Here is a 288,358-nt window from a genome sequence, read left to right on the forward strand (position 1 = left end):
ACAAAATGCAAGAGAATCTGCAAACCTGCCACAAATACACTATGTTGAACCATATTATATTGCTAATATTCAACTACTTTTTACCTATAAATATGGTAGTGCCATATGGTTCTAATAGATACAAATTATGGATCAGATTTCTCTAATTCTTGCATAATAAATTACTAGTTATATCCTCCATGAACATTGCTCAGGAGAGCCCTTCCTGGCTGAAGAAACTCGGTGGCATTTATCTTTGGCTATTAAAGATGAATATCATAAAGCTGTGTTAATTCAGCTGACTATTCCCATCTATGAAAGTAATTTCAACCCAAAAAGCATTGATGCTAAAATTTAAAAAAGGTTAAAGTAGTAGATAGATATTATTTTTTCTTTTTTACACTTTGCCATATTTTCCAAACTTCTACAATGAACAACTATTTTAAAATCAGAAACATGTTGTTTTAAAAATTAAAGAGAGTTGAATTTTAAATATCACATTAAAATCTAAAGAGAGCAGGCTGTATAATAAATAGGCCTATTCCTTCAGACAAAATACCTATGAATAATTCTGAAAAATGACTTGTTTATTACCACTACCACCCCAATTTCTCCTCCTGTTGACAAGTAGTCAAGGTAGTTGACACTTCCAGTTTCACTTGAGCTGATTTGTGACACTTATTAGTCAACCAATTTAGGAGCACAACGTGCTTTGGTGGTCTAATGCCACCTCTGGTCACATATTAACCTCATTTTGGTTTAAATGCTCCATTAAAATGGGAAACCCTATCCAGCTGGCAGGGGAATAGCACTTGCTTTAAATTGGATATTATTCTGAATTACAGTCAACTCTGTAATTCAGTGTGATGTGGCTGCTAAAAAGCCAAGGATCTTAGACTGCATTAATAAAAGTGTAATTTCTGGTTTATGGGAAGTAATCGTCTTTCTATATTCTGATCAAGCCACATCTGGAGTATTATGTTCAATTACAGGTCAACATTTTAAGGACCATGGCAAATTAGAATATGACCAAAGAGGAAATCAGGATGGGAAAAAGTCTCAAGGCCACTGTCATTTTGAAGAAGAGGCAATGGAAAGCAGGCTAGGTGGTATAGATGACATAATACCTGCCTTCAGATATTTGAAATGGTTGGATGTAAATGAGATAATTCTGCATTGTTCAGAAATACCATGAATATGGGGTTTTTATGAACATGAGAGGATATTAAAATGGAACTTCTTAAAAATCTCCTCTTTGACTGAGGTCACAAAAAGCTACAACAAACGACTAAATGAAAACTACACATTCCAAAGCAAGGTGCCTGATCATCTGAACTGGACTTGTAAAGGAGGTGGCCCAAAATGGTTTGGTTTAACGAGCATAACACTACTTCAAAGATATAAAAGGGTTAATGTTGTAGGAGTTAAGAGTGGCTTTTTTTTTTCTTTTATTTGACAAAGAGTTGTTGGAGGACAGTGGTCTTTGCTCTCCCTGCAAGAAGGAAAAGGAGTGCCAGCCTTTTGGAGAAAACAGGGTATGACAGGTGGAAGCACTCAGAGAATGTGATTTTTGTGTCTAGGATATGATGAGCACAGAGACTGGAGCCAGACCCACACCAGCAAAAGCCCAAACATGGATGGCTATGGCTAGCCAGCCTCTCTGACTCAGACAGCAAAACCAGGAGACAGCTGTACTGGTCTACACCTGGCTTTACATGTGAAAAGCTGAACCATGTGTGTGCTGCATAAAGATGCTTGACAGAGGTGGCCAATGGAGGCTTAAACATACCCTCTCTCTCATCCAAAAGAGCAAGGTCTCATATGCCCACTCCAAGGGGTGCACTTTTCTTTGCACAAAGGAACTAGTGACTAGGGATGCTCTACAAGGATGCATCTTCCCAAAGGGTCACCTTTTTCTTATTCGCAGGAAGGTACCACAGAAGCTAGAGACAGCCCCAGTAATAAGGCAAGTTTTTTTGCATGGACTAGATGTGGGCCTTGTAGAAGAGAAAGTCAGCTTGAAATCATCTTAAAGGAATTTGTCTAAGAGAGCCATCTAGTGAGGAGGTGAGACTTCAAGAGAGGACCTGAGTTGTTGAATGATGAGATATCTGGAGAGTTGTGAATGGACAAGGAGAAAATAATCTCCCTTCTCTACAAGATTTCAGAGCCTGGGACAGCAAAGAAGTTGGAGGACTAGAGACCCTATAATTTCAGAATTTTGACTATTGCTTCAGAATAGACATTTAAACTGAAATGAGACTTCCAGTGACTAATAATAACCAGGGAATGTTTTCATTCAAGTTAACAAAAAAAGTATAGGAGCCGGGCAGCCCCGGTGGCTCAATGGTTTAGCGCCATCTTCAGCCCAGGGCGTGATCCTGGAGACCTGGGATCGAGTCCCAGGTCGGGCTTCCTACATGGAGCCTGCTTCTCCCTCTGCCTGTGTCTCTGACTCTCTCTGTGTGTCTCTCATAAATAAATAAATAAAATCTTAAAAAAAAAAGTATAGGATCCACCTGAATGTCATCCAAGCAGCAAGAGAATGGGATCCAAAGTACAGGTTGAAAGGCCAGAGGCAGAAGGGAGAATAAAACTGTGTCACTTGCATCTGTGAAATTTCACACAGCAGATTTTCTTTCTCTGTCTCCCTCTCTCTCTCTCTCTCACACACACACTCACCATTTCACCATTAGACTGTTTACCAATAAAATGAGATAATGCACTGGGAGTCCCTGCACATGAAAGGAGATAGGAAAGAGAAAAATCTAGAAAAACTGAATCCCCAGATTGACAGTAGTGCTCTTTATTTCTGAAAGCCGGAAGATTCTCAAGGTGCTTGAGTGTTCAGCTTTCTCCGCCTATCCTGGGTACCCGCTAAGCACAGATCTATTCTCCTTACATCAGGGTATGACGTTCATTCAGTACAGAATACCAGACTCCAACCACAAGGCATAATCAAACTTGTGGATAATGAAGATGTGATGATTTAATGAGTTCAATTACATGTATGTTTTAAAATAATCTTACTAAATGCCATGCTGGACAAAATAATTTCAGAATTTGGTTGAATCCACATGGTATAGATTCCTAAGAATGTAGAATAAGACTGAGCCATGCAGAAATTGGACCCATTTACTGCTAACTGCTTTGTTCAGCCTTTAGATATGCTTGATCAGACTCATTTTCTAGGACTGAACTGTGGTAGACAGTAGTCAGCTAACTCAGAGTCCCTAAATTGGAAGGAAGGGGAAAAGGATATTAAATACTTTTTATGTGGGTTGCATGAGGGGTAAAAAAGCAGAGAAATAGAGATGTGGATGATTAGATTCTGATAAATGTCCCTCCTCCCTAAACTGAGCACATGCACCCAAACATCCTTATTTCTGATCTCTGGTAATCTTGCCAAGAGATATAGAGCTGTCAGTATAATTAAGGTGTGAAAGATTTTGGCCTCAGCCCCAAAATAAATTAGACCACGATGAAACAGGAATTCATTTATTCAATTTCATTCATTCAATAAATATCCATTGGGCACTTATTCTTTGCCAAGTATTGTGGTAGTTACTGGGGATAAATTCTTGAGCTAAACAGATACAAGCCCTGATATCACAGAGTTTACAGTACAACTGGGAAAATAGATATCAAACAAGGAATCACAAATGTGATAAGGGTTAACAAGGGATTTTAATAAAGTTAGACATCATGGAAAAACTGATATGTTTTAAACCTATAACCATATTGGATGCAGATATGATAGGCAAAGTGAAAGAGACACTAATTAGCTATTCTATGTAATAGCTTGTTTGAACCTGTTTGGCAAACCTATGAAGAAGCAATATAAGATCAGTGTTGAAATTTATAAAGTGAGGTTCACTCCTTTACCACACATCTGTAGTTCACCAGGGCAAGTTAAGGGAAGCATTACAACTTGTAATAAGGTACCTGATATGTATTCTGTTCTTCCCCCCAGAAACCTTTCCTACTGCAAATGGCCAACCATTCCCACAGGGCATGGCGTGAGGACAGAGGACAAGGACATTTGCCCACCCCATATTCCACTGTGTCAGTTGGTTCCGGCTGCCTGCACAAAATACCATAGACTAGGTGGCTGCAACAGACATTTATATTCTCATGGTTATGGAGACTGGAAGTCTGGGATCAGGGTACCAGCCCAGTGAGTCCCTGGAGGGGACTGCAGATATGTCCTCCAACTGACAGCTAGAGTTGTGGGGGCTCTTCCTCTTTCCATAAGGGACCAGTCCTATCAGATTACAGCCCCCCCCCCCATGACCTCCTAGGTTCTTTATCACCTCTTCCCAAGCCCTGTTTCCAAATATGATCGCATTAGGGATTAGGGCTCAACAAATGAATTTTGGGGAAGAAGAGACAATTCATGAATTAAAAGAACAATTCTGGCTTAGAATTTTCTGAAAATGAACCCACATAAGCAAACCTAATCAAAACCAAAAAAACCAAGGATCGTTGTCTTGCTCTTAGATATAGGATGGGGCTGAGAAGCTGCTCTGGTAATCCGTTTGTGGCAACAAAACCAGAAGTCTTGAAGACCAAATTTAAAGTTTATTCAAATGCTTCCTCTCTTATGAATCATGTTTTTTTGATGGGAGCATAAGATGGAGGGGAAGGTGGTCATAGCATGTCCATGGAAATTCTCTTGCAGTATTCATGAGGAAACCTACCAGATTTCATTGCAAAGACCTGGTGTGCATGATCCAATCCACCTCCTGCATTATTACTAATAAGCTGTGAATGACAATAGACTTTCTGTTTGATAATAAAAGAAGAGGATGAAGAGATCTCCTTGTAATCATGATCAGTGCACGACAGAGCACTTCATTTCCCCAGGAGGCTGGACTCATTATGAGAGTAATGAACTGGGCAGCTGGCACAATTTAGAAGAGGATGGCCGTCCATCTCTCCATAGTGCTGTAAAACCTCTCTGACTGTTTCTGTGACTGGCTGAAGCTGGCATGAACTAGATTGGCAATTTGCAAAGCAATGGGAAGACTAAGAAATGTTTCAGGAGTATGATAATGATTAATCTGCATGGAGACAATGCAGCATTTGGAGATCAAATCAAGAATTTGTCAAGCATGCTTTTGAAAAGATTTCTTTTAAAAAATGAATGATGTAAACAATACTACTATAACAATCAAAGGCAAAAAAGAAATAAATTACTTCTAATCTCACAACTGTAACAAATCATGCCAATATCTTATTCTCTCGTCCATTTGAACAAGAAAATGTCATATGTCTTGGAGCAGGAGATGGAATAAGTTTTGGAGCTGGCAAAGGATTTCTTTGCACTGGGAAATGATGTACTAAAGAGCTATGACACTGCATGTGCACAGCTAAAGGGACAGTGGAGCTGTACTGCAGCTCAATGGAACCACATGGAAGGCTGACTTCAACTTCTAAGTCTTGAGAAATCACTGTCAGGCAAGTAATTCTGACCTCAGTTACTACTGTGCTTGTGACAGTGTATAAGTACCTACTGGAGTGCCAGCTGTTTAGCCATATGTCCCTGGGTCACCATCATGTGTCTGCAATTCTAAAGGACTTCACCATGCTTCAATGAATCCATGTTCCGCAGCGACACCCAATGGTGAAAGGAGAAACAACCGTGGCATAAAATGTGATCCTCTGGATAATTAGATTTACTGGCTTGATTTCTTAAGGTCAACCCCCCTGCAGCTTCATTGCGATATAACTGACACATCCCATTGTATAGGTACAAGGCATACAATTGATGATTTGATACACTTATATATTGCAAAATGATGACCACAGTCGGGTTAGTTAACACCTCAATCACCCCATTTTTTTTTTTTTTACGGTGAGAACATTTAGAATTTATTCTCTTAGCAACTTTATAGTATATAAATACAGTATTGTTAACTCATCATGCTGTACATTAAATCTCCAGAGCTTATTTTTTTTTGAGCTTATTGATCTTACAATAATAACCTTTGAACAACATCTGCCCATCTCCCCTATCTCAACAACCCTTGCCCCTTGCAACCACCATCTACTCTCTGCTCCTGAGTTTGGCCTTTTTAGTTTACACATATAAACAGATATCCAGTATTTGTCTTTCTCTCTTACTTAGAAAAATGTCTTCAAGGTCCATCCATGTTGTTACATATGATGGCAAGATTTCATTCTTTATCATGGCTAAATATTATCTCAGTGTGTGTGTGTGTGTGTGTGCGTGTGTGTGTGTGTACATACATATACATACCACATCTTCTTTAGCCATTCATCCGCAGACAGACTCTTAAGTTGTTTCCATATCTTTGCTGCTCTGAATAATGATGCAATGAACATGAGAGTACAGATGTCTCTTCAAGTTCATGGTGTCATTTCCTTTGGATGTATACCTACGAATGAAATTGCTGGTAGCTTCATTTTTAATTTTTTGAGGAACCTCCATATTTTTTTCCATAGTGACCAATTTACAACCATATCAACCATGCATAAGTGTTCTCTTTTCTCCATATCGTCACCAATACTTGTTATCTCTTGTCTTTTTGATAATAGCCATTCTAACAGGTGTGAGGTGATATTTCATTGGTTTGGATTTGCATTTCTGTGATTATTAGTGATATTGAGCACATATTCATGAACCTGCAGGCCATTTATATGTCTTCTTTGGAAAAATGTCTATTCAGGTCCTCTGGCTATTTTTTTAATGGGACTGCTAGGTTTTTTTTGCTATTGAGTTGCAGGAGTTCCTTATATAGTTGGACATTAACCCCTTATCAGATATGGTTTGCAAATATTTTCTCCATTTGGTAGGTTGCTTTTTCATTTTGTTATTTATTTTCCTGTGCAGAAGCCTTTAGTTGGATGTAGTATCACATATTTATTTTTGCTTTTATTGCTTGCACTTTTGGTGTCACATCTATAAAAACAACTGTTGCCAAGATCAATGTCAAGAAAATTTCTCCCTATGTTTCAGGTCTTATGTTTAAATCTTTAATCCATTTTAGTTATTTTTTTTTTGCGTGGTGTAAGATAGGTGTTCAATTTCATTCTTCTGCATGTGATTATCTAGTTTTTCAAGCACGATTTATGGAAGGGTTGCTTATCCTTTCCTATTGAGTATTTTTGGCTCTCTTGTCAAATATTAATTGACAGTATATGTCAGAGTTTCTTTCTGGGCTCTTATGTATGCTCCATTGGTCTATGTGTCTGTTTCCAAGCCAGAATCATACTGAATTAACAAATAATTAACAAGCTTTGCAATATCATTTTAAATTAGGAAGTGTGATGCCCCCAATTTTATTATTCTCTTTCAAGATTGCTTTAGTTATTCAGGGTCTTTTGTAGTTCCATACACATTTTAGGATTTTTTTTTTTTTTAATTTCTGTGAAAAATGCCACTGGAATTTTGATAGGGACTTCACTAAATCTAAAACTAGCTTAGGGTATTATGGCCATCTTTACAATAGTAATTTTTTGAATCCATGAATATGGAACATCTTTCCTGACTGGTTTCCCAGGTTTTTTGCATGCCTATTATCTGTTTTCAGTAGTGTGCTGGTAAATGTTTAACAGGGAGGGGAAAACCTTGCTTGTAGCATTTGCCAATTTCCATGGTATAAATCCTTCTGCCATGGCCAATTTCAAGAATGACTGTGTTAAACAAAGGGATTGCAAAATTTCTGGAAATTCAGCAATAGACTCTTGAAGCCATGAAGCCAGCTCTAGCATCCCACTGTTCATTTTCCCTAGAGCACCCAGGGAGATCTTTGCAAAATGTAAACCAGATACATCATTTCCTGTTCCTAACCCTATGTTGTTTTCTATCACTTAAGATAAAATTAAGTCCATATCTCTACCTTACAGAGGTCTCTGGTTCTTTGCCCCTCCCACTATCTCCAGTCTTGTCCCAGCTTATTATGTCCCTTGTCCATGGTGTTCAAACCCACCCTGCCCTTTGTATTTCTAGCTTGCACCTAGCTTATGTCCATCTCATGTCTTTTCATAGGTGATTCCTCTGCTTGTGATGCATTTTTCCCATAGCTTGCATGCTGGATTCCTGTGGTCATTCTGACCTCAGCTTAAATTGCTCCTCAGAGGAGTCACTACTGACCACCCTATCTTAAGTATTCCCCTAATAAATTTGGTATCACATCACTGAAACTTTATTCTATACATAAAATTCATGCTGATATCTAATTGTTTATTTATCTACCAGCTAAGTGTCTTACCACAATATAATTGAAATGAGTGCAGTGATCTTGTCTGTTTTGTTCATCTCTGAAACCCCAGTGCCTGGTATACGATAGGTATTTAGTGAATATTTGCAAAAAATTTTTTAATGAGTTGGATTTGATAGCATGAAAGTCAAAGCCAACTTTATTACTTCTTTTTGAGGTATAAATGACATACTATGTTAGTTTTAAGAGTACTACATAATGATTCGGTATTTGTATATATTACAAAATGCTCACCACAATAAGTCTAGCTGACATCCATCACTATACATAGTTACAAATGTGTTTTTTCTTATTATGAGGATTTTTAAGTCTCTAGCAGCTTTCAAATATGCACTACAGTATCAATAACTATATTCCCCATGTTGTGCATGACACACACATCACTTATTTATTTTATAACTGGAAATTTGTACTCTTTCTTTTCTTTCTCTCTTTTCTTTTCTTTTCTTTTCTTTCTTTTCTTTTCTTTCTTTTCTTTTCTTCTTTTCTTTCTCCCTTTCAATCCAATTCTAGGAGTTCATTCTTTGCCATCTCTTGGATAAATGTCAGGCCAGAAGCAACTTCTTAAAAGTCTTTTTTAGTCATAAGATTTATTTTGTTTCAATAATTAGCAGATTGCATCCATATAATATCAGAACACTAGACTCTTGTCCTACTTAAAGCTTCTTCCTTTTTCTAGGTCTCAACTACCCTAAACGGAAACCCATGGAAAATGTAGGTGTGGTCAACCTCTTCCTTCTTCCTCTCTCTACCTTCTCTTCCATTCCCCAGCTTCTGCTTGGCTCCTTTATGGCTGTGGTGGAAAAAGAAAGAGAGAAAACAGTAGACAAGATATACTTGATCAAAGCAATATTGATCTGGAATTAGTGTCATCTGTTGGTACACCATCTGTCAGGATGTTTAGAAAGCTGATTTCTTTTCTCCTGGAGCACTGTAGGTGTGGGTTCCTTAGGAATTCTTTGCTCGGATTTGGCTGAACCTATTTGGCAAGGACAAGGGGGGGTCTACTGGGGGTCCTACTGGGTCCTACTGGGGTTTTCCAACTAACCTCCCTCATTGGGGTCTTATCTTTGCCTCAAGGAGCCCTTCTTGAGTGGAATTCCTTTTACCATGAGCTCAGATCTGCTTGCTTCTTCAGCACCCATATTTAGACCTTGGGAAATATGCAAATTTGCCCTCCATTTAGTCAATGAAGTTTAGTGGAAGGGGAACTTGCCCTCACACATTCCTTTTTTCACTGTTATTATTGTTGCAACTTCCAACTAAATTCTCCTTTTTAGATTTCTCCTTAGAACAAGATTTCTCTTGTACCTTGTGATCTAGTCCCTGTGATCATTTGCAGAAGACTGCCAGAGAAAGTCACCTGTAACTGTCCAAGCTGACACTCCAAGAGATGCCTTCATGTTAACTAAATTGGAAACCTGGAATTATATGAAAAGTGTTCTGTGCAAGTTTACAGGACATTGAAGTGTTAGGATCAAGCAAATCCTAAATCTGAATCCTGTCTCTATTATTTCCTAACCAGCATCTTAGGAAACAGAAGACTAAGCTTTAGTTTTCTTTAGAAACTGGTTTGAAAATTTGAAATAATTTAATTATGTTTTCTTTCCTTTTTTTTTGAGATCAGGCAACAATATTTAAGACTGTGTCTCTGACAGTTTGTCAGCTGAAATACTAACCAGATGTGTTTTAGGGATGTGAATGATAAAAAGACTATATTATTAGATTTTTTTTTCATTTCTCTTTATGTGTCATAATCCACTTAATCAGATTTTTTAGGAGCTTCTCATTTTAACATTTTTTCAACAAAATATGGATGTATCAAATCAACTCTTTATTTTAATTCAATGATTTCTACTTTTATCAGATTCTCTTTTCTTTAGGTAAGTTTATTATTTGTTTTATAACTTCGTAAACTGTTTTAATCACTTCTATCATGCTTATTTTCAAATAAAGTAAACACTTAAAGCTCTGCATTGGTCTCTCTTTATCATTTTGGTCACATCTCATAATTTTTGATGTGTAGAATTTAAATTTGATTTTTTTAAAATCTGTATTGCAAAATTTGATTTCTTTTCCCACAATAGTTATTTAATATTATGTTTATTTTACCTTAAAAGATTCACTCTTGGTGTTTTATTATTTTAAATTTTTTTGCTAATTTAAAAATTTTTTAAAAATCTGTACATGTCTTGGTGGCTAGTATATGATTACTTTTGAAATGTTTATAGAATCTTGAAAAGAATATGTAGTCTTGCTAGTCTTGTGTCTGTGTATGTATGTATGAGTTGTATGAGTGTGTAGATATAAAAACATTAAATTTTTTAATTCCAATAAAATCTCCTGCACCATTATACTAGAATCAATTACTCTTTGTATTTCTATTTTTGCTTTTGAATTATTGATACTATTTTCATGACTAGCTTGTATTTCATATCCACTGTAAAATGTATATTTTATTTTAAAATTTATTCTTTAATGCACTACACCCAGGCTAATTATGTTTTACATTAAGAATATGCCAATTTGGGGCACCTGGGTGGCTCAGTTGGTTAAGCATCTGCCTTCGGCTCAGGTCATGGTCCCAAGGTCCTGGGAACAAGCTCCCTGATCAGCAAGGAGCTTGCTTCTCCCTCTCCCTCTGCCTGCAGCTCCTCCTGCTTGTGCTCTCTCTCTCTCTCCCTGTCAAATGAATAAATAAAATCTTAAAAAATTAAAAAAATAAAAAAGGAATATGATAATGTAACATCACAAAAAATTTTGCTTTTAGCCATGTCTAGATTGTTTTCATCAGGTTAACTTAAACTATTTATAATTATTTTTGTACATCTCAAAAAACCTTTCTTTAAAATATATTTTCACTTTTTTCTTCCTTTTTATTTCTAAGTAATCTCTACACCCAATGTGGGGCTTGAATTATGATCCCAAAATTGACCCACATGCTCTACTGACCAATCCAGCAAGTACCCCTCTCCTCACTTTTACTATATTCCTGCCTCCACTGGTCTATAGTGATTTCAAAGCTATAAATTCTATTTTGTGGTTACTTTTAAGGTTTTCAAAATATAATCTTATCCTATATAAAACTAATCAACAATATACAAAATTATTGTTCCTTACATAAAAGGATGTTCCAATTTTTATTTGTCTCTAAACCTTTTAATTTCCTGATCTGTATCAAAATAAAATCTGGAGTTAGAATCAATTTGTAGTTTCAAATTATTTTTCCATACATTGTGTGTATTCTTCAGACAAATTTTAAAATTGAAACCAAATTTACAAGGTGTAGGCTTTTTATTTTTTTTATAATGTTTAGTTTTAACACTTCTTTAGTTAGTTTTACTCATTACCAGACAAATTTTTATTTCAACTTTTTTCTTCCTAAATTCTCAATGTTGACTTTTAGTCAGTTGTCCTTCATCTGCCTATTATTATTTCACTAATAATCATGGGTGGAATAGAATATGCCCACCTCCCTCTGTCCCCATCTATTTCTAAGAATCTTTCTTTCTCCTTTCCACACAAACAACTACTTGGTTTGCTACAAAATGTTGGCATTGGTATGGATACTAGAGAAAAGAGAGCATTTTGGTGGCCCTGTTGAGAGTATTTTCTTTGCATTAGAAAGTTACCCACCCATTTCTTGAGATAGTATGAATGAGGTCTTGCCTATTCAATTCTAGGAATAGGTAGTATATAATTGAAAGATATCCTTGTTGTCTTTCAAGATAACAATGATACAGCAGGAGCCAATGCTGGTGTTGGTTCCATTCAACAGACCTAGTTACAAGTAAGACATCTGTACCACAGTAAGTTGACTTATTCTTAGCTGAAAGAGTGTGGCAAATTTCCTTCTTTTTTCTTTTTTTAAAGGTGTTTCATTTAGAATTTTGGAGACATAGAACCAATAACTGCTAACCTGGTGCTATTTTCCAAGACATAGTTTCAGCTATCTTTGAATCTGGTCTAGCAGAGTACCTGAAGCTTCACTTCCCCTGCCGTCATTCCAAGCTTGTAGAGGGATAAGAAAGAACATAAAATCCTAGGCCTGAACCAGCTGAGAAATGTGTCCAACTACTAGATGAAGACTAAAATTAGAAATGTTTATTTGTCAACTCAAGCCAGCTTCTTTGATTTGAAGTCAAAGTTAGAGGAGTTTGGGAGAAAAGAATTTTTAAGACCACAGAGGTGGTTAAATAATCACAGAAAATTGGACTGAAAACTGAGTAGGAAACTATATTTATTTAAGAGCAGGTTAGAAACAAATAACTTCTGGATAATCCGGAATTATTACCACAAAAGTAATTGGAGCACCCCCCATCTTAACTTCAGTGGTCAGTGGATATCTGGTGAAGAGTATTTCGAACAGAATTACAGAGAAACCTGGCCTGTGGTAGTGTTTCAATATCTTTACTCAAGTTTTCAAAAAGCAGACCCTGAGATGAGGGTACCTGTGTAGGTGATTTATTAAGAAAATTATCCCAAGAGATAATATTAGTGAGGAAGTAGTACAGTAGGACAGAGAGAGAAACCAAGAAATGATACAATTTCAGGTAATTTCCAGACCCAGTCCTATTTCACAGGAAGATCTGAACATAACTGATATCACAGAGTTATCTTGCTGCTAGGGTAGATCAACTGGCCATCAGTCCACCCTTTGCTACAGGCTACCTGTAAAATGTTGTAAACTCCCAGATACTTCCAGCTATATCTGGGTGATGCTGTTTCAGTGACCCAAGGATAACTTTTGGAAAAGGGCTGCAGGTACAGGTAGCTATAAGTAAAGCAGGCAAAAGTCAGAGGATGGGTATAGGGAGTAAGTAAAAGGAATCTATCAGTATTTGGATAGTAAACCACCAGTGTCCAACTATGCTTCATAAATGTTTGTAATTGTTGAATGACCAGTGAGAAAAACTTCAGGATACCAGACAGCATACAGTGTAGTTAAAAGTGAGTGGTCAACGCTTGGAAGATTGAAGAAAAAAAAAAAAAAACGTAAAGAAACAAAAAGGATATGAATAATAGAGATAAACCTTATCTCCCTCCAAATTATGTCACATTATAAGTTGGTTTATATTTTCAATAAAAACACCCCATCTCCTGGTTTCTGCCATAACTCAAAAACCTGTCCTTGAGTCCTAGAATTTACTTAAAATAATATTAGTATCCTCATAAGGAGTTTTCTCAAACCAAATCCATTTTCTCTGCAATTTTTCTCTTCCTTTTTGAGGTCTTTTCTTACAGGCTACCCAAGGTATATCCTACTTTGCATAATGATAGATTTTCTCTCTACTCAGGGTCTTGCATCACAAAATCATCGTAGGTTGGAATAGGTCATTATTTTCATCCATTCACTTATTTATTCATTCAATGACAAATATCTATTAAGTCTCTACTGTGAGACAGGAACCAGGAATATAACAGTGAATGAGGCCTTCTCCTCTCAAAATGTTTACAGGGACACACTTGTTTGTCATAACATTCTCTGTGACAGAGAAAATTTCACAACCTCTTCAATAAGTTTATTTCATGAATTTATTCAAAAAACTTTACTGAGTATATACTAGGTGAAGACTGCGATAAGTGGTATGGGAAATACAAAATCAATTCATCATGGATATGGCTCTTTAGATGGTCATAGTTTATTTGGAAGTCAGAGAGTGGTAGCTAAGAATCATTAGATAATCCCAGCTCAATCTCTAATTAGAGAAGTTGATAATAAAAAAGATCATGATGGTGTACTTAGCTTTTTTTTTTTTTTTAACCATCTACTATATGCCAGGCTATGTAAAACAAAACAAAACAAAACAAACCACCTCTTTGTGTTTTGTATTTAATATTAATATCCTGTGAATTACATTATGTTGACTCCTATTCAATAAATAAAGGAACAAGAGCCAAAAAGGTAAGTTATGTGTTCTACTTCATACTGTAAGTGGTTAAAATTGTCTTCAATTTAGCGTATTTGGCCACTAAGTCATTTCTAATGTACCATGCTGTACAAAGACTATTTGAAATAATATATTCTTGCACCCTCCCATGGTAAGAAAAAGATAAATCTTTATGTTTAAGAGGTCCCTAGAACTAACAGGACTGAAATTTAACAATGTAACCCAAAAATACAGAGAATGCAATTTATATAGTTCAGGAACAAGAAAGAGATCTTTAAGGATTTCTCTAGTTCATGTACACTCTGATGAGCATCCAGACTTGAGTACTTGAAATTCAACCAAAGTCCTGAACTCTCTGAAGTTCAACAACTACTAATGATTAGTCGGGCTAATAAATATAAGGTCTGGGTTATCACACCCCCACTATGTATGAAAGAAAAAAATCAATAATACAGCTTCACATTAAATGAAAGCCCTCTGTCTCTCAAACAACCTCAGGGCAAATGTGTTTATGAACTGGAAGTATGATGAACTCAGTGTTGGCCACGGGGTCATGAGACTCCAGATATTCCAGAAATACCACATTGTTTATCACTACCTACTAAATACATTCTATCTAACATATCAGAAACGAACAATCCAGCAACCCTTCATGTAGGAATAGTTCAGAATTTGTGTTGACATTGGTTAGATTGCTTAGTTGTTGAATTTCACACAGGCACATTTGAGCTCATCAAACATTACTGAGCACCTAATATGTGCTCAACTCTGGCTAGGTGCTGTGAGAGACATCATTATATACCCCTTTAGGGGTTTATAAGACAATTGGGAAGATCAGTGTAAACATCAAAATCCCAGATTTTTCCAAGATAGGTATAACTCCAAGCATTTTGCTTCATCGATAACCAATGGGTCCTCATTTTTGAAATAGAAGATATAGGTAGTATAGAAATTATAACTTTATATATAATGCAATATTATATACACAAATATATGTATGTAAATATATGTGTATATACATTTGAAACAAACTATTAGAGCTGCACTACGTATGATAAATCACAAATAGCCCTAGCTCTTAAATGCCTTTTGAATCTATCCATTTCTTCCATCTCCAATCCCGCTAATTAGAATTCAGCCCTGACCATTGCCAATTGTCTTACTTGAGTTACAGTAATAGGCATCTTTCTTATCTCGTACTCTTAACACACCTCAAAACACTGTTTTTTCACTCTGAAGAAAGGTCTTCTAGGAATGACCACCTTTGCTGAAAAGCTGTCCCTTTGCCTTTAGGATAAAGTTTGAACTGTACAACATATTTTACAAACCTATCCAAGAGTCCCGCCACTGCTCCGTCTTCATTTACCTGGCCAGGATCCACCTTTCCTAGACTAGACTAGACATTCTAGTCTTTGATTCCTTCAGCTTTCATCACTGTTCTTTCTGTCACATCTTAGTACATGCTGCTCCCTCTTACTGGAACTGCCACCCTTCCTTCCCCTAGACCCAACATATATTTTTTAGATAACAGAAACATTTTTTAGATAACTTCCACTCATCCTTCAGATCTCATCACAAATGTCACTTAGTCAAGGATGCCTTCTCTGTCTTCTATGTTACTTAAACCACCTGAAGTGCACTTCCATAATACCCCTCCCCCCACCAAAACAATCATCGTCTTTTTTTCTTAGGTAGGTCCCGTGTCTAATGTAAGGTTTGAACTCATGACCCAACTGAGCCACCCAGGCGCTCTCCGGCACCACATCCTTGATGCATGGCATGGCTGCAATACAGTTGAAAACCAGCCCTAAACACAAGCCATAAAGAGTTATGACTACACCATTGCAGTTTTGGGTGGTCAGGCAAGATTTTACAAAATATAATAAAGTACATAAGGAAGTCTATTTCTGTTATAAAAGAACTGCATGTGAACATAAAGAGCCTGAGCCCTTCTTTCCAGGTCATTAGCAGGAAGGTGTGGAGCAAGGAACCAGGAGGGGAGCATTTGAATGAATAAATGATTAAATGCACGATGCTCTGGTTACAAAAGTATGACTTGAAAAATGGCAGGGAGTCCCTGGCCATGATGAAATATTCTGAAGAGTAACAGCCCAAGAATCTTTTCCCTCTGCCTTCTTGGTCAGCACCAAGTGGAACATGCCTGTATCCCCCATCCAGTCATTTTCTCAGTACTCATCAATATACACAGGAAAGGGGATGCCTGGGTGGCTCAGCAGTTTAGCACTTGCCTTCAGCCCAGGGCATGATCCTGGAATTCTGGGACCGAATCCCACATCAGGCTCCCTGCATGGAGCCTGCTTCTCCCTCTGCCTATGTCTCTGCCTCTCTTTCTCTCTCTGTCTCTCATGAATAAATAAACAAAATCTTTAAAAAAATATACACAGGAAATCTAGCCAAACCCTTGACTAGTCACCTGAAGGGGTTTGTACCTAATTTGTCCTGGGATTGAAGCAGCTGGTACACTTTGCTGAAGTCTCATGGAAAAATGTTTTACTCAGTTTCATTGACTGAACCAGCTGCAATATCACCATTGCTCAAAGTGGAAAATAAATGGAATGACTCTTCAGGGAACTGAGAATGGGTAGACATAAACATTCAAAATGAAAGTTTCCTTCTAAATAGTTATGTCTTGAAGGAATTATTATTATTTTTTTATGAGAGAGAAATCTACTCAAGACATTAAGTATTTAAGGGTTAAATACAGGACTTGTTATTGAATTAAGCTTTCTTGATTATGAATATTATGTAACTTTAGGCCTTTAAGTGCAAACAGAGAAAACACTGCTTCTAGAGTATTCATATAGTATGTCTGTTTGCAGATGCTAAAGTGAATTTGACATAATGGTAAGTAGTTCAAACAATCTATATTGCTAGGAGCTGTTTCTCACAGGAGATTGATTTTCCAGCACCATCAGCAACAAGCCCAGAAACACCTTCCTCTTTTGTTTATCATCCTGTGGGCCTAGGATGCATTTCACACTGTCTGATGACATTAAGTAAACTTCTAGACATTTAACTGGAAAAGTTAATGAATTATTTTGCTCTTCATTATAATGTAAGAGTCATCTTGCTAAATAACTAGTTATGGAGAAAAGCTTGGTTTGGGTAACCAGGAGAAGGAAAATAATGAAGAATATCACATCAATAAAAGTTCACTCAGGAAAACAGCACCTCAAAGAAGAATTTGAGTAGAGAGACTGTAATAACTGAGGATCTGTTCCCAAAAAGCTGGAAGGCCTGGAAAGCCTTATGGTAACCAAGTAACAAAAGAGCAACAGCAGCAACCCCTTATCACCTCTAGGGCTGGAGAGACAAAAGAAGATGTGGTGACCAGAGATGATGAGTTTAGGCTACCTGGCAAGTCCTGAAACCATAACAAGAGCTACCCACTGGGAGCTGTGATCACAGAGGTGTCACAAGGTGACAGCCACCTTGAGCAGAGTGAGAGAGGCATAATACCCTAGCTCCTCCTTTCCTCTTACATCCCAACTCTGTCTCACATTAGCTTATCTCAGATGGAAGCCAGTGGACCAAAGAGCCTGGGAAATCTAGCCCACATAATATACAGAGTAGAGTGGAGAAATGGTGAGAAAAGGATCTGAGAGCATATAAGCAGAGCTGTACACCATAGAGGAAGGTTACATGAGAAGAGAACATCATGCTAGGAATTCAAAGGCAATCCCCAAATAGACTATGGCTAATGGGGGCTGGCCAGAACACCAAATGAATGCTTGAAGTCAGGCCACTGATAGTACTGTCATTTTGGATGGTTCACTGAGACTGCAGTAGGATCCTGGTAATGGCTGAGGATAAAGTTCTTATTGAGAAAGAGAGAGAAAGACAAACTGAGGGTAGGAGGAAAGACCCCTACCAAATGGGCCATGGGGTCCAAAAGTAATTGGATTATACATATAAAACCTGGTATACTAAGAGGAAGAACCTTATCCATTAAGGTCTTGCAAGTAGAGAAGTGACATGAACAGAGATGTCTGGATTGATCTGATGGCACTGTATCTCTAGGAATAGAGGGGCCAGGAATTGTTCCAGTGATAAATGCTCTAGTATGTGTTCTTTTAAGGGCATATTCCATTTCACCTACTTAAGGAAGAAACTCAGATCTCTTGACAGTGGTGGTGGGAAGTCTCAGCTTTAGTGTAATTCTTCTTCCCAGATACTTGGCCTCAACTGAAGTTCAATTGTAAAACTATCAGACTGAGTCTAATGGGTTCTTTTCAGTCAATCTCAGAATGATCATATATTGTAAGGGTGGTTCCATGTAGCAGGATCCATATAGCAGATCATCCATTCTAAATTTTTTTTTTTAATTTATGATAGTCACAGAGAGAGAGAGAGAGAGAGGCAGAGACACAGGCAGAGGGAGAAGCAGGCTCCATGCACCGGGAGCCCGACGTGGGATTCGATCCAGGGTCTCCAGGATCGCGCCCTGGGCCAAAGGCAGGCGCTAAACCGCTGCGCCACCCAGGGATCCCAGATCATCCATTCTAAGGGCGGTTCTCTACATGCTAGGCTCTGTTCTCTCTGTCCCATTAGAGCACCTGCAGACTTAGGCTTTACTCTCCATGATATCTTAGCAAAAGTAGGAGGGGAGAAAGCACCACAAGTTTCCACCATTAGATATTGGAATATAAATCAGATTTACACCTGGAGCTCTGTCTCTCTCTCTCTCTCTCTCTCTCTGTGTGTGTGTGTGTGTCATAAATAAATAGAATCTTAAAAAAAAAAAAAGACAGTCTGAGAGGCTCAGTGGTTTAGCACTGCCTTCAGCCCAGGACCTGATCCTGGAGACCCGGGATTGAGTCCCACATTGGGCTCCCTACATGGGGCCTGCTTCTCCCTCTGCCTGTGTCTCTGCCTCTCTCTCTATATCACTCTCTCTCTCTCTCTGTGTCTCTCATGAATAAATAAATAAAATATTTTAAAAAAAAGATTTACACCTGGAGATCATACTGTCTCAGACTTCAAGCCCTAACTGTGATCCTGAAGCTGGGAGATACTTAGCTTGTTCATATTAGTATGAATTTAAGAAAACCATATTTTCCCCCTGAGAGGTTTATATAGTAAACTTTCTGTCCAATTATGGCATTATGAGTTTTAGCCTCTGAGTAATTTTGGGGGAAGAAAGGAAAGATATTGTTGAAGGCAAGGGCTATTTTTTTTTCTTCCTTTTTGAGAGAGAGAGAAAGGGAGCAAGCAGGGGGAGGGGCAGAGGGAGAAAGAGAGGAAGAATCTTAAGCAGGCTCCATGCTCAGTGCAGAGCCCAGGTTGGGGTTTGATCCCAAAATCCTGAGATCATGACCTAAACTGAAATCAAGAGCCAGATGCTTAACCTACTGAGTCACCCAGATACTCCTAGAGGCAAGAGCTATAATGTGTAAGACTACCTCCTTCCCTAGTTTCTAAGATGAAACTGCAGACCACTTACTGGCTTGAATTTTGTACTCTCAATTCACATTATAACAATATCATATTCATCTCCTAAATTTTCATTCTTTACTTTAAATGTACAGTATAAGAAAAATGCAAAAGAATATTCAAAGAAAAAAATTTTCTTGAAGATCAACTTTTTTTATAACCTTGAAAACTTCAATTTGCTGTCAGGGTGTGAAGAACTTTGGTGGAAGCAATCAATTTGTTGAAAGCTGCTACAAGCTCTCCTAATGAATTCTGAATTCATTTCAAATAAAATAAAAGGAAGGGAAAACCAAAAAGGAGGAGGAATTTAAATAATTTCAACGATTTTGCATGGTAACCCCATGTTTTGGGCAACTGTATTATAAGTCAGGAGAGATTTTGCTTTTTAATGAACACCATCTTGTGCAAAGAATAGCACACATCAGATAGCTTTATTTTCATGATAAAAGTGTTATTCTGAGTTATTGGCATCTACACAGCTTTGGGATTCTCAACATGTTTCGTATATATGTCTTATCACCCAAGTAAATGACTCCTTGTGATAATACAGAATGTTCTGCAAACATTTCTGAAAGTGAGAATTGGGTGAAGGAGCTCACACATGTGCAGATATAGATATTAGTCATTGTTAATAGTGTCCCACTCTACAAGGAATATAATGTATTTGCTTTGCCATATAAGAGACATAAATATAACACCATATAAGAAATCTCACCATATGTTACTCTACATTTGGACTAACTTAAAGGAGTTGCAAAACTTTTCCTCTTCCATCTTTCTTTTCCTTTCCTTTCCTTCCCTTTCCTTTCCTTTCCTTTCCTTTCCTTTCCTTTCCTTTCCTTTCCTTTCCTTTCCTTTCCTTTCCTTTCCCTTTATTTTTTCTTTCTTTCCTTCTGTTTTTCCTTTTCTTTTCTCTCACTTTCCTTACTCCATTTTTTCATTTATTCTTGTCCTTATTCTAAAACATATAAAGGTGTATTTATAAGTACATAATGTCATATCCAATAATATGTATTTTCAATTATAATATATTGAAATAGCTGAACAAAGCATTAAAAGGGAAATTGAGAGTAACAGAGAAGAAATAAATACACAAACTATGTGTTGCAAAATGTCATTTGTTTGCCAGGAGATGATCATGAATTTGACTCTAGATTTTCTAGATAACTATACAAAAAAGGAGTCAAAATAAGTTCTGAACAAACAAAAAAACACAAAAAGAAATTTCTTTCATTGATTCTTATAAGAAGGATCTTGAGTTGTGTCATGAACGGAGATCACTCTTAGACCAAATAGTGACAAGTCTCACTGAATTGTTTGTGATGACATTCCTCAATCTAAACCAGTGGCATAATACCAAACAAAGACTTATTCTGAAAAGAGCAATTCTATAGGGTTATTTAGATTCATTGGGAGTATCAGCTTTAACTTAAGTAGAAAAAATTCTTTCCCAGAACTAGATCAGTACATGGTACTAAAGTTGTTCTATATATGGATATTCAGTGGTAACAAAGGAAAACATCAATGACTGGAGACAAATGCCAGTTCTTTCTTTTCTTGTCAAATATATTCAAGTAAGTCCTCAAAATCTGACTGTCTCATAACTGCACACCAAAGATTTCAATGCTTTTGTAGACTGTTTATTTTCAAAGAGACATAACCTGACAATTTGCAACTCAAATCTAGATCCTTTCATTGGTCTTAAATGGTTTTAATTTACATTTACTCTCCCCATTCATTCTTAAATTTTGAAGATAAAGTGTATATATTCCAATAGGAACTATCAGGTATACTCTGGATATATCATCTGATTCTCATCTAAAAAATCAATACCATCAACACAAATGGTAATCAAAATAACTAGATAAATATCAACAAGTTAAGATCCACTATTTTAACTTGGTTGGAATGAAATTGCCCCAAGTACCAATGACTTATTTAAGCAGTGCCAAGCTTCTACATAAAACGTGACATCTCAGGAAAGCAAATAATACTAGTAATATAAAAGTAAAACTTGCAAACTATAATGTAGCACCACTATATGCTAGGCATTATCCTAAAAGATTTATATGCATTAACTACTTTAATTCTTACCACAGCCTATGAAACAGATATTAGTATAATGCCCACTTTACAACTGAGGAAACTGAATCACACAGTGGTTATGTATATTGCCGAATGTCACAAAGGCAGTAAGGGCAAAACTGGTACTCACCGAAGAATATGTGATTCTAGAATGTGTTCACGACCATCGTCATACTTATAAAGCAAAATTTGCCAAAATATTTCTATCCAGCAACAATACTAATATTTAGCAATACAAACATGCTATAAGATAATCATAACAATCATTTTGTAGATATTTTTAAAACAGCCAAATTAGCATTATCCTTATTCTAATAATGTTATTATATTTGAGAAATTTAACAAAATCGCTCAGAAATAATTAATCCACATCTACTTTACAAAATGTAGTTACTTTTAGTCATATATGATTTTTTTGTTTTACCAAAAAATCATTTGACACAATTACTACTATTGTCACTTATTATTTTCTTCAAATAACTTATGACTATTTCTAAACTATAATTCATCTCAAAAAAAGGAAAGGTCAGTAATCATCAATAACACCCAAAATAATAGTGCCATGTTTCATGCATCATATATTTCACATGGCATCTCGGGTGTGAAAAGCACCATGGATGATGTTGGGGATACTGAAATGAAGAATGAATAATGACTTCCTAAAGTCATTATGTATTGTCACTTCCTTTAATTCAAAGAGGTCATATTTTTTATTGGTCTCAGCAGGCCTAGATGATTACTATATATGATGTTTGTGACATAAAAGCGATAACCACATGGAAATATTGTGTATGTTGGGGGTGGGTACTCACTTGCAAGGAAGAATTGAACAAGAATATCAGAAAGCATTTCTGAACAAGATATTCCCAGAGCTGAATTTTGAATGATGCACTGGATTTGGCCAAGCCAAGCCAAGCAAGGCAGGTAGGTAAAAGATGGCCTGATGATTTTAGAGAACCCTAAAGAATTAGGGCATAGGGCAGAGTACTGAGATAATGACAGAGAAGCAAAGACTGGTCAGTTTGCAGAGGGTCTTGTGGGAGAAGTTGCAGCTGGTGAACACTGGCAGGAAATGAGGTGCTACCCTAAAGTTGTAGGGAGAGGATTATCATAAAGGGGCTTCCATTCTAGAGAAATAGTTCTGGCAGTAGGATGAAAAAAGAAAAAAAAAAAGATGGTAGGAGAACAAGACTGGAAAATGGATTGTGTCTGGAGGCTATGGAGATAAATTCAGGCAAAAATGATGAGGGTGATTATGAAGGCATTCAAGACACTACAAGAATAAGTTGAGAAACAGCAGTCCTATTGACCAATGTGGAGAGCTGCCCTGAAGAATACTTTCAAGAATCTAGAACTCATTCAGAAGTGTGTGTAGGTATTTTTGTGTGGGTGGTAAAGGGTGGTTTTCTGAACAATAGTCCTTGAATAGAAAATTTACTCCTTGGAATGTGCATGATACTTATTATCACAGAGACCACTTTCTCTAAACTCTTCAAGAAAGAAGCTACTTCATCCTGAAAATCCCTTTATAAGCTCTTCTGTTTCTTAAGAAGATACATAGAGCCCCAGAGGTTGGCAGAATGTGATGTTCCTTTTTATCTCCATCCGGAACTCTGTGAAGGTCACCTGGGATCTAGCCTAGAGCAATGGTAAGAATCGAATTAAATTGACTTCTGCCCCACCCCACAACACCATTCCAGTTAACCCGCAGCCCAAACCTACTCTGCAGATTTGCTCAGTACTGAGATCCCATGCTTCCCAGAGCCAATGCTCCTCCAGCAGCTTGGGAGACTGATTAACATTCACGTCTTTCCCAGCCTCATTATCTCTCCCAGATGTTTCGTGACTGCCCCTTTAAAGCATCTCTGTCTATATTTTATTTACATTTGTTCGGCAATATTGATGCTTAATGAATAAACGCACTAAACTGTCAGTACTGGAGACTAATTAAATCCATGTATGAGCCTGAGAAGCTGATTGAAAAATTTGCAGTAACTAAACTGGGTTTAAATAAACACTTTAGTGTAGTGCTTTAATTACACTTTAGTTTGTAATGTAATTTTTGGCTGTTTAAACTATGATTTAGGCTGAGCTAATTACAAATGATTTTCTACTCTGTAATTAATAATAACAAAATTGTAATTAGACAGCTGCTCTGGATCAGGGCGACAGTCTGCATGTGCTGGCTCATGATGTTCGGTCTGGCAGAGACACAAGAAGAGCACTTGGCGACTAAAGCAGCCTGCACGTACCCAAGGTTCATTGTTAAAGGCCAAGGCCAGAATGTCTTGATGAGTTTCACAATCCCAACTGATGCCAGGGAAAGGGGTCTCTAATTTGTCATAGACTAAGGGTCCACATATATTCCATGTCCTGAGACATCACTTTTGAAAAATGCACTGATGTCAAATCTCTGTGACTTCCTACTGTAGCCTCAAACTCATTCACCTTTGCTTTTTGTCAAAGATTAAGCCAGATGATACTAGTATATTTTCCTAAGCCAACTGATCATGATAGTAATGACTGTCCTCTCTTAGGTTTGGTTCTGGTTTTAATTTCTGTATAACAAACCATCCCAAACTTTGGATCACAAACAAGCATTTCATCATGGTCAAAGAGTCTATGGGTCAAGAATTGGTACACAGTACAGTAAACATGCTTGTCTCTGCTTCATGATGTCTGGGGCCTCAGCTGAGAAGACTAGAATGTCTGATGGGGGTAGGGGGTTGTAGTCATTTGGAGGCATCTTCACTCAGCACCTACACCTGGCCTGTTGATGTGATCAATGCATCACCAAAACATAATAATAGCCTCAGGGTAGTTGGACTTCTTACATGGTAGCACAAGGCTCTCATGAGTGTGTTGCAGAAAACAACGCAGAATCTTCATTGTCTCTCATGGCCTAGCCTTGGAAGTCTCATAGGCATCATATCTGCCATACCGTATCGGTTGAAAGAGTCACAAGCCTATCTAAATTCAAGGGCAAGGGGACCTTGAAGGGAGAGTAGCAAAATCACATGGGATAGGAAATGCTACACAGCCATCTTTAGAAAATGCAATCTGTCACAGATTTGCAGAGTATAGTTTTCTGAAGCACATGTGTTACATAATTGGATATTGAAGCTACACTGATATAGTCAGGATAGTAAGTACTGCCTCCACTTCACAAACTGAAAGAAAGAATTAGTATGTGGCCTTTTAGTATGTGGCTTAGATGAACTAGGTAGGACAAGAGCCAAAATCCAGACCCTCTATACCTCTGACTGCTAACCAGAGCTATGTGAAAAGAAAGCTCTGGTTCTTAGTCTCTAAATGTAGACTTAATTCTGAGTAACTTCACTCCACCCATTTATCTCTTCTGGTGCATTTCTGCTTCCACACCTCCAGTTCTTTTCTTTGCTGCTCCCTGCTCCATTTTTATCCTCGTGTCACCCTTCTCACATTTGGCACCCCATGACTCCATTAGAGTCATAAACATTATGTTCTTGTTCAAATGTCAATTGAGCTGATAATAAAACTTAATCTGACAAGTTATCCTTGGAAAATTTATTCTGGGACTTGGGTGCAGTGATCATCTTATATACTAAGTAAAGTAGAACAAAACTTCTAACCTCTCTGCCTAGCCCCTCACACTCCCATTTCTCTTTCTCTCCATCTCTCTCTCTCTCTCTCTCTCTCTCTCTCTCTCACACACACACACACACACACACACACACACACACACACACACACACCATGTAAGTGAGACATGAAGTTTCTCAAACAGGAGATGCAGCTTTTCAGGAAGTAATGGTGCTGAGTCAATCAGAGGTTATAGAAGCCTATCCCTTGCCTTTATAGATCTCACTATCAACATGCATACAATCATAACTGAAGACCATATAATAACTACCAAAATGCATGGGGAAATAGCTACATAAATTGTGATAGAGAGATGAGCAGATTTGATGGAGAAGTGAGATCTGATCTGCACTTATGGGATGCCTGGTTGGCTCAGCGGTTGGGTGGCTGCCTTCAGCTTAGCTTAGGTCGTGATCCCGGGATCTGGGATTGAGTCCTGCATCGGGCTCCTGCGAACAGCCTGCTTCTCCCTCTGCCTATATCTCTGCCTCTCTCTCTGTGCCTCTCATGAATAAATAAATCTTTTTTAAAAATCTTAAAAATTAAAAAAAAAGATTTGCATCATATTCTGCTTGTATTGGATATGGGAGACTGTAGAGAAAATACTTTTCATGGGGAAAAAACCAACATCAATGAAAACAAAAAGGAGAAAGCAAGCATGGCACATAGAAATAGTTTAACAATATTTATAATGGCAAAAACTGAAAACAGTCCAAATGTTCTACCATAAGGATATAAATGTTTAAAGGAGTAATTCTGAAAATAAACTTTAATACAATATTCTCTAAGTATTAACATGATCCATTTGTTGGTGAGGAAAGATATTCAAATTATAGTATTAATTTAAAAATCAGAACAAAAAAATCAGAACACACACAAAAAAATAATTTTAAAAAATTAAAAAAATAAAAATCAGAACACAAAGCACCTCAGTGGCTCAACCCGTTGGGCATCTGACTCCTGGTTTCACCTCAGGTCATGATCTCAGGGTCCTGGGATAGAGCCCTGAGTTGGCCTCCACATACATTGGGGAGTCTGCTTCTCCCTCTTTCCCTGCTCCTCCCCCCACTGCTTCTGTTCTCTGTCTCTGAATTAAATAAACAAATCTCTTAAAAAATTATAAATAAGTACATAGAATATAAGGTGCATATAGCATGATTATGTAAAAGAAATATAAAAACAGACATAACTGTAAATACTAGTATGAACACTCAATATTATTTTAATGCATAATATGAAATTTTATTATATATAACATTTAGCATACATCTTAATATTTATACCAAATATCATATATAGTCATATATACCAAATATTATAAACACTAGGATATATAGCAAGAATCATATAACTAATATAAATATTATATAACGTTTGGCATATGTCCTAGTATTATGATAAAATAAATATTCTATAATCATGTTTGTTATATGTTCATGTACTCTAGATGGTAGATTATGGATTAGGTCTCTGTCCTTCATACTTTCTGATTATTTTTAATTAGAGTTTATTACTTTCATAATCAGGGGCAAAAAAAACAAAGGATGACCTTTTAAAAAGGCAGTTTCAATAACCATAATTAGAATGGAAGTGCTTTTGTAGGGCACTATATGAAGACAATGTACATGGCCCCATCATTTAAGTAGTCTGACATAAAAGGAAATTAAGATATGGAACCACAGTACCCTCAACTGAATATTTCATTTCTGGTTTTTAAGAAGTACTATACATCTTTGGAAAAATGAAACTAGTTGAAAGCAGGAATGAAGGTCACTGTACAACAAGGAGATAATGGCTAGGTTATGCCATTTAATGAATCAAGAATTAAGGGATAGGATTGAGGGTATTTGTGGAAGAGTGAGCTTTGGGGAGAAAACAATATTCAGTTTTCCAGAACTGAGAGGAACGGATGAAAAAGTAAAGGTTAGGACACAGGTCAATGTGGAAGGATACTCTAATACATAATACCCCACTGATACATGAGAAGGTGCCTGCTAGCAAGGAAGGTCTAGAGCTACAGTAGTAGCTTTTGACCTTTCTCAAAGTTCCTTGTATTCATTAGAATGCAGGCTTGGGTGCTGCTGTCCCAAAGTCCCAAATACAAGAGATTGAGATGTATATCTTTTTCTAAAGAGTCTGAGTGTGTGGGTGATTGGCAACTCATGTATATAAGAAACCAGGCTCACATCATCTCATCGCTCTGCTCTCCCACTGTATCACGCTCTTGTTCTTCATAGTCCAAGCTGTTTTACCACCATGTCAATGTTCCAATAAGTAGATACAGAAGGAAACTGCAGGAGGAGAGTACAGCCTTCTCCCTCTTTAAAAATGTTTCATAAATCACTTCTACTCATATCACATTGGCTAAAATGATGATATCTAGTCATGAGAGAAGCTGGGGAAATTAGTCTGTAACTGGGCATTTATGTAAATAAAAGTACAGTGTTACAGAAAAAAGAGACAGATATTGGCAAATAACAATAAGTTCCTACCACAGCACTACTACCAGATGATTTGATACAAGAACAAAAAATATATTCTAGGAGCTCAAGCCTTTCTCCATCATCATAACCCTCATTAGAGCCACTTCATAATCAAAATCTTCTTAGAGTTAAACGTGGGGTAGGCATCTTTAATTTAAAAAGAATACACACATGCATACACACACACAAAATTAATGAATCACCTCAAGTGCTAGTCCTTAAGTAATAAACTGAGCCCCATAAATAGCAAAAGCAGCAAAAGTGTTGGGCTATAATTATGTAAGTAGCTTGAATGACACATTCCAGCTGATGTTTTATGAATAAGACCTCAATAGAAGCTTGTTTGCTCTCTACTCTGCAATGTTTATATGTTGCTCCAGAAGTTTCATATCTATTTCTTCTATTCATTTCCTTTATTCCTTCACTCTGCAGCTCATCATACTATCCTTTCAAAAATTTAACATTTAATTTTTCACCAAAACTTTTCACCTTCTTTTGGTATGCACATATTTATTAGCTCTCAGCTAACAGCTGGATTTTCTTTTATTTTCTGCCAATATTATTAATGATAGTAGCATATCTCTAGATATAATGGGGCAGTGTTCATTTCTCACCATCCACCAACATTCTTCGCTTAACAATTTTTGTAATGGAAATATTTTTCTCTTCATCTTGTCTCACAATTTTGGGATTTTTACTGTCTTCTTTTCTCAAACACATTTTAAATCTCTCCAAATCCCATCAAGTCTTTTCAAGTTCTCATCCTGTTTGATCTCTTTGTTGTCTATCTATGACTAGTCCTAAAATCATGATTTATTTCATAGCAGTTCATCTAAATCCATCAATAGGTGCCCTACCGTCTACATTTAAAACTCTAACTCTTCAATCTGATCTTCAGAAGCCTCCACAATTTGTCCAAAACCTGTCTTTCCCATCTTACTATAATTCACCATGGTAAGCATTGAGCTCCTCACTCCTGAAAGTCTGTGGCATGACCAGCAGCACCCATCTCCTCTTGGAGACCTACTGAATCAGAATTTGCATCTGAACAAGAAACCCTCTCCATAGGTAATTGGTGTTTACCTGTTTTAGCACATCAATTCTTGACACAAAATAAGACCTAGTAGATTGCCATCCACCTCTGTCTAATCCCCAAACCTGTTTTTTCCTACAGGCTAATTGAAGTTTTACCTCTAAGAATGATTCTTGCCCAGTATAATATTAGAAAAAGTAGCAAGCCTGGACCTCTGGGTTCTTATGATTTAACATGCCTCACGCCATGGTGGTACTGAGGCCACAGAAATTGGGCTTGCTTCTATGAAGAACAAGGAAGGCATTCTGGAAGAGCTAGCCTTGCCCTCTTGTCTGTCATTTGCTTTGCTTATTTGCAGATTTTGTTGTAATCCAAAGCAAAATTTAACTTTGTCCAATTTTTTATTCTGGCCCATATTTGAATCTGAATCAGTCTATAGTCAGAGCCAGCTCAGGATCGATCTTAATTCTTTTTTTTTCTTTTTTTTCTCAACACCTAAACCTTAGCACTATGCAATGTGCATGCTCAGTGCTTGATACTGAAATTGTTCACACTGAAATCCTGTGCTAAAAAAGAAAGAAAAATAGCATATTCACTTGTGATCTTGTATTAAGCAACTTCAATACAGTAAAATGTTAGGTACTAACATAATTATCGTTGTTATCCCTATTATGACTATAATTTAAGACCAAGATGTCATTATATTTAAAAAAAAAAGGTGAAAGTTGACTTTCAATTCCATATTGATATATCAGGGCCAGGACTAATGATCTGTTAACAATAATGATCTGGATCTCATAGTGTTTAAGCTTATGATTCATTTTACCTAGATTATCTTGGCAAGAAGTATGGGTGTGTCATCTTATTATAGCTATATAATGGTAGCCATAGCCTGCTTGTAAGGGCAATATAGCCACAGAAGAGATGCCCTACCTTTTCAGAAAAAGCACAAATTAGAATTAGGCATGATTTTATGAAAAATGACAAGTGAGCAATATACTTAAATATAACCCAGCTGTTAAAAACATTAATGCTACTACATTTAATGAAATTTACATGGTGGTAACTTCAGTCATCAGACCACACTGTCTGGGTCCATTTATCCTCCTCCCATGCTCCCTCAAACCCACTGCAGTCATGCTTTTATCTACATACTACCAAATCCAATTAAAATCATTAATCCTTCAGCTTATTTGAAATTCTAACAGCATTTATCATCCTTAATTGTTCCTTCCTTCTTGAGACTCTTTCTTCTCTTGATGTTATAAATTATCCTGGTTTTACTTCTGCCTTACTGGCTTCTCCTTTATAGGCTCCTGTGTCAACTCTTTCTCCTCTTTCTAACCTCTAAATATTGAAGTTCCTTGGATTTAGTCTCTAACTTTTTCCTTCACTCTTCAGATGCAGCCAGCCAGTCCTATGATCCTAAGTGCCACCAATACAAATATCAATGACCATTAGATTTGTATCTCTAAATTCTAGCCAAGTATTGTCCCTAAACTCCAGACTTCTGTAGCCAATAGCCTATCCTACACCTGCAGCCTATTCAATCATAAGTCAGATCATGCTACACACAACTTAATACTTTCCAATTGCTTCCCTTCACACTTACAATACAACCTAACATCCTTTCCTTCCTACTCTGATACTTTTTCCCAAGATATTTGCATGCCTTGTTCCTTCATTTCCATTGCAATAAAGCCCTTAGATAAGATGGTAGAAATTGCCCAGTGTTGTCCTTAGTTGGAATTCAGGGTAGAGTTGCTCTTTCCAGTACAGCCCACAGAAGACATATTTAGGGTAATCAGCTCCTCCCAGTTTGCCCTGGGGTGATCCAGGTTTTAGCCCTGAAAAACTGGTGTTCTTGGAAATCTCCCAGTTCTGGACAAATTGGGACAGTTAACCATCTTACAATGTATTTATAAGTTGTAACTAAGCCCACTTTTCTCACAATGACTCAACTGAATCACTTTCTCATTTAAATCATAGATTTAAATAGGCTTTTATGAGCTTTAACCACAATGTTGCTATAGATCGCAAATAATCAACTACTCTAGATTGCAAACAACAAATTTTCAAACTAAATGAAAGACCACAATTATATTGCCTGAATGTGAATGCACAAAATCTAAAGGCATATTTTCATCATATATTTAGGAGTACACCCACTAGAACTCATGAATAAACGTGTGCTTTGCAAGCATACCTTTGAATACTGAGCTGAGAAAATACTATTCACGTTACTGCTGTATATAATATAGGTTTGTTAATAGAAAGCTAGATACATACCATGTATGACAATATACTTTTAATAAAACTCTCCAAATAAAAATAAAATAAATATGAAAATATGTAGGTATAGAGCTATTATTTTCATTGTTTTCTATTCATAAGAAGTACTTTCTACATTCAAGGAAACCAAGAAAGGAAAGCAACTAATCCCTTAGAGGGTTGCAATTAAAGATGAAGTTTTATTATTTTATTTTTGGCAGTTTAACAATTTAGCTGCAAAACACATTGATCCTCTATTTCCAGATTTATAACAAAAAATAAAAACAATGCAAGTGAAAGCATAGGTATTTGTTCCCAGGTAATGAAAATATTTCTGTATCATTTATATAAAATGCCTGTTTACAAAGCATTCATTTTACTACAATTACAGATGTAAAAATCATTGTTCATAATAATGTTTTATATGTGAAATCAAATTATTAATCTTAAAAATATGAAATGCTTTTTAAAAATTTATTGAAAGTAGCCCAATTCCTTCATAGCCATGTTTAGATAGTATTTTCATAAATTATATTGTTTTATCTCTAAATACACATAATATTTTCTCCCCAACTATTGGTTGGCTTACAATAATGGAAATTTTCTTATTTCGTCTCTTTTAGGAGGAGGGGATAGCAATAATAAATTCTGGCTAAAACTGCCACCTTAAAATGTTTATTAAACAAGCCTTATTTGGTCAGTTCCTCCTTCCATGTAAATAAGCAAGAGAAAGGCCTAATCCTGATGACATAATCTGCAGTCTTTGCTGATTTTGCCTTAGTGGCTTATCATCTTTAGCCAGTGAATAATTCTTTCATTTTGAGCTCATCTTGTCCCTGATGGCCCAATTATTGCTTCTGGGTAATGACCCAGTCAGATCTTATTTAGAAAGAAACGTACTCCTAAACAGCACACAGTGATGCCTTTTTGACCTCAGAGAAGCCACAAAGGACGGCTGCATTATCATACAGAGTAAAATGGCTCCAGTAAAATTAGGTTCCAGCTGAGAAGAAAGCTTCCTGAAGGCATTTGGTACCTCAGAATCATTGACTAGATCAAATGTTCCATTAGAAATTGTAATTGGTTTCATTCTTCATTCTCCAAGATGTCATTCATAAAAAATTATTAGGTGGTAATGACTGACCACAGGTAGACCCTTTTATGCAACCTTGAATCTGCTCTGTTACTTAGCTAATAAACAATCCAGTTCTCTAAATAGTCCCCTTCAGATCTGTTTTCACCCCTTAATCACTACTGTGTTTTTTTATTCAGTTCTGTTTTTTCAAATTTTCAAAAGCAAAGACCAACACTGGCTATCATAAAAACTGTTTTCTCACTGGCGATAAATGCTCTCTAGTGTAGAATGCACAAAGTACTTGACTGTTCTTTTTATCATGAGGGAATGCTAACTGAGAAACGTAGATTACACAGGAACCTGTCCAATTTATGTTGAGATTTATCATGGGTTTTTTCTTTAATTCAGATAATTCAAGTAAAAATGCAAAATAAAGTTGAAAATGAAGACCATCATTTGGTTATTAGGATGGCTGATGTATTTAATAGGTTGTGAGGAACAAAATCGGGGAGGAAAACTAATGCTAGTAGGAGAGAATGAGAAATACTTTTGGAGTAGGGGGAGGGTAATAGTCATAGGCCAGCCAAGATCTACGTGCAGCAATAAGACCATGGGCTTCCAAAAGGGGACTCACTTGCCAATCTCTCGATTCTTAATGTTACCTGGAGCTGTTCTGTGTCTTCCTTGCTATTTTGGCAAGAACTGCATCTGTACCCTTTCCCCACTCTCGGCTTTCTGCATTACTATTTCTACTCAAATGACAGTGAAATCTGCTAAGGGAATGATCAATTAATGGCCAGATACCATTGTTAACCTATTAATCTTTCTCTGGTAAAGGGCAATCATAACTACTTTAACCCCAATAATTTTCTTTTCACCTTTTTTATTTGGTAAGAGCTTGTCTTTTCATCCCTAGATCATGAATGAGTAAGTACCAAGCCTCCTAGTTCTCATTGCTGAAGTATGGCTAATTAGCCTGGAAGGACAAAACAAATCATAATTATGGACAAGGTGAAGACATTTCCCTCCAACTCTGATCAAATTCATTTCTCTCCCTCTTATAACCATAACTCCAGCTCAAGGTGTATATTTCCAAAGAAGGTCATGTCTTAAAATATGACTTTGAGCCCATAGATTTTACACAATTGTCTCATAGTGAGCAAGAACACCACATAAATTCAGGTATTATTGCTGTTGTTACTAAATCATATTGGCAGTTTAAGGCAACATTTCTCAAAATTGTTGTCAGCTGACCAGTAACATTAGCATCATCTGAAAACTAGAGTGCATATCCTCGTCCCCACCCAAGACTTATGAATTAAAAACTCTAGGGGGAAGGCCCAGCCATCTGTAGCTTAACAACTCTTCCAGGTGATTTTTATGTACACTAACATTTTAATAATCATTGTCTTAAGTAACACTTAATGTATCTGATTCCAGCTAATAGAGATAATGGCTAAGAGCTCTAGAATCAACAACCATTTAAAGGAGAACAAACAGACGGCATTTATTCAGAGCTTTCTATGGGAATCAGCTACTATCAACTTCATTTCCCAGACTCAAGGCAGGCAAGGGAGTGGAAAATCCTGATAGTTTAAAAAAAATGTGTGTGTGTGGGAGGCTTTTGATATATTCTGACTGGAAGTTGTTGGCATAGGGAAGCTGGAGGACTCACCAGAAATGGTACTGGTTTCAGGAATGTATCTGGCTTGATTCTGAGAGGAAGCAGCATTTAAAAAGAGGGAAGCTGGCAATTATTGACCATTCTGGGCCAATTGTTACAGAGGTGTTATTTGGCTTACTGAAATGGATGCCACCATGGCTGGTGGGTCAGCATCCTATAATCATGTTTGTTGGCCCATCCCCAACCCCCATCCTCCACCTCTTTGGTTTTCACACTTGAGATGGATTGCACAATTCAGGGAAGGGGAAAGATCCCAGTCTTCACTACTAAGGCATTGTACAGTTCTCTTCACAGTCCACTGCATTATGAAATCTTCTTGACCTTTTTGTTGCTATATCTTCATAGTGAACATCTGACAAGAAAATGACTGCACAGGATCATTTAAGACTCAAGAAACAATGCAATGAACCAACATCATGAACACTCTAAAATAAGAACAATTAATATTCTTTATTAAATCTTTGGAATAGGGAATCCCAATTACTCAACTTGGGCCAAGAGAACTAAACCGTAGGCCATAAGAATTAACCTGAGAGCCAAGTAGTTTTATGCTAAAGCCAATACATGCAGCCTGTTCTATCTTGCCTATGTTACTGATCCAGCTATAGAGAGAAATACTGCCAATGGTCTAGACACCAAAATGACTAGCCAACAATAAACCTAGAGCAATACAATTGTCCATCTCTACTCATGCCCCTGAGTTAAGATTGATCTGTATTCCATGTAGGTCATTGATGGTATCATTAATAACTTCTGTCAGAGATAAGTTTTTACTGTCTTTTCTGTTTGTATGATTGCCACCAATGGGAATATTGCTCTGATAGTTTATATAAATAATGAGTCAGTAGTCCTCCCACAAGGATGCACCAGTAATCAAAGGTGATCTCCTTTTGGAGCTCATACATGAATAAGAACCCCCAGCCTTTATAGAATTATAAAGTCTTGGCATTCCAAAGGGGCATGAGGTATTACTATGAAGCAACAAGGACCAGGCATATCCAACCCACAAAGGAAGTAGGAGTACGTGGAGATACAGGATTAAAAAGATAAATTGTTTGTGACAAAAGGTCAGAGCCAAAGCCTCACATTAACCGGATTACATATTTGGGTCTCTACTATTTTTTTCATTTGGCAAGCTCACTGCCTTACAAAGATTGTTAACTAAATTTAGATTTACCTAGGGTCTGACCAATAGATTATAATAAGTTGTTCTTTTTCTGAGAAAGGAATACTAGCAAAGTTATGGATTGAGTTGCTGAAAGTCATTTCCATCTGGATTCAAGTGGAAGTGCTGTCAGCTGTAATTCCCTCTTATGATGAGACCAGAATTGCCAAAAGGTTTTTATCATAAGAACCAGTGATGGTTGGCATATGCAATGGTAGGATTGATGGCAGTGGCTACTATTTGGTCTATCAAAGAATTAGTATGGCACTAGTAAGGCATTAGTATATTCTGACCTAAAAATTAAAATAAAAAAGAAAGAAAAGAGAAAAAGGCCATTAGTCTATAATAAAGGAAAATTGAAAAGAAATGCTTATAAGAAAACAGAAAAACAAGACACATTATACAAGGATCTTGGTCTGATATCTTGAGCAGAAGTATCTGCATTCCAAGGTCATCAGCTTCTTCCAAAGGTCTTGAGTTAGCTGTCTGTTTCTGAAGATAAGCAGCTTCTAAATTTCTGAGACTCTTCAGTTTGAGTTCCCCTACTGGTAGCCCTCAAATTGTGTGAATTCCCAATGGCTTCTTTAGCTGTGAAACATGAACCCAAGAACTGACCTTCTGGAGTTTCGCTGCTGCATTTGTTATAAATGGTTACCTCGTAAGATTACTTCCTAGGAGTTTCAAGAAAAGTTTTTCTCTAATGTTCCCTCCAGTAGACAAATCTCCTGATTGAAGGTCACGAAGAGAATAAAGATCATATTGACGTTGTAGAAAGGCAGTCTTAATCTGTTAATAAAAAGACTGAGCATAGTACCTGGGTCCCTTGAAATATTTTGCCATGCCTGTGCAGCAGAGTCTAGTATCAGAAATGAAATCCATAAATGTATGGGCCTACCTGTTCTTAGTTCATACAAGGATAACGGGTGTGTCCCCAAGGGAGTGAACTGTATATCATAAGGAGTAGTGGGAATAACTTTGCCCCAGAGAACACACAAGTTTATGAAAATTTTGTGAGGTATATACAGATGTCATTGTTTTTTTCAACCTTTTCCAGAAGGTTGTGGACAGTAAGGGCAGTATAGCTTTTGAGTAAGAGGTAACACCTTATAGAGTTCTGTTTTCCATAAATTTGTGCTGCAGTTACCTGATACAAAATTTGGTGAACCTAGGTTGAAAACATCAAAATCAAACAGCATTTTAGAGACTGAATCTTTTGAGCAAATGAAAGTTTTAACCCATTCTGAAAATAGATATACAATAATGTAAATATATTCAGATCCCATGGAGGATGGGAGCTAGATAAAATTCATCTAAGGTGGTCAAATGGCTCTTTTTCTTAAAATTTATTTTTTATTGGTGTTCAATTTGCCAACATATAGAATAACACTTATTAGTAGCAACAAACTTTTTAAAAAAGATTATTTATTTATTTATTTGAAAGAGGGAGAATACGAGTAGAGGGAGAGGGGCGAGCAAACTCCTCGCTGAGTGGGGAGCCTGATGGAGAGCTTGATCCCAGGATCCTGAGATCATGATCTGAGCCAAAGTCAGACACTTAACTGACTGAGCCACCTAGGTGCCTCAACAAAGATACTAGTGGCTACAAACTATTAATAGATGTTCCAATAATATGCCTTTTTCCCACTGGAATGGCAAGCCACTGACTAAAGTGAAAAAAAAAAAAAAAAGATGAGATTGATAATTCTAAAGTTAAGTCCCAGGAACTCCAGGTTGACTGATATTTTATCTCTTACTCTGTGCTATGGACCCTCATTCTGTCATATACCAGAGAATCCTTGGAACATACACATAGTACAGAATTGAGAATATGTAGCAAAGAGCTTTACTCTCTGCTCTTTGCCCTCTATCTTTGTTCAGGGGACCTTAGCCCTCAACTCCTACTTTCCACTCAAGTATATGACTTGAGGATTTAAGTCCATTCAGATTCTGAACTCAGCTCCATGTCTGTAGATTCTATTCTATCTGGATCTATGATCTCATGCTCCCACCTACTAGAGTCAATTTATATTCTGAAGCATCTAGAAATCTTTTCCCATATAGCCTCAAGGAGGTCTCTGGGGCCTAGGAGGACATTGTTGCCAGGCTAAATCCTCTCAAGAGGGGGCAGGGTTCTAAAATGTGAAGAATTCCCAAAGAACTATTTGCCTATGATAGTAAACAGGACTTGGAGGTGCAGGTTAGGATATTCTCACAAGAGCAAACATGGCTCTTTAGCATTTTAGTGTAAACATGTTTTCACCCCTAATATACACTTAATCACTGAGAATTTCAGAAAATCAAAGGTCTCTCTTTTTTGTTTTATATTTTGTCATTATTTATCGTGTGGTCCAAGGATCAGAAACAGCACCTGGGAGCTTGTTTAGAAATGCAGAACCTTAGTTTCCACCACAGATCTATTTCACCAATAATCATTTTAATAAGACTCCACCTAGGTGATTCATATGCTTATTAAATTAATTTCACCTTCTCTTTTCTTCACTTGAGATTGCTGGCCTATTATATGCTCCAGAGGGCAGTTTCTATGACTGCTTATTCACTTATCTTCAATGCTTAGGACTGTCTTATAGAACACATTCTACATTGTTAATTGAATTAATTAACAAATTAATGGAAGACCTAGACGGTGAGTTAATTCCAGGTTTATACAATGTCAATGCACTTACACTGACCCTCAACATTGGTCTGTTTGGGAAATTAAATTCACCCATCTGAATGCTACAGTGCCAACCCCAGCATTATAAATAGGCCAAGAAGCTGACTTTGACTATGCCAAAGCCCTCTGAATAGTTTTCTGCTCAGGATTTGTTGAGAAGACACAATCTTTCGTTTATCCCCCCATACTACTACTAATAAAATATGTCTGTGAACACCTGCCAGTAATCCTAACTGCTTTCTACCCTAAGAACTTCAGTAGGAGACTAATATATAATAGAAAAATTAAGCTGGAAATGGAAGTTGTGTCTAAGCATTTTTCCCTGTAACACTGCCAGTTTTATGTAGCTCTCTTGTACTAAATGGGCAATGTAACTTCTCTTTCTCTCTCTTTTAATATAATAGTGCTTCTCTCCCTGAGTCTCAAATAGTACTCTAGATGATAAGATGATTTGTTGCTCCACACTGGTGATACTCTATAATCAGCTTATTATAAAGCTAATTATATGTTCCTTAACTCTCTAAGTTAGAACCTAGAAGGAGATGCTAATGTCTTTAAGACCCAAAGTTGCTTTAAAAATCAGGCATATTCAATCACATGTTATGAATCCTTGTTTTTTAAAGTAGTAGCACAGTAAAATTCTGGTTTTGGAAAAATAAAGTAACAAACCTAAAGTATATCTCAGTTTCAGCATGATTCATTAATTCACCAATTAATGTATGAATTCATTCAATGAGTGTTAACCAAAATGCTTTTATTTATAAAACATTGTACTAGTTAATGTGAAAGATACAAGGTAAAATAAAATGATCCCTTCTCTCAATGAGTCCTCAATGTGTTTATCTATACAATTCTTCTAGGATGATTATATTTCATTATTTCTTTAAAAATAATTAAATATATGACATGGGTTACCACTTCAGTGTCTTCACTCCATCATTTCCTGATCATTCATGCATTAATTAATTCATTCAACAAATAATAATTGCTAGAGACACAGGAATGCAAAGATCCTGGGTCTTTGTACAGTGGTAGAAGAGACCAGCAGTATTGCCAACCTCATGGAACTTATAGTGTAGTGGAAAGAAACAGAAATGAAGCTAACAAGACTGTACATAAAATAATTGCAGGGAGTGATAAATTCTATGAAGAAAATATCAAGATAATAGGAATGATAATGATCGAAAGATAGAGGTTCTTTTGGGCAGGGCAGTCAAACTTTATCAGATGAAGTGAAATTTAAGCAGAGGTATAAATAATAACAGGAAGCCAGCCAGCCTTGTATAAATCTGGAAGAAAGATGAGCCACACAGGGGAAGCAGCAAGCATAAATACATAAAACTGAAAACAAGCTTAATACAAAAATGTTCAAAACTGCATACGCAGGTAAACCAGTTTCACAATGAAATATCCTATGGTGTTTAACTAAGATTGTTAAAAATTCATCTTAAAAATGTTAAAACATAAACAGTTGCTCAATTAGGTTACAAAGCTCTTAACAATTTTTATTACCAAACTAGATAAATGGAATACAAAAAAGGCAAAATTATAATCAGTGGGAGATGAAGATGTCTACACATTCTAATTATCACAATTACCAACGTACTTGAATCTGTATCTATACACATCACATCACTTTCTCTACTGTAATCATAAATGAACTGTCTCTACTTCCAATACTATCTGCTCTGCTTATATGCCAAATAGATCTATAATCTTTTACTTATTCAAGGATTTAGTTTTATTAACTCTACCCTCCTCTCATGTACCATCAATTTTGTACTCTGTCCTGGATTATTCCCACGTGTTAATAAAAGTGCCATTATACCTTCTATCTTTCAAAAACATAAAAAGCTCTTGACAGTAGTCTTCTTTAGCTAGTGTTCTAACATTTTTGTTAGAACATTTTGTTTCTCTTTATGGAAAAACTCCTTAGGAGATTTTGCTGTTGTTCTTACCACGTCTAATTCCTCTCCTATTCTTTCCTGAACTAACTCTTCCTCTTTTCTTTTCTTTCTTTTCTCTTTTCTTTTCTTTTCTTTTTTTCTTTTCTTTTCTTTTCTTTTCTTTTCTTTTCTTTTCTTTTCTTTTCTTTTCTTTCTTTTTTCTTTTCTTTCTTTTTTCTTTTCTTTTCTTTCTTTCTTTTTCTTTTCTTTTCTTTTTTTTTCCTGAACTCACTTTAATCATAATTTACATCCATACCACTTCACCAAAATGCCTCTTGTCCAGATTATGAATAGTCCCCACATTGCCAAATCCAATAGCCAATTCCCTATTTGACTAGAGGAGCATTTGAAAAGAAGATCACCTCCTTGTTCTTAAAACACAAATTTAATTGGCCTTCAGAAAAGCACAAACTCCTGGATAACCTTCTTAATTTATCAGCCTCCCAGCCTCCTTTGCTAGTTCATATATATATTTAGCCAAACTTTGAATTTTGGAGCATTCCAAGGCTCAATGCTTGCAACAGTTTTTTTCTGGCTACACTTACTCTGAAGTAAATTCATAATGTATTATAAAGTATTACCACTTTAAATATTGTACATATCCCAACAACTCCCAACTTGTATCTCCAGCCCACTAAATTATGGCATTCCAATCTCATAGGTTTCTCTAACTTGACATACTCAAATCGCATCTTGCTTTTTCCCCTGTTCAATTCCTCTAAAGTCCTTCTCATCCCAATATAAATGGGACCTTCATCCTTGTAACTAAAAATGAGACTCTCAAATGATGTTTACTAACTGATCAGTGATAATATTTAGACTGAGAACATCATGGAGTTTTGCTTGTTTTGTTTTGATTTTTTGTAACTTAACTGACTTATATTATTCTTATAATTTTTCATTTGGTTTTCTTGAGCTTTTCAGGTTGATAACCATTGTTTGTCTTCATACTCAGATGCTAATTTTTACTTCCTCTTTTCCACTATCTGTGCTCACTTATTTTGCTTTCCAAGTTATTACAATGGAACTTCCAGAACAATGTCAAATAACATCCTTGCCAACTTTCTAGCTTTAAAGGGAATGCCTCTAATGTAACATAACATTTATTATTAAATATAATGTTGACTGTTATTTTAAGATAAACAATTTTTAGTTTTATTTTTTCAATAAACAATTTTTATAATATTGAGGAATAGTATAATTAATATGATATTCTTAGTTTTCAAAGAATCTTATTAGGAACAGATGCTGAATTTTATTCAAAGGCATTGTTTTGATAATGATCATATAATCTTTTTATTTTGTATGAACGGTGTAAACTTTAATAATTGGTCTAAGTCCTTCTTGGTCATTGTATATTTTTCTTGGTACTAAAGCCCTAAATAGATCTCATTTAGGAGTTTTTCATGCACATGATTTGATTGCTCTATGGGCCTTTTGATAATGTTAGCTTTAAAGATTGAATACAGGATCATGCCATTTTCTACATAGGAGAATTAAGCCTTTTCTAAACACTTTCATGATTATTAATCTGTTCCCCTTATTTACTTGTTGTTGAAGCAGTTTGATTCACTTTGTATTTTCCTTAAAATTTTCCATTTTACCAAGACTTACTAATACAAGCTTTAAAAGATATCTTCTCATAAACATTTCTATATCTTTCCTACATGTGGCTCTGTCTTCTCTCCACTTCATTATAGTTTTGTTTCCTCACTTTTTCCCTTCAGTAAACCTTTCATTAAATTGACTATTTTATTAACTTTTCAATTATTTATCAATCTCTTGTTTTTTGTTTCCTAAATCATTAACTTCTGTTTTCTGTTTTATTAATCCATTCTTTACGCTTTACAGTGTTTTAATTTTGCAGCTTCTTGCATTTGAATGTTTTGTTTCATTTTTTTGTTTTATTTTTTAAAAGATTTTATTTATTTATTCATGAGAGAGAGAGAGAGAGAGAGAGAGGCAGATACACAGGCGGAGGGAGAAGTAGGCTCCATGCAGGAAGCCCAACGTGGGACTGGATCCCGAGTCTCCAGGATCCCACCCTGGGCTGAAGGCGGGGCTAAACCTCTAAGCCACCCAGCTGCCCTGTTTTGTTTTATTTTCTTTTGTTTTATAATAAAAAGGATTCCAGACTATTCCCTCTGAGTGCAGCTTAGGTTGAAGTGTTGTTATTATTATTTTTTTATTGTATGCAATTACAGCTTTGATGTCATTTTGTTACAAGAATTATTCCGGAGAGTAATTTTTTTATTTCTAAATGATTGATTTTTGTTGTTGTGTTTGTTTTTTTCATTTGTGATTTTCCAGAGTAGATCATACAATTACATGCTATTAAAGTTATGAATCCATACAAATAGGCTTGATTACTAACCTAGGAGTAATTGAGAAAACCACTGAAGGGTTTAAACTGTGGACAGAACCAATCACACCATAGAAAAATATTTCCTATTTCCATGTGAAAAAGGCAGTGCAGAGGAACAGGAGTCAATATAAAAAAAAAAGATTTGTTAAAGATATATGGAATAATCCAGGCAAGAGGTGATGGTACCCTGAAATAAAGGAGCATGGAATGGAAAAACATGGATATATTTATGAGATAGTTTAGAAATAGGGTCAGCCTATGGTGGTTGACTGAATGTGGGTATTGAAGGAGAGGGAAAAATAACAGATGGCACTGGGGATTTGGTTTGAGCAAGAGGGTTATTGATGCCATTCACTGAGATCTGGGGGAAAAGAGGAGGAGTAGAGTGAAGGATAGTAGTAGTCTGGATAAGTAGAGTCTCCAGTACCCGTAAGTCTTTAAGTTGAGATGATGAGCAGGCAGTAGAAAATGTAAGTTTGAATGAGGAGAGAGAGGAAAGATCTAGGCCAGAGATGGAAATCTGGGGGAGTCCTCATTATCTACCTGATAGTAGAAGTCAATAAAAGAGTGAGATTAGAATAGCCTATGAAAGAATCTTGATTTCTGGGAAAGTAACTTTTCTTCTTTCTAAAAATATAATCATTTAAAAACATTTAATATCATCTGCAATTTTGTTCACTGTATTCTTAAATGGGAGTCATTTTATACACACCTCTTTTCATCTTAAGTTGTTTTCCTAATAAATATCTGGTAAAAATATTAATCCTTCAAAATCAACTGGCTCTAGTTCATTCTTTTTAATTCCTGAATTGCATTCCATAGGGCAGAGAATAATAAATTATGGAATCACGTTTTTTTAGGTGAGCATTTCCTTTGTGTTCTACTGCATGCCAAGATTAATGATACTATAATAAACTCTGTGAAAATAAGTCCTTACATGTTAACAGTTGAGTTTGGTACACTAGCAATATGACATAGTGGAAACATAACCCCAGCCTTTTTCTGTCAGCTTTACATCATACTTAAGAAGTCTCAATGCCTTTCTTGGTATGAGCAGAGTACTATGAGTCAGGCTTTGTAACTGTGCCTCTAGGAAGTGACTGACATGACATTTCATTCTTCACTCACAGTGGGAAAGAGGGCAATGGATTCACCCATCCTCTGGTTTGATTGAGAGGCATTTCAAGCTGCCATAACAAAATACCATAACCTGCATGGCATGAACAACAGAAATTTATGTTCTCACAGTTCTAGATGCTGGAATGTCCAAGATCAAGGGTTTTCTGGTGAGAGCTCCCTTCCTGGCTTACAGATAGCTACCTTCTCACAGTGTGCTCATATGACCTTTTCTCAGTGTGTGTGCCTGGGGAGAAAAAGAAAAACTCTCAGGTCTCTCCTTATAAGGGTATTAATCCCATTATGACCTCATCTAACCCTAATTACCTCCTAAAGGCCCCCATAGACCATCACAATGGAGGTTAGGACTTCAACATAAGAATTTGGTGGAAAGAAAAAAAAAGAATTTGGAGGAAACACAAACATTCAGTCCATAACAGAGGCTGAGTTCTGACCTTCAGGTTGACCAGCACTGGTTGTCTTACACACATAGCTATGGATAATGTCCTCAGCATTTTTTAAGAAACCATCTCCTTTTCTGGGAGGCCAGACTATAGAGGATCAGTATACTCCTTAACCCTTAATATCTTCTGATAGTTTTCTTATAATTTCTATTTCTTCCCCCCTTCTCCTCCCTCTCTCTCTCCCAACTTCCTCCCCCCTTCTCTTTTTCTCCTCTTTTCTCCCTCTCCCTCTTCCCCTCTCTTTCCTCCCATCCCTCCTCTCTCCTTCTCTCACTTTGAAAACTCATATATTGTTGGTAGTTAAAATATTACAACTGCTTTGGGTAAAGGACTAGCAGTTTCCTAAAAACTTAAACATGAAGCACACAACCTAGTACTTACATATGAAAAGTGAAAACATACATGTTTACAGGGATGTTAATAGCTGCATTATTCATGATGAAGCAAAACTGGAAATAATCCAAATGACCACCAGATAGAGAATGGCTTAAAAAATGTAGTATTGCATATGATAAAAAAAAACTACCTGGCAATAAAAAAATTAAAATGAACTACTGACACACACAACAACACAGATAAGCCTCAAAAACATTATGTTCCAATAAAAACATAAATTGCTATATGCTGTATGATTTTATTACATGAAACTATTTTTAAAAAGCAAAATCATAAAGACTGAATGCAGATCAGTGGTGGTCTGACACCCAGAATATCACTCAGTCACCCACCGGCTGACTGCAAATACAAAAGTACCTACTATTTCTTGGGGACAGTATTAGTTGCCCATGGCTGCTATAACAAATTACCACAAATTCAGTGGCTTAAAAAAAATAGGCAGAAATGTATTCTGAGTTCTAAGGGGCTACAAGTCTAAAATGTGACTTACAGGACTAACATCAAACAGGGCCACCCTCCTTCAGAGGCTCTACGGAAAATGTTTTCTTGCCTTTTCCAGTGTCAGAACATTCCTTGGGCTCATGACCCTTCTCCCATTTTCAAAGCCAGTGGCATAGAATTCCTCTGATTCTGCTTCTCTCTCTTGTCACATGGGTCTGTCTATTGAATCTATCCCTCCCTCTTAAGATATATGTGATTGCATTTAGGGTCCATCCTGAAAATCTAAAATAATCTGCCCACTTTAAGACCCTTAATTCAATCATATCTGCAAATTCTTTTTTAATTTTTGCCATATAAGGTTACTGTCAATGTTCGAAGGATTAGAACATGGAATTTTTTTTTTTCCTGCAGGGTAGGGGTGTGGCTTTAAATTTTTTTTTTTTTATCCTACCACAGGGATGATGAAAATTTCCATGTCTCAATTATGGAATAATACCAAAAGTGCACATAATTATTTAATGCGACACTTAAAACAAATGCACTTTTTAAAAAAAATGAGAAAAAACAGGAAGAAAAAAAGGAAGGAAAGAGGAAGGAAGGAAGGAAGGAAGGAAGGAAGGGAGTTATCTTAAAAATGGCAAAGGCAAAAAAAAAAAAAAAGAAATGGCAAAGGCATGAGCAATTTGTAAAAAAAGGAATAACCAGAAACCACCACCATAGTGAGCAAAGGAATGTAAATTAAAACAAAAGACATATTTTATTTGGAGTGTTTTACAAAGATACATTTGGAAACAAACTCTGTCATAGATGGAAGAATAATTTAGTATGTTATCTTTAGAAGACATTTGGTCAGAATATAAAAAGGAAATAAAATCAGCATCATTTTAAAGCACTAAGTCACTTAAAGGAATTTATTTTTTAAAAAAGATATATGTGGGATGCCTAGGTGGCTTCTGGCAGTCAATTAAGCGTCAGATTTATGATTTTAGCTCAGGTCATGATCTCATGTGTAGTGGGACTGAGCCCCCAGTTGGGCTCTATGCTCAGTGCTCAGTGTGGAGTCTGCTATAGAGTCTCTCCCTCTGCTCCTCCCCCACCTCCACTCCTACACTCTCTCAAATAAGCAAGCAAGCAAGTAAATAAATAAATAAATAAATAAATAAATCTTTTTTTTAAATCTCTATATCTAGAAAGTTTTAGTAATGTGAAGGTTCATAGAAATTTTATATTAGAAAATTCTAATCAACCTAATTGTTGAACACAGCTCAATTGAGGAATATTCAAAAACAAGTAAAACTACATCTAACATGTATTTGAGAGAAATTTATAACCATATATCACAGCAGAACCTTTTTTTTTCAAAAGAAAACCATATTTGTACATGGAAAAATATTACTCATATGCTATTTCCTCTTTTGCTTATCTTCACTTTCCAAATTTTCACTATGAAATGTACATATTTTTATAGTAAGAAAAAAACACTTAAAACATTTTTCCCTCCCCAATAAATACTGCTTTAATTTTTCTGCCATTCGCTTTGCTAGTGGGCAAATAAATAAACAGCTAAGTCTAAAATGTATTAGATTCTGTTTTAGAAATCCAAAATCAGGGAGAGCCTTGGGGGATCTATATAATTTTTACAGCAACAGATCCACCCACTAATTCTTTAGTCTCTGCTCAGAAAACAAGACTGGGCACTTGAACCAAACTAAATAAAGCCTTCCATACAAAGTTGTTTTCTTTAGAGACCAGACATGTGTTGTAATTATCATTGTTGACTTGCTTTTTTCCACTGACTCTCTGTAGAGTGTTGTCACTTTGTAGATATTTTATCTCTTGGGGAAAAAAATCCTTGCATTTCTTTGGCCCCAGCAATTGCTATAGACATTCCATCATTACATTTAAGTTTGGTGGTAGGAAAAAAAAAGTACATTTAAATAAAGCATTATTTTTTTTGTATATTTTTTTATTGGAGTTCGATTTGCCAACATATAGCATAACACCCAGTGCTCATCCCATCAAGTGCCCCCTCCGTGCCCGTCACCCAGTCTCCCCCACCCCCTGCCCACCTCTCTTTCTACCACCCCTAGTTCGTTTCCCAGAGTTAGGGGTCTCTCATATTCTGTCTCCCTTCTAATATTTCCACTCATTTTTTCTCCTTTCCCCTTTATTCCCTTTCACTATTTTTTATATTCCCCAAATGAATGAGAACATACAATGTTTGTCCTTTTCCAATTGACTTACTTCACTTAGCATAATACCCTCCAGGTCCATCCGCATCTAAGCAAATGGTGGGTATTTGTCGTTTCTAATGGCTGAGTAATATTCCATTGTATACATAGACCACAGCTTCTTTATCCATTCATCTTTTGATGGACACCGAGGCTCCTTCCACAGTTTGGCTATTGTGGACATTGCTGCTATAAACATCAGGGTGCAGGTGTCCCAGCGTTTCACTGCATCTGTACGTTTGGGGTAAATCCCCAACAGTGCAATTGCTGGATCGTAGGGCAGATCTATTTTTAACTCTTTGAGGCACCTCCACACAGTTTTCCAGAGTGGCTACACCAGTCCACATTCCCACCAACAGTGCATGAGGGTTCCCCTTTCTACATCCTCTCCAACATTTGTGGTTTCCTGCTTTGTTAATTTTCTCCATTCTCACTGGTGTGAGGTGGTATCTCATTGTGGTTTTGATTTGTATTTCCCTGATGGCAAGTGATGTGGAGCATTTTCTCATGTGCTTGTTGGCCATGTCTATGTCTTCCTCTGTGAGATTTCTCTTCATGTCTTTTGCCCATTTCATGATTGGATTGTTTGTTTCTTTGCTGTTGCATTTAATAAGTTCTTTATAGGTCTTGGATACTAGCCCTTTATCTGATAGGTCATTTGCAAATATCTTCTCCCATTCTGTAGGTTGTCTTTTAGTTTTGTTGACTGTATCCTTTGCTGTGCAAAAGCTTCTTATCTTGATGAAGTCCCAATAGTTCATTTTTGCTTTTGTTTCTTTTGCCTTCATGGATGTATCTTGCAAAAAGTTACTGTGGCCAAGTTCAAAAAGGGTGTTGCCTGTGTTCTCCTCTAGGATTTTGATGGAATCTTGTCTCACATTTAGATCTTTCATCCATTTTGAGTTTATCTTTGTGTATGGTGAAAGAGAGTGGTCTAGTTTCATTCTTCTGCATGTGGATGTCCAATTTTCCCAGAACCATTTATTAAAGAGACTGTTTTTTTTTTTCCAATGGATAGTCTTTCCTCCTTTGTCGAATATTAGTTGACCATAAAGTTGAGGGTCCACTTCTGGGTTCTCTATTCTGTTCCATTGATCTATGTGTCTTTTTTTTTTAAATAAATTAATTTTTTATTGGTGTTCAATTTACCAACATACAGAATAACACCCAGTGCTCATCCAGTCAAGTGTCCCCCTCAGTGCCCGTCACCCATTCACCCCCACCTCCCGCCCTCCTCCCCTTCCACCACCCCTAGTTCCTTTCCCAGAGTTAGCAGTCTTTACGTTCTGTCTCCCTTTCTGATATTTCCCACACATTTCTTCACCCTTCCCTTATATTCCCTTTCACTATTATTTATATTCCCCAAATGAATGAAAACATACACTGTTTGTCCATCTCCGATTGACTTACTTCACTCAGCATAATACCCTCCAGTTCCATCCACGTTGAAGCAAATGGTGGGTATTTGTCATTTCTAATGGCTGAGTAAAATTCCATTGTATACATAAACCACATCTTCTTTATCCATTCATCTTTCGATGGACACCGAGGCTCCTTCCACAGTTTGGCTATTGTGGACATTGCTGCTAGAAACATCGGGGTGCAAGTGTCCTGGCGTTTCATTGGATCTGTATCTTTGGGGTAAATTCCCAACAGTGCAATTGCTGGGTCGTAGGGCAGGTCTATTTTTAACTCTTTGAGGAACCTCCACACAGTTTTCCAGGGTGGCTGCACCAGACTGTTTTTTCCAATGGATAGTCTTTCCTCCTTTATCGAATATTAGTTGACCATAAAGTTGAGGGTCCACTTCTGGGTTCTCTATTCTGTTCCATTGATCTATGTGTCTGTTTTTGTGTCATTACCACACTGTCTTGATGACCTCAGCTTTGTAGTACAACCTGAAATCTGGCATTGTGATGCCCCCAGATATGGTTTTCTTTTTTAAAATTCCCCTGGCTATTCGGGGTCTTTTCTGATTCCACACAAATCCTAAAATAATTTGTTCCAACTCTCTGAAGAAAGTCCATGGTATTTTTTTTTTTTTTAGTCTTTTTTTTCAATTTTCACTTATTTATGATAGAGAGAGAGAGAGAGGCAGAGACACAGGCAGAGGGATAAGCAGGCTCCATGCACCGGGATGCCCGATGTGGGATTCGATCCCGGGTCTCCAGGATCGCGCCCTGGGCCAAAGGCAGGTGCCAAACCGCTGCGCCACCCAGGGATCCCAGTCCATGGTATTTTGATAGGGATTGCATTAAACATGTAAATTTCCCGGGGTAACATTGACATTTTCACAATATTAATTCTTCCAATCCATGAGCATGGAATATTTTTCCATCTCTTTGTGTCTTCCTCAATTTCTTTCAGAAGTGTTCTGTAGTTTTTAGGGTATAGATCCTTTACCTCTTTGGTTAGGTTTATTCCTAGGTATCTTATGCTTTTGGGTGCAATTGTAAATGGGATGGACTCCTTAATTTCTCTTTCTTCAGTGTCATTGTTAGTGTATAGAAATGCCACTGACTTCTGGGCATTGATTTTGTATCTTGCCACACTGCCAAATTGCTGTATGAGTTCTAGCAATCTTGGAGTCTTTTGAGTTTTCTACATACAGTATCATGTCATCTGTGAAGAGGGAGAGTTTGACTTCTTCTTTGCCAATTTGAATGCCTTTTATTTCTTTTTGTTGTCTGATTGCTGAGGCTAGGACTTCTAGTACTATGTTGAAAAGCAGTGGTGAGAGTGGATATCCCTGTCTTGTTCCTGATCTTAGGAGAAAGGCTCCCAGTGTTTCCCCATTGAGAATGATATTTGCTATGGGCTTTTTGGTCAAATGGCTCTTAACGCTCTTTCATGTTCATGCTATATCTTAAAAGTTTTTCAGATATTACATTGTTCATGTGTGGCACATGACCTGAATATAAGCTCTCTTAGTTATTTTTAGTTTCCTAGACAATGTTGATTTAAGATAATAAGCAATTTGTCTATAACATGATGAGTGGCCTCATGGAGAAATTTAGTTAATATCTCTTTGAAATCATTTGGTGCCACCAACCAGCCATCCTGTGATCACAAACACTACCTGAGTAAAGGGTACAACCAGATTTTTTCCATTCTTCTTTTCTAAAAGAAGCAGCTATACATTGATATTGCCTAATAGCTTTTTCAGCCCTTCCAGAGGAATATCCCTTAGGGGTTTAGATGGGATCACATCTTTAGATAAAACTGCTTGTTTTGTATAATCATCTGACAGAGATTTTCCTTTAGTTTCCATATTTTCTCCTTTTATAGGAGTCTCAAACTTTATAACAGCCAGCTTTTTAGGAAGTAACAGTGCATTTAAAAGTTTCTCAGCTTTTTGTGCATTTTTGTGGATGCTGAAACAGAGGTAAGAAGCTTCTTTTTTTTCTAAAACACCCCAAAGTCACATACTACTCCAAAAACATACTTATCTATATAAATGGTTACTCTCTGTTCTTTGTGTAGTTTACACATTCTGATAAGTGCCAAAAATTATGCCTCTGCATTGAATTTTATCTCAGATAGAAAACTATATTTTAAATGAGGGCTTAATTTAGTGAGAACATATCCTGCTTTCGTAGCCTCCAGTTCCACCCTTGAGGTATGATACATTAAGAAACAATAATAGGTCACAGTTCTCAATGAGTCTCCATAAATCAGAAAAAGGTATAGAAAGTTCCCTAACTGAAGTAAGACAACTGTGAGTTTCCCTTTTTCTGGCAGGGGGAGAAGAGTGGAGAGTGATAGGTTTCAGGATGAGGGAACACGGAACAGTATTTAATTTTTTTTTTTTTTTTATGATAGTCACACAGAGAGAGAGAGAGAGAGGCAGAGACACAGGCAGAGGGAGAAGCAGGCTCCATGCACCGGGAGCCCGACATGGGATTCGATCCCGGGTCTTCAGGATCGGGCCCTGGGCCAAAGGCAGGCGCCAAACCGCTGCGCCACCCAGGGATCCCCGGAACAGTATTTAATAAGGAAAGAATAACAGCATCTCAAGAGGTTAGCTGGATTGCTGGCAAACATTTTGTGTTCTCAATCAATAGTAAGCTTGTATGGTGTGAGAAATCATAAAGTTAAATTGGTTGTTTAGAATGAGTTCCACAAAAGTATCAAGTTTTGAAGTGGCAGCAATTGCTGTGCAACAAGGAAGGTAAGTCTTACATCCAGGTCAAGGGTGAAGTTACTATATATGATGTTTTGTTGTTTTTTTTAAAGATTGTATTTATTTATTTATTTGAGAGAGAGAGAGGGTGGGTACATAGGGAGCACAGGGGGAGAGAGAGGGACAGAGAATCTCAAGCAGACTCCATGCTGAGCGCAGAAACTGATGAGAGGCTTGATCCCATGACTCCCAAATCACAACTCAAGCTGAAGCCAAGATTTGTACACCCAACTGACTGAGCCACCCAAGAACCTCTCTACACAATGGGATTTTGATGGTTCCCATGATGTTGAGTTAAGATCATGAGGACTTGATCAAAATGCACATGTATAAGTAGGCAAAAGGGTCTTTCATAGGTAGGAAGACCTGTTCATGCTTGGCTCCCTGAGCAGAGGATCTCTTACTGATCACTTGGTCAGCTTAAAAAAGAGGTGTTGCAATCTCAGAAAAACATGACATCCATTTCTTTCAATATCCAGATGAGCCTAGAAATTCTCTTAGTTATCATTTGATGAGGAGTATACATTATGTTTGAATAATCTTTAGTCTATTTGGATAGTGTTTTTCCCCCTTGTATAGGTCATACTGTAAATAATGGACTGACTTTGGAAAATTTGTAATTTATCTTTTTAAACGTTTGGTCCTTTTTGTGCTAAGGCTGAAAGCAAAGAAATGGAATCTTTTTTATAGGTTTCCTTGTTCTCTGGACAAAGTATCTGTTCTTTGAATAAGTCATCCACCTATTGTATCAAAACTGAGTCACACAGGAAATTTAGATCTAATTTTTGAATGAAGATCTGGGAAAAATAGGAGTGGGCTTCAGTAAACCCTGGAGCATAACTTACCATTGTATCATTGTCCTCCTGGGGTAGGGGCACACTGAAAAGAACAGAAAAGTTTCACTGTATTTAAACAGATCACTTTGGACAGATTTGAGGCCAAGTTGGTATTTGGACTAAGTACTCTTGAGGAGAGAGACATAATTTTTTTTTTTTTAATATTCTAAGATCTTGAACAAATAAGTATCTTCATCCATTTAATATTTTTCCTGGCAAGACATAAGTGTTATAGGGCCAGTACAGAGTATGAGAAGGCCTTTAGACATAAGGTATTCAACCATAGGTCTGATTCTTTTCTTTGCCTCCGGCTCTAAGAGATATTGCGGAAGTTTGTGTCTGAACTTTAATAGGCTCTGCTCCAATTGTTTTCACTATGTCAGTAGAATTTTTAGTTCATAGAGTGTCTGGTATGGTGTTAAGATCTTCAACTGGGGTGTACATCCAATACAATGGAGAAGACAGAGCTATATTCAAAGCAGACATAACTTGATCTGAATACTGGAGTTCTCTGAAGTCTCAAGAAATAATCCCTCTGGCATGCATTTGATATTACAATTCCACTTTCTTTCTTTTTTAAAGATTTATTTATTTATTTGAGAGACAAGGAGCTCACACTGGAGTGGAAGGGGTGGAGGGAGAGGGAGAAAGAATTCCAAGCCGACTCCACACTGAGCCCAAAGCCCCATGCAGGGTTCCATCTCAGAACGTAGAACATCATGATCTGAGCTGAAACCAAGAGTCTGGGAGCTTAACTGAATGCCACCCAGGTGCCCTGCAATTCCACTTTCAAAGTAAATCTTTCCTTATTAAATTCTCAAGAGTGGTATCAAGGAGCAGGAATTAATGCCATTTAGTCAAAGGTTTAAGGGGTATATTTAAGGTCAAAAAGACAGGAAAAACCTGTGAGCTATTGTAAATACCTAACACCTGTGCTGTATTTATGCCAAGGAAGAAGTTGAGCAAAAGTCACAGGATTTAATGTAGGAAGTGGTGCCCATTATGTGTCAGAAATTGATGAGGTTGACCATATATATTTATAGTTAGTTCACCTTGAGTGTTTAGGGCAAAACAGGATAATGGATGCTTTTTTCTTTCCTTGGTGTGTCTTCTTTGATCTGAATTGAGATATTTTTAATCTTGCCTTATTTTTTGTTCAAAATATCCCTTCCGGGACTCCTGGGTGGCTCAGTGGTTAAGTGTCTGCCTTTGGCCCAGGGCGTGATCCTGGAGTCCCGGATCGAGTCCCACATAGGGCTCCCTGCATGGAGCCTGCTTCTCCCTCTGCCTCTGTCTCTGCCTCTCTCTGTGTGTGTCTCTCATGACTAAATAAATATAATCTTTAAAAAAACACAAAAATCAAAATATCCCTTCTTTAAAATACCTACAAGTGTCCTAGTCAATATATAATCTATTGGGAAATGCTCCCCAGGCTGATTGGCAGGACCATAGTTTGAATCTTGCCTTGTTATTCTTCATAAATGATCTCAAAATGTTCTGCCAGATGGTACAACACCTGTAGTTGAGAGAGGGGGATGGTTCCCACTCTAATATCATCTTTTCTCTATTTGCATTATTGGATTATGGCCCAACTGATTACTATTGGAAATATTTCAATATGACTTTTATTTCCTACTTTCAGGGTCTCTTTTAACCCCTGGGTTTATAGTAGAAAGAATCAACTTTATTTTGCAGAAAGAAGGTCCCTTGGGGTCAGTTCCATCATCTCTTGCCATTCAAAATTTAGCATCTGAGGATATATATATGTATATATATATATACATCCAAAAGAATTCTAATGCTCCTATAAATAGTTGCTGGCCTTCTCCGTGTTTAGGAAAGTCTCAAATTATAGCCTGAAATTTAACATGGATTTGAGGTTTGAATTCTACAGTAGCCTGCAGGCTCAGCTCATGGGATGGATGTATCTTTAGAGGCAAATGGTATTCTGGGGTCTTAGACTGTCACTGGGAAAAAGACAAGGGTATGAACAAGAAGAAGAGGAGGAGCCTGAGATCTAGCCCCACATCAAGCCCCATGCTTAGTGTGGAGTCTGCTTGTCTCTGTCTCCTTCTGCTCCCCACCCCTCACTCTCTCTCTAATTAATAAATAAAATCTTTTTTTAAATTGTTTTTAAATTAAAGAAAAAAAGAAGAGAAGGAAGCAGTCAATGGGAGATGTGGAAGGCGAGCAAACACAGTAGTAGTTAAGGAGAAAAGGGGAACCTGATATTAGGGAGTCAAATGGAGAATAAGGAGAGTGAAGATTTATGAAGGCAATGAACCTACTTTCTTACTGCATAAGTTTGTCAGATTTATCATTAGATTTGGCCAAAGAACCTTTTAGTGAAGCAATTTTTGAGTGAGAATTTTGTTTGCTAGTCTCTGTATACCAATAAAAAACAGTGCCATGTTCTCTCTCTCTTTTTTTTTTTCCTAAGATGATTCTCCAATGAACATTTCTGTTCCAGTCAACTACTCCTTAGAGTGGATCCTGAAGATCCAAAGAATTCTCGGTGAAGTTATACTGTTTAGAGAGATAGACACAAGAATTAAAATTATAATGAAAATATATGTAAGAAGAAGAAAGTTTTCATACATTAGGAGAGGATTTAGACTTCGATGATCCCATGAGAGCTAGCAATAGCTGGTCATAAGTAATGCTTGTGTACTTTGTGCTAGATATAGAAGCTATAGGTAAGCTAAGTAGACATAAGACATTTTATATGACTACTTTCAGAGGCCTTTCTTTCTCTGATTGGTTCTGATTTGGAAGTGAAGGCAAAAAATATAGAAGTTGGTCGTCATTGATTATGTCCCAACTATTCTGCGCTGACTACCATAGGTGTGGTTTGGCTTCTCAGGCTGGCTGCCATCAAGGCTGTGGATCAGAAATTGTCATAAATGATCTGGCTTATAATCTAATTTGTATCTTTGTTTTACATATATTTTCTTGAGGATAATGGGAAATGAGAGCAGAAAACAGGGATAATGAAAGTACTTATGAAAAGTACTTATTAGAGGCACCTGGGTGGCTCAGTGGTTGAGCATCTACCTTCGGTTGAGGTTGTGATCCAGGGGTGTTCTGTCACTCTCTCTGATATTTCCCATTCATTTGGGGAATATAAAAAATAGTGAAAGGGAATAAAGAGGAAAGGAGAGAAAAAGAGAAAGTAAATAAAGCTTTAAAAACAATGTCACCATACTAAAACTGTTAGAGAGTGCTTTTTCTGAGGATCAGTATAAATATGTATTTTCTTTCAAGGGAAATTAGTTTTAAGACTATGACTTTACTGGTACCTTTAAATGCATTTAAAAATTTATCATTGTTGTAGAAGCCACTTTTAGATACACCCTTGAGCAATGGAAACTTGAACAAGGCAAAAGGGCCCACAGACACTACCAAACTGACACAAAGAGGCTCATAAGTGACCCATATTGAAATAGCCAGCCATAGGCCCTAATTGATCAATGGATTACTTATAACCAGGCACAGTTCCTAAGATTACAAAAAAGGAGAAAATTCCATATTTTCCCATACTTCCTCACTCTAATCTGTAACTATAGTCCCTCCCCACCACCTTGTGGCAGAGAGTCTCTCCTCTTGTCCTGCCTGGGGCTCCCTCGCAGTGCATTCACTAAACTTCTATCTCTTTGTTCTGCCTTGGGTGAATTCTTTTACTGCCCACACCACCAGCCCCCATCCAATTAGAATGTGACAATTGTATTATTTGTCTAAAAATCAGGGGCACCTGGTTGGCTCAATTGGTTAAGCATTTGCCTTTGACTCAGGTCATGATCCTGAGGTCCTGGTATTGAGCCCCATGTAAGGCTCCCTGCTCAGTTGGAAACCTTCTCCCTCTCTCTCTGCTATTACCCCTGCTTGTGCTCTCTGGAGCTCTCTTTCTCTCTTTCTCTTTCTCTGTTAAATAAATAAATAAATACAATCTTTTAAAAAAAATAAAATAAAATTCAAACAAGGACAGTTTTCTAATATAATGGAGATTGATGTTTGAATTTTATTTCCAAACAACTCATGCAATAGATGTCTGAATCAAAATCAATTAGAAGATTTTCACTAAAGTAAATAAAAACACTATGAAGGAATTAGTTTTCAAATTTCATTGAGAGTGGGGCACCAGGGTGGCTCAGTCAGAGAAGCAAGGGACCGAGGTCATGAGTTCAAGTCCCACATTGGGCATAGAGATTAATTGAAAAAATTTTTTATTGACACTGGATTGTGAGGTCAATTCTGTACACATCTCTAGCTATTCACGATCCTAACACTTCCCTGCTTTCACTGCTAACCACTTCCAAACTTAGTGCTCTCACATTTCCTACTCTGACTCACCATACCTTGGTATTCTAGCTCTTAACTCCACCACTCAGAATATTAACTCAAAACTGTCTTACATATTTCGTTACGGTAACACCAGCTGCAGTAACAAATAAAGCCACAAACTGTGGTTAACACAATAAAAATTTTGAGGGTCTTTTCACTCCTCTAGCAGACCACATGTTTCTACTTGATGGTTCTTGGTCAAATTCAGGATTGCAGTTTCCTACTATCTTGAAAAAAAAAAAAAAAAGAAAGAAAGAAAGCCCTCATGATTGTCAGCATCTAATCAGCAGAAAGAAAACAAAGAAATATGGAAGAGAACAAAGAAATATGGCAATGATACACTTGGCCCCCCAATAATAGAACCCACTTTTATTCTCACAGCATTGATAAGAACTACTCATATGTCCACACCTAAGTGCAGGGGGTATTTGGAATTGTAATCCTTGCATAGAAAGCTGCTCCCCAAGAAATTTCCACATTGTAGGGTAGAATAGTGCCAGGGCCAAATTTAAAACAAATGAGAACAATAAGGAAGAACCCAAGTCAGGGAGATCCTTAAGGGAAAGTACATAATTTTTGCAATAACACATCAGTTAGTCCATTAAAGCTCTCAGATCTATAGTCACATTCCACATGACCCCTTGGCATTCACTCTCCATTGCACTCTATAAACATACTAGCCCAAGACAGACATCGAAGGATTTTACAAACCTGACATTCTAACATCTTAATCTCCCCCAGTTCTCAATGGCCCACAGTCCATTAACGAGATCAGTTTTCCCCAATCTATGATAAGGGGAGATCAGAAAATGCACTCTTAGTCTATCTTTTACTTAATTTCTCCTTCAAATGCTGAGATTCTTTGCACCATTCATGATATTCTGATGCCCAGTTAGTCATGAAGCCATAACAGTACTTTAGTTATCTAAATTTTACTACCAGGAGTCTGATTTACTCATTCGAATGAGATGTCAAAGTCTAGCCATCTGACCTATAGAAAAAAACAAGATTTATAACCTACAGTAAAAGGGACTCAAAGCCTTTGCCCATCTGACTTTATGGTAATTGCAGGAGAAACATCAGCCTTCTAGAAAGTGAACGTGTTAGTACAAAAGACAGCAGCCAAACAAAAATTAAAGGCTTCTGTAATTATTGTTCCACATTTAACTGCAAGTTACAAAAACAGAATCTCAAAAAAAAAACAAAACCTCTATGCATATAATTACTTTGGCTTAGATATGGTAGGTTCTCCTAAACTGAGAGCACAGCTTTAACCTCTAATGTGCTTGTACTTTTTCAAGAATGCAGCCATTATATACAGAATATCAGAGTAGAAAATTAATTGAGCACCTCTGAAAGACCACACAAATTTCCTCAATCTGAAAGGAAGTCAAATTTCTAGAAAACACACAGGAAGGATTAATCATCTTTCACTTCCATTCTAGGTACCACAGGCAGCCTTAGAATCTATACAAACATGTAGTAGGGGAATTTTGATTAAATACACTGTCAGATAAAATGAGTTAAATATACTCTTTCCCTTTGAATACATAGCTCAGTTTTAAGAGGCAGATCCTCCAAATATACATATATATATGTGTACACATACACACAAACTATAAATGCACACATATCCATTCATAACACATCTTTATGAATATTGTAGATGGGTATTTTAAATATTTATGATTTGAAAGTTACCAAAAAGACATCTTAATTTACATAAACATACTCTGTAGAGTTAAAATATATACCAAAAACTAGTCTAGAGTTTCTTAGATCATCTTCCTTTCTTCTGTAGTAAGGACAGGTCAGGGTGCACCTTGGCATAGAAGCATCATATTTTGGGTTCCATGCCCCCCAGAACTGTGTAACAGATCAGAGGTGAGCACTGATCACAATGCTGAGAAGGACCAAAAAAGGAAAACTTCCAGCCCTTGTCTCTCTCATGAGAATTAATTTATTCATGTGGAACCTGTGATGTGGCCATTGGACATTTAGTCAAGATATTAGTGTTCAAAACATGACTCGGCCCTATATTAGCTATTATGAAATTCATTCAAACCTTCTGATATCTTTACTCAGTTTTTTTTTTTTTTAAAGATTTATCTATTTATTTGAAAGAGAGAGAGAGAGCATAAGCAGAAGGGTCAGAGGGAGAGGGAGAGAGAAACTTAAGCACATTCTGCACTAAGCACAGAGCCCCAAGCAGGGTTCAATCTCACAACCACGAGATCACAACCTGAGCCAAAGCCAAGAGTCAGATGCTTAATCGACTGCACCACCCATGTGCCCCTCTTTTTACCATTTTTAACCAAGAATAATAATAATGCCTTCCATACACACTGCTGTAAGGTATGGATTGGATTAAATAACAGTGTTCAAATGCTCAGTACCTATAAAATTCACTATGGAATTGAGGGCATATACCCATTAGAAGGAAAGGAACCTAGGCCAAGCAAAAAAGGGATGCCTCAGGGTCATTTTCCTTTACAGACTTGCCTGAGGAAATACAATCCTTCTTGAATATATGAAGTACGTAGATAGATAAGTGAAATGGAAAACTATCACTTCTGATTAGCGTTGCTACCTCACAACTGGAGATTTAGAATATGTCAAACATCAGTATGCCAGTACTCAACTAGCTACTTGCAATTTTTTTGCATTCTGTCCACATTACTATCAAAGCATATAACAAAAATCTGTCTCATGTTAAACACACACATGCCTTTCGCTGTCTCAGGCTGAAAGATGCTTTCAATTCTGGATCACAATTTTCTCAACTTTGCATGCCTCCGATACCCAGCACACATCCCTTGTGTACAGTAAGTGCTCAATAAATGTTGGTTGAATCGAGGAATGACCAAAAAGCAAAGTAAATTAAATACTGGTAATGAAATATAGATGTAGTATGAGACATTCTACCTTTTGAAACTTGGAAGGAAAATAAAGAATCTAGGAATTTTTATTTTAGTAATACAATTGGGGCTGTAGCTATGAGAGGGCTGTATACACAGAATCAAATCACATAGGCAAGTGACAGCAGCAGCCTAGCGGGAAAGAGCAGGCCATACTCTCCAGATGCAGAACAAATAAGCTTGGAGAAATATGGTAATTGTTAATAATATGAAATTGACAAGAGAATGGGGAACCACCTTGACATCTAATTACTATTTAGTCAATATTCAAGCTCATAAGAACATGAGCAGATGTTACCCAAAGCAGGTGTGAAAGCACATATAATAGAATAAGGACTAAAGGGATTTGGCTGGTTGCTTGGACTGTACATTTGTTGGATGAAAACAAAAAAACCCTTCAAACTTAATCCAACAAAAATGAGGCACATTTGGTCCATTTCCTTCAGTTTTTCTCTATTTTCCTCCAACAGAATTTATCAAAAGTTTGAGACAACACAGTTTGGCAAAACCTTTCACCATTTTGTGCAGCTCAGCTATCCAAAGTCACCCCTTTTTGCTCCTTGTCAGGGTCCAAGAGCAGACCTAAGTGGGAACTGCTCATTTGCAGCAAGGAGGAACATTAAAACAAGTAGAATCAGAGAGCTAAAAATATCCAGAACTTGAAGTCCAGAAGTCAGCAGGTCACATAAACATATGAGACTTGAGCTAATATTTTAGAAATACTGGGTTAGAGACAAAACATATCTTCCCATAAGCTGACAATGGCCAGATGAGACCTAAATTCTCAACCACTCTCTGGAATCTATCTTGAGGGAAGAAAGAGGCAGCAAAAACTTCAAGACATCAGCTCCAGTCAAGCACATTTGATTTCACAAGGTTCTGGTCCTATTTAGGGAAAAGAAAAAAAAAAGAGAGAGAGAGAGAAAAGAAAAGAAAAAGAAGAAAAAGAAGGGGGGAGGATGAGGAGGAGAACTAGGAAGAGGAGGAAGATAAGGAGATAAGGAAAAGAAAGAAGAAGAAGAAGGGAGGGAGAAAGGAGGAAATGTATCAACAATAGCAACACTTATGTCCCGTTTGCTCCGTACCAGGCACTGCTCTAAGTGTTGAACTGAAACTTCAAACCCTGTGAGGTTCATGGCTCCATTCTGTGGCAGGAGTTACATTTTGCAGTTTTCTACTTGACCACATATGCAATAGACACTGGTATTCCTTGGGCAAAGCAGATTTTATACTCTATTTCCTGCTTGTAGGGTGTTGGGAGCTCATGGGTCATGGTCTCTAATAGGGAGAGACACTATAGCCTAGCTCTTGGTTTCTTCCATGGTACAACAATCTTAAAAGCTTAGTAAACTTCTTACTCATTAAATGGTAGGTAGTCAGCTCATGAACCCAAAGCCACACATACAGTTTTGTTTTGTTTTGTTTTGTTTTGTTTCCCAACAGACTTCTTAATTTGCTATATTTCTTTGTGTTTTCAACCCCTTACTTTCCAGACTGAGTGGTGAACACTTTGGACTTGTTCACTTCTGTGAGAAGTCTTTCCTTGGGCTACTTGATCTGCCTTTCGAATATCAAAGATTTTACCAAATAACTTGCCATTGCAAAACATGGAATACCATCCTTCCAGATTCTGATAATAATCTTGCTGTCTACATCTAGTCTCTAAGATAATGCATATATTTTGTGTTTTTTATTATGGCAGCATTCTACTTTGAATTACCAAACTGAGATCAATATTTAACAGGATATAATATACCAAGGAAATAAAGAAGCCTATATTTCTTCTTTTCTCTCTTCATTTTCTTGCTATGACTCTATAACTTCCATTGATTTTAAAGAATATCACACATTATTAGCACTAAAAAGTGTGCTTGAGGAAAATAGAAAATGCCCCTAACACACATAGAAAAGAAAGTAAAATATTTAATCAGAAATAATTTTGCCCTGAAGATACATGATGATAGTTCCAAAACATAATATAAAAAGGTCTAGATCAAAAAGTCATCAATATCCATGACATTTCAGGTGATATTTTCCCAATTAAACAAAATAGGAAACTAAGGAACAGAGCAGTGTAATCTATTGTCTACAGTCCAAGAAATTATGAGAAGTAAGTCTAGTTTCTGACCCCTGGTTTATCTGTTCCACATTTGTACATTTTGGTCTCATTATACATGCAGTTGGAGGCAGGATTAGAATATTTGTCCTTGATAGCAAAACTTGTATTTGAGAAACCAACATTAATTACACTCTAAAATAATAGATTAAAATAGATTAAAACATCTAACATAACCATGAATGTCAAATATAAAAATCGATATAAAATAGGAATTGGAAGAATGTTTATAAATAAATGGTTTTACAACCTGTTTTTCCTAAGAGAGTAAAAATGATCACAATTTTGTTTATTGCTCATCTTCCTTTCTCTTCCTTGATAACAGGCTGAGTTTCTGCTAGACCAAAAACTAGCCCTAAGCATATACTCATGTGAAGACTCAGAGACTATCTGGTCCAGTGTTTTCTGAGAAGTTTCCTTCATATACTCCATTCACATCTTACAAAAACCCACAAATTTTCAAAGTCATCTCTTATGTAAACTTAGATTAAAAAATTTGATTTGTATACCATGTCCAAGTGGAATTGATCCCAAGTATGCATGGCTGGTTCAACATTCAAAAATAAATGTAACCCATTATGTAAACAAACTAAAAAGGAAAAAATCCCATGATCATATCAATAGATGCAGAAAAAGTATCTGACAAAACATAATACCCATTCATAGTAAGAGCTCTCAGTAAATTAGGAATGGAGGGAAATTTTTCAACTTGGTTAAGAATATCTACAAAAAACCTATAGCCAACAGCATACTTAATGATGAGAAACTCAAAGCATTCTCACTAACATAAGATACAAGGCAAGGAAATCCCTTCATAACTCCCTAACATCATATGGGAAGTTCTTGCTAATGCAATAAGGCAAGAAAAGAAAGAAGAAAAGGAAAGGAAAGAAAAGAGGAAAGAAAAGAGGAAAGGAAAGGAAAGGAAAGGAAAGGAAAGGAAAGGAAAGGAAAGGAAAGGAAAGGAAAGGAAAGGAAAGGAGAAAGGAAAGGTATACAGATGGGGAAGGAAGATATAAAACAGTCTTTGTTCACATGTAGAATGATCATCGGCATGGAAAATCTGAAAGAATCACAAAAATAACAACAAAAATTCTTAAAACTAACAAATGATTATAACAAGGTTACAAGACATATGCTTACTATACAAAAGTCAATTGTCTTCTTACATACAATAAACAAGGAGAACTTAAAATAAAAAAAATACTATTTACACTGTCACAGAAAAAGAGAAATATTTAGGTATAAATCTAACAAAACATGTAAATGATCTTAAATGAGGAAACTACAAAACTCAATGAATTAAATCAAAGAAATAAGTAAATGGGGATATATTCTACGTTTATGAATAAGAAGACTCAATATTATTAGTTCTTCCCAATTTGATCTATAGATTCAATGCAATCCCAGTCAAAATCCCAGAGAGTTATTTTGTGGGTATCAAAAACTAATCATAAAATTTACATGAAGGGCATAAGACCTAGAATAGCCAACACAACATTGAAGAAGGACAAAGTTGGAGGACTGATGCCAACCAACTTCAAGTCTCCACATAAAGTTATAGTAACCAAGACAGTGTACTATTGGCAACAAAATAGTAAAATAGATCAGTGGAAAAGTGAGCACAGAAATAGAACCCCCCATAAATCTATTCAATTGATCTTTGATGAAGATGTAAGGCAATGCAATGAAGCAAAGATAGTCTCCAACAAATGGTGCTGTAACAACTGGATGTCCACATGCAAAATAAATAAATAAACAAACAAACAAATAAATGAATAAATAAATCTAGACACAGACCTTATACCTTTCACAGAAATTAACCCAAAATAGATCAGAGACCTAAATGTGAAATGTAAATGATAAATTTTTAGAATATTACACAGGAGAAAACCTAGAAGGTATGGTGATGCTGTCTTAGACCAAAGGCAGGATCCACAAAGGAAATAATTGATAAGGTAGACTTCAATAAAATGTCTGCTCTGTGAAAGACAGTATCAAGAGAATGAAAAGATAGCCACAACTGGGAAAAATATTTGCAAAAGACACATCTCATAAAGGACTATTATCCAAAGTATACAAAGAACACTTAAATCTCAACAATAAGAAAAGAACCTAGTTTTTAAAACATACAAAAAGACCTTACCAGACACCTCACCAAAGAAGATATGCAGATGGCAACTAAACACATGAAAAGATGCTCCACATTGTATGTCAACAGGCAAATGCACCTTAAAACAATGAGATAATACTCTGCACCTGAACACTGACAACACCAAATGCTAGCAAGGGTACGGAGCAACAGCAACTCTTACACATTGCTAATGGGAATGCAAGACGGTACAGCCACTTTGGACGACGGTTTGGCAGTTTCTTATAAAACTAAATATGCTCTTACCATAGGATCCAGAAATAACATTCCTTGGCATTTACCCAAAGGAGTGAAAACTCATGTCCACATAAAAAACTTCACATAGATGTTTATGGCAACTTTATTCATAATTGCTCAAACTTGGAAGCAACTAAGATATCCTTCAGTTGGGGAATGACTAAATTAACTGTGATACATCCTGACAATGGAATATTGCTCAGCAATAAAAAGGAATGAAAGCTATTAAACCATGAAAAAACATGAAGGAAACTTAAATTCATATTACTAAGTGAAAGAAACCAATCTGAAAAGGCAACATATTATATTATTCTAACCACATAATATTCTGAAAAAGGCAAAACTATGAAAGTAGTAAAAAGATTGGTAGCTATCAGTTTGGGGATAGGGGACAGATAGGCAGAGTAGAGAATTTTTAAGGCAGAAGAAGTCCTCAGTAGGATACCATAATGATGGATATATGTCATTATACATTGTTACAACCCAACAGAATGAACAACACCAAGAGTGGGGCACCTGGGTGGCTCAGTCAGTTAAGATTCTGCCTTTGGCTCAAGTCATGATCCCAGAGTCCTGGGATCGAGTCCCACATCCCCTCTGCTAAGCAGGGAGCCTACTTTTCCCTCTTCTCCCTGCTTATGCTTTCTCTTGCTATCGTCTCTCTCTCTTAAATAAATAAAATCTTAAAAAAAAACAAAACACCAAGAGTGAATCGTAAGGTAAACTATGGACTTCAAGTGGTTATGATATGTCATATTGCATATCCCTAGTAAAAACAAAACAAAACAAAACAAAAAACATATCATTCTGGTAATTGATGTGGATAATGGGGGCAGCTATGCACATGTACGTGCAGGGGTATATGGGGAATCTCTGTACCTATGTCTTTGTAAACCCCAAACTGCTCTAAAAAATTAGCATCTTTAAAGAAAGAGATTCTTTCAAAAATTTCAATGTGTATATTAGTAAAAATTTTATTGCATAATATATTATTTAATAATATAAATAACAGGTAATAGAGGCCTGGCAATAGTAGGATACACACTTTCTCAAGTGAACATAGAACATTTTTAAAGATTGGCCATATGTTAGGTTGTAAGACAAGCTTTAATATATGTAAGAGAATTGAAATTATACACAGTATGACCACAATGAAATGAAGTAAATCAATAACAGAAGGATTTCAGCAATTCACAAATATATGGAAATTAAGTAGTGTATACCAGAAAATATTCTGAGATGAAGGAAAATAAAGGCATACCATACCAAAACTTTAGGGATATAGATAAGGCAGTACTGAGACGTTTATATGGATAGTGACCATAGGCTTTAAGCTAACGATGAGTTAAGTCATGAGAACACCTCATTGCAACTAACTGTTCCTTAACCATGGGCAATTTCCTGCTGCCCTATTTGAAGGAACCCATTACCAACTTTAATGACTTAAACCACTTCCCACTACCATCCCCTGTGCATTTGCAAACTGTTGATCTAGACCAACCAAGACATGTTGCAGAAAAAGAACCTGAGGGATAGAGAGAGTGACAGTTGTCCACTGTCATATAAATGAGTAACGACAGAACCAGTGTTCAAAGCCAGGATCCACATGCATTTTATGTCAAACCATGCTTAAACCGGTCACATTTCACACATACACTGCTGCTATCACATGATTTTGATGGTGTTGTTAATAAAGTACAAATGCATTTATTAAATATGCTTATTTCCACATCATGTTCCTAGACAAGATTAGGAAGGAACTCAAACATAAATAATCTTCAGCTTTGTGAGGTTAATAAATCCGTTAAGTTTTCTTCTTGTGGATGTCATCATTTTCTTGATTTCAGAAACTTCTTTCCATCAGGTGGGGTGGATACTTGCTAAATTCATGATTGTAGGTAGAGATACAATGTGTCCTGAAATTTGTGCAACTGCTCTTTTGTGAAATTATCTCTAGAACTGATTGTGCAGTATCATGCCTGCATAGGGATTACAGGATAAAAATATGTGTCTCCTTTTATTAGCAACCAGGACAATTGTATCTTGAGCAGGCACATAGAATGCAATCTTAAAATCCATCTAGCTCCTTGCTCTCCTCTATTGAGCACAGATGCCGATTTTTGTCATTCTGAGATTTATCCCTCTTCTTTAAGGAAGGCTCAAAGGACTTGTAATAAGTTTGGACCTATTCAAATCAAGACAAAGTTATTTTGTCCCATACCAAGAGGAAAGAGAGTAGACTGGGAACTTTGTGGAAAGTGGCATCAGTCCTTTCAGAATAAGCCACCATGAGGTTCCTACTGCAGCTTTCTGCACAAAAGTCATGGACATCTTTTCTCTAGGATATTTAAAGGGTCAAAAAAGTATTGGTTTCTGCTTCTTCCCATGAAAGACAAACAGATGCAGCAATTTCCCTGCCACAGCAAACAGCTACAAAACTGAACAAAATACAGTGCGTTAAATAACTGTTTTCAGACATTAGACACAGGCAGTTTGGGATGATGAACCCTTAGAAAAGAGGACAAATAGGCTGAGCCCATAGACTGCATCACCCTACAGCCTGAAAAATGTTCCTGTCCTTAGCACAAAGAGGAACAATCCAAAGGAGCACACTGGACTCACTGAATTGAGGAAACAGAAGTGGCTAGAATTTGTGAGGCACTATCTGGGGAAGGAGAAAGCTGCACAGAAAGAGAGCAAGCTTCCCTACAGATGGAATGAACTACTCATCCGTGAATGAGGGAAAGAGAACTACTTGATGCCAGGGTAAGAACAATGAGAAAGCAGTAGGAAGAACAATTTCCAGAGTTCATATGGGGCTCTAGGAATAGCTAACCTTTGAACCAGATAGCACTGAAAGACCTTCTGATACTTGAAGTGTTGACAGAATCCTCAGAAGAGGGCCATGGGTGGCTTAGTTGGTTAAACATCTGCCTTCTGCTCAGATCATGATCTCAGGGTCCTGGGATTGAAACTTGAGTCAGGGAGCCTGCTTCTCCCTTTCCATCTGCCCTTCCCCCCTGCTTGTGCGCTCTCTCTCTCTCTCTCTCTCGCTTACTCTCTTTCATGCTTTCTCTCTCTAATAAATAAATAAAATCTGAAAAAAAAAAGAATCCTCAGAAGAGCATCATTCTTAGTAGTGGGAATGAAAGCCCTAGGTTACAGATCACTTGGGGAATATCATAACAAAGCTTAAAAATAATTTTCAAAAAGATCTAATAGGTTCAAATTAATTTAGCTTTGTACTATAACAAAACCCAACACTCTTTGAAGGAATATAACAAAATCCTTCAAACAATGATATAAAATTCACAATACACAAATCAATTGTATTTCTCCTACTAGAAACACATAATTAGAAATTGAAATTGACACTTTCATAACATCAACATTTAAAATGTTTTTAGATTCAGTTAGAAAAATACATGCAGATCTATCCACTAAACAGTATAAAACATTACTGAAAGAAATTACAGAAAAATAAATGGAGAACCATATATGTTCCTGAATCAGTCTTAATATTGTAAAAATGTTTGTTCTTTCCAGATTGATATATAGAGTCAAGACAATCCCAAAGCCTCACTTGGTTTTATCATAGAAATAGGCACTTCTAAAATTTAGGTAGAAATGCAAAGAATGTAGAAACACAGAATAATTTTTAAATGAAGACTAAAATTGGATCACTCACATTATCTGATTTTAAGACTTACTATAAAATCATAGTAGTCAAGAGAGTATGCTTTGGGTACAAAGAAAACATAAATACATAGCACCAGAACAAAACAGAGTCCAGGAATAGATCCAACACACATAGTCAATTACTAGTCAACAAAACTGCCAAAGTAATCCAACGGTAAAAGGACACTTTTTCCAATAAAGGATGCTAGAACATTTAGTCACCCATGTGAAAACACAGACACATATCTTACACAGCATACAAAAATAATAAAATACATAACACACCTAAATATTAAAGCCACAGTTATAAAATCTTTAGAAGATAGGCAAATACATTTCAAGGTCTGGGTATCACAACAATTTCTCAGTTCAGATATAAAAAGCACAAACCATGAAAAAAAAAACTGACAAGTTGGCCTTCATCAATTCTTCATCAAAACTATAACTTTATTTTCTTTGAATGATTCAGTTAGGAAACAAAAGTCAGTCACTGACTGAGAGTTAATACTTACAAAATAAATGTATTACAAAGGACTTATATCCAGAAAATATACTATTAAAACCTCAAAATTAATAATCAGATAAGCTATGTAAATTTTTTAAAGATTTTATTTATTTATTCATGAGAGACACACAGAGAGAGAGAGAAGCAGAGACACAGAGGAGAAGCAGGCTCCTTGTAGGAAGCCTGATGTGGAACTCGATCACGGGACTCTAGGATCACACCCTGGGCTGAAGGCAGGCGCCAAACCGCTGAGCCACCCAGGGATCCCCGCTATGTAATTTTTTAAAGAACAGGAAAAAAATAAAATTTTTAAAAGCAGAGGTTTGAGCTTACTTCATGAAGGAAGATCAATGCACATATACAAAAAGCTATGAAAGTTCTTTCAGCACTAGGTAAACTCAAAACCACCACAAGGTAACGCTGTACAACTACTACACTAAAATCACCATAGCAACATAGAACTACGAGAACAGCTAAAATTTTAAGGACTGCTTGTAAACATGTAAAACTGGAAATCTTGTGCATGGTTGGTTGAAAACTGATTACGGTACATCTATTATAAAAATTAGTTTGAAAACATAATAAAGTTAATATGAAACTATCATGTGAGGTACATCTGTGCCCTAATTGAGGTCAGGAGTCTGCCCCCTGTCCCTCTCCCTTCTTATAAGACAAGCACAAGAATACACACAGATCGGTGGGAAGGGAGCAGAGTATTTAGTAGTTAGGTGTGAGATAGTCTTGGTTTATGTGTTAACTCTTCAGAGGATTTTCTGGTAAACCCAGGACACAGAGAACTTAGGGTCCAAAGAGAGTTGCAGCCATCTTGCTTGGAATAAAAAGCTTTCTGTCCTATGAGTCACTGAACTCAGAGGCTAGCTCCTCTTCTTGAGAAAAGGAGGAGCAGCTATTTCTAATATGCAACCTAGCATGAGCTCTCAGAGTCACTATAATCTTGCATGTTGAAACATGAGGCCTTTTAACCTCTCAGTGATGTTAAGCCTCTCATCCTCATGCTAGGTTCTGAATAAACTGAGAAGACAAACTGTTAAGGCTAATGGAAGGTCAAATTATGACTATCATTTCTGCTAACAGTTTGGGAAGCTACAGCTTAGGATGAGGCTATATGGGTTTCCAAATATTGAACTTCAGAATTAAATAGCAATTTTGGACCTAGGGAGACCATCAATGAGAGGAGATGGGAAGGATTTATGACCCTTATGGCCATACAGGATCATAAGAGGAAAAAAAGGGGAACCAGAGCCGGTATGTTTGGTTTTTTCTCCTCAATTTTGCCAGTTGGGAAATTATTATATCTCCTCTAGGGCACAGTGAGTAAAAGGAAGGGGAAAGGCAAGAGTGTTAACACACTTCCAATGGAATGCAGCAACAGGAATGGGAAATGAGCATCTCACACCAAGAGAATTTACCTCATTGTTAATATTTATTAAATTATCCTATACCACAGGGGCTCACTTGCTAGACCAATTTCATAAATATAAATCATATATAGTTGCAAATATATTGATAAATTTCCTATGTATAAATCATATGTGTTTAATGTTTACATCCAGCCAGCTTTGTGTTTGGCACAGATAACACATTTCTTGATAAGCAGTTCACTCAGATCCATGGCATACTTACGTGCAGGCTCTGATCATCCTTCCAAAGGAAGTCACACTCAGGAACTTGTGTCTCTAATGATAGCATCTTGGCTCCTGACCACCATGATCTTGGTGTCTGAGGCCACTTCCTTTTAAAGATCCGATCAAAACAGGAAGTAGTTACATTGTGTCATCTTCAGGGTGCCAGAACAAGGACATAGGTTCATGGCAGAGCTAGAGCTAAAGCAATTAAGAAATGTCTAGATAATGCTATTATCTTTGTCCCAGCTAAAAGAGGAGGAATGCCATAAAGCAAGGATGTGCACTTTTTAAAGATATGTATATTTAAAGATATATAATGTACAGGCATTTAGAAACAGTGACTCACATTTGAGTTAGCAATTATAATGCCAGATTTTTCATCCCACAGTTCTTTCAGAACTATCATTCCTCTAAAATTAATACTCTCAAATCTGTTCTCTCTCTTATAACTTCAAATCCTGTTCCCTCGTCACTTGGGAATTGTCTCTCAGAATACCTACAAGCTTTTAGGTGCTTCCCCAGGATGTCAGATCATATGTCTCATTTTCCTGAAACACAAAGGGTTCTTTCTTTCCCACATCCATATCCCTTGGAGAGCAGTAAAATAGCTCTACAACTCCTTTTAAAAATGATACTTACATTATAGTTATGGTATTTTCCTGAAGCAGTTAGCAAAATCTCAACTCTGAATTGGTAATAGAAAAATATTTTTTAAATTAAATATTCAAGATTAGAAGAGGCTGTCATCTGTATTTCTAGTGTGGGTGATCAAAGGGGACAGGTTTTCTATTCATATAGCTTTTCTCTGAGTTCTTTGGATAGCTACTGTAAAGACGATGCACCAAGAATCATAGGGTGAGGGAGTGGGAAACATATACTAAGGTCTCTCAATGAGTAAAATTTTATCCTACTGTTATTTAATCTCTTCTATTATCTATTAATTGTACTAATTGTGTCTTCCAAGCAACAAAAAGTAACTCAATTCTTTCATTCACATAACTGGCATCCTGTTTTTGGCCAACCAAATACTGTTTCCTTAAATGCTCTGGAGACTCAAATGATAGGGCCATCATCAGGGCAGTTGCTTTTTAAAAAAATCAATAATTTTTTTCAGTTTTTATGAATTCCTTAGGAAAAAATTTGTTTCTAAAAGTTTAGTTTCCCCCAAATCACTCCACTGTATTTCATCACTTTATTTCTTCAAGGTTCCAGGGTTTGAGAAACAGACATGTTGTTCTGGCATTCCTTGCAACATTTTCCCTTCATCTGGGGAATAACCATCCCATTTTTTCTGATTTTCCCTTGGGGATTCAACACTATGACACTATGACTCAATGCCATTCAGATTTTATAGAGAGAGACATACTTATATATATAAAGACAGAAGATATTTTATACACTGTATGTAGATATCCTTTTATGTGTCTATACATATATAAATAGATAACCTTTATATGTAGATACAGGTACAACTTGACTTCTGACATTCTAACTAGATTTATCTTACCTCTCCATTTGGTTCAAGTTTGTCTTTTCCATTTTATTTTATTTCATATTTCCCTCCCTCAAAGTTAGCCTTTTTGCATGTTTGTGCTTTGGATCCACCTCCTACAAATTTTATTTATGTATATGCATTATGTATGGACATGTTTTATTTATTTGCATAAACAGCAATGAGCTACACAGTCATTCAGTTTGTTGTTAATATTTTGATCTCTTCACATTAATATACATACAACTAGTTTATTTTGGGGGGATTCTGTGTAGTAGGCCCTCATAAGAATATTTTATGCTCCATTTGTTTTTCTATTTGTTTATTTCCAGTTTGTTTTTATCTCTTTGCTACTACAAATATCATTAACATTCTCATACATGTTACTTTGTGTGCCTGAGCAAGACATTTTCTAAGTATACACCTGACTGTGCCATACTGGGCCTTTCAATACACACATATTCAAATTTGCCTGCCAAATTCTTCTTCAAAATAGCTGTACGATTTTCTTTTCCATGAAAGTTCCCATTCTCTACATCCTCCCTACACTTTGGTTTAGCTTGCATAACTGTTCTTTATTCCTCACTGGTCACATATATCTTTGTCAGTGAGATCACTCTCATAACTTGAGTTTTGTTTTTTAATTTGTTGGTCATGACCGTGATGATGCTTTGTCTCCTCATGAAGCAATTTTCCCCAACCAATCTCAGGCTGTGACTGACAGCCTGCATTATTTCTCATTTAATTCCATTCAACATTTATCATTCTCTTTCCAAGGAAGAAAAGAACAACTGTATAAATGTCACAATTACCTAGGATAGCATTTCCTAAAAACCTATGAAAAAGGATCTTCATACTTCTCAAACATTTGCTAACAGCATTTTTCTCCAAATGATCTTTTAGGATTTATCACTTTTTTGAATGAACCCCTCACACCTCATTTTCCTCATTGTACATAATGCTACCTGACCATGTGTAACATAAATTCCCTTAGCAAACGAAAAATAAAAGCAGCAGGAAGAATTAATTTCATTTTTCCAGCAATTGCTTTGCCACATCTTACGTAGCAGACATGTATAAGATGCCCAATATTCCTAGCTGTCTGAGAGTCTGGGGCATATTCCCCTTTTATCTTGGGAGTGAAACAAAGGAAATAGCCCATCTCGTTAAACACTCATTCAGATCCCACTCTGGATGTGATGAGCTTCCTACAACTGCTACATAAAGTGCCAGTTGAAACTAGCCCTGTCATAGAGACTTTTACAAAATATGAACAGTGCTAAAGACCTTAAAGTGAATCGATTTCCACTGAAAGTGTTTTAACCTCCTTTTAGGTCAAGAAATAGCAATTTTCCAAGCTTCACTGTAACCCGAGAATTAATCCTAAGAGGCAGGTGTGCACTGCATACCTCATTTGTTCCATGAAATTTACTGAAAATGCCTTTGTATGCGACTGTCCTTCCAACCCCTTTCCCTCCTTCAGGCTGAGGTGTGATTCTTGAGCAACAGAGTAATAACTCTCTGAGGGTAGTATTTCGCATTATGGATTGTTAACCTATTCCTTTCTTTAAAAACAAAGTTAGGTTAGAGTGGAGGGCAACATAAGATGTGAGCCTGTTTTAAATTTGTTAAGATGGAAAGGGCACTTGGGTAGGTTTTACAGATGAGCCAACTGAGGCTCTAAGAAGTTTAAGACTTTGGCAAAGACTCACAGCTGGGGTTACAATGGTGCTAGACTTGGGCATGTGGAAAAGAAGAAAGTGACCCAAAACCATGACAGGCAATGGTAGTTGCTTCTAAACCACCTCTGTTCTGTATGAATGACATCTCTGAGTGGGGAGTTCCCAAATATGGGATTGTCATAAGATGATGATGATAATTATTTTCACTAACAATACTTGAGTGCTGGTTACATGCCATTATTGGTCAAGACACTCTATTAGTTTATTTAATCCTTCTAATGACTCACTTTTAATTTATCCACTTTTTAATATATCCACTTTTAATACAAAGAAACGCAGAGAAATTGGGTAATCCAGGATTCCAAAGTAGCAGAGTTCAGGAGTAATCACAGCTGAGCACCAGTCCCTATAGGTTTAAACTACACTCTCTTATCTCCAGAACCTAAAAAAAAATCACATATAAATCCCTCTATGCATTTCCTCGGAGCAAGAGGTGCCTATCCAAATATAGGCAGTATAAATCATTGTTCCTTACAAACTAACCATCTGGAAGTTTCACCTTTATTCAGAATCAACAATCTTCCTAGGTCTATAGCTACTGAAGATGGATGGTTTAACTTTCCTTTCTTTGCCTGTGCTTAAAATGGAAGAGCAAGCCAAATTCTTCTCTAATTTCATTTTTTTAAATACTTTATTTATTTATTCATGAGATACAAAGAGAGAGAGAGAGAAAGAGAGAGAGAGAGAGGCAGAGAGAGGCAGAGACACAGGCAGAGGGGCCCGATGTGGGACTCGATCCCGGGGCCTCCAGGACCACGCCCCAGGCCAAAGGCAGGTGCTAAACCACTGAGCCACCCAGGGATCCCTAATTTCATTTTTCAACTGAATAATAATAACCATTCCAGAATCTACACAAAGCTCATGCTATAGAACAATATCTTGGCTTCTCTCTATATTGTACTCTGAAATACTTCTACTCAAAAGCCTATTTTTCTAGCACTGACACCAGGAGAGAATGTGAATCAGTCCATGGAATGAGATGTTGGACATAGGAAATCAGTCCCTTGACCACCCTCCCCATATTCTCACATGACTTTTGTTTTCCGCAGCACATTATGTCATTTTTTTTTTCTTCTGAATGTGATGCATTTACTGATCACTAATATAATTCTTGGTTCCTGGGTTAAGGGAGACTTTATGCTGACATACTGGCTGGGAGAAGAATGGGAACAATTATTTATTTAGAAAGATGACTCAAAACCTCACTCGTGTTTTCATTTATTTTTTCCACTTCCTTAGTGAAAGTTCTGAAATGATATCCTAAGAAGGCTATCAGGGCAAACAGACACAAGTTAATCTCTGCTCTTTGCTGTCAGTTATATCTTTCTCCTTTCATTTACTCATTGAAGAATAACTCATCCTTGGTCCATATGAAGGAATGCAGCAGAATGAGGAATATGTGTTGCATCTGGGAAAATAGAATGTGAAAAGCAATGAACTAAGGACAATGAGATGCTTATTCTCCAAAGCAACAAGAGAGAGAAAGCATTCCAAGACCAAATAAATAACAACTACTTTAATACAGTAGGTGACAGTAGTGTATTACAATTTTTAAAGAACAAAGGACACAGCCTTGGAAGACCCAGGAGCATGGCTCACTCTACCATGACACAAGATATTGAAAATCTCTGGAATGATGCTTCCATCACATGTGTAAATCTAGTCCTAATGCAACTTCTAAGCACTTAAAGTGAATAATAGGTACCATATGGGCCAAATTTGGATAAAGCCAAGAACTGACACAAAGACATGTGCCTGGTGATGGCACTATTTGATGGAACACGGCTCATTCCTCCCTCTGAGCTCTTGAAGGAAAACAACACAGTGCCTCAGGGTGCATGCAGTTTCCAGAACACCTAGGATAAAATCTTAGTCCTACCTTTCGCTAGTTGTCTGATATTAGGCAAGTTATTTAGCCATACTGTTCCTCACTGTCTTATATGAAAAATGGTATGATGATACAGTAAACTGTATTGCATGGCTACCATGAAGACTAAAGTTACCAATACATGTGAAGCTCACAGAAGAGCTAGCATTTATTAAATGAACACTTAACAAATGGTAGTAATTCATATGATTATTAGATAAGATTGGAGATTGGTTATTTATAGAGGAATTTATAAAATTATATGGACTAGATGTTTTTGTATAAGGATAACAAAGTAAATACAGATCACAGATTCTTTCTACGGATAACAAGGTAAATACAGATCACAGATTCTTTTTACGGATAACAAGGTAAATACAGATCACAGATTCTTTCTACCCCAACACCTAATTATGATAACCATGACCACAACAAAACCTCTTTAGCAGCAACTACAAAGTGAGGCACATTCATTCCATAAATGTTAAGAAAGATACATGAGGTTCTAGAATATCATGGCATGTCTCCTTTCTACTACCAAGAAGCTATTCTGGCAGAAAAGAAAAAAGTATGACCCGACAAGTCTCACTAATACACCCAAATTGGGTAAGAAGTGAATGTACTGATACCTGTATCTTTTTCATCATCTAACTCTGAAGACAGTGAAATGATTTACTAAGGGGAAAAAAAAACCCCACAAAAATGGAAGAATTGAACAAACAGGCTGACTTTTGCTGTTGGGAATGAAAACTCTAGGTCATCTCACGAAATCAGTAAAAGGATCTTAAATATAAGTGGTAACACTTCCCCTCTACATGGAAATAGACCCTTGACTAGATATTGTAAAACCCAGAATGAAAATGTCAGTAAAATTTCAGAAGAGAAAGCAGAGCCTAGATATTCCACCAAAATCCTCTTTCCCTTGAAATGAGCCCTTCCACTATGCTACAAATAAAATAACTAGTTACTTGGTTTCAAGAGCTATGGAATGATCATCCTTGTAAATAGCCTTTATGCCCAAATCTAATTTCTATTTTTTAATACCTATTATATTTAATTAAAAACAATGTTTTGGGGATCCCTGGGTGGCGCAGCAGTTTGGCGCCTGCCTTTGGCCCAGGGCGCGATCCTGGAGACCCGGGATCGAATCCCATGTCGGGCTCCCGGTGCATGGAGCCTGCTTCTCCCTCTGCCTGTGTCTCTGCACCTCTCTCTCTCTCTCTGTGACTATCATAAATAAATAAAAATTTAAAAAAAAAATTAAAAAAAAAAAAAAACAATGTTTTGTTGCTGTGGACATACTTCCCCAGCCAATATAAGATGAACAGCACTGCAGAGACCATCATGTTCAGAATCATCCTTATGATATTTTAGATGGAGAGCTTCCAGAGAAAAGAAAGGTAGGAATGTTGCCTTAACTCTAATAGTACCTATTTAATCCAGCTGGACTGTTTTTTCTTTTCTTTTTTTTTTTTTACTTTATTTTGCTACCACGATTGCTCCAGATGGTTTGTACTTTCATTTTAGTTGCTGTACCCAGTTACCGCTCCAAAGCCAGAGAATAGGGAGGAGCTAAAATCAGTACTTTCTAATTTTGCACACTTGTAACATCGAGGTAGAGAAGAAATTGCAAGGAGATGAATGAGGGACTATCTGTAAGGTCAAGGTCGTTGGGGAAGATAGGAGGTCAGAGTACCATAGATGAGGTGCTGTGAGGAGTCAAGTGCAGCATGGGGCTCTGTGCCCCAGGAGGTAAGCAGGGGCATACTACTAAGCCTGGAATTCTGCTCTTGTCAGCTATGAACCTCTCACTCCATCTGCCCAATTCAGAGCTATAAGAGGCTACAGAGAGTCTTGCCGTTCACAGAGGACTAGAGGCAAGCATGAGCCAGAAGTTTCATTGTGGGAGTTATTTTAGGTCACAGGCTACAATGATTTAGCAAGGAGTTCAGAAGATATCCTGACAAGTCCAATCTGTTTCTTCATCAACTTTGATATTGGCTGTGTCCCTCCAGCACTAAAGGAAGCGGACTGTTCTCTGCCAGCACTTGCTTTTCCGAAAGCCAAGAGAGGAGATGAAAGTCAGACTCAGCAGAAACCGTGAGTCGAAGCAACATTTGAGTTTTCGATCATTCACACCCTGACTTCTAGCACCCAGCCTGTCTCTCCAGGCCCATTACCACACCTTTCTTCACTAGGGCCAAATTTTTGGTGAGAAGGAGGGACTTGGACATCTCGATCAGCCCTGAGAATAAGATTCTGCTGATTGAAGCTCATTTCCCTCTGCTCTTCAGAAAAGATGATGGCTCATCTCCTCACCATTCCCAGTGCAGATGTCCCTACAAAGCCTCCAGGTCTCCTATCTGCTGTCATTCTACTTACATTTCCTTCAAGAACCAATTCAATTCAGGCATCTTCTCTACCATGGAGGCAGGCAGCCACACATTCAGATTTTGGCTCCCTCCGCTTCTTCACTGTGAAACTTTGTACAAGTTACTCAATCTTTCTAAGCCCGCCATAAGACATGAACCCACAGTGTCACCTCATAAGTTTCCTATGAAAATTAAGTATGAGAATGTGTGTATGGTGCCTGGCATGTCAGAGGTATCCACTAAATGCTTGCTTCATCTTGATGTGTGTGACTCTTCAATTATTCCCAGCAAGTGCTCATACCATCTGTTGTTAAAGATGAAACCTGCAGGTCAGGAAGGATTTTAGTTCTTTATATTATTTAAAAGAGGTCAGTTTTTTTTATATCAGGCAAGGCTAGAGTTATGCCCCTTTTTATTAGTATTATCATAATTATTAAAATAGCATTAGAAACTACTATTTAATAAATGTTTTTATCATTACACTTAATCTTTTCAACAGCTTCTAGTAGGTGTTTTGGTTATCTGTTGAAATTATCCCCAAACTTAGAAGCTTAACACAGCAACTAATTTCATATACCTTATGAATGTGTGGCCAAGGAATTTAGAGAGATCAGCAGGGCAATTCTCCTGCTCCATGTTGTACCAACTGAGGTCACTTGGGGTGGTGCCAGGCTAATTTGGAGAATCCAAGATGGCTTCATTCACATGTCTGGTATGTTGGGATGGCTGGAAAAATGAGCTCTGCTGGGATAGTTGAATGAAACACCAACAGATGGCCTCTCTAGCTTGGTAGTTCCAGCACAGTCAGACTTCATAAATGGCAGCTCAGGACTCCCCGCAAGCCAGGAGGTAGAAGCTGCCAGTCCTCGAAGGCCTGTGCCCAGAAATTGGCAGAGTGTCACTTCTACCATATATTATCAGTCAAAGCAGTCACAGAGCTTACTTATATTCAAAGGAAGGGGACAGAGACTTCATCTCTTAATGGGAAGCATGTTAAAGAACTGTGATCCTCTTGAATCAACTAGTAGGTGGTATTTATTATTATTATTATTATCATTATTATTATTTTGTAAATACAGCCCAAGTATCATAGTAGCTGACTGATTTGCCCAAGACCACAGAACTGGAGGTGAAAGAATGATTCAGGATATCTCGCCCTCATGCCTACTCTCAAGTCTTAACCAGTCATTTGCTTGCTCTCTTTCACGCTCCCTCTTATATACACACACATACACACATACACACAGCATATGTGTGTGCATACACACACACACACGCACGCACACACACACACACACACACACACTCCAGCAGAGTTGGAAATGAATGCTCATTCAAGCAATTCTGTTACCTTCATGGAGGAGCACTGTGGGAATTGTAATGGCAATCAGTTTCCCCGCTGCAATTGAAAAGTTGGTTAATGTATTGGCACTAATACAGCACCTCTTCCCATCACAGCAGAATTGGCTGTTACTGTTATAGTTGGATTATGGCCACTTCTCCCTCCTTTGCAAAATTTAAGTCTGTGATGTTCTCGTCAAGGGAAATGATGATGGAGTTACAGCAGGCCCATGATTAAATTTGCTCGGCAACAATCCGTAAATAACCTACACATTCCATTTGCCGGCTTTCATTTGGTCCCTAACTTGTACAAAGGGCTGACTTCCAGGTACTGCAATGGAAAACGAGCCGGGTGTGGGCAGGGAGCCACAGTGGCAGGGGGAGGAGAGGGAAAGTCTATGTGGGAGCCAAACTGGTCTGGAAACTTCAATGTGAATAGATAAGCAGACAGCCATCTTAAGAAACTTAAAGAAAAAAATTTAAAGCATTGGTCTCTCTCTTGCCCTCTTCAACTGTCTACTGCAAATCTCTTCCCTCCTCTCCCCATGCTCTGCCTGTGGCAGGTGGGTTGGGACAGCTCACTTTGATTCTGCTGGAGTCTGATCCTGGTTGTGGAATGGTGTCTCTGCTCTCCCTCATTGCAGGTGATTTTAGTGGAGGGAAGAAAGGATGGAGGATGTCATTTTTCCTGGATAATAAGACTCCGTGATTGTATGACAAGGAGTCTCCTCAATTTTGGTCGTCTTGTTGTACAGAGGCCCCAAACTCTGTTCAAACCTATATAAAGAAAATGCATCATGCCCTTGCTCTAAAATGCCACCAAATGGATACTGGTGATGAGATGGAGGGAAAGAGAACAAAAGAGCTAGACTGGAAAAAGCAAGGTAGGCTCTCCAAAATGCATTGATAGGGAAGGTCTGGCGGGCAGCACAGGTTCAATTCTTTCCATAAAATAACCGTGTAAAAAGAAACAAGGGACTTCATGAAATCCCTCCATGCACAATCTCAAATTATCTTGGTCTTTTAAGCTTTTTGTCCTTTTCTGGCCCTCTGTCATTTCAAGGAAAGTAAATTGAGATGAGCATGCTTTCTTTTTTCTTTTAATAGCTCTATTGAGATATACTGTTCTGTTCCATACCATAAAATTCACCTGTTCAGGTAGACAATTTAACAATCTTTAGTAAACTCACAGATTTGTGCAACCATCTGATTTTAGAACACTGCTATCACCCCAGAAAAAGCCCTTGTGTCTACTTGCAGTTACTCCCTATTTACACCTCTAGCTTCAGGCAGTAACTGATGTACATTTTGTCTCTCTGTATTTGTTTTTTTTTTTTTTTCTGGACATTTCATACAAATGACATCATACACTGTGTGATGTCTTGCATCTGACTTCTCTCACTTAGCATGTTTTCCAGGCTCAACAATATTATAGCATGTATTTAGTATTTTATTCTTTTTTATTGCAGACAGTATTTCATTGTATGGATAGATCACATTTTGTTTACCCAATCACCAGCCGATGGACTTCTGGGTTTTTTCCACTTTTGAGCTATTCTGAACAATGCTGCTATGAACATTCATGTGCAAGTCTTTGTGTAGACATGAGTTTTTATTTCTCTTGAGTAGATGCCCAAGAGTGGATATACTCTTATATCTGGGTCGTATAAAATAGCTATGTTTAACATTTTAAGAAACTGCCAAACTATTTTCCAAAATGGCTGTGCCATTTCAAATTCCTAGCAGCAATATATGAGGGTTCAAATTCCTCTACAACCCCACCAACAACTATTATTGTCTGACTTTTCTATTATGGTCACTTTCTTAAATGTGAAATAGTATCTCATTGTGACATAAAGATTAAGATTTTCAAGCAAATACTTTTAATAGTACTTCCATAAATGAAGAAAATGGAAGTTTTTTTATATTTCAATGAAAACATCTGTCTCCAGATTGCCTAATTTGTTGGCATATAATTGCTCATAATAGTCTCTTAAAATTGTTTGTATTTCTTCAGCGTTGGTTGTGATCTCTCCTCTTTCATTCATGTTTTTATTCATTTGGGCCCTTTCTCTTTTATTTTTGATAATTCTGGCTAGGGGTTTATCAATCTTATTAATTCAAAGAACCAGATCCTAGTTTCATTGATCTATTCTACTGGTTTTTTTTTATTTCTATATCATTGATTTCTGCTCTAATCTTTATTAGTTCTGTTCTCCTGCTGGATTTAGGCTTTATTTGCTATTCTTTTTCTAACTCCTTTAGGTGTAAGGTTAGGTTATGTATTTGAAACTTTTATTATTTCTTGAGAAAGACCTGTATTGCTGTATACTTTCTTCTCAGGACCACCTTTGCTGCATCCCAAAGGTTTTTATGGGATAACTAGGTGATGGACATTAAGGAGGGTACTCATGGAATGACACGGGGCGTTATATGCAGCTGATGAATCACTAAATTCTACCTCTGAAATGGATAATACACTATATGTTAATTAAATTGAACTTATATAAAAAAATTTTAGAAGAAAACATTTGTCCCTTCTCTGGACATTTAGAGACTCAAAGTAAAATTTCACTAACTTTATCTGGGGGTTAATTCCAGTTTTATTCACAAATAGGTCCAATCATCAAAAAGACTTATGCTTATGAGAAGACTGGGATTTTATTTCTGGTGTTAATAGAACATGTTAAACAAATAACCTTGTCTATTGTTGAAAAGATAACTCATGTGTATGGGAGACATTGCAATGTCTCCTACTATTTCTTACTCAACATGCCCATGACCCCTTGATCTTATTTTCTCACATCTTATACAATTCTGACAGCAGGCAGATTTCCATGCTCAGTAACCAATGTTCATTCAGAAAATATTTCAGCAGGCTGTACAAATGCTATAAGTTGATACCCAAAGATAGGATCCTAATGAATAAAGACAGCATTCTCATAATAGGAAATAATTAATTAGGAAATTGACTGGGAAAGACAGATAAAGCTGGCCAGCAATAATGGAGATAGGAAGGATTGATTTTGAGCAGACCTCTGGACAGGGACACAAATTTAATCAGCTGACCTCACACTGGTAGGATGGAAACAAAAGCTCATTTTTTGGTGAACATGATCAGCAATACTCATCCACATAACAAATACTTCTATGCATCTTGTCAATTTATGGTGACTGTCCCAGTTTGCCCCAGGCTATGGGGTTTCCCACAATGTAAGACATACAGCACTAAACCAGAGTTCCAGACAAGCTAGGGCAGCTGGTCACCCTACTTGCCATCAAACATGGTGTCCTGTGAGGAAGGCAGATAAGGGATTTGGTAGAAAAGTCACCTAACTGGGAGTCAGGATGTCTGAAGTTTAGTTTTTGTTTTTATTGTTCTCTCCTAGTAATTGTCTCTAACTTAAGGAGGAGCATGGCCCCTCTGACCCTATAGGGTATGAAATGGGAGGTCTCAAAGATCTTTTCTAGTTCTGATACTTTAAAATTCTTCAGATGTGTATGATTATAAATATAGCTGTTTTCAGATATGCTGATCTGTAATCCATAGCCAGCAGAGTCAGGAAAAAAGATAATTAGGTATAGAAATAGAACATTCAAAACCAGAATTTTGCCACTACTAGTACTTTAAGGATACTAATTAATACATTGTCTGTGGTGTCCCATGGTTAATTCCATCTCTTATTTATTCTGTAAGACTGAATAACATTATGCTACTTAGATATCAAATACGAACCTTTTTCTGGTACTGGAACTTCTCAAAGAACTCAAGTTTTAATCCTAAGAGACTAAAGCTTTCATCATAGGATTCAAAACAAACTCTGGCTTTAATTCTGGAACTTAGCACAGTACTTATCACAGTACCTAGACTGGTGTAAGAGTCTAAAAAGTATTTGTTGAATTCAAATTAACAGACAAATCTTATATTTTATTTTAAAGTTACTATGCCCTGAATAGCTGAAAAAGCTTTTCTTGTTTGTTTTCTCATCTTTTCATTTTTACAAAGGTTATGATAATAGTAACTGACACTGGATTTATAAGCATTAAATTGGAAATATATATAAAAATATTCTGTAAATAATAATGAAATATACAGATGTACCTCCATTAATATATCCTACCAAAAAAAGAGAAAGACACTGAGGGAGTGGACACTGGACTATGCATTAAGACTGAATGATCTATATGAACGTTCAGTAGAGCTCCAAACTTCCATAGTAATTTTTAGTTAAAAAAATCTGATTATTTGAATATATATGTGAGCAAAAATAAGATTAAAGAAATAAAATGCTGGGTGCCTGCATGGCTCAGTGGTTGAGTGTTTGCCTTTGGCTCAGGTTGTGATCTCAGGATCCTGGGATCCGGTCCCACGTCAGGCTCCCTGCAGGGAACCTGCTTCTCCCTCTGCCTGTATCTCTGCCTCTCTGTGTCACTCATAAATGAATAAATAAAATCCTTATAAAAGAAAAGAAATAAAATGCTAATATAGCTTAATTCCATCTAAAACCACAAGTTTAAGGCATAGAATTCAATTATTTCAAAACAGTAATAACTCCAGGTAAAAAAAAGAAACAAAATATAGGGATATGCACCACCACCACCCACTACCCACCAAGTAATTGCTCAGGAAGGAATTGGACCTAAACTTGAAAACAATTCAGAAGATTAGTTCTCTACTTTTTAAGGCAAATGTCACTTATTTTGTTATGAACCTAGGGTTTCTCAACCTCTGCGCTACTGATATTTCAGCTGGGTAATTCTTTGTTGTGGGAGGCTGGCTGTGCATTGTAAGATATTTAGCAGCATCCATGATCTCTACCCACTAAACGCCAGTAACAACCACTCCCAAAACTCCTACCATGTTGTGATGAACATAAAACACCTCCAGCCATTGCCAAATACCTCCTGTTGGGAGGGGAAGGTGGCAAAATCACCTCATGTGAGAACCACTGATCTAACCCAAGGGTCTATGAACCAGCTTGGAGAAATATAACAAGTAGGACATTGAGATACTTATCTAAGAATTATGTTGTGACCATTCTGTAACAGTTTACCCACTTACTTACAATTATTACCCTACATAAAATAATGTCATTTTTGTCCTTAAATAAAATTGAGACTTTCTGCCTACCTACTCACATCCCTTGGAAATAATGTTCTTCCTTTGACCTTTGGTGTCTCTTGTAGCTCAAATGCAGCTTTGTTTACCAAAGTCACATTTGAAAAGGCATCCATCTGTAACAAGCAGTCAGGCCTTTTGGTAATGTTTGCTATTTCAAAAGGTTTAACTTGTCAAATCTTAAAAACTCTCTGATATGGAAACTCCCCATCATTGCATGTTGGTTCATTCATTCCAATGAAGCTTCTACAAATAAAGTAACACACATTCCTTGAAATAAATGAAAAGCACATGTATTTATTTGCAGTGTATTTGATAAAATATATCATGAGAAACTGAGGCAAGCTTGTTTCAAGAGCTTTTCCAAAGCAATGAGAATTAGTAGAAGCAAACATTTCCTGAAATATCATGGTATGTGGCTTCTCCTCCAATTCACTCTCTCCTTTTGATGCATAATTGGTTGATGGCCATTTACCAAAAGGAGTACAATTGAGCTTATTAAAGATAAGTGACCTCTAAAGTATCACACAACTTCATCTTCACCTAGCCAACTATATACTAGCCAACTCCTCCTAAACATCTTGTGTCTAAAAACTCAACCTAAAATTAAAAAATAAAAATAAAAACTCAACCTAGCCAAAATGAAGTGATCATTTGCTGCCTCCCTGCTGGCCAAAACAAAACAAAACAAAACAAAACAAAAAACCCTTGCTTCTTTTCTGAATTATTTATTTCACTGATTGTGCCCCTTATTTCTTCCCACCTAAGATAGAAATCTTAGAATTTTACAGACCCAATGTATTTCTTAAATGCATCTTTGTCTTTCCATTTTACTGTCATAAACTTATTTCAGGCCTCATATTTAGTTTCTATAATGTTGCAAAAAAATTAATAGTGTCTTGCTATAAGCTGAGTTGTCTCCCTGACAAATTTATATGTGGAAGGCACTGAATACCATGTGCCTCAGAATGTGACTTTATTTGGAGACAGGGGCTTGAAAGAGGTAATTAAGTTAAAATAAGGCTGTTAGTAGTGGCTCTAATTCATTGTGACTGGTGTCCTCATAAAAAGGGGAGAGGACACACTGAGGATAGGCCATGAAAGGACACAGAGAGAAGGCAGACTTCTACAAGCCAAGGAGAGGGGTCTCAGAAGAAATAAAACTTGCCAACACCTTGGACTTGGACAACTAGTCTCTAAAATGGTGAAAAACAAATTTTTGTGGTTTAAGCCATGTTTGGAGATTATAACTGAGACACATATGCAATCACATCCTCCATCCACATCCATGGACAACTTAGAGGCACACCAACAACTCCACCATCTGGACGTGTGAACCTCTGCCTCTCTTCTCAAGATGTCACCTCTTGTACAGCACATTCCAACCATGCTCATGGATCTCTGGAGATGTCATGTGGTTCTATGACTCCAGAGCTTGGGTTCTATTTCACTTCCTGATAGGAATGTTCTCTCCACACTGTTTACCTTTTGAACTTTAACTTCTAAGTCCAACCCTTGCCATTTTTTTGATGAAAAGTTTTGAACCTTACCCAATACAGAAAACCACTCTCACACTTTTGCCTCATTGTATGTATGTCATTTATCTCAGCACCAATGAAACTACACTGTACTTTGTTTTTATGTGGCAGTCTACCACTGGATAGTGAGCTCCTTAACATCAGGGGTCATGTTTTATTCATCTCTACATTCTCTTGTGCTCACTTAATCTGTTCAAAGCACATAGAATGAATGAAAGAATGCATGAGTAAATGAACACATAGCCTTGGGCTAAGTGAAGGATAAAAGTATTTCTGGTAAATATCTACAAAAAATTATTGTGACACTGAATCAGAAGGATCTTCACACTTGTAAAGAACAAGGGGAGACAAGAAAAGCTATGTTAATAAGTGAGTTTAATCCATCACTAGGATAAAGGAAATACCAAAATTAGGAATGTCATCCCTGGGGCCCAATACATTCAGACATACTTTCATTCTTTGATCATTAGTAAAATGGAAATTTCAGGACAACCAGAAAAAGTGACCAACTGAAGCGGTTTTTATTAGTCCTTCATTACAGCTCTCTGTCAAAGGAGAATTTCTTCTAACATCCAAGCAAATTTGCAAATCCTGGCTGATTTAACTTACTTGACCCTGGGTGTGAACAGAGAAGGGGCTATTTTTAAGATGAGCTTGCTGGGCATAACAGAGATTCTGCTTCAAAGTGGAGAGGGTATTCTCAACCTTTTTATTACCCTCCTTCGGGCATGAACTGTAACATCCTGCCATAACACATAACATTATTACCTCATTTGGAACTCTGACAAAAAAAAAAAAAACTTTGTAAAATGGGAATTTTTATAAACATGGCATGTTCCTTTCTCCTTTCATTACTTATAATTTACCTTCTTGGAAGCAGGCCCACACGACTTAGTGAACTTAATACTCAGCTTATTATTTTCATATTCTTAAGAAAAATGAAAAGTGATATTGTTGCATGGTGAAGTTAAAAGGCCTCCTGGGCAAACATATCCCCTAGTTTCATTGTCTCACCTCCTGCGTACACACTGAAGGGGCTCCACCTGGTGGTGAGGTAATGACTTGACATAAAACTATGTGCTAGCATTGCCCTCACCTCATCTTTCTCTCCACCATTTTTTTTAAGTTTTTAAATTTATTTATTCATGAGACACACACACACAGAGGCAGAGACATAGGCAGAGGGAGACGCAGGCTCCATGCAGGGAGCCTGATGTGGGACTCGATTCCAGGACTCCAGGATCACACTCTGGGCTGAAGCAGAAGCTCAACCGCTGAGCCACCAGGTGTCCCTCTCTCCACCATTTTAGCTGCAATAGTAACTTTATCGAGGGACTGCACTCTGAGAGAGAACATATACCACCCAAGACCAAGAGTCAGTTAAATGACTGAATGGAGTTCTCAAAACCATAGCAGATAAAGTGTGAAGGGTTCATGCTTTAGATGGCCAAGAACTGGCTTTATTAAGAGAAAAAGGGAGTCATGGCTTCTCACAATTTCCAAGGGTCCTTTTTCTAAGAGGGGAAGAGGCAGAGGAGGAGAGAGAGTATTCTAAATAGGCTCCATGCCCAGCTCAGAGACCAACATCAGGCTCAATCTCAGGACCCTGAGAGCATGACCTGAGCTGAAATCAAGAGTGGGACGCTTAACCCACTGAGCCACCCAGGTGCCTCTAAAGGGTTTAAATATCAATAACCAAGTTTAGAAGACTGAAAAGGGTCACATTAAAAACTAGAGCGCCAAGAAGAATGAACCATGAATGAAGCAATTTGCTTTCCCCTGCTTCAAAGGAAATAATGTGTAACCAGCAGGCAAGGAAAACCAAAAGACTCAGATGGAGAGACTGGAACAAAGAAGCTGGTGCTTAAGAGATTCCTACAAACTCTACCCCAACTCTTCTTAGACACATAAACAAAGTATGGCAGAATGGGAGAGATATCCAGTGTGAGGTTGGGGGATCTCAAAGCAATAGAGTTACTGCTGTGCCTCTGAGAAAATCCCTGAGTTATACATGGCACTGGGGGAAACCTAGAGCACAGGGAATCATATGGTCACGACTGAGGGAAATGTTCCTACAGATTAGCTTGAAGAGAAGCTCCACACAGTCCCTTACACATCCAGAGAGGTGCAGAATAGCAGCTGAGTATCCCTCAGACCTCCAAATGACTCATAAGGGGACTCTGAGGATCATAAATAGAAACATCCTAGGTAGGATGCCTGGAAGACTCAGTGGTCAAGCATCTGCCTTTGGCCCAGGGCATGATCCTGGGGTCCTGGGATTGAGTCCCACATTAGGCTCCCTGCAGGGAGTCTGCTTCTCCCTCTGCCTATGTCTCTGCCTCTTTCTGTGTGTCTCTCATGAATAAATAAATAAAATCTTTAAAAAAAATAAGAAACATCCTAGGTTTGATATAGAACCTGTGGGCCTCATGATCAGAGATTATGGCAGGAGCCTCAGTCAGAGTCCAGGCAGATGAGGCCACCTATTCTGGAAGCTAACGGACTCAGGGCAGACTGAGAAGCAATCAGACACTAGTTCTTCACTGTTCCTGAGAGAATTTATCATGTCTTGAGAGACAGGAAACTGAGCAGAAGGGCAAATTTTCCATTTAAATATTTGCATAAAAGATACAGAATTTTAAACAAAACTGAGTTTCCTTGAAAAGAATAGATGGTTATCTATATAAGTATACATGTTAACACTTGAAAGCAAACATAAACTAGTAAAGAAAATTGCCTGTTTGCACATATGGGTTGGTACTGTAAAAAAAAAAAAAAAAAAAAAAAAAAAAAGGGATCCTTGGATGGCGCAGTGGTTTGGCGCCTGCCTTTGGTCCAGGGCGCGATCCTGGAGACCCGGGATCGAATCCCAAGTCGGGCTCCCGGTGCATGGAGCCTGCTTCTCCCTCTGCCTGTGTCTCTGCCTCTCCCTCTGTGTGTGACTATCATAAATAAATAAAAAAAATTTAAAAAAAGCCTGTATACATATGGGCAGTGAGAGGAAGCCATCATGATCTGAATAATTTTCACCAGAAATGACCTAATGGATGATCCCCTAGTATTAATGTATCCTCAACAAAAGCCACTGCAAGGAAGCCTATCAGATAGCTATCATGTTCCTTTGGGATCCGACTTCTTGACTCAATGTGGACTCTAGTGTTGCTTCTATTACCGCTCTGTTCATAAATCCATCTATTATTAGGGCTTAAAGTAATCTGGGAACCTAACCAAGTGCCATCATCAGGGCCAGTGTTCTGAACCCTGAGATGAACAAGAAAACAACAATGTCCTGAGGCACCTCAACAATCCCTAGCAGCCATACACTCATACCAACTGTTGAGGATGTGGTGCAACTGGAACCCTCATTCACCACTGGCAGGAGAATAAATAGTAAGCACTCTGGATATCTGTTTGGCAATATTTACACGAGATAAACTTATCCAAACCCTATGACCCAGCAAGTCCACTCCCAATTATATACCCAACAGAAAGATATATATATGTTTCTTCAAAAGATTTCTACAAGAATGTTCAAAGTAGTCCTGCTTGTAGGAGCCAAAACAACCTAACAATCCATGGAGAATAGATAAACTGTATAATGACATAATGGAAAAATATACAACAATGAGGATGAATAAAATGAAATATGGTAATTATGCATAGGTCTTACAATCTTGAGAGTAAGAGGCCAGACTCAAAAATGGGCATATAGTATGAGATCATTCTTAGAAAGTATACAAGAGGCAAAATGAATCTAGAAGACAGAAGGATGATTACCCTTGGTGGGGGGTAGAAATGGGAAGAAGTCATGAGAGAGGCTTCTGGGCAGTTATTTCTTGACCTTATAGCTTTACATAGGTGTGTGTTCAGTCTGTGAAAAATCCATGGGTTGTATGTTTATGATACACATACTTTTCTGTTTGTATGAGATTATATAATACTTGACATTGTATTGTACATTTCATTATGCTGTATGTTACATTAATACTTACATTCCAGCAAAGTTTATAAAAATTAAAATTCTCAAATCCAATTATAAATTAGTGGAGGATCCCCATCTATTCCCATCATTTATTAATGTAGAAACCAAGTTTGCTTTTCCCTGAGATTTCCACAACTTTCCAATAAAACTGTCAAAGTTCTCTACAGTCAGTTGCATGAATATACAAAGGTTCTCTGAAGGAAAAATAGGTAGGTGTTGTCAGAATACTCATAGTACGCTTCCTACCATCCCTTTTACTGACTAAAAAAAAAATTTGAAAACCCCAAACGGAAATGTCCCCCTTTCCATCTTAAATGCTCTAAAATCACAATCTTAAAAAGCATCATTTCAAAGAGACAGGCATACAAGCAGGTGCCATTTCTAATTCCTCATGGCTACCATCAGCACAGAGTGCTGAGAGATAAAAGCAGTGATGAGAGCATTCTTTCCACAATTTCATATTCATGGAATTTGTTGTTACTTAACTTTTCACAAATCATTAGGCTGAAGTACCTCTCCATTTTTCCCCCAAATAGTGTCATTTGACCTGGTATCCAGCTTAATACAGCCTCTGCTTTTGAACTGATTTCCTTACAAGTGGCAATCTTTAATAGGGTCATGTCGAGAGGCAACCCTACTGCATGCTACGTATTGCACGTTAACATGATGAGGGTAATTTCAAATGGCATTCAATCAAAAAATCTGAAAGTTTTATTAGTGAGGTTGGGGGCTTTCTCTCGTTCAGATGAGGCGCATTGCAGTTTGACTTCGACATTTTCAACTAAGATTTCAAAGGATGGAATTTTTTAAACTGTGCACGTACTCAATGGTCTACATTGCCTTACAGATCAAATAATTGCCTGTATTTTTAGAATATTGAATGCAAATTCCTTGTCTTCATCCAAATAAGTACAATAGCTCACTTGGCATTTAATCATCAATATGGAGGATCTCTAAATGTGTGAGATAAATTATGTATTAAACCATGAAGATGAAAACGTGTGTCTTGGTGGAAAACAAAACTACCTCTGGAACAGTTAAAAATATGCACCCATATTTAGTTACCATATATCCCCCTTTTCCAGGAGAGAATGGCTTGTGTGAGAAATAAGTCCCAGAAAAGAATGTGAGGGGCTGGGATAGAATTGCCTGCCTTTTCTAACCTTTTGGCAGTTAAAAGGATGATGGGTAGACTCCTGACTTAACAGGAAAACATGCTGAAATAGATAAGCCACAATTCCTTCGTTGAGGTAGTGGGGGGATGATGGTACATATCAACTTCCTCTGAGTGCAAAAAAAAGCTCAACCAAGAACCAGTTGTCACTTTTCAAAAAATTCATGGCCCTGAATATTCTAGACAAAAACAAAACTGATATAAAACTGGAATTAAGTCATTTTTCTGGAATTAGATTTTAAAGGACACACTGAGAATTGGGAGTAATTTGTGCTTTACCACCAAGTGATCCAACACTGAGCCAGGCTGAGAATTCCTACTAAAATTAGGACAGTAATCCAGATTTCTAACGGTCTTGCTTCTACTTCCAATTTCTTTAGAGAAAGGGACAAGAAAGGATGAGGGTACCATACAATCCCACTGTAATCTCTACTGGATTCCTACTACATACAGTTTTTATGTTCCCTGGATAGTCTGCCAATGTTCCACTCACCCTTCCTGTGAGCTAATCCATGTACAGCTAGGTTGTGGCTCATCTCAACTATGGACTTTATTCTTCAGACATCCATACTTAATTTGTTGTTCTAGTTCTTTTTGTTATAAAAGGTACCAAACAGAACTCTTACAAGTTGAATAACTGGTGGAAGAAGAGAGATTTTTCACTATTTTCAACAAACAAAACACTGATTATTATTTTGGTACCTTCCTTTCTATTCTTCTTTTGCAGGCATATATAATCTCATAATAATTGAATAAATTATATAAAAATTGACCCAATAATCAAATACATTTGAGAACATTTCTAAACTATGCAATAATCTGGAAGCTCAACACTGAAATCTCAACAAGAATCTCTATTTTTTCGGTTTGATGTTATAATGCACCTGAAGCCCTTATTCTTTAAAAAGCCTAGAGTCATTGGCTAGCAAGTCTTGGTATAAATCATCTCCACAGATTTTTCTATCATCTGAAATTCAGAAAACAGGCATTAGAACAGAAGAGCACTAAAAGGCAAGGTCAAGTGATAGGAGACAGCCTCTCCCTCTGTCCCTGTCACCTTCCTCCCTTCCACACAGAATAATATGGAACCATGAATATTCAATTTTCCATTCTAGGAAATTTATTCATTCCTGAATTTTGAGCGCATACTGTTCTGATCCTGATTTCCTTGATCTTCCTAACCTACCTTGCTTTTCCCACAAAGTCCCAAATCTCATAAAAATAAAAGATAGTGAGGGCACAAAAGGAAAGGGATAAAGAATAAGACAATAAGGGGAAATGATCGATATTGACAGATTCCAGCCTAGAATCTTCTGAGTCTTGGGGAAACCTTTCTGTATGTTGAAGAATAAAATTACACTCATTTATCTAACTAGGTCTTGTATTAATGAAAAGGGAGTATATATCCTCAAACAACTGGACTGAGCCAGCAGCTCATTTTCTAGCTTGTGTTTTTTAATTGAAAATTATTATTAGTATCACTTGATTTATTTTTACTGTTCAGAGACAACATCATGGAAAAGCTCAGATTTGAACAGTTAATGGAAATAATTAAAGAATGACTGCAGATTTTTTAATTGCTTGCACCCTATTAAGCAAGCAATGATATTATGAAATATTAGAGTCTATCATTGCTGTTTGTTTAATAGACCATGCCTCCATTTTGTTTTATTGTTTATGCAGAACATTTTGACTTTCAGAGAGAAGAGATTTTCACAAATGCTATTAAAAATGCTTTGTGAAGAGAGGTTATTTGCAGCTGCCAAGCCAAAAGTTTGGCTCAGAAACTCAGTTAAACATTCCTTAAAGAAGTTAAAATAAGTACTGCCATCACACAAACATGGCAAGAGTCTCTGGATGGAAATCCATTAAAAAGATGAATTTTAAAATCAGTAAGTTTAGTTGTGTAGTGGAAATGAAGGAAATTTGTTCAGGGTCAAATATGAGTTTTTTAAAATGCTATGTCATGAGTTAAATAACTCTAAGCCCAAACCTTAAGTTTAATAAGAATATTCCTTATTCTCAGGGTGCTTCAATACAAAGATTCCAAGTACTGAGACATGGGGGATCCAGTGCTCTGTTAAAACGGTGGCCTTGTCATGAACAGATGTCATGTGATTTTCACAGAATTATGTACAAGGAAAGATCATGATGCCCCTTGTAGGGAGTCCATCAGCCATTAATCACTAGTGTAAGTGTCTCCCTCCCTTCTAAGTGCCCACTGTAATATTCAAACATACTGCATAACAAATTTCACAATACAGTGTTAATCAGATTACTTCTTTTCAAAGCACAAATACATGCTTACAAATACCTAGTCATTATTTACATATATTTTTTATATAATGCCTTCTTCAATGTACAGACTTTGTGAAAGCTCAAAATATCTAGATATTTCTTTACTCATTCTTTTATAAAGCCAGTAAATAAACATCATGACCAACAAGATGAAATCTTGAGGTCATTTGATAGTTTCCAGATTTCATAGCAAAACCATGACAGAACTGAGTTTGCCTTAAACCTCAGTTTTCTTCTGCCAATCCTTATGCCACCAGAGGGAGCCTACCATAAAAGCTTAGGTTAAGTGATAGGTTGCATTTCTCCTTACATACTGGTCAATGACTCCTCACTCTCCATAGCCAATTATCATGCCTACAATAAAAAGGAATGGACAAAATTATCTGCTCATTGTGCACCAAAGTATTTTTCCACATTTTATCCCACTGTATCTTCAGAATGACTCCATGAGGGAGAAATATGATCCTCAACTTTAGGGAAATAACTGAGGCTAAAGTGTAATATGATTTAATGTGATAAAAACTACTGGGAAGAACTCAAATATTTATTTGCCTAAATTCAAAACTTCACCCCTTCATCAGGCTACAGAAAGAGATTTAATATCTTCCCTTTTCCAAAGAAGTGTTTATAACACTTTCAGAATTACTCATGACAGATATCATGCCATCAAGAAACTTCTTGTCATGGTGTCTTCACATTTGCTTTCATGGCCTCAAGCTTCAGGATACATTTGTTTCCATTAGGAAGAAAAGGTCTCTGTAGGTTGGTGTTAGGGATTGGATATGTTAATTACAGAACTCGTATACTTCCTCTTCTAAATGTTCTAACCAATTAATAAGATGACCAAAATATAGTATATATTTTATATATAGTACCATCTTGTTACTCTGTTGTATTCTTTATGGCTATCTATCCATCCTCTATTCTCCTCTCCCTTCTGCCTAAAAGGATCCCCCAGTTTTGTTTGTGTCTCCTTTGCACTGCCTCAGAAGGAAAGGCAGATTCACTCCACTCAAGGACTGTTTGTAAATAGAGTTATGTTACCCTTTGCTAAATATTGGTTAAGGAACGTTCATGAAACAAAATTATGGTCACTGAGACCTCTCTTTTAAGAGAAATATTTTCCACTGTAGGAGCAAAGGCAGGAAAATAGGGAAAACACAAATGGTTCCCCTGCTCATACTTCACCGGGACAATGAGAGAAAGAATTAGATGTACTCAATATTTTTATTTAACTAGAATTATACGAGGAGAGAGAATGAGAGCGAGCACAGATGCACACATGCTTAGATTATTTATCAGTTAGAATCAATCATTCTTTTTAAGTGCTTTTTTCCCAAAGGTATTTCCTTTAAACTAATCGCTATTTGGGCATTGCTTGCATAAAGTCCTCTAGAGGAAAATTAGACTTCCCTGAAAAACTAAATCTCTTTCCTTCCACACATGACGGGCCTTCTATTGAAATCCTCAGTCTTCACACCACCTGGCTTTATGGTCCAGTACTTCATTGAGGCCTCAGTACTTTGCAGAAGTCAATTTTCCAAACTGACCTCCACTGAATGTGGTATTAAGGTGAACAAAGGCCCTTTAAGCTTCAGATAAGGCTCCAAATACCTCCTAGGAATAAGCGTTGGTTGTGAGCCATAGGAAATCAGAGACTGTTTCTCCCCATTCCATTTGGAATGTGTGATTGCCACATTAAATAGAGGTCAAGAATTCAGGATATAGAGCTAAGGTACAAGAATGAGAACTTCCTGAGATAGGAAAGGAAACACTTCATGGAGTCAAGAGAACAAGGGATTCCTTTGGAAAAATCACTTGGGTTCGCCAATATTGAAGGCAGAAAAGGAACATGCAAAATTAGGCTTCAAATTACCTCAATTAGAGTCCCAGGACAGCCACATACTGGCTATAGAACTTGGGTACATTAATTTTTCTGACCCTCAGTTCTGCTCATGTTAATTAGGTTTATTGATACTCAGCAGAATTCTTGAAAGAGTCTCCTTTAAGTTCAGTTTCATCTTATCCTTTTCTTTCTCTATCTCTATATCATTGGCCTTGTGCTTACGGTCTCTTAAATCAAATTTGTCATCTAGACCAGGACTTCCCTATCTTTAAGAGCCACTACTACTGGCTGCCCTTAAGCCTTGGGAACAAGGCAGATATGGTAACAACAGTGCCACAAACAACATTTATGTTCTGCTCTAGCATACAAAATGTATTCATATACATTCTCATTTGGTCATCATAATAATCCCTTGAGACTAATAGTGTTAATACTTCCACTTAGCAGATGATGAAAATGAGACTCAGAATGTTTAAGCAATTTTCCTAAAGCCACTAAGCTAGGAAAAGGCAGATATGATAAAAACATAGTCTGCTTGACAAAACTCCTGTATGCTTCACAGGAGCCTCGAAGTTAAAATAACCATTATTGGAGAAAGGTTCTGCAGTATATGCTACTGGTGCCCTGCCCAGATTTGCTGTATGTAGCTGGCTGCTCTTGTGAGAGCTGGTTGCAACAGCTCATAAACAAACTTGTCCTGGGAACTGACCTCTGCCTCAGTGAGGTACCTCCGACCACAACATGTCTGTGAAGTTACATCTTCTTCCCTAGAGCTAGCCAATAGCTCACAAGAGTCAGAGTCTGGGGTCAAATTCTTGTCCCTATGCCTGAAGATGGGACTATTCTGTGTTGTTACTTATACTCCAAAGCTCTCTATGCAATTAGACTGAGGCTAGCCTTCAAGAGAACTCACATCTTTGTCTAGCTTCTTCCCCTACCTACCCTGCTTGGTTCACTTCCTTATAGGCTTCCTCTGAGAGCACACCTTCATAAAACAAACTGCACAATTGGGATCCCTGGGTGGCGCAGCGGTTTGGCGCCTGCCTTTGGCCCAGGGCGCGATCCTGGAGACCCGGGATCGAATCCCACGTCAGGCTCCCTGTGCATGGAGCCTGCTTCTCCCTCTGCCTGTGTCTTTGCCTCTCTCTCTCTCTCTCTGTATGACTATCATAAGTAAATAAAAAAAAAAAATTAAAAAAAAAATAAATAAACTGCACAATTCCATCTCAGGATCTGCTTCAAGGGAACCCAATCTCAGGCAAGAATGGTCCCTGCCTTGGAGGGCCTGGTTGGGTCAGTCCGTTGAGCCTCCAACTCTTGATTTCAGCTCAGGTCATGATCTCAGAGTTGTGGGATGGAGCCTGCTTAGGATTCTCTCTTCTTCTTTCTCTGCCCCTCCCTCTCCACTCCTTTTCTCTCTCTTAAACAAACAAACAAACAAACAAAAAGTCTCCATCTTTACAACACCTGGTATTATATTTTGGCTCCACTACTTATTAACTGTGTGATTTTGGAAAAATTATGTAACTACTCTAAACCTCACTTTCCCATTTGAAATATAAAGATAATAGTAGGATCTACCAATCTACCTTGTAAGATTATTGACAGTCTACACTGTAGAAAACCAATGAAAAGAGCATCTCTCCATGCCTGATAGGTAATAAGCACCTAACAAGTGTTTGCTGCTATTTATTGTTTATCATCACTATTGTCATTTCCACAGAATCCCCAATCCATGCTAGCCCTTCTGAAATAAGAGCTCCCTGGCCCCACTCAACTAGACTGCTGACTGGAGAAGAAACATACACAGAAGAGCAGTATAGAAAATGATGGCAGCCAGTGGATTACAATAAAATGGGGATAAAAAGAATTACACACTTTTAAGAAACATCTAGACTTCCTACTTCTGCTCATTCAAATCCATTTAACAGACATCTATGGAGTAAGATGTGCCAGAAACTGTGGTAGATTCCAGACATCCAAGAAGGGAATCTATTTCTCTCTTGACAAGCTGACACTAAAAAAAAGGTGTCAACTGAAAGAAAGCCAACCTCAAAGTAGGTTAGTAAATGCTGTATTTGTTGTCTTACTGAGGACTACAACCCAGGAGACAGTATTTCAGATTGCTCTGAAAGAACTGCTCTAAAGCTTTTTAGCTATAGGAGATTACCCATATAAAAATGGGGAAAGAGGGTTTTTGTGTTTGCAAGCAGTTCTCCAAATACTTGCAATCACAAGGTGTAATTTGTTACAGTTATAAAAATTAAGGTTTACTGATTTCCACATAGACATGAGAAAGGTCATTTTAATACATGATGTTTCTATCACATCTGATCAAAAACATCACCTGCATGCTTCTGCTTAACTGGTTTTCTGTTTTTTTCTGTTTTGGTATGTCCTTGAGGTCACTTGAGATGATCACAGAAGGCTAACATCCGTCACTTACTGCAGTTTTAGTACAAAGGGGAGAAAGGTTTTCATTTTGTGATGTAATCATAATCCCCTCAAGTGTTGGATACATGAATGTATAAATGTTGGCTATTAAGTCATAATACATTTGAAAGTCTCAGATAATTGTCTAAGAAGTGAAATAAACAGGCATGGGGATAAATCTAGCTGTAATGTAATTACATTAGTTACATAAGCTTTTAATGGATTATATTTTTAAGTACTAATACTTACAAAATTTTTGCTTTTAGCAAATTAGGTATCATTTGAACACAATGGCTGGGCCTAATAAGAATTAGAACTATATTTGGCTTGGTATATAAGTAAATATCTTGTTACATGCCCGTTTAATGCTTGTGAAAACCATTCCAAACAATCTCTTTAGAGTAAGAGTCTAATTACACATTTATCATTAAAATTACAATGAGCTAATTGCCTTAGAGATATCTTTATCTCTCTTGCAGCTTGCTTAATCCTAATGCATGTTTTCAATAATCATCTGTTACTTAATTAACTAATTAACAAACAATACCTGTTGTATGGAAAATCCTAAATTAAACACTGGAGGCTCTTTAATTGAATGCTCAATAACCCAATATAGTCCTTAATATTAGAACCTTTAAATATTGCAAAGATTCTATTGAATCACATATTAGTTTGCTCCTGTTATCTTCGGGGCTTAATTAGTAGAAAAAGGGCAGTTGATAATACACAAGGGGTAGCCAGCACAGCAAGGCTCTGATGAAACAGAAAATAGCCATTAATAGCTGCTGAGCAGCCGCCAGCATTGGCCAGCCACACCAACCAGCACAAAGGCAGGCCATGCATTCACATTACAAATGCTCTTGCCCATGAAATCAAGCATCACAGTTTGGAAGATAAGTACCTACAGGCCCAAATGTTAACAATCCCTAATGCAAAGCAGATACTCCTGTATTCTGTGCCCCTCTATTCCACTCTGCTGCTTTGAACTCACCTAGAGGGCAGTGTTCTCTTCTCTAGATGCGGTTATTTGTGGACACACTCACCAGTATTCTTTTGTGTCATACCTCCTCACACTCTTTTCCAAGTCTCCAGTCTAGCCCTCTCTGATTTAACTTTGAAAATGCTGCTGGTGGGGCAACTGGGTGGTTCAGTTAAGAGTCCAATTTGGGTTTGGAGAGGGTATGATCTAGGGTCGTGAGATTGAGCCCCACATCTTCAGGGCGTGCTTAAGATTCTCTCTTCCTCTTTCTATGCCCCTCCCCCTTGAAAGAAAGAAGAAACAAAGAAACAAAGAAAGAAAAGAAAAGAAAAGAAAGAAAAGAAAAAAAAAGAAAAGAAAAGAAAGAGAGAGAGAGAGAAAGAAAGGTAAAGAAGAAAGAAAGAAAGAAAAAGAAAGAAAGAAAGAAAGAAAGAAAGAAAGAAAGAAAGAAAGAAAAAAAGAGAGAGAGAAAGAAAGAAAGAAAGAAAGAAAGAAAGAAAGAAAGAAAGAAAGAAAGAAAGAAAAGGAAAGGAAAGGAAAGGAAAGGAAAGGAAAGGAAAGGAAAGGAAAGGAAAGGAAAGGAAAGGAAAGGAAAGGAAAGGAAAGGAAAGGAAAGGAAAAAGAAAATGCTGCTGGAGAGAACTTTCTAAAATGCAAATCTAATTATTGACTTACCATTAATTATTTCTCACATTTCCCACATTTTCTAAGGATCACTTTCAAGCCTCCTTGGTGTTTCTAGCTCTCTAAATTCTAATCCCTGGTTTCTTATTGATTTCTTGATATCTCCAGCTACCTCTCCCTGTACCTATGTTCCATTAATATTTACTATGCGTCATTACCTTAAGTTTTCATGCTCATCTACTCTGTACATTCTCTACTCATCTCCCTGGCTGCCCTGGTTATCATTCAAGGGTACATCTTTCAAATAATTACCTGCTCTTGAAAACTGCAGTCAGAATTAAAACTCTTTCTTTGTACATTTCCTGTATTAGTTCCATTATATAGTACATATTAAGTAATACCATAATTGTTTGCATGTGTATCTCCCAACTTAGGCTATGGAGTAAGAAATAAATAATTAAAAGCACAGAATACAGGGTCTAGGAAATATGGGTTCAAATTTCTGTCTCATTATTGTGTAAATTTAGAGGCAATATTTAATGCCTCCTATCCTCAGTTTTCATGTCTGTAATACAGAGAGAAACTGTTCTCTTATAAGGTTATTGTGAGAATTATATGATATAATATATACAAAGTGTCAATAGCAATGATAAAACACTATAAGTCCATTTTAATGTTATTATATATATTTAATATTGTATTTCTTGTGCTTAATACAGCTTATGGCACATTCTATGTATGTGCACTAGTATTCATTGTATGTGTTGTTGAAGGACTAGATGCACAAGTGATTGCATTAATAAATAACTATATGGATGATTAAAAGAGAGAAACACTTTGGGGTAGTTAAGAAGTTTATCATTTTTTTTGTTTTTTGTTTTTTGTTTTATGTGATGATCTAGAGCCCTCTTTCTTATTCCTTCTTCATGGCCTTTTTTTTTTAATAATAAATTTATTTTTTATTGGTGTTCAATTTGCCAACATACAGAATAACACCCAGTGCTCATCCCGTCAAGTGCCCCCCTCAGTGCCCGCCACTCAGTCACCCCCACCCCCTGCCCTCCTCCCCTTCCACCACCCCTAGTTCGTTTCCCAGAGTTAGGAGTCTTCCATGTTCTGTCTCCCTTTCTGATTCCTACCCATTTCTTCTCCCTTCCCCTCTCTTTATGGCCTTTAATTGATTATGCAACCTATAGTTTTTACCATTACTGTGAATGAGATATTTTCCCCATATCAAAGTGAATAAATTATAAAACATTATTGGTCTGGCATAAATTTATTTCTATTACATTTTCAAACCAATTACCAGACAAACTGGTAATAACATGTTATCATTGATGCTAATTTTTCTCAAATGTATCTATAAGTTCAAGGCTCTTCCTATCAAAATCTCAACAGAGATTGACAAATTGATTTTATTTTTTCTATTGAGGTATAACTGATATTCAACATTATATTAGTTTCGAGTGTACAACATAATGATTTGCTATTTTATATATTGCAAAATCATCACCACAATAAGTCTACGGATCCTCCTCAACTTACACGGGGTTACATCCTCATAAACCCATTGTAAATTGAAAATATCATTAGGTTGAAAACGCATTTAATACACCTAGCCTACCAAATATCAGAGCTAAGCCTATCCTACTTTAGGCATGCTCAGACTGCTTATATTAGCTAGTTGAATAAATCATCTGGCACAAAGCTTATTATTCCATCATAATAAAATGTGGACTATCTCATATAATTTACTGAATCCTACAGAAAGTGAAAAACAGAATGGCTGTATGGGTACAGAATGGCTGTCAGTGTATCAGTTGCTTACCCTCATGATCACCTGGTTGATAGGGAGCTACAGCTGTCCCTGCCTAGGGTCAAGACAGAGGATCAGAGGAAGACTTCTGGATAAGATGGAAGAGTAGGAGGACCCTAAACTCCTCCTAGGGATACAACTAGATAACACTCACATCACAGCAAACAACTTAGAAAAGGACCCAAAAACTGGCTGAACAAACTCCACAACTAAATGCAGAGAAGGGTGAGGATTAGATGGGAACCTAAATCCCCGGGGTCTGACCACTGGAGGGAGGGAGCCACAGGTAAGGAGAGGGGTGAGAGAGTAACAAACCAGCACACCAAGGAGTTTATAATGTGAAAAGAAATCTCCATAGCATTTTTTTCTTTGAAAATCAGAAGGGCTGAATTTTGCGAGTATGGGAATTAAAGCCTGGAATATTAAAAATCAGCTGGCTAGGCTCTGAGTGAGCCTGTAGGGTGATAGGAAGCTGAGCTCCTGCCCTTAAAGAGACAGCACCACAACCACACTATAGGGATATAGCCTGGAAGCAGCAGTTTGAAAGGAACCTGGGCTTACAGGGAGGTGAGTTAGTTACTAATCTCAGAGTTCCCTGATGGACACCTCCAGGAACAAAAAAGCTAACAGGCACCACTTCCCTCCTCTACCCCACATCATAAACACACAGCTACCCGCTGGAACCAGTGCAGTGCTGGCACTCACCCAGCCAAGTGTTCCTCAGTATTCTCAGTGCCATGCTGTGGAACCCTTCCCCCAAAAGACCCACTCAAGCCTTCTCAACACAGTGTCTCCCGACCTCCTGCAGAAGATGTGGGACTTGCCTGTACATGCTTTGCGGAGCAGTCTCTGCCAGCTCTGATCTCCATAATGTCTGCATTTCCCCTGTGGAGGAGGACCAGCACCACATAGTTAAAAGTGCATGGCCTCCCATTAATTTCAAGAGCAAGAGTTATAGCTGACTTCCTTAACACAGAGAAACAGATACAGAGAGTTAGGCAAAACCAGAGGAGTTTGTCACAAATGAAAGAACAGGGAAAAGCATGGCAAGCGATCTAAAGGAAACAGATACAAGTAACATACCTGATAGAGAATTTAAAGTAATGGTCATAAAGATATTTACTGAACTTGAGAAAAGAGTAAAGGACATTAGTGAGACCTTTAACACAGAGATAAAAAACAATCCATTGGAGATGAAAAACATAATAAATGAAATTAAAAATACATTTGATGGAATAAGTAGCAGAATGGAAGAAGCAGAGGAACTAGAAGATGGACTAATGGAAAGTAATCAGACTGAGCAAGTTAGAGAAAAAAGAATTATGCATAAAGTGTAGAGAGGGATCTTGGAGACTCCATTAAGCACAATAACAGTTGCATTATAGAGATCCCAGAAGAAGATAGAGAAAAGGGTGCAGAAAATTTATTCAAAAAAATAATAACAGCTGAAAACTTCCCTAATCTAGGGAAAGAAGCAGAAATCCAGATTCAGGAGGCACAGAAATCCCCCAACAAAATCAACCAAAGGAGATCACACCAAGACACACAGTAATTAAAATGGGAAAAAGTAGTACTCTTAAAGAACAAACTTTAAGAGCAACAAGAAAAAAGAAGACAGTTACATATAAAGGAAACTCCACAGGGCTATCAGTGGATTTTTGAGTGGAAACTTTGCAAGCCAGGAGCAAGTGGCTCAAAGTGTTGGATGGGAAAAATCTCCAGCCAAGAATGTTCTATCCAGTAAGGCTATCATTCAGAATAGAAGGAGAGATAGAATTTCTCAAACAAATGAAAACTAAGGGATTTCATGATTACTAATCTAGAAATATTAAAGGGAGCTCTTTGAGTGGAAAGGAAAGACCATATGTGAAAATATAGATAGCAAAAAGCACACAACGTGATAAGCTGGGTGTTATACTATATGTTTGCAAATTGAATTTAAAATAAATAAATAGATAGTAGTAAAAACCACAAAAGCAGTAAAAATAAGTATTAAAATAGTGAAAGAGATTAAAGGAGAAATGAGAAAATGAGTGGGAAAAATCAGAGAGGGTGACAGAACATAAGAGACACCTAACTCTGGGAAATGAACAAGGGGTAGTGGAAGGGGAGGTGGGCAGGGGGATGGGGTGACTTGGTGACGAGCACTGAGGGGGGCACTTGACGGGATGAGCACTGAGTGTTATTCTATATGTTGGTAAATTGAACTCCAATAAAAAATATACAAAAAAAAGTAAGTTTAGAGGGAACATACCTCAACATAATAAAGGCCTTATATGAAAAACCCACAGCAAGCATCTCACTCAATGGAGAAAAACTGAATACTTTCCCTCTAACGTCAGGAACAGGACAGGGATGTCCACTCTCACCTCTTTTATTCAACATAGTAGTGGATGTCCTAATCACAGTAATCAGACAACAAAAAGAAATAAAAGACATCCAAATTGGAAAAAAGAAGTAAAACTTTCACGATTTGCAGATGACATGATACTATATATAAAAAACCTGAAAGATTCCACAAAAAAACTATTAGAACTGATAATGAATTCAATAAAGTCACAAGATACAAAGTCAGTGTACAGAAATCTGCATTTCTATATACTAATAATGAAGCAGCAGAAAGAGAAATTAAGGAAACAATTCCAATTATAACTACACCAAAAAGAATAAGACATCTAGGAATAAACCTAACCAAAGAGATGAAAGACCTATACTCTGAAAACCGTAAAACTGATGAAAGAATAAAGATAGTTAAGATTTCTATACTCCTCAGACCAATCTACAGATAAAATATAATCCCTCTCAAAATACCAACAGCATTTTTCACAGAACTAGAACAAAAAAATATCTCAAAGCTAAATGGAACTACAGAAGACACTGAATAGCCAAAGAAATTTTGAAAAAAGAAAATAAAGCTGGATGTATCACATTTCCAGACTTCAAGTTATAGTACAGAGCTGTAGAAATCAAAACAGTATGGTGCTGGCACAAAAACAGATACATAAACCCATAAATTATATGGTCAACTAATCTTCAACAAGGCAGGAAAGAATATCCAATGGGAAAGACAGTCTCTTCAACAAGTGATGTTGGAAAAACTGGACAGCAACATGCAAGAGAAAGAAATTAGATCACCTTCTTACACCATACACAAAAATAAAATCAAAATGGATTAAAACCTTAAATATAAGACCTGAAACCATAAAAATCCTAGAAGAAAGCATAGACAGTAATTTTTCTGACACCAGCCATAGCGACATTTTTCAAAATTTGTCTCCTGAGGCAAGGGAAATAAAAACAGAAATAAACTATTGAGACCACATCAAAATAAAAAGCTCCTGCACAATGAAGGAAACCATCAACAAAATTAAAAGGCAGCCTACTAAATGGGAGAAGATATTTGCAAATGACATATCTGATAAAGGGTTAGCATCCAAAATATACACTTCTCAAGTCAGTTGGGGAAGGACAATCGTTATTTGGTTTCACTCATATGGGGAATATAAAAAATAGTGAAAGGGATTATAGGGGAAACAAGAGAAAATGAGTGGAAAATATCAGAGAGGGTGACAAAACATGGGAGACTCCTAACTCTAGGAAACGAACAAGGGGTAGTGGAAGGGGAGGTGGGCGGGGAATGGGGTGACTGGGTGACGAGCACTGAGGGGGGCACTTGATGGGATGAACACTGGGTATTATACTATATGTTGGCAAATCGAACTCCAATAAAAAAAAATACAAAAAAAAAAGAAAAACAAAACAAAAACCAAAATATATACTTCTCCTACTCAACACCCAAAAAACCTCCAAAATATATACTCCAAATATATACACCTCCAAAATATATACTTCTCCAACTCAACACTCAAAAAACAAGTAATCCAATTTAAAAATGGGCAGAAGACATGAAGACATTTCTCCAAAGAAGACACCCAGATGGCCAACAGATGCATGAAAAGATGGTCAATATTGCTCATCATCAGAGAAATGCAAATCAAAACTATAATGAGATATCACCTCACACGGTCAGAATGGCTAAAATCAACAACACAAGAAACAAGCACTGGCGAGGATGTGGAGAGAAAGGAACACTTACGCACTGTTGGTGGGAATGCAAAGTGGTGCAGCCACTCTGGAAAACAGTATGGAAGTTCTTCAAAATAACAAAAATAGAACTACCCTGTGACCCAGTAATTGCACTACTGGGTACTTACCCAAAAAATACAAACACACTAATTCAAAGGGACACATGCACCACTATGTTCATAGCAGCACTGTTTAAATATCAAATTATGGAAGTAGCCCAGTGTCCATCAATAGATGAATGGCTAAAGTAGTAGTATAGAAAATTATTAAAACCCATTAAAAAAAGAATGAAATCTTGCCATTTGCATCAACATGAATGGAGCTAGAGAGTATTATGCTATGCAAAATAGGTTAGTCAGAGAAAGGCCAATCCATATGATATCACTTATATGTGGAATTTAAGAAACAAAACAAATGAGCAAAGGGGAAAAAAAGGCAGAGAGACAAATCAAGAAACACACTCTTAAATCTAGGAAACAAACTTAGGTTACCAGAGGGGAGGAGGGGGTTAGAGGGTGCGAGAAATAGGTAATGGGGATTAAGGAGAACATTTGTGATGAGTGCAAGATGACATATGAAATTGTTGAATTACAACATTGTACACCTGAAACTAATAAACACAAACAAAAGTCTCAGTCATATCAATAATATGTGCATACAGGTACCTGTTACAGTGCTTATGTCAGCAGATAAAAATGGAAATGACCTTGACTGGCAAAAATTAATCATGACAAATAATAGAAAATGGGATATTATGTAGTCATTAAAATACTGTAAACAGATATTTGTTCAAGTTATGTTAACTAGAAAATCGGGTTGAAAAACTGTATTTATTAAAGATATATATAATATGTACATAGGAAAGGTGTCTAGAAAGCTATACCCCAAAATAGTAACAGTGAATATATCTGGGTGATCTGGGTACTGAGATTGACTATTTCCTTTCAACCTTTCGGTTATTTATAGTTTCTATAGTAAACTATGCAACTATGTTACAAAATATTTTGCTTTGTTTTAATAAATTGTAAAAGCTATTATGTTAGCAACTTTCGCATGCACAACACTGTATTAGTAACTGTCCTCACCATGTTGTATACTGCATTGCTAATACTCACTTATGCATTTTTTTCAGATTCTATTTATTTGAGAGAGAAAGAGAGCAAGTGAGTGAGCATGAGCAGGGTGAGCATGAGCAGGGTGGCGGGGAGGGGCAGAGGGAAAGAACGAGGGAGCAGCAGACTCCCCTCTGACTAGGGAGCCTGACTGGAGCTCAATTCCAGGACCCCAGATCATAACCTGAGCTGAGTTGTCTCACGAATACTCATTTATAACTAGAAGTTTGTACCTTTTGACCCTCTTCACCCATTCACCTCCAAGGGAGATCCATAGCCATAAATAAAATCAATAAAGAGGAAGAGGTGAGTTCAATGTTAAGTTTTTCTAAAAAATAGAATGTATTTAAAATCAAATGGATTTCCTAATCTTCCATTTATTTCATACATTTAAGCAGGACTGAACAATACAATTGTTGAAGTAGTATAAAGTTTTAGGACTGGATTATGTGAAACCAAATGCCCCTAGGTCTTTATGATTCTGTGACTCTGTTTAAAATCCTAGGTGCCCCACGTTTTACAGTAGCACCTGTGTTCACGTTCTATAGGAGGTAGCATTCATTCATCCCCTGTACTTTTCAATGTTCAAATTTATTAAAACACTGCAAAGGTTCCAATGAACCTCTTTTTTAAGTGCTCTCAGTGACTCATTTCAGTGAGCAGTAGCTACAGTGATAGTAAAGTGACACTACCCTTGCAGTGTTGGTAAATAAGAAACCCTTGGGAAGAGTCTGAATTTCCTGACTTTGTAAAGCAAGCACAAGACATAGTATATATTAAGATAATTATATAAGTCTATCTCTTTCCTTGCAAAATATTTTCAACGTCTGTTTTCAAGTTTTGATTTTTTGTTCACATTTCGGGTTTTGTGTTTTGTTTTTTTGGTTTTCTTTTTTTTCCCCTTTCTCCAAAAAATGAAACTCAAGTCGCCCAAGTTTGGGACAGGAACAATTTGATATAATTTCTATATGGTTATGTTGAAGCATTAGAGAATTAGTGACTTAGAAAATATTATCAGTTGGAAACATCATATTTGGAAAGTGATATGCACAGTAAGTGAAAACCATCTACTCCACTTTGAAAGCTTTCGGGGAGACAGAGTTCTGAGAAGTGGCTGTCCATAGGGGCTCCCCCCAGGAAGCTCCACATCTTAATCTGACACTCACTACATTATATTTATTCTCACTATCTACAAGATAAATGCTACAGTCATCACCTTTCGAAGGAAAGAAGCACCAGCTTTCCTCCCTCCCGATAGCTCAACACTCATTTAGAAAAATAAAAGCTCCACAGATACTCTGAACTTATTTCAAATTAACGTTGTGCTCCAAAGTTTTGCTGAAAATGTTCATAATTTATCTGTCAGAAATTGTGAAAGACATCATAATTCCAATCAAAGAATTTTCTTTTGCTTGTGTTTAGAATGATTTCCTCTAGTGCAGTAATGTTTTTGTTAAATCACATAGGGTGAGAAATAATAATAGGATATCGCTTAATTGAATATGTCATTGTGACAGGAGGTACAATACTCCATTTAAAACACAATGGTGCTTGCTGGCTACCACATTGGATTGATGTCCTCATTATGTACGTACATAGTCTGCACTTCCCTTTGCCTGCTCCACCCTCGCCAGCACCCCAGCTCCACGGAGCTGCTGAAATCCTATATTTCAAATTAGCCATGAACTTTCCATTCTTCAGCCTTTCTGCACTCAAACTGTTGGTACCATTTCAAATGCCAAGAGACTGGACAGTTTCTGAAAACTTACATTGAAAGCTATTTTTTAAATAATTTAGCATAAGGATCACAGCCTTTTCACCAAAGTAGCAATTAAGTCATCATGGTTGCTGGCCCTACAAAAATTGATTGGGCTGGTTTTTATCACCCAAACCTTCTAAGCTGCTTTCCTGTACAATCTGACACCAAAGTCAGAAATCACGCAGTGAAAACTAGTACCAAGAAAAGAGAAAAATGTCATTAAATAAAAGTCGGGTTTTTAAAAAATATGTTCCACTGATATTAACCCTGCAGAAAATGACCAGGCAAGAAATGTTTCGGGTACCTGTGTAATTATCATTGCTAAAGATATTTGTCCAATCAAATATATTTTTCTATTCAACCAGGGAAGATATACTAACTAATACCTCAGGGATTTCTCACTTTTCAGGACAGCTCAGCTAGAAAGACCTTTCCGTGCCTATTTTTAAAAATCCTTAATTTGCTTCTGAGCAATATTTATACACACCAGCCTTTCTGACCATGTCATATCTCCCATCGCCCAACCCTTCCCTCTCCTCCCCTCCCACGAATGTCTCTGTCCTATTGTATAAGAAACTTCCTCTGGAAAACCTGCTTATTATCCTGGCAGGTGTTTTGCTCTCTTTATTCCATGGCTGCAGCTCTGGTGTTTTAAGTTCTAGGGTTTTCAGAGAGCAGTCAGCAAGGAACATCAGCTGAGCCAGGTCTCAGCTGGCCCTCATGCTTGGGTGACTTCCACGGATAGCTCCAAGTCTGGTCTGACATTTACAGACACTTAATTCTCATGCAGTGCTAATGCAGGGAGGGGGAAGACCAGGCGCTGGGTACAAGAGTGTTTACGATAGCTAAAGGCTTGCATTGAGATAGCCAGACAGGCCCACCCTGCTTGAGGATACCTCCCAGAAGGGCAGCTATCACTTGGTTGAGCACCAACATTTGTTGGGAATTGTTGTTGCTTTTCTATCTCTATTTTATCTTTCAGCCCTTATTACAAGCCTGCAAAGTACCAATCTTTCGCCCCATATTTCAGATTGGGACACTGAGATTCACGTTCCCAAGATCCCAAAACAGGAGGAAGGGATTCTCATCTACCTCTATAAACATTAGGGCTTCTCAAAGTTTGATGGCCACAGGAACACCTGGGGAATCTTGTTGCCCTGCAGCATTTGAAGGACTGATGTGAATCCTGAGATTCTGCATCTCTGACAAGCTGCCCGATGCCTTGCTGCTGGACCCTGGGCCACACTGTACTTAGCAAGTGTAGGTTTTATTTAATTTTTTTTCATACTGAAGGAAAGCCTTCAGAGATTAATACAAGAAGACCCATACAAGGATGCCATGCACTGACTCGGTGGGCACATAAAATCTCGAATCTATGATGCCAAACAAGGTATGGGCAGGTTGTGCCGGGAATCATGCCAGTATCCATGTCCGACAGGCAATTTGCTCTCTGCCAGCAAGTTCTTTGGCAGAAGTGTGAAATGCACTTTTTTTTTTCCTGGCCAGAATTTGAGATTTTTTTTTTCCTCCCTATTTTGTCCTAGTGAATGACTTACAAGTGCCTTTTCTGCTTCCAGATAACTCAATGTCTTTAAAGGAGTTGTTATAAAAAAGATGTGAGAACAGAGAGAGAGCTGTCCTTGAATTCAAAAGACCTGGATGTCACTCCCATTTATGGCATTTTCTAGCTAGTGATAACGTACTAGCACTAAACCCCTCTTGAATCAGTTTCTTCATTTATAAAGTAGGGAACATGACTCTTATTTCACTCAGTGGTAGGTCTGAGGACACTTTTGTAATTGTTAAAAAATAATTAATAACTAGTAGTGGACAGTGCCAGCACAATCACTTTGGAAATGAATAGTTTGGCAAACCTACTAAAGCTAAACCTATGCCCTGTGCCTGAGGGATGCCCCCAAGAACCTCACCCCTATGTATATTCTCAAAAAAAATGAGAACATACCACTTACAAGAACCTGCACAGATGCTTCGCTTGCAGCAGCCAAAACAACAGAAACAACCCAAAGTCCACCAGTATCTGAATGTGTAGCTAAATCGCTGCAGTCACATAACTGCTCCACAGCAGTACAACAGAGCACACTACCACTCCAGCAACAGGAACGAATTTCATGCATAACATTAGGCAAAAGAAGCCTTGCTCAGAGGAGGACACACTCCTTGACTCTGTTTATACGAAGTTCAACAACACACGAGGCTAATCTATGTTGCCAGAGTCATCTAAATTGGAAATGGGGGTGAGACGGAGAAGGACATGGAAAAACCTCTACGGTGTTACAAACATTTCCCATCCTGATTTGCATGATGTTTAGGTGCCCACCTGTGTCAAGTTAAGTGGATGTTTATGATCTGTGCATGCCAGTGTCTACAGAGAATTTCCAACAATAGTAACACTGACAGGTCAGGTCTTCTTTTTATTAATCACCATGTCCTTGAAATTCTGAACATTTCCAGGGTTAAAATACTTCTTCCTATGAGGGTCAGACAGCTCCCACTGCCCTGTTTCAACACATCACTGGGCTCTTTCCCATAGGCAGGCAACTTAAACAATGAGTGTGGTGGGTGGAAATTGTGTATGGACTAACGTTGTGCATGTGAAGTGCAGTGAGAAAAAGAATAAGTAACACTGACAATTATCAGTGGAAGAAATTAGATGTGCTTTTAAACAATGAAATGTTTAGGGGTGCCTGGGTGACTCAGTTGGTAAAGTGTCTGCCTTAGGCTCAGGTCAGGATCTCAGCATCCTGGGATTAAGCCCCACATCAGGCTCCACGCTCAGTGGGGAGTCTGCTTCTCTCTCTCCCTCTGCTGCTCCCCCTGCTTGTGTTCTCTCTCTCTCAAGTAAATAAAATCTTAAAAAAAACCAAAAAAAACAAAAAAACAATGAAATGTTTACAGGTGTTCCCAAAACTAAGGAAATAAAGTTTCACTGGCATTTTATAAATGCCTCATAAACAGTTGTTAACTGCTGTTTTTTTTTTTTTTTTTTTAACTGCTGTTTTTTAAAATTCTGGACACAATGAGCATAGTTGGGGAGGACTGTGTCCAGTGAAAGTCTCCACCCAAATGCCCTGCTTCATCTACCTGTGCAGTCTCATGTGAGGAACAAGCCCCTAGAGCCCCAATCCCTAAATACTTCATCTCCACTGTATAAACAACTCAGATACTATGGGGGCACAAAAGAGAGTTTTGGGAAAGGGAGGTCGGTGATTTGGTTTCTGGGGTGCTACTGGCAGATTAACAAAAGCAGACACATACTGAGGGCTAATTATGAACATGTGCCAACTGACACCTTGAAATAACCCTCTACTGCAGGGACCATTCTCAGCCCCATTAACAACTGAGGAAATCGCAATAGGTAAAGAAATGAGCACCTTTCCCCAAAGTCTCATGACTGGTGAGTGGTGAAGGCAGGGTTTGCCCACAGACTGTCTGACTCCAGAAGCTCTTCTGCTTCGCTCCTAGGTAGCTCCCAAGTCTTCAGGCCGATGCAACACATACTTGCACAAACCTGAAGAGTTCATGAACTCCTTCTGGAGTTGTACCTAATTTCACAGATCCACTCCAGTCAGACTCCATGCCCTTGCATCGAACTCCTGTATCCCCAGGGGACTGAGAAGGGGTTCAGGTCTGGACAAAATCAATGAAAAGTCCTGACGAAGAGACCTCAACATTTAGCATTTGCAAAACACTATTTTGTCAGAAGTGAATGAACTGGAAGACTGGAAAGCACTAAACACAGCCTCAATAGTTATAACAAATGAATTGCTTAACACTGTCTCCACGTATTTAAAACTATTTACAATTGCAACATCATTTGGATGTGGTTGTGGTTACTCTACAGGCCTGGCCACTCACTACTCCCTAAATTAGTCATCATCCACACTGGGCACAGTTTAACAAGAGAAGCTGGCTCACTGGAGCAAGCAGGTATAGTGACCTTGGAGAGGATGTGGGGCTCAAATCTGGCCTCTTCTAGTTACTAACTCTATGACTTCACAGAAACTTAACTTTTCTGTTCCTCAATTGCCATATCTGCACAACACATGTAATTTTGACAATGTCTCCATGAGGATATTAGAATTAAGTAACTGATCTATTTTTTCAGTAGTTGATATTTTTAAAACATTTCCAAATGCCTGGCACCTGCTAAGCAATAGCTTTTATAAAAATAAATGCTATAATATATGTACCATTTTCATCGGTATCAGCTCTGATATGATGCTATTCATCTTCCTACTACTTTCAATAAATGATATCCCATTCCACATAATCTACATAATCCAGTGACAATCTACTCAACATTTTCACATGATGGAATAGATATCATAGTGATAGTATTAAAACTCAGGAAAAAATAAATTTATATAGTTATCAAAATTTCATAGCATACCAGTGAAGGTTGTGGTACCCAGCTGAGATGATGATTCACAGACCCACAGGCCCACACTGGAGCATGAAGGGGAGATGCCAGTGATAAGCCAAACTGGAACTCTCCACCTCCCTTCCCAAAGCCTGGTAGCCTGGCTGCACTGTACAACTGCTCCCTCCTATTGAAGTTTAGCTCTTTCTTACAATGGTCATATAGTTGTGCTGTACTATTTCTATTTTACCCAAGCCCCACACCTAGAGGTTTCTCAGTCCTTCTCAACACATCCCCCACCTCCGATTGAGCACCATGGGTTCAGGCCAGAAACGTCTCCCGAATCTGAGCCCTCCCCTGCATTCCTGAAGGTATGTTTCTGCTTCAGTCCTCCCTACCTCTCTTTTTCTTGTCTATTTTGCCTCATTTCCTCACCATTAGCACCTCTCCGATGTGAATCATCCCCTACATTATCTGCCAGTTAATTCCTTATCTCAAAAAATCTTATCATAAGATTCCCTACTAATGTCCAGGTTCCTCATTTGTTTGTTCTTCCATTCATTAAGCAAACATTTATGGAGTACCTGCTGTGTGCCTTGGTGGTAAAGTGGATGCAGACATGGCCTCGAGTTCACCCAAGGTCTCTCATAATCTGGCTGCTGTGTGCTTCACTGGTGATGTTCCTGACGATGCCCAGGCCACAGCCAAGTGCTCACTGGATACTCTGTGAATCCTCTTTCCACTGCTGAGAATTCACTTCCTTTCATCTTTACCCGGTAAACTCCTATTTATCCTTTGGGGACATCATTTCTGTGAAGCATTCCTCAGCTATGAGGCAGAATTCAGACCCTCATCTTCTTTTCCCGTACAGGCTCCATGGGTGTCCTTAATACTTATTTTGCATGAAGCACTGTAATTATCTGTCTGGGAGTTGGGAGAGCCTATAGTCCAGATACTGTCAACTTTCATTTTTCCCCTGTCATTCTGCATGGCACTTCCCAACTAACATATGGAAAAGAGAAAGCAAACAACCACATTGTTACTGTAAGCAACAGGAGTGCTATGTTGAAAATGGTGGATACCCGTCTCCTAGAGACTGGGACTCCTGAAGCCAGATGTCATTTTGGATATGGGAACATGTCACCCCTCACCTTCCAGCTTCCTGAGGAATCCATAGGCTGGTAACTGGAGAATATTCCCCAGTCTTCACTCAAAGCAGCCAACCTCTAGGGAGAATGGGAGAGAAGAGCATCCAGGAAGTCAGAATGGGATAGCTGCTCCACCTAATATTCTGTGGTATAAAGAGGTGTACCCAGGGAAATGAGCAACAATTTGAAGCCATGTCCATTTTCATCAATCAGGCAGCCACATGTGGTACAAGCCATGGAGACTCCCACTGGCCAAGCCACACAGCAAATATACAAGGATCACTACATTCAAAGAATGTAATTAGGCCCTCTGAAAAACCAGGCCTCATTTTTATGTGAGGGGGAAAAATGCTACAGAAAGAAAGCAAAGCAAAGCAAAAAACAACTCTGACCAAAGGCTTCTCTGAAACCACAAGCTGTCACTACAAACATCAACCATCTTGGTTTGGGACATCTTTCCAGGTCCATGTGACTAACATATTTAAAAAAGAGAGACTAGTAAGCTCTAAGCTAAGAAGGAGGAGGACAGAAATGGGAGGAGGGGGAATAAACACTAATTCATCAACTCGAAAAGCATAGAGCCTGTACACCAGTCCGATGGATGCTCTTCGCCCATCTCTCTGCAATCTTGGTTCTTCCCATCTGGAAGGGAGTCCCCCCACCCCGAAAAAAGAACAACATAATAAGGTGAAAAAGGCAATCTCTTGGTGCCTAATGCAGCCTTGAGGGGGGAAGAAGTTACCCTATAAATGCAGTTTAAGGGGCACCTGAGTGGCTCAGAGGTTTAGTCTGCCTTCGGCTCAGGGCGTGATCCCTCTGCCTATGTCTCTGCCTCTCTGTCTCTCATGAATAAACAAAATCTTTTTAAAAAAGTAATAAATGCAGTTTAAGTCCTTGCAGAGCAAAAAACAAAAACAAAAAAAACCAAAAAAACAAAAAAACCCTACACTGACAAAACGCAATGCAGGCATGTGTGCTCTGGTGGCTATCCCAGCCAGTAGTGAAAGGCTGGTGGAGAGGCGCCCCCGGGCTGCCCTGAGTTCCCCCTCGGGCTACCAGGGAGTTAGCTGGAGACCCTGGAACCCCAGCCCAGCTTGGCCTAGCGGGCCTTGTGGGATCTGCAAGCTGGCAGCTAGAGAAAGCCACTCCTCGGTAGCAGATCCTCTTCTGGGTCTGCCTCTGCCCCCTCCGTCACTCCCTTTCCCCCAATTCCCAAACGCGGCCTCGCGCCCCTGAGCCGCCGCCCCCCTGCCCCGCAAAGGAACAGCCAAATTGCCCTGACACGGGATCTTTGCAGAAGCGGTCCGGGGAGCACGCCTCCGTCTGAGCTGCCAGCGGAGGTTTGGAAGCCAGAAAGGGCGACCGGGTTCAAAAGTAAAGTCGTGGGAAATAATGAGCCTGTTCCGCCCAGCTCCCAGCCAGCCAGGGGAGCAGGCTGCCCTTTCAAATTGGGTGTCCCAGCTCAGGCAGCTGAAATAACTGGTCACGGAGAGCTGCGAGCAAATTGCTTTGACAAGGCTGTTACTGTTGTAAGGGTTCAAGGGTGCCGGCCACTAGGTCAGCGGCTGTCAATCAAGCGGACTGAAAAAGCTGCTCATTGAGCCTGTGATTTCCACCTAGGCCGCAATTATCCTTGACTATTCCTGTAACTCGGCAGCGCCTCTGATTAAACCTGCCTCCTTTTACATCTCTTTCAGAGTGCGCTTCACACACTAATTAGTTGCCGGCTCTCCACTGAGATGTCAGACCCTCCGTCAATTTATCTCTATTTCAGCCTGCTCAGAGTGACTTCCCCAGTTATCAAAATTTAATCATGCCTTCAAAAATGTTGAAAAGTGGTCATTAGAGGCAAAAGGCCACAGGATACAATATTCATTTTTCTCTATCTTCCAGCCATCCAGCTGGCATCTATAATGGATATCCTGGGGGCTGTGAGAACACGTTGATTTATGCAACCCTGGCCTTGCTCTCAGTGTGCTCCACCAGGCTGCTTGAGAGAACAGGTTTTAACAAGGTCTGAGGTGGGAGGACATTAATCACGGCGGCATTGTATGTGGAAAAGGGTGCTGTGTAGTCAAAGAACCCCCTACAGTAGGGCAGTTAGATTTTTTTTTCTTACCACCTTCTCAGTGATAAAAGAGAGTTTGACAATTGATTAGACCTTTCTGTAACCTTGCAGCCCTGGGAAATGATGAGAGAGAGGAAAGAGAAAGGGAATGATTCTCATACCGACGGTTTTAAATGTGCAATAACTTTATGATTCTTGACTGAAACTGGCTCTCAAAATCAGTCCCGACTCAATGCCATCTAAGAAAGAAGATCATTCTCGGAGTGAGAGCCCTTTTGGCTGGATGTGTCAGAGCCAATCACAGGCACTGGGGTCCCGCGGTGACTGCTGGCCGCCTCATACGGTGGGTTCTGATAAAAATCACATCTGATAAATTCACCTCTGCCTGCCTGCTTGGCTGGAAAGAAGGTTTTAGTCCAAAATCAACAATGATGAACTGAAATCTATCAGCAACTGGGAAGTGCTTTTCACGCTCTTTCCATTTTGTTTCGGAGCTACCCACTTTACTCTGTGGCCTCTCCTTTCTCCTTCCCCTGTTGTTCCCAAGCCCTAAGGAAGGGAAAGGTGGACACTGGGCCTCATCCCTCTAGCTGTGGCAGCAGCAGAACACGTCTTTGCCCCGTGTCCCCACTCCCCTGATACATCCTGATTTTTACTACCGCAGCCCCTCTCAGGCTCATCCTGGCCCCTGCTGCTGAAACTAATGTCCCCTCTCACACAGAACACACAAGGTGATTTTTGTGTCCTTTTATTAATGGCAGAAATGTCTTACATTAACATTCCTTTTGATCCTCGTTCCAGTCATTCTTTGATGCATGTGGCAGAGGAAAAAAATGGTCAAGTAAAAGCCTTTAGATTAGAAATTTACAAAGACCGTGCATAGCATAAGAGAAAGGGGCCAGAGGAGTTGACTGCAAGACTTTCATACCCACCTTCATGGTCTTACCCCCTCTCATATGCTCATCTTTCCACATTCTGAAGCCCAAAATGACCTCCTTTCTGCCTTCTCTGGGAATTCAGACTAGGTCTAGAACCAGAAAGAGGGCAGCCATGTAGAGAATATTCAGAGGTATATCCTGACCTCAGCCTAAAGCCCAGAGAAGTAAGGGAATTTCTTCTGTTTATGTTGGAGTCTTAGGGAAGGTGATTCATCTGAAATTATACATTAATTGCAGAGCTCACCCGCCCCAGCCTGATTTCTCCCACTGCCATTCTCCTCTAGAGGAGGATCAGGCTTATGGTCAAATCCAGAAGCAGGCCAGGCTAGGAAAGAGGGAGGCGAATGGGAAGGAAGCCAGGTGTTGTTTCACTTGAAACAGCACTTTTATCAACAGTGGGTCCTCGCACATTGTTTACTGAACCCAATCACAATGAGCCCTCTGCATCGCCAGCCAGATTTGTTATCAAGCTTGGAGCCTGTCCTACATTAAACTTCACTTTCCAAACTACAACCGCATCCCTCCAGACACTCTCCCTTACATCTTTCATCCTGCATCAAAATGGCTATCTTTAGTAACACAAGGTATCCATCCCTGATACTTGTGTTTCTCCCAAACCTTGAGAACATACCCCAGTGCTGGGTAGTGTGGCAAGCATTGGCCGTGGACACAACACTAACACTGAAAAAAGGAAAAATACAAATAAAGTTATAAACACCTATGCCCCAACCCATCAATAAATAACTGCAATGATTGGCTGAACGATCTGTTACTATGTGAAAGTACAGAGTCTCTCAAGCTTGTGAATATGTCGCGATCTGAATGGAGAGAATGGCATCATAGGGTAAAATGGAAAGATGTTGCCATCCTAGTCCTGTATAAACATGAATAACATTTTATATTATCTGCAGTGTTTGTGACAGGAAACCACAAATTTGTACATCTGAATGCACATAAAAGGAAGTTTTTTTGATAACAGTGTTGGATTCTAGTTACCTTACTCTACCAAGAAGCAGGGTTCTACATTTTTTGGACTCTTTTACTTCCTCAGCACTTTAAAGATATGAATAATAATCTACCTTACCCAAATTTCTTTAATATTATTTACAGCAGGAACAGTTAACCTAAGGTCCATAGATGCCCTCTCCCCAGCCAAAAGGTCCTTTCATATAATTTGAAGGGTCTGAGAATTTGGGTGAAAAAGCATTACTTCATTTTCAGTACCTCCAGCTGTAAGTGAGCATTTCGTTCAATTATGAACACAGACCACAGAGCACACTAGTACTGGCAGAATGTGAGTGTATGTTTATTTTTTTGCATCTCATGGTGCACATCAGTGTGAGAATGATCAGAAGCTCATTATAAGTCTCATTATCCAAATATTGAATGTTTTTCATGAAATCTACAGTATGGCTGGCAAAAACGAAAGCAAAAAACAAACACACACACAAAGCATAATAACTAGTGGCCACATAATTTATTGTCTAAGCCAGGACACTTTGAGAGTGACAGAGACACTATTAATAACTATGACAGGACAATAGTTGTAAACTGTAACTGTCCCCCAATGAGCCATGCTATATGGCCACATTAACATTAATTTAATTTCATGTAATATTAATAACATTTTGCCTATTTCCATCTTTAAGCCATTCAGACAAGTCTAGTCATCCTAAAAGATATTATGAGAGGAAATGAAAAAAGTCTACTGATCACCCCTTGCAGAGCTCGCATGTGAGTAAGTCTTGTTGCAGAATTCCAGAGACCAGAGCAGCTGCGGTGGCCTAGCAGTTTAGCACCGCCTTCAGCCTGGGGTGTGATCCTGGAGACCTGGGATTGAGTCCCACATTAGGCTCCCTGCATGGAGCCTGCTTCACCCTCTGCCTGTGTCTCTGCCTCTCTCTCTCTCTCTCTCTCACTTTCTCTCTCTCTCTCTCTCTCTCAGGAATAAATAAATAAAATCTTAAAAAAAAAAAAAAAGAATCCCAGAGCTCAGTTATGTGGAGTTGAGAAGACAGAGTGCAATATCTATGTCTTGGGCTTCAGTAACTAAATTTTAATATAGATCAGCTGAACAAATCCAATCCCTCAATTCAGAGGAAGATACAGAGGACATTTTTTAATACCTGGCAACGATGATTCTTTAATAGTGGCCTACAGAAAATAATTCTGGTATGCCAATTTTTGATCACCATAATGCATATAAACAAGTAAGACTCTTAAATATTGCACTGCTATTACATTAAAATCCTTCTTCTATCAGATCACTATTGGCAAGAATTATCCCCCAATACTTTAATTAATCATATAGGATGAAGCTATTTTTATTTAATAAATTTAATGTTCCATTACTCTCAACTCTGGGTATTAAAAATGTGAAGAAGTACACAACATTGGGGAATAGAATTACAATATACTCAGCCCACGAGCCAACAAATCATTTTATAACCACAAATAATTTAATAGTAAAATAGTAAAGAGATTTTCACTGAATATTCTTTATTCCTTCCCAGTTTGCATCCATTCCCAGGTCACCACTTCTGTCCTACATGCATCCCTATATACCTTTGGCTACTCCATATCAGTGTCTAAGTCACTAGACATGCTATGTAACACATGAATCATCACCTGCCAAGGATGTAAAATAAATGGAAATCCAGCTAGATGACTGCTTAGGTTCCTTGAAATTTAAATATTCCATAATTTTGAATCTAATACAACTAATTTGGCTATAAAAATATCTTAGAATACATTTCCATATCTAATTCCAGACTGTTAGATTAGCCATGACATTAGGTTAGTTATGTCAATGCTTCCATCCAGCTGTGGTTTTTATTTAGAGGTATCTCTCTTATGGAATCTATAAATTGAAAGGGATACATCCAAAGACTACTGAAACCATCTGAAGTAGTCCTTATACTACAATCTGAAAACACTGAGCTTTCAAAATAGAAGAGGAAAGCCACAGAAAAAAATCTAAAATTAAAGCCAGGATTAAATATTAATTACAGGAAGGTAAAAAGAAAATGTTTTCTAGAATTTTAGGAATGTCCACATCCAGAAAGATGCAAAATGTATACTTTTTCCTGTGCTCCCAACTAAGTACAACTAAAAACACTGCATAGTCTATATAAAACAAATATAAGACTCTGAAAATTAGGGAAAAGAAAGCAATCTGGCCAGGAAACTCAGTGTCCAAGTAACAACATGATGGTGAGTTCCCTGGATTTTCTTTTGCCTCAAAGATCTCAGACTTGGAGCAGAAGCCAGCAACCGAGAAATGCCAAAGAGATCAGACAAAAAAGTCCTAATGAGAATCAGCTGTCTCTATCCAGAAGACCAGAAAAGGGGCATCCTGGCAAGACAGACATATTTTTGGACAAAAATCATTCTACATCAGACAAACACCAAAGAAAAAACTGTAGTGCCATCCTCACCCACCTCCAAATGAGAAGCTAGATTTCTACCATCAGAAGGCTGTAACAAGGCGTCCCAACATCCCCACCAAGATAGTTTCAGAGAAGATAAATAGGGAGCTGGGACTTTCATCCCTGGCAGCTGGTAACAAGTTCCTCCCTCGTCACCATAGTGTCAGTGCAGACCACATGAAGACCTTGGACTTCCACCTCCATCTTCCAGTAATAAAACTCCTGCCCACCTCCCCACTGGGGTGGTATCAGAAGAGATCTATCTCTACTAGAGAGCTAGAACTTTCCCCATCTCAAGACAGTAATGAGGCCAGCTCCCATCACAATATCACTAGAGACCACATGGGAGACTGAATCCCATTCCTGCCTAGCAGAAACAAGGACATCTCTCTTCTGATTTAAGGGACAATGAGTGGGGAATTTAGATTTCTATCTTCATCTAGAAGTAACAAAGTGGTGCTTCTGTTTCCCCTGCCAAAGCAGTATGAGAAAAAACTAATGAAAACAAAAGGCTTAAAATAAGATACCAAGTTTCACAACATAATATGAAACTGTCTAGATTTTATTCAAAAGTTACTGGTCATATCAAGAAGATCTAAAACTGATTGAAAAAACAATCAATGGATCCCAACACTGAGAAGAGATGGTGTAATTATTGAACAAAAATTCTGTAGCAGTCATGATAAAATGATTTAACAAGCAATTACAAAGAATAAAATAGAAAGCCTCAACAAAGAAATAGAAAGCATCAGCAGTAAAAGATATAAAGAACCAAATGGAAATTTTATTTTCATATTTAATTTAATTTTTTTCCAAATGGATATTTTAGAACTAAAAAACACAATAACCAAAATAAAAATCACAGTGGATGGTCTGAAGGACAGAATCGAGGGCAACAAGAAGAATTATTAAACTGGAAGATAGAAATAGAAAAATTGCCCAATCTGAACAACAGACAATATACTGAAAAGAAGTGAAGGGCTCAGGTACCTGTGGGACTTTAGCAAAAGATCTAATATTCATGTCACCAAGTCTCAGGAGAGGAAAAAGGCAGAAGGACTGGAAAAGTACTCAAATAAATAATAGCTAAAAGCTTCCCAAATTTGACAAGAGACATGTATCTGTAGATTCAAGAAGGTAACTGAAACTATATGGGGTAAATCCAAAGAAATCTATGCCAAGACATCATAATTAAACTTCTGAAAACTAAAGACAATGAAAAAAGTCTTGAAAGTAGCAAGAGAAAACTGACACTGTACATACAGAGGAAATATATATATTTTTTAAGATTTATTTTAAAGAGAGAGAGAGCATGTGAGTAGGGGGAGGGGCAGAAGGAGAGGGAGAGAATATTAAGCACACTTCCCATGAGCATGGAGCCTGATGCTGGGCTCAATTTCACAACCCCAAGATCACGACCTGAGCCAAAATCAAGAGTCAGACACTCGCTCAACCAACTGAGTTACTCAGGCACCCAGGGGAAACAATTTTTGAATAATATCTGATCACAGAGACCAGAAGGAAGTAGCATGATATCTTCCAAGTACAAAAAGAATAAAAACTGTCAACCCAGAACCTCATACCTAGCAAAAATATCGATAAAATTGACCAACCTCTAGCAAAACTGACAATAAAAGAGAAGACACAAATTAACAGTATCATGAATGAAGCAGGCACAGCAGTACAGACACTGCAGGCATCAAAAAGATAAGAGAACACTATGAACAACTCTACATATATAAACTTGATAGTTGAGATGAAATGGAAAAAAATAAAATAAAATGCAATCTATTACAACTCACCCAAAATAAAATGAATAACTTGAGTAGTACTATAGCTATTAAAATCTAATAATTCAGAATTTTAGGATCCCCAAAATGGAAATCTCCAAGCCCAGATGGTTTCACTAGAGATTTCTAACAAACATTTAAAGAAAGCTTTCTGAAACTAGGAGAGGAAGGAACACATTCCAATTAATTTTATGAGGGTAAAAATACCCTGATATCAAAACCATACAGAGAAAGTACAAAAAAGAAAACTGAAGGCTGATAACCCTCATTAATATGGACACAAGACTTGGTAATAAAGTATAGCAAATAGAATTCTACAACACATAAAATTAATTCTATACCATGACCAAGTCACATTCATTCCAGGAATGTGAAGTTGACTCAATATTCAAAAATAAATCATTGTAATCCATCAAATTAACAGGTTGAAGAAAAAATAATCACATGATCATAATCATTAATGCAGAAAAAGCACTTGACAAAAATTCAATCATGATAAAAACTCTCAGAAAAATAGGTATTGAAGAGGATCTCCTCAATTTGATAAAAGAGCATCTACAAAAACCTACAAATGACATTTTATTTCATGTAAAATGATTTCTCCCTCAGGCCAAGAACAAGGCATATTTAACATATGCTGGAAGTTTCAGCCAGTGAAATAAGGCAAGAAAGGAAATACATGACATAGAAATGGTAAAGCAAAAAGTAAAACTGTCCTAATTTGCAGGTGACATGATTGTCTAGATAGAAAATCTCAAGGAATACAATAAACAATACAAATAAAACACCAAATAGTAAAACTCTTAAAACTAGTGAGTTCACCAAAGTCATAGAATACAAGATAAACAAACAAAAATCAATTGAATTTCTATATATTAAAAAAGAGCAGGTAGACAGGGAAATTAAAAAATTGTCAGAAACTATGATTGGCAAAAATATTCTCTCCATTTTGTAATTTGCCTTTTCATTCTCTTACCCCAGAATCTTTTAGAAAGCAAAAGGTTTTAATTTTGATGAAGTCTATTTATCAAATTTTCCTTTTATGCTTTTAGTATGAAGATCTAGAATAAATATTCTCAAAACTCAAGAATGAAAAAAAAATTTATAGTTACAAAATGGGAAAAAGACATGAGCAAAGATTATATACAAGATGGAAAATAAGCATATGAGAAGATGTTCAACATGATTAGCATTAGAAAAGTGCAAATTAAAACTACAATGAGATAATATTACACATCTATCAGAGTGGCTAACCTAAAAAATTGTGACACCACTAAATGCTGGTAATGGAACAGGACAGAGTGGATCACTAAAGTCTCTTATAGAACCCTGCAGCTACCATATAAACCACCAATGCTCTCTTGAGCATTTATCCCAGAGAAATGAGACTAGGCTTGACACAGAAATTTTTACAAATGTGACCATTAGCAACTTTATTTAAAATAGCTAAAGAGTATTTTATCTTTCAATTCACTTTCAATTTCAACTTATCTTTCAATTTCAACTATTCAATGAGTGAATAGTTGGTAGAACAAAAGGTGGTATAGACATATCATGTAATCCTACTCAGCAACCAAAAGGAAGAGACTATTGATATTAGCAACACCCTTAAGTAATCTCTAGAGAATTATGCTAAGGGAAAGAAAATTCCCAAATGGCTACATGTTTTCTTGAAATGACAAAATAGTAGAAATAGAGAACAGATTAGTAGTTGCCAGAGTTTAAGGAGAGTGTGTGGCAGGAGGGAAATTGGTATGAATATAAAGTAGCAACACAAGAGATCCTTGTGATATTGGAAATGTTCTGTATCTCGACCATATCAATATCAATATTTCTGTTGTGATATTGTACTCTAATTTTGTGAAATGTTACCATTGGTGCAAACTGGCAAAGCATACACGGGATTACTCTGTAGTCTTTCTTTCAACTGCATGTGAATCTACAATGATCTCAATATAAAAAATAAATTTTAAAACTGTCAACCAGAAAAAGAAACAGAAAGAGAATCATTTAAGCTATAATTAGATTTTTTAATAGTTTCATACCAATTAGAAGAAATGGTTACAACATTAAATTTACTTTAAATTTTGTTTCTATGTAATTTCTGTGAAATTGAATGAGCTAGACCTCTAACCATAGCTACCATAGAATAGTTTGTAGCAGACCAACAATCCTGCTGAAATATGGACAATTTCGATTTTTTTAAAACATTGATTTGAAGCCATTATAGAGCTGATGAAAAGTCAGAATTTATGGAATCAGATCCTAGGGAAAGAGAAAACTAATAGAGAAATGTCAAAATTTCTGCATGCCTCTTTTCTTTTTGAAGCATCTGTTCATTCTTAGGGTCATTAAGGTGTTGAGAAGCCAAGTGAGCCTTATGCCATCTCATTCATCAAAGAGGCAAAAAAAAAAAAAAATGGAGTTCAGAAGTACCAAGGTAGAAAGGACTTGAGCAGCCAAGATGCAGAAATGAGTGCTGGACACTGAGACATATGCCTAAATAAGCTGCACAAGGCAAGGCTAAGAACCCAAATAGAAATTAGCTTATAAATGCTGCAGTATTTAGGATAGTCTTATAGTATTCAGGATACAAAGACAGAAGACTAAGTTCTATTAAAGAGACAAAGATGTCATCCCAGTTGGGGATGCAATAAAATAAACCACAGAAGTGATTTCAAAATCGAAATACATTGAGTCTTATAAAGACTGAAAATCACCCTTAAGTCAGCTCAGTCTCTACTTGGACAGAGATGATCTGCCCTTCTACTGCCTATAAGAAGACTAAATAAACCTACTCAAAGGAAAGAACATTACACAGACCTTTCATGTTTTTCATAAGTGATGCCACATATTCAATTAAAAACATTCCCATAGCAAGAAAGAGAATAAACAAGGGGAAAAACAGAAATGGGCTTACAAATAACCCATATATTAGAGTTATCAGATAAAGATGTTAAAGTAATCATTGTCAAAGAAAAAATATGGCAAAATGGAAAATCAGAAAACCAGAATTCATAAGAAAAAGTTAAATGGAATTCCCCAATTTAAAAATACAATAACTGAAATTATGGAGATCACAAAAGATAACTTGAAAAGCAGGACTGGACAGAGCAGAAGAGAAAATAGTTAACTGGAAAGTTTGAGTTAAAAATTTCCAGACTGAAGCATTAAGAGTCACAAGAATGGAAAGTACAGAAAAAGTACATGTGTGACACTGTGTTAAAAATCTCAATATGTATAATTAGAGTCACAAAAGCAGAGGAAAGAAAGACTAAGAAAGAATAAACTTTAAAGAGATTAAAAATTGAGTAATTTCCCAAACTGATGAAAGACATCAAGCCATATGTTTAAGAAATGCTGGCAGGATAAATACAGAAAACACCATATCTAGGTTCCTCATAATCAAAGAGCTGAAAACTAAAGACAAAAACAAAAGCAAGTAGAAAAAAAGACATTATCACTAAAAAAAAAAAAAAAGTCTGAGAGTTTAATTTTTTAAATAAAAATAATAGAATATCTTTAGAATTCTAAAGTCAGAAAAAAAGAGTCTTCAAAGGTAAAAGACAAAGACATTTCCAGATCAACAGAAACCAGGAGATGCAATAGGAAATAAGGTACAGCAGAGTATATTATGTGGATGAATCTAAATATTTTTTTAAATCAATAATCTCTTGAAGGATTTAAAATGGAAGTAAAACATAAATGAATGACAAAACCAATAGTCGGGAAGTGGATTAACTGGGGCATATTGTTTTTAAAACATGATCACAAATATTTTGATGATCTTCCATCAAGAGCTATTGACTATCCCTTTCTCTGGAGTCTATATGAACTTGATATTTCTTAAACCACTACAGTGTGGTGAAGTGACAATATATGACTTTCAAGGCTAGGTCATAAAAGGCCATGCAACTTCCACCTTGCCCTCCTGTTCTTTGAGCCCTGAGTCACCATATAAAACATTAACTCTTTGGCCACCATGCTGAAGAAACCACATAGATGGCCTCTGGCCAATAATTACAGAGTCCATCCTTCAGCCATCTCAGCCCATAAACCAAACATGTGAGTGAGGAAGTCATGTGTTCAAGTCATCCCAGTCATTCAAGTCATCCCCGGTGAGGATCCAGACATCATGGAGCAGATACAAGTCATCCCTACTGTACCTTTTCAAAATTCCTAATTCAGAGAATCCAGGAACTTAATCAACTGGTTATTGTTTAATGCTACTAAATTTTAGGGTAGTTTGTTACACTGCAAAGATAACAAGAACAGAGAGATCAAGTTACCTAATGCCCTAAAACTGCCTAATAGTAAGAAAACTAACTTACATTGAGTCTGATAAATTAAGGATGCATCTTGCAGTCTAGGTAATTTTTAAAAATATGGGGAAAGTGTGTAAAATGAAGTTGCCTATACAAATTTACTTATTCATTCTTCATAAGTTGCATTTGCTTCTTAAGTTTTTGTTTTTGAAACTTCTTGGGAAAAATCAGTGCAATATTTTAGAAAAACTGTATCTTTACCTGTACTACCTTCATATCTGTCACCATCACTCACCACACACACACTTTCACCCTGAAAACTATAATAAGCATGGGTGACAGAAGTGAGGTGGAAATCTCCAATGGTCAATGCATTTTTGTTTATATTCTATGGAAACAGAAGATCCTGAAATAAATAATTTTCTAGTTTTAGCTCCAACAAAGGAGAAAGCTTCACATATTGAAGCTGAGTTCTAGTGTCATCTCTGCCACTATTCAGCTATGTGACCCATGGAAAACAAATCACTTAAAATATAAGATTCAGTTTTAGAGAATGGAGAATTTTAAAACTAAAAGAGATGAACTTTTTTCCAACCCATTATACAATGTAAACCATAAAATAAAAGGGTTGCACAAGATCATCTCTAAACCTCTCCAGATTTTAAAATCCAATAGGAAAACATTTGCCTTTGCAACAAATATAGGTTCTAGTCCATTGACATAGAGCCCTGAGAATAGTTAAGTACTTAAACAAAAAGAGCTTTTTTCCTCCCCTTCTACCAATTACTCTCTTACTTCTCTACATTCCTCTCCTCTTTGCCACAACTACAGATATTTATGAAAGCTATAATTTTCATTAAAAGACTCATGCAGATTCATAGTTGAAGTTCTACAGATTCCAAAATTAAACTACAAACAGACAATTAACCCACAAAACAGAGCTCATGCAGTATTTGCTTCTAGTTTCCAGTTCTATGACAGCAAAATGAAAATGTGGCAATGCTGGGTAGTATTTGCTTGGAAGAAATTTGGTGCAAGCAAGAAAGAGCACCCCTATAGCTCATTCATTTCACCCAAAGCACAGAAGATGTGCAGATTCAAGATTATAAAATATCCAGTGTAGACTAAGGTCAGGTGGGGACTATGAATACAGAAGGAGTACAACCATTTGCATAAATTACATTCTTTAAAAATGTGCAACTCAGCATAACAAAACACTGAAGGGTCTTCCAGTCTCTATTTCATCCGTCATGTGAAAATAATAGCAGATAGCAACAGGAGTTGTGAGGCTACAAACAGGAGAAGCTTGCATGGAAGACAGACTGAGGACCTACTAGATGATTCTTAAACCTCTCACCCATACTGAGAATATAAAAATTGTCAGGATATGGAGAGAGTTTGAGTGGTTCTGTGACAAGTGAACTCAATGAGCAAATACTGAAATTAGGGAACAGCCTGATTTTCATAGGTTATTGGGGATGGGGAGAAAAACAAACAAACAAAAAAAAAAACGAAATATGAGGCTTTCTTATGGATCAAATGTGGGTCCATGCATGGAATAAAGTTGGGTTAGGCTGTTTTAGAGTCAGTACAAAGAAGGCTGCTTAAGTGGAATCTCAAAAGATGGAAGCCAAAAAATTTCTAAGGGCTATGGAAGGAGCAAGCAGCCAGAGAGAACAGAGATAGAGCAATAAAATAGTGATAATATACCTCAGCAACTAGGAGTAGGATGTTCCCCACTGTACTCAGGAAAGCAAAGATTTTGCTTTTTTTGATTTTTGATATCAAATATTTCATTTTTTAGTTCTAGGGAATTTTTAGATCATAATTATTATAAATAAGTTGACGTATAAGAATAGTATAAAAAAGTGGAAGAGGGGATCCCTGTGTGGCTCAGTGGTTGGGCGTCTGCTTTCAGCCCAGGGTGTGATCCTGGAGTCCCAGGATCAAGTCCCGCATCGGGCTCCCTGCATGAAGCCTGCGTCTCCCTCTGCCTGTGCCTCTGCCTCTCTGTGTGTGTCTCATGAATAAAAAAAATAAAATCTTAAAAAAGAAAAAGTGGAAGAAGCTAGTTTTAGACATGTTTTATCTTTAAGGATTGGTGACTTCTTAATGATTTTCATCAACCTATGTCAGTAAATCAATTGGCAGTACAATGTACACCTGGTACATTGTTATGTAGTTATATAGGCTTTTTATCACATTCTTTAGGCTTCGAAGATGCTATAAGAGAAGTATAGGGTATTTGTTGTGCTCACAGATCTATTCATCTATTTCTGAAATCATTGCCTAATAATAGGCTGGTCTTGCCATATGAGGACAGGACACTGACCACTTGATGTCCTTCCTCCAGCTACTACAATGGCTTTGTCTTTAGATGTCCTCTGTGGATCATCTGATCTACCCTAGGAAACAGCAGGATGCACTGTACAAAGATGAGCTGGAATTAGCTAAACCCTGTGGCCACACTTTAACAGGACAGGAATCCTTCACTCACACAGAGGTAATATGCTCAGAAAAATCAGGATCCATGAAAGTCTGCCCTCAAACTCATGTAATCCCAAGAGGAAGGATCATGTGCATTGATATATTCTTGTGGGAAAACACAATCTGTTCTGACTATACACATATTGTATTGAAAGACTATTTTATCTATAGGGTATAGATTTTAGCTATAGAAAAATAAATCCATTTGAGCACTGTCTACCTACAACTCCTTAGTACTAGCATGTAGTGTTTCCCAGTTTGTGGCTTCTGTCTTTATTGTCTCCAAATAATGGAATTGTGTCAGAATACTTTCATTAAGTGAATGGGCTAGAATTCACTGGTCAAACACAGTGACACCTGGTGATGATCACTGTGTTTTCTATGTATATAAGGGAAAATGTGTCTCGATTTTATATTAGTTCCACTGCTTATGTTCCTGAGATCCAATGATCTGGACTAGACTTCCTCTTCTCTCCACTATAAGAAATAGATTTCAAAAAAGCAGGTGTACACAGAATTCCACAGTGGAGCACACATAGTGGGTGTTCAGTTAATGCTTGCTGAACTGTGAAAAGCCCTATGTTAGCATACAAACTCAATCTGTATAGGAAATGTGATTTACACTCTACACATAGGAGTGAAGAAATTCATTTTTGATTTTCCATTTGCTTGTGATTGAGCAAGTGATTCCACATGTATTTTTTTTAAGATTTTTGTTTATTTATTCATGAGGGCACACAGAGAGAGGCAGAGACATAGGCAGAGGGAGAAGCAGGCTCCACGCAGGGAGCCCAATGTGGGACTCAATCCCAGGAGTCCAAGCTCAACCACTGAGCCACCCAGGTGCCTTTCCCACATGTATTTTTAACAAGCTGATGGCTTCCTGATTGGACGTCTGAAAGAATATCCTCCATGGAAGTAGCCCACAGTTTTTTTTTTTTTTTTTTTTAGCCCACAGTTTACTGAGGTCACATATATACTGTGGATGACCAAAAACAAAGTAGTCTCCCCTATTCAGAAACCATGTGCACCCATGAAATATGTCAATTTGTATAAAGAAGCTCTTTAGAAAGCACCTCAGTAAGCCACATCAGTTACAATATGAGTCAAATTGTGTTCTTCACGTACATGCATGGTGATGTTATAATAGGAAATTTCCAGCTTGAACTTACCTAGAATAAAAGTTTTATTTGGGGGATCCCTGGGTGGCTCAGCGGTTTAGCACCTGCCTTCAGCCCAGGGTGTGATCCTGGAGTCTCGAGATGGAGTCCCACATCAGGCTCCCTGCATGGAGTCTGCTTCTCCCTCTGCCTGTGTCTCTGCCTCTCTCTCTCTGTGTGTGTCTCTTATGAATAAATAAAATATTTTTTTTAATTTTTTTTGGGCTTGGGTTATAATTTTGACTTGAGTTACAATCCAGCAGACAGAAACAGCCAGGCACACAGTCCAGACTCATGGCACTTGTGTCCTCCTCTACCAGGTTGGAAACTGGTAGACTTTCTTCTGGGTAAGTAGAAAGAGAAGGAGGCTGTTTCAACACCTGATTCCCAAGAGACATCAAAGGACACTCAAGTCACATCCAGAGAGACAGGTTAATAGCATCACCTGCTACAAAGAATACTCAAGAGAGAGAAAGAGAGAGAGAGAAAATAAGCCACATGCTCAAAAGTAATCCACGTACAGCAGAATTATGGCCCTGCTATATTTATACACATGGGTACAGTTTTTATACACTATTATGGTCTCATATTATATATCTTTAAATCATCCCGCAAAAGTTTCTGCCTCGGCCTAATGCTGGCTCTAATTTAGGATGAACAACTACTCTCATAAAGAAAAACTGCAGCCGCTACTGTTTATTAGGCTGCAGAAAGGTCTCGCTGACTAATGTCCCAGGATTAAATGAATGTGGAATAATAAGAGCTGATTTATTTGTGCTCTGCTAGGATAAAGCTGCCACTGATTTTACAAGAAACTATTCATCTGAGGCCCACTATAGCTAGTAAATTGTGCCTGTTGCTGAAATTAGTCTCCAGGCCTTCGTGTAATCTACAGTGTGAAGTAGCAGTGTGGTAATAAAGCCATTGTGGGCACTTGGTTTATTTAAAAGGTCCCCCTTTTATCCCCTTCTTTGGGGATTCTAAAAGTCAACCTTCTGAGATCACTTTTGGAAATTCACCTGTCTCTTACCCACAAACCACACTTCTAGCTACGGAATTTAGAGCCAGAATTAAAACTATATAGCCCCCAATAAATAAACACCAGAGCAGTCCTATCTCTCACTGCAGATTTTTCTTTCTGGCCCAACATACAAGGACAGCATTTCTCAGGCTCTGGGCATGTACATGGTGGCAATCAGAATGCAGCAGGCCCAGGACAGAAAGGGTCTATTTTATTGTTCCCTCTCCAAAACGTGTTTGGATCTTCTGCAGTTTGAGGCCAACCACCCCGCCAAATCTACTGATGGCAGTTTTATGCAGGGCCTTGGTGTAGGCACCTCTGTCAAATGAAGCGTTAAAACAAACCAATGGAAACGTTTAGCTAGCAGAAATCAGCAAAACGAGGTGCAACTATTTTTTTTAAGATTTTTTAATGTATTCGTTCACAAGCACAGAGAGAGGGGCAGAGACATAGGCAAAGGGAGAAGCGGGCTCCCTGCAGAGAGCCTGATGTGGGACTCATTCCCAGGACCCTGGAATTATGACCTGAGCCAAAGGCAGATTGTCAACCGCCGAGCCACCCAGGTGCCCCACAAGGTGTAACTATTGAAGCCACGGCACTAATAATGCTACAGAGATCTTTGGAGAGAATAGTGACAACCCTAGGTCCCCTTCTAGCATAAAAGCTTTACATATTTTATATTAAATAAATAAAAAATCATATTTTAGACACTGCTGTATAACTTATTCTGGCTCACTATAGTTATTGAATTGTTGAACTGAAAAAAAATCAAGTGGTATATTAACTTAAGAACCCATCAAAATAGCAATTGTTTCTCTGGAGAACAGTTTGCTCTGTGTTATAATTAACAGTACTATCAGAAATCATCTTCAACTTGCTCTTAATTTTATCTGGCTTTAGGGGATCCCTGGGTGGCGCAGCAGTTTAGCGCCTGCCTTTGGCCCAGGGCGCGATCCTGGAGACCCGGGATCGAATCCCACTTCAGGCTCCCGGTGCATGGAGCCTGCTTCTCCCTCTGCCTATGTCTCTGCCTCTCTGTGTGTGTGTGTGTGTGTGTGTGTGTGTGTGTGTGTGTGACTATCATAAATAAATAAAAATTAAAAAAAAATTTATCTGGCTTTATTTGTCAGATTGTTTCCGACAGCATGCTACTCTGCTTGCTTTATCCTCAAGATGATGAAAACAATAATAACAACAACAATAATAATAGTGACCTGAACAGTGCCTACTCAGTTCCTGGCATCTGTGTAATCCTACCTCATTGGACCTTCATAAAATTCTTACTGAAGAGGCATTATTCCCATTTACATTGAGAAAAATGAAGCAAAAGAAGTTAAAAAATGTGTCCAGGGTTTCCCAAATGGTAAGAGGCGGTATAACAGGATTTGTACCTGGAAAGCTTGGATCTCAAATCAGTGCTTCTAACCACGAGGCTACAAAAACCCCCAAAGTATGGAAAACATAAGCATATGTGGCTTATAGGATTTCTGAGGACTTATTTATTTATTCTGGCAAGGGCCAGGAAATCTGCTTGTTTTTATTAAATGTCAATAGAATATGAAACAGAGTGTATTTTAATACTTGTCCTACCAAAGAGAGTGCCACTCTACCTAATTCTGATTCTCCTAATTTCACTTCCTCTGGTTGCAAAATTATCCTCTGTCTTTCCCTCTATACTTCCTTTCTCCAAAATATTCTTGGATGAGAAAGAGGATTCTTGCCCACCTTAGTTTCTCCATCATCACTTTTTCCTCTCACTTGATACCATGATCCAGAACCCAGTCATGTGAGGTTTTCATAATTTACTGAACAGATGCTGGCCCAGTAAGGCACCAAACAACTTGCCTGAGGAGAAGAAGGAGATTGGGAAACTCTGCATGCCAATCCCGGTTTGTGGCTACACCCTCTTACCGATTCTAACACCTTGACTCAAGTCGCCCTGTTCTAGCAAAGAAAGATCAGCCAATATTTCCTCTGGCTACAGAGATTTCCCTTCTTGGATTAGCATGCACATAGGCCTCAAAGTACTTTCCTCCAAGGCACAGAATAAATTTATCCTTATCCTTCATGGGTGAGATAGTCTATTAATTTTATGGTGCTTCATTCTGGTTTGTGTTAAATGCTGTAATTTCATTATCAGCTTTGGAAGGATGGGATAAGAGGAACAAGCGGAATCCACTTAGCAGTTGCTAGAAAGTTTGGCCTGGGATTTACTTGTGACTAGTATGGGTGCAAAATGTTTGCTGTGCTTCATGACATCTTCCCTCTCTAACAGCAGTTCAGATTTCCATGGATAACACTTCCCACCCACTGTGGAACTGGTCTCCTGACTTTGGTTACTGTAACCAAGCTAGAAATTAGTAGGACTTTTGTATTCATTGTTGTCCTTTTTTTTGGTCACCGATTCTTTTTACTTATTCATAAACAAGGGCTATGTTTCCAAGACCCAGGTTCCCTACCCCTTCTTCTGAATTTCACAATCTCAATATAAACATTTCATTCTTAAGTGAGAGCTATTGCTTAAGTTCTTGCTACTTAAAACATGTCCTTCCAATTTGCAGCACTGGCGTGGACTGGCAGTTTGTTAGAAATGCCTAACCTCAGGCCCCATCTTACCTCTATTAACTCAGAATATGCATTTTAACTAGATCGCAAGGTGATGCATAGGCACACTGACTTTGAGAAGCACAGGTGGAGGTAATAGGGAGTTTTAGGTCCCTAATAAGAGATGGAGCAAGCCAGAGCTTTTGATAAGCAACAATGGTCCTGCCATAAGGCTGCCTCCGACTTGGAAATATTCAGGTTTTCCAAATGTTGTGGGCAGCCCAGAAAGAGCAAACTGCTTTCAGAAGCCTTATCACCAAAATTTTAGGAAGTCTGCCACAGAAGTAAAAGGAAAGAAAGGGAGTATTATATTCTTTATAATCTCTTCTAAGGATACCAACTTCTACTTCACAAAGTTATTTTTTTTAAATCAGTGGTGACAATAATTTAAAAGAGTAAGACAACTCCTCAATTTTCTCCCTTGCATCACTGCAAGTATGAAATACATGAGTTCTCTCTCTGAAGCCCACCTCCATCCTAGTGAGGAGAGGAGGGGCCATGCACTCCAACTGCACAACCAACTACTCTTGAAATTGTGGAGAGTTTCTGAGATTCTTGCCACTTCACCAAAAGAAAAATCTATGAACATACTCCTCTCCCTCTCCATCTCTCTCTCTCTCTCTCAAAAGGGCCATAGGCACGATTGCTTAAATTTCTCTTAATTTTATATTTCTTCTGGATCTTTCATTCTGCTATAATTTGACTTTCTTAAACTCACTTGGAGTTAGTACACTTCTCCTAGGTTTCTCAGTTAGCAATTCCAGTCTTTGAAGTAAAACCTCCTAAAGATATTATGCAGGGATGCCTGGGTGGCTCAGTGGTTGAGCCTTTGCCTTTGGCTTAGGGTGTGATCCAGGATCAAGTTCCACATCAGGTTCCCTGTAGGGAGACTGCTTCTCCTTCTGCCTGTGTCTCTGCCTCTCTTTCTGTGCCTCGCATGAATAAATAAATAAAATCTTTTAAAACAAGATATTATGCAAAAAATGATGCTATTTAAGTCACAAGGCTTTCATATAGTCAAAACCAAGGAAAAGATGAGGAGTACTTTCTTTAAGGTTGGCATTAGGGTCAGTCTATTGAGTCACAGAATGCTACAGTATAAAAGTTTGTCTTGAAGTCTACAGAAAATATATTAGATAACCATACTTATTCAGGATTTCCATAGCCCCTCTCAAAAACTAATCCAGAGTTAAGACATAATCCTAATATAGTCAATGTTCAATTTACTTTACAAGTTTTACTGAGTGTTACACACATGGTTGGGTTTATACTTATTTTGTTCTTAATAGAGTATGGCTGTTACAATATCTGCAACAAGACAGACCTGCTCTCTCACCCCTACCCTTTCAACCTATCACCTCCCTAACTCAGAACCAGTTATATGAGAAGCTTGTTTGCCAACAAGATTAGGGCTGAGCGTTGATCAGTTATATAAAAGAAAACTTGGATTCAAGCAGGAAATATATTTTGAAATGATATCTTAAGTGTTTTCTTCCATTTTATCTGAAAGAAATAAGTGAAAATTCAGTTTGTCTTTATTGTAGAACATAGCCATTTCTTGGAAATAGAAGCCACAGATTGGAACTACTTGCTGATTTTCTTGCATAAATCCTATTTATAGTGTGTAATCTATCATTTTCAATTCCTGAATTTGGTAAAGAACTTAACATTTGGTAATCGAGCTGAATGCAGGAAACTTCTATATTTTAACATATTTTTTATAATTCGATACATTTTTAATATATTTTCCCCACATCTAATATAATAATGATGTTTCAGCTGCTCATATATAGGCTCTCCAAAGTTTCCAACAGAGTTTTCATAGAAATAATAACCATATTTTTGCATGCTAACAGTTCATCCTTCTGAATATTATTTAATTGAATGATAATCACTATCAATACCTCCTCTAGGCACATGAACAGGGAACCCTGTTATGAGCCTATGCTTTAGAAGTCTACACTTTGGTCCTATTGCCATGTTTTCCTCAATGGAGTCAGTGTGATATGCTCATTCAGAGATGACTTTCCCCTTTCAAAACTATGTTCTGGGGTACCTGGGTGGCTCAGGTAAGTGTCCGACTCTTGATCTCAGCTCAGGTCTTGATCTCAGGGTCATGAGTTCAAGCCCTGCATGTGGGTCCATGCTGGGCATGAAGCCTACATAAAATAACAAAAACAAAAACAAAAACAAAACCATGTTCCAGGTACAAGGTCCCTGAAATTCCCTGGCCAAATAGCATGAACAAAGTTTGTGTGTAAAGGAAGTGTGGAAACATTGGTTAAGGTCTCATATACATGAGACCCCTGTGGCATGAGACAAATTTGAGGTTAGAAGAGACAGTGGAAGACTTCAGGGCAAGCTGGCAAAGATGGGATCCCCTTTGCACTCCCATGTTTCACATGGAACACCGGAGATTTTGAGAACCAGAAATTTAAACTCGGTCTTCCAAATCATTATGAAGATTTATTTATCAGGGAAGGAGGACAGAACATACTTAAAGAGTCCGTTAGCTTAAATTATCTTTAAATATTCAGACCCAAGAGATATGGGCCTCCATTGGTACTCTTGTTCATTATCCCATCAATGTAAGGGTCAGGCTTAATTTTATGAAGCTATATAAATAATTTAGAAAGTACACACGGCTGACACTTGGCAGGCCCATAACTCAGCTGGTGGGAGCATGGTGACCATGTATTAGAGCATCCTTCTTGCTACAGACATTTGGAAGCATTTGGCACCCCTGTATGCTCTACAGACAGAATGGACGTACAGGTGAATCCAGAAAGGCTGTTAGTGGGAGTTGTCTAAAATAGTTTCTACCATACTAAACTTCACAAAGCCTCAGTCTTGGATCTATAAAATAAGAATAGTTATGACTAACACAGGCTTACTCAGAGGAATAAGTAGGTCAATCTGTAGAGTACTTAAAATGAAGGCCACACACTAATACCTAGCAATAAGCACACTTTTCCTAGTTATAATATTAATAGTAATATCAAATAATTATACAACATTTAGTATATGCCCTTGAGATTCCCCTATCATCCCAATTTAAGCACACAGAAGAATAAATTATTTGTCCTAAGTACACAGAACAGGTGAATGGTGGAGCCAGAATCCAAGCCCAGGTATTCTGGCTGCAGAATCTGTGTTATTTGGTGAATTTCAATCTTACTTGGAAAGGGCCATCTTTTCTATTTTTTATATTTCCTTAAATTGGTATTGTACCTTAGTGGAGTCTATTAGAAAAACATGCTGACTACATGAAATGGATCAGTTATATGGAGTATGTGCTTCATAAACTTTCAAGTGTTACAGCATACATGGTAAAGATAGTCATTTCCCAACATCTTCCTATATCCCAACCTTCTGTGGGTCATACAATTTATAAACGATGACATTTAACTTCTAAGTCATTATGCAATCAAGGATATTTCTGGCCATTGTTTTTACATACATCAGTTATTTCATGTTTACATTATGGGTGTGTATTCCTTTTTTCATTCCTAAGTGCATAATTCGACTTCTAACGCTGGAATTTTAACTTGTTCATTTCAGCCATCTTTCACACTTATTATGGCAAATTTTGAGTTGCTTACTACCCCCACCTAAGTCAAAGTTATCAAAGAATTTACATGGCATCCTGATACTACCAAATATGAGACCTATGAGAACTACAAATAACTAGAAAAAATTCACAGATGCCAAGACACTATAATCTCAACTAGGCATGCACTGAAACAATCATGAAGAAATCATCACCCCACTGAAAGATAAGTGAAAAGAAAACAATAGTATCATTAAATCAACTTTCACTATAACTATCTAACTCAGAGATTTCAAATTTATGGCCCCCAAGTTGAAATCAGTAGAGGCTAGCTAGGCCACAGTATTTCGAACTCTTGCCATCATTTAAAAATCAGCACATTTTACATAAAAACCCAGATTTCCAATTTCTCTTGAAAACAGGCAAATTTGCTCACCCAACCCAGATTCCCACGTGGCAGCCAAGGCTAGAGTGGAATGATCACATGAATCCTCTTGTTCCCCACAGTCACCACCATTCCCTGTAGAGAGTCTTTGCTTTGTGGTCCATTATTTAATGATCCACCTGGACCCAGCAGGGATTTGAGCATAAAATTCCTAATCCTGATCATTTGGTGTAGTACAGATAAAGTTTGATGTTTCAAGAAACTCTTCATCATCTATTAATGTTGAGGCTAGCCAAGATTTACCAATGATCAAATTATAGGAGTTAAAATCAGATGAAATTATATCAACCTCACTCCTTTTTTCCTTCTTAAGTCACAGGGTTTTTCTACTAGATCATGGTAAGAAGTTATATGAATCTGGCAAGATTTATTCTTAGCATTGATTGTTTCAATACAACTCATTCTTGTGGAGCTCCCAGGCCATTACTCTATTTTTCCAATTCAGTAAGTTAAGGTGATGTGTGATGATTTTAAGAGTTGCCCAGAGCCACTAGGGGTAGTGGAAGGGGAGGAGGGCGGGGGGTGGGGGTGAATGGGTGACGGGCACTGAGGGGGGCACTTGACGGGATGAACACTGGGTGTTATTCTGTATGCTGGCAAATTGAACACCAATAAAAAATAAATTTATTATTAAAAAAAAAAAGAGTTGCCCAGAGCCACCAGAATGAACCCATTCTTCCTTTGCATGATCCTAGTAATTCAAGTGAATTACTTCCATCATTATTCTAGTGTTTGAAACAGATTTTACACAAGTGAACAAAACTCAAACAAGTTTGTCATGAAGGTAACATGTCTTGACTGGGGTTTATTTGCATTATAAATTATTTAAGCGACTACAAAATCTGAACAAATGGGAGTTGTGTCTTCATAATGGCAATATAGAGCTAAAGTAAAACATGGTATTTTATTCTATGATCATTAGTCAGATTCATAAATCAATTAATAATGTATATTCTTAGAATCACTAGGTTCTAGCTCCAGCTCTAAAATTGTGTTTAAGTCACTTAACAGAACAATGTCTTGAATGAGAATTCTCTGATAGAAATTTTAGCCTGTGGAATGGACTCCTTTTATAACTCCATGATATAATACCTGGTACTATATATTGAGATATAACATACTATAATTTCTTTGGTATAAAAATAAAGAGAATATAAAAGAGTGAGACAGAATTTTACAAGAAAGCATTTTAAGATTTTTATCCCCTGAACAGCCTTCTTTTTGGTCAAGAGGCAATTAAAAACCCATCTTTCAGGTTTTCACTAAATCATTTAAATGGATTACTCATTAGTATCACTAATTTTGCTCAAAGCCTGCCAAAATGCTGAACAAAATGTGCTGTTGGTAATATGCTTTTAGTCTTGAAGATGCCAAAACAACTAATGCATTCAGTTCTCGGATTCAGTTGGTTCCATCTAAAGGGCTGTCAACAGAGCCCAGCCTGACCTTCTGTGGAAAGAGCAAGGTGACTAGCTGCATTTCCCATCATTTTATCAAGGAAATGGATGCTAGTGGGGGGGAGGGGATGGTGGCTGGGGAAGTGAGGGATGGATTATGTCTGTTTTATTAAGAAGTGAGTTTGGCAAGGAAAGGTAGAAAAACAAAAACAACCCACTATCTTTTTTCTCCATTTCAAGACACTAAATAAACCATCAAATGACCAAGTAGAAAGGTAAAAGCCCCGTCACACCCAGAGAATACCTGCTGTTTATCCACCTTGTCCTAGCTACAGTTGATTTTTATCTCTTTATTGTGCACACCTACCCACCCTGCAAGGCATCAGCTCCTTAGAAAAGGTCCATCTGCCTTGAGAATATGGCAGAGTCACAATTTCTAAAAATGCAGACCTTAACTCCAGGCTTATATTCAACTATGAAGTGGAACCAAATGAAGAAGATAGGGCTATGCCAAGGACAATTGGGCTTATTTTCATACCTAAATATGCCTCCAGAATTCTTCTCATAACACACATGGCCGTTAAGCCCTGGGAGTCTTTTACTGCACTTTAGAATGTTGATTGCATAGAGTTTGGTTTTGGGTAAGGTAAAATAACTTGCCTGGATTGATAAAATAGACCTGATGATCTAAGGTAGAATATTCATTTGGAGGAAGGTACAGCCTGAAATTCAAGGACCCTTTTGTTCACTGTTGCCTAAGGAACTTGAGAGTAAAAGTGCAAAAAGGTATAAATAAGTACAAATTTACACCTCACACTCAGCAAAGGATCAGCCTCCCTCATGCCTTCCAATATAAGAGATGAAATAGTACTTAAGAGATGAAATCAATTAAAACACAAGGCTGGAAATAAAATTAGGTCTAGAAAGAGGAAAGTTGCTATGTACAGTGCAGGCTACACTACTGTAGTAAAAAGACCCCAAGGATGCCTGGGTGGCTCAGTAGTTGAGCATCTGCCTTCGGCCCAGGTTGTGATCCCAGGATCCTGGGATTGAGTCCCACATCAAGCTGCCAGCAAGCAGCCTGCTTCTCCCTCTGGCTATGTCTCTGCCTCTCTCTGTCTCTCATGAATAAATAAATAAAAATCTTTAAAAAATACCCCCCAAATACAATGGCTTAACCAATATAGAAGGCTTCTTTCTTTCTCAGATTATAGTTCAGAGGTGGGCAGTCAGCCTAAGGTAGTGAGAATCATGCTCAATTCATGGCCTCTATCCCTGGGTCCAAAGGAACACTTCTAGAAAGTTGTCATTTTTTTTAATTTGCATGATACTGACAGGGAAGCAGACATTAGAGAGCTTCCTTAGTAACATGGCTAGAAGTTGCACCCGTCACTTCTGCTCACATCCCATCTGCTCACTTCTGCTAGAGCTTACTACATGGCATCACACCTACCTGCAAGAGAGACATGCAATAACTGGTAGTCATTAACTGCTAATCACATCCAAAAAAGTAACTTTGTGAGGGAGGATCTGCATCCATCAGGCTAGGCAGGGCTTCAGTCTCTGGCTAAGCCAAGATAGGATGGTGGGAATTCTACTATCAAAAGTTCAAAGGGAATATGGATCTTGGGAGATAATTATCAGTGCCTGTCATACCAATAAAGACTCAGATTTCTACAGCCCTTTCTCCAATTTCCTAAAGGCATACGGATATGTTAGCATACAGTCAATAGTCAAGGGAAATAAAGATTCCCAAGAAGGAGGAAAAAAATCAAGACAACAATTCATAAACTTGCTGTTTTTTATTTTCTCAAGTGTGCAATAGGTAAAGCTAGCTCTTCTCTCTCTCTCAGCATAGCTTTAGAACCAGCCTAAGTTCTACAGAATAGTTACATCCAACTGGATCTTACCTAGCCAGAAAAAATATTCTCCCATGAAACTCTCAGATAGCTATTCCCCCCATCTTCTCAGGCCCCATCCCCCTACAACCTCCTAAGACCAGAAAGAATGGTGAATCTAGGCACACTGCCATATCAAGTAAAATAAAGCCCTATTTCCATTCCATGAAAATAGAAAGTTTTGTTGTGTTCCATCTGAAAAAAAATAAACGGCAATACTAAAATTCTAACAAAAGACAGATAGTGATTATACATATTTATATATAAATGAAGAGGCAAGAAAATTTACAGCAGCACTTTGACATGCCGAAGAGACATACACTAAGAGAGCCTGCTCAGTGGATACGGCAGAAGTCATCAGCATTACTTGCCAGTTATTCTGGATTGGGAGGAATCGCATGACTAGTTTGGCCAGGGTGTTCAAACAGAAAGGATGGGCATCATTTCCAGGCTACATCCCTTAATTGCAGCAACAAATCCTTCTACAGCTTTTCTTTCTACTGTTAAGATTATGACATAGTGGTTCTTCAGTGGGACGCAGACTAAGGACCATGCCGAGCATGCCCATGCAGAACAGTTGACCTCAGTGAACAAAGTATGACAGCCAGAAACAGACACTTGTGCCATTTGAGACACTAAGATTTGGCGCTTGTATGCTACCTCTGAGAAACCTCACCTATCTTGAGTGGGGCATGCCCTCCCTGACACAGACACTTTTTGTATTTAATGCATATTTAAGGACTGCCTATTATATGTCAGTGCATCACTCACTTCTTCACACTAATCATCTCCCTCGCTGATGAGGAACCTGAGGCAGATTACACAGCAAGCCAATGGTGAATCTGAGATCTGTACTCTGACTCTGTGCCTAGCTCTCATTCACTGTACCCACAACTCCATTTATTCAACCACCAAATCCTTTTTAATCAATCTCAGACTATCACATTTAGGCTCCAGGAAAAAAAAAAAAAATCTCTTGCTTCCCAGTATTCCTGTGCATTAGAGACATTTCCTTCTCCAAATTGGCACATACTAGCAAAATCTAACCTTTTAAAATCATTCTCCTCAGAGAGCACAGAAAGAGTTCAAAAGTAGGAGTTAAAAGAACAATTTTCCTTTTAGCAATGTCTTCCCTCCCAGACAAGAACAACAAAGGCAGCAAGCTGAATGATCGGCTCTCTTGGACTCCTTATTAGCTGTCCATGGTGATCCCTGGCACAGGCTTGTCGCACGTTGCCACTGTCACTATAGAAGCACTCATTTCCCCATTATGTGGCTGAGCAGGTGCCGGATGCAAAGCTGGACGGTGACCCAATTTACTGTGCTGCAACAACAGAACAGCACCCCAGCTGGAGAGAAGATATTTCAGCCTTGCTCTTTTCAAAGATATTTGTATAGATAAATGGAAGTTTATGTGGGCACAAAGAGAATATATTGTCCTCCCGACACACGTGTGTAACTTCCATTCTGCCAGCAGTCATCATCATAATAAGTGAGGTTTATAGAAGGTTCTTTATCCAGAAGGATCCCAAAGAGCTTCACAAAAACTTCACAAATTATAGGCAAAAAGCCTTCTTTCAGATCTTTATGGAGAATCTCATCACTAATATTCTGCTTTTCCAGCACAACGGCTCCAGATGTCAATGAGAGATTACCCACGTCAGGAGAATGGAATAATGGAGCCAAAACCTGCCATGGTGCCAAGAAGAGGGGGAATTTTCCCCAAATACATAAAATAACAATGTCCCTGCCCACCTTAGGGGCTGGAAATGACAGCTGCTGAATATCCACCCACAAGCATGGCACACATGGCTCAACATTTAAGAGTCAAAAACAACATTGCTGTACCCACCGGAAAACTTCATTGGGAGGTTAGGCATAAAGAATTGGAATTTGGCCTCTTTTCTCTTGCCAGATGTGCCACAAACTCACTCATTCCAGATTTAATAACGTGTACAGACTGAGTTGGGATAAAAACCAACAACTCAACTGTGAAGCAATTTCTAAAACAAAACAGCTTCAGTAATGACTGAATTGGGGGCTTCTTGTTGTATGGTTATGATCTGGATTTTGCTTCCCTGCAACCCCAACAACTCTGGCTTAACTTGGAGGGAATTAGAATTAAATCTTGAGTTTCCATCTAAAGGACTGTCACTTTCTTCCAATGCGCTTTGAGGAAACTCAGATTGAATTGGATCATGCCTTCATTCAACTTCATATTATCCTCATTTTCTTGATGTAGAAACTGAGGCTCATGCTCACATGGCTGGTAAGTGGCAGATTCAAGATTTAAATGGAGTTCCTCTGACACAAGCCCAGAATCTTATTGACTTCAAGTATCATGGCAAAAAGTCATATATCAAGATACATACTATATACATAGTATATACATACTATGCATCTAAATGCCATGTATACATAGTATATACATACTATGTATATAGTATGTATCTTGATATATACTTTTGCCATATATATATACATATATATTAAAAGAGATATGAAGGATTTGATATGTATTTTTTAAACCAAGCAGTCCCTTGAGGTACAACTATATTTCATTAGGTGGATGTTAGTAGTCATTATACGTTTTATTTCATACCATGGTGAGTCTCCACATTCAACCACAAATTAGTTAGTATTTCTAAAAACTTATATGGTCTGGGTTATGACAAACAAAATTACATCAGGAAACTTAAAACCTTATAAGGAAATCTAAGTACCTATTTAAGTTCTATATTAAATAGTACAAAAACTAGAGAGTAACAACTGTATATCAGAGCCTATATGAAAAGAAATAAATTAGACTGAAATGAAAACACTAACATCCTTAGCCACTTAGAGCATCAAGCAATCAGCCTAGACTGGAAATTTTAGGATATAAAACTTAGGCTGGACCTTGAAAAATGAATGAAAGAGGTAGATCTATTGTTGCCTAGGATGTGCTGGCTCCCTGGCCAGTGTACCTGTGTATTCATCTGGCTGTCACCCATCTCCCTCCTACTTTCTCACCAAGCCCTGCTCCTGCCTGCAAAGACCAACAAACACTGATGTGAGCAGGGGACAATCCAGAGCGGCATGAAGGTAATCTAAATGCCATTTCCTAATCATATCTAATTAAATGTAATTAAACCGTTTTATCTCAGAGAGAGAGAGATCCAAACATTTCAAATGCTCTGTGAAAACCCTACACTGACTTCCATTTCAAGATGGCCGCCTGAAAATCCTTGGCTGATATGCTTGCCTACCCCCTTATAAATTATCAATGAGACAATCAAAGAGATACAAGTATAATAGAAGATAACCTGCTTCTGTTTTGAAACCCATAAGTCAGATATTCAAACTAAAGGAAGGCTTAAATTTTCATTTAGGATATCCGAAAGCAGAGTTTTCAAAATTCTTTCCTCTTTTGTGCAATAGTTCATTGATCAAGAATCCCAATTCATGCCTTTCTTTACATCAATCTCTAGAGAGTGCTAGATCTGCAGAGTTCAGAATTAAACTCTTGCTTCTTCCACAATCAGCTGAGGTCAACTAAACTTATGGGTGGCCCTTAAGTAAGTCTATTATGAAATGCAATGCCTTGTTTTTAGAAGGCACTCAATAAATATTCTCTTCTCTCTCTTTCTCTCTCTCTCTCTCTCTCTCTCACACACACACACAAACACACACACACACACACAATTAGAATATGTGTTTCTATCTATCTATCTATCTACCATCTTTCTATCTAGTAATCTCTACACCCAACATGGGGCTAGAACTTATAACCCTGAGATCAAGAGTCACATGCTCTATCAAATAAACCATCCAGGTGCCCCCAAGGATATGTATTTCTTGTTCCATCTGACTTCTGCTTCATTTATTCATTCAATGATAATACAACACGTACTATGTGCAAGGAATTACGCTTGTCAGAAACTACGGAAGTATCAGAAATCTGTCACCAGCTAGAGCACTATCTCCAGAAGACTCAATGCCATACTGAACCAATGTAGAAACATTCTGTGTCAATTTAGGATGAGACTGGTTCCGGGTTGGATACGGTGTGAGAGGCATGAGAGGTGAGGGAGTGTAAGACATAATATGCCCTCAGAGTATCAGTTCACTGGGAAGAGAAGGTATTCAGAAGGTGATGTATGCCCAGCCCAGATGAATGTTTGGTCAATAAGTGTGACTGCATTAAAAGGGTGGTTGGAATAAGAAGATGACAGTCCTGGAAAGTCTGCAGTGATAAAATGTCACCTCTCAGAAGTGGCCTGGGCACAAACTGAACATTTCAGGGCTAACTTTTCACTCAGCATCTCTTTTATTTTCTGAAAGGAAATCTCTTTTTAAAAATCTTCCATGCAGAAGTTACTTTTGTATTTTTCCCATTAAGAAGACCCTGCAGACTTCAGATATTAAACATTAGTGTCGTGCATAATAAAACCTCAAGATTGGATCTCTAGGAAATTTCTCACATTTGCCAATCTTGTGAAGGAAATGTTCATTTGCATGGCTAGATTTTCAACATATGCTTTAAGAAATTTTTGTTTTTAATAATTTTGTTACATTTCAAAAGAAATCAGCTCAACTGTTGAAGTAATATTCTGATAATTTATTATACACACGCACAGAGCCATCACTATTAGGAGCTCCTTACCTGAAAAGTTGGGGTTCAAATTAAAATAATTTGATCCACTTTAGAAATATATTAATGGCCTTTGATTGTCTGCATTATACAATGGGCAAATTTCTTAAGATGCCCTTTACTAAATAAATGACTACAGCCCCTTCCATGGCCAAAAATACTGATAGGAGACACTTACTGGTGATTTCTAGAAATTACAACTGCTGGATTACAAAAGAAATCTCTGGATGACTGGCTTGCTCTAGGTCAACGGTGAGTTTTTTGTGGAGGCAGAGTTTGAATGGATTCCTAGGTTAAGGAAGTTAAGGTGAGGGACACCTGGGTGGCTCAGTGGTTGACCAGCTACTTTTGGCTCAAGCCGTGATCCCGGGGTCCGGGATCGAGTCCCATATCAAGCTCCTTGTGGGAAGCCTGCTTCTGCCTCTTCCTGTATCTCTGCCTTTCTCGGTGTGTCTCTCATGAATAAATAAACAAAAATCTTGCTCAGGTCAGGACTTAACAAAAAAATTGTTCAACAATGATGTCACTCTTTCTGAAGATCAGCATTTGGATTATGTTCACTATAAATATGTAAATTCAAGACTTGAAACTGGCTCTAAGAAAATCCTCACTAGAACTGTTATAAACTTTCATTTTCCACCTGTGACTCATGAAATATATCCATTCTCTTTGCACTTGATTTTCAAATTGGGTTGCAACTCTGCAGCTTTTACGTCATATATGGCAGTGGTTGGTGATTGGTCATATGTGGTGCTCTTCTTCAATGATAATCTCATTTTTCCCCATTGCTGAGCATTTTCCATTTCATCATATTAAAATTCTTGCTTTATTGAGCTTATTGGAATATCTGAAACAACACCAAAGATATTCATTGGAATATTTAAATCCCATATCCTATGCATAGCTCCTCTAAAGAAAAGGTAGTATATCAAGTGAAACATGTGGGACATCCAGGCAGGAATGTTCTAGACCAGAATCTTGACTTTCAATTTCAAGTGAGATGATCTTAACTAAGATCATGCTAGAGGATACATAATATGCAGCTGGCTAAAATAGTTAGCTTAAGCTCAGATACTTACTGAAGTTTGTGCTTGTCTGTGCATGTACCATATAAATAAGTAAACATGGGTCTCTCTGCCTTCTCACCAAGAAATTAGAAAACCTCCTTATGTGGTCTTAATGAGGTCTAGGTCATCTTCTGGAAACATCTTCCAGGTTCAAAGTCATCCAGTGCTTCCCTTCAGTGCCCAGTACTGTACAGTGGAATAACGGCTTCCTCATATCAGGGATTATGTTCATGCCAAAGTAATTACCAGGGAAATTACCAGTATTTGTTTTCAGCTGTCAAAATTCAGGATTTAAGTGTAGACTCTACCTGCTTTGGTATTATGGTTAAGTCATTAATATTTCTAATTTACTAACACAGAGTTTTATATAATATATAAATTGACTGTCCTTTCTTCAGTACGTACTCCACAAAAACACTTGCAATATTTGTCTCATTATCCTCGGCAGCTTTTCCCACCACTGGGCATACATATGTACTGCAGTCAGAAAGGAGGTACCTTCTAAATGGCCTCCATCAGCACCTGTCAAAGTCTCCCTCATTGTGCAGATAGGTTTTTGTTCTATCTTCTCTTGTCACATGAGATGGGCATTCCCCTGGCATATGAAAGTGTGCAGAAGCATGGCAGCCACTTTAAGCCTAATTACAACTATGCATGTGTCACAGAATCATAGAAGGACTTCCAGCTAATGGATTCCAATCCCCTGATTTTAGAGAGCACAAGGACCCAGAGAAGATAGGTTACTCTCCTAACCAGATGTTTCTTTAAGCAACTATCCTGTGCAGGGGAATAGAAAGGTCATAAGACAAAATCTGTCTCTTTGAGAAAATCATATTCTACAGAAAGAAATAGTAAGTAATGTGGTAATTGTGATGTGACTCAGGAACATTTCCTGGAGACAGGATATTTGCGAAAGTGAGATCACTATATAAAAGATACAAATCCAGTTAATGACAAAGTGAGTCTTTACATTTGCATTCCTCTGTGCTTCCCACAACACCACAAAGACAACCCCAAAAGAAGCTTCATGTTTTGTGATAGACAAGCATGCACAGCGCTCAGGGCCCTGAGGCATCCATAAATGCTGAAAAGCACTGACAGGAGAACAGCTTGCCAGCCATCAATTGCAACAGACTCTCCTAAGACAAGATGAAGCCACAGCCTGAAGACATTATCTCCTTCTCACCCAGCCTGCCCCAAGGTTATCAGAGCCGTGGCCTTAAGCAATGTGTTCTGACATAAGGCATGGCAACAACAGCAGATGAAAAGAAAAAAAGTGGGGCAATAACATGTTTTGCTATCATTCCTTTCCCTGGCTATGAGGAACTCATTTATTAGTTTCTACTACACTGCAGGAAGAGACAGGTAATGCAAATGTGTGACCAAATTACATAAGGACAGTCTGTGCACGTGCTTTCCACAGCACACATATTTGCATTAACTAAGATCACACCTTGTAGGCAACATATATACCACCAAATTGTTAGATGAAAGGTGAATAAATAAACCCCCTGGGCCAAGATACAGGGATATTTCATGTTCTCTCTTTACAAGGTTCCCATCCTTTCCTCTCATCCCCATAAAAAAATCTTATTTTCTCTTAAAATTTTCACACACTACTTTCAAGTTTCTTGCATTACCAACTAATAAACTGTATAATCAGTAAGGGTGGTAAAATTAATACCAATAGTCTGATAAATCCTACATAACACACAGACCCAAAGGCCATTTCAGAACAAGACAACTTTTAACATCAGTCCACCTCAAGGATCACCATTAAAGGAAAACACTGTCAGACTGGTTGAACCAGTCTGCCCAAGTGACACTATTCCCTGGAAATACAGTTGAGAGTTTTTAAAGTTTCAATTCCTTTTTCCAGTTATTTGTCCAGCATTTCACACATCTTTATGCTGCCCCATCAGTCTCAAGAAAATATAAGAAACTAACAATCTGATCTGTTTTAATAAGTGGATTCAGAATATTATATTAGAGAAGTATTTCTTAAAGAGGACACAAAATCTGCAATTTGCTAAAGAAAAATTACATGTTTTTTTATATGTGCATGCATGTCTGACATATGCATAAATGATTAAATACACTATAAAGACTCTTCTATTGACATCCAAGCCAAGAAAAAAGAGGAGGCAAATATCAAGACATGATCTCACAACCTATAATAGGAAAATATTAAAGCTCATATTATGCTAATATTAATACATAAAGAGCTCCTAAAAAGAAGACTAAACATAACAGAATAATAGACAAAACAATCAAAATAGAAAAAAGAATGCCAAAGTAGCCAAGAAAATGTTTGCAAAAGACACTCAACCTCATAACTATAAAAAATGTAGAAATGAAAGTAACCTATATTAATGATATCATTTTGGCAACAATTAAAATATCTACAACCATTAGGCTGTCAGCGAGAATGAAGAGATACAAGAGTCTTTCTTTGCACTACCATTGTGGGATTAGTAAAAAGAGGACAAAGAGGACTTGACAAACAACTTGGCCACATCAGTAAAATCAAAAGTATACATATTATTAAAAAAGGAGTATGCATATCCTATGACCCAATGAATACAGTTTAGAAAAAGTCTGAGCTTGCCCATGAGAAAAATATAAAAACACATTTATTATGGCATGATTTATAATTGCAACAAAACTATAAACAACCCCAAAGTTGATGCTTAAGGGAACATAAAATATAGTAGTTATATGTTCAACTAATATGCACCAATCAAAGTGAATAATTTATCTACATATAGAAACATGGATATATCTCAAAAGTATGTTGAGTCAAAAAAGAAATTACAGAACATTAAGTACAATAGCATTTATGTAAATATTTTAAAACACAAAAAGAATACATTATCTTTATCATATAGCTGTTTCCATTAAATAAATAATTGCTGTAGAATCTACCCCAAAGTTTAGATGGCTTAAAACAGTACCATTTATTTTTTTCATGCTGTGGACTAAAATGTGCTCTTCTAAAAATCCTTATGTTGAAGCCCTAATCCTCAGTAAGGAAGTAATTATGGTTAAACAAGACCATAAGGGTAGCAGCTTCAACTGAGCTCCTGCCATGTGAGCAAGGAGGCAGCTGTCTGTAAGCCTGAGATAGAGCTCTCACCAGAATTCAGCCATGCTAGTACCCTGATCTTGGACTTCCAGCCTCCGAAACTATGAGAAAGAAATTTCGGTTGTTTAAGCCATGCAGACTATGGCATTTTGTCATGGTACCCCGAACTGTATCAGTCAGTTGTCACAAAATAACAGTTGGACACAGGTTGGTGGAGACATCTCATTTTTGCTCCACTCAGCACCAACTGGGGTGACTCAAAGGCTGGGGGGGTCAGTCATCTCAAACCTCAATCAGTTATCTGTCTGCCGTCTGGGGGCTTGAAAAGCTGGAGCTCCTAGGATATCTTTCTGTCCCTCTGTGGTCTCTCCATGTGGGTTTCCAGCTCAGCCTGGTGGCTTAAACTAAACTACTTTTTCTTTTTTTATCTTAAACAACACAAATTCATTCTTGAATAGTTCTGTAGTTCAGGAGTCTGACAGAGGGCACACTGGGATTAGTTTAGGATAAAGGCGGGGCTGATTCCTTCTAAAGGCTCCGTGGGACAATCCATTTCCTTGTCTTTCTAGCTTCTTCTCCTTGGCTCATGACCTCTTCCTCATATCATTCCAACCTCAGGTTTTCATCATTACATCTCTTCTTTTCAGCTTTGACTCCCCCTGGGAAGGGTCACTGAGATTGCACTGAGTGCACCCAGATTATCCAGGATAATCTCTCCTAATATCATGATCCTTAACTTAATTGCATCTGCAAAAATCTCCTTTGTCGTGGATAGAAACATTCTCAGGTTCTACGGATTAGGACATGGACATATTTGGGAAGCCATTATTCTGCAAGTGAACTTCTTACCCATCAGCCCAGAGCTCCCAAGGTGTACGTCCCAGGATGGAGAAGGCCAGGTAGATATGGCATCCTTTTTGATGATTTCAGCTTGCAAATCATGCAGTGTCCATTCTACTGCATTCCAATTGTTAGCAGTGAGTTACCAAAGTCAGCCTAAGGGCTATTTAAACACTACATCTTTATGGGATGAACGTCAAAAAATTCACATAACTTTTAGAACACAACATAGTATGGGCTTCATGTGCATGTACATGCATACATACACAAAAGTATTTTTAAAAACAGACTTTACACATACCAAATTCATGATAATGATTGCCCCAGTTGGGAGATAAATGGGACCTACAAAAATGGCCCTAATTTTTTTCAAAATTACCTTTAATATTATATTAACATATTAATAGAGAATTTTAATATGACAAAACATTAACAAGTATCAAACTCAGTAGGTCTGAATTAACACATATGGTAGTTTCATTGCACTGATAGCCCCAACTTAGGTCTCCTATATCCACACCTTTTAAAACATCACATCATATCTCCCTCCATCAAGAGGAAGAATCGGTTTCTCCACTCCTTGAAATGAATGGCCTTGTGACTTGCTTGGTCAATAGAGAGCAGTGGGTCTAACAGTGTGCCAGTTCTGACACAGGTTTCACAAGATCTTGCACATTTCTCCCTTCTCTCTTTCAGATCCCTGCCTTCACTATGTAATAGGCCCTAAACTAGCATATCGGAGAGCAAGAGACCATGCAGATCACAGATAAGTCAGCCTAGCTTTAGTCTTCATAGACCAGCAGCCCTTACCCTCTACCAAGCTGATCTATTAGCTGGCCACTGTTAATAGCAAGACAACAGGCCCCAAATGGAGTTGCTTATGCTAAGCCCTGCATTACCAAATTTAATTACAGTTTCCATTCCCCCAGAAATGGAATCCTTGGAGGGTGGGGACAGAATTTGGTAATGGATTCTATTTTCTTTTTATTGAAGTATAATTAACATACAGTGTTATACTAGTTTCAGGTGTACAATATAATGCTTCAATAATTCTATGCATTACTTAGCTCATCAAGATAAGGGGACTCTTAATCCCCTTTATCTATTTCACCCATCCCTCCAACCACCTCCCCCTGGCAACCACCAGTTTGTTCTCTATAATAAGAGTCTGGTTTTTCGGTTTGTCTCTTAACATCTAGAAATGGAAATCTAGAAATCACCTGATCAGGACTAGTTAGGTCATCTGCCTGATAGACCCATGCCATCTCCTAAAGGAAAGGAAAGTGACCTTGCAATAACGAACCAGCTATTTTTTTTGGTCTATTATAATTTCCTTATTCCTGCTCTCTCCTGCCTATAAAAGTCTGTCATTTTGTACAGCTCTTCAGAGCTCCTTTCTATCTGCTAGACTGGATATTGCCTGATCTGAATTGATTTTTGTTCAAATCAACCATCACATTTTTTAATATGCCTCAGTTTATCTTTTAATAGTTCTGGGATCAGAAAAGGAAACAGAAGGAACCACACAGAACTTCTGAGAGAGATAACTTAAGATGGTTGGTTGTTTAATGTCTCATGAAATTTATATAAGTAATTAAATATAATTAAGAATAAGTTAAACAGATATAAGACAAGTTTATAAATAAACTTTTCAACAATAATTATGTTTTATAGTATGCCTACTAAAGAACAGTTTCAAAAATCTTTTTGGTAACTTGAAACCTTAAAGTTATACTGAGATAAGTTAAATAATGAATACTCAGTGAATGTCTGGATCATTTCCAAATAAGATAAAATACTGAAATATTACTTACTAAACATAGGTTTATCTACTTTGGGGTTCCCTATAAAGAGGAATGAGGGATCCCTGGGTGGCGCAGCCGTTTAGCGCCTGCCTTTGGCCCAGGGCGTGATCCTGGAGACCCGGGATCAAATCCCACGTCGGGCTCCCAGTGCATGGAGCCTGCTTCTCCCTCTGCCTCTCTCTCTCTCTCTCTCTCTCTCTCAATCTGTGACTATCATAAATAAATAAAAAAATTAAAAAAAATAAAGAGGAATGAAAGATATCTGGGTCTATTAGTAAGCATATTTTCTGCCACACTGAAATACTTTCTGTAAAGAAGAATATACTAATAAACTTGCCAAGCCACAGAATGCTAATATAAGGGACAGTATACAATTGCTTACTTTTTGGTTTTCACTAGGAATAAATGATTCTAAAAATTAGTAATTGTAATCAGTATATTTAATAAAACTACTTAGAAATAATAAGAGTTAAAGAAAACAGCATGAAAGTAGATAAGGAAAGCAAAATGGTTATTTCAAAATGAAATTTTAAAAAGGATAAATTCTGAACAGATATTAAAAAAGTCGTTGAAGGTCTGTGGAAAAGCAATCTTCAGAAAGGCATTTTGCACATGGTCAAGCTGGCTAAGATTGAAAGAGATTTATTTAAGTTTTTTTATGAGTTTTAATATCAAAAGTACCTGGGGCAAAATTAGAATTTGGTTTTCTCCCTGTTAAAGGACAAAGTTTTCTTGGACTATTAGTCTGTCTTAATAAGAGACTATGAAAGGTTTTTTGTTTTGTTTTGTTTTGTTTGCTTATTTGTTTTTTCTTCTTTGCTTTTTGGGTAATCTACCTGTAAAGCAAAGATTTTGTGTCTTTCAAAAAAAAATTTATTGTGCTTCACATTGTCCATATCAGGTTTTTAGGAGAACACAATCTTGTCAATATTAAAAGAGTTGAATTTTATTCACAACTTTGGAGCCTTCGGTGTTTGCCTTTAAAATTTTACATTATCACACTTTGCCTAAATAGATAATTAGATATTATCATAATTATCTGTAATCCCGTTTAGTCAAATGTTCAAACCTTTTGACATTTTGACAACTTCCCCAAATCAAATTCTAAATGGAATCTTTTTGACCTCAAACTAACTGGGAGATTTCCCAGAGTTCCTAGAAAATCTCAAAGGATTCATTGTTCACCTTGTAAATGAGAAATACTAAACTAATTTAGTTTTATTTGATATTAAATTACATGGGAAGCTTTATCAAATAAGTGATAAACCTTAGTTACGTTTGTATGGATGCATGTTATTAATATAAATATTCTAGAAATTAAAAAAAAAAAAAAAAATAAAAATAAATATTCTAGAAATTGTATGAAATTCCTAGAAATCTGATATATCCTGGTATAATGGTATCTGTCATAAGCCCAGTTATTATCTTAAAATGTTGTGTGTCACAGAAATAACCAAACTTCCTTGTTAATTCCATTATCATGAGCTATCAACAAATATTTAACCATGGGCATTTTTAAACCTTTTGTCATTTATAGTTATTTTTTTTTTTACTCTAAAACTTTTGCAAAAGTGAGATTCCTGGAAAGGACTCTTCCAAGTACTCCTGACCACTGACACAACTGATAACAAGGTGTCAAAATTTCGGTGCCTATTTCACAAGTGAAGAAGTCTCCATCTGACACATGATCTTTTATAAACCCCAGAGACCTAAAAGTCAAACTGACTGGGAAGAGGAATAGCTAACATCAAGGCAGATTGCTTCCTCCCAAGACATAGGATCAAGAACATTTGTGTGTGTATGAGTGTGATACTGTAGAATCCACTGCTAAGGCAATAGCTATCCAATAAAAATCCCTAGACTCTCTAGCCAAAGTTATTCTTGACTACAAAATAGCCCTCGATCATCTTTCAGGTGATCAAGGAAGTGTTTGTACTATGGCCAACACCACCTGCTGCACTCAGATGGACATGTCTGAGGAAGCTGAGACTAAGCTACATACGATCACTGATCAAGCCAGTTGGCTTAAGAAAATGACTCCTACAACCAAAGTCTTTAACTCCTGATTGATTTGGGTCCCAGAGGCCAGGCTCTAAAGTATACTCCAGACATTAGGAATTATTCTTCCTATAATAAACATAGTAGTCTCCCTGGTATTCTGTATTCTCTCAAAAGCTTTAAATGTATGTTTGCAGTTACAAACCACTAAGCCAATGATTGTCCTAAGAACACAATTTTGGAAAAGGAACAAAGAGAAGAACTAACTTAAAGAATGTGAACCCAACATTGGCAACTGTGAATAACGCAGAGATTCAGCAAAAACAACTTAAAAGCTCTAGAGCAGTAAATGACAGTTGCAATAATACCTTTAATTTTTTTTTAAGATTTATTTATTTGAGCAAGAGTGAGAAAGAGAGAGAGAGAGAGAGAACAAGTGACTGGGAGGCGAAGGGAGAGAGAGAAAGAGAGAGAAGCAGACACCCTGCTCAGCAGGGAGCCCAATGTGGGGCTCAATCCCAGGACCCAGATATATCATGACCTGAACTGAAGACAGATGCTTAACCAACTGAGCCAACCCAGGTGCCCCCAATAGCTTTAAGTTTTGATCAAATCTCTCAGCTGAGAGTCTAATCAAAAGGGTGAAATTGTTAAAACCAACACAGCAGATCCAAAAAATGGAGTTGCTTATGCTAAGCCCCATGTCACCAAACGAAAGCGTAACTGCAGTTTCAACTCTCCCAGAAATGGAATCTTAAACTAGTCTGTCAGAAATTGCAAGACTGGCTCTACTAGTTAGGTAATCCACCCGATAAGCCTCCACTATCCCCTAATGGAAAGTAACCTTAAAGTAATAAATCAACCTGCTTTTTGTCTATTATAACTTTTTTGTTCCTTCTCCCTTCTGCCTATAAAAAATCTTTCATTTTGTACAGATCCTCAAAACTCCTTTCTGTCTGCAAGATTGAATGCTGCCTGATTCAAATCAATTTTTGCTCAAACTCCTGAATTTGCAATATGCCTCAGTTTATCTTTTAACATCACCCATGCAAAAGTAACTCCAGCCCACATCAGTAGACCTTCCTATGTAATCCCTCACATCTGAGAAATAATGATTATGCTTTAAGCTACTAAAAATTTTGAGCTATACAAACACAGAATACTCATTATGTTATTCTCTAAATTTTTCTATATTTTACAATTATTCAAGGTAATATAGAAAAGAAGGGAGCAAGGGAAAGTGGAAAAGAAAGAAAAATTAGAGCCATTATTACAGAAGGTTTAAAACCTAAAATGGCAATTGGTTTCTTATTTTGACCATCATGAATAACAAAATTCCACAGGTACTTATTAAATTCTTTGTACTTGGAAGGTGGACTTTTATTATGATTCAATTACTAGCGTTAAACATAACAAAACAATAAAATGGCATTAATTACAATGCAGAAATTGCACACTGGAAAATGCATACTTGTTGATATGTTGCTTTGATTCAAGGACACAGAATAGTTAGATTACTTAATCTTCATTTATTCCCTGGGATGAAATGGGCAGGACATAGACAATCACTATTTTTCTTTTGCATATTAAACAATGGCAGTTAAAAACAAATAACAATGCTAAGATCAATGAATATGGGCTTAGTAAATTAAGTTTTCTTTGGTCAAATTTTCTAGGTACATCCAAAGAGATTCAATAATTGGAATGTTTCTACTCACTGTCATGGACTGAATGTGTCCCACCCAAACCACACCCAGGTCCTACAAATTAATATGTTTAACTCTTAATCCCTAATGTGATGGTCTATGGATGTGGTCCTTTGTGAAATAATGATTTCATGAGGGTGGAGCCCTCATGACTGGGATTACAAGAAGGGGAAGGGGCCAGAGCCCTCTGCCTCTCTGCCTTTAGAGGAGGATACAGCAAGAAGGCTGCAAGCTACAAAGGAGAAAGTAGTTTTCTCATTAGAATTCTCACTTATGCTGGCAGTCAGACTTTGGACTTTCCAGTCTTCACAACCGTGAGAAGTTTTCTATTATTAAAGCCACCCCATCCATGGAATTCTGTTATGCAGCCGAAACTGGCTAGGACACTCATCCAGTAACATACTTATGTATAAATAAATAAATAAAGTTATCTATAAAGTTCCTTAATTTAAAAAAATAAAACAATATGGAAGTTTTCATATTGAGAGAGAGTTTTAATGGATCATTTTGCTATCAGCGAGAATAAGCATTTCAATTTGTGCACAACCACTGCAATTTCATTTATACTTATTCTTTCCAATGAAGATGCCCCATTGTATAAAGAACTAAAACTAGTTTTAGTGCTGTACTTGTGCCACTCTTTGCATGTCCAAGAGAGATTCACAAGCAAGAAGAAAAATCTTTCATCAGACTAGGTGACCTAATTTGGGAGTTGAAAAAAAAACATGATATGTGTGTGCACACCCACATGCACGTGGTAAAGTTGTTCCTTCAAGGGCTTTCTGTAAAGCTCATCACATAGAGCAAATCAAAATTAATTGTTGAGGGAGACAGCTATTATGGTTGCATCCTTTTGGACCAATACATATAAAGACAATGGTGGAAAGTCAATAATGTCACTAGGTCAAGGGCACTTGATAGTACAGAGCCAATAAATGCTCTTTGTCCGCATTTATACAGAGCTGATCTTAAAAAAAAAAAAAAAAAAAAAAAAAAAGAAGAAGAAGGAAAAAAAAAGCCAAAAGTGATTTCTAAAGCCATAAGCTCTACTCATGTGAAAATCTCAAGGCTTTTGTGGAAGTTACCATCCAGTACATATTTCTGCTGTCAGACTACTTCTGTCACTGCATTTAAACCATGAAGTGCATTTTGCTGCTGATTCGACTATTATGGCAGGAAAATGACCTGTAAAGTTCCTTTGAGGAGGCCTGGCATTTTGCATAGATTATAGAAATACAAGAGGAGAAAAAATGTATTAAAAATGAAGTTTATGAAAAGTCATCCAACTAAACTTTACATTTCATAGAATACAGAGACTGCCTGATTTGTGAGACTAAAGAGGGAAAAAAAGGAAACCTGTCAAGGCAGAAAATCTCCATATTCTCATGTTTTCAAGGGCAGTTGTCAACTTTTTTCTATCTTCAAAATCTTGACGGTAAGTGACAAAGTAAGAAACGTGCCAAAATGTATTATTTGACCTCTTTTTCGGTGGCTCTGATGTGTAAAGAGCTTAATAGATTGGAACATATGCTTTATTCAGGGGTGGGTGGGGGAGGGGGTAAGAGTGACAAATGTGTGGGACTAAGATTAGAGAGCACTCTGAGTGAAAGCAGTGACGAGGGCCTCAAATTTTATGAGCTCTCCAAAGGAAGAGACCTTGGTTTCATGTGAGAAAGAGTTCCAGGTACATCCCTCAGAGGTAAGAGTGAATAGCTCTGCTTCATTTGTAGCAATCAAGTAGTTGACTAAGAGACAAAATTTCTGAGGTCTGGACTACAACCGGGGGCCAGAACATTTATCAACACTAAGCATCTGTCTCTCATTGCTCAAACTGTAAAACAACAACAACAACAACAAAAATCACTAGGAGAGCTCTGAAGGAGTGCTATTTTCCACATCAAGACATTTTGCCAAGAGGAGTTCTGGCTGAGAGGTCAAAGAGAGCCACATCCTGCTTGCAGTCATCCCCAGTTGCAGGTAGGGAAAAAACAAGGACACATTAACCATTTCACTGCTGGTCAGAGATAACAGGGCCATGAAAAAGGCTGGGTTTTTTTTTGTATGTTATTTTTGTTTCTTTGTCCCAGCTTAATGGTCAGAAATCAAACCCGTGGTTGTGTTCCCGGACCCAGAATGCAAATTTTATTCCTTAATCATATCTCCCTTGGCTGCTTCACTGACCAGCTTCAGTGAGAGAGGCCAGCACATTATTTATAAGAATTAAAGAACCAGGGGAGTCGGGTGGAGGAAGGAGGACATTTTGATCATAGCCACACTCATGAGCATCAATACAGCTTATAAGTCGGTCTGCATTTCCATCAAAACCTCCTGATTTCCAGCCATCTATAACTCGGCTATGAAAATCACTCCTGGACTGCAGCTCAGCATAGTGCCTCAGCTGAGGGGGAAATTGTCCCCTCTTGGTAGCTGCTGGTTTGTCTTGGTTTGCCTTTGTTTTAGTGATTTGAGGAAAACACACGGAAGTTTGAAGGATGCTCCTTACAGGAAACCTGCAGAAGGAGAAAATGTTAGCACTTTAAGGCATCGGTTTGTGTTTCCACCTTCAGTGAGAGCGGTGACTTTGCCACCACAGCGAATCCTATCCTGGTCCCCATTATGTTTGGCGTTTTTCAAGAAAAAAAGGTGATGGGCAAAGCCTTTCATTCAAAGGCAGGTAGTCAGCATAAAGTCTCTAAATGTTTGTGAGGTTTGTATTCCCGAGCCACCGAGCCACTGAGCCACCTCAAAGGACAGGCTGTTGACTGTTGTCTCAGAACTAATTTCCTCCTATAAAGACTGAATTGGTGTGATAGCAGCGCAGAGCTCAGCATTTTTAATTGCCTCAAGGTGCTGATGTGCAGGGAAGGGAGAAACTCAGGAGGATCCAGGAAGGGAGGGAGGGAGAACTGGACTCAGGCTCTCAAATGAATGCAGTCATTTCTCTCCTCATTGCTTGCTCATCTGTGATTTCCCTCCTTGCTCACAAGGAGACAGCTTTTCTCTGCCATTAGGGAGAGATGATTATGAGGCCCTGAGTCACTGTCCCGCTTGTTTTGGGAGCCCCCGGGGCCCTTGCCTTTGCACTTACAAGAAGCCAAGCAGAGGGCAGGGCCCTCTGCAGCCCCAGCCCAAAGCCACCTGGCCAGCTGGGGCACCTGGGCAGAAAATCAGAGGCTGAAAGCTCACCGGGGGAAAATAAGCCCTGATATCTGAGCCGTGGGAGGAAGAACATGACAGTCAGAGACAGCTAGCATCCTGGCTCTAAAGACTAACTGAGTTTGCCTCTGGGAGACCTATGGACCCAAAGGAAGGGAGTCCTGGAACTCCGCTTGCCACCAGTGGAGGAAAGACATTAGTGTTATTCCCTCACATTCATCAACTCAGGGTACATTCCTTCAGATTCTCAAAACTCAGCATTTATCTTTTTTAAATGTCCCCAGGAGAGGAAACTACTCCCATTTCACCAATGAGGAAAGCACAAATAGAAAAGCCAGCTGATGTGTGATCTGAGCCAATACTGGAATTTCGTCTCATATGTCCCCATTGAGACTTTAGCCCTCCTGGCCTGGAGGATGGGGAGGGAGACCAGATATTCTTTCAAGCTTTTGTGGGTTCTAATAGAGTGAGGGAGAAAAAAAAAACATATTTTAAGTCCTTTCACTTGAAATACTGCACTTAAGAGCCTAGCCACGGCCCCTGCCCTGGGATGCACATTTGGGAGCCTCCCATGGTTGGGTGCCTACCACAGAGACAAGTCTGCAAGGCCAAAAGCACAGGCCCACACAGAGTCTCTGCCCTGACCCCTTCAAGACCATGAACCCAGTATCTCCTGCCCAAACAAGCTCCAACTCCTCTACACCTTCCCTCAACTGCCTTGCTGAGAGCAGATGAAGCGAACAGGTACATCCTTAGGCCCCAGCTGTGGAAATGGAGCAGCTGTTTGGGGATGTGGACAGAGCTTGGACATGCAGGCCGCAGTGTCCATGTCCGTCTGTGTGTGTGTGTGTGTGTGTGTGTGTGTTTGTGTGTGTGTGTCTGTGAAGCCCCTTGCATTGCAGCACAAGGCAATGTGGGGAAAAACAAAGGATTGGTACATACAAGACTGATTCTCCCCGCATTGCTATGTTCTGGCACACAAATCCAGTCATTCTAAATTTGAAGCTGGTCTTCCAAAGGTGTTACAAAAATATTTGCACCAGGGTGCCTCGATGGCTCAGTAGGTTAAGCGTCTAACTCTTGATTGTGGCTCAGGTCATGATCTCAGGGTTGTGAGGAGTCTGCTTAAAATCCTCTCTCTTGGGATGCCTGGGTGTCTCAGTGGTTGAGCATCTGCCTTTGGCTCAAGGTGTGATCCCCAGTCCGGGATTGAATCCCATATCAGGCTCTCTGCAAGGAGCCTGCTTCTCTCTCTGCCTGTGTCTCTGCCTCTCTCTCTCTCTCTCTCTCTCTCATGAATAAATAAAGAAATCTTTAAAAAAAAATCCTCTCTTTTTCCTCTGTCCCTCCCCACCACTTCTCTTTCCTGTCTAGAAAGAAAGAAAGAAAGAAAGAAAGAAAGAAAGAAAGAAAGAAAGAAAATATTTGTGCCAATACAAAAAAAAGGATAGAAAAATATTTTGTCAATTTGTGAGTTGGATGTAAGACTTTTGGATTAACTATGTAGACCTATGACGTGTGGGCCTCCACTAGGACTCTTGTTCTAGGTTCTTCGAAGGTGAGGGTAGACCTACTGCAAAATCACACCAAGGATGAACTGAGCTGAGCCCAGAGTTTCCATGAACATACCTATAGAAGTCTGATTTTACTTTACTCCTTGTTTTCCTCAATTGAAATCATATGTGTAATCCATACTTCAGTTACTACCCAAAAGCCTACCTCCCAGCCTATTTTGCTTTTATTGTTTATTTAGTTTCTAGTTCTCTTTTTCTCTTTCCTTTCCTGGCCTGTTCAAATTTCTATTTATCCCTACCAGACTCCCTGTGAGGTTTATTCTGAAATTCTAGTATTTTCTTCAGTTTTCCTAATGGTATTTTGCTAGTCATACAAATCATAATAAAACTGATGTTGCTCTATTATATGAGAATTAAAAATTAACCATAAGCACACACAATGACATGAAGCCTTGAGGCTTTTGCTTCCTTACTCTCTTCCCTCTCTGGCCCATTTCCAAATTCAGGGTCTAGGCTAGTTTAATTTTAGGTGACTTTTAATTATTGTATGTCTCTCCCTTCCAATCTAAGAATCCTCACTTAAAACTTACAGAATCCCATCTAGAAGACAAAAATCTGTTTCCTAACAGGGGAGACCAAGAACACAATAGAATGCAAAAGAGGCAGAGAGTCAAGGCTAAGGGTAGACACAGAAGCCAAACATAGCAACAGGGAGAGGTCCACCCAGAGCCAAGGGTCATGCCAAACTCACAGGTCAGGGATAAATGCAGGAAAGCAAGGATAGACAAGCAAGCAGGACAGCAGATGCCACCCTGTGAACCTACATACTTTGACTCTGAGACCCAAGAAGGAAGCAACACCTAAATTTCCAGCACCTGGCAGAAGACACTAACTCCTTGTATTCCTACAGCACTTGACAGGTTACAAAGCATTTTCATGCATACTATGGGATTTAATCCTCACAAATGGTTAAGTTACATATTACTAAGCCTATTCACAGATGAAGCACCTGAAGCTCAGAGAGTTTCATCACCTGACTCAGTGTAAACCTGAAAGAGAGAGGGGTGGTTCCTGAATCCAGATCTTCTGAGGCTCAACCTAAACACAGGCTCTTCAGGCTTCAAACTCAGCACACACAGGAAACTAGGACAGCTCTCAGCTCACACACAGTGATGCTCAGACTTCCTGGATTCCCTTTTGTTACCGACTATGATTCAGGTGGGAGGGACGAGGACCTTTGTACTATTTCTGGTCATCATATCTCAGGCAGCCATTTATGGCAGCTCCATGAGTCTGACCGCTGGCAGCACCCCAAACACATCATGTCAGTATCGGATTTACGGCAATCCTAACTACTGCCATCCAATCTGCTAACCTGTGTAGGGCACAAACATCAGGAAATATGTCTTTCTGTAAATACAATACAGGGGAACTTATTTGTTGTGGCAGCAAGGAGCAAAAAAGGACATTGCTCTCGGGGCCCCAAAGGGAATAAAAGATGATGTATGATATAAGGTAGGGTATTAATCATGCCTGACACCTCTGGTTAATCAACCAGAGTCATCCTTGGGAACAGTTGTTTTTCAAGGTTGGAATGGGAGAATAATAAATGGGGAGGAGCTTACAAAATGGGACAGCATAACCTGAGAAGATACTGAACTATAGCTCAGCCTCCTTACTGGAAAGCTGGCTGGCAATTAGATTCAAGAGTTTTTAAGGGTTGTCAAAACAGTTGCTAAATGTTTTGTTTTCCATTCATCCAATCTGCACCAGAGTCATCCCAGTAGAAGTTCAAAGACTAGGTTTAGGAGGCCTACCATAGGTCAAAGCCATTATCATGAAGCAGTGTTGAGATCTCCCAGAGAAGGCTGGCATCATCTCCAGATGAGCTCAGGCATAGGTGAATCTTCTTTCTGCCTGGGTACAGATAACCATACTGTGGGGTGCCTGACAAAATGCGGAACACAAGCCACTAGATGGGAGCCTGATGCCACACAGAGCTTATGAAGGGACACTCACTTCAGTGCTGAGTACGGCTCAAATTAACTCCAAACCAGGGGAAAATGCCAATCCTCTCTCCATTGGAGCACAAGAGGATGAAGAAAAGCAGCCCATGGAAGTCACCGAGGAGAGATCAGGGATGAATTCCAGTACTTTAAACAAAATTCTACCACCAGGCAAGGGGCAATTTAAACTTGTGATATTCAACATGAACATGTGAATATAATCCCTAAAAAGTCCAATCCAACTGCAACTACTTCAATTGCTTAGAATTAATGCCAACTTCTACCTATAGTCACACAACAGAAAACACTTTAATATCCTAACCCTTCTGAACTTGAAAAGATTAAAATACAAAGTAGAGCAATATCATGTATCAAATTTTCCATTTCTTTTGTTACAACTCAGTTCTTCAATTTTTATTTTTAATAGTCTATAGTGGTATAGTCCTCTACATTTTGTAAAGAGCTTTCCTTTGCCATCTTAATTTTAAACCCACTCTGCATTTTATTTAACAAACCATAACTGATCACCTATTTTGTGTCAGTCTCTTCCAGGCATGGCAAAGATGAGTCTTGAATACCCAGTCTAAGAAGGGACACAGATGCATGAGTGGCTCACAAAGATATACTGTAATGAGGCCTGTGATAGAGATAAGTGCAAAAAAAGTATATGAATACAGATGAGGTCAAGTAACTTTCCCAAGGTCATGCCATTGATATGCAGTGGAGGAAGCAACTAAATCCAAATTCAAATCTAGAATGTTTTGCGCTGTACCGAAGCCACTTTCTTTTATCAACTACATTCCTAGCCCTTCATCAAATTTCCTCTCACTGATTTAAAAATCGTGTTTTATGAAATCAATTTGTTTTCTTTTGCACCTCTCCCTTAGATTCCTTTTTCCTCTTAAGCCCACACTCTGACTTCATTTTTTGGTCTCAGCCACCAAGTCATTGTGGCCACTTTTGACCTTCCTTGCCCTTCAGGTTGTAACATGATTCACCAGCCTGACCCAACTAGGAAATTCTTTCCTTCTTCCTCACTCTCCAGCTTCTCCACCCTGCAGTCTATTCTGAATCTACCAGGCGTGACTCTTCTTGAACAAGCATGTCACAACTCAGACAGCCACAGGAACACAGAACTCTTCAAGGAAATCACCATAAAGGAGGTTATACATTTATTCTAATGATGTTACGATTGTCCCTAGTCATATCACATTAGAAACTTTTCTTTTGGAACTACATTTGGCATTTGCAATTCCTTTTGCTTTGAATAGCTGTAATGGTGACAAAACTGCATCCTTTTGATGTTTGCTTTGGTTTTTGGAAATAGTCAAAAGATCCATCCAGTGATAGTAATTCCATTTGCATTCAAAACAAGTTATTACTTTAATCTACTGATACTTGTTTTCTCTAATGGTTCATTCATGGACTCAATGAGTAATCCAAATATATTTTATGCAATAGTACTATGATTGGAATAAAAATATAACTTCCTAAGGTGATTTCTTTATGCAGGTACAAAAATCTAGGTATTAGTAGTAGTCAGTGGAAATAGACATTCTAAGTTACTTTCATTTCTTGCTTATTTATATTGTTTTGAACTGTAAAAATGTACTGTAAAATGTGTAAATTATCAAAGTTTAAAAGCAATGCCTATTTAAATGTACAAAATCTGCAATAATTGTCAAAAAACATGTATAATTATCTTAGAAAAGTGCCTCTGAGACAATGCTTTGTGACATCCAAGGGATCTCTCAGAGCCAAGAATGGTAAAAAATGTGGGGGTTACCCATTTAAAAAGAACCCAGGTCCCTTTCTAACTCAGCCCACCATGAAGCCATCGACACAAGATGCTGTTTTATCTATTTTTGACGTTGGCATTCTGGGTATATTTTGTTTGAAGATACAGTTTGCTGCTAAATCAATTTTGAAAGGCACTACTACTTTGAGTACAAATACAGCTCTTTCCACCGCCCACGAATCTCATGCATTCACACATTTTACTTATTTATTTCATTTTATTTTACTTTGCTAAGTTACTTTCCTGGGGCTAACGCTGATTTAAAAGTGATAAGAATGTTCTGAGTTTCAACTGATTAAATATGTAAAGATTCAAATGCAAAAATGTCTGCTCTGACACTGAGGAATGACAGAAATCAGTTTAGCATCTCTGTAAAGATTAAGAATTTCAGTAAAAAAACATCCAGGCTGCATGTTAAAAGTATAGCAAAACTATTTAGAGATTATGAGATGTGTTTTGGGTCCAAATACTAACTAGACTAGCAATGAGGCTCCTAAAACCTTCTGGATACCACTACACACGTTTAAGAATGGCCAAAATCCAGGACACTGACAACGCCAAATATTGGCAAGGATGTGGAGCAACAGGAGCTCTCATTCAACGCTGGCAGGAAAGCAAAATGGTACTTTGCCACTTTGGAAGACAATTGTCTTTCTTTCAATACTAGACAAGCTCTTACCATATGATCCAGCAATCATGCTCCTTGGTATTTACCCAATGGAGATAAAAACTTATGTCCACATAAAAACCTTCACATATATGTTTATAGAAGCTTTACTCATAATTGCCAAAACTTGGAGGCAACCAAAATGCCCTACAGTAGACGAAGGGATTCATTAACTGTGGTATATCCAGGCAATGGAACATCATTCCACACTGAAAAAGAAATGATCTATCTAGCCAGAAAAAGACATGGAGGAAACAAGTGCATATTACTAAGTGAAAGAGGCCAATCTGAAAAGGCTACATACTATATGATTCCAACTATAGGACGTTCTGGAAAAGGCAAAACTATGGAGACAGTAAAAAAAAAAAAAAAAAAGTCATCTGTTGCCAGGAATTGGAGGAGCAGGGGAGCCATGAATAGGTGAAGCATGGAGGATTTTCAGGGCAATGAAAATACTCTGTATAATGCTATAATGATAGATATATGTCATTATACATTTATCTAAACCCATGGAATCTACACCAAGATGACACTATGTACTTTGATTCTATGATGTGTCAACATGAGCCCGTCTTGTAACAAATGGTACCACGGTGGTTGGGAATATTGATAATGGGAAGGCTGTGCATGTGTGGGAATAGAGAATATGTAGGAAGTGTTTATGCCCTCCCCTCAAATTTGCTATAAACCTAAAACTGCTCTAAAAAAGATAAAGTCAGGGCAGCCCGGTGGTTCAGCGGTTCAGTGCCGCCTTCAGTCTAGGTTACAATCCTGGAGACCCGGGATCAAGTCCCATGTCAGGCTCCCTGCATGGAGCCTGCTTCTCCCCTGCCTGTGTCTCTGCCTCTCTCTCTCTCTCTCTCTCTCTCATAAATAAATAAATAAAATATTTTTAAAAATTTAAAAAAATATAAAGTCGGTAAAAAAAACATCATTCTGATGGTTCCATCTCTGGAAGAATACAAAATATGTGAAAAATTTCAACACCTCTCCCTTGGGGCAGGGGATGGGAAGAAAGGAATATTTAAAATAAATTTAATAATTTAACAAATTAATATTTGCTCCCCTGATCCTCCAACTCCTGGCAACAGCTGATTTTTTGTTTTTTTACTGTCTCCATAGTTTTGCCTTTTCTAGAACATCATATAGTTGGAATCATATAGTATGTAGCCTTTTCAGATTGGCTTTTTTCATTTAGTAATATGCACTTAAGCTTCCTCCATGTTTTTTTCTAGCTTGATAGCTCATTTCCCTTTTAGAGTGGAATGATATTCCATTGCCTGGATGTACCACAGTTAGTATTTCCTTCTAGGGGGCACCTGGGTGGCTCAGATGGTTGAGTGTCTGCCTTCAGCTTAGGTCATTATCTCCAGGGCCTGGGATGAAGCCCCGCGTTGAGTTCCCTGCTCAGTGGTGAGCCTGCTTCTCCCTTCTCCCTCCACCTCTTCCATGCTCTCTCTGTCTCTGTCCCTCTCAAATAAATTGATTAAAATATCTAAAAAAAAAATTTCCTCCTATTCAACAATAGGAGGAAACATCCTTAATCTGGTAAAATGAATCTCTTTAAACTTGACAGCAAACCTAATGATAAAACACCTGAATCACTCCTTTTTAAAAAAGCAGATTTCTATTCAATGTCATATGGAAGACATTAGCCAGCTCAATGGCATAACAAAAAGAAATAAAGGAACAGCAATTGAAAAGAAAGAAAGCTATCATCATTCACTGATTAAATTCATTAATTATATGGTTCAGATCCCAGATATCCTTTCTTAAGTAAATATTAAAAATCATCACCTTCCATTTAATCTCAGTAGTGGATACACAGGAGTCCATGATTTTCTGTACTTTTGTGTTTCAAATAATTTGTAACTTAAAATTTGGTAGTTTTTTTTAACTTAAATGAAGTTTAAGAAAAATAATTGTACCTTGCTAAAGTAAAAATTTCCTCCAGGGGGGGATCCCTGGGTGGCGCAGAGGTTTGGCGCCTGCCTTTGGCCCAGGGCGCGATCCTGGAGACCTGGGATCGAATCCCACCTCGGGCTCCCGGTGCATGGAGCCTGCTTCTCCCTCTGCCTATGTCTCTGCCTCTCTCTCTCTCTCTCTCTTTGTGACTATCATAAATAAATAAAAATTTTAAAAAAAATTTCCTCCAGGGTCATATCTTTAACATATCCAAATCAACTGAGGAAGAAAAGTAATTTTCGATCATTAATACTTCAAATGAATATTGAGTAACAGAAATAAAGATCAATTAAAGTAACATGTTCCATAGATGAAAACAATGCCTAAGAAAATATTCCCAGAAAAAAAAAAAGAAAGAAAAAAGAAAACATTCCCTGAAAAAAAGATTAACTTCATATTTGATGAATTGTCCCCTTGGCCTAAGGCTTAAGACATGAAAGTCTAAAAAAAAAAGTCTATAACAGATGTGTCCACATTTGAACATGTGCCCTCAACCATCTTCAAGATATAAAACTAGCTTCAAGATATAAAAAGCAAGCTTCAAGATACAAAAACTAGCTTCAAGATAGAAAACTAGCTTCCAGATATAAAAAGCAAGATTTGGGAGATCAAAAACAAATTTATTTATGGAACTAGAAAGTGCAAACAAGACTAAATTTCTTACAAAGTACCAGGTAATCAGAATTAAGATATGAGGAATAGTTTATAACTTGGTTAATTGTTTTTAGTCCTTAGCAGTCTTAGATAAATTCATATATATATATATATATATATATATATATAAAGCCTTTACTCATATAGGAAATGCCTTAAAAATATGTCACAATCCCCTCAATTTCCAGAGCTGTTGTTCTCAGGCTAGACTAGAGTGACTTCTCTGGGATGTGTGGCCGATCCATGAGAAGAGGCTGGACGCTGGCCCCCTAGCCAATCACAGCTATCATCACTGAAGGCAGCATTACCCTAGTGAAAGAATCCTAAAGGAAGGGGAACATCATCCTCCAGTGTGAAGGATGGTGGAAGCTTCGTATTTGAAAGATCATCTAAGTTATCAAATTATTATTGGAAGAAATAATAGCCTTCTGTTGCTTTGACCCGTAGATGATTAGACTGGGGCAGACAGCTGAGTGAATGATACTATAACCACGTTTTACACAACTTGGTTTGCTGCCAGTGTTTGCCGTAGTCAAATTTAATTTTAGTGACACAGTGAAATGTAGTGTGCTACACATAAAATATTAATGTAGCACATAATTGGGTAGTCCAAAATAGCTGAGTTTATGCACACTGATAAATGTTTGGTGAAATGCTCTGCCATTTATAGACCCCTCAAAAAAGTAAATTATAATATCCATTCTGATTCACCTTGCTCATACCTCCTCTGATAGTTCTCTCCCATGGATGTACATTGGAGCCAATCAGTTTACAGGAACAAGCCCTATTCTTTGGGATAATGAGAGGATATTGCAAAATTAGACAAATTAATATACCCTATCAGAAAACAGCAAAAAAAAAAAAAAAAAAAAAAAAAGCTTTCCTGATAGTTTCTTCATTCATAAGTCAGCTAGCTAAGGGAGCCTACTCTGATCACCTGATCTGCATGGATTTACCACTGACCTATGCGTTTACACTGGGCTTTTTCAAATTCGCTAATAAATAACTACTTAATGGAGACAGAAGAAAGAGATGGACCATAAAAAACAGGATGGTAGTGAGAAACTTTCAATAAGCAAGTAAATTTTTCAACCCATTTCTCACTCTCTGTTCTGAGGACTGCACAGCATAGAAGAGTCCTTTCCATGACTCTAAAATCTGCAAAGAAAGGACGACATCATGGGAAGGCCTTGACAACGGCTAAGATTTTTTGTTCAAAATGTTGCTCTTCTCATAGGGAGATAATCCTCTCATTTATCCCTGGTTTGATTGTTTCTGATTTATCTTTACTTTTGTGGATTTTTTTCCTGCTATCCTCTTTACTTAAACTTGGAGCAAAGCCTTAATAGGCTATTTACTTAGGGATAGGAAAGTACATGTTAAAATGTTTCCCTAACTGACTGGGTGGCTCAGTGGGTTAAGTATCTGCCTTCAGCTCAGGTTATGATCCAGAGAATCAAACTAGGTGGTGGCAGGCTCCCTGCTCAGCAGGGAACCGCTTATTCTTCTCTCAGCTCAAGTTCTCTCTCTCTCTCTCTCTCTCAGAAAGAAAGAAAGAAAGAAAGAAAGAAAGAAAGAAAGAAAGAAAGGAAAAGAAGAAAAGAAAAGAAAAGAAAAGAAAAAAAAGAAAAGAAAAGAAAGAAAAGAAAAGAAAAGAAAAGAAAAGAAAAGAAAAGAAAAGAAAAGAAAAGAAAAGAAAAGAAAAGAAAAGAAAAGTTGCCCCATCCAGTCTGCTGTCCTCATAGTACAAAGTGATATACGGAAGTCTCTAGGTACGCAGTACTTTGTAAACAAGACTCCATCAGCGCTTCACAAATGCTATGTGAGAAAAACTAGAACAAAGGACTGCATCCTCAGAAATATATATGTCTTTGGTCCCTTGGAACTAGTTAGTTCTATGCACGTAAAAAAATGCATAAGTTCTCTGCGTAAGCATGGTATAATGGACAAAACAATGGTTCTAGACTTATGGAGATAAGCATTCCATTAAAAGATTTGCCATGTATGAGCTGAAGATCTGCTCATTTTATTTTCCTTGTGAGCTTGCCCAAAAGAGGTTTCTATTTTATCCACATCTTTAAAACTTCCAAACACCAAAAAACAACCCCCCCTCAAAAATAAAACTACTTCCCTCTTAGCAAAGACTGCCTCAAACTTCTTAAATACACTTCTCTTAGCTTCCTGCCCAACCTCCTATCTACTCACTCACTAAAATATGTACTCTGCTTCCTGCTTACCTGCACCAATGGAAGAAGCTGTGACCTTTCTCCTGCCTATGGTAAGTGTGCAACTTTGGCCCTGGAACTAATTTCTGTGCACTTCCTCTGAGAACTGTCTTCATCAACTACCCCCCTTTAATGCATCTTCAATACATGCTCTCAAGTGTTTTCCTATCAGAAAAGTAAATATCATCCAGTGTTTCCCATCATTATTAAAAACATCACACATATCCCCATCTATTTCTTTTCTCCATTTCACAATTATATTTCTTAAAAGAGATGTCAATATCTTGAACCACACTCTTCAGCTCAGTACAAATAGGTTTTACTCCCTACCACTCCTCTGACAGTGTTTCATCCAAAGCCATTAGCCAAAAACTAATAAGCACAGTATTAGATAGCATTAATTTATCTTTTCCCTGATCTCTTCCTTTGTCTTCCATGATGATACTTCTGGTTCCTACATACCTCTCTGGGACTCCTCTTCAGCTCTCTTCAGGGAAACCACTTCTTCTGCCTACACCTTAGGTTATCATGGTCCCCCGTCAATGCCATTCCTTGTCCTCTGCTCTTATTCTCACTCTTCCTAGAAGATTTCTCCCACTCTCCTACTTTCAATTAATACTTCAAATATGTCAGTGATGATCAAATCTTTGTGGCTAGTGTAGACTGCTCCACCGAGTACCTAAATTTTCTATGTCCAGCTGCCCACTGAAATCTTTACCTGAATCTTGACACATATTTTATCCTCAATTTATGTAAGTATAATTTTTCTTTCCACCTCACTCAGCCAGCTGTTATCAGTTGAAGCACAATTATCTACTTCGAAGTCTACACCAGTCTTCCAAGAATTATTTTTACCCCTCCTTCTATGCACAGATCAAGTCGATCTCTAAGTCCTAATTAAACCACGTCCTTCTATCTTGCAAATCTGCCTACTTCATTCTACTTGCATTATCTCTTTCAGACTTTGGTTCAATTACTATAACAACTTCCTATCTCCTTATTTTCACTTGTTTCTAAACCAGGGTTCAGCAAAGAACAGCTTACTGGCCAAATCTGACCCCCTGCCTGGTTCTATAAATAAAGCTTATTAGAATACAGCCATGTTCATTCATTTGCACATGAATGTACTGTCTATTGCTGCTTTTGGGCTATGCTAACAAACAAGAGAGAGATCATGACCCACAAAGCTGAAATTATTTACTATGCGATCCTTTACAGAAAAGCTTTACCATACCCTGCTCTAACTCATTCTCTGTCCTTTCCAAAATAGAAAGAAATCATTCCTCTACCCAAGGGCCCTAAGTGGCTCACCAATTCTTACTGGGCATAATTCAACTTTCTTAGCACATCAATTAAGGTAATTCAAAAATCTAACTTACTGTTCCAGCCTTATCTCTCACCATCCCCATCGAACCCCATTCACTGAATATTTCATGCTCACAATATGCCTCAGAGGGACACCTGGGTAGCTTAGCGATTGAGTGTCTGCCTTTGGCTCAGGGCGTGATCCGGGTCCAAGAATTGAGTCCCGCATCGGGATCACTATGAGAAGCCTGCTTCTCCCTCTGTCTATATCTCTGCCTCTCTCTGTGTGTCTCTCATGAATAAATAAATAAAATCTTAAAAGAAAAAAAATTATATATCTCAGAGACTTGTACATGAGATCCTTCTCCCTTGAAGTCTTAGCTAATCCCTTTAAACTAAACATAGACCAATCTAAGTCTAGATTTACCTGGCCAGCTCTAAATTTCTCTTTAGGATTCAAATTACATGCTTCCTTAAGGAAACCCTCCCTAATGACCACATTTTAGTCAGGTGTCTCTCTTTCTTGCTCCCATAATTCCCTGGGCTTCTCTCTCCATCTCACTCTATAATAACTGCTTTGTTACTCCTTTATCTTTGTCCTTTAACTACAAAAGTTATTGTAGACAGGAACCATAACTTGTTCACCAATGTATCTGTAAAAATTATCAGAGTGTCTGACAGGTTGGCTGTGCTTAAGAAATATTTGCTAACTGAATAAATGAATGAATGTTAATTATCATCTCTAAACTTCTTCTCAACTGTGCTGTGAAATGAAGATAATAAAATCTAACCTATAGGTTATTTGATGGTTATGTATCATTTATACAGCTCTAGAATATGTCTGTTACCTACCATCATTTAACACTCAGTAAATGCAAATATACTGCCCATACCTCCCATAAATGGACCAAATTTCCATTCTAAAAGAACAAAAATATAAGGATTTATTATTTCCTGTGTTCAAGAAACTTACAAATTTATAGGTGGCAGCAAAAGAAGTTACAACGAGCCAAAGTGCAAAAAGAATGATACTCTGAAATATCCAAATAAAAGGACCGTATTGCCAGATGGTTTATTTTAAATAGCGTTATAACTGGTTCATCGAGTTTTAGAATGTGTTGGATTAATACTGAAATGCAACCTTGTAGATGTATAGCAACAAAAATAACAAACAACAATGGTGAGGTTAATTTAGAAATAAAAGTGGCATTTTTAAAAGTAAGTACAACTTTGTCAGAAGCTCTCCCCAAATTTCTTATCTGAAACTCTAGAAAACAAAATATATACTGGGCTTAAACTGTGCCTTTCCAAAGGACACAAACAGGAGGCTCACCAGAAAAGAAATACCAGTGACTTAAAAGTAGAAAAAGTTTCAAGTGTATGAGTGGAGGTTCTGGACTCAGAACCAAGATGGGGTCTGTCTTAGTAGCTTGGGCAAGAGCTGAACTTCAATTTCATCATCTGCAGAAATGAGATAACAATACTGTATTACTTGGAACACTTGTAGCCTCGAGAAACAGAAACACTAATTCAAAATAGATTAAATAATAAGAGACATGACATTATACTCAGCTATGTCTAAAAGAAGAAAAGAGAAAAAAAATAGCTTCTTCTTGGGTTTCTTTTCTTATGATCATGGAATTATTTCCAGAAATGCCAAGCCAACTCTCTGTGTCTCCTTGTCCAGAACTGAGTAACTGATGAGCTAAATGAATGGAATTCCATTCCTGTTAGAATGGAATCACTCCTTTATCAATTAGGCCCATCACTAAAGTTAGAGGTGAGATAGGTTACAAAGGAGAAGAATGGATTATTAAGAAGTAGGAAAGCGAGATGAAGACTTTCTAAATGACCAGCAGTATCTACCATGAATGCTAATCTAATGGTTTGATACAAAGATTAAATAAAAAGATGCACGTAAAGGGTTTTGCATAATGGTATATGGATATGATAAATTCTCAATAAATATAGCTACTTAAAATATTTCATATTCAAATTTTGGGTTCTCTATTAATCCTGAGTTAGATTTTCCTCATGCCTCTTAAGTCTTAGCAAACAAACAATAAATGTTAGCTACATTTAATAATAGCAATAGTACACATGCATAGAGAAAGTGTGAAAGTATATACACCAAAATACTAAAAATAGCTGTCTCTAAGAGATTGGATCATAAATGGTTTAAATACATAATTTCATTTTTTCTTATCTTGATTTTAAGCATTCTATACTAAAAGTATGTTATGGGACGCCTGGGTGGCTCGGCGGATGAGCGTCTGCCTTTGGCTCAGGGTGTGATCCCAGTCCCGGGATTGGGTCCCACATTGGGCCGCCTACGAGGAGCCTGCCTCTCCCTCTGTCTATGTCTCCGTCTCTCTGTATGTCTCTCATGAATAAAAAAAAAAATAAAATCTTTTTTTAAAAAATAAATAAATAAAAGTATGTTATGTGTGAAATTAAAAAAAAAGTGTTTTAGAAATTTTATCTTTCTCCTTCATAGATTATAAAGTTCTGTGTGTTACCACCTGGTCAGAATAATTTATTGAAACATTAATTTATCTTTGTCTCCCCATGTTTTTGCTTCATGTTTTAAGCAGATAGCCAGGCACTTAGTATATCCTGCTTTGGGGATATTTTCTATATAAAGAAGAAGCTACTTGAAGACAAAAGTTCAAAAAAAAAAAGAAGAAGAAGAAGAAGAAGAAGAAGAAGAAGAAGAAGAAGAAGAAGAAGAAGAAGAAGAAGAAGAAGAAGAAGAAAAAGACAAAAGCTCTATCTTTTGCAAAATAAAAAATTATTTTCAAGACTGTTTACCTTCTTCATAAACATCTGGAAAGAGTGGGGAGAAATAAGGATATCTTTGAGGAGTACTAGAAAAATGAATTTTCATTCTCTTTGTCAAAAAAGACAAAAATTTAGAGGTCCCATAACAGCAGAGATGCTCTATGGTAGCTTCTAAGAAGTGGCCAAGGAAATGGCTTCATCACCCAGTAGGAAGGATTTTAGACATAGCTCTTAGTTTTAGCATAAAGATCTAAGACTTCAGCATGACACAGGAGCAGTGTGCCCTAAAACCACAGGGTATCATACCATCAGGCCAGCAGGTACAGTGGCATCTCAATGCTGGCCACTGTGGTCCAGGGTTTGGACCTTAGGGTTTGCTGATGTTCTAGCACTAAGTAAGACATTAAAATATTAACCAAATCTCTGTGGAGGAAGTGTTAATGCCAAAAATGTCTGACATTGAACTCAACCTTGGCCAAATGAGATCTCAGGGTCACATTTAAGTTAACTAAAATAAAATAATAGTTATTTCTTACATATCTGATTTTGTGAACTAAAAGTAATTCCTTTCATTCAAAATAAAGTTTTTAACATGGTAATAGTGCTGTAGAGGTAGGGTCAAAACTGAGAAATAATTTTTTTTAACCTACTTGCTTTAAGGATAAAGACTCTGATTCAGGAGGCGGTAATGCCTTATCCATGCACACACAGTTTATCATTGGCACAGCTAGGGCTAGAGTTCAGGTATCCTGATTCCTATCCCAGAGTTCTTTGTATTACATCCATAATACCTCACCTTTTGCAAAGATGAGTTATAAGAGTAAATGTGTTTTTTGCAAAAGGACGGACTACTCACTATTCAAAATGCTCAAAGTAGATCTATAATTGTCCTATGCTTTTGATGACAGAAGCAATTTCTCATTGCATTACATAACTAATGTGGATTTGGAGACATCAGAAGATCTCATCACAAAGATGTCATAGGAAGGAAAGGGTATCACTGGAAACCTTTTCATTCTGTCGCCAGTTCATTTTCCTCACCCAGCATCAAATGACCTCTTAGGAGATGTGGTGTGCTCACAGGCAGAGACCACAGGAGCCAGACACCTCCGCCTTTTATTCTGGAAGGTGACACACAGAATCCCTCAGTGGCTTTGGTCAATCTCTTCACTTTCCTGCCTTGTTCATCTTGAACTCCAGGGTAATGTCAGCTATGTAAGGGTGGTGGAGTAAAAAGAGGAATCAGAAGCACTCAAGAAGGATTATATACAATTGTCCTTTCAATAAATACATTCTTCAGTGTTTAAATTAGAAATATCAGAAAGGGATATTTGTCTCATTTTCTAGTTTGGGGATAACCAATTTATATGCATGACAGGGGTTAAAGACTCTGGTAATGAAAGACTTTGTACGCCACAACAACCATTCAGAAGTATTCCACTTAATGTCAGGCCACGTGTCTAAATCATACATCGATTCTATGTAATCTGTTTTTAGAAAGCAATGCAAACCTACTTACTTCTGCTATTCCAGAGAGCAGAGATAAGAGGAAGAGTTTTAAGTTATTAGACAGAATCTTCTTCAATGTAAAGAAGAGGTGTTTAATATGTATATCAATGTTTATGTTTCTTAAAACACTAGTCCCCCAAGTCTTACTTGGAAAACACTGCGGAGCATAGCAATTTTTTAGAGAATTGCAATTATTCATGAAAATACGAAAGGTTCTAAAATGTTGTGTATAATAAAGAAACGTGTATTAATTTGTAGAACCCAGAAATTTGCAAACTTCTTTGACCAGAGAACACATTTTTTCCTCGAGCATGAATTAACCCTATCAATAAGCTGGCCCTCTGAAAACACAGGGTCTGGATTGAAAAGTACTTTCTCAAAAAGAGAGGAATTTTTTGTCACTAGAATTTCGAGCATGATTATAAGACCAACTGCCAGGAAGTTTCTGGGGATTTCTGCAGTGGATGGGATAATGGACTAAGAGACTTCAAAGAGCCCTTTCAATTCCCAAGATTCAATGATTCTATTCCACTCTAAATCAGTAACGTTATTTAGTATCTTTTGTGTCTACTGTTAGACACAAATGCCACAATTTGTCACAGAAAAGCCCCTTAGATTCCTTATCTCATTACATCTGTGTAATAACCCTGTAAAGAAAGTATTTTAACCCCAATTTACAGATGAAAAAGAAACCGAGTGTCAAAGAGCTTAAACGAATTGCCCAAGTGGCATAGCAAGGACTGGAACCAAGGTCCAAGCATTTTCTACTGTGAAGTACCATGTTCCTAAATCACACTAGTCTCAAAGGGGACCATGGATGGTTGGACCTGGAACACAGATGACTCAAAGGTATGAAATGTTATTTTTGGTATTAGCCTCTGCGGTCATTAGTAATAGTACAGAAAGAATGCACTGCTTCTTTGGGCTCCTAGAATCAACTACCTTTTACTTCCACTTCTTTTTCATCTCTAAATATTAGCAAAGAGCAGACAGTTACTTATTTCTGATCCATGGCCTTTGTCTTTGCTGTTACCTGTTTCTGGAATATTTTCCACAGGGCTGGCTCCTGCTCATCCATCAAGTCAACTCTCATGATGTCACCTCAGGCCTGCTTTCACTGATCCCCTATGGTGCTGCTTCTCGGGACACAAGGTAGGCCCATTCTTCTGGGCCCATGGAGTTTGGATGTAGCCATTGGCCGAGGGCTTGCCAATTGATGTTTGAGATAGTGGCAAATGCTACAGCCTGGATCCCTGAAAGACTAGAAGCAGCAAAGCCCCCTGCTGATCCGTATTGGGCATGCAACAGGAAATTGCTTTTAGGTCTGGGTTTCGGATCTGCATACTCTAGCCCAATGTTTCTCAAAATTTACCTGCACAAAAATCGCCTGGAGCATCCCTCCCTAGTGATAATTATTTAGTAGATTATGCATCTTTAGATCAAATTTCTAGTAGATCTTTGGAAATCTGGATTTCTAAAAAGTTTCTAAATTATGCTGATATTGATGTTGACCAACTGTGAGTAGCACTGACCCTGCTGCTCCTGACTGATGGCTCCTCTGATCTAAATTAGCTACTCTCTGTTCTCCAATCAGGTGCTATACCTGAGCACCACTTTCATTTGTTCCATATGACTTAACACAACAACTATTGCTATTTGTTTGTATACTTATTGTTATCTTCTCCATTATGGCATAAACTCTGTGCAGATTGAGACTGTCTTTTTTAATAAAGCATCCCCAAGATGCTGAACAAAACTTAGAATCACAAAGTGAATAAATGAATGAATGAATTGTCAAGAAGTGTGTTCTGAATGTCTACTATGGGTCTTAATTCCTGTCCAGGCCCTAACCTCCTAAATACCTTCTCTGAATAGTGAGACATTGAGAGGAACAAATACATAAACAGATCTAGTAAAACAAGGCCTCAGCTCCACCAGGCAACCCCCTTTATGGATGCAGAGCCATCTGATGTGGCCAAAAATCAAGGCTACCAAAACCCTAAGTGTAAAACACTTTTATCTCTGCCCTGATTCCAGAGCTTTAAAGGCAAATGGAGCCAGAGAAGCCAAGTCTGCAGGACAAAGTTGGATTTTTCTTTTCCTATTTTCCTTCCTCAAATCTCCATGAGAGAGACAAGCCTTTGAGGACACAATGCCTAGACTCAGCATGAAAGTGTTTCTCAGTGAACCATGTCCCTGGCAGCCCAATCTGTATTTAAATTACATGAAAAATTCATGAGTTTCGTAGAAACAACTTCAACCCATTATCATCACATACTCCTTTGGGAAATAGATCCCTACTGGGCACTGGAGAAGATGGTAGAGAAGAGGCCAGTGTTAGGAAGAATAGCCAGCACATGGCCAGGCCATCAGTCACTACCACTTAAGGGTCCACCTCCTTCACAAATGGGACTTCTAGTGACATCTGGGGGAGAAAGAAACAACATAAAAGAGCCAATGGCACCCTCAATGCATCTGCAGTCTCTCCATCATTTCTTAGAATGGGGGGGGGGAATCATTTGCATGTCTACTACATATAAAAACAATTTGGGGGATGCCTGGATGGCTTACTGGTTGAGCATCTGCCTTTGGCTCAGGTCGTGATCCCAGGGTCCTGGGCTCAACTCCCGCCCAGGGTTCCCCATGGGGAGCCTGCTTCTCTCTCTGCCTATGACTCTGCATCTGTGTGTCTCTCATGAATAAATAAATTTTAAAATTTTTGGGAAAATTGGAGTTGATTGAGAGATACTTAAAATGAGACTCGATATTTATATAAAATGCTATGTTTGCAGTTGGCTTTACACTCCCCTTTAACAGCCCCCCCCCCCCTAAGAAAAACCCATAGGAAGCAACAATGATAGAAGGGACAGGTTGGGCCAGGAGTTAATAATCATTGAAATGAAGTGGCTACATGAGGATTAATTATAAAACTCTCTCTACACCTGTGTATGCTTGAACATTTTTCAGAACAAAAAGTGTTTTTAAAAATGAGATTCTTCATCCAGTATATCATAAAGAAAAAAAAATCCCAGTGCAACTTGCTAGGTAGGAAAACAAGCAGACACTCCATGGCAAAGGCAGCATTATGTGGTTCCTGGGGTGGAGGCACACGGGTATACTTTAATATCGTTTACACTGTCTATGATAACACAGTGTAATGGAGCAAAGTATATTCTCAACAGTTGTCAGTGTGGGAAGAAATGCATTTGTAAAGATTTATTGTCACTGTTGTTTTTTAATGCCTGGTGTTTTGGAGTTATTCTTAGAGTAAAATAAAAGGTGTTTCCTGTGCTGGAGGTATTTTACATGCTTCTCTTGTTAAGCAAGACTTTTTTTTCTCTCTTCTGCAACTAGTTTGTGGTAAACATTTGCACTTGGACCTTGGAGAGAGGCATTGAAAGTGTATTGCCCCTGAATTCTCACTTAAAATAATTAACAAGGTAAGAATTATTTTTTAAATTTGGTAGGATCACTGCAACTTTTACTAGAACTACCTTAAACCTAAGTGGTGATTTTATATTTTTAATAAAAAAAAATGTTTCAGGCCCTGAGTGGCTGAGTCGGTTTAGCATCTGCCTTTAGCTCAGGTCATGAACCCAGTCCTGGGATCCAGCCTGGTAGCAGGCTCCCTGCTCAGCGGGGAGCCTGCTTCTCCCTCTCACTCTGCTCCTCCCCGTGCTTGTGCTCTCATTCTCTGTCAAATAAATGAAATATTTTTGAAAAATGTTTCCTAAAAAACAAAAAACAAAAAGCAGCTCTGAGAAAAAGCATAAAAAGATGTTGCAAACCTTCATGATACTAAATGCTTGCTCAATTCATACCCCTAAATTGTCCGGCCTATGCCCATGGTGGAAGGAGAGGGTTACCAGTAAATAAAGCAAAAATGGGAAAGAAAGATGCTCTTCTTGGGAGCCAGACAGATCCAGGATGGAACTCTAGCTCTATCTCTTCCTAGCTGTGTGACCTTGAATGGCTTGCTTTACCTCCCTAAATCTCATCTGTAAAACAGGGAATGATATTACCTCTTCATATCATTGAATCACAGTAAAGTATCGATCAGAGGAGAATCTATGGTTTGTGAGGAAAGGAGATTATTCATGAGAAACTTTGCAGGGCAGCATGTCCTTGAGGGGAGGTTTGGTAGGGAGGAGGGGGCAGGGAAGAGGACAAACTAAGGAGAGAAAACAGGAAAGCATAGGGATGGTTTGCCTTCTTTTATATCCAGAGGAAAAGTAACCAAAGCAAAGGGAGATAAGACCCAATCAAGTTCATGTTCTTGGTTTAATCTGTACTGAGTATACTCCAATACCCAGGTGCCCTGGCAAGATGCCTCTGGTGTCTGATAATTGCATAATAATGAAGCACTACATGAAATAAAATAAGCCATAATTAGGGGTGGTACCAGAGTCTACTCAGCTCCACCTGGGAAAGAACCTAGGGAGAAGTCTGTGGATTTTATACAGGAAAAAAATGAGGTATCTGTAAAGAAGATAACCTGAGTCTAGGCATCCAGGAGAGAGCTTTATGTGCCATTTACCTGTGACTACTTCGACTGACAGTGTTTAGTCAGTTCTGCATAATAAATCTATATTCTAGTGTCAAGTCTGTGCCACCATCATTGCTTAGAAGGAAATGCCAAAAATAAGCAACCCAGGGCTCAGGAAAGAGGATTCACACTCCCCTGGGGCTCTGTGAAGAATTCAGAACAATGCAGAGGGCTGGGTGAAGACAGGGATAAAATATGGAGACCACAGTTGCAGGGTTGTCATGAAAATTAAATTAATAGGATAATGTATGTGAAGTATCTGGAATGTAGTAGGCCTTCAGTAAATAAGCCCCACAACTATCTCCATTACAGTTGTCTTCATTGGGGTTGTGACCTATACTACTACTATTCCCTCAATCCAGATTGGCTTCTTCCTGCTTAGAGACTTTTGCCTTTGACCTTAAGGGCAATTCAGCAACCCCTCACAGGTTGCAAAAGTAATCCTATGCATGCAAAGCATTCAGGAACAATGGAGAATTACAAAAGATGTGGTAAATAAATGAAAGGCATTACATCACATTGCTGAGAACGAAGTCTAGAAAATTCCATTCGGACACATCAAAAATCAGTCCAATTTCTCCAGGCCACTCAGCTATCTCTTCCTCTACCTTTCACAGAGCCCGATCCAGCCTCATCAATTGCCTTCCCATTCCCCAGAGCCTTCTGGTATTTCCCTGCCTTTCCATTCTCTTCAAAACCTCAACTGCTTCCTCCCTCCGTTATGCAGAACAAGTTCTCATCTGCTCAGCCTTTTGAACTCTAATTTATATACCTCATCCAGCAGCAAAGACAGGGCCTTTGGCCACCAGAGACTCTTTCCAAAGAAAGAAATTTTAAACAGTGCCTTTAGTGGCATCACAACTGCTATCATCAAAGTTCTAGCTCAAATCTCACTTCTCTAACCACTCAGTCTCACAATGATTCTTGGCCCATCTCTTTTGTCCTCTCCTCAAAACTACCTGTTAGCAAAACTTCACTCCCCAATCTCATTGGATGCACAGCTCTGGGCCTGTTAGGGCATTTCCAGCTGCCTGTGTCATCCTCACCTGTCAATCCATGGATCAACTTCCCCCCTCATCAATGCCCAAGATGTCATTTCATCTGCAAGTTCCATTTGTGTTCACTTGCTGTGAGAAGGGCAAAGACAAGGCAAGAAAATTTGGCAAAGGAATTAAGATTCTGCCAACTTTAAAAACAAACCCCAAGCAAACACCTATCCCAATTTTGGTTTCTCACTGAACATACATCCCAGGGCGGGCCACAACTGAATTTGGGCACACCTGAGCTCAGGCATGCCAGCGCATTCGTGCACTTCAATGTGCAAAACAAAAAAAGGCAACCTTGAATGCCAAAGCTGCCCTCAAGGTCTGAAAGGTTTAGAAGGACTAGTTCATCTGAATATATAATACCAGCCTATATTATTTTCCAACCTATGCTAACTCAGCATTTATTAATTGAGATTCGTCAACCACAATATTTTTTCTCCCGGAGTTCCTGTGTTTTCTTCCCTTTCCCACAAAAGAAGATTTAATTCTAAACACAAAAAGAAGAAAAGGAAAAATGAAAGCAGACATAACCCAGTCAAAAAACTTGGATTTATGGAGTTCAACCTTGAAAATATTTTTTTAAAACATCAAGTATGTGAATTAAAGCTCCCACCAGGCAGCTATAATTTATACAGCAAGCACTTGGCAGGTAATCCGAGCACACTGTGATACGGGTAGCAAGGGGATCGTCTTCACAGAAAACCAGACCCTTTTTGTGACAGCCCACGGGGTGAGGAAGAAGCACACTCACTTTGCAGCTATAATAGGGTGTTTCCCATTTAATGGACCTTTGAGAATAAAAGGAACAAGAAAATACCTAAGAAGGAAAGGTGGCTCCCAACTGGAGCATAAGCCAGAGCCCATGAAAAGCAAAAGGCAATGAAGCAAAGGGAGGTGGCTCGAAACCATAATTCCCATCATGGTTGCAAAATTTCAGGCAAATCAAGTATAAGAGAATGAAAATACAGTTCATTACATATCAGTTGTATATCAATACAGTGGAAGGCTTTTGATACACTTCAAGCTAATTATTTCATTCATTTAGATATTTTCAAACAATTTGGTTTTATCTTTAGGGACAGAGTAAATCTATTATCTCCAAAATAAGTAATATTTTTTATTTTTTTCTTTGTTTCCAGACAATATGGCTTCACACTTCAGTCTTGGAAGACTTATGCTATATTTCACAGCAGATCTGAGTCAAAGAACACTGTCCTAAAAAAAAAAAAAAAATCTACTGCACACCTGAGTTTAAGAAAAAAGGTGAATATATACCACATTTGCTTAGAATACAGCACAGAATATAAGTGTCTCTGTCACCCTACTCCTTAGCATATAAAGACAGACACTCCATACAGGACTGGTAGAGAATCCCTGAAATTAAGGAGAGGACTCAAGTGATACCAATTGATTTCATGCAAACTAATTATAAGTAGCATTCCCTGAGCTACTTTCTGATTCTACAATTAACTGGCTTGATAATGAATTCTTGGAATGGCATTCATCCTATTTGTACACATGATCTCCAAGAGAATGAAATTATTCACTCTTGTTCTGTTCTGACCATTTGTTCTCTCACCCAGGATCTCTTTGGAACAGGGTCACATTATTCTGTACCTTGGGCCTGTGCTTTCCTCTTCCCTTCTGCTCGATGTTTCTCTCTGAGGAAGAGCCAGCTGAAATTTCCAAAGAATCAACAGGCACAAATCAATCAAGATGATGAGGAAAGGGCAGTAAACCAGGCATCAAAGCCATCAAAGCTGGGAATTCTGGGCTCTGCTCTGACATGGACTCAATTGCATTATTGCAACGTGCAATTTGCATCACTGAAGGGGTGAAGGCTCTCTCTGCCTTTAAAGAACAGCAACCACCACAACAGTGAAGTTATTCTCACAAATCAGATGTCAGAAACTGGCAGCCCTTGTACTCTTCTTGCTCTGTTGCATTTGGCCAACAAATATGCTAATTTCTTTAATCAGGAGACTTCAGGTAACAATGCGGATTTACAGATTCTCTCGAAAATTTGTCAGATCTTATGAAATAAAACCTACATTTATGCTTGTCGAGAATTGTTGCTTGTCAAGAGAGCATGGGCTCTTCAATTTGCTGCGTCCTCATCACTCACAGTGATTCATATACACTTATCCCAAGTCCCTTCCCTCTGGTGGGTTACCTGACTGGAAGGTGAATTAAGGCATTTGCGTTTGCTGCCTCTTGTCCAGAAGAGGCAAAGGGAGGTAAGATGGGATTGCAAGGTAACAAAAGAGCGTGGAGAAGCTATAGACACACATCACAAATAGAGGCTTGAATGTGTAGGCACATTTACAAACGGATCACAGCCTTCCATTAGTTAGGCAGTCTCCCCCTTCACTGCTGGATATGCAATAGATAAATAAATAGCAAGAATACATGTGATATATATTTAGATTGCACATTAGACTTTAAAATCTGCGCCTAACTGAATGCATTAGTCCGTGTTTTCTGTTTATGTCTCCACAATGCCATGGAAACACAGTGCAGCATGCTAATGGGTCTCTCCTGGCAATAAATAAACAAAGTCTTTGTCTATTCATGTTTCAATTTCTTTTTTTTTCTTATGTAATTTACAATTTCAAAAAAGAAAACAGATCGGTGGCATGATTTTTTTTTTCCTCCCTGCTCCTTCCCAGTTTCCTCCCTTGCAAAGTACATCTGCAAGAAATGCAAAAATGCACCTTCTAGTGGTTACTGAAATCCAAACCAGCAACATCAGCACTCAGAGGGCAGGATTCTCCCAGCCAGACTCCTCTTTTGCCTTTTACGAAATGCCATGATAATTAGACTCTGTAATAAGGTTCTCCAAGCATTTCAGTCTAACCTAAAGAGCACTTAATATAGTTGTTTAAGGGTGAAATCTGATATAAAACAGACATAAAATCTGGTGGGTTTCGCTCCCCTCCTTCAGTCTAAAAGGCAATATCCAGTCCATTTTTACAGAGATAGCAACAACAGTCACAGCCCTTAAATGGCTCTGTGATACCAGTGACATGCTCTCGCCTCCCCGGCTCCACAGTGTGTGGGAGCAGACAGGCTGCTCACCACACCATCGTCGTAATGTGCAGGGGCAAGGTGTAACCCAAGGCTCAGAGTGCCAGGGGCACAAGGTCTCACAAGGCAGCTCCCTCCTGTCTGGCACCTGCTGTCCCCTGCTGCACAGTAACTCAAAACTTCTAAAGGCTGATAATTATCTATATGGAGGAGTTGCTCACACCCAAAGAGCCTCCTGAACCCAAGTGCACTGGCCTCAGTCACAGGCGGAAGGAGAGGTGAGCAAGCTAGGTACTTCTCTGGAGAGCTGGCACAGCGAGTTGCTGCGGGGACCTTTGCTAACTGAACTGCCAGCCTCCCATCACAGAACCTGGCCATCCAGCTGCAGCCCAACCACAGACGATGTGCGGTAAACTTTAAAACATGCAACATCTATTTTCATTAGTCATGAAAAGCACTGCACGGACCAGATTGCAGAGCTTTCAGAAAAGAGATCTCTCCTAGCATCTGCCCAAGGAGAGAGATTTTTTCCAGCTGTAATTGTCAAGTGCTGGATCTTTAATCAGAAGATCAAGGGTCCACCGAAATGCTTTCCTTGGATAATAATCCAATGTTATGTCCTTTATTTTCCTAATGTGGTATATAATAATCTATACATCTTGGTGACATTCCCATAGCTTTTGTAAAATAATAATATTAAAATATAACATCATTAGGTCTTTGCTGTGTGCTTCTGAGATGGTTGCTATTATAACCCCCCTATCATTGGTGAAGCAAAGTTTAAAGAGGCAAATAACATGTTCAAGGTCAGAACGCTAACAAGTAGACGAGCTTGTTATCACCTTGGATGAAAACCAGGTCATCTGATTGCAGAGCCCGTATTTTTTCCACCCTCATCTTGTGAGCACTTACTTTAAGCCCCATACAATGCTGATATATTTTCTCCAAATGGTCGCAACTTTTAAATTTCTGTGACCCATTTCATCCCAAAATGAAAAGAATGCCATTAAGACGCATTTTTCCCATCTATCTTGGATGCCAGGAAGAGTACCCAGTTTTATTTATCGGGACTTCTTCCTTTGAGGACAATGTTTTGTCATATCTTATATTCATTGCTTATAACACTTCTATGCTCTGCTCCTGGCAGATGACTGCTCCTCTTTTAAGCACTTCGTTTGCTCTATATCGTGTTTCTCTTAGAAGATACCCCAAATCTTTTACAAATAGGCAAGGTATAAATACAGATGTTTCTGCTTTATTGTCATAAAGTGGTCGTGGAAAAAGCTCACACTCAACATAATCATGCACTGAAAATAATAGAATTTATGGGGGAAATGGGAGTGGGGCAGATGGTTCAAAAGCTATGAAGCATTATAACAAGTGCCCTATCTCAAACAAGAGTGATACTGATACAATTCTACCCTGTGAACGGTCTCCAAGCACTCTCCAGCATGTGCCCTTAGTATTTCATTCTTCCTTTATATTCCGGCCTTCCATTTTCTCCTTTGAGACATCAGCCCTAGGTAACACTATATTCTAACAGAAACCAATTTCACCAAGATATGATCCAAGGGTAACCATGTTTATCAATCCTTTTGTTCTAATTTTTTTTTGGAGGGGTCTGGGACCGTGGGAGGTGGTGACACAGGTGGGATTGCTTTCAGCTTCTTCATGTGCATTTACAGCCTCCCCAGGTGGCTTAACTTGGGAACATGTAGTGGGTTCTGGATGACACAAAACCATCCACTTTCCCACTAATGGAAGGTGTGCCTATTTTTTAGCTTTTTCTGAACTTCTTCACACATTCCTAAAGCTTTCTCTTCTATTGTGAAAAGGTCCTTTTCCTTTTTATTGTGAAAATGTCAAAATATTAACATGCTGGGAAACATCCAGTGTGAGGCACGTAGACTTTCAAGTCATCCCAATTAACGGGGACACATCCACATTTAGTGGGACCTGAACCTTCTATGCTTTTGAAGTCCTTCTTTAAGGAAAAGAATGCAAAATACAAATGTAAACTTTGGTTGAAAAGTGCCTATTCATTGAGAATGGCAGGCAAATAAATTACAATGGACAGATTTTGAAATACTGATGATTGTCAAGAACTTCAGAAGATTCAGAAAAAGTATATGTTTTTATTAATTAACTGGCCTGCCTCTATAATACTTTGCTATTTTCATTTGTATCTGCTTTATCTCTTTGTAGGACAATAAAATGGTAATATTTTCTATAGAGAAAATAAAATTCAGTCCCTTCTCCAGCAAAGGTGATGAAATCTGGTTTTTCGTTGACATTTTATGAAGGTTTCTTTCAGCTCCATTTATTATTGTAACATCTTACATTGTACTTAGAATTGCTGCCAATTTGGGGGAAACTATCAAGTCCTTTCATATATGATTTGTAGGAATGCAAAGCTCTTCAAGATTGTCTCTGCAATGGCTGATCTTAAATATTCTTGGACTTTCCAATTGCCATTAACAAATTAGCTGTCTTTGCTCTGGTGGCATATTATGAGTTTTACATCATCTTTGTCAATGACAATTTTTTGTGTCCAATCAGCAGGAAATGTAAATAATTCTCCAATGTATTCATATTATTCCCTCCTTTCATTAGTTGGATTATCAAACAACCCAAAAGCCTACTTAAAAATTCTTTTAAAAATGTATCTCAAGCTCTCAGTGAATTGCTATTAAGGACTTTGTTTTCCAGAAGTTCTAACTGCTGTTATGGTATCTTCTGGATGTTGTTCACCAGCCCCCAAATTTCATTGGTTGCTCACTACAAAAGCACCAAATCCTAGACCTCAGCTATTGAATACTTTGCCAAGATATCTTACAGGAGAGAGGGAGGTGAAATGAGAGAGAGAGAGAAAGAGAGAGAGAGAGAGAGAAAGATAACTTGATTTATAGAGGTTAAATTACCTTATTCTAGTAAATTTTGCAAAGACTCACCATCATGTGATACAATGCATTTTTAGCTTTAGGGAAAATCTGCCTCTGCTGACATAATTTGCATTTAAGAAACCCAAGTTCTAGTAGAACAAACCATGTCAAATAAATGAATTAACAATAAATAAATACATGGCATGTTGCCACAGTCATATCCTTTGCTAATACAAAATTAGACATTCAAAAATATTGTTCATACCAACTGCTTTACTGGTCAGCTCATTAACAAGAACAAGTTAAAAGAAATTTTGGTTGATTAGCCAAGCAGACTGACTGGATTCGTTGGGTGATTTGGGTTCTTCTCTTTTTCTTTTAATTGTGTTAGTCCTCTAACTGACTTGTAAAACTTGTGTTGGCTTAATAACCTAAGTTAGAACAGGGGAGAAATGTGGCTAAAGCCTGAGTAGAAAGCTGTGTTGGTAAGAGAGTCAGATACACTTTGGAAAAAGCCCTTTCTCTTTACCCTGTCGGGAATGAATTTGCTGCTTTATTCTCTTTTATTTTGGGGGGAGGGAATTAATAACCTGTAGACATGATAAAATGTTGGGTTTTTTTTTGACATGTTAAAATGTTAAAGCAATTTGGAAAAGGCCAAAAAATCAAGAAAGTATTTATATTTAAGCATTGATTATTTTATCAGAGAAAATCACCAATATAGTATTCTAAGGAAAAGAAATTTATAAATGACAAGCTTGACATGGGGATAGTTACTCAAACTCTGTTTCTGAGAGGAAGGCCCTCCCCTGAAATTAAGAGGCCCAGGACAGCCATGAATTCAGGAAGGTATCTTGAAACTCTGGACAAGGTGGAAATGGAATCCACTTATTCTAGTAGTTAAGAGAGCCACTGAACAATAATAGTTATTCCAGTTTTGTTTTTCAAAGTCCTTTGTTATTCCATGAATGTTTCTGCCTGGAATAAAATAAGCACAACAAAAGCAATGAAATCTTGCAACATAGGCTTTTTATAGTTTACTGAGAATTTGCTGTTCAAACTATAGTCCAAAATTGTCAACAATGGCCATGCCTGGAAGCTTGTGAGAAATGCAGAGTGCCAGGTCCCACCTTAGATCTGCTGAATCCTATGCACATCAAAGGTGGCAAGGCTCTAGTCTTTTTCCACTAGCAATGCCAATATAAATTCCAAGTAAATGACACACAGTTTAACTGGAAGTGTTTTTATCAGATTTTGAAAATAATACAGGCTCATTGTAAATACAGAGACATTACAAAATGCTATAAAATTACCAAGTGAAAAGTGAAAGTCATCTAGTGATGATTCACCAGGGATGAATACAGCTAGCATTTTGATGTAGATCTTTCCAGCTTCTTTCTATATGTATATTAAAAATATGGTAACTTACAGAGGTCTGCTTTTATATGTTAGCAAGGAAGACATCCTTACATGTAGATAAATGTATTTCTGGCTTATCATTTTTTTCAATGGAATATTCTATGAAACAATTCATTTAAATAATCTTTTTTGGACAAAGAATAAATATACGGTATTTCTTTTAAAGAATGTTCTTTTTTTAAAATTTATTTATTTGCAGAAACATAGGCAGAGGGAGAAGCAGGCTCCCTGTGAGGGAGCTCGACGTGGGACTCGATCCCAGGGCCCCAGGATCACAACCTGAGCCAAAGGCAGATGCTCAACCACTGAGCCACCCATGCATCCCATATAGTATTTCTTTAAAATAAATTCCTGAGAGTAGAATTTCAAGGTTGGAGGTAGGCACATTTAAAGTTTCACATAACTTTGTGAGACGCCCTTCTAAAAATGTGAGTGGCATCAATCTCTATAATCTTTGCCTATCTGATAGATAATTGTGTCTTATGGTTGTCAAATGCCTTTATATCATATCTTAACTTTAAATGTTTATAGAAGCTGTTTGTGTGTGTGTGCACCATCAATACTAATTTAAATAAAATTGTGTTCAGTGATTCCTGTCCCTTATGTATTTTCTTATTAATAATCTACTCTATTCAGGAAACTAGTAACCTAGAAGAGAAAACCACAGATGTGGCTTAGTCCAAGATTCTTTGAAATGAAAATTTTGATTATTAAGCTCTGATATCATCCTGGGCACCCTACTTCTCTGTACTTACTGTTTGAGTTTTCCTCATGAGCCTCTCTCCATGCCCACTTGTGACTCTACCCCCCAGAGGTGCCCCCTGAGCTCTCGTGTCCTCACTTTGTACTACACGCCCTCCTGGGTCATCACACTATCTTCACATTGATGATGCCTGCATCTCTCTCTCACCCACATCTGAGCAGTTCTCCTTGACTGTGCATGGCTATCTCTCTTAGCTAGCACCAATATTCTATTTTAACACTGTGCAAATGTTTATCAAGATTTAGCTCCATTATCATATATTCTGTGAAGGCCTGCCTGAGAGTCTGGCAGTGCTAAGGCTCTGTCTTCTTTGACCCCACTCTGCACAGTCTGTGTCTCCACTGCTGCCCGACCCTAGGGTATGATTGCGTATTAGTGTGTCCTTTTGGGTCACGTGCCCCCTTCTTATGCACAGAGCTTATGCTCCCATCTGTTTTCTCAAGCATCAACATTGAACCTGGCATATGGTAAATAATCAGAACCACTGATGAATGTTTCCACAAATGAAACTATAAACTACTTGCTGGTCCTCTTCACCCTAAGTTAGGAAAAACTGAGACCAAACAAACAAATTAAAAACAAACAAACAAGAGAAAGAGAGAACAAAATCTCTGAGTAAAAACATGTTAGAGGGTTATATTATTTACTAACTTACTATATTCCTTAATGAAAGTGCTTAATTTCCAATAAAGAAAATAAATGAAGACAGTGTTCTCATAGAGTAGAAGAAAAACAAAATTTTCTGCCTACAGCAGCCCATAGCTAATACCAAGTAAAAATCATGCATTTTTCTCTCTTGTTTTTTCCCCAATCACCAACCATTATTTAAAATTCTGTGCCCATCACTCAAAGAAACAGAGACAGTTGTTCATTCTGAGTTAGGCTTTTGCTTATCTGACCAGCAGGGTCAGGATAATAAATCACTCAACCCCTACGGAATAACAAAACACTTACTGGATTTGTGCAGTTACCAGGGGAAAAAAATAAAGAGGAAAACTTTCAGGATTCAATTCATTTTCAAATACTGCATAGTACTTAAGAAAAGACTGCATGAAGATCATATGTAGCTGGAGCAGATGGAAGGAAAAAAATTAGAGAAGTGGCATTTCCATTGGAGAAAAAGATACGATAACTAAGCTCTGCTTCAAAGGGCCCTTCTCAATATAAGAAGAAAAGACCAAAAGAAAAAAAAAAAAAAATCAAGGTGATGTTCCTGAATCAATTACAATTCCTTATCTGAGAGGTAAGAATTGTTTTACTGTATATTCATCACACAGAACAATGTACATTGTAATACTGCTTAAAAGTGAGATATAAATTGCCGATGAAACTTTTTAAAAAAGATTTTATTTATGTATTCATGAGAGACACAGAGAGAGAGGCAGAGACACTGGCAGAGGGAGAAGCAGGCTCCATGCAGGGAGCGGGCTGCAGGACTCGATCCCAGGATCCCGGGATCACACCCTGAGCCGAAGGCGGGTGCTCAACCCCTGAGCCACCCAGGTATCTTTAAATTGTCCATGAAACTTACAAAAACAGGTATACTTCCATGAAAGCTTCTATTCCAAATCAGAGCAAAATAATTTCCTTGCCCTACTCTGGCCTTGTGTATCATTTAAGCAAAATAACTCAACGATTCTGTGTCTCAGCTAGCCTGCCTGAGGAAACCTACTCTTGTCTCCACTTCACCCCAAGAAATAATGAGAATATCTGACTCCAAAATACTCTAATCTTTAAAAGTGGTTATACACAAGATACAAATTTATATTAGAGCTAGAAAACATATGTGAATCTCTTAGCATTGTGCCTGGCACATCAGAGTTATTTAACAAGTGTTATTTACATCCTTTTTCTTTCCCAGATAAAATTAAACATTTTTTCGTGTTCAATAAATTAGAATAAAATTGAGATTTTTAAAAAAATTTTTCTAAAGACATGATATCATTCTTCCCTTTCCTTTTGCCCTTTTGTAATCTAGATCTGTGAACAGAGTCCTATGTGACACTCAATGTTACAAAGTCTTGATATGTGTATACAGGAGGTCTGGAGATTAGAAGTCTAATACAGAGTAGATTTTAAGATGATGTTAGAAATTCTGTCCCTCTGAGCAGCAACTTCTGATGGAAGCCCCAGAATTACCATACTTGGTAAGACTTTGGTCTAGGTAGGCTGCAGTTTTGCCTCAGCTGATCTGACATCCAAGCATATGACAACATTTTTGCTTCTTTTACAAGATTTCCTGGAGTTTGCACTCGCTTCATGATCTTGGCAGAGATTTTGCTGCTGAAATAACATACAGAGTCCTCACCAAAACGGTGTGCTGCTGAAATGCCAGAAAACTGCTAGCGTGGGCAAAATCTGCGAGTGACAGTCACCACCTCCTACCTGGCCAACCTCGCCTCTCCATAGTTCCATAAAGTTTTTATGGAGGGGAGGTTACTTTTCCCCCTAAAATAAAAACAGCTCTAGTATTCCCTGATTCTTTCTGAACGTCTATCTCTGAGCAGGCTCTGTAACTGACCTTGCTCAAAAATGGGCTTAAGATCCTTAGAGAATATTCCATACAAATAAAAAACCCTGAATGTAACTTACTTCCATGTCTTCAATGTTAAAATTAAAATATACCCCATCCCCAGTACTAATTTTAACCAAGTGCTTTCAGTCTTTAAAAATCCATGACCAAAAGGTTTTCCTATTTGGCCAACATCAATTTCTTATTAGAATAGGAAGTTGAGCCATTTTTTTAATCTTTTTTTATTATCATCAATATCTGAATACCTGACTCACACTTAATACACTCAAGGCTTAACAAGGCCATATTCTCTCCAAAGACATCGAACTCATGCTTTCACCGATGGATATTTAGTAATATCTCTCTATGTGCTTTCTATGTGTGCCATGTGCTATACTTAACACTGGAAATCCAGCCATGGAAAGGACAGTGCCTGCTTTTCAGAGCACTTCCATTCTAGTGAGTAGAAATAGATGATAAATGCCTAGGTATGTAACATGCTAGACAGTGGATACTGAGATCAAGAATTAGGTTCAAACAGGATAAAGCAGTGGAGTGGTGGTTATTATTCCAGATGGGGCCAGGGAAAGTGGTATGTGAGCAGATTCCTAAAGGGAATAAGGAAGCAAAACTTGCAGATACCTGGAAGAGAGCATTCCAAGAAGAGATTCTTCAGTAGAAACATACTTAGCTTACTTATGGAAAGCAAGGAGGCCAGGTGGCTAATGTATAGCAACAGAGGAGCAAGTGACAGGGAGTGAGATCTGAGCAATGCTTGGAGCTAGGACACACAGAGCCAGTTAGGCCATGACAGTGACTGCAAGAAACTCTGAGTGAGTTAAGAAGGCAATAGAGGGGTTAAGGAAGAAGAGTCAGATGATGTGACTTTTATTATAAGGTCTAAAATGCAGGATATGAAAAAAACAAGGACTCAAAGATGACCCCAAAGTCCTTGGTATGAGTCATGGATAGAACAGAGTTTCCATTTACCAAGAAGTGGAGTAGGTTGTGATTAGGGCAAGAAGGGGGTGAATCATGAGTTCAGGTTTGAGTATGTTACATACAAAAGAGGTTTCCTGGCTGAAAAGGTAAACTGAATGTCATTAGTTGACTATGGAATGTATCATAATCCACCTTTCAGCCAACTATTTCTGCAATGATGCTGTGTTAAAAAAAAAACAACTCAAAATTAGGTGGCCTACAACAATAAGCAGTTATTTTCCTAGCTTACAGGTCTGTAAGTTGGCAGCAATGACTCTACCTCAGGCTGCAGTGTGGCTGGCTTGGTTCTCAGCCTTGGGTCAGGTTTAGCTCTGATCCATGCTGAAGGAGCAGCAGAAAGCTGGCCATGTGCCCTCACCAAGATGGTCACACAAACCAGTGAGAGCCAGAGGAAGTATACAATGCCTTTGAAGGCTTTGTCTCAGAACCTGGGTACACTGGCACTTCTGCTCATATTCTAAAGGCCAAGTCACCCGGTGAAACCCAGTATCAATGGGGCAGAGTAAGACACTTGACATATAGTCGCAGGAAAGGCAAAATCACATGGCAAAGAAAATGTGTATTTCTAACACAGGGAAGGCCTGATGAATCAGAACAGGCATCCAACCTACTGTTCTACTCACTGTAGTCTTAGCTACAGCTACAACTCATGACAAAAGTCTGCTCCCAGATCCTCTCATCTTTTAACCCAGTGAGTTTCTTCAAGTATCATTTTTTTCTTTTTTCTTTCTTTTCTTTTTTTCTTCTTTTTATTTTTTTTAAGGGAGAGAGAGAGGCACAGGGGAGAGGGATGGGAAGGGTGAATCTTGAGCAGACTCCACACCCACTGCAGAGCCCAAAGTGAGGCTCAGTCTCACAACTCTGAGATCATGTCCTGAGCTGAAATCAAGAGTTGGACGCATACCAACTAAGCCACCCAGGTGCCCCTCAAATACCTATGTTTGAAAGCCATTTGCAAATGTATTTGAGTTAATTATGCTTGGATTTTTTTTCACTACAGGAAAAATAGGTTGGTTTTTTTCTAATAACATGTTATACATCATACTTCAAATGCCATTGCTTTAAAAAAAAAAAAGGTCTTCATCAGTGCTGCTCAAACTATTTGTGGGGGAGGACTTTTTTTTTATTTCGACAAGGCATAAACCTATAATTTTATAAAACACAATAAAATTAATTGCTAAGACTGGCTATTTTTTTAAAAAGCAAAAATATATAAAATTCAAGTCCATGTTTTTTAGGAAAGTACTTGGTCACACTGCTATAAAAGTTTCTAAATACTCTCAATTTCTGTACTTATCTTGCCAAAGATAACAGTTCGAGAATGGCTTCAGCCTGTGGACTACACTTTGAAAAGCACTGTACTAAATGATTCTACCGTAACCAGATCCCTTTACCCAAAATCTTAGTATCACTGAGTAACAGCAGTTGGAACAGAAAACTAAGTTGCCAAGGATTTAAAATTGAAATTCACTTCTACCCAAGTTTACTAAACTATTAATTCAATTTGCCAGGTTCTTATGGTCCCTAGGATCCCATGCTTTACTTATTAAGTAAAAAGAAAAAAGGGGAGGGGGAGGGGGGGGTTTTGTCAAATAGCCATACCCTGCTTTATGATTTTTACTCTGTTTTTCTTGATTCTTATGGCAATGCCTTTCAGATTTTCCACCCATGCTGTACACACACAAATTACTAAAATCTCCTGGCCACATCCTGAGGCTACCTTAATTGACTGTTATCAAGCTGTGCTTTTTAAATGTTCCAGCATTTGATCTTTTTAAAATACTTCTGAGATTTAACTGATGTCAAACTGTCTGGGCTAATTTCCTGCTATGTCTTTAGATCCTTTTTTAAAAATAATTGGGTGTTGAATTAGGGGATTTTTTTTTCTTTCTTCCTCAAGGGATCACTGCTAAATTTAGTTAAGCTCTGACCAACAACAAAAAAATTTCCATTCTGTCCTACTCATTTCCTATACTTGGATTTACTGTCTCTTGATTCATAAGCTACCCTAGAGTCCAGGAAAAATTAAGCCATGCTTACTTAGCCCTAGTGAAGGGGCTTTTTGGACATGGAAGAATCTAGATGATCTAGACACCAGATTTGAGAAAAGGATCTGCTGAATCTTGTCTGCACAAAAAAACCAGCATCCAAGAGTCCTTTGTGTGGTGAAAGAGGAAAACCAAAGAGTGAAAAGATCAATACTAATGCTGAAACAATGACTTCCTTCCAGAAATGTCCTCAGCATAACATGCACCATGCATGTCTAAGACCCATAACTGGCCACAAGCCTTCTGCACCATTCACAGTTCTGAGGAGGCACTCAAGAAATATTCAAGAGTAGAGGCATAGCTCCCAGTTGCCCTAACCTTCATTTTAGTTTTCATAGTTGCCAATTTAAAGCAAAATAAAGGGATACCTGAGTGGCTCAGTTGTTAAGTGTCTGCCTTCTGCTCAGGCTATGGTCCCAGGGTCCTTTCCTCCCAGCTCGTGCTCTCTCAAATAAATAAAAACAATCTTAAAAAAAAAATAAAGCAAAATAAAATTCCTAACTGCTGAATCTTCCTATTCTCTTTTGAAAACTCTTTTTTTTCTGAATGGTAATGAACAGCCTAACAACTCCTCCAGAACAAGAAATTTATTTGGGGCCTTATCTACATAATGCTGACAAATCGATGGATTATTCGATCAAAGCTATTGAAGAAAAAATAAAATCAGTCTACAGTTGAGCTTAATTGTTCAATCAATTTAGACAAAAGAGTTGATCCTGTGGACAAGTGAGACACAATTTTCAAGACGACATTGAATTCATGTTTTATCTCCCAGAGAGCTTTGCATTAATAAGAACTCAGGTAAATGGGCAAACAAATTATTAAAAGTCATTTGTATGTTTTTTAAAGTGGGGTTTAAAATATTTACCCAAATAGTGTACTCATTGTGGAATTTATGGTAAGAAAATATTTAGGTGTTTTGTAGAATCAAAATGCTAAGTAGCTATGTTTTGTTCTCAGCTTTATTTGGAATGATTATTACAAATGCCAAATCTTAGCTTAATCAAATTTACTCCAGAGGGAATATTCTACCTCCCCTCCTCACTCACCCTTGTTCACGATTTTGTAGCTCCTACTCACCAGAAGACACGATGAAGCTATATAAGCTCCTCACACTTTAGATGAACCAAGAAGCTCGGTTTATGAACTCTACTCAATGAGGCTTTGTGCTAGATACAGAGAAATTCAGAAGAACTGATAGACCATTTTTTAAAGTATAATTTTATATCCAGCCTATATTTGTATCTAATATTATGTAAAAGGCAGACTACAAAATATAAAAATAATAATCAAAGTGTGTTGTGATGGTACTATATATTTACATATGTATTTATATAAATTGAGATTTCTATTACTAGAACATATATTAACAATAGCTCTCAAGAAAAGATCCCAATAAATCCAAGAATGTTATTTTATTAGTCTGCTCAGGCTGTCATACAAAAATGCTACAGACTGGGTGGCTTACACATCATAAGTGTATTTTCTCACATTTTTGGAGACTAGAAATCCAAGATCAAGGTACAGTCAGGGTTGGTTTCTATTGATACCTGCCTTCTAGCTTACAGATAGCCACTTTTTCTCTTTGTCCTCATCTGGCCTCTTCTATGTCTGAAAAAATAGATCTGTGGTGTTTCTTCCTCTTCTTATAAGAGTACCAGTCCCACCAGATAAGCCTCCCCCACCCCTGATCTTATTCAATTTAAATTACCTCCCGAAGGGCCCTATCTCTGTGAACAGTTACATTGAGGGTTAGGGCTTCAACATATGAATTTGGAGGAGCAGGGTTGCACAATTCAGTCCATAACATTTATAAATCATAAAATAAGCATCTAAAAATAATGGGAGTCTTCCTTTAATAAATGATATTAAGAAAACTATGCTTTACTCCACAACAAATTCTAAGCAGCTTAAAGTTAAATCACAAGAAAGGAAAAGTATTTATCATAACAAGGATTAAAATAAAAGGATAAATTAAAAAAGAAAAGATCAAAATAGGTAAGATTAAGAAAATTAAAAGACTTGTGTACAAAAAAAAAAAAAAAAAAAACAGTTAACAATATTTAAGTAAAAGGGAAAGGAAGAGGGGTACCTGGGGGGGATTCAGTCAATTAAGTGTCTGACTTCCACTCAGGTCATGATCCTAGGATTCTAGGATGGAGTCAAGCATTTGGAGGAGTTGTCCCTGCTCATCAGGGAGTCTGCTTCTCCCTCTTCCTCTGCCCCTCTCCCCTCCTCCTCTCTCTCAAATAAATAAAATCTTAAAAAAGAGAGAGAGCAAGAACCAATGGAAAAGACACAGATAGGAAAAGAGATAGTAAGAGGATATATACTTATATGTTATATACTTATATATAATATACATAAGGTACCTATAAAATGTTTGAGTACTGCTAAGATTTCATTAGAGAAAGGCATAATACAGGAAATACAGGAAATGCAAAAATTTATCCTATTTATCAAAATATGTGAAAATTAAAGCAATAGTGAGTAATACTTTACATCTAATAACCAACTCATAAAAAAAAAAAAATCTAACCCTGATGCCAATGCAGGAAACATATCTAAAGCACTGCTAGAGACTACACAAATTACCAAATATTTTAAGAAAGCATTTGGAAAATACATATCAGAAACATTAAAAATATTTCCCCTCTAGTTGAATACAATAATCCATTCTTTGAAACACACTGCTATTAAAAACATCAAATATCGTATATATAATAATATATAAGGAATATACATACATAACGATACTCCTTACCTCTGAAGCAGATACTGTTGGCTACCTTCCTGACCACTGTGATGGTTAATTTTATGTATCAACTTGTCTGGGCCATAGGGTGCCCAGGTCTTTGGTCAACATTATTCTAATGGTTTCTACAAGGGTGTGTCTTGGGATAAGATTAACATTTACATTGGTAGATTGAGTAAGTAGGTTACCCTCCATAATGTGGGTGGGCCTTGTCTAATCAATTGAAAGCCTTAATAAAACAGAAAGGCTGACCTTGTCGCTAGTAAGAGGGAATCCTCCTACCTGATGGCCTTTATACTAGAACATCAGCTTTCATCCTTACCTTCAGACTTGACTGAAAAGTCAGCTCTTCCTGGGTTTCAAGCCTGCCAGTCTTCAGAACAGTATTACACCACTGTCTCTCCTGATTCTTAGGCCTTTAGTTCTTCGAACTAAACCATTAGCTCTCCTGAGTCTCCAGCTTGCTGACTCACCCTGCAGACCTTGAGACTTGTCCACATCCACAGTCAAGTGAGCCAGTTCTCTATAATAAATGATATCAATAATAACATAGATGTATACCCCCCACTGATTCTGTTTCTATAGAGAACCTTGACTGATATACTACCATTTCCAATTCTTTGCCAGATGACATCTACTGTGATCTGGAGGGTAGAAGAGAGTAATTATCAATCATGATAATTCTGTCCTTTGCAGAGCTAAGTCTTGTTTGGACATATCACCTGATGCTGCCTACTAAAATCTAAAGTGGAGTCCCCTATAAGCTCCTAGGCAAGGTGTTCTTTCTGAAAAAGAGAGTCATAAAGAAACTGGCCCTTTTTCTACCACCCTATTCCATCTGACGTGGAGGTTGGCCTGTGGTGATGTGATGTTTGAAGCAGCTGCAGTCACCTTGTAAGCATGAGGAAAAGCTCACAAGAAATCAAAAAGAAGCTGACTCTGATCCCAAGCATTGCTGTGTAGCCAAACAGACGTTGGTTTATGTAAATAGCAAATAATCGTTATGGTTTAAGCCATGGTTAATGAGGCTTTCTCTTAATTTTAGATACAAATATCCTAAACTGTATCATTTACCTTTCTATTTACTCATTTATAATGGCTAAAAATATATGGTAATTACCTAAATCACTGGAGAACAGTAAAGCAAACTCTCATATGTCAACTCAGTGGGAGCTTATCCAGGCATAAAGGATGAACACTATAACCATGCAACAACATGGTAAAATGTGTCTCAAGTAAAGGATGATGTTTACAAAATACAGCTAAATCTTGCTTAATAAAAATAAAATAAATTACAGATACATATGCAAACATAACGTCAAATGTAAAAACACAATTGCATGGTGTTATGGATTGTATACCATTTAAATTCACTATGTTCAAATACACAAATGTATTGAATAGAGATTCCTAAACTATAAAAAGCATAACAGCATGATTTGGAAACATAGCAAATTCATATTAAGAGTTGTCTCCCTGGAGAGTGCAAAGGGACTGGATCAGAGGTCAGAAACAATTATTTATTGTTATTTCTTTTAAAATGAACCCAGTACCTGGGTGGCTCAGGCAGTTAAACATCTGCCTTTGGCTCAGGTCATGATCTCTGGGTCCTGTGCTCCAGCCTCTCATCAGGCTTCCTGCTCAGCAAGGAGTCTGCTTCTCTCTTTCTGTCTCTCTCTCTCTCTCTCTCACTGCCCCTCCCTACCACTCACTCTCTCTCAATAAATAAATAAAATCTTTTTTAAAAAAAGAAGATATTTTAAACAAACATCATGAGTACTAAAATTTCATCATTTTAAATAGCAGATGTGTATTTTTATTTTGTCATTTTCTCCGTTAAATTTTAAGTAAATACAGTGCATATAAACATAAATAGCTTTTAACAATATTGCAATGGAAAAATTAATGTTTACTTTTTATTTCCTAATATTAAAAAATTTTTACTACAAGCTAATATTTGTAAAGTTTTATCGAAGACTTGGACAAGCCTCATAACTAAAAAGGCACTGAGCTAACTGTGAAGTAATTTATTCTCAGGTCTTATCTGCCATTAACTTGTGGTACTGAAGGGGAGGAGAGTTTCCAAAGTCAGGAGAAGAAATTGGTGTTTGCTCAAAAAGAAAGCATCAACTGGACTCTATCCCTAATAATCTCATTAAAATAGTTCCAAGATGTAATACTGTTGGAAATGCTCCTTCTATTACTTCCTGGGGGGGGGGGTCCCAGGGTTCTATAAAGATACTGAAAAGAGGGGATCCCTAGGTGGCTCAGCTGTTTGGCACCTGCCTTTGGCCCGGGGTGCGATCCTGGGGTCCCGGGATGGAGTCCCACATCGGGATCCCAGCGTGGAGCCTGCTTCTCCCTCTGCCTGTGTCTCTGCCTCTCTGCATCTCTCTATGTCTCTCATGAATAAATAAATGAAAAAAATCTTTAAAAAAAAAGATACTGAAAATAACTACAAAAAAGAAACTCAAAGATCATGTTTCCAAGAACATTCCAAACCCATCTGACCATCGCATAATTTTTGGAGGGAGACCTGCTACCTGAAGACACTTTTGGAAATCACTGCACTTTAATATTTGTATGAGCCTCCACTTATGATCACAAGCACTATGCTTCTGTGGAAAATACAATCCTTAAAAAAACAATAACTGTACTATAAATAATTTATGTTAATAATTGCTCTCTGTCATATACTGAGGTCTCTAAAAAACCAAATTGCCCAAATAACTGTACTTCTGAATCTGGGGAAATTTAGGATAAACTTTTATCAGTATAAAGCTCCCCATATGTTGCTACCTTTTTCTAAGAACACCAGCCTCTTATTGTTGGTAAAATTATAAAGAACCCAGAGATGAATTTCTATCCACTATACCAATAGAGAGGTTTGGGATAGGAACTAAATGTGGAACTAGAGGTAGACAGCAGCTTCTCAGTTGAGGTTGATACAGAATTTAGACTTTAGAGCACCTCTTCCATGGTTAAATAACAATGTCCTTTTGGCTCTTTCATTTACTGTCAGGTTTATATTTAAAACTTATATAGGGAGCATCCACATCCTGCACATGATGAATCAATGTAGACTTTAGCTTTGCCTTGCACGAGTGGCCAACCAATACATTTTGCTCTTCATTCCTAGGGAGAGTCTCCAGTCGCTAACTTTATTACAACACTTTATTGAAAATGTGTAATTTCAGTTCCAAGTTTCAAATTGTGTTTTATGAGTGAGAATTATTTGCTGTTCCCTAGAAAGTGATTTGAAGCCGGAGATAATTATAGAATCGTGGAACTATAAAGCGCATCCAGAGGTCACCTAGCCCACATTCTACTCTCAGAACGGACCTATGCCTTAGCTAAGCAAAGCATTCTTCTAGATGTTGTGCCCTCAGAGGAGATGATTATATATTTCCCAGATGTAGTCTAAACCCATGGTTAAAAAACCTGACCAATACTTATGGTCCATCTTCATACTGAGAAGTAGAAAAAGAAACCCTGAAATGGAATTGAAAGAAGACCTCTTACCTGACCCCAATCTCCCCTTCCTACTGATCTAAGGGCTTGAGAGTCCATATTACTGATTCAGCACTTGGACTTGTCTGGACTTTTTGTTCAGGAGTCAAATTTGCTCATCTAAAATTTACTGTATTTTCATTTACTTGCCACTCCAGCTCTCTTCCTATAGCTATCTCTGCTCTGTCGACAAATGTTACCATTTTCTTCATCACCCAAGCTTTAGCTTTTGAGTCATACTGTATTCCCCCCTTTCCCTCCAGCCACACATCCAGTCTGTAATTGTCTTAGGGTGTCTATAACCAGTGTGTCTCCTAGTTACCATTCTTTCCCACTTTTATTGATGCTGCCATGACCTCAGTCCAGCTTCCTATGGCTTCTCATTTGCTCCTCACCTTGTAAAACTTCCTAATTGGTGCTTACATCAGTTGCAGATTGAATTCAGCTGCACATATCACAAGACTGGCCATATATTCAGCATCTGGAGGAGAGAGGAGGGGCTTTCTTTCTTCTTCTCTTCCTCTTTCTTTTCCTCCTCCTCCTCTTCTTCTTTTTCTTTCTTTCTCTCTCTCTTTCTCTCTCTTCCTCCCTCCCTCTTTCTTCCTTCCTTCCTTCCTTCCTTCTCTTTCTTTTTCTCTTTCTCTCTCTCTCTCTCTCTCTCTCTCTCTCTCTCTTTCTTTCTTTCTGGCAGGCTTCATGCCCAGTGTGAAGCCCAGCATGGAGCCTGGCCTGGAGCCCAACACTGGGCTTGAACTCACAACCCTAAGATCTAGGCCTGATCCTGAAATCAAGATGCCCAACTGACTGAGCCACACAGACACCCTACTTTTCTCTCATGTAACAACAGGGCCGATAGTAGGCAGCATGGAAGAGTCTAACAGCTCCATGGTATCATAAGGAGCCCAAGACATTGTTGGCTTTCCACACTTATATTCTTAAGGCCTTCAGCAGTTTAATTGCCTAAAGCTACCTCCCACTCCTAAAGCACATTCTTGGAAGACTCACCTATGACTTCAACTTATATTTCACTGGCCAAAACTAAATAATGCCATCCTTTATTTCAAAGTAATATGTGGTAAACACCGTTGTTTTCTGATTGATCGTTTTTTCCTTTTCATAAGATTGCATCACCATCCCCAACAAAAACCAAAGTCCTGTAACAAAGAAAGGGAATGACTATTAAGTAGTAGATCAGAAAACTCTGCAACAGGATCCTAGTCTCCAGACTTGCCAGAGGTAACATGAACCCCATTGCCAGATCAATCTTTTCACAGCACACCTCTGACTATGTCAAAGCTTGTTGAAACCATTCAATGCTTCTTCCCGTGGCATCCAAAACAAAGTCCAAGTTTCTTGGACTGACAAGCAAAAGTTCTAACAGTCAAGTCCCAAGCTATTTTTCCATTACTCCATACTAGGGAACATACTGAAATTAGACAGAACCACCTGCTGGTACTAGCTCCATCCCTTAAATGCACCTGGGATGCCCCCTCTGCTGCCATTTTTCACATCTTAAAGCCCTCTCCATTAGTCATTGCTCAGCTAAAATCTCACCTCTTCTGGATTTCCTGATCACTTCTCTTCTACTTGCCTCTGATGAACTTCCAATCACAGTAACAGAAACAGAGGAGTTTTATTTCACACCTCCCTGTGCTAAATTCTTTATGTACATTATCAATACTAACATTCCCTGGAAAGAAAGTTTTATTATCCCCATTTTGCAGAAGAGACATCTGAGACTCACCCAAGAAACTTGCTCAAGTTCACACTGGTCAGTAGGCAAATTCAGCACCATGTGAAGGCAAATCTTAGATTCTTCCCACCGCATCAGGCTGACTGCCTTTACCAAGTTTGTGGTCTGATTCTCTACAGTTCCTTTTATTACAAGGAGCATATGAAATTGATCTTCCTAGTCCCTATACCTAGAACGGCATCCCCATCATAAACTGAATGTCCTCTTAAAAATAAAAGACAACTACCTCTAAATATTCATTGGCATATCTTGTAGTTCTGCTTTGAGGACACTTTCATCTTTATATCAACCTTTGTTTAATCTACTTCACTAGGTCTGTATTTTATGCATTGTGAAGTCTCTTCTCAGAAAACAATTATAAGTAGCATTATTTGTTATTAAAAGGAATAGTAGCATGAAGATTTTTTGCTTTTATTGAGAAAATTTCCAAACTTACAGAAAAATAGGGCATAATAATGAATCCTATAAGCTCAATACCCACCCTTAATCATTTTTAACATTCTGAAATATTTGCTACATATAGTATTTTGCTGTTTATTATTTATTTTATAAAGTAAATAATAAACATGATGACATGTCTTCCTTATGTACTTCAGTATGCAGTCCTCAGAAAAAAAAAAGTGAGGATATTTCTCTATAGTCACAATACTATTATCACATCTACCAAAATTCATAAGAATTCTTTCATAAAAATTATACCTTGTTTGTATTGAATTTCTATAGTTTCTTGAAAACAGTGGTTTGATCAAACCAGGGACCAGAGTAGTACCATTTTTTCTTAAATTTGGTTGTTATTCTTCCCCTCATTTTTCATGACAATGGCTTATTGAAGAGATCAGGCCACATGCCCTTTAGAATGCCCCACTTTCTACATACATTTTATTGCTCCCTCCTTTAAACTGTGTGTCCTATAAACCAGAATTTAGGTCTAAAGTCTTCATTCAATTCAGGTTATACATCTGTGGCAAGAATGCATGAATTCAGTCTTTATTAGAAAATGGGCCGAGAAAACCGCAGATCTGCCTCAAGCAAGGTAATATATTGAACAAAATTTCGTTATGTTCGTTCTTCCTCAAGAATCTATGAAGATAACAGTAGGGAACAAGTGGGAATGATGGCAAATGCTTTAATTCAATTAAGGCCCTGCCTTTATCTTTTTGCTGTGTGAACAGAATTTCTGAGAATGTATGTGTGTTTTCCAAGCATTGCACTATACCATAGATCTCAATCTTATCTGCTCTCTTCTCTAACAAGTTGCCTCAAAGAAAATAAAAGGGAAAAAAAGGGAAAGAAAACAAAATTCCCATCAAGTATTATCTTCCCATGTGATCATTTATGACAGCTTGAGAATGAAATTGAGCCCAAACTGCCAACAGCTATATTTTCATAAGTGAAGGCCCCACACTGATTGCCAGTGGTAAAACAGTACAATAATAATAATAAAAAAAAAACCAATGTGAACTGCTCACACAACACCAAGCAGCTTTTCCAGTTTGCTTTGTTTAGTCTCTCTTTCAGTGTTGTGGAAACAACACTTCAGTTCTGGTTGAGAGGGTTCTTTTATTACAACACAATGCAATTCTTTTCCATAGTGACTTGTGCATAAATAGTAGTCTGCAATCTTTTAAAGATACACTACCCACACTTCAGATACAGCATTAATAATATCCAAGTAGGAAACATCTGAATGGTTTCACACATAAAAGTCTGACTTGTGCTAATAAGCTGGCTGACCACAGTGAAGACACAATGAGGATCCAAGTGCAGAAGGCCTTTATTTCATAGAAGGAATGTTAGGGTTGATACTGTGACCTAACATATTATTCAATGTTCTGTTACACACTATTTATTTGGGCTATCAATACTACTAATTAATTATAATAGCTAACATTGATCTAGAGGTACTACACATGGAGTATACATACTTAGTACTTTGTAAGCATTACATTCACGTCAGTAATAAACAAATAAAATTCAAAAACAAAAAAGGGTTAATAGTCAAGCCAGTCTTACTTCAGAGACTGCACTGTTAAAACTTCTCACAATTTCTCCCATAAGTGATATCATAGAAAGAGAGGAGAATATGAACACTGCTTTGCGTCTAAAAAGGTGTCAGCCAAAAAGAAAATGATCCATCCTGCCTCCTTCCCATACTTATTTATTTGACCTTATCATCAATGGATTATCATTTCCAGGGTTAGATACTAAAAATGGACAAAGTAAGTACATACTGCAAAAGTGGAGTAACTGGGCTATTTCTCAGCAGGGAATATAACTGGTATATATTCTAAACCAGGAGAGCCCAAAGTGAACACATTCTCTTGACAGAATCACCACAGATGCTTGCCTACTTCCATTCAGAGTCAACACCCAAATTTATGAACTACAAAAGAAGGGAACGTTAGGTGATAAAAAAGAAGGTAGAGTACCCAAGCGAAGAGGTAACTTCTGTCTCCAATAATAGGATGATTGAAATAACCCAAATCTTGACAGCTATGGAAAAACTTTAAGTTTATAAGTAAAATATGATATATATCTTCTTTTAAAAGATTTATCATTTATTTATTCATGAAAGACACACAGAGAGAGGCAGAAACATAAGCAGAGGGAGAATTAGGCTCCTTGCAGGGAGCCTGATATGGAACTCGATCCCAGGACCCTGGGATCACAACCTGAGCCAAAGGCAGACACTCAATGACTGAGCCACCCAGGCATAGCAAAATATAACAAATATATTTTTAAGTACACACTTGAATTCACCCACCTACAGACTGGCACACAAAAAAATATGCAAGAAAAATATCCAGAAAAAACACATATATAGAGTATTGATCACCAGAGCCTAAGTCTGTGGATGTTTGGGGATGGGAGATAAGATCAGATGTCAGTTTCAGTAAATAGCCTGAATTTTAGAAGCCAGACAGAAACATTGGTCATCAAAAAGTAGCTGATTGGAGTTGAGAATGTCATCTAAAACTACAAGCTCAGAATTTACAGAGTATATACTTTCACTTAAAAGATGAGTCTAGGAAAAGACTAGACACTGAAGGAAAAGAGATGAGGAAATTTCAAGACAGATTATTATAAATTATTTAAACTGAATCATAGAGAAAACAGACTGAACAACTGAACAGAGCATCAAGATATTTGAGAAGGATAATACCAAGGTATCTAATATACATTTAATTGGAATTATAGAGGAAGAGAATTAAACAGAAAAATTATTTGAACAAATGATGCAAATTTTCAAAAGGTGATAAAAAACAATAATCCATAGATTCTAGAAGATAAATTATTAATTAATCCCAAGCAAAATACATATATTAAAAACAACAACAACAACATTGAGGTATATCATAGCCAAACTACAAGAAATTAATACTAAAAAGAAAAGCACTCAAACAAAACAGACATCTTCCATTCAAGGGCACAATTATAAGAAGGACAGCTGACTATACATAAGAAACCATTTGAGCCAGAAAATGAGTAGAATAACATATTTTAAAATCTGCAAAAATGAATGCTAACAATTACCAGCAAAAATATCCTTTGAAAACCAAAGATGAATTAAAGAAAATTTCAGGCAAGCAAAAGGTGAGACAATTTGTTGCCAGAGCCTGCAGTAAAGGAAGTTCTAAAGGTAATGCTTCAGGCAGAAAAGAAACCATGCCAGATGTAAAATTGGATCTGTAGAAAGGAATAAAGAATACTAAAACTGGCAAGTATGTAGATAAATATTTTAAGTATCTTTTGCCTTTCTTAATTTTTTAAAATGATCTTTGAAGCAAAAATCAAAACTATGTGCTGTGGGGCTTATAAAAAATGTGGAAATATATTAATAATTGCACAAAGTACTAGAGACGGTAAAAGAAAATACATTGGTAAAAGATGCCTACATTGTACATGAAATGGTATCTAAATTTATGATAGACTGTTGTCAGTTAAAGACCCACATTGTAAACCCTAGAGCCACCATCAGAAGACTGTTTTAAACCAATAAATCTTCACAGAAATAGAGGAGATAAAATGGAATACTAAATAAAATGTAATCCAAAAAGAAAAAATAGAGACACAAAAAGCAGATGAGAAAAAATAGTAAGATAGCAGACATAAACATGGTCATTTTAACAATTTTAACATTTTAACAGTTACCTACAAAATAAATAGAACAAAAAATTTAAAGGCAAAATTTACAGACTGGATAATTACTATAAATTAAAGGCAAAACTTACCAGACTGGATAAAAAGTAGCAAGAAATAACTATCAGTTGGGGCTCCTGGGTGGTTCGGCCAGTTAAACACATGACTCTTGATTTTGGTTAAGGTCATGATGTCAGGGCTGTAAGATGAAGCCCTGCATGGAGCCTGCTTCAGATTCTCTCTCTCTCTCTTTCTACAAACCTCCCCACACCTCTGCCCACTCCTCCCTCTCTCCCTCTCTAAAATAAACAAACAAACAAACAAACAAACCTCTTGGTAAATAATAGTTGTGTTGATCAATGGAGCAGTATTGAGAATACAAAAATAGACCCATTGTGTGATCAATTGATTTTTAACAAACATGCCAAAGCAACTCAATGATAATAGACAGAACTTTTCAACAAAAATGCTGGAACATATATGTATACATGTATGTATATGTATACATATATGTATATATGTGTGTATGTGTGTATGTATATGTGTGTATATGTATGTGTATGTGTATATGTATATGTATATGTATATACACACACACACACATATATACCCTTAATGAACCTTAGCCCTTAACTCACACTGGATCTCAAAGCTAGTCAAAAACTAAGTGGAACAATACACTTTTAAATCTAAAAAAAAATAAGTGTTAATTATCTCAAATAAAGATACTTTTTAGAGATGCCTTGGTGGCCCAGTCAGTTAAGTCAGCTCAGAATATGATCCCAGGGTCCTGGGATCAAGTCCAGCGTCAGGCTCCCTGCTCAGTGGAGAGCCTACTTCTCCCTCCCCTTCTGCCCTACCCTTTCCCCCACAACCTGCCTGGCTCTTGCTCTCTCAAATAAATAAATAAAATCTTTAAAAATATACCCCTTAAAAACTGAAGGTGAATTAAAGATAATTTCAGATACACAAAAACGAATTGGTGAGGGACTGAAGGCCTAAACACAGAAGCTAAAATGAAGAATATCTTAATGACCTATAAGTAGAGAAAAGTTTCTTAGAAAAGAAAAATCAATACCTTAAAATAAAATAAATACACTGGACTTCATCAAAATTAATATTTGCATTTATCAAAATATTTAAAATAAGATATGAAAGCAACCTAAGGGCCCATCAATAGATGAATGTAGATACACAAACACACACACACACACACACACGATAAGACTATTAGCCATGAAAAGGAAAGAGATCTTACAATTTGCAACAACATGGATGCAAGAGGATAATTATGCTAAGTGAAATAAGTCAGACAAGGACAAATACCATATGGTTTCACTTATATGTGGAATCTAAAAACTAAAACAAATGAACAAAGAAACAAACAAAAAATAGACTCTTAAATACAGAGAACAAACTGGTAGTTGCTATACGGGAGGTGGACAGGGGTTTGAGTGAAACAGATAAGAAGTTAAGAGGTACAAAATTCCAGTTATAAAATAAATAAGTCACAGAGATAAAAAGTACAGCTTAGGAAATATAGTCAATAATATTGTAATAATATTGGAGACAGATGGTGACTACACTTATGGTAAGCACTGAGTAATGTACAGAATTGGAACTAATGTTAACACTGTTAATTATAATTCAATAAAAAATTAATTTTTAAATAAAATTAAACACAAAAAAATGAATTGAAAAGTCATAGATTAGGAGAAGGTAAACATATAAATGGACAAAGAAAGAATGGTGGTTGGGAGGATGCATATCTATCTAGAAAAGAAAAGGATTCTTCAAAATTATAGATAAAAAGAAAAGGCAACAAAAAATTTTTAAATGGACAGAAGCAGGGATATGCACATAAGTAAGCACACAAAAAGATACTCAAAATAATCAGTCATCAAAGAAACTAAAATTAAAGCCACAGTATCTGTCTGTTAGAATGGCAAAAATTAACTCTCATACTTTAGTGGTGGAAATTTAAAATAGTACAACCACTGAAGAAAATTGAGTTTCATTTAAGTTAAACATAACTTAGCATATGGCCCAACATTCCACTCCTATATATTTTCCCAAAAGATATAAGAACATATTGCCACACAAAGATTTGTACACAAACATTCATATAAGCTTTATTCATAATAGGCAAAAACTGGTAAAATTCCAATGTCCATGAACAGGTGAATGGATAAACAAATTGTGGGAGAAGTGATATCATCAAAATGGTAACATAGGTTGTCCTCTACTTCAGTTCCCTTCACAAGACCAGTTAACCACTATCCATAGGCAAGACACCAATTTAACAATCCTAGAACCCAAGGGTGAGGTTGAAGTTTCTCCCTGAAAGAGGAGACAGAGGAAGACTGCATTAAAAGTATAAGAGGAGGGGCACCTGGGTGGTTCAGTGGTTGAGCATCTGCCTATGGCTCAGGTTGTGATCCCCGGGTCCTGGGATCGAGTTCCGCATCGGGCTCCCTGCAGGGAGCCTACTTCTCCCTCTGCCTATGTCTCTGCCTCTTTCTCTGTGTCTCTCATGAATAAATAAATAAAATCTTTTTTAAAAAGTCTAAGAGGAGTGGTTTCACTTTGACCACACTACCCCTCCCTCAGGCCAGCACTGCACCACACTAACAGGGCTCCCCTGGATCCATGGTTTCCTCAGTGGATCCAAGAGAACCCCAAGGGAACATTCTGCTTCCTCAGCATTGCAGGCCACTTCCCAGGAGACCCACTCAGATCTCACCTCATAGGAATTACTGCAAGTATCTATGGAACTCAAGCACAGGAGATCAGATAGAGAAGAGAAGGAGAAAGAGGCAGGACTTAAAGAAACCAGCATTCAGGATCTGGCCAACTACACTTCTGCTTGCAGTGGCACCCAAACAAAGACTCATCTGACAACTCTGCAGATGGGCAGAGCTGATAGCCCCATCTACCCAGAGAGCTCAACTGGCAGTTCTGCAAGATATGGGTGCCTAGCCAACATGCCATACCATTCCATAGACCTGCCCAGGCAAAAAAGCAAATTCTCAGCTCCACCCAACTGCAGAACATAGCCTCCAGTCTTGCCCTACTCTGAAGCCTCACCAGAAGATCTAGACAGCTATCCGACAGCTCCACTTAGGCAGGAAGCCACGCCAGTAACCCTGGTCTGCTATTAGGCATAGCCTCTGGCCTCAGACATGAAGAAAATTAGAAAAGCGACCCTGGATAGCCTCAAAGCCCACCCTATGGAACTGCTTAGCTACTGAGCTCAGCACACAGCCCTGTCTAATTGTTGAACATAGAGAGTTCCCACTCACCCAAGTAGGAAGCCCAAAAAGTGACCCCCTCTCCTTACCCTGTAGTATAACCTGCAGCCCCACCCAACCAGAGTGCTCAGGCAATAATCCCACTTACAGCACAGTATAGTTGCCAGCCCCATGAAATTGCAGGATGCAGTTGAAGGCCCACCCAACTGAGTGCTTGGCCTGCAAACTTGTCCAACAGCATAGTGCACAGTCAGTGGCCTAACAAATCATGAAGCCCAATATGAGGCCCACCCAACTATAAGGCATAGCCTGCAGCCACATGCTGAGGCCTCAATCAATTATGAAGCCCGGCCTGCTGCTCCACCTTAACCGAAGAGTCCAGTCAGCTACACCAAGCACAGCCTGAGGCCCCACCCTATCAGGACAGACTGCAGATACCAGCTCATAGCCTTGCCCAACAGCACAGTCCAACCAGTGGCATCACTCTGCTGGGGAACACAGCCTACAACCTCACCCAACCAGAGGTGATTGCAGAGCACTGATAGTGGCCCCATCTAACCTCAGAGCACAACCAGAAGCACTGTCCACGGGAGCCCAGTGAATAGTCCTGCTTAAATGCAAAGCACAGGCAGCAAACCTTTCCAACTGTGGAGTCCAACTAACAGCATGCCCTCCTCAACCTCAGAGCACAGGCAGTACCCCAGCCCAACCAACCTAGTAGCAAGCCCTGCCTACCCACAAATGCCAACCCAAGCTGACCTGATGTGTAAAAGCCTTTCACTGTTAAAACGAACATGTACAGTCTAGAAGAGGGGACTGCTTAGTGAAATGTTCAGATACCAACAGAAGAATACAAGGATCATAAAAAATAAGGTAAACATGACACCATCAGAGGAAAGTAACTAATAAGCTCCAATAACCGACGCTAAAAGAATGGAGATCTATGAACTGTCAGACGAAGAAGTAGGAGCAATTTTCTTGAGGAAGTTCAGTGAACTCAAGAACATGTGGACAGACAACTAAACAAAAGTATGAAAACAATGCATGAAAGAAAAGAAGTTGAAGAGAAAAAAAGGAATTCTAGAGCTGAAGAACACAATGATCAACCGGAGAATTCAAAAGAGAGCTTCCATAGCAGATTTAACCATCCAGGACATCAAGCAGGTTAAGCTTAAAAATGGCTACACCAAGACACATTATAATTAAACTCTCAAAAGTCAAAAACAAAGAGAAAATGTGAAAGGTAGCAAAAGAATTTGTTACCTACAAGGAAACCTCCTCCTCCCTTCACAAGACTATAAGCAGATTTTTCAGCAGAAACTTTCCAGACTTGGAAAGAGTAGAATGATACATTCAGAATACTAAAATAAAAAAACTCAATGAAGAATACTATTCCTAGCAAAGCTGCCCTTCGTAAATAAAGGAAAGACAAAGACCTTCCCAAACAAACAATATGAGGAAGCTCATCAACACTAGACCTGCCTCACAAGAAATGGTAAGAGTGTTCTATAAACTAAAATGAACGAATGCTAATCAACATAGTAAAAATGTATAAATGTGTAAAATTCACCAATAAAGGTAAATATGTCGTCAAAATCAGATTCTCCATTACTGTAATGGTTCTATGCAAATCACAACTCAAAAGTTTTTTAAAGTATTAAGATAAATGTAACTATAATAATTTGTTATTATATACACAATAAAATATGTTAATTATAATATCAATAAACGAAAATGTAGGGGATATGGGTAGAGAAGTAAAAGTACAGAGTTTCTGTATGCTGTTAAAGTTGCTGTCAGCTTAAAATAGGATATTAAAACTATAAGGTATTTTATGCAAGTCTTGTGGTAATCATGAAGAAAAAACTTGTACTAGATACACAAAATGTTATGATAAAGGAGCCAAAGCATACTACTAAAAAGAACAAAATACAAAGGAATACAGCAAATAGGAAGGAACAATAAACCTACAAAACAATTAGAAAATAATTAATAAAACAGTAATCATAAGGGACACCTGGGCGACACAGCTGGTTGAGCATCAGACTCTTGGTTTTGGCTCAGGTTATAATCTCAGGTTCATGAGATTGAGCTCCACATCCAGCTCCACCCTCAGCTCAGAGTCGGCTTGAGATTCTCTCTCCCTCTCTCTACCCCTCCCACTCCTGCTCTCTCTAAAATAAACAAATACATCTTAAAAAAAAAAAAAACAGGAATAGTAAGTCCTTATCTACCAATAATTGTTTTAAATACAAATGAATTAAATTCTCCAGCCAAAAAACACAGACTAGCTGAATGAAATTAAAAGAAAAAAAGATCCAATGACATGCTATCCATAAGAGACTCAATTTAGCTTTAAGAGCACATGTAAGATGAGACTGAAGGGATAGAAAAAGATATTCTAAGCATATGGTAACCAACAGAAAGCAAAAATAACTATACTTATATCAGACAAAAAGAACTTAAGCTAAAAATGCTCACAAGAAACAAAGAATGTCATTTTATAATGATAAAGTCAATTCATCAAGAAGATATAACAATTATAAATATTTATGTACCCAACATGAGGACACCTAAATATAACTAAGCAAATATTAACAGAACTAAAAGAAAAATAAACATCAATAGCATTTGAGACAAACGAAAATGGAAGCACAACATATCAAAACTTACGGGATGCATCAAAAGCAATTATAAGAGGAAAGCTGATAACTATGAACACCTACATTTAAAAAATAAAGATCTCAAGTATCTAAAATTATACCTCAAGGAATTAAAAAAAGAAAAACTAAGCCCAATATCTGAAGAAAAAAATAATAAAGATTAAGGCAAAAATAAATGAAACAGAAAAAGAACAGAAAAGATAAACAAGACTAAGAGTTAGTCTTTGAAAAGATAAACAAAATTGACAAAACTTTAGACAAATAAATGAAGATACAACAAAGGCCTCAAGTAAACAAATTCAGAAATGAAACTGGAGACATTACAACAAATAAAACAGACATACTAAGGATCAAAAAAGTCTACTATGCCCAACTATAGACAAACAATCCCAATAATACCTTCTTAGAATCAAAAAGTTACATAAGTTACAAAAATCACTTATCTCCTCAATGACTTCATCTATACAACTTACTCAGGCCAAGTTTTGTTTAATTATTATTGAGAGCCTTACTAGTTTCTAATAATTTTAATGTAATATTTCAAAGAATGGTGCAAAAGATACCCATACATCTATGTAGAATTAATAAATGCTAACACTGATATATAACTTCATATTTTTATAGTTTATGAAAAATTACAGATTTGGTTAAGCCAGCCCTTGTACATCTCCCCATTCCATAGCCTCTATCTGCCTGCACAATGGAAAGTGCTATTCTGATTTTGTATACACATTTGTCAATCTTTATACTTTCTTCCCCAATATGTGTCTGTTAGCAATATATAGTATTTCTTTGTATCTTTACATCTTACATAAATGCTATTTTACTATAATTTTTTTTCACTCAGCTTAAGAGTTCTACCAAATGGCCACATAGATTTTACTTAAGATTTTCTCACTACAGAAAGATTTTAAGATTTTCTCACTACAGAAAGAGGTAATTAAGGTCCTTGTCACAAACACTTGTAGACTTATATGAGAGTTTTAAGATTTTCTCACTACAGAAAGAGGTAATTAAGGTCCTTGTCACAAATACTTGTAGACTTATATGAGAGTTTCACTACGGGAAAGTAACTAAATGTGTAAATTGCCCTAGGTAGCATTGACATTTTCACAATATTAATTCTTCCAATCCATGAGCTTGGAATATTTTTCCATCTCTTTGTGTCAGTTCATGTCTTTTGCCCATTTCATGATTGGATTGTTTGTTTCTTTGCTGTTGAGTTTAATAAGTTCTTTACAAATCTTGGATACTAGCCCTTTATCTGATACGTCATTTGCAAATATCTTCTCCCATTCTGTAGGTTGTCTTTGAGTTTTGTTGACTGTATCCTTTGCTGTGCAAAAGCTTCTTATCTTGATGAAGTCCCAATAGTTCATTTTTGCTTTTGTTTCTTTTGCCTTCCTGGATGTATCTTGCAAGAAGTTACTATGGCCGAGTTCAAAAAGGGTGTTGCCTGTGTTCTCCTCTAGGATTCTGATGGAATCTTGTCTCACATTTAGATCTTTCATCCATTTTGAGTTTATCTTTGTGTCTGGTGCAAGAGAGTGGTCTAGTTTCATTCTTCTGCATGTGGATGTCCAATTTTCCCAGCACCATTTATTGAAGAGACTGTCTTTCTTCCAATGGATAGTCTTTCCTCCTTTATCGAATATTAGTTGACCATAAAGTTCAGGGTCCACTTCTGGGTTCTCTATTCTGTTCCACTGATCTATGTGTCTGTTTTTGTGCCAGTACCACACTGTCTTGATGACCACAGCTTTGTAGTACAACCTGAAATCTGGCATTGTGATGCCCCCAGATATGGTTTTCTTTTTTAAAACTCCCCTGGCTATTCGGGGTCTTTTCTGATTCCACACAAATCTTTTTTTTTTTAATTTATTTATTCATGATAGTCACAGATAGAGAGAGAGAGAGAGAGAGGCAGAGACACAGGCAGAGGGAGAAGCAGGCTCCATGCACCGGGAGCCCGATGTGGGATTTGATCCTGGGTCCCCAGGATCGTGCCCTGGGCCAAAGGCAGGCGCCAAACCGCTGCGCCACCCAGGGATCCCTGATTCCACACAAATCTTAAAATAATTTGTTCCAACTCTCTGAAGAAAGTCCATGGTATTTTGATAGGGATTGCATTAAACGTGTAAATTGCCCTGGGTAACATTGACATTTTCACAATATTAATTCTTCCAATCCATGAGCATGGAATATTTTTCCATCTCTTTGTGTCTTCCTCAATTTCTTTCAGAAGTATTCTGTAGTTTTTAGAGTATAGATCCTTTACCTCTTTGGTTAGGCTTATTCCTAGGTATCTTATGCTTTTGGGTGCAATTGTAAATGGGATTGACTCCTTAATTTCTCTTTCTTCAGTCTCATTATTAGTGTATAGAAATGCCACTGATTTCTGGGCATTGATTTTGTATCCTGCCACACTGCCGAATTGCTGTATGAGTTCTAGCAATCTTGGGGTGGAGTCTTTTGGGTTTTCTACGTACAGTATCATGTCATCTACGAAGAGGGAGAGTTTGACTTCTTCTTTGCCAATTGGAATACCTTTTATTTCTTTTTGTTGCCTGATGGCTGAGGCTAGGACTTCCAGTACTATGTTGAATATCAGTGGTGAGAGTGGACATCCCTGTCTCGTTCCTGATCTTAGGGGAAAGGCTCCCAGTGCTTCTCCATTGAGAATGATATTTGCTGCGGGCTTTTCATGGATGGCTTTTAAGATGCTGAGGAATGTTCCCTCTATCTCTACACTCTGAAGAGTTTTGATCAGGAATGGATGCTGTTATTTTGTCAAATGCTTTCTCTACATCCATTGAGAGGATCATATGGTTCTTGTTTTTTCTCTTGCTGATATGATCAATCACACTGATTGCTTTACGAGTGTGGAACCAGCTTTGCATCGAGGGGATAAATCCCACTTGGTCATGTGGTGAATAATCTTCTTAATGTATTGTTAGATCCTATTGGCTAGTATCTTGTTGAGAATTTTTGCATCCATGTTCATCAGGGATATTGGTCTATAATTCTCCTTTTTCGTGGGGTCTTTGGTTTTGGAATTAAGGTGATGCTGGCCTCATAGAATGAGTTTGGAAGTATTCCATCTCTTTCTATCTTTCCGAACAGCTTTAGTAGAATAAGTATGGTTTCTTCTTTAAACGTTTGATAGAATTCCCCTGAGAAGCCATCTGGCCCTGGACTTTTGTGTCTTGGGAGGTTTTTGATGACTGCTTCAATTTCCTCCCTGGTTACTGGCCTGTTCAGGTTTTCTATTTCTTCCTGTTCCAGTTTTGATAGTTTGTGGTTTTTCAGGAATGTGTCCATTTCTCCTAGATTGCCTAATTTATTGGTGTATAGCTGCTCATAATATGTCCACAATAGCCAAACTGTGGAATGAGCCTCGGTGTCCATTGAAAGATGAATGGATAAAGAAGATGTGGTCTATGTATACAATGGAATATTACTCAGCCATTAGAAATAACAAATACCCACCATTTGCTTCGACGTGGATGGAACTGGAGGGTATTATGCTGAGTGAAGTAAGTCAATTGGAGAAGGACAAACATTATTTGTCTCATTCATTTGGGGAACATAAAAAATAGTGAAAGGGAATAAAGGGGAAAGGAGAAAAAAATGAGTGAGAAATATCAGAAAGGGAGACAGAACATGAGAGACTCCTAACTCTGGGAAACGAACTAGGGGTGGGGGAAGGGGAGGTGGGTGGGGGTCGGGGTGACTGGGTGACAGGCACTGAGGGAGACACTTGATGGGATGACCACTGGGTGTTATTCTATATGTTGGCCAATTGAACACCAATAAAAAATAAATTTACAAAAAAAAATTTCCCACAATATAACAAATTTCTTATGTTTGTCATTTGGGTTTCCTTGTCAATGAACAGCTTGTGAGTATCTTTTTTTATATAAATTGTTTTTTTCCCATTTGTTCTATAATAGTTCTATTTATGTTTTATTTTTATTTTAAGTTTCAAAATTCCATTTCTCATAAATTTTGCAGCATATTGATTTTGGTTTTTTGTTTAAGGTTTCTATTTTAATTCTAGTTAGTAGATAGTGTGATATTGGTTTCAGGAGTGAATTTAGTGATTCACCCCTTACATATAATACCCAGTGCTCATCACAATTGCCCTCCTTAATATCCACATTTTTGGTATCAATACTTATTATGTTACATACACTGAAGATATCTTTTCCCAATCTGTGACTTGTCTTTAAATTTTGTATAATGGAGGCTTTAAAAAATGGATTAAAAAGTATTTTGCAGGCACCTGGGTGGCTCAGTCGCTTAAGCATCAGATTCTTGATTTCAGCTCAGGTCATAATCTCAGGGTCCATGAGATCAAGCCCTGCATAGGGCTTCATGCTCAGAGAGAAGTCTGCTGGAGATTCTCTCTCTCCCTCTTACTCCGCCCCTCCCCCCACTCACACGTACTCCCTCTCACTAAAATATATTTTGCTATTCTTATATGTATTCATACTTCTCTTTGGAGTTTATACTTTTGCATATAGCTAAATAAATCCTTCATTACTGAGAGGCCATTAAAGAAGACATAAAAGAAGAGAGAAATTAAAATCTTTATACACTAAAAACGAACAAGAAACAATGAAGGAAAGCAAAGCATATCTGGAATGAACTGAATAGAGATTCTACATGTAAAAAATATTTTCCTGAGGTGCCTGGGTGGCTCAGTTGGTTAAGCATGCAAATCTTGATTTTGGCTAAAGTTGTGATCTCAAGGTCCTGGGATGGATTCCTGCATCAGACAGAGCTTAACATGAAATCTGCTTGGGGTTCTCTCTCCCCCTCTGCCTCTGTCCCTCCCATGACTCATGCTATATCTAAAATAAAAATCAAATTAAAATGTCAATACACTGAACAAAAATTTAGACACAGCTGAATAAGGAATGAATAAACTGGAAAAAATATTAAAATTAATAATTCAATACAGAACATAAACAGATGGAAAGAAATGTTCAGAGACAAGGAGAATGAAAAGGTCCAATAAACATCTAATGAACATTTAAAACTAAAACATAGAGCTAAGTGTTTTGCATACATTGTCATTTAGTTGACTTTACACATTGAATTTCATATTATTTTTTATTTATGCCAAGAGAGATACTAAGGCTTAGCTGAATAATATGTCTAATTTACACATATGTTGGCATGTGACGGTTAATTTATGTATTAATTTGACTGAGCCATGGAATGCCCAGACATTTGGTCAAGCATTAGTCTGTGTGTTCCTGTGAGTGTGTTTCTAGGCAAGAGTAACATTTAAATGGGTAGACTGAATAAAAATTTCCCTCTATAATATAGGTGAGCCTCATCCAATCAGTTGAAGGCCTGACTAGAACTAAAAAGCTGACCCTCCTGCAAAAGGGGGAAATTCTTCCTGTTGGCTTGCCTTGAGCTGAGACATTGGGTTTTTCCTGCGTTTAGACTGGAACTACAACACTGGCTCTCCTGGATTTCCAGCTTGCTGACTGCAGATGGTAGGACTTGTCAGCTTTCATAATCACGTGATCCAATTCCTTATAATATATATATATATATTCTATTATTCTATTTCTCTGGAGAACACTAATACAAGCACCATTGCTTTCAGGGTTAAAGCTGATGAGTGAATATAGATAGATGCCTGAAATCAAGAAAGAGGAGAAGACAAAGAAGTAGACATAATTTTATACAAACACAAAGCTTATATTGAAAAAGTTAGCCTCCACTAAGTGGAAAAACTACCCATGGCACTAAAGTCATGCAAATCTTGCTTTAATATAACAATACAGAGGACAAGCGAGATGTAAACTGAAGACCTAGCAGCATGTTTCAGCTGTGTGGGGCTCCATTAAATATTGTTCCATTTAGGCTTCCATAAGAAAGTAATGCTTGCATTTCAGAGCTGGATAAACACAGAAGGTTAGATTAGGAGAGCCTTTCCCATCCATATTTAACATAAAGTGATAAGAAGATAGGCTTTCCAAGAACAGAGGGCTGGTGAGCATCCAATTCACCAGCCTCCCAGCAGCACTGGCTGCTGCCCAGTTCTGAATGGGAATCCTACAAATGGGACAGGGCAGCAGGATTTACTCCTGACCCTCAGGAAGAGATAGCCCAGATTGACCACTACTATAATAGCTGCAAGATAAACTGATAAGCAATGAAAGTGCAAAAGATCTAATAGGAATTACAATCTGGAGCAAATCCTGTAGCATTTGGGATGCTTAGCAGAACAAATGGGTGACATTTAATCTGTGTCTATATTAGAAAGTCTTAACTTTAAAAAAATATTTGACTTTTAACTTAATGCTATATTTAAGCAGTGCACACACAAAGTTTGAGGGCTATGGTTTTTGTTTGAAATATTGTTTCTGTTTCTGTTGTGATATGGTGAAAATAAACAGCAATCTGACAATTAACACCTATTTCCAAATATGACTTGACTGAAAGAAATTTTTCCCAAACTGGAAAATAATATATTTATGGCATGGAGAACTATATAAAACAATAGACTTGAGAGAACTGGATTTGTATCCCTGCTTTACCACCTCCTATTTATATAACCATAGCCAACAATAATCTTTAAAAAGATACCATTTATTGGGAACTTACTATAGGCAGTAGTTGGCTAAGCACCATACCTTTATTATCGACTTTAATTCTTATGACAACCTCATGAATGGGACATTATGAGTTCCATTTTTTAGATGAGGAAATTGAAATGCAAAAAAAGTTGTTAAATGCATTTCCCAAGGTCATTTAACCTTTCAGACTTTATATTTCTTATCCATAAAGTTTGGGGATTAAGACTCAAAGACTAAAATTCAGCTTTAACACCTAGGATCTTCTTTGAGAGGCTCTTAGAAACGAAGGACCCAATTACAATAACATCCCCCATATGTTCAACACAGTGCATGCATTGCAACCACACTTAGATATTTGTTAAAAATTAGCTAGTTTCATTATTTTTTAAGTCAACCCAGAAGTTTCACAGTCTTTATTAAATCAACAAATGAAATGAGTGATCAAGGTTATGGATTTTAAGCAAGCAGGCACTACAAAGTGAAAGAAATCTTGCAGCAAACCAAGTAAGATCCAGGATGTAATAATGACTTTACAACATTTGTACTTATTCAGGGTTACACTTGGTGATCCCAGTGGGGAATCCACTTAGGAAAAGAGTGGAGGAATATTGTCTACATCTAATCTTTTTAATGTTTTACTTTGTGTATTCAGCCAACAAAATGAGAGGCTTTGTTTTTGTTTGTTTGTTTGTTTTGTTTTGTTTTCTCAGTAGGGTTTAGGGACCTTCGTTAGGACAGCTTTGGCCATCATTCATTTGTTGTGATTGTCATTCTCCACTCCATTTATATCCACGAGGACCCAACTAACTCAAGAAACTGGATTTTGTTTGGAAACAGGGGCACTGAACAATGACCTAAATGTGATACATAATCCTTGAGGAATGGAGGATAAGCAATAGAGAGCCACTGAAAACCAAAAGCAATGTCAACATTCTGTGAAAGGAGTGATAAAAGGGCAAATCTGAAGTTGTCTGGAAAACCAAGAGGTAGAGTTACAAAACCAAGAGGGAAAACAAAATATGTTTTCCAGAACTCAATGCCCACACAATGGAAAGGTAAAAAGCCCAAAACTTCAGAAAATGATGAGAAATGATAGATACATAAAAAATAATAAACCAGAACACAAATGTGAGTATGAGAGAAGCCATAATTTCAGGTGATACTAAAGTACAGTGGAGCCATGATACATCACTTATTACATAGCAAAAAAAAAAGAAAATTTGTAACTGGCATCTGAGTTAAATTTAGGACCTAACATATATATTGAGAAGAAATAAAGAAAGCATTATTTAATTATGACTCCTGAATTATATTCTTCATGACATGTATTTGCTTTTTTAGCTATTAAAAATGTCCTGTAAGAATGTAATTCTAACATTTTATTCACTAGTACAACTTCTACAGTCACTCTGACCCACCTGTATTTTGCCCGAATAATGAAGAAAATACTGTCAGTCCTTTGACAAATATATTGAACGCCTATTGCTAGGTATCTTGTTAAGCCCTGGAAATGAAAAGACGAAGCTTCAAATTCCTACTCTCAAGTAATTCACAGTCTAATAGGAGAGACAGATGATTAAACAGCTAATTTCAACACAATTTAAAAAGCGTTCTGATAGGTGTGAGACAGTGCTGTAACCAACTCTGGTCCTAAGAGCAGTAAAGCCTGCATTGTTCAAGGTCAAGAAAATCCACCAGGAATTTTCTTCATTAGCTTTGGTGATGAGAGGCCGCCCTTTTGGAGGATCTATGAGTATCGGGTTTTTTTTGGGGGGGTGGGCAGGAGGAGATTTTGCTGGGAAGGAGGCTGATGTCATGTCACTGGGCCATTTAGTAAAGGACAGCCATGACCCCCTCCAGGAACAAAGGCACAGAGACAATGACTAGTGGTACTACTCTGCCACTAAAAAGAGATCATCTTTACAGTTCTCCATTAGCGACTGGGCTTTGTCCTATGTGAATAAAGGACGCATTAACTTCCCACACTGTATGAAGTAGGGATGAATATTAGTTCTGTTTTTTTTTTTTAAATGAGGAAACTGCAGCATAGAGTGCTCAAATGCCCCAAAGCACACAATGAGTAAATAATGGGCTCAGGATCTTAATTCATAAAACCACCAGAGTCTAGGTGTCTGACCACTGCTCTGTACTGTCTCCCTGCCTTCACTCTGAACAGAGCAGCTTTCTGCAGAAGGTTATTGTGGTTGATCAGTGATATCCACTACCTACTTAACACTGCCTACATCAGGAGATGAGAGTCTCTGACCCTTCCCTTCAAATGTGGACTAGGCTCAGTGACACTTTGACCAATAGAATATGGCAGAAGGGACATGTGGCAGCTTCTAGGTCTTGGGACACTGGCAGCTTCCACTTCCTCTCCCTGGAATATTCACTACAAGCTTTTTAAGGTCAAAAAGCAAACACGTGAGATGAAGAATATATTCAAGAGTAGCAGGCCCTAAGATGTCAGTGAAAGATCTAACCGTCCTGTTGAAGAGGCCACATGGAGAAGCCTTGAGGGTTTATGACACAACATGGAAAGGGGAAGGAGATGGCTGATTCCAGCCTTCCAGCTATCGCCTCCAAGAAAGTGTTCCCAGTCCCTCCAGACCAGCCTTGCCTTCTGCTGGATATCATCCAATGATTCCAGTTAACGCAAAGTAGAACAGAAGCTGAGAGCTATCCAAAATTCTACCCTCAAAACCATGTTAGGTCAAAAGGATGTTATTTTAAATGAATGAGGTTTAGGGTTGTTTGTTACTCAGAAATAAATAACCAGAATGGGTAAACTGACTTAGAAGCAGATATGAGATAGGGAATGGTGGAAACACAGACTCCAAAGAAAGGTAAGCTACTGGCGCCTGATGGAATACTCTTCCCAGAGAGAGGAGGGGCAAGATGGCAGAAGAGTAGGGTCCCCAAATCACCTGTCCCCACCAAATTACCTAGATTACCTTCAAATTATCCTGAAAATCTATGAATTCGGCCTGAGATTTAAAGAGAGACCAGCCGGAATACTACAGTGAGAAGAGTTTGCGCTTCTATCAAGGTAGGAAGGTGGGGAAAAAGAAAGAAACAAAAGGCATCCAAGGGGGAGGGGCCCCGCGAGGAGCCGGGCTGAGGCCGGGGCGAATGTCCCCAGGACAGGAGAGCCCCGTCCTGGAGAAGCAGGAGCTGCACCAACCTTCCCGGGCGGAAAGGCCTTGCAGGGAGTTAGAGCAGGACCCCAGGAGGGCGGGGATGCCCTCGGGCTACCTGGGACACTAACAGACACCTGCGCCCCGGGGAGAGTGCGCCGAGCTCCCTAAGGGCTGCAGCGCGCACAGCGGGACCCGGAGCAGCTCGGAGGGGCTCGGGCGGCGGCTCCGCGGAGGGGGCTGCGTGGCCCGGGAGCAGCGAATCCAACAGCGCAGGCCCCGGGAGCACAGGGCGCCGGGACACAGCCCAGGATCCGGCCTCCCCCGGGACACGCAGAGGCCGGGAGGGCCCAGGACAGCAAGGACGCTCATGCCGCGAGCTGAGCAGATCAGCGGCCCCGCCCCGGAGCCTCCAGGCCCTGCAGACCGAGAGCTCCTAGTTCCTGCGGGAGCTGAATCCAGGGCTCCAGAGCTGGCCCCGCCACTGTGGTTGTTCCTCCTGGGGCCTCACGGGGTAAACAACCCCCACTGAGCCCTGCACCAGGCAGGGGGCAGAGCAGCTCCCCCAAGTGCTAACACCTGAAAATCAGCACAAAGGCCCCTCCCCCAGAAGACCAGCTAGACGGACAAGTTCCAGGGGAAGTCAAGGGACTTAAAGTATACAGAATCAGAAATTACTCCCTCGTGTTTTTTTTTTTCTTTTGATTTCTGTTTGCTTCCCCCACCCTTTTTTTTCCTTTCTTTTTCTTTCTCTTTTTCTTCTTCCTTTTTTCTTTTTCTCTTTTCTTTCCTTCTTTCTCTCCTCTCTTTTTCTCCTTTTCCCAATACAACTTGTTTTTGACCACTCTGCACTGAGCAAAATGACTAGAAGGAAAACCTCACCTCAAAAGAAAGAATCAGAAACAGTCGTCTCTCCCACAGAGTTACAAAATCTGGATTACAATTCAATGTCAGAAAGCCAATTCAGAAGCACTATTATACAGCTACTGGTGGCTCTAGAAAAAAGCATAAAAGACTCAAGAGACTTCATGACTGCAGAATTTAGAGCTAATCAGGCAGAAATTAAAAATCAATTGAATGAGATGCAATCCAAACTAGAAGTCCTAATGACGAGGGTTAACGAGGTGGAAGAACGAGTGAGTGATATAGAAGACAAGCTGATGGCAAAGAGGGAAACTGAGGAAAAAAGAGACAAACAATTAAAAGACCATGAGCATAGATTAAGGGAAATAAACGACAGCCTGAGGAAGAAAACCCTACATTTAATTGGGGTTCCCGAGGGCGCCGAAAGGGACAGAGGGCCAGAATATGTATTTGAACAAATCATAGCTGAAAACTTTCCTAATCTGGGAAGGGAAACAGGCATTCAGATCCAGGAAATAGAGAGATCCTCCCCTAAAATCAATAAAACAGGCATTCAGATCCAGGAAATAGAGAGATCCCCCCCCCTAAAATCAATAAAATCACCGTTCAACACCTCGACATTTAATAGTGAAGCCTTCAAATTCCAAAGATAAAGCAGCAAGAGACAAGAAATCCCTGAGTTTTATGGGGAGGAGTATTAGGGTAACAGCAGACCTCTCCACAGAGACCTGGCAGGCCAGAAAGGGCTGGCAGGATATATTCAGGGTCCTAAATGAGAAGAACATGCAACCAAGAATACTTTATCCAGCAAGGCTCTCATTCAAAATGGAAGGAGAGATAAAGAGCTTCCAAGACAGGCAGGAACTGAAAGAATATGTGACCTCCAAACCAGCTCTGCAAGATATTTTAAGGGGGACTCTTAAAATTCCCCTTTAAGAAGAAGTTCAGTGGAACAATCCACAAAAACAAGGACTGAATAGATATCATGATGACACTAAACTCATATCTTTCAATAGTAACTCTGAACGTGAACGGGCTTAATGACCCCATCAAAAGGCGCAGGGTTTCAGACGATAAAAAAGCAGGACCCATCTATTTGCTGTCTACAAGAGACTCATTTTAGACAGAAGGACACCTACAACCTGAAAATAAAAGGTTGGAGAACCATTTACCATTTAAATGGTCCTCAAAAGAAAGTAGGGGTACCATCCTTATATCAGATAAACTATCAGATAAACTAAAATTTACCCCGAAGACTGTAGTGAGAGATGAAGAGGGACACTATCTCATACTTAAAGGATCTATCCAACAAGAGGACTTAACAATCCTCAATATATATGCCCGAATGTGGGAGCTGCCAAATATTTAAATCAATTAATAACCAAAGTGAATAAATACTTAGATAATAATACACTTATACTTGGTGACTTCAATCTAGCTCTTTCTATACTCGATAGGTCTTCTAAGCACAACATCTCCAAAGAAACGAGAGCTTTAAATGATACACTGGACCAGATGGATTTCACAGATATCTACAGAACTTTACATCCAAACCCAACTGAATACACATTCTTCTCAAGTGCACATGGAACTTTCTCCAGAATAGACCACATACTGGGTCACAAATCTGAACCGATAACAAAAGATTGGGATCGTCCCCTGCATATTCTCAGACCATAATGCCTTGAAATTAGAACTAAATCACAACAAGAAGTTGGGAAGGACCTCAAACACGTGGAGGTTAAGGACCATCCTGCTAAAAGATGAAAGGGTCAACCAGGAAATTAAGGAAGAATTAAAAACATTCATGGAAACTAATGAGAATGAAGATACAACCGTTCAAAATCTTTGGGATGCAGCAAAAGAGGTCCTAAGGGGGAAATACATAGCAATACAAGCATCCATTCAAAAACTGGAAAGAACTCAAATACAAAAGCTAACCGTACACATTAAGGAGCTAGAGAAAAAACAGCAAATAGATCCTACACCCAGCAGAAGAAGAGAGTTAATAAAGATTCGAGCAGAACTCAATGAAATCAAGACCAGAAGAACTGTGGAACAGATCAACAAAACCAGGAATTGGTTCTTTGAAAGAATTAATAAGATAGATAAACCATTAGCCAGCCTTATTAAAAAGAAGAGAGAGAAGACTCAAATTAATAAAATCATGAATGAGAAAGGAGAGATCACTACCAACACCAAAGAATACAAACGATTTTAAAAACATATTATGAACAGCTATACGCCAATAAATTAGGCAATCTAGAAGAAATGGACGCATTCCTGGAAAGCCACAAACTATCAAAACTGGAACAGGAAGAAATAGAAAACCTGAACAGGCCAATAACCAGGGAGGAAATTGAAGCAGTCATCAAAAACCTCCCAAGACACAAAAGTCCAGGGCCAGATGGCTTCCCAGGGGAATTTTATCAAACGTTTAAAGAAGAAACCATACCTATTCTTTAAAGCTGTTTGGAAAGATAGAAAGAGATGGAATACTTCCAAATTCGTTCTATGAGGCCAGCATCACCTTAATTCCAAAACCAGACAAAGACCCCACCAAAAAGGAGAATTACAGACCAATATCCCTGATGAACATGGATGCAAAAATTCTCAACAAGATACTAGCCAATAGGATCCAATAGTACATTAAGACAATTATTCACCATGACCAAGTAGGATTTATCTCCGGGACACAAGGCTGGTTCAACACTAGTAAAACAATCAATGTGATTCATCATATCAACAAGAGAAAAACCAAGAACCATATGATCCTCTCATTAGATGCAGAGAAAGCATTTGACAAAATACAGCATCCATTCCTGATCAAAACTCTTCAGAGTGTAGGGATAGAGGGAACATTCCTCAACATCTTAAAAGCCATCTCCAAAAAGTCCACAGCAAATATCATTCTCAATGGGGAAGCACTGGGAGCCTTTCCCCTAAGATCAGGAACAAGACAGGGATGTCCACTCTCTACACTGCTATTCAACATAGTACTGGAAGTCCTAGCCTCAGCAATCAGGCAACAAAAAGACATTCAAGGCATTCAAATTGGCAAAGAAGAAGTCAAACTCTCCCTCTTCGCCGATGACATGATACGCTACACAGAAAACCCAAAAGACTCCACCCCAAGATTGCTAGAACTCATACAGCAATTTGGTAGCGTGGCAGGATACAAAATCAATGCCCAGAAATCAGTGGCATTTCTATACACTAACAATGAGACTGAAGAAAGAGAAATATAGGAGTCAATTCCATTTACAATTGCACCCAAAAGCATAAGATACCTAGGAATAAACCTAACCAAAGAGGTAAAGGATCTATACCCTAAAAACTATAGAACACTTCTGAAAGAAATTGAGGAAGACACAAAGAGATGGAAAAATATTCCATGCTCATGGATTGGCAGAATTAATATTGTGAAAATGTCAATGTTACCCAGGGCAATTTACACGTCTAATGCAATCCCTATCAAAATACCATGGACTTTCTTCAGAGAGTTGGAACAAATTATTTTAAGATTTGTGTGGAATCAGAAAAGACCCCGAATAGCCAGGGGAGTTTTAAAAAAGAAAACCATATCTGGGGGCATCACAATGCCAGATTTCAGGTTGTACTACAAAGCTGTGGTCATCAAGACAGTGTGGTACTGGCACAAAAACAGACACATAGATCAGTGGAACAGAATAGAGAACCCAGAAGTGGACCCTGAATTTTATGGTCAACTAATATTCGATAAAGGAGGAAAGACTATCCATTGGAAGAAAGACAGTCTCTTCAATAAATGGTGCTGGGAAAATTGGACATCCACATGCAGAAGAATGAAACTAGACCACTCTCTTTCACCATACACAAAGATAAACTCAAAATGGATGAAAGATCTAAATGTGAGACAAGAGTCCATCAGAATCCTAGAGGAGAACACAGGCAACACCCTTTTTGAACTCGGCCATAGTAACTTCTTGCAAGATACATCCAGGAAGGCAAAAGAAACAAAAGCAAAAATGAACTATTGGGACTTCATCAAGATAAGAAGCTTTTGCACAGCAAAGGATACAGTCAACAAAACTCAAAGACAACCTACAGAATGGGAGAAGATATTTGCAAATGACGCATCAGATAAAGGGCTAGTTTCCACGATCTATAAAGAACTTATTAAACTCAACAGCAAAGAAACAAACAATCCAATCATGAAATGGGCAAAAGACATGAAGAGAAATCTCACAGATGAAGACATAGACATGGCCAACACGCACATGAAAAAATGCTCTGCATCACTTGCCATCAGGGAAATACAAATCAAAACCACAATGAGATACCACCTCAAACCAGTGAGAATGGAGAAAATTAACCTGGCAGGAAACCACAAATGTTGGAGAGGATGCAGAGAAAAGGGAACCCTCTTACACTGTTGGTGGGAATGTGAACTGGTGCAGCCACCCTGGAAAACTGTGTGGAGGTTCCTCAAAGAGTTAAAAATAGACCTGCCCTACGACCCAGCAATTGCACTGCTGGGATTTACCCCAAAGATTCAGATGCAATGAAACGCTGGGACACCTGCACCCCGATTGTTATAGCTGCAATATCCACAATAGCCAAACTGTGGAAGGAGCCTCGGTGTCCATCGAAAGATGAATGGATAAAGAGGATGTGGTTTATGTATACAATGGAATATTCCTCAGCCATTAGAAATGACAAATACCCACCATTTGCTTCAATGTGGATGGAACTGGAGGGTATTATCCTGAGTGAAGTAAGTCAATCAGAGAAGGACAAACAGTGTATGTTCTCATTCATTTGGGGAATATAAATAATAGTGAAAGGGAATATAAGGGAAGGGAGAAGAAATGTGTTGGAAATATCAGAAAGGGAGACAGAACATAAAGACTCCTAACTCTGGGAAACGAACTAGGGGTGGTGGAAGGGGAGGAGGGTGGGGGGTGGAGGTGAATGGGTGACGGGCACTGAGGGGGGCACTTGACGGGATGAGCACTGGGTGTTATTCTGTATGTTGGTAAATTGAACACCAATAAAAAATAAATTTATTATTTAAAAAAAAAAAAGGAATACTCTTCCCACTGGCAGCAGGTAGGAATCCTCGGAATCGGTCAGCTATTTAAAGAGAGAAAGAGGGGCACCTGGGTGGCTCTGCAGTTAAATATCTGCCTTAGGCCTAGGGCATGATCCCAGGGTCCTGGAATCAAGTCTCACATCAGGCTCCTTGCAGGGAGCCTGCTTCTCCCTCTGCCTGTGTCTCTGCCTCTCTGTGTGTGTCTCTCATGAATAAATAAATAAAATCTTCAAAAAATAAAACAAAATAATAAAGAGAGAAAGAGTGAGAGTTCATCAAAGGAAGCACATCTTTGCATTAATGGTTCTTTCACTACAAATGTTTACTTTCTACATGTGGGTCCTTTCCATTACACTTATGCTTTCAGTCAAGTTTTACTAAGCCTTGCAGCCTAGATTAGAATGAAGGAAAAGACACAGCAGGGTAAGGCAGGAATAAGCAAATAGTTATCTACCATACTCTATATAGCACAAAGGAAATGCCCTAGTTGTTTGGTCAGACTGCGTAGGTTCATATCCCAAATCTACAAGTTTCTAGTTTTATCTCCTTGGACAAATCATTTAAGTCCTTTGCAACTCAGATGCCCCATCTATAAAATCAGAGACAGTACTGACTCCCTATGCTTTCTATATCCATCATCAAGAAAAATGGGGAGCTTCAGAAACCTTCCTCAGTCTTCCCCTCAATACTCATTGCCTTACTGCCAACATCTGCCTTGAGTCCAGTTCTTCTGGAAGAGGGGGTGAAGGGTCTAGAAACCTAGAGAGTTCCTAAAATTCCTCCTGACAATAAGCATGTGGAGTAGAGAGAATGAGCAGAGAAAACACCCAGGAGTATGAGATAGAACTATCTGTGGAAACCATAAGTAGACCAAATGACATTATATCTGGTGTGTAGAATAGAAGGTATAAGTAGTGAGGGTGAGGGGAAGGTGAGGAGTTGGACAAGAAAAAGCAAGATCAGACCATGGAAAGCCTTATTTCGCAGGCCACGTAGGCTTCATTGTGACAGCAAGTGGAGGTGAGGGAGGCACTTACAAAGTCAGAAATTGTAGACACTTACCACGTACTAACATTTAATCTTCATAAGAAATTTGTTAGGCTGGTAGGGAATGTATCATTATTCCATTGCTATTGAGGAGACAAGATCTAGAGGTATAGTCACTAGGACTCAACAGGTTTGTAGAGTCTTCTCAGACCCAAGCAACTTGAGGCAGAAAATAAAGTTGGTGGTAGAAACCTACTCAACACACACATGTGAAGAGAACAGTTACTTTATAAATCCTCTCTCTACTCTGGAATTTCACTGTACAGAAAAAGCAATAAATGTATCTTAGGCAATCTAGCTCCTATCCCTAAGTTTACTTCCTATGACATAGTAATGAAACCAAACAGGAGCTGGTGGTTATTTATATATGCCAAGCTTTTCCAAATGATTCTTCTCAGCAAAGTGTTTGTCTTGAGTTATAAAGCAACGAGAGACCTTTGTTCAACCAGACAAGACTCCAATAGTCCATATAAAAAAAAACAAATGATTTTAACGGCAGTATCACCCATCAAGGCTAACAGTGGGAAACCCACATTACATCCTAACAATGAGGTAGCAAAAATTTGTTTAATAATCAGTTTGTCTTGCCTTTTGATGGCAAGGTGAATGAAACTCACATTCTTTCCTGAGCAAAAAAATTCTAAATCCAAGTCCACCTGATTTGGTCTAAGTTTTTATGTTTTAATTCCATCTATCATGTTTCATTCAAAACCATTAAGGAATAAAAGAACTATAGCTAGTCTCCAGCAATTATTAACCTTTAAAATTTCTAACCTAGAGAGAGTTTACTCTCAAGACTCACAATGACTTAGTAGTCAGGAATATTGGAATTTTCCTGTAAGATGAAACCTGTGTTTTCAACAATATCCCTTTACTTTTCAGTTATTAAACTTCCCCCACCAACTAGCACCTCCACTAACATGAACAATTTAGGAGAAAACATCCGTCTTCAGAGTCCTTCATCTAAAGGAAAAAGAACAAAAAACATAGGCCTCTGTATTCACTGGTGGCCGGAAATTCAGCAGATGAAAGGAAATGGAGTTTCAGACCTTTGCAAACTGTCTTTATTCTATGACCTCTTACTACACACTTTCACCATAAGAAAATAAAAAGGAAAAACAATCATTATTATTTTTTTAGTCTGCACCAAGATATGAGTATTTTGTAATTATTCCTTTCCTTTCAGAAAAAGGCACCATGACACTCACAGCCATTCCTCTAGAGATTCTCCATTCTCTCTCACCAAACGCTCTCACCACCAGGTGCTCTTGATTTGTTTATTAAACCCTTAGATCGTTCCTTCAGTCTTTTCAGTAGGACCCTCACCTCTGTCCTCACTGCTCTTATGGCCATAAATAGCCCAAACTTCTGCCTAATGTCTCTTCTTCTCATTCTCCAATCAAGTAATACTGTTGCCCTTCCAGACTCTAAGCCTCATCATAAACCTTCTTACCTCAAAATTCTTCTGGGCTAATTCTAAAATTTTTCAGGAGAAATGCTGAATTCCTTAATGTGGTCCCCTCTCATTATCCTGACTTGGCTGTAATTCCAGAGCCAGGGTAAAGGGTGGAGTGATGCAGTCCAGAATTGAAAGAACATGCTCTTGTCTCATGAAGTTAGCAATACAAGCAAGTGTTCCATTTAGGCTCAGTCTTTTATGCCCCAGGTCTTTCGAGAAAGGAAAGTCAGGCCTTTCAAAAAGCCTGAGATCTTCAATGTAGAATTTGGGGTATCACAGATGGTCCCATGAAATGGACTTTATGCTTGCCTCCCCAGAATATTTTTCTCTTGAGAATATTTCCTCAATTCTCCAATTTTTCCTGCTGAGAAAAAACTTTGAAGCTTCAGTTGGATTCACTCCAAGAGGCTCTAGTTGGTCTAAACCAAGTGAGGCTACCCCTCACCACAGTGAGGTGAATGGTTCAGGGATGGGTATGTAAATTGGCCCTATTCCAAACAGCTCAGAGCATTCTTCTGGCCTCTAGTATTGATTCAGAGGCAGGCACGTGATCTAAGATGCTCCAATCATAATAAAGATCTGGACTTTGAGGAATGTGGGAAGGCATCCTGTTACTTCCTCTGGCTGTGAAGAAGGAAGCTTGCAGCCTGAAGCTGCTAGCTAGCAGCTACTTTGCCACTATAATGTCAGACTAAGGATAAATCCAACATAAACGTGGGCAGAGAGTGAGGCCAAATACTCAGAGAACCACACACACATATACACACAAATGGGGTTTCATTCCTGAAGACATGGTGGACATTTATTTGGGTTATTTACTAAATGAGTCAATAAATTCCCCTTACTGTTGAAAGCCAGACCTATCACCTAAACCATCCTAATCTATCCTGTACCTCATTATTTTTCCCTCTTCAACACAAACCCTTCATCTTTGTAAATTCTTTCCTCTCTGTACCCACTTCACTTATTTTATCTCTGGGTTTCCGGAGAGGCTGTCAGCATTTAATTCCTTCTTCTGAGCCAGCTGGGACCTCGAAGTGTGTAGGTGCTTCCAACTCTGTGGATAGAGGAGGTGGGAGGCTCTTCTTATGAACTAGTTTCAAGGTTAAATATCTTAGAAACAATTAGATCTTTCTTCTCCATACCTCCAACACAGTTATTACGTTAAAAACGTTTAGTCTTTTGCCAACTTCCAGTTGTATTCCCAAAGGTGCCCTCCATTAACCTGACTTCAGTCCACAGCAAGACCTGGGGAAGCCGGGTAGAAAGTGAGGGTGAGGGAAGGAGAAAAACAAATCACTCCACGGCGCACATGGAACTGCTCACGGTCCCCTGAAAAGTGTGACTTAAAACAGTCCTCTGCTTTTCCACATACCCTCCTCTCTGCCCAGAATCCCTCGACTGAACTCATGGCCTCATAGATGGAGGCTTACCTTTCAAGACTTAACTAAAAACCCAGGTTATGAATACACAATTGAGCATTCTCTCCATCATGTCCTCACTATGGTATCCAGACTTCTCTCACAGCTCTTACCATTCTTGTTCACACTCACTTATGTTGAATTCTGACTCCCTCACCAGACCCAGATGATAAATACCACTGGAAAGCAAACCCCCTGTCATATGATAAAGGTAAAGACTCAAACATTTTTTGTATATTGAATCTCATCTATAAGCTACAATATGAAAAGGATTAGCTTTAGACTTCTTATATATAATGGAAGTCTCCAGTGACTATTATAGACAGTGGAAGAAAGAAAGTGAGCTTTGAAGGTAAGATGAGAACCCTTATGAGAATGTAAAAAAGAACTTTGCACTCATGCCTGAAACACCTAACCTTTGCATTAAATCACCCGGTCAGCAAACCACCACCACACCAACTACTGCCAAACCCTAGCCAATTAATCGCCAATGTTAACTAATCTGATTAATTACTTCACCAATCACAATGCTGCTTCATTTAAATTTAATTTTTTATTTATTTATGATAGTCACACAGAGAGAGAGAGAGAGAGAGAGAGAGAGGCAGAGACACAGGCAGAGGGAGAAGCAGGCTCCATGCCCCGGGAGCCCAACGTGGGATTCGATCCCGGGTCTCCAGGATCGCGCCCTGGGCTGAAGGCAGGCGCTAAACCGCTGCGCCACCCAGGGATCCCTTCATTTAAATTTAATCTAACACACCCAATACTTATTCCAAATTCTTCATAAACCCTGACTTTTGCTTGCTTCAAGAGGGCTCATTGCCAGTTGCAGGTCCCTCTTGGCCAACAAGAAATAAATTCAGCTACTGTCCCTCAGATTTGAGTCTGTAGTCTTGTAAGTCATGACTGCTTTTAATACCTGAAACATGCCCAATCTACAATGACTGAGGTATTTTTCAGGTGGGGGGAACAAAGCCTCTCCTACCTAATGCTATTACACCATCCACAGACTTCCCAACCTCCCAACCCCTTAACCTATCTGTAACCCTTCTATTTTACCCACTCAATAAAATAAAAATTAAACAAATGCAATTAATTCTTTTCTTTTCCATTCAGTAAAACTCAAAGTCAGTTGTTTAAAATTACAAGAATTACTTGAAGAGATCTTTAGATCAACAAGAACTATATGGATCTAAGAGATAAATACTCCAAAAATTGATGGCTTACTTGCTCAAGTGCCCACCATTAGGGAGAGACATTACCAAAGTGTCTGAGCTACACAGGATTTAAATTTCAGTGCAGAACCTCAACTAAATCTTCAATACAGATTTCCAGCAACAATTTAATAAGTTTTCAGTCATTTTAATTCTTGAAGAAATTTTACTGCTGGTATTTTTTAATGTTTTCTTCTTTATAATTTCATGCAAGCTATTTTTATAATATAGTATCTTTTAATTTAAAAAATATTCAATGCAAACATTCCAACTGTACAAAGAAAATGACTATGAAATTCATCTTTTGTGCTTGGCACTGACATTTCACTTACAATGGGTGTGGCAGACGGGAACCTGGCCAGTGTGTGTGTTAGCTCGCTGGTAATAAAATGGTTTGATCCTAAGAACCTTCCTTTTCATCCTCTTTGCTGATGGTTAAAATAGCATGAAAAAGCATTAGCATAGTTACTGTCTTACAGAAGTCACTCAATGAACACTTTGTTCAAATTTGAAATTCAGTGTAAGAAAAGTAAATATCGTGGTATCTGTTTGCCAAAAATACCTAATTCTCTCCCTCCCAGCACATGTTTGGATTATATTTACTTGCCCTCTTATGTTTGGGTGGGGTGTGCCACTAAGAGATGCCACTCAAGAGTAGCTAATCCCTGAGAGGCCTTCTAGAGCCCTCTTTTTTTTTAAAAAAAAAGATATTGTTTATTTATTCATGAGAGACACAGAGAGCGGCAGAGACATAGGCAGAGAGAGAATCAGGCTCCTCGCAGGGAGCCTGATGCGGGACTCGATCCTAGGACCCGGGGATCAGGACCCAAGCCAAAGGTAGACACACTTAACCACTGAACCACCCAAGTGCCCCTAAGCCCTCTTTTCCTTCAGACATGGAGACTGGCTATTATTCTATCAGACCCCTGAATGATTATGGTGAATAGAACCTTCTATTGATATGTGATGAACATAAAACATGACCCAGAAATAACCTTTTGTTGTTTTAAGCCACAGAGCATGGGGTTGTGTGTCATTCCAGCAAAACATAGTCTCTCCTGACTGATTCAAGTGTAATAAGGCCCATCCAAGAAAATGAAGTCATTCAGGTACTAAAAATACATCCCAACAGAATGATTTCACCTAAAAGTAATCTTTTTTGGACACTGAGAATAGTATACTAAGCATAGATTATACATCACTTAAAATTCTATGAATTAAGAAATGTCAAGAACAAATAGCAAGAAAATGGCCTCTCATTTCACCTAATGTTCAAACCTCAAATGACAAACTAAACTCTAAAACTGGAGGCCAAAGTAAAGTCAAAAAAAGCTCAAACTCTTTACCACGCACTTCACACTCCGGCCCCACTAGGGGCTGGGGCTGCCAGCCTAATTGAGGTTTGTCTGCTGACTGCTGTTACCCTAGATGCTGTCGCTAATAATTATAGCCAGGCCTTTCTCCCCACTTTGCTCATTTCCTTCTTAGCATGAGTCAACAAACTTCGTTTTAAGCTCTGTAAGGGGCACTAGTCTTTCTTTTGTTCTTGGCAGAGGGAGGAATATTTTTAGAAAATAACCTTACTATTTTCAGAGGGGGGTCATTAGCAGCCACAAAATGAGAATAATGTGTGTCCCCGAGGGCTCAGATACCTAGTTAGTGAATTCTGAGCCCTCTGACTCCAAACCACAGAAGCTTCACCATCCTGTATGAACTCCTGTTGCAGAAGCAATTCAGGATGACACATCCCCTCTCGTGCTACCTGGCTGGGCCTTGGTTTCTGGGGGGAACAAAGAGAGTTCAGAGTTTTAGAGTTAAAAATAAAATCACATCATCGTTGGGCATCATAAATCTTCACTAAAGGAAATGAGTACGCCACTACAAATTTCCCTAGGATAAGCTAAGTTCCTGTGACAGAAACGCAGTGCAGTGTCTCTCTGCTGGGGACAGCCTGTGCATGAAGTCTGGTCAGCTCCTTCGATTGAAAAACTCAGTCTGTGCAGTTGACACTCACTCATGTCTCAAAAAAGAGACTATGTAAATGTTCTCCACAGATTTGTAAATGACACTCCTGAAACCCTTCCTTCTCCCCTCCCCAGTTTTTCTTCCCCCTCTTATAATTGAAATAGCACTCTGGAACCAAACCCTCCCTTTACAGAGTTCGTTAACATTTTCTCAAAGAACAGTCCTACATAATTCCTAAATTGAGCTTGCCTTCTTTTACGTTGTGGCAAAGTGCAATTACAGTTTAAAGGGAATATTTATGTACATTAGTTAACGACATCATTGCAACTTACTGCTCACACATCAACACTTAATTAGTGTAAGCATAAGTGACATAATTGCTACAAGGCATGCATTTACTAGTAATGTGAGGTAATTTCATGCACTATGCACATTTTAAATATCTACTTTATACTTTGTCAGGCTGATTTTTTAAAATCAATAAGGGATATTTACATGGATCAGAAAGCAGTCTTCTTCCCTACTGTAGACAAATATACTGTTAATGGCCTTTTGATGCATTTAATATCCTGCAGGGTTTTCAAAGCCAGAAAGGTTAAAGATGGACTGCAGACCCTGCCCTCAGATATAAAGAAAATCCCCTAATGTATATAGTGTCATCAACATTAATTATATGTCTTGCCCTCTTTCCTTTACAACTATGTAATATGCTTTTAAATCTCTCCCCAGGTATTACAAATTCTAGTTTGGAATTACTTCTTTGAAATACATGGTTCTGTAAAATGGAGAGTTTCAGAGCCCCCTTTAAAAATGGCAAACACTTCTAAGAAATGAGGTAGAGTGTGTTTCTACAGTGTACAGGTATTCAAAGCAACTCCCTGCAGAGATTTCTCCAGTGGCTTTTCCGATGCTTCAGATGCTTCTTCATCAAGTTCAAACCCCAGCATGGGACAGCACCAGACCTTTAGAATCTGGCTGTTACTCACTTTCAGCCTCTTGAGAGGGGGCATTCCAATCACTCCAAAGGCTGGCTTCTCTCTCTACCCTTGCTCATGCTACACCCTCTTCCTGCTGCAACACTACCCCCCACCCCCGCAACCCCACCAAACTCCTTGGAGTCTCAGCGCTGTCATGCAGCCCTACTGCATGCTCCTCTCTCCCTGATCACAGCCTCAATCACAGGGTATATGTTGCTACTCACACATCTGTCTCCCTGGTAGATAATGGACAAGACTCACATGATGCATTGATTTCACTTAGCTGATCCCACGGAACTGTGGTGAGTACCAGGTCCCGCAGAGGCAGACAAGTGTAGTGAATGAGAACCTGAACTTGAGAATAAAATAATCTTCAACTCAAGGTGACGGTAGCCAAAATCCTTCTCCTGCCTCAAGTTCCTCATATGTAGAATGGGGACAAGTGGCCTAAACACAAACCTTAGACTGGCTGACCCTTAACCATGGTTCTTGAGCTATGGACATGGATTTTTCTCCCTGGCTACCTGTCTCTCTGGCACCCATGCTCATTTTTATCCCTGAATCTCATCTTCAGGCCTGCCCTACCTTACTCAATATGCAGCTCTCCCAGCCCAGGGTAGCGATTATGCTCTGGAACAAAGTTTTAACCGTCACGTCCACAGCAATACTGGGATTCTAAGTTACTTTTCCCCTCTCAGGAAGGCAATCGACACCTCACCTCCAGATGGAAGTGCCCTAGATTTAAGTTCCAGCTCAGCCGTTCCATGAGTTATTTAGAAACTATTTAAGTGCCAACTATATACCAGGCAATGTGTTAGGTATTCTATTCAGAGGGCAATGGTGAGTGAAAGTCACATCTCAGAGCACAAACGGTTCCTGCTGGGTCCGACACAGTCTTGAACTTGCTGGATGCTGTTTCTGTAATGCGGAGACAATACACACCCCACCCCACTTAGAAGTCTGTGATGAAAATAAAAAGAGAAAGCGTATATGGGGATATATTACAAACTGTAAAGCACTATGCAAATCAAGACTATCAAATGCTTCTCGCTTCCCAACTGTCTCCCAATGCTTAGTCCATATTAACCTAGCAGCATATGGCGCATAGTTAAGTGCACTTTCCCCTACGGTTTCTATCTCTAGACCATGCTACACTCCCCATAAGTTCAGATCTTCCTGCTTGACAGGCTAATGTGTTGTTGCCATCCCCCCTGATATTTAGTCTAATTCTGATTTGAGGCTACGGAAGTGACAAGTGAAGCTATTTTAGAGGTGCCTGGGGTCGTAAAACATTTTGAAAATTATTTTGCTGTCGCAGTCACGTCAGAATAGATCTGCATGAAGATTCTGTGGTTGTGAAGTGAACATGAGGTGCCTTTCTGCTTGTGCTCTTGAGAGAGCTGGCATGATGAACGGTGCTGTCAGGAGTCACTTTGCTGAACGCCAGGGAGGCCCACATGGAGCCCGCTGAGCCAGGGCCTTGGGGATCTGCCCTGCAACTCTGAGGCAGCTTTGCAACCAAGAGTGCCTAGAAGGATCCAGGAACAGGAAACAAAGAGTCTCTTACCACCAAGAGACTCTTTCTTTCTTTCTTTCTTTTTTTTTTTTTTAAGTGTCAGAAGTGGATGTCTTTTTTCAACAGGAGAGAACCAGAAAGCACTGTGAGTGTGAGGAAGTATCCATTTTGCACTTTCTAAAAGAATAACTGAGAAAAGTTGCAAAAATCAGAACTGAAATTCTCTAGCCCTTTATTCCCTCCTCTTAGTTTGTGCATTGAGCCTATCTGCCCTCTTTAAGTAATGATAGCAGTGGGGGCACCTGGGTGGATCAGTGGTTGAGCGTCTGCCTTTGGCTCAGGTCATGATCCTGGAGTCCTGGCATCGAGTCTGCATCAAGCTCTCCGTGGGGAGCCTGCTTCTCCCTCTGCCTATGTCTCTGTGTCTCTCATGAATAAATAAATATCATCTTTAAAAAAAAAAGTAACAATAGTAATGATATGGGAGCACACTGACCAAAAATACAGCTTTTAAACAATAGCCTTGAAATAAGAGCTTTCCAGAAGAGGAAGCCCAGGGTTGGCGGTGGTCATGGAGGGGTCTGTCTGTTTACCACAGACAGGAAAGAAATGTAAGGAGGGATCAAGGGTGGGGGGGACCAGAGTCTACACTACAAACACCAGGACCACAGAGTTAACTACTTCACTTATCTCTGTGTATTTTTACAGCACATAGCTGGGGAATACATATACACAAAAGAATTCTATACTCCCAAAGCATCAAGATAATCAAAGCACAAATATAACTTCTAGATTATCTTCTTCTAACCCTCACGAAGTAGGCTGTGAGGTCCTTTAGGATTAGAACCAAATGTTACCCATTTCTGGACCAAGCATGTTACATAGCGCTTTAGACAGAGAACGTCTTCCATGGGTACTCATTGAATGAACGAATGACCAAACAACAGTGAAAGAACTAAGAGACAGGAAGAGGAGACAGGTGAAGAGATCGCGATGGAGAAAAGAAGAGAAAAAAAAAATTGTATAGAGAGTAATGAGCATATAAAGTTAATGGATAAAAATCAGAAAGTACGGTGGTTTGTCCAGCCTAAACTGCTTGGCTGATTAAAAAACAAACAAACAAACAAACAAACCAGCCAGGTGAGTTGGGTGTTTTGTGAAGGGAAGCAGAAAGTCAACATACCGTGGTTTTCTTCCTCTCTCACCGTAGACCCTATCTTGCCAGAAAAAAAGCAGAAGAAAAGTTACCTTTTTCAGATAAAAATCCCTCTTGCACATGACCAGGTTATCTCAGCTTCCTGATTCCGGAAGCCTTCTATAGATCTATAATTCTAGAATGTGGTAACCGAAATCACTCTGCCTTCTGCCATCCCCTAATTCTATGCACAAAGGTCATCCACACATAGAGTCACCATCATATGTCCTACCCCACTAATGCACTGGAAGCATTCAAAGTGGTGTATCAGATTCAGCAGCTTTCAGACAAAGAATATAATTTTTAATGCACTGTGGCAAAGTAAGCGCCATGGTGCTTTTGACCTTCATTATTTGTTCTGAATAGAACCACATGGTTCTCAGAGCTTGCAAGAGCATATTTCCACAAACCTCCATCAAGTAACAATTATTGATGATTCTTATCTCTTTCAATAAATATTTTAGAACATGGCAGAATCATGGTGTCAGTAGGAGACATCCTCAAAATGTCCTCCTGGATAGGGGCTATTATTTTTCTAGTTACACAAAAGAGAGAGCTTTTATCCCCCTTCTCAGTAGACTGATGTATTTATGTCACAAATCTCCACATAAAGATTTTAATAGCCAAGAAATTGTTACTCCTATGTCTTCTCTCAAATATATGAACCATTCTGGCTCTCCATTTTGCCTCTTTTATGTCAACTTATACCTACCTGCCACCTTCAAAAGCTCTATCTCTAGGCCCTAGGGAAAAGTTGCAATTGAACAAGGATGTGTCCAGACCCGGTATAGACCAGTGACTCTTAAGATTCATCTGGATAAGCAGAGATGTACTCCAAAATATGTCTAGCCCTTTTTATATAACTCATCCTCCCAGTGTGGCTTACCAGAGCATTTCCAAAACCACAATTTACAATTCACAATGGAACACATGTTATGTTACTTACAAACAAAGGCACACATCCGTTTTATAATAATAACAATATAAAAACAATCATAACAATACCAACTTGAACTGCAACTTGCGGTTACCTTCTGGCTCCCCAGAAGGGGAGCAAAACAAAGAACAAACAGAATTTAAAATGTAAAGTACTAGTGAAAGACAAAGGCTTGTGTCAATTGTATCTTACCTCTGAAGGAACTAGAGTTCCTAAAACACAGGCTGGGCATTCTATATCCTTTAATTCAGCTGTGCCATCCATCAGTAAATGGTGGGCATTCATTAATTCTCACTAACCATGAATGCATGAAGAATGAAAACCTCTACCTAAGCCTTGCAGAGAAATTGACAATAGAAGCCAAGTTTCAAAAGGGACCCACTGAGTCACACAGATCCTACCTCTGGACTGCAATTCTCACGACTTCCCCATTTCATGCCTCTGGGCATGATTCGGACACCATGATGTCTGGCCGATGCAACTGCTCAAACAGCTTCCAGAAGGGAGGACCACACTACTGGTCATCTACAAAACATGAAGCACATACAGAATCAGGCTGCCATCAGACTTCTCAGCAGCAGCCCTGCATGTTAAAAGTTAAAAACGTATTCAAAGTTCTCCAAGATTCTGAACCTGAAATTCTATAGTCATGCAAAAAAACAAGGAAGAATGAAGATAAAATAAAGGTGTGTTTGGACATGCAGGGACACAGAATATTGATAAACCAAGGACCATTTGTGAGTCTGACATTTGAATATATACTACAGACAAAAAATAAAGTTGAAACCAAAACAGAGGATTCCAAGAAAAGAGAAGCTACCCCAAAAGCCCAACACATATTCAAGGGCTAACAATTATTGATGCTGTAAGGAGATTCAAAGAGCAACCAGCCCACATACAATAGGAAATTGATGTCTCCAGAAGGAAAAGTCTTGTGTGTGGTAAAAATGAGGTTGGGTGATTTTGAGAATATGGCTAAAAATCACTGTTAATCTGATAGCTATTGGGCAAAAACAAAACTGCCACAAAGGATAGATTCACTTATAAAAAGCCAACTTAAAAAAAAAAAGAAAAGAAAAGAAAAGAAACAGGAACAGAAGAGCTACCAGAAAAAAACCATTGTTTAAATATGAGTCGTACTAAAATATGGCAAAGTTGTAATAAAAGTGAATTCATTTAACTTTGACACTAAGAACATTCTTTTTCAAATGCAAAAAATGTTGTAACACTGGACCTAAAAGGAAATGTAATCACATGCCTTTATTTGAATTTGCAGTGAATAATATGTACATGGCCATTAAAACAAATAATATTTATTGGCTTTCAGCCTCCAGTGAAAGCTAAAGACAAAGCTCTTAATAATTATGGTTTCAGAAAGGAAGGTAAATGTTTCACTATGACTGTGTAAAATTAAAAGAAGAGTTGCCAGAAATTGGGAAGTAAAGGACAGGAGAAGAAAGAGAAGAAAGAGCTCGGATATAAGCATAATATTATGAAACTAATCAAGAGGGGAACGATAAAGAGCAGTGTCTAAAAGTGGTTGCTTTGGAGGAGTAAAACTGAGATTGAGGAAGAATAAGCAGAAAAAAACTATACTTTTCATTTCAAACCCTCTCTGTTTACAAAAGCTAAGTGAACAATACATATATCAAATCCTCATGTTGTACAGCTTAAATATGTACACTTTTTATATCAATTATATCTCAATAAAGCTGGAAAATAAACAAGTATACCTTGGGCATTTCCTTTAAACAATATAAATAAAATATATTAACATGGACAAAGGGAGTTCTTAAATGGAAAAGCACAGCATAATCTCAGATATGTTGATATGGCTATACATATGCTCAAGAAAAAGCCTCAAAGAATATAGGCCAGCTCATAAATGTTTTCACACTCAGAAAATGGGATTACTGGTGGTTTTTCACTTTCTTCTTTACATCTTTTACGTGTTATCTTTTTTTTTTTTTTGTAATGGGCACATCTTAAAAACGAAAAAAGTTTTATTCTTGAAAATCTATTTTTTTATTTATTTGACAGAGCACACACAGTGTGTGCATGTAGGGGGAGGGACAGAGAGAGAAGGAGAGAGAGAATATCAAGCAGACTCCCCACTGAGAGGGTAGCCAGACAGTGGGCTCAATCTCACAACCCGAGATCATGACCTGAGCCAAAATCAAGAGTCAGGCGTTCAACCAACAGAGCCACCCAGGCACCCCTTGAAAATCAAATTTTAAAACATATCCTTAAATTCTACAATTAACCAATTTTAAAAATCAATATATTACTTCTAGATTTTTATAACATTTTGAAGTATTTTAATATTTAAAGTTTTTATATAAGTGGGATAATGAATACATACATTAATATTTTACATAAATGGGATTATAAATAACATATCATAATTTTTTCACGCTATTCACCATTCATTTATTTACATGTTCACGCCTCCATTATGTCACCTATTACCCAAACCAGTAGGCATGTCTATTTGTCAAATCTGTTTTTTCCAGAGGATAAGATCCTGAAGCTAAGAACCATGTCTTAATAATCCTATATCCCCAATTCCTTGTATGTAAAAGGTATGTGATGTGAATCTTGATCAATTTGAGAAAAAGTTTGAGGTACTGCCCTCCTGTGTGCATAGTTACAAAACATGCCCTTTGTAAATGTTGTGTTCAGGCACCCAACAAAAGAACTAAGGTGACTGTTTAACAATGCAAAGCCCTCACATTGTTCCATCTTCACCTCCTGATGGTAAATTCCTGATCCACTGGAGAGCTAGACGGGATTTTCTTTTCTGCTGGGTCATTTCATGTGAAAAAAAGGTACAGGTTATTAAAAGGTAACTTTGCACCATTAGGGCTTTTGTGGGAGCTCTGATGGGCCTCCAGCAGAGGGCGCAGGGGTTCCCCAAAAAAAGACCTCATCTTACATTGAAGAGAAAGATCTCCTCCAGATTTTTTCTACAGTTCCTCATCCCCACAATGAGATGATAAATTAAGTCCCCAATTTTAGTGAGTCATCACTCCTCAAGTGACTGCCCTACTGTAGCACCAGGGCAGCCAGGCAAAGTACTACGCCCCTCTGGGTGACAATGATGTCACTGGAAGTAAATACCCCAAAGGAAGCAGGAAGAAATAGGAGGTGGGGGAGAACAATTTCAGCTTTTATAATTTCTTCTAAAGTAATCTGTCGGGAAACCTGGGTGGCTCAGTGGTTGAATGTCTAGACGCCTTTGGCTCAAGAAGTGATCCTGGGGTCCTGGGATAGAGTCCTGCAACCAGCTCCCTACAAGGAGCCTGCTTCTCCCTATGTCTCTGCGCTCTCTCTCTCTCTCTCTCTGTGTGTCTCTCATGAATAAATAAATAAAAATCTATAAAAAAATAATAATCTGTCAAATGACGTCAAAATTCATTGCAGTCAATATCTTTCCCATGAAAATCACTTAAACTTATTTTTTCCTCAAAAACATTTTATGTATCTCTTGCTTTAAGTTAAATTAAGACTGTATTTCCTATCCAGTACTCAACAGTACTCAGAAACGAATATGGCACATTTTAGAAATAGATGAAGAAGCTTAAGAAGTACAAACCTTCAGTTATAAAACAAATAAGTCATTGGGATCAAAAGTACAGTGTTGGGAATATAGTCAATAATATCGTAATAACTTTGTATAGTGACAGATGCTACCATGGTATCATGGTAAGCATTGCCTAAGCATGTAATTGCTAACCACTATATTGTACACCTGAACCTAATATTGCATATCAACTATACTTTGATTAAAAAAAAGCATTTTTTTCAAACTGAAAACCCCTGTGACCACCACCCAGAGAAGAAAATTTAAAATTACCAGAAGCTGTCTATTCATGACCACACTGAGTCAAAGGTAAACAAAATGCTGAAAATTTTATCACCGTAGACTAGTTTTGCTCAGCTTTGAAATTCATATGAATAAAATCATATAGAAAAGTGCTCTGTCAATAGTAGCTACCACTGCATTACAACCATGAAAACTTTTGTTAAATGAAGAATAAGAAGAAGTTAAACTCCAATCCTCAGGAAACTCTAAGCAAACCTTATAAATAACATTCTAAATCAGATTTATCCACCGTGTAAATGGAGAAACTGGACTCAAATGTAAGTTTTAAAATTGCTTAAGCAAAGATCACACCCTCAGCTCAGTAAGTGGCTAAATTGTAGCTCGAACCTAGATGTTCTCACTCCAAAATATTCTTTCCTCTATTTCACACAACCAGATGAAGAAGTAAGATATTGCACTTCTACTGGTAAAGCACCACATCACTTAAGGCTGATAACTCTTAGAACACTGAGTTGAGCAAACAATCAGTTCCCCTCTAGGGAATGCATCGGCATTTGGTGACATTACAAGGCTAGCTCTTGAATGGCATGAGTGTAGCGTAAAGACAGGTACAAGCTATGTTTACCTTACAAGTTTACTCCTATTAAAGGCATTTCAATTCTAATGGGGATATAACCAAAGAATGGTTTTATTTCATCACTGTTTCCAAGTTTAATATTATTGAATTTCCCCTCTCCATTATGTAAGGATATTTTAGCCAAATCTCATAGGTTTTAGGCACCTTCTAAAAACCCAGTCCAAAAAATAATAAATACCCAGTCCAGTTAATATTTCAATCTCATACTCAATTCAAAGACTAACTACTTCTTCTATCATAGAGTGGATCAGTGGCTCAAGTAGTTTAATGTGAAGAGGAAGACATGATCCGCTTTTATCCTCTTCCTTCCCTACTATGTAGAATTACAGAATGGGAGAAAATGGTGTACTTCTGGATCACTTCTTTTCCTCCCCTCCCCTCTATCTTGATCCTTGTGGTGAAGTCTGAGAAGGAGAAATAAAGGACTCAAAGTCACTTCTATGTAACTAGCTAACCGTCAGTAATGAGACATCAATGATCTCCCTCTCATTCATCTGGTTCTATGGAATGGTGATAGCCCATGCTGATATAACAGCACATGCCAATGTGGGGCACATGCCAATGTTCTGGCCTCCATGTAAATCAGGGTTCTCAACAGCAACCCTACTGATATACTGACATGGATAATTCTTTGTCATGTGGACTGCCCTGTCCATTGTATGATGATGTTTGGCAGCACTCCTGGCCTCTATCCCCTATAAGCTGTAGTACCCTTCTCCCACTTGTTAGAATTAAAATTGTTAATTGTCCCCTAAAGGGCCATTCAGCCTGAATGAGAACATGAACAAAGATAATATGTGTATTGCTCTTGAGCAGCCTCAGGAGCAATGTGTACTCCAAATCTTTCCTAGGTGGGGGAAAGATTGTTTAGCCTAGATGTCACTTGAGCAGGCCAAGGATAACTGATCCACCCTTTAACCTTTCTATTCTTAATGTGTAGTCATCCTAACCAATCATGCTTCTCTTTTGAGCTCTCCAAGAACAGTAGAAAGTTGGAATATAAGCATATTTGGATACAGGGTCTCTAAAAAGGTATTTAATTAAAATGACAACATTAGTTAAAATTGAGGACATAATCCAATATGACGCAGTCTCTAGGAGAAGGGTAAATTTGGGGTGCCTGGATAGCTCAGTAGGTTGAGCATCTGACTCTCGATTTTTGGCTCAGTTCATGATCTCAGAGTTGTGGGACTGAGCCCTGAGTCAGGCTCCATCCTCAGCACAGAGTCTGCTTGGGTTTCTCTCTCTCTTTCTCAGCCCCTCCCCCCCATTCACATGTGAAATAAATAAATAAATAAATAAATAAATAAATAAATAAATAAAATATTTAGAAGAGTAAATTTGGACATAGACAAGTACAGGGTAAAAGCAATGTTGCAATGTGAAGACACAGGGAGAAGACAGTCACCTACAAATTAAGAAGATACCTCAGAAGAAACTAACTCTACCAACACCTTGATGGACTTCTAGCCCCCAGAACTGTGAGAAATAAATTTCTGTTATTCAAACCACCCAGTCCATGGTACTTTGTTGTGGGAGCAATAGCAAACTAATACATACCAGTCCACCCCTATTCTTGCCAACTTGGGGTGGGGAGATGGTTGAATAAGAAGGGTAGATTGTACCTCTTCTATTTAAGCCCTAAAGAGGTGCTTATCCCCAGTTTTTTTGGTGTTCTCATTCAAATGAGGGATACTTGGACACTTTTCAACTCTGAGCCCTTATCATCAATTCTGGAACAACAGAAGAAAAAGATCTCACTCTCTGTCATGGTATAGATGCACCTACTGGGATGCATCCAAAAAGCATCCCCCAAAAAGCCATATTTTCAGCATTGCAAAGAGAAAAATAGCTCCTCTATTGTCCACTGCTATCATACATCTCATAAATGCCTCATAAGGCAATAGTACCTTGTGTATATGAACCTGGGTGAAGGTTCTATGATGCAGTGCCATGTCTGCTTGGTGATTTCATGGACAATATACCATAAACATGGCCAACTTATGGAATAATCTCTTTGCATTGCTGGCTCAGAAATTGTTTTCAAACACTGGTCAAGGTCTGGATGGCATCCTTCTAAGCAGACATAAATCACTGCCTTGAGTGCTCTGAACAATTCTAGGACAGGAAATGATCTTGGCAGCCACCTAACATAATCCCTCATCTGATGTTTCAATGGCTTCCATCTACCTATGACCATACAATTGCACATAAAACAGAACACCTGAGAAATAAAACCATGTGAGGATTCTAGATGCATAAGCCCTCTCTGGAGGGTGAATGCAGCATTACGCATATCCACAGTTAAAACCTTACCTTTAAAGAAGCTGGTCTTTGAGATTCCTCATTGAATAGGAAAACACTGTTTACATTCCTAGTCACCTCCCTCAGCATTCTGCCCCTCTAGGCCCCACCATGTGACTGGGCTCCATGAGGTGTTAACACTATGTACAGTGAATAGAGAACATCAAAAGAAATTGATAGGCCAGTCTTAGCCTAGGACAGGTAGTTGGATATTTGATCTTGGGCAAGTCCATCAGTCACTGTGACTTTTAGTTTCTTCATCTTAAAAAGGGAGGATAAAAATATACAGTTTTAATGTTTATGGTGTTTTATGGTTCAAATGTTGCTTTCTATTTTTAATTTCCCAAAATCTCATCTCATACATATATATAAAAATGCACATATATAAACATATAGATGTACATATATAAAATTCTGCCTATATCCTGCTGATCAGCTTCCCTTATCTATCTGTAATACCTAAGTCTCCACAGACCTTACCACTCTGGGTAATGTTATCCTTGCGAAACCTCCTTGAAATTGCAGTTAATTTCTGCAATTAGAGGAGGGAGATGTTAAGGGGTTTGGATAATGTGTTAGTTTTCTATCACTGCCACAACAAATAACCACAAACATAGTGACTAATAACAACACAAATTTATAATCTCACAGTTCTGTAGGTCAGAAGTTTGAGCTGGTTGAAATGCTTTCCAGTTTTCAAAAGGAAGAAATTAAGGTATCAGCCAACTGGGCTCTTACGGGAGGTTCTGGTAAGAATCTGCTTCCCAGCTCATTCAAGTTCTTACGGTTTTAGTACTGAGGTCCTATCAGTTGGAGCAGCCCTTATCCTCTAGTGGCATAGGAGCAAAGGCCCATGTGCAAGGCCCTGCTCTCAGAGCCAGCAATGGCATGTGGAATGCTTAGAAACTCTCCAACTTCTCCTTCTCCTGAAACTCCAACTTTCAGCCAGAGAAAGTTCTCTGCTTTTAAAGGCCCATGTAATTAGACCGTGCCCATGGGAGTAATCTGGGAAAATCCTCTCTTAAAGTCTATACCCTTGGGTGCTGAGGTGGCTCAGTTGGTTACACATCTGCCTTCAGCTCAGATCATGATCCCAGGTTTCTGGGATCAAGTTCCACATCAGGCTCCCTGCTCAGTGGAGGAGTCTGCTTCTCCCTCTGCCTCTTCCCCTCTTCTCATGCCCCCTCTCTCCCTCCCTGCCCCCCCTCACTCATTCTCTCAAAATAAATAAAATGAAATCTTTTTTTAAAAGTCTATACCCTTAATTACAACTGCAAAGTCCTTTTCCTTGTAATATGATATATTTACAGGTTCTAGGAATTTTGGAACATTTTTGGGGAGACATTACTCTGCCTACATGGTGAGAAGAAAAAAATGGATTAGGGCAGAGAAACAGCTTTCTCCATAGCATTGATTTGTCCAGTGATTTTTCTTCTCTCTGATTCAACTGGGCACTTCAAATAGCAGCTTACATTTAATATGCATTATTATATGTGTGGCACTTTACTAGATCTAAATGTACTACCTCATTTAATCCTCATAAAATCTTATGCAGTAAACCCCATTTTACATCTGAGCCAACTGAGGCTCAAAAGAACAAGAATTTTAACACCCTTTCTGTGATGCCAGAATCCCACACCCTCAACAGTTTTACCACTGAGAAGTCAGAAGCTCAGAGATCATGTGACTTGCCCAAAAAATGCACAGGTGGTTAATGAACATGTCGGGAACCAAGTCAGATCTGCACCTGTCTTCACACATCCTGCTTTAGTGACTGGCCCTCCGTTCCCATATGCTTGATGCCCTGCAGTCAGAGTTGATCTGACCACACATCTGTCCATGCAAAACCATGGCACTAGCTCTGTCTAGTACTCTCTTCTCCATATCTCTGAAAGTACATGTTCTGCTGTGGTCACAGTAGCTTTGAAAATAGTGGGGCATTTTTTAATACTATAAATGCCATACTCTGTAATGCTAAAATATAAATTTGATAGAACTAGGCATTTTAGCTTGGACTCTCATAATTACCTTCCAGCACACGAGGCAGAAAAGAGTAACTACCTAGACCAACAGGAAATGGAAAGAGGATAATTCACCATCAGAAATTGTGAGCGAATGACTACAGTCTATAATACTCTTCTGTTTCATCTGCAAGCACTTGCTCAAGCATGTAAATATGCAGGTGGTCCTAGAACTGTTACAACCCACTGTGTAATTGATGACACACAATACTAAAGATTTATTCATGTCCCTAAGGCCAGATATTCATTTGAACATCATAATATACAGAGCAATTAATGAGCTTTTTCCATAACTCACCGATAGAGCATTCTGAAATTTTACTGAAGTTCCTTTCAAGTGTGGATGTTGACATCATGGCCATTTGTGTGAAGAGTACTATTTTCAGACATAATCAGCAAACCTAGGAAGTTACTATATAAGCCTCATTTAATGTCTTTAAGGAATGGGGTATTTGGCATAAATTAAGTGTGATTATTCTTATATAGTGGATCAGTTAATAATATTTATATATACTTTCTAATTTAATGACCACAGCAACCCATACAAGATGGGTGTTATTATGCCCAACATGTACCTGAGAACGCTAAGGCCCAGAAATGATAAGTAGCTAATCCAAGATCAGACAATTATAAAGAGACAGAATCCTGAATTCGTAATCATCCCAGTCTGATGCCAGTGCCCATTCCCTCTAGGGCCTTCCCTGCTACTTATTCAGTATCTTCTTCAAAGGCAAATTATGTAACATTCATTAAAGAGTTTCCACTTGCTCACCTCATGGAAAAAGATTTGGCAATTTATCTAAAGAAATTTTCTTCGGCCACGTAAGAGGCAAAATAAATTCACCTTAAGTTTAAAAGGATAGAGGAGTTAGCCATGCTAAGGACTTATTAAATGGTTGCTATTTAGTTTTCAAAGTTGCCCTAGACTTGTTATATACCCATTATACAGATAATGAAAGCAAGGCTGAAAAATTTAAAGTCCCACAGCTACTAAACAGCTGATCCATGACTAAAATCCAAGTCTTTGCCACCCTCTATCCTCCGCTACACCATGCTGCCTCTGAGGTGAGAGAGAGAAGCCAATGGGAGACCCTGGATTCAGAAAGAGCCCACATCTGAAAGAACTATGAAATCAGCCATCATGAGCTAGGAGAATAAAAATTTGATTGCTTCCCTACCAGGTTGTCTTGACCATAATGACTTTTTTCATACCTAGATTATTTTACTTAACATCCCTGCAACCCAGAACAATAACCCCCAAGCCCTGCTATTGCTAACAACAACAACAAAAAAAAAACTTCACCAGAAAAAAAAATGAATAAAAAAGTTAGAAACAATTGATGGTTATTATGGCACATATGGTATGGCAAAGAAATCTCTGGTAATGTGTGCTGCGGAACGGAATTAAGGACTTGAAGATAAAATAGTCCCTTTTCTTTTATTCCTCCCACATGCTGACATGGTATTGCTCCATAATTTTTTTGTCACAGCTTTCAGATAAATCAGTAGAACCACTACCTCTCTTGTCAAGCCAGTTTCAAATGACACCAGAGCACTGAACTGGGGTGGCAGGACTCCCCCTGCTAGCTGCTTGTGCGTGGCCACACCCCACCCACCCCCGGAGAGGACTGCATCTTGCTTACTAGACAGAGATAAATTCCTCGCTGGCATGCTCATCAGACACTAAGCCAAACTCATCTCTTTCCTCCTCTCCTTTCCTCCCTCACTCCGGTTATTTATAGAGATCACAGGTGAATCGGGGGAAATTATTACAGCGCAGTGACTGCTGAAAGGCTGGGAGCTAAAGAAGATGGATTATCATGGCTCTGACATGATTTGTATGGATTTCCAAAATTAAGCTGTTCACTTAGAGTGACCACCTTCCTCCCGCCCTGGGCTTCACAGCTGCCCTGGTGATAACCTTCATCTGTACTTGTGAGTCCAGAAAGCTGAGCACGTTTCCCATTACCTTGCAAGTGAGTGTGTGGGGTTCTTCTGGCCCCTCTGTAATAGCAGGGCTGCTGGTGAACAGAGTGATAAACACCTACTGAGAGGGATGTAGCGTGAAAAGATCTCATCACCTGCCATTAGCTCACCGATGAATAATGCAGCATTTTCCATGGCAGGTGTCAGAGGTGGGAGGGAGAATTGCTCCTGTGAATGCTCTAGTGAGCACTTCAGCACAAAGTAAGGGGTGAGAGCAACAGATGCATGTGATAAAATTACACAAGCTATTGTATTTTAAAAGAAGGGGAACTTTTACTTCACAAATACCTGGCAGGGCTCCTGTTTCTTTCTTTTTCTGTTTCTGCCCATTCAGTCAAGGCAGGCTAATGCTGCCTTGTCTTAAACTTTTACCATTCTAATCTGGACACCGTGCAAAGGGATACTTTCCCTTTCATTGCACTGCTCAGCTAATAGCACATTTTTCCCTCCAGTTCTAGTTCTTCCTCTGGTTTGTAAATCTTGGTTTTGATTTACATATGTGTGGATCTTCATTTTCTTTTCATTAAATGTTGGGCAAAATAGATACGTCAAACAGGAGCAAATATAATTTCTTTGTGCACTGGTACCGACACGTGCATGTGACACACGTGGAAGTGGTAATTTGAAGCCAAAAGAATGGGTAGCTAATAGGCTTACTACCTTTAAGAATCTGCCTGAAGAGAATGATATTAGTCCAGCAGAATCTAAGACAAAAATGGGATCCATTATTGGTTAGTCACAGCACACAAACTCCTCTATCCTGAGAGCCACATGAAGATTAAGTTTCAGTCAACTTTCCTCAAGATTGGCACAACTTCTGAGCACTTGGAATAGTTTTTCATTTTTCTGCCAGTTGTCATATATTTTCCAATATGGCCAGACATGTGAACTTGACTCCAGGACTAATTAGCCACCAGCCTCACATCTAAATCCCTCATACTCTGAGGCCCAAATGCCAAATTCTCTTGTTGTATAGAGCATTACAACTTAAGGTGAGGAGGAAAATTTTAAATGACAGAAACAGTCCTCTGGCTATAATTAGGCTAGAGAATTTTAAATGTGGTATACACTGCTACCACTAGAACAGTTGTCAAAGAGCATGTGCAGCAGCAACTTGCCCCCTACACCTAATTCCAGGTCTGCCCTTGTCACTGGAGCAAATGAAGATCCAAGCCTTTCCTGCACATCAAGGGGGAGGGTAAACAGGTGGGCCAGACAGAAGCATCACAGTAAATTAAAACAAAGCTTGCCTTTGACACTACACTGATGCCCTTCTTTGTCACTTGGGCCATCATTTTTCAGAGCACATGCCCTGACAAGGGTGAGTTCACTTAGACAGTTGACAGGACAGAAATGGAGCTGTCCCTGAGAATTAGGGACACAAGTCAATGTATCATCTCTTTCACCTCATTACCCCCAAGAGACCAGGATCTATATAATGCCTTCAACTGCCTAATAATATCTAGTTTAGTCTTGCCTTCCTCCAAAATATGCCAGCTTCCTTAATTACCACTGATACATCTCTTCAAAACTCCCAACCCCTTGTTAGAAAGCTATCAGAATCTATTCATTAATTCAGCAGTATCTACTAAGCATATATGACGTGCCAGGACTATAGTTAAATACTAGGGCTGATCATGTCCCTGTCCAAAGGAGAACTATATCCCAGTAGAGGAAAGAGGTATTCAGTAACCAAATAAACAAACAAGTATTTAGGCATTGTAACCACTGCTATATAAGAAATAAAAGAGCAGGCTGAGGTGCTAAATAGTAACCAGGAAGGGCTACAGTAGTTGAAGGCCATGTACAAGAAGCATCTGACCAAAGAGTAAGGAAGAGAGAGCCAGCTGTTAGTCCAGGTCCTCTAAGAAGCAGATTCCAAGAAAGGATTAAAGGTGTAAAGATTTGACTGGAAAAAAGGCCTATGTTGAAAGGAGGGAGAAGGGGAAGGCTGACATTGTCATGAGACTATCACGCAAGCCAGACCCCAGGTGAAAGAAAGAGGGAAAGAAGGTTGATTAGATGAGTCCTGGGCTCCTATGCAATGTAACAAATGTTCAGCAAAGCTGCCTTGGCTTTCTGGAGCCAAAGTTGGGAGACAAAAAAGCCCCACGTCTCCTAAGAATAAGGCCCCCAAGTATCCCCATAACACTCAGTCTTCACAACATTCAACCACTGCACCAGGGGGAGCAGCCTGGGAGGCCAGTCCTTGATGCAGATTCATTGATAGATTTCCAATCACAGCAACCTTCAAGGGGCTTTTAGTCAGTCGCACTAGAGGTAGAAGAAGATGTGAGAAACTCATTCTCATGACAACCATGATAGCCGTTATGAAGAATGGAAGAAAGGGAATTCCAGGGAGAAGGAGCAGCAAGGACAACTAGATGGAGGTTGAAAACCACCTGGAATGAATGAATCTTTTTACAGTGTATGAGAGTAAACAGAAGCTGTCATATGGGGAAAATTGAAAAAGGTATATGGGCCCAAGAAAAGGAAAATGATCATTTAAAACATTCATATTCATGAATGAAATGCTATGTGGTCAGTAATTTGAACTTTAACATAAGGGATTTCAATCTCTCCCAACCCCAACAACAGATACAGATACATACACACACACACACACACACACACACACACACACACATACACACTTTACTCTCACAGTAACAAACAGATGGATTGGTAGGTATTAGGAAACTAGCCATAGTGCTAAAAAAAAAAAAAAAAAGTATAGGAATGTGCTGAGCAAAGGAGCTAAAAGTCAAGTATTTAGTTTGTGAGGGGCAGAAGGGATCTCTCCTTTTTATTAGATTGGCATTTTTCTATGGGAATTTAAAATATACTGGGCTGAGAATCTGGTACCCCAACTAAAAAGAAAAGAATTATCAAAGTCACTAAGGAAGGTCATGCAGAAAGATGACACACAGATCAAGATACCTGCAAAAGAAGTGAAAATTTTGATTCATGCTGGATGTTTCCAAACTAGGTTTAGAATAAAGACATCTTGAAGGCTTAACTATATGATCAAGGTGGCCACCGATATAATTTTCTCTTTGGGGAAATGCAAAAGTAGTACTGCTAATCTGGGTCATGATATTATAAATCTATTTTTAAATAATTCAAAAACAATGTTACCTATTTTTCTGTACCACTAGTAAAGGTTGAAATCAAGATGTACATCTTCTCTGTTTAATTATCCCTAGATTTTAATACTGTTATTTGCCCTCAGTGGGGATCAAAGACCTGTTTCTTGAATTAAATTTCAATATACGAAATGGCTAAGAACATTGTCTAATGGAAATATCAATGTTACCCATTAAGTATTGCCTTAGATGGTTTTTCCTTTTGGAACTAATTAGTATTATTGGTTTTTATTAAGCAAGATGATTCTTGTTAATTGGTGGTAACATTTTTTAAAATTCCATTCAATGATCAATTTAGATTTTAGTAATGAAAAGGGGGAAGAAATAAGTCATGTGAATTAAACAGGGTTGCACAGAAGAAACCAGCTATAATGGGTTGAACTGCACCCCTTCCCAGAAGATATGTTCAAGTCCTAACCCTCAGTACCTATGAATGTTGACTTTTTTCAGAAATAGAGTCTTTGCAGGTATAATTAAAATATGTTAAGAAAAGGACACACCAGATTAGGATGGGCAATAAATTCAATCATCGATGACTTTTGAAGAGGATAGACACACAGAGGGTAAGATATACAAAGATGTCATGGGATGATGGAGGCAGAGATTGGACTGATGTAGCTATAAGCCAAAGGATGAAAAGAACTGCCAGCCAACACCAGTAGGTAGGGGAGAGACATGGAACAGATTCTTTCTCTGAGATTCCAAAGGGAACCAAACCTGCAAACCTTAATTTTAGACTTCTAGCCTCTAAAACTGTGAAAGAATACATTCCTATTGTTTTAAGCCATCAAGTTCTGGAACTTAGTTATGGCAGCCCTAAGAAACCTATACATCTACTGTGTTCCTTTTGATCAAAAAGCTTATCTTCTAAAATAGTGACATTGAAACAGAATCCATGAAGATTGGATGGAGTATGTCACATCATCAGTAACTCTCCTTTGAAATGAAACCATATCTATCACCTATGCCCTAAGTTGTAATGGGCTTGAGGCTATCAGAGAAGGAGTACATACAAGAGGGCCTGGTCCAGGCATCTTGTTTTCTAACCTGCTCAGAGGAGCAATACACCATTCATAATGCTTGGTGAACACTGTCTTGGTGAGTGGTGTTTAGGGAGCCTGGAAAACAAAACCAGGCCAGCCCCTCAGCAATTCTGAACAGCTGTTAGGAAGCCAATAAGATTGGGCCATTTGAACATGCCTCACCAAGTTCATTAGGACATGCCAGCACACATTATTATAACTGAAAATCATGTACCAGAACAGACTCTTTAGAGAATAGGTTATTATCACCTGGCTGTTCAGTAACATAGCTTTTCACAGATATTGTTAACTATATCACTATCCTTAGACAAAGCTGAACTATGATGATCCTCTTTTCCAATTATAACAATCATATCTCTGGCATGCCATTGTTCTTGAAATGTGATGAATTCACAAGTTTGTTCAAAGCCTGGTCTCAAAAATGCAACTATTTCTCTTCATAAAAACTATGACTTCCTAAGGACTTTTCTCAGTTAGGGATAAGGAATAGAAAAATCTTTTGAAAGAATAACTCAATGCTATTTTTAATGTTGTTGATACTATTAGCTTCTTATCTGAGAACAAAATTGCATATCCCCTTAAATTCGAGGGAATTGTCAAACTTACTTTATATGTCAGACTTACTAAAATATATGTGCACACACACACATTAAGAGTATACAGGAAAAAGCAAAAGAAACAGAAGCACAAAGAGGTCAAATATATTCTTAAATGAGGTATATGGTGACATTTTCGAACCCTTAAATTAAAATTTCTAACTTCAAGAACATCTAAGTAATTATAAGGTTTTAAGCATAGATTTCATTTCACATAAATGATGAATACATTGCTCTGAGATATCAAATCTATGTGGGATTATTCCTTCCTTAATGAAGAAGATTCATTCCTGTGATATGCTTTTTTTTGCCAGTTACTCTGATAACCCAAAGCAAAACAACAAAAGAACCAGAGGGTTGCCTTCTGCAATATCAGATAAAAGGAAGATGGTATAAAAGAATTATTTAACATTACATAAAACACTGTCAAATGTGACAGAATTCATCAAACATATGCCCAGGGATCTTGTACCTAGGGAACAACAGGGCATAGTTTAAAAAACAAAAAGGTTGAAAGAAAATGATTTAGCCTAGGGCAATAGCATGAATATGGGGAAGTACAGCTTAAGGTTGGCCTTCCAAAAAATTTTTATGGGGACCAGGATCCTACAGTATGGTAAAAAGTATCTTGAGTTTCTAAAATTTGGTAGTATTTAAGATGATTCCTAGCTGGCCACATACAGGAAAGTTTTATATTCTGGAAAGCTCATCTTCTACAAAGTAAAGCAATATAGGGACTAGCTTCCATGGGGGATGGGAAGATGTAGCCAACACTTACTAACTTGTCTATCCAAATTCTCCCCCTCAATACATATGATTACAACATTGGCCTCTCAGAAGCCAGGCCCTTAAAAATGCCTAGCCTGGGTTGAGCCAATTGGTTAGACCTGGTTTGTCTTTCATGCCACTGAGGCAATGAATTTCCTCTCAGGGAAAGAATTAGGCATACAACATATAGACAAGGTTTGGCTGGCTCCTTGATTGGAGAAAATATAAACTTAGAAATTATGAGCACTTTGTTTTGGAGATGTACACAAGGATAGATTCAAGTCTGCAGTAAAAGAGAAAAAGGAAGTATGACAAGGAAAAGGAAAACCAACAGCTGTATGGGAAAAAGGAAAGATATGAAAAATTCTTACCTAGGATTTAAGTTCCTGGTTCCAGTTTATTCCTGAGGACCAGCAGCAAACTGTAGTACAAGATGATCATTAGAATAGTTTCCACCTTTCAATTAAGATTTTTCTGTGAGCTTTTATTATTTTTCAATTAGAGAATGAAAAGAGTACAGAAATTATAACAAGAAAAGTTAACTGGTAAAACTAGAGGAGTTAAAACAAAGAGTGATATGGTGAGCTTTCAGTAATTCTAGGTGGAAACATCCACAATTCTTTTTTTTTTTTTTTTTTTTTTTTGACATCCACAGTTCTTGTCATGCCTTACAAGAAAAACTAGACCTATGTGCATCATGGTAAAAAAAACTTTTAAAAATAAAGGACAACAACAAAAGAATCTTAAGAGCAGTGAAAGATAAAAGGTACTTTCCATTCTAAGAAGCAACAATAAAACTGTCAGCTGACTTCTCAACAGAAACAATCCAAGTCCAAAGATAATGGAATAGTATCTTTAAAGAAAGAACTACCTGCCTGGAATTCAAAATCCATTGAAAATAGCCTTCAGAGAGGTAAAAATAAAGACATTCTGATAAAAACAAAACCGAACAAATCTGCCAATACAATACCAACTCTCAAGTGGGGAAAAGAGAGAGAGAGAGAGAAGGAAAGAAAGAAGAAAGGAAAGAAGGAAGGAAAGGAAGGATAGAAAAAGAGGAGAGAGAAAAAGAAAAGAGAAGAAAAACAAGGATAGGGGAAGGGAAAATTTGAAGGGAGGAAGGGAGAGAAGGAAGGAAAACTTTTCTTTAGACAAAAAAAAAAAAACAAATAAATGTTGAAGTATTATAGGACTGTCATAGTACTAAAGTATGACCTTACAACCACATAGACTACTTACTATGGATAAAGTATACAAAAAATTGTACCAATATAATGAGAGATGTAGCAATAACCATCTCAAGCAAACTGTCAAGCTCAGCATCCCTAATTTTATGCAACCTGACCTTATGTGAGCAATGGAAACAATGTACTACAATTATCACCTATAATAGTACATCACTATGAAATTTTAGGAGAGTCCATTTTTTTAAGATTATGTATTTGAGAGGCAGAGAGAGAGAGCTGGGAGAGGGGCAGAAGGAAAGGGAGAAAGAGAATCTCAAGCAGAATCCCACTGAGCATGGAGCCCAACACAGGGCTTGACCTCACAACCCTGGGATCATGACCTGAGCTGAAACCAAGAGCTGGATGCTCAACCAACTGAGCCACCCAGGCACCCCTGAGTAGTCATTTAATTAAGATATAATTGACATATAACATCTATTAGTGGGATCCCTGGGTGGCGCAGCGGTTTAGCGCCTGCCTTTGGCCCAGGGCGCGATCCTGGAGACCTGGGATCGAATCTCACATCGGGCTCTCGGTGCACGGAGCCTGCTTCTCCCTCTGCCTATGTCTCTGCCTCTCTCTCTCTGTGACTATCATAAATAAATAAAAATTTTAAAAAATGTTTAAAAAAAATAACATCTATTAGTTTTAGGTATACAACATAATAATGTGACATATGTATATGTTGCAAAATAATTACAATGAGTTTGGTTAACATCCATCACCACAAGTACTTTTTCTTGTGATTAGAGCTTTTAAGATCTACTCCCTTAGAAACTACCACATATACAACACAATATTGCTAACTATTGTTACCATGTTGTATATTAAATCCCCAAGACTTATTTATAATTACAATTTAGTTGTACCTTTTGACCACCTTCATCTATTTTGCCCCACCACCCACCTCTGACAACCACCAATATGTTCTCTGTATCTGGGAGTTCAGTTTAAGATTCCAAAGATAAGTGATATCATAGACTATTTTTATTTCTCGGATTTATTTCACTTACCACAACAACACCCTCAAGGTCCATCCATATTATCACAAATAGCATGATTTCCCTCTTTTTTACATTTGGATAATATTCCATTATATATATCACAGTTTGTCTATCTATTCATTTGACACATAGGTTGTTTCTATGTCTTGGCTATTGTGAGTAATGCTGTGATGAACACCGGGTATCTTTTTGAGATAGTGATTTCATTTCCTTTGGACAAATTCCTAGAGTCAGATTTCTAGATCATATAGTAGTCTATTTTTAATTTTTTAAAAGACTATTTATTTGAGAGAGAGGGAGTGAGAGAGTGGCAGAGGGAGAGGGAAAGGTAGGCTCCCCACTGAGCAGGGAGTCCAATGTGGGGCTCGATCCCAGGACTCTGGGATCATGACCTGAGCCAAAGGTTTAACCAGCTGAGCCACCCAGGTGCCCCTAATTTTTTTGACGGATTTCCATATTGTTCTCCATAGTGGCTGCACCAGTTTACACTCCTATCAACAGTACGCAAGAGTTCCCTTTTCTTCACAACCTCACCAATACTTGTTATTTATCTCTAAATATTCTTTTAAAAAATAAAACACTAATTTGGATATAATCAAGCATCTAAATAACTTCTGACTTACTAGTAGTTCACAAGTTAGAGTTATGCCTTCCAACTTAATAGCATTTCATGAGTTAAATGAAATCATATGGAAACAATCAAACAAATTCAGAATATAAGGTATTTCTTATTATTACTGGCTTGGCCTCCTCAAAAGGTTAACGTCATTAAACAAATAATAGTAAGGTGAGAAACAGTTCTAAAGAGATTTGATAATCAAAAGCAGTGTGAACCTTCACTGGAACCTCATTCTTTTGAAAAATCATTTATAAAAGGCATACTAGGAGATATTGGGGAAGTTTAAATATGGACTGAATATTAGAATAAACTGAATTACAGGTAATTTTCTTAAGTGGGAGAATGGTATTGTGTTTATACAAATAAATTCTTTATTTTAAGGAGATATGTTGAAATATTTCAAATAATGTGTCATGATGTTTAAAATATACTTCCAGGTGGTATAGCAGAGACAGAGTTAATGTTTATGTCATGCATATGTTTAAAACTTCCCCTTCTTAGAAAATGAGGAGGGGTAAATACATTTTTTAAATCCTTGGTTAGAGCAACTTAATATAAACACCCATCGATTAGGTCTTTATTTGTTCTAAATGGCAATATTCAATACAAAATGGGGGGATTTATTCTTTTTTTATAAGTAGAATAGTTATAATTTCAGACATATTTGGATACATATTCTCAAATGGGGTCACCACAAATCTTTCTCGCCATCTCTTGGTTCTGCTTTCTGCTGAGGTAAGCTCACAAGAAGCATGGAAACCATCCTATATCCTACCTGCTTAGCAATCCTGGTAGAAAAAGAATGCCTCTTCTTAATAGTTCCAGCAAAAGTTCCATCGACTACTTAGGTCAAATCTCTGAACTAATCACTGTGTTAACCACAGTAGGATATGCCAACTGGCCAGTTTGAAGACAAGTGCTTACCTTTAGAATCATAAATGGAATCAAATATCCCAACTGAAAGTGATTTAAGGTGGGTAATCACAGGTTAATAGAAGAAAATTCTTGCTATGTCATGGGGTGTGGGGGAGGGGAAGGAAAGAAAGAGAGAAAGTGAGGAAAGGGAGAAAAGTGAACAGAAAAAAAAAAAAACAACGTATGGGTAAAATAATGACCAGCTATAGATTCTTCCACTCTTTAATAGAGATTTGGGAGTGCCGAGACCTGGATCCTACAGGATATCCAAAGTAGGGACCGACATCTCTAGCAAGGTAGGCCCAGACAGAGGAGTCTGGTAACATGAAATTATTTTAGCAATGTATCAAATAGGAAGATTTCACCTGTAAGACACAAAGGACCTAAGTAAAATGTGCTATAAAAGAAATTTCTAATGCTGGGACATGTTTGAGGCATCTACAAATGCATTGCCTCCTGCATCAGGCCATAACAATGGTCCCCCATCAGCTGCTTTTTGGAGGTCTTCACAGAGACACTCTCTTAGAGTCCCAGTGCCCCTCCAGAGGGCTCCCTTGGGAAAACTCTAAGTCCCTTCTACTGCAGCTCAGTCCTTTCTCCTTAATGTCCCTATCTGGCCTGAAAAAAACATTCATGTATCACTGGATCACGTACCACAAAATCTGTTAACTGTCATACAGTCCATGAAGCCATCTTTCCTCACCATGAGAAAGTAAAATGCCACATCTCTACAACATTTTCCAAAAAAATACTCTCCCTTCTCACTTTAACCTCAAACCTTCGACAGTAACTCAAAAAGGGATGTTGGGTAAGGGCTTACAAAACTGTTTTTTGTTAGGTTTTTTTTTTATACCTCCTTTGCAAATTGGGCATCAGTGATCCAACATTCCTACCACCATCCTCCTTTGGAATGACATATTATCAGCCACCTATTTTTTGGTTCTTGGGTCCTTAGTTGCAACTGAAATGTCTAGAATCCTGTATCACCATCCCATTACACTTGACTGGCCTGGCCCAGTGTGACTTATCCCCAGGGAATGATACCTTACTAACCAAACAATAATGAAGTTATGGCTTTAAGGGAGAATGGCCATTTGATAGAGAGCCGACCATGTATCACACAGCAGAATTCACATTTTTACAGAGGACAGGATGTATTAACCTTCAAAGAGTTGAGGACAAATGGAAGATATACATGGAGGCTTTATCTTCATGAGGCTAAAATGTTGAGATTTGACTTTTTGAAAAAACAGACCAGTAGACTCTAAGAGTCTAAGCTTCCCTCTGTATTCTAACTGCCATTATTTCCAGGACCTGGCATGAAGCCCAAGGTCTATAAATACTTATTGATTGGCTGACTACAGACCAGTAACTTCATTATAAAAAATTTTGTTCTCAAAGGAATCACTAATGCCAGTATCCTTGCATATGTGATTACACAGTATAAACATGGACAATATATTCTATATATTTTAACTCCTTAAAATGTTCCTGCCATGCTGTGTATTTGTCAAGAGTTAAAATTTAAGAGTTTCTGCATAAATACAATTTAAATCCACAATCCAATTAATGCATTAAAAGCTGACAGAGTTTTGCTAAAAATCACCATTTGTCATGTATTCTGTGCCCTGGTATTATCCCCACAGATATATAAGGCTAAAAAAAGGCCACCTATTACTGGAGAGATGTATCTAAAAAATCTCTCAGGCTGCCTGTAATAATCTCCATTATGTATAATGACCATTTTGATAATAGTCTTTAGAAGAGGTAATGGCCCTGCTGAACGGTTATTACCTGTCTGTTCATGCTGGAAGCAAGATGCAGAAGCCAGAGGGGACAGTCAAATGGTCCTTGTGGTGTATTCTGAGGAAATAAGAAATATTTAACAGAATGCAAGAAACAGACAAGCGAGCGCCTTTTGCGGCAGAACTGGCTGCCTCTCTGCCACAAGCCTTCCTGAATTTCATAATTTAAAGCAAATGCTCCCAATAATGGACCTGCTCTCAGCCTTCAGACCAATTTCATCTGAAGCATCACTAGCTGGTCTATTAAGAGCAAGAGGAAAAGACAACTGAACGTTATCATACTCCCCGTATTACTGTTGGTGGGATCAACTCATGGCAACAGCTACTCCAGTGGGGGATAGGTGACTGGGTTTTTTTTTTTTTTTCTTTTTCTTTTTTTTTTTTTTCCTACAAAAAAAGAGGCCTACCTGTGGCTTAGGTCAAACTGAGGACATGTCACAGTTCCAGGGACTAAATCTGATCCAGGCTCTGTCACAGCTACAACTAGAAAGCATATCATCCCTCCATAAAGGGTCATTTCAGAGTCTCCATAGTTTCATGCCCCACTTCCTGAGGACAGATTTTGCTGCCCTTTCTGCCTATTTAAGTCATCCTTATGCTTTCACTAAAATAGAAGAGGGATACCTGGGTGGCTCAGTGGTTGAGTGTTTGCCTTAGGCTCAGGGCATGATCCCAGAATCAAGAATTGAATCCCACATTGGGCTCCTTGCAGGGAGCCTACTTCTCCCTCCGCCTATGTCTCTGCCTCTCTCTGTGTCTTTCATGAATAAATAAATAAAATTAAAAATAAAATTAAATCTATTAAAAAATAGAAGAAGAAATAAGTGTAGCTAAACATGTAACACAGGCTTTTGTTGGGAAAAATGGTCTGAAGGAGACTTTTTCCAAAAGTGTTCTGCAGAACGAAGTCACAAATTGGTAGTTCATAAGCATTCCTGCTGAGAAAGGGGGGCAGCAGATTTCATGGTCAAATGAGAGCAGATTATTCTGGGTTAAACCAATATAAACTGGTGTTTTACTTGTGCAGTAAGGTTTCTTAGACTTTACCATGTTTGTGTGCATAGTGAATCTCCATAAGGGGGAATAATGTAATCCAGGTAGTGTTTCCCAAAAGTATGTATCCCAGGGCATTTTGTGTATGTATAGAAACCGTGAGATAAGATCTGCCATTAGTCTATACCTACAATGACCAGTACAGCAGCCACTAACCACATATGGCTATTTAAATCTTAATTAAAATCAAATAAAATTTACAGCTCAGTTTCTCAGTCACACAAGCCATATTGCAAGTGCTCAATTAGCCACAAGTCTCAAGCGGCTACTGTCATAGCCAGGACAGGTATAGAACATTTTCATCACTCCAGGAAGCTTTATTGGGTAGTCCTGCTCTAAATAATGGAGTGGAAAGTGGAAGAAAGCTGGGAGAGTTTGAAATCAGAGAAATGGGCAAAGACAGCAGCAGAGAAGACTCAAAGGTGAAAAGACAAGAAAGTGATCTTGAGGGAAAAGAACCACATAATGATCCACAACCAAAGGGCTCTTTGTCAAATTTGAAGTTCTGACTGTTGTTCACTTCTAAGGTCTATCATTTAGAAGGCATTCTTTTATTGATCTTTGCTGGGTCCAAGGAAGGAGAAATGATTTGAATTACATGATATTTAACATAGTTCTTGGCACAAAGTAAAATATTCAAGATGTCTACGGACAGAAAAAATCCAACACAAGTATTTTTAAGCCTCTCATGTACCTAACACTGTGCTAAGTAAGGCATGATAGAAAGATACATAAGACTTAGCCCCTGCCCTCAGAGAGCTTAGAGTTGTTCATGTACAAAAACAAGTTTGCCAAGCAAGACAAGACTGTATATAAAGAGCCATAAACAAATCCTATGGAAACTCAGATGAGGCTGAGATCACTTTCAGACAGGAAGATAAAGAAGAGTTTCCTGGAGAAAGTGCTATTTGAAGTGGATCTCTAACCATTAGAATTTTGATTAGTTGAGATGAAGAAACAAAGAAGTGTATGTTGTGAGAAAAACCCAGAAACATGAGTTTATAGAAAATCTACCAGTCTTTATGGTAAAATTCAAGCTTCACCTCCTCCAGGAAGCCTGTAGTAACTATCCTGGTCCTCATAGCTCTAACAGGGAGGAAAAGACACCCTAATCACCTTCCAGGTCTGGAATGGGAAGTATCTATGCTTCCCAAGATGGATTTGAGTTTAGATATCCAAAATGTACCTTTATCTACTGAGAACTAAGCATGGGATCTCCTAAAAAGGAGGCTGCTATAAATCTCTATAGGAGATGGAAATCTAATCTGCAGAAATCCTCTCATTCCTCAGATTGACACTTTCTTGCATGAAAATAATCTAGAGTTTGCATGACTCCAAATTCTTCTATTCTCTAGAACAATGACTACATCATTGAAAAACCATAGGAAGACTCACTGAAGTTTGCATATGGATGTATATGCTATTCTCAAACCCAGATGGCTATCCTAGCAAATATGTTCCTGGCTATCCAGGAATAAATAAATCTTATACAAATAAAATGAATCAAAAACTCCCCGTGCATGGATAGTTCTGAGCTAAGAGCCTTCATAGGAGCATTCTATCAGAGTCTATTTAGGCCAAGTCAAGATTTCTAGAAACCAAACATCAAAGGTAAAGATTGCTTTTCAGGCTCAAATGAAAAACAAACATGAAAAAATCAGTACCTAAGATAGAATATGAGTTCAGGAAGATAAGACAAGGGACAGAGTTAACTAAGACACCAAAGTTCAAATTTAGCCTTGGACCAAATAAGGTCAATAAAGAAAATTAACAGAAAAGGAAGAAAGGAGGCAGGAACATCTGGCTGGCTCAGTCTATAGAGCATGCAACTCTTGATCTCAGGGTTGTGAGTTCAAGCCCCACACTGGGTGTAGAGCTTACTTAAAAAATAAAGTGATGATAATAAAGACAGATTTTTTTAAAAGGAGTAAAAAATTAATAATTAATGGACAACTTCTAAGTGCTAAGCAACATCTCAGTCTGGCTTTTCTAGACTAAGGAATCTGAAGAATTGATTGCTGGTACTTCTGAGAGGTGCAGTTCTAGGGTAGGGAAAGTGGGGGAAAAGTTTAAAAAGATAAAGAAGAATGAAAAGAGATGCAACCTGGTTCATGGCATCATGATGAGCTAGGAATAAACCATACCTCTCTCCAGCAGAGTTTAGTTCAGCCCTATGGGATTTCTCCAGACTGGATATATGGAAAAACTCATATACCATGGTGAGGGTTGGGGAAGATTTAACTTGCATGTTGTCCCCATCTCCTGAGATCCACTGACCAAAATATGTGCCTTAAATTGTAAACTGGGTGTCATCATCCCCCACACTCTGTTATAGGGTATCATTCAACTACCAAAGTGGCAAAATAAATCAAAACCATGGAGCACGTAATTGCTCACATTCTGTTTAGCTGCTCAGTGATAACTGGTAACCCCCAGTCAGCTGAGCAGCATGGACCCAAGTAGAATCCTTGGCCACAGAACTGAAGGTCTGGGAGGCAACAGCATGTTAGGGAATTAGGAGAGAGCCATAAGGTATATCTAGTATTGGTCATCTGTTAGGGGATATAATTGTATATGGCAGGTACTATCATTGCTGCTTTACTAATGGTACATTTATTTATATTTTTTATTTTATTTTTTTTACTCATGGTACATTTAGCTTCTAATTCAAAGAAAAAATCTTGGTCTATGGTCACAGTTCTAGAGCAACAAAAATCATCCTTAATTCAAGCTTGCAAAGCTGAATTCTGAAGTTCTCTCTTTCCTATTTCATTTCTGTATCTTCTTAGATACTAAACTTGATGTTCTGCTTACATAAGATCATGATTCCCAATGTATGCATTTTGTTATTTCACCTATTTATATAATATGTATTCCAAAAATACTAATCTTCAGAGAGAATAAACTTATTGCACAAACTGTCACAGCTAATAAATGGGAAAATCATACTTGAAATTTTGCCAGAGTCCAAGTTTTCTCTCTCTTTTACCATTGATCACACTCACCAATGCTTCTCCTCTACTTAGCCCTGGCTCACTATGAACTCCTGTAGCCAAGGTCTGTTTCTTCCCTCTTAGGGTGATCACTTATTTGGGATATCATCATAAAATGTAGTTTTATAAAGGAGGCAACTGAGGCACAGCAAAGTTAAGGACTTTTTTTCTTTTTTTTACAAGAACATACGCATCCAGTCAATGAGAGCATTGGACCTCAGTTTAATTTACCCATTGATCCTCTCATCCTGAGACTAGAATTCCAAAGATAATTCAAGTTATGCAACATGTATTCAATTCCAGGATCAGGTAGAGGAAACACCAAGACCATTTTTTTAATTTAAAATATTTTATTTATTTATTCATGACAGACACAGAGTAAGTGGCAGAGACATAGGCAGAGGGAGAGAGAAGAGCAGATTCCCTGCAGGGAGCCCAATGCAGGACTCTATCCCAGGACCCCAGGACCACAACCTGAGCCAAAGGCAGACGCTCAACCACTAAGCCACCCAGGTGCCCCCACAAAGACCATTTTAATTAAACTTTAAAAATGCTGAAAGTTGCTTAAGCAAATAGATCTTAAAAGTTCTCATCACAAGAAAATGACAAATGTTAACTAGACTTATTGTAGTGATCATTTCATTATATATAAATATTGAATCATGTACATCTGAAGCTATCTTATCAATTATGTTTCAATTAAAAAAAAGACTGAAAAAAATGCAAATTTAGAACACAAAGTGACATCTTTAAACTTAACATAGCTCACAAAGGGATCTCTGGGTGGCTCAGCGGTTTGGCGCCTGCCTTTGGCCCAGGGTGCGATCCTGGAGTCCCGGGATCGAGTACCACATCGGGCTCCTGGCATGGAGCCTGCTTCTCCCTCCTCCTGTGTCTCTGCCTCTTTCTCTCTCTCTCTCTCTATCATAAATAAAAATAAATAAATCTTAAAAAAAAAAAAAAACATAGCTCACAAAGACAATTTCTGGAAGTGGAAATACTGTTGAAAGGTTTGAAATTAAAATAAAAAATGAATATCAATTTACTCATTAAGGATTATTTCATTTGTTTGGTTTTATTTTTTAAATGTGGCATAATTTTAAGGGAACAATAAAGTCCTCTTGCTATTCAAAAAAAATTCTTAATAGCTCATTAACTGCTTGAATATCAATTTATGTATCAAATGCTCATGGATTATTTCATTTGTTCAGTTGTAGTTTTTTAATGTGGCATACTTTTAAGGGAAAAATAAAGTCTTCTTGCTACTCAAAAAAAAAAAAAGTCCTTAATAGCTCATTAACTGCTTGAAAATTGCATCTCTGGCATTCATTTCTTTGGTTCAAGATTCCAATTTCTGATAAAATGCAAATATCTTAAGAAGGTTAAGAGTTTTAGCTGTTGTCTGATTTTTATACTTTAAGCTGCTATGAGGTATGATCCCTTTGTTGAGAACAGGTTTGTAAAGCAAACGTGAGGCAGAAGGAAAAAGGTTTCTTAAAAGATGGCTGGGTCTTCAATAACAAATATCATCTGCTTCATACCTAGAGCCAATGTGGCACATATCACCATCAAAAAGAAACGCGTCTTGACAAGACCTTAATAATAATGAGGGGCTATTTACAAGATATGCTCCTTCCAAGCACTAAAACCATAACTGTAATTGGCAGATGAGATACATCCATCCACCGGTCCTTCTCTATGCAATCTCAGTTGTAATGTCATTTTCCTACTCAAAGATCTGAAGAGCAGTAGCAACAAAAGCTCCATCTGGTATTCTGCGTTTTCTCAAAGACTTTAAGACACAGGCTCCAACCACTACATTTCTATTACTGCAGCCATTCAGGTAATGTAGTTCTAGAATATAGGTGAGGTCTGGTGGGGTGAGGTCCAGAAGTGACAGCCAAGAAAGAATTCTTGAGACCTCTTTGGGGCAAAATGGTGGTTTCTTTAAAGCACGGGGACAGGATCCATGGGCAGAAAAAGCTGCACTCAGGTATGAGGAGCAATTAATTATACACTTGAGAGTTAGAGAAGGTAAGGAAAAGAGGTTTTCAGAAGAATTTTATATGCTAAAGAGGACCTACAAGACAATGGAGGCCTTACCATTGTCAAATTAAAGTTGTTTTTCCCTCTAGTAAAGCACTAACATTAAGACAGTTGGGAGCTTCCTGGAGGAACAATATACTCTGCCTGCCTCAAGTATTTGTCAATGGGCTGCAGGGTATGAGGACATGTAATTTTATCTACATTTCCTTCTGGAAGCTAGGTTATTGATAAGAATGCTTTTTTTTTTTTCTTATAAATCACTAAAACTTTTGTAAACTGAGGGAGACTCCTGTCTTGGAGGAGTGTAATCTCTATAAATTAACCTTGTGTTTTTTCCTTCCCTTAGCTTTAGGGCAGTCAGGAGTGCCTGAGGTATTCACACATATCCCCCCTGGGGGTAGGGGGGTTTGGGATGTCAGCTTCTGCTCTGTCCTCCTCTTGCCTTCTGCTCTCTCATCACATGGTTCCGCTGCAGAGACCTGTGCACACATGCTAGAAATGTAGATGTGCACTCTACAAAACATGGCTACTGAGACATCTCTACTGTTCTGGGTGGAGGTGGAGGGGTGGGGGAGACACATGTCTTCCACCCACTCTCTCTTACACTACTGTGAGTTTCTTTCCAAGTTGTTCTTGGCTTTTTACACTTGATTTTAGCCAAAAGGCCAAGAAGCGATTGTTCTTGGCTTTTTAATTTGAGGAGTACTGCACTCTGAGAATAATGAGAAAAAAATCTCCCCCAATGCTCAGAAGTCATAAAATCTGTCATACTCTCTGAGCCGTATTATTGAAACCACCTTTTCTTTCCATTGCCTCAGATGTATTCTGGAAACAAATTTTCTGGCCATGCCCTTGTTGCGAGGGCCACACTACTAGAAATGAACAGCAGGGATTTTGATTGACACCAGAAAAGGCAGATGGATTAGCCATGAACGCCACAGCTTATATCCCAAAATTCAGTTGGTCACATTTTCAGCCTTCCCTCCACTGAGTCATGTCCCTTTAGGTAATTTCTCACTCATTTTGGGTGAATGCTCCTTTCATGGGAATTTGGGGGTTGAAGATATGTTTGCAAACTCAACCGGTTTGTTTGGATTTTGTCTGTTACTTCTGAGGCAGATGATGTTGAAAATGTCACACTCTGAGGATGAGAGCAATATAATATAACTAACTGGATAAAGGGAGATCTCTTCAGCCTCAATTGTCCCATTTATGAAATGAACTTTTAAGCTCTCCTAACTTTAATGTATAATCCTCTAAAGAGAGAATAAGGAGAGACTGGATGCTCATGCTGGTAAGGTATAATGAAAAATGGGATAATACAAGAGTGAAAAGAAAGATTTAATGTTGAAGCAGTGTTTAAAGAATACGTTAAAATGATATTAAAATTTTAAATTCTGAGGCTATTATTTGAAAGCTATAAATCTGTTTTAAAGATCGGTAGGAACAAAAAAATTATCTTTTTACAAAGGTTTTTTTATAACATAAATTATGAAATCCATAGAGATAGCTCAATTGCAACACAGTGAATAAATTAAAATGCATTATACATAATATAAATACTGTGTATTACACATCATGAAATAGATGTGATGTAATTAAGGTATAAACAAACGAACTAAACATTTTTGTCTAATGTATCTATGACATTAATTTGAAGTAAATCCTAGATTGTTATCATAAAACTTTACAGGATCACTAATTTTCATCCTAACATTCACAATTAGGTAATTTGAAAGGATGCCTTCAAATCTTTCCTGGGAAATGAACAGAACGCATTTTCAAAGAATATTTCTCAGCCCAATCAGTGAGAGTCTCTATCATGCTATCTTGAATGCAAACCTGAGCTGGAACTTTGCAGAGCCATGAGAAAGGCCCCATACGAGAAATAAGTGTAAGACAACTAGAAGTAGAGTCTTCACCTTCCCCTGGGACCAGCTATATCATCATCACAACCAGACTCTTATCCCTTCCAAATCTTGTCAAACTCTTCAATCACTTGGATTTCAAAAGCATCTGTGAAAGGGAATAAAGATTTGAAAATAAAGGAGAAAGGAAACCAAGGAGACTATCATTAGTCTGTCTTTACGGAGAGTGCCAACAATGAGAAAAATCAGTACAAGTTGGCACCCAGAATTTTTCTAGGAATTAATAGAGGACTTGAATTGCTATTCAAAGAAAAATATTCATCTCTCTTTAAACTATTTGTGGTCTTATTTTTAAGAATGAAAGCTAACATTCAGATTACTGAACAAATGCTAAGCAGTATTTTAAATTGTTGATAGCACTTGATTGAGGCAGAAATAAAAAATTCTATGGTGAAACAGAAGGAAAAGAACACTAATATCAGGATCCAAGCCCTGTGATGCAGTTCTGTGATACTAACTCCCATTGTGATGTGAATTTAGGTGTGAATACACAGTATTTGTTATAAAGAGCAATTTTATAGGGCTTAAAAATTCAGTTTGAAATATCTTTAAAATCTTCCAATAGGTCTGCAGACCCAATACTTGAATTCTCTTTAGAAGCCAATGAGGAAAAAAATAAATAAATAAAAATTAAAAAAAAAAGAAGAAGCAGCCAATGAGTTCTAAATACAGAAGGGAGGCAGTGGGAAAGAAACATTTTTCTCAACTTCTTTCCATGTGCCCAAAAAGAGATGTTCAACAAACACAAAATGGAGAACATTCTTCTCTATATGCCCTCCCAGACTTTAACCATGAAGGCAAAGATACTTTTTTGGCAGGAAGAAGCCAAAATACCTGGAAATGAATGCACTTATCTTTAATATTCTGGGGCATTCTAGTAGAGTAAAATAGTTATTAGGTATCTACCAAATATTAAACATTCTGGTGTAATGAGGTGGCAAAGACCATCATCACTTAACCAAGTGAACACCTTGTGATAAGCTAATTATACCATCATGAATGGAGTACCGATAGCCCTTGAATTCATATCTCCAGCTTTGGCGTCACCTCACAAAGCTTTAGACTCCTGTATCTAAGCACCTTCTTAGCATCTTCGTGTCAAAGCCTGACTAGGATTTTAAAGCTAACACAGATAAAAGACAACTCTTGGTTTTCCCATCCTATTATTTTTCTCTATCACTTTCCACTATTATTTTCCCTCTAAAATAGGACATTTTGTAAAACACAAAATCAAGATCTCATTCTTGATTGTTCTTGTATCTCACCCCTATATCCAATGCAACAGCAAATTCTCTTGGCTTGATCCCCAGAATCTACCAACTCATTACCACCAACAACTGCCACCACCATAGTAGAGGTCACATTTTCTTTTCACCTGGACATCTACAATAATCTTCATTTGGTTTCCCTGTTATTTTTCCTGTCCCACTCCAATCCACCCCCCACTAGAAGCAGCCCAACTCCCTACCAAGGCCTGATGAATCTAGGAATGTATTTTGCTTGTCATTTTCCTCCCTTTCTGATCTTGTCTAGTGCTAACCTCTCCCTCATTGGCCATATTCATTCCACACCAACATGAAAGGTTTCTTGAACATAACAAAATAATTCTGATACCCTTTGATCCTGTGGGTTATTCTGCTTCAGAGAGCTTCCTTTTGATCTAAAGATGACTGCCTTTTTCTCATTCAGGTCTCAATTTGAGTATCACTTCCTCAGAGAGGCCTTCTCTGACTATCTCACTTGACAAAACTACTCCTACCCATATCACTACCAATCACGTTACTCTGTTGTAGTAATTTCACAGCACTTAAATGCATCTGAATTTACCTTTCATGTGTTTTCTTGTATTTTCTGTCTCTATCACTCCTTTCTTCAATCCACAAAAAACTTATCTGTGTGTCTACTATGTCTCCATGACCAAGAATATGGCTGTCACCTATTAGGTATTCAATACATCTTTGAGGAAGCAAGGAACAAAGATAGGTAAGTAAGAAGGAAGGAAGGAATAAAATACTGAGATGCACCAGACACACCAGGAGAAAACTATATACTCTGCACTCTGAGTACACAAGTAGCCTGAATGAAAAGATACTTTTTTTTTGACCCTTAAGCTACCTCAGTGTAAAAGAATCACAGCTACAAAAACAATGCATTTCAGACTCTCTGAGATTAAACTAAAGCTAAAAATATAGTGTAGGTCCATGTCAGAAACTCCTCCTTCCCTTCCAGTCAGGAAATTACTCTTCCCCAAATCTTTCCTCCACACTGCCACCAGTACGATCTTTCTGAAACATAAATCTGTCACTCCCCTGCCTGTAATACTTTGATGCTATCCCCTCCCCTAGTGACTTCAAATAGAATTTTAACTCCCTGGCATAAAAGACTTCCATGATCTGATCCAAGACTTTCTCTCCACCTTCATCTTTGGCCACACCCTTTCAAATCTCCCCTCCGACTCCTATTCTCTGTACTACAAACATCCAAAAACGCATGCTGTTACCAAAGATCCTCCCACTGTGTAGCTCTGAAAAAAAAAATCTTTTTTTTTCTGATGAAGCCCCATTCATCCTTCAAGACTCAGATTAAGAATTACATTCTTGTCTAAACCTTCCAAAATTCCCTCTTCCTCTCCCAACTCAAACAGATTTAACTACTCACTTCTTTTTCCCTTCTTATATGTACCATATGAGCTCTTCTGTGATTGTTCTGATATTTGCAGAAAGCTAGGATATGCTCTTAAACCCTTCTTTTCTCTGATTACTTCAACCCCTTCCAGTTATTTCAAAGGTAACTGACAATTTACTCCAAATCAATCTTACTACTTATTACTAGTCTGTGGGCAGATTTTACTTTCCTATCAACTACCTTATAGTCATATCCAAGACCAACCACTGTACTTTATACCTGGTCTGAACAATAACTGACTGAATATAAGCTCATTGTGGGCATGTGTGGTGCCTATCTTATGACTCTGCATTCATAACTTATCTGGCTTTGTAGAAACTCAAATCAATATTAATTGAGTCAATAAATGAGAATGAGTGAATGAGTGTGGTGAATTAAATAAATGAATAAAAGTACAGTAAAATAATTATCTCCCTTCCTCCAGATTGTACAATGCACTCCAAATAATGCGCCCTTGTGTTATATCTTATTTGGAGCATCCATATAATACCAAAGCCTGAGGATTTATATTTAGTTTACAATTACCTGAAATCACTCATATCTGGGATGTTAGAGCACTGACCCAAAGTTCATGGCTTAGCATTTTCACCTATTAAGTTTGCTCTTGTTAGATTCATTTCATCATTCCAGATCTCCATCTTTTTAACTCTTTTATCATTAATATTTTCTGCAGTCACATAAATTATGTGCATGTATCTACTTTGGCCTTAATATATACCTGGACAAAGGATAGGTTGCACCTAATTTAGACACCAGTGCCCTCTCACAAACATTTGTTCAGCCCTTTTAGGTATAAAGTATACTCTATTTGATAGAAATGGGGGGAAAGTTGGCATTGGGCTGGAGTGCAGCTTTTTATTTCATTTATTAACATAACAATATCCACCACAAGCTGGGGCTATATTACAGACTTGGTATTTTCTTAATGCTTTATTTTTTCCATGAAAATATAACCTTTTGTTAAATCAAAAACATAAATATCACCTGCTCAAGAATCTGTAACATTTATAAAATTAATTTTATCCTCCCAAAACCTTTTATAGAAATTCAACCACTTAGGTCTGTTGTTCTTATGGGTTTTGAACATTTTCACTAACTACATCATTGTTAATGCCTTTATGATTTGAATAAAATTACATTCTTCCAGAACAAATAGCATAGGCCCTTCATTTATCCAAAGTATCTTGTCAGCCATTGTCAACTTTGCCCCCAGTCCATATCAACTGGAGTTCTTGCTTCCCTAGCTGGTGCAAAAGGGTATGCTAGAATTGGCACCTGCCAGTTCTAGGAAGTTTGTTAGTATCTCTTGCCAACTCTACATTCAGTGACGTCATGTGGATAGTCTGAAAATGGGGGTATTTATCCCATAAAACTTGGCAGAGGTTACAATGATAAACATGGACCAATACATGAACTGCTGTGCTTTGCTATTCCTGACTAAGGTCCCCAAGAAAATATCCCTTGCCATGGTTCTCTTTCTTCTGTATCTGTTAAACTGAAAATAAGAGTGGAAGATAAGCCCAAGTTGGTTGACACCATTCGTAGAAAATAGAACATAACAGAGTTTATCAATCCACTCATACCTCCTCTTCCCATTTTGTTGCTTTAAACTGGAGGGGGAAAAGGACAATATTTTGAAAGGATGTGTTTATGAACAGAACAGTATGAGGGAGGTCCTGCTGGAGAAATAAAAACCAGTAGGGACTCAGATAATAGTGGGAACTTTGAGAGGAAAAGAACATCACAGAAGAAGACAACTTTGAAGAAAGTATGAAGAGGCACCAAAAGTACATGTTAATTCTTTGTACTTGAACTTTAGGGGAGACCACAGACCAGATTATTCAAGAGAAACCCTGCATCCACGTGCTATCACCCTTTAAGCTCAAGTCATTTCAGCAATACTATACACATTTCCAAGGAATTAATTTTTTCAGGTATTCAAATATATAATTTTCATCTGTTCAGGCCTTTCTCAATTTCTAAATTTCAATTTCCCACTTGTACTTAAATGCACAATTATCAAGTGTGACCATGTATCCTGCAAGATATCTTTAGAAAGTAGAACTCAATAGTTTGCCCTGGATCAATATGAAAGTTGAAAGAGAATCAATCTGGGCAGCCCCAGTGGTGCAGCGGTTTAGCGCCGCCTGCAGCCCAGGGTGTGATCCTGGAGACCCGGAATCAAGTCCCACGTCGGGCTCCCTGCATAGAGCCTGCTTCTCCCTCTGCCTGTGTCTCTGCCTCTCTCTCTCTCTCTCTCTCTCTCTGTGTGTGTCTCTCATGAATAAATAAATAAAATCTTAAAAAAAAAAGAGAGAGAATCAATCTACTCAATGGTTTATACATCCTGTTCACATTTTGTTGCTTAAAATGGAAAAATATTTGGAAAAGAAAACACTTCATAGGTTTATTTTTGAAACTGAGATAATGAAGGTGAAAAAATACTGCAGTGTGAGGTATATTGTGCATTCTCAATAAATGTTTGTGATCAACATCAGCTATGATTAACAGACTAGGCAACTGCAGTGTTTAAAAACATATCTTTCGTATTCTAAATATGTTAAATTTAAAAAGAACATCACAGAACACAAACTAAATTAAATAGGAAATATAAGAACGTGGAAATGATTATATAAAAACCATAGATAGAATATTGCCATTGTGTGAGCCAGAAAGAGACCACTTCTTCATCCTCCTCCTCATTGTGTGACTTTGAGGATGTAACAGCGTCAAACTTGGGAAACAGATTTGTTCATTGGGGAATCCACAAGAAATTCAGTTTATAAAATAAAATCAGAAGACTTCTAGAGAAGCTCTTCCTGGGATATATTTCATTTTTTAAAAGGGAAGAATGATTGTAGCTCTTACCCCTAGCAGCTTGGCAACAAGCTGGAAAGTTATTAAGATATCTGTCAAAACTAGTTCAGTTAGCAGGAATGAAGCTATGGAATGTGTCCTTGGGGGACTTTCAAACCAGTGCCATTAATGTAATACTGCAAAACGGACAACATACAAATAAAGGGTAAAGACGAAACCACCTCATTATCAGCTATGGAGTGAGACCTAGAAATTTCTGGCTGCATGATTCTTCAAGGCATGACTCCTGACACCTAAAACAAGTAAATGATCTTGGGGGTAGGAATGTGGCCAGGAGTAGAAAAAAAATGAAAATAAAAAGGCAGAGAGACAAAGGGAGTCTGTTTCTCAGGCATTAATTAAAAAAACTGGAAAAAAAACACAAAAGAACACCTAAACCATTTTCACTTCTAAGGGCAAGCAATGAATATGTGAGAATGGACTCATTCATTTCAACCATGTCCCAGTTCTCAGCATGACCCTAAGAGCATTGGCCTAACAATGCCATTTCCAGACTGTTGGTTCCCACCGTGGCACAGGCTGTTCATGGCAGAAAAGAGGCAGGGCTGTTCAAGGCAGGGCAGAGATCCCAAAAATATAGCAGGAGAAGAACCATAACATTTCAGAAGGCCAAAGCACTCCAATCCCTGACAGCCCTTTAATTTAGCCTCCATCTATCTAATGGCACACATTTGGCCTCCTCTCCCCTGGATCACTCCTTGCCGGATCAAAGCCCAGGCACCTGAGGAAAGCCTTTGGCCGGCTGCTTCCTTGTATTTTCAGGTCCTCTTTCGCTTCCATTCTTTGGCTTCAGAATGAGTACAAATTGACAAAATGGAATCATTTCGACTTGGCACAGAGCTTGGCAACCAGATAACACCAGCAAAGCCAGGTCTGCATTTACTCCTCCCCACATTCATTGGCATGCAAAGTTCCAAGATGGAAATTTTTTTTCTCCTGCAGTTTTATGACACTTCTACTGCCTGATTATCCCACTTTATGGCAATTTGCATCATTATGGGCCTGTGGCAAATGAAACAAATTGCCATAAAATGTTGGGAAAATCCTAAATCATGGTTCTGTCTGGCTTACTTGAATAATGACACTGGGGTTGAATTCAGATGGCCTGGTTCATTTTGCTACAAACAGTCACACCAGCCTTAATGGGGGCCACTGGCTCAAGCGTCAGGATGCGTGGTGACTTCTAAATGAGGCAAACTAATAGAATTTTTTTCTGATGCACTAAGCAAGTCTTCAGTAAAGAAAAACACATTGATTCCGAAGTTGTTTACTACAAACTAAATAGAACCCCTATAGCTTTTCCCATGCAGCTCACATTAGAGCTAAATTAACAGCCCTCATATGTATCCATTCTACTAGTACCAGACAAAAATGCTTACACCATTAGGAATGTAAGTTGTCTTAGACTAAATCTTGATACAGAAGATTGTCTTTCTCATTTAACTGCCTAGCTATCAAAAGTTGTAATATCAGGCATAGACAGGGCTTCAAAGAAAAAAAGAAATGCACTGAACAGTCATGAATAATTGCTGCATTTTAATTCATAGGTAATGTGTTAACATTAAAGTAAGGGAATAGGAGCCTAATGGTTAGACATGCAAAAGAAGATGAAGAAGGAGAAGGAGGAGGAGGAGAAGAAGAAAACTTCCAGAGGACTAACAACTGTAGTAATTATTATGACCCTTGTTGATCACTGTTGATCACACTTCTGGCTCTGCTTTTGCAAAACTCCCCTGTGAGTCAATTTATGAGAGGAGAAGTTTCATAGTAAGAAACCCTCTTGGCTCACAACACATAGGATTCACTTGGGACAATGAGACTGGAATCAAAGCAGTGGAGTTTTATTTCTTGTCAGTTCATGTATCTCACATCCTCCTACTACCCTCCAAGTCATCCTCAATGTTCTGAGCCAAGACACTTGCAGTGGATGCCCAATTCTTCTTATACAGGAGGCAAGTGTTTCAGAACCATCCCACAACCTTCCATTTCCGCCCCCACCTCTATCTGGAAGGGATACAAGGTCCTTTAAAACAGGAGAATGCCAAATGTACAGAGAATCTAATAATGGAGATTGAGTCCTGAGTATGGGATTAAAATCATGACAGACAAGCTGTATCAAGAACTTAGTAGCCAGGCAAGTGTAAATATTCTAGAAAGCAAGACATTTTAGGGAGTCTAGCTTTATGTTATTTAAGACACATACACACACACACACACACACATTTTTCAGGTAATACTTGACTAAAAGTAATTAAATTCACCATTATCATTTATTGAACATTTAATATGTGCTAAGCACTGTACTGAGAGGCTCAAATGATCATTTGATTTCATCAATCCAACCCCTCCATTTGCCACTTCCAAATCAGTAGCCTAATTCACAGAGAGGCTAGCTAATCTACTTCCTCAGGAATGGATAGGCAGTGGCGGCAGAACTGGAATCTGAAACAAGGTCCAGTCTCACTGTTAAGTCCATTTGCTCTGCCACCATGCCACACAGCTACATTGTACAAATCGACTTATCTGCTAAATTAACATTATTATTAGTCCAACAATAAACTCCACACGATAAAGGGCCCTTGCATAATTTTAACAAGTATCACCCATTTGGCTTCTCCTGGATGATTTTTATGACTCATTAGCATAGTCCTTTATTCCTCTCATTTATCCTTTCCTCTCATTTATCCTTTTCTATTTCACTGGCATTTCTTAGGCCAAGTGTCATAGTCTCACTACAGAATGAACATTTTTCAACTCTGGATTTCACTTTCTATCCATGTTGAATTTGCTCATTTCTAAAAACACAAAAGCTGCACCTGATAGGCCAAGCCCACAACATTGACCAACATAAAGTTTTTGGGTATTTGCTTTGTACAGTAGTTGGAATTCATGTTATTTGAGTGACAAAGAAAAGTGCATATTTCCAGACTATAAATATTTATTCTGATACTCCCTTAGATTTCACATATGTTCTTTTCCTTTTGATTTCTAAAGTAGGAAGAATAAAAGAATTTCTAGAAATCCACATGGTCTTGAACCAGAGGTCCTGATTTGCAGTTTCTAAAGCATCTTCTTAGTTTATGAATCTATATGTTACATATAGATTTTGAAATGTCCCTTTGGCATACATTACATGCTCAACTTCTTATCTGAAAGGACAATCACTAAGCTAAAATTCTTTAGTAACCACCAAGTTTGGGGCATGATTTTAAACCAATGGCTTGGCAGTTTTCAGACCTACTTGCATTTTTCAGATCTAGTTTCCATCAAGAGACAAGGCAATTTCTCAAGAAACACTCACATACTTGTGAGTACAAGGCCACACATTTTTCACTCATCCTTTCAATTCACCAAAATGTGCAGTGCAAATACAAATCCACTGATCTTTTTTGACAAGCCAAATTATTCTTTGGTTCAATGTCCTGATTTAAATAACCATCTTAAGAAATAAGATGCAGGTACCTGGGTGGCTCAGTTGGTTGGGTGCTGATTCTTGGTTTCAGCTTGGGTCATGATCTCAGAGTCATGAGATCAAGCCCCAGGTTGGGCTCCATGATCCATGGGGAGTCTGCTTGAAATTCTCTCTCTCTCCCTCTGCCCCTCCTCTCATTTGTGCCCACTCACTCCCCCTTTCTCTAAAAATAAGTAAATAAATCTTTAAGAAAAAGAAATAAAACGCAAACTCATTTTCTTTTCCATGTCTGAGGCAACATTAATTGACCAACCTATACAAATAATAGCCATGTAATGATCAATAAATGATTATGTGACCAATAATAATTTAAAATCTGCTCTTTTTTTGAAAACTTATCCTACAATTTACTATAATATGTAGGCAATCTCTAAGAGGCTTTATTTATGGGAATCCTAGTTGAGATTTTTCAAAGAATCCACTACACTGACTAGTTGTACTAGAGCTTTCCCACGAGCTGAGAGGAAGTATGTAATGGTGTTAATAATTTTTTCCCTGATGACTTCAACACTGGCCAACATTGCATACAGAAGCAGTAGCCATTCAGAAATTCTATGTCAATCCTCTTTGATAAATCCCATATTCTTACCATTTCTAAAGTTCTGTTTGTTTCATCAAGCCCTGAATATTACACACATGGTACAGAATCTCTGTGGAAAATGCATACAGCTAAGGATTTTCTAAGATTATCTTATTTATTCCTTATGGCACCTACAAAGCCTGAGCTATTATCCCCATTAGAGACGAAGAAACCGAGCTCACCAAAACCAAGAGACCCCCCTGCCATATGTCACACACCTAGTGAATGATGAACCTGGAACTAAAACCCTGGGAACATGATGAGAAAGTCCAAAAGGTGAATAGCTATATTGCCACCTTTAGTTATCCTGAGGGGCTGGTCTGTAAAGTTTAGGAGCCTATTAAGTGCTCTTTCCATTAAGGATTTAGCTCAGAAGTCATCTTTGGGCTCATAACTGAGAAAATACAATCAATCAGGGAATAGAACGGAAGGAAATTTAGAAATCACTGAGCCCAATTATCTATGCAAGAAAATAATGTCAGAGAAGAGATCATCCAAGTTAAGTAAAATCCCTTGATTAGGAGCTATGGCCTAATACTGCGGCCTTCTGCCCTGCCACACTCTGAAGGGAAGTAAGCTCAGGTTCACCTTCACCAAACAGGCATGCAGGGACCTAGGACATACCACTGAGCATCTCATGGGCCAGGATTAGGACTTTCGATTTGTTTATGTGCATGTAACTATCTCTCTGATGTCCTTTGGCTCAAGGTAAAAATAAGTCTACTTTGTTATTCGTGTGCTGTAAGGACCCTTTCCGGTGTAATTCAACTTTCTCTCAACACTTCAACTGGAAGTACTATTAGTAAAATCCTTTCCAATAATTCTGTTAATAGTTTCCAGCAAACTTAAACCTGGAGCGACATTTGAATGAATTTATCTGTAGTGGGCTTCTGCAGGAATCTATAAGTCATTCTGATTCATTCTCAGTTTCTAGAGGAAAGTATTTATTTTCTAAGATGAGACAGAATAGAAATGGGAATCATTTGTATGGAGTGAAGCACAGCTTGCTGATTAAGTTACCTTCTTTTCCTTTATTACTCCTGAAGGATTCAACCACAGGAATTCTGGAACTTAAAGCTACAGATTTCTTCTTGGGATCTCTCCAAAATCTCAAAGAAGCACTAAATATCCCCATGGGGTTCTAATAATTTGCACCATGTTGAAGTTAGGATTTTGTCTGGAAAAATACTTTGAAAAACCAGCTGGTTGAAAATCAGACCATGCTTCATCTGCTAGTATATAAATACATGAAAATGTGTCCAGAGGAAAAAAAACAAAACAAAACTCTCTAATATGCTTCAGAGGAAAGGAATAATAAAAATACAAGTCATCATGTGAAAAGAAATGGGGAAAGTTATTAACTGGTAATCCAAATCTGTGATTTTTCAATAATTAATAATTCTTTACAACAGTGAAAGGGTTTACAAAAGTAAAAATTCTTTTGAGGTATTTCGATTAAGAACAAACTCCCAAAATATCAAAGGTCGCTGTGAAACCATGACGGTTCACTTTTACTTATACAGATTGCAATGCAATTGGAATGAGTTTGTGTCCATAGGTTTGGAAGACACAGCCACTAAAACTTCAGAACAGCTGCTAGGAATTTAAATAACTGGGAATTAGCCCTTATAGGGGTTGAAATGGCATATAATTTTCCTTGCCTTCACAGATAATTATTAAAAAATGTGAGACAAGAGACTCCTAGAAGTCAATTATAAAACCTGTCTGTCCTTAGGGATTCATAATTCTGAATGCAATTCCAACATGTGGGTTTCTTCTCATACCACCAAGCAATTTGTGAACACCAGCTGGGTCCTATAATTCAATTCAATTCTGACACTATCTACTCACAGACAGTATCTGACTCCACAAGTTAAGGGCTCAGTCCCATAAGACTGCCCTCAACTTCAGATGCCAATAGCAAGTCCAGATTGTTACCTGTGCTCCTCACCATCAGGCTCTAAATCAGAGGCCCCCGCAACTCCCTCCTTGGGTTCAATCAATCTACTAGAGTGCCTAAAAGAACTCAGGACACTAGTTTATTAAAAGGGTTTATGAACGTTAGGAATCAACAGCCAAATGAAGAGATAAATAGGGCAAGGTATGGGGAAAGAGTGTGGAGTTTCCATCCCCCTCCAGACTTTGCCACTATCTCCAAACACCTATGTGTTCACCTACCAGCAAGTTCTCCAAACACTCTCATTTTGGGTTTCTATAGAGACTCCATTATACAAGCAAGATTAAACCATTCGCATTGCTGATTTAACTCAATCTCTAGTCCCTCTTCCCTCCCCAGAGGTGAGGAGGGTGGAACTGAGAAGTGCCAACCTTCTCATGGTTGATTCCTCTGGTGATCAGCCCCATTCTTAGTTGCTATCCAAGAGTCACCTCCAGAACATAACAAAAGAACCTTTATCACTCTCACGATTTGAGAAATTCCAAGGGTTTTCAGAGCTCTATGCCAGAAATGGGAACAAAGACCAAACATGTATTTCTTACTATAAATCATAACACCATGGGGATAGAGCATCTTCAAGTCAAAGTAGATCTCCCCCACTTTGGAAAATAAGACTAATACAATCCATAAAGCCCAAGGCCTTCTCCTGGCCCTGGCCCTCCCCAGAGGACTTCACAGATACTCAAGTATGAACACAGGTTCCTGGGACACACAGGGAGGCCTCTTTCAGAGATTCTGCCCATTGTAGACTGTTAGCGGAAGACCGGATTGTATCTCTGGTCCCGAAGTAGAAAAGAGATTTAGGAAGAAAGACTAGCACTGAGAAGAGAAAGATTCCCTCCCTGTCACTCAAGAAAGACTCCCCAGAAAGGCTATTTCTTTTATTATGTATCACAGGACAAGCTCTGTGGACAACATGAACAATTCTGAACAGACCACAAAGGTAACAGAACATAGAATTCAGCACCTACTGACATCCTGTGATCTTTCTCTATGGTGCAGTCTAGACAAGTTTTATCATCTATCTTAGCTACTAGCAGGCTAGGAAAAGCTAAGATGATAGCAATTCAACATTGTTACAAATTATTTCTAATTTTAAATTTTATAGAAATTGTTTTTTAAAACCGGAAACACACCCACCAACAAGAGTTTGCATATTTTAACATCTTGCTCCATATGCTACAGATTTCTTTCTTCTTTCTTTAGAAACACAGCTAAATCTCAGTCATATCCTGTCCACCTTCCTCTCCTTTTACCCCCTTGAAAGGCTACTACAACCTGGAAGTTGATATTTACCATTCCCATGCATTATTTTCAACATTCAGTACATATATAGGAATTCACTAAAAATATGTAGTATGGCTTATAAATTTTAACTTATAGAAATCACTCTGTACCAAAACTTCTCCATCTTGGCTATTTTGACATTTGGGGTTGTATATTAGTTTCCTACTGCTCTTTTAACAAATTACCCAAAATTCAATGGCTTAAAACAGCACAAATCTATTCTCTTCTAGTTCCAAAAGCTGAGAGGTTTGAAATGAGTCATACAAGGCTAAAATCAAGATGTCAGGAGGTTCCTTCTGGAAGCTCTAGGAGAGAATTCATTTCCTTACCTCTTAGAAATTCTAAAGATATCTTCATTCCTTGATGTGTGGCATTATGTCATATAGCTTTTTCTCCCCCTGCTTCCATTGACATATTGCCTTCCTCCATGTTTGACCTTCTCACTTCCCCTTCGTAAAAACCATTGCAATTATACTTAGAGTTCAACAAGATAATCCAGGGTAATCTCTATTTTAACACCCTTAACTTAATCACATCTGCTAAATTCCTTTTGCCACAGAATGTAATATTCACAGGTTCTGGGAATTAGGATGTAGAACATCTTTGGGAACCATCACTGAGCCTACCACAGGCCAAATAATTTTTTATTTTGTTGAGGGTCATCCTACTCATGGCAGAAGGTAACTGCATCCCTGGCCTCTACCCAGTAAATGCTAGCAGCACACCACATCTTTTGGCAACCAAAACTGCCTCCAGACACTACCGGGTGTCTCCCAGTCAGCAAAATCACCTTAGTTGAGAACCACCGTGCCACATGTATGTTCCTCACATGTATATTTCACTCTCATTGCATTTGAGAATTATCCATGTCAAAATGTTAAGAACTAGTTCATTAAATTCCTCAATAATATTAAGTGAATAAAGTAAAATATGTAAGTTTTCCCAACTTTCTTTCTATATTACAAGCAATACTTCATAAAATTCTGAACGTCCCCTCATAAGCATACATGAAGAATTTATGCAGGGCAATGGTTCTCATTCCTTAACATGATCAGAATCACCTGGAGGGCTCCTTAAAATGCAGACTGCTGTGTAACCCACTCGGATTCAGTAGGTCTGGAATAACACTTGAAATACTAAATTTTTAACAAGTTCCTGGGTGATGCTGAAGCTGTTGGTCTGGGGACCATTCTTTAAGAACCACTCCTTTAGAATATGTATCTGGAAGTATGATTTTCCATGTATTGTCAAATTGCTACTGTGGTAGCTATGGCAATTTCACTCTTACCTGCAAGGAATTAATTTGTGTTTCCCTACAACCTGAGCAATAACCAGTGCAGAAAAACTAATTATTTGCAAAAGTGAAAGGGTGGAGCTACATCTCATGGTCTCTTATCTTGTATTTCCCAAATTAAAGGAATCACATTTTCACAAAAGTATTAGCTATTGGGGGTTCCTATTTTGTGTATTTCCTGTTCTTAATTTTTCCTGTTTTTCTAATGAGTTATTTGTAGAAATTCTTTCTATGCTCCAGATATTAAACTTTCATCAGTTGTACACAAAAACACTTTTCTTGGGCTTCTTTTTAATTTGCTTATAGCTTTTTGACAAAAAAACATTTATTTTAATGTAGTTAAATTTGGCTTTTATAAAAGCTTCTGATTTTTAATCCTAAGAAATCTGTCCCTGCCTGAAAGTCATAAAAGTATTCCTCTTAATTTCTTTAAAATTTGCTTTACATATTTTTGGTCTTAAATCCTTCTGGAATTCACTTTTGTGCATGATGTGAGGTAGAGATCTTTTTTTTTTTTTTTAATTTATGATAGTCACACAGAGAGAGTCACACAGAGGCAGAGACATAGGCAGAGGGAGAAGCAGGCTCCATGCACCGGGAGCCTGACGTGGGATTCGATCCCGGGTCTCCAGGATCGCGCCCTGGGCCAAAGGCAGGCGCTAAACCGCTGCGCCACCCAGGGATCCCCAGGTAGAGATCTATTTTAATGAATTCCATATGAATAGGCAGTGGACTCTGCCCTCTACTGAGTAGTTGGTCTCAAGGACTTGTAATGTCTCCCCCACCATACATACACTTATGGGCATGATTCTTTTTGAGTTTTCTACTATATTCCACTGAATATTTTTGTGCCAATACTATACAGTTTTTAACTACTATAGATTTATAACAGGTCTTAATTTGTTAGGTTAAATATTCCTTTTTTCTTGTTCAAAAATGTGATGGCTCTTCCCTGTGTCAAATAAAATTTAAAATCAGCTTAAATCCTATGAAAAAAATATACATAATTTTTACAAGTGTTGCATAGAAATTATAGATAAAGGTCAGTTGCTGTCATTATAACATCAGGTCATCCATCCAATAACAGGGCACATCTGTTCATTTACTTAGGTCTCCTCCTATGTTCTTTTTTTTTATAATAAATTTATTTTTTATTGGTGTTCAATTTGCCAACATACAGAATACCACCCAGTGCTCATCCCATCAAGTGCCCCCCTCAGTGCCCATCACCCATTCACTCCCACCCCCTGCCCTCCTCCCCTTCCACCACCCTAAGTCCTCCTATGTTCTTTAACAAAGTTTTAAAAGCCTGCCCATAAATGTCTTTGATACCTTTCTGCACATTTATGCCTAGGTCCTTAAAACAATGTGCTTTTCTTAATATTTTTATTGCATTTTCTTATTATACCTTTTATATAGAAATGCTAGGAGGTTTGTACATGGATATTATATCCAGCAGCCTTGCTTAATTTCCTGATTAGTTCAAATAGTTTGATTCATGTTTATTTTTCTAATTAAGCAATATTATATTGTCAACAAATAATAATACATATTTTTTTTCCTTTCATCCTCATGCTTTGTGGTCTTACCATGCCCACTAGAATCAACAGTACTATACAAAAGAGAATTGCTGACAGTGGGAATCCTCATCTTATTCCTATCTTTGAAAATACTGCTTCAGCCATGTCACTATTAAGTATAATATTTTTCTATGACTTTTCAAATTACTACTCACCAGGTTAAAAAAGTTTGCTAAGGAGGTTGTCCTGGGGGGTGCTTGTGTGGCTCAGTCAGTTAAGCATCTGCCTTCTATTCAGGTCATGATCTCTGGATCCGGAGATCTAGTCCCAGGTAGGGCTCTCTGCTCAGCACGGTGTCTGCTTCTCCTTCTCACTCTCTCTCTGAACTTTCCCCCCACCCACCCTCTCTCTCAAATAAATAAATATTTTAAAATTTTGAAAATAAAAAGTAAAAGTCTGTCATGGGTAAATGTTTAATTTAATATGTGTCTTGTATTTATTGTTTGATTATAGAATTTTTCTCTTTTGTTAATGAGGTAAATTACACTGATTTTCTTTTTAAGACAGTGTTCTTCTTTATCTGTTATAGGTGAATATATTTTAGAGTCAAATGATCCTATTTATCCATTGTAAAACACAGAAGACTCTTTGCCTCACCATGTCCTCATCCACAAAAGCAATGCCTTTTATTGTAATAAATTTACACTATTTATCTAAATTTAAGAAAATACTATATATGTCCATTTGATTAATCTCTTGTTCTACCCCTTAATTTCTCTATGCTTTATCAATTAGAGAGAACACTATATTAAATCCTTTTCTATGACTTAATATTTGATCTACTTTCATGAAATTATACCAAATTTTACTTTATATACTGAGGCTATGATTTTAGGTATTAGAGAGGATCTGAACTGTTACAATCTCCTCACAACTGTTCCCTTTATTTTTATGTAATGATTCTCTACTTAGTAAGTATGATAAATATAGATACACTCATTTTTTTCTAGCCAATATTAGTCCAACAAATAATTTCCCTTCCTTTACATGCCACCTGTGTCGTTGTATTTTAGATATCTCTCTTTGAAGCAACATATAGGTAAGGTTTGTTCTTTCTCAATCTGAAAGTTTCTAAATGGGCAAAATACATACATATACATTTCTATTCCTTTAGATATATTTTAATTACTTTGTGCTTTCACTTTATCATACTTTTTCATGTTTTGTCTTTCCATGCTTTGTGTTGAATAATCACATTTTATTTGTCTGTCTTCCTTCCACAATTACTCTTAAGTGGAATATTTACTATCAAGAATGATCTCAGATACTCTTTTACCAGATATGTCATTTGTAAATATCTTCTCCCATTCCATAGGTTGTCTTTTAGTTTTGTTGACAGTTTCCTTCACTATGCAGAAGATTTTTGTTTTGATGAAGTCCCAAAACTTTATTTTTGCTTTTGTTCCCCTTCCTGCAGGAGACATATCGAGAAATATGTTGCTCCAGAAGATGTTAGACTTTCTGCCTGAGCTCTCTTCTAGGATTTTTTTTATAGTTTCAGGTCTTATCTTTAGGTCTTAGTCCATTTTAGGTTTATTTCTGTGCATAGGGTAAAAAAGTGATCCAGTTTCGCTCTTTTGAATATAACTGATCCATTTTCCCAACACCATATATTGAAGAGATGGTCTTTTTCCCACTCGATATTCTATCCTGCTTTGATACAATTAATTGACCATATAATTGTTGGTTTATTTCTGAGCTTTCTATTCTGTTCCAATGATCTATGTGCCTATATTTGTGCCAGTACGATACTGTTTTGATTACTACAGCTCTGTAATATAACTTGAAGTCTGGAATTGTGATACCTCCAGCTTTGCTATGCTTTTTCAAAACTGCTTTGGCTATTCAGGGTCTTTTGTGGTTCCACACAAATTTTAGGATTGTTCTATTTCTGTGAAAAATGTTGTTAGTACTTTGATAGAGATTGCTTTAAATCTGTAGATTGCTTCAGGTAATATAGACATTTTAGCAATACCTGCTCTTCCAATTCACGAGCAGGGAATGTCTCCATTTCTTTGTGTCATCTTCAATTTCTTTCATCAATATTTCAATTTTCATAGAATATGACTTTCACCTCTTTGGTTAGGTTTATTCCTAGGTATCTTATTTTAGGTGCATCTGTAAATGGGATTGTTTCCTCAATTTCTCTTTCTGCTGCTTCATTATTAGTGTATAAAAATCCAATAGATTTCTGCATATTGACTTTGTATCCCATAAATTTACTGAATTCGTTGATCAGTTCTAGTAGTTTTTTGGTGGAGTCTTTCAGGTTTTTTATGTAGAGTAGCATGTCATCTGTAATGTTTTAGTAAAACATCTGAATGCTTACTTCTTCCTTACCAATTTGGATGCCTTTTCCTTTTGTTATCTGATTCTGTGGCTAGAACTCCCAGTACTATGTGGAATAAAAGTAGTAAGAACAGACATCTTTGTCTTGTTTCTGATCTGAGGCGGAAAGCTTTCAGTTTTTCTCCATTGAGTATGATGCTCACTGTGGGTTTTTCATATAAGGCCCTTATTATGTTGAGGTATGTTCCCTCCAAATCTGCTTTGCTGAGGGATTTTATCATGAATGGATGCAGTACTCTGTCAATGCTTTTTCTGCATCTACTGAAATAATCAGTTTTTATCAGTTTTTGTCCTTTTTTCTTGTTGATGTGATGTAAAATGTTAATTCATTTGCAAATAATGAACCACCCTTACCTCCTAAGAATAAATGCTATTTGATTGTGGTGAATGATTTTCTTAATATATTGTTGGATTCAGTTTGCCAGTATTTTGTTGAGGATTTTTTTATCTAGGTTCATCAGAGATACTGGCCTGTAGTTGTCTTTTTTGGTGGTATCTTCATCCGGTTTTGGTATCAGGATGTTACTGGCTTCATAGAATGAACTTGGAAGTTTTCTTTCTTCTGTTTTTTGGAAAAGTTTGAGAATAGATATTAACTCTTAAGTGTTTTTATAGAATTCACCTGTGAAACCATCTGGTCCTGGATTTTATTTGTTGGGAGTTTTTTGATTACTGATTCAGTCTCCTTGTTGGTAATTATCTGTTCAAATTTTCTATTTCTTTCTGCTCTAGTTTTGGTAGGTTGTATGTTTCTAGGAATACATCCATTTCTTCTAGATTGTCTAATTTGTTGGCATGTAGATTTCAGAATATTCTAATTGTATTTCTGTGATGTTAGCTGTTATTTTTCCTCTTTCATTCATGATTTTGTTTATTTGGGTCCTCTTTTTTTAATGAATCTGGTTAGAGGTTTGTCAATTTTGTTGATCTTTTCAAAGACACAGCTTCTACTTTTGCACAGCAAAAGATACAGTCAACAAAACTACAAGACAACCTACAGAATGGGAGAAGATATTTGCAAATGACGTATCAGATAAAGGGCTAGTATCCAAGATCTATAAAGAACTTATTAAACTCAACAGAAAAGAAACAAACAATCCAATCATGAAATGGGCAAAAGACATGAACAGAAATCTCACAGAGGAAGACATACACATGGCCAACAAGCACATGAAAAAATGCTCCACATCACTGGCCATCAGGGACATACAATCAAAACCACAATGAGATACCACCTCACACTAGTGAGAATGGGGAAAATTAACAAGTCAGGAAACCACAAATGTTGGAGAGGATGTGGAGAAAGGGGAACCCTCCTGCACTGTTGGTGGGAATGTGAACTGGTGCAGCCACTCTGGAAAACTGTGTGGAGGTTCCTCAGAGTTAAAAATAGATCTGCCCTACAACCCAGCAATTGCACTGCTGGGAATTTACCCCAAAGATACAGATGCAATGAAACGCACACCTGCACCCTGATGTTATAGCAGCAATGTCCACAATAGCCAAATTGTGGAAGGAACCTTGGTGTCC

At 38.0% G+C, this 288,358-nt stretch overlaps 1 long non-coding RNA gene across 1 annotated transcript; it reads right to left on the reverse strand.

Annotated features, from left to right (window-relative positions):
- Positions 1-5,571: 5,571 nt before the first annotated feature.
- On the reverse strand, positions 5,572-200,876 carry LOC112644680 (uncharacterized). The gene is made up of 4 exons (XR_003126638.3): positions 200,622-200,876; positions 196,429-196,629; positions 77,283-77,579; positions 5,572-9,018 (listed from the first exon to the last, which is right to left on the reverse strand). It is a non-coding gene; the product is annotated as an uncharacterized LOC112644680 (long non-coding RNA).
- Between the last annotated feature and the right edge of the window lie 87,482 nt (positions 200,877-288,358).

The sequence above is a fragment of the Canis lupus genome, chromosome 1 (assembly GCF_003254725.2).
Source record: "Canis lupus dingo isolate Sandy chromosome 1, ASM325472v2, whole genome shotgun sequence".
NCBI lineage: Eukaryota > Metazoa > Chordata > Mammalia > Carnivora > Canidae > Canis > Canis lupus.